This window comes from Anolis carolinensis, chromosome 2 (assembly GCF_035594765.1).
Source record: "Anolis carolinensis isolate JA03-04 chromosome 2, rAnoCar3.1.pri, whole genome shotgun sequence".
Taxonomy (NCBI): Eukaryota; Metazoa; Chordata; class Lepidosauria; order Squamata; family Dactyloidae; genus Anolis; species Anolis carolinensis.
The window spans coordinates 64,128,040-64,389,292 of record NC_085842.1 but is presented as its reverse complement, the minus strand read 5'-3'; the positions used below and the strand labels follow the sequence as shown (position 1 = coordinate 64,389,292).

The 261,253-nt window shown below is 40.7% G+C and overlaps 3 protein-coding genes across 4 annotated transcripts in view; 1 reads left to right on the top strand and 2 right to left on the bottom strand.

Moving 5' to 3' along the window:
• The window catches only part of mgll (monoglyceride lipase), a 129,031-nt gene extending 19,784 nt beyond the window's left edge, over positions 1 to 109,247 (top strand). The window contains exons 3-8 of the mRNA XM_003217768.4: positions 16,798 to 16,904; positions 81,123 to 81,259; positions 84,306 to 84,416; positions 92,841 to 92,930; positions 99,847 to 100,062; positions 102,186 to 109,247. Coding sequence (XP_003217816.2) covers positions 16,798 to 16,904; positions 81,123 to 81,259; positions 84,306 to 84,416; positions 92,841 to 92,930; positions 99,847 to 100,062; positions 102,186 to 102,311 — 787 coding nt within the window. The 3' untranslated portion in view covers positions 102,312 to 109,247. The remainder of the gene's footprint in view (positions 1 to 16,797; positions 16,905 to 81,122; positions 81,260 to 84,305; positions 84,417 to 92,840; positions 92,931 to 99,846; positions 100,063 to 102,185) is intronic.
• Positions 109,248 to 138,069: 28,822 nt separating this feature from the next.
• Positions 138,070 to 177,722, bottom strand: abtb1 (ankyrin repeat and BTB domain containing 1). Of its 2 annotated transcripts, none has more exons than XM_003217728.4 (12): positions 177,496 to 177,722; positions 173,288 to 173,350; positions 170,659 to 170,714; positions 167,227 to 167,371; positions 166,008 to 166,167; positions 162,880 to 162,925; positions 158,285 to 158,401; positions 156,959 to 157,074; positions 152,875 to 152,973; positions 150,974 to 151,141; positions 145,296 to 145,496; positions 138,070 to 142,006 (listed from the first exon to the last, which is right to left on the bottom strand). In XM_003217728.4, exons 1-12 carry the CDS (start codon positions 177,549 to 177,551, stop codon positions 141,800 to 141,802), a joined length of 1,434 nt encoding a protein of 477 aa, XP_003217776.1. In that variant the 5' UTR covers positions 177,552 to 177,722; the 3' UTR covers positions 138,070 to 141,799. The 2 variants fall into 2 exon arrangements, with proteins under 2 accessions (XP_003217776.1, XP_008103502.1); XM_008105295.2 differs by lacking the exon at positions 177,496 to 177,722 and adding an exon at positions 169,920 to 170,085.
• A 13,807-nt stretch (positions 177,723 to 191,529) lies between these two features.
• podxl2 (podocalyxin like 2) lies at positions 191,530 to 260,772 on the bottom strand. The gene is made up of 8 exons (XM_008105296.3): positions 260,096 to 260,772; positions 224,028 to 224,312; positions 209,461 to 210,398; positions 207,098 to 207,172; positions 196,419 to 196,575; positions 195,601 to 195,662; positions 194,459 to 194,638; positions 191,530 to 194,313 (listed from the first exon to the last, which is right to left on the bottom strand). Exons 1-8 carry the CDS (start codon positions 260,139 to 260,141, stop codon positions 194,104 to 194,106), a joined length of 1,953 nt encoding a protein of 650 aa, XP_008103503.2. The 5' UTR covers positions 260,142 to 260,772; the 3' UTR covers positions 191,530 to 194,103.
• Between the last annotated feature and the right edge of the window lie 481 nt (positions 260,773 to 261,253).

The window sequence follows — 261,253 nt, the reverse complement described above, 5'->3', positions numbered from 1 at the left end:
CTCTACTTTTCATCTGGAAATAAATGCATGATGATGCCGATCATATGGTGGAAAAAATATATATTTAAAAAATAGGCCATAGTCCAAGAGAACCAATGTGTATTTTGGATTTCTTCTCAAGTAAATCCACTTATAGAATGATTTTGCACTTTGCTGATATGTTTACATTATGATGACGAGATAAGGAGAAGGTTCCACAGAAAAATAAATTACTTTGTTTAAAGATAAGAATGATCGGTAACCAATTTTAAGGAAAGTGCCTGAACGAGGAAAATCAAAGTGGTTATATATCTTACATTTTTCCTGGGTTTTGAGGCTGTAAAATGGAGAGCAGATGTAATTTGCTGATATATTAGTTGTTTTAGTCAGTTTATGAACTGTAAAGCAAAATCTTAATAAAATTTTCCTATTGTTATTCAGTACCACTTCCTCAAGGTTTTAATCATGTTTGTCAAACTGTATAGAGGAATGTGTTGTTGAAGGCTTTCATGGCCAGAATCACTGGGTTGTTGTGAGTCTTCTGGGCTGTATGACCATGTTCCGAAGAATTCTCTCCTGACATTTCGTCCATATCTATGGCAGGCATCCTCAGACGTTGAGGGGTCTATTGGAAACTAAGTAAGTGAGGTTTATATATCTGTGGAATATCCAGGGTGGGAGAAAGAACTCTTGTCTGCTTGAGGTACGTGTGAATGTTGCAATTTACCACCTTGATTAGCATTTTAATGGCCCACAGTTTCAAGGCCTGGCTGGTAGCTGCCTGGGGAAATCCTTTGGTAGGAGGTGTTAGCTGGCCCTAATTGATTCTTCTCTGGAATTCCCCTGCTTTTTGAGTTTTGCTCTTTATTTACTGTTCTGATTTTAGAGTTTTTATAAATATTGCTAGGCAGATTTTGTTAATTTTCCTGGTTTCCTCCTTTCTGTTGAAATTGTCCACATGCTTGTGGATTTCAACCCACTGTATAGAGGAATGTAGTGTCTTCATCTTGCTAGGCTGAAGCAAATACTGAGGTTTTTACTAGAAATGCATGTTGGTAATGAGTATTATCATGGTAGATCAGATGTAAGATTACAGCAGGTAATTCCTATATTTGTGATTTTGTTATGAAAACGTTGCCCTCAAATGTGAAGAAAAAATGAATGATAGAAAGTTAGTTTAGTTCAATGTAGATTACGTTTGCCTCAGTATTTTCTCAGAAGTAAATCTTACTGAATTAGAGTATAATATTAACTAAAGAAAATGGGCTAGTACTAGGCCAGCTGAAGCTATATTGAATCCATACACACCACAGCCAAGGGGTGCTGGAAATATTTAATACTTCTCTGAGCACAACTCAGCTTTGAATATGACCCTGGGCTTAAGGAACTTTAGATCTGGCATAACTCAGCTCTCCTCTTGCTTCATCTTTTCTCTGATGTTGTTTTGGACTCTTTTGTTGGTTTGTCTCAGCTGGCAGAGCAGGTGGATCAGCAAATCTTTCTGCTATCGATTTCACCCAGCCCAAAAGGTTGATGCTGGCATAAGGTTATTTCAGCCAATACATGAGTCTTCTACCTACTCCTCATCCTCTATAGTTAAACATCCTGAACTGGTATCCTGCTAATGACATGCATCAGTGTAATGGCATACTGTGCCTTTTCTTGTCCTTTTGTTGTCATTGTTGATAGAGATAGGCAGGACCTATCTGTCCAACCTGTCCAAACAATGTACGTCCTTGCCCCTCTGCATTCTCTGAGCCATTTAATAGCTGGGGGATCTAACAATTAGGCAGCATTTCACTATGATCCTGCAGCTAGACACATGAAGAAGAAAAAATATCTGCCCCTCGCTTTGAACATCCAGGAGGAGGATTCTATCTTTATGCCTTCAGATGCAGGACACAGATAGATGTTGCCTGACCCCAACCCTTTCTTGGCGGCTAAATGGTTTTGGGGGGCATCCAGGCACCATGGAAATAGTTTGCAAACACGGGGACAGGGAAAGAAAAGTCTGTGCCATAGTTGCCCCTGGCAGACTTACATTCTGGCAGTGGGGTGAAGGAGCTCAGTGTTTGAGTTAGGATTGCAGTGTAAAATCCCAACTTTTTATTCCCAACTTTTAGAAAACAACCTTTAGAAGTTTTAACTGTGTATTTAATATTGCTGCTTAAATTCCACTGTTCATTCAACCAGAATTCTGGTTTTCAGTTGTATTTTTTCCAACTTTGAAACTGATGACTTTTCTTTAAAATAAAGGGTGAAAGAATTGACTTTTCAGAATCTATCTTAATCTATGCACAAAAAAGACAGTGATTGTAGAATATCAGAATAAAAGCTAATAGATGAGAGGCTGTTTACCAGATGGATTGTGCAGTTTCACCTGATTAATCAATCAGTTACCCAACTGTAAACAGTCACTACTATAGAGACTCAGTACATCTGAGGTCACAAAACAGAGCTCAAGCGGCTTGTCCTTGCTGCTGTTGCTAGATGTGTAAAATGTTCTCACCTGTTTGGTTGTGTTCATAAAACAGAATAACTAAAAGTAGTACTAACTACCCTGTTTCCCCTAAAATAAGACATCCCCAGAAAATAAGACCTAGTAGAGGTTTTGATGAATTGCTAGATATAAGGCCTCCCCTGAAAGTAAGACCTAGCAAAGTTTTTGTTTGGAAGCATGCCTGCCGAACAGAACACCAGAGCATGCAGGATCGGTAAATGTATGTACCATAGATAGTTGTACATGGAAATAGTGGTAGTAACAAGAAATTCTTGATAGGATTTCACAGTTTGTCTGGTTATGCTGGTTTGTGATGACAACTACTGTACAGTATATAATAAATTTTCATTTTTTGTTCAACAATAAATGTGAATTCTTCTTCATGGAAAAATAAGACATCCCCTGAAAATAAGACCTAGAGGATCTTTGGGAGCAAAAATTAATATAAGACACTGTCTTATTTGCAGGGAAACACGGTACTAAAAGTAGTTCTGTTTTATGAACACTACCAAACAGGCCAGAGCATTTTACACATCTAGCAACAGCAGCAAGGACAAGCTGCTTGAGCTCTGTTTTATGAGAGGGGAGAACCAACTCTAGTCCTACTCCCTAATCCATAGCAAGATTACCTACTTAATATATGCACATATAACCATTCTCAAGTCAGTCCACATAATCTAGATCACAATATTTCATATGCAAAGACAGGAGCACCACAAAAAGATTTGTGCAGAGCCCATGTCTCAAATAGTAGTTATCTAAATGTCCCCAGCAAGCCCACATACATGTATTTGAGCCATGTATCCTGTCAGCTTGAATAGAACAACTTCTATGACACAACAGTGCCCTGTTGTCTTATCAGGGCTAGAAAAAGGAGACAAAATTGTATTATGAATACTGATATAGAAGACTTCGTACAGAAAGATTTTGAAAAAGAAGGTTACATATGGGATATAATGCATGTTTTGGAAGAGAAAGACTGAGATTCAAACTCTTTACCTGAAAACCTAGACATTCATTGCCATTCACTAAATAGTCTTTGACAGTGGTCTAGGTCAGGGTCTTGGGAAGGTTATTTTTTGGGACTCTGGTGTTATGGTCAATGTCCCCCCCCCCCCCACAAGACCTTCTGTGTACATACTGTCTGATGCAATTATACAGCTATCCTTCCATGATTGCGGGTTAAAATCTGCAGATTTGATTATTTGCAGATTGCTGTATTCATTGCCCCTTCCCATATGCGCCCCCCCCAAACTATGTGTTTTTGACAAAATCAGCATTTGCAATCTTTATTCATATTCATGCTTTTTCAGTTTTGAAGGGATCTTGCACTTGTAACTCCCATGAAAGTTGAGACTTGACTATAATTAATTGTAATGGCTACAATATGTGTAGAGGTACACATATAGTATCCCATCCCTTATCTTTGAGTTTGCTTTTTGCAGTTTCAGTTACCCATGGTCAACTGTAGTCTGGCTGTAGTCCTCCCTTATCTGCAGGTTTGTTTTCCGTGGTTTCAGTTATCGGCAGTCAACCAAACTCCAAAAATATTGCAAGGTAAAATGTTTGGTTCTATCCACAATTTCACGCTTCCATATGTGATATTGGAATGTAGTCCCATGGATGAGGAGAGGCTACTATATATACTTGCTGATTTCAGTGTGATATACATATGCACTAAATTATCCACTAAATTTTTGTCTGAGATGTTTGTGAACCTGCATGCACATCCCATGCACTTGTTTTCCAATGAAATGATCATGATATGTATGTAAATAACTGCAGACTTCTAATCATGGTTAGTCATAGTTATTATAGTTGCCATTACACATTCAGTGTAAAGAAACTGTAGAACAGTGGTTCTCAACCTGGGGTCCCCAGATGTTTTTGGCCTTCAACTCCCAGAAATCCTAACAGCTGGTAAACTGGCCAAGATTTCTGGGAGTTGTAGGCCAACCCCAGGTTGGGAACCACTGCTGTAGATGCACAGACAGGGGTAAAATTAGTAATTCTCAGGACATTCAGACTTTTGCATAGGGATTTTGAAGAGAGTTATAATTCCTCCTTTTTCTGAAAGAGAACACCTATAGTGCAGAGCTCTCCTGTAAATGAACAACAGATTGAGTCTTAAGCTAGAATTGTTATTTTGGCATTACTGTAGGTGTGCATGTGTGTTTTGGTTCAGCAATCACCAGCTATGCTACAAATTGGGCTTGATTTCCTTTTCTGTTTTTAGTTTCATTGCAGAAATGAATCCTAGAGTTCAATGTTTTGATCACATATGAGAGAGCTGTTTCTTTCTTTCTTAAGACTGTCATTTTGTGGCTCTGTCCTTGTAGTTAATTCCAAACTGTTAACACAGATATAAGAATCATAGCCTTTTTTATGTAGCTACATAAAAGTGTTCTTGTCAGGCACTAGTTTAACCCTCATTCAGGCAGACAGAATCTTTTAGTTTTAAAACATTCTGTTTTAAAAACCTGCAGGAATAAAAAGGATTGTGCCTGCCAATAGAAGAACAACAATTTTGGCATCCCTGAGAGCAGAGTTTCAGAGTCTAGGGGCAATCACCAAGAATAACCTTTCTCTTGCCCACCCCCAACTTTACTTGTGATGATTGATCGTGAAGGACCACGCCTGACGATCTCAAAACCTAGGCAAGCCCATACATGGGGTTATGTTTTGCCATATACGTAGCTTGGATGTGAGGCATATATGGCTTTATAGATCATAATTGTGTCCAAAAACAATCTGACAGCCAATGGACCTATTTGCTTTCCACAGACAAAAAAATGGGTAAAAATTATCCCAACAAATATATTGCATTTATGACGGGTACATTTTTCTTCAATCAGTAAAGGTTGACATGCAGTCAAAACAAAACTCCACCTTATGAATTTGTATATTAGATCCTGGTTGTTTAGGCATTGTCATATAAATTTGGTTTCTGTCCATAAATACCTCTGTGAACATAAGTTATTCATATATTCTATAATACATTGGCATTCTTGTGATGATCAGGAAATATTCCAGTCTAAGGCATTCTATGTAACTTGTTAAAATTTGACAGGATAAAGGATAAAATGATAATTTTGATAGGATATTCATACCCCCTTGGCTCCTTTCACCCCCTATCATACAGTATATCCATCTGTACCACATATTTTCTGCCATTAAAAAGAAATGTATAATGAAAATGTGAAAAAACTCCAAGCAGAAAATGTAAAACATACATAGATGACATAAGAAATCTGACCATAAATATATTTATTTATAAGTCATCTTCTCTGAATTTGAAAAAATATTTCATAAGAGGGGATTATATTCATAATACAACTAAGGTGGCAGCTGCAAAAATTATGCATATGTGGTAGCCTAATGCATTTCTCATATTTTGGGATTTCAGCTCAGATTGATTTAACAATACTCTGGATACAGTAGAGTCTCACTTATCCAAACTAAACGGGCCGGCAGAAGCTTGGATAAGCGAATATCTTGGATAATAAGGAGGCATTAAGGGAAAGCCTATTAAACATCAAATTAGGTTATGATTTTACGAATTAAGCACCAAAACATCATGTTATACAACAAATTTGACAGAAAAAGTAGTTCAATACACAGTAATGTTATGTTGTAATTCTTGTATTTATGAATTTAGCACCAAAATATCATGATATATTGAAAACATTGACTTCAAAAATGGCTTGGATAATCCAGAGGCTTGGATAAGTGAGGCTTGGATTAGTGAGACTCTACTGTATCAGGCATAAACAAAAATAAATGCAAAGCCACATACCAACAAAAAACCATGACATAATTACCAACACATTTCACCAACTGTTGACTCAGCAGGGCTACTGCGTCCTATTTCAATTTATAATTTGAAAAATTCTCCTGTCTTTTTGTATGTAAGTATATATGCAGTTATATGAACTAGAGAGGGCTGGTTGAATGAATCATGATTAAGACCAGAGATTCACACTTTCCCTCAGCTATAAGAAAAAAAATATTATGAAAGAAATATTCACTTCACTTTATTTCTTAATTAGTCGCTCTCCACCAGGGTGCTCCAAGCGACTTACAATTTAAAATATCATTTTATTCATTGTCTCATCTGACTACTGATTTGACACTTCCTTTATTTATATGCTGTTAGAGCTGTGTTGAAAAGCATAGCTGAATATTTAGTGCTAAAGTTGAGGCTTTTGTATATGCTGAGAGGACTGCTCTTATGCACAATTATTATGCTTAATCTCTACCTACCATTAAAATACATAACCCCCATCCCTCTGCAGAAATAAATCAATACTTGAAATTTCAAGCATATCATATAGGATTTCAAGACTCTGCCTTGGCTCTTTACAATGTAATAACATTCAGTTCTCTGATCCCAAACATTGCTGATTTTTTTTTATACTAAAACAATGTATTGTGCCAAATATTTTTCATATTTGTGAAGTTAATCATCCTGGTGGAATATAGGTATGAAAGACTCCAAAGGTGAAAAAGAAATAGTGATACCAAAATCGAAAAACTGATGTTGTACAGCACATATTCAAGAGGTATTTTGGAATTCTGCACTCTTTTACTGAACAGTCAAACATCTTAATTCAATAGTGATGAAACCACACGAGCATTGTCCTGCCCAACTTTGACCTTGTCAACTCGTGTCATATCTGAACTCAAAATGGTCTTGAAAGTTACACAGTTTGCCCCTCCCTGACTCCACCTTGCTATGAAAGAGCATTTCTGGCATGCCTACATTCGGAAGAATGTTGCACTTGCAGAGATCAGGTGGTTTTGTATTTCAGTGTCAATGCTGACTTTTGTGGAGAGGTGGCTGCCAAGGTAGCACAAATGGTTAACATTTTCTAATGTGACACCATTAAGCTGTATTCCTAGCACTGCAGAGGGATTAGCTGGTACCTGCTGGAAGAACACTTTGGTTTTCTTGATGTTCAATGAGAGGCCGAGCTTCTCTTATGCTTCCGCAAAGATGTTTAGAGTGGCTTATGGGTCTTCTTCTGAATGCACACAGATAATATTATCATTGGCATATTGGAGTTCTATAACAGATGTTGTTGTGAGCTTGGTTTTGTTTTTCAATCTGCTGAGGTTAAATAGCTTGCCATCTGTCCGAAAGATGATTTTCACTCCAGTGGGAAGCTTCCCATCAACAAGATGAAGTATCATAGTGATGAATATGGAAAATAAGGTTGGGACAATAACAGATCCCTATTTGACACCCGATTCCACCTTAAATGGGTCACTTTGGGAGCCATTGCTGTCCAAGACTGTTGCCATCATGTCATCATGGAGGAGCCGCAAGATGTTCACAAATTTGTCAGGGCACCTGATTTTTTGAAGGATGTTTCAGAGAGCACTGCGATTCTGAATGAAGCAGAGAGTGTTTCATCCTTAGGGACACTTAGGTGCTTGTTTATCAAGCAATTGTCCTCCCAAACATGTTATATGCCTGCAAAACATGGACAGTCTACAGACTCAACTCCTGGAACAACTCCACCAGTGCTGCCTCCGAAAAATCCTGCAAATCTCTTGGGAAGACAGGCAGACAAATGTCAGTGTGCTGGAAGAAGCAAAGACCACCAGCATTGAAGCGATTCTCCTTCGTCATCAACTCTGCTGGACTGGCCACGTTTTCCGAATGCCCGATCACCATCTCCCAAAGCAGTTACTCTATTCCCAACTCAAGAACAGAAAACGGAATGTAGCTGGACAGGAAAAGTGATTTAAAGATGGGTGTAAAGCTAACTTTAAAAACTGTGGCATAGACACTGAGAACTGGGAAGCCCTGCTCTTGAACACTCTAACTGGATGTCAGCTGTGACCAGCAGTGCAGTGGAATTCGAAGAGGCACTAATGGAGGGCGAAAGGGAAAAACATGCCAAGAAGAAGTCGCGTTAAGCTAACCCTGACTGGGACCACCTTCCATCTGGAATCCAATGTCCTCACTGTGGAAGAACATTAGGGTCAAGAATAGGACTCCACAGTCAGCTACGTACCCACAGACAAGACACTACACTTGGAGGACCATCATACTCGGATACCTAGGGATCGCCTAAGTGAGTGAAACTGCATGCCCACATGTTCTGTGTATCATATTATTTTAGGTCACATGACTGCAATGACTGATTTTTTTCTCTCTCTCAGGCATACACAAGCCTATCAAACAATAGCCTTCCACATTTTCCTGTCCACTTTACTACCCACCTCTACTCATTGGATGGCTTCTAGTTTCCTTCCCCTCCTGCCCAAGTGAGTGAATTAGCATGGGAATTTTAAATGTTGTAGACTGTGTTGAGGCTTTAATTCTCCCATTAAACACAGACACATGTAAACACAAACACACACACACACACACACACACACACACACAGAGGACAGAGGGCAGGTGGTGTGGAGGTCAACAATGTACGGGCAGTAGGAAGAGGCTTCTGTCTCTCAGTCTTGTCCTCTGTCAGCCCCAGAGACTCATACAGCACCCAATTAGCGTCCTTCCCCTCTCCTGTCCAATCCCCCTTCCTTGCACTACTCATTACAATGAGTTAGTGAATGATGGGGGGAATCATGACCCCCCCTCCCAATCCCATTCCCCTTGCTTGCCCATGACTGACTAAAATATGAACTGTATTATCCCTTTCCAATCCCTTTTCTCACCATCCACCACACCAGTTAGTGAGTGAGCAAGTGAATGAATGAATAACAGGAAGAGGGGTGTGATGTGACTGTCTGATCCTCCTATCCCTCCCATCCCCACCCCCAGTGAGTGAATGACTTGAACAGGCCCACACTTGTAGCCATGTCTACCACTGTGTCATGTGGCGACTACTGGGCAAACAGCTGAGCTTAATAAATGGTTCTTCGTGGACAGTTTACTGACATCATAAAGATAAATGTGTGAATTGGGTCTAGTTCAGCTTTTGCTGTGAAGCTGTACATAAATGGCTAAACTTGTGATGTGTATTGGCTTGAAATCACATTCCAATTTCTTTCAGTTGATTTCCTCCACCTAATCTCCACATTTCTGGGGAGATTAAATTTTTAAGTATCCAAAAAGCACATGTCAGCTATTCTGTTTTAGAACTGATCCAGTTAGAGCAGTGAAACCTTTCAAATAAAAAAGATTCTGCACATTCCTCCCACATTCTAACATATTCATAATAATAAGGGGTCTGACCTAGAAAAATGCAAACTCATTCACTTACATTTCCATTCTGGATGTAAACTATCATGCATAATTTGAATGTTGAGAAAAGAATTGATACAGAGATATGATATTCAGAGTTTGATGTATATGAATCAAGTGTATCAAGACCTTTAAAGATGCTTCACAGAGGGTCCCAGCTGTGGAAATGAGAGGGTAGCAAAAGAGCTCTTTTAGTGGTGATGCCTTTGGAATGAACCTTTATCTGTCCTTCTATCAGGCTCTCCCCCAGGGGCGGTTCAACCATTAGGTGAAGTATGCGGTTTCTGAAGGTGCCATCTTCTAGGGGGTGCCTAGGGGGTGCCTAGGGGGTGCCGTTGAGGCACCTCCGCCCAGGCATGGCCTTCCTGCCTCTGCGGCCGCAGCCTGGCCTGGCCTCCGCAGTGGCCGGGCCACCATGGCAGTTAAAAGTGGTGCTGAGGTGCCTTCACTTTAAAGCAGAGGCGCAGAGTCACTTCCTTCACCTGCTTCCCAAGCTTCGGTGGTGACCCAGGTGTTTTGGACTCCAGTTCCCACCAATCCCGAGCATCAGCCAAAGCAATGAGGCTGTTGGGAGTTGAAGTCACCTCCCTGGGGGTGTGGCCTGAGGAGGAGGCCACTCAAATTTGGGCGTGGCGGCCGCAGCTTGCTCCCAGCACTGGCGAGGAATGGAGGGCGGCAGCATGGAAAGCGGGGGCCAGGGCAATGGGGGCACCTATGGAGCAGCCAAAGTGGGCAGCCCCTTCGACCTGTGGCTCTTCCTACAGCAGCCCCAAGTCCTTGCCCAACTCCTCATGCCGTAAGCCGGGACTTGGGGCGGGCGAGGGGTTTGGGAGGGGGTTGAAGGAGCTCTCCGAGTGCTCCCGGGGAGGGCTGAGGTACGGCCTCCTGATTGGTTGCTTCAGATACCTGGGCTTGAGGGAGGGAGTCACTGGCCTGAAGACTTTCTGAAACTCCCAGGATTTTATAGTGTTGAGTCATGACAGTTAAAAGTGCTGCCAAGTTGCATTTGTTTACTTTACAGCAGGCATCGGCAAACTTCTGCCCTCCGGTTGTTTTGGACTTCAACTCCCACAATTCCTAACAGTGAGGGGCAACCATGAAAACTATTTGCTCAACTATCTATGGCAGGCATGGGGCAAACTTCAGCCCTCCGGGTGTTTTGGACTGCAACTCCCACAATTCCTAACAGCCATTAGGCTGTTAGGGATTGTGAGAGTTGGAGTCCAAAACACCCGGAGGGCCGAAGTTTGCCTCATGGCTGATCTAAGGCAAACAATTGGCATAATACAGCATACTGGGTTCAAGTTAACTAGCAAAGAAAGATGGTCATATGGGGAGTCAAGGCTCTTCTGGACTCTTAAATACGCTTCGTGTATTCCAAGTAGACTGAAATATACTTGTGGATTATCTGCCTTGATATTCTGAGTTATATGACTGTATGGAAGGACCCTCTTCCACACAGCCATATAACCCAGAATATCAAGGCAGAATAACCCACAATGTCTGCTTTGAACTGGGTTATCTGAGTCCACACTGCCATATAATCCAGTTCAAAGCAGATAATGTGGATTATCTGCCTTGATATTCTGGGTTATATGGGTGTGTGGAAGGACTCTCAGGGCTCTTTCATCTGACCTGATTCTGATGTTACCTTTGGTTGTTATTACTGATTATTTCGCTTGTTTATATTTTTGATGACTTCAGGGATATATTTCTTTTTTTTCATGAAGCCTTGCTAATTAAGAGCTAGGGTTTAAATAGTGGATTGGAGTAAGTCATGACTACAGGAATCACTGTAAGATGTGTAAGGCATACAGAAGACCAAATATTTCATTGGTTCTGTTTTAAACTTCAGCAAATCTGGGTATGGAGTTTGGAAATGTTACTCTTTGACTATAACTGCTCAGGAATTCTGGCAGATATAGTCAAATTCTCAGAGTTGTGGTAACAGAAGTAATTTTTCCAAACTCTTCTAACTGTTCTTTCACAAAAAGGGTACAAGGATAGAAGAGCTGCAGAATAAAATTGATTCGGAAGCAGCCTCTCTGCAAACAAAGGCTTGGGTTTGTTTAGGGTTTTTTGGTTTCATTCAGTTAGTTTCGAAAAATATATATGACTGGCTTGTAAAAGTAAATGTAGGACAGAGATATTGGGTAAAATACCCTGTATATTCATGTATAAGTCTAGAAATTTTAGTCAAAAAATCAACCCTAAAAACCTAGGTGGACTTATCTTCAGGTCAGTGTGGGGACAGTACCTTAACTCTTTTTTTTAAAGGAACCATCCCCTTCTCTTAGTAGAGTGATGAAAGGCTAGAGCATAGTCCATCCTGAGATAACCCTCTCTCCTCTGCGACAAAGGTTTTGACCTTTTTAAATGCCTGAATGGGAAAATGGCAGTGGGAGTGGTTGGCCCCCTTAGGCAACTTTGGTACTTTCCCTTCTTTGCAGAATGACCCTTGACCTATCCACAGGTCATATCAATATCCATAATTTTGTCCCCAAATCTGCCCCTAACTTATATGTGAAGTAGATTTATACAGGAGTATATACGGTGGTACTTCCCACTGTGCATATTTAAACTGTGGAATTTGCTAACAAAAGATGCAGTGCTAGTCACTGACTTGAATTGCTTTAAAGGAGGTTTAGACAAATTCATGAAGGATGAGAAAGCGTCACCTGTTGAATTTTCCAGATAAATTGCTAAAGAAACAAGAACAGGGCAGGCTATTTTTTTCTCTAGTACTTTGAGTCCTTAGATACTCAACCCACATCATACCAACACCACCATGATAAGGAACTTTATGGGAAGATCAATTCAAATGTGGACAATCCTCAGGCTTGGAAGGAGGTCACCCGTAGAAAAAGACACAGGACCAGGCAGCCTCCACAGACTACTTCTGCTCAACTTGACTTACACAACAGATTCCAAATTCTTGCACCACTAACATCTGATCAGGAAAAACATCTTGTAGAGGACCACAGTTACTTAGATACCACTCACTGGGCCACCCTGATGGAGATGATGCATCACTACTTCACACTTACACAGTCATGCAGATGCTCCATCCCCAATCATAGACCAGGCACAACAGGAACACCCTTGGGATAGTGATGGGCTCTTGGATGCATCTCAATGGATTGTCATTGATGAATGCACTGGGGATGTCGAGGAGGAGGATAACACTTTAAACCTACATGATTCACTTCCACAGGAACACTTTTCAGGGAACCCACACACTATCTTGCACAAAAGGGACCCTGTCAATCCTCAGAGGAAACAGGTCTTGGTAGAAGGTGACACCCTCCTTAGAGGAATGGAAGCCATCATTTCCAGACCGGATAGGATGACTTGAGAAATATGCTGCCTCCCAGGGGCAAAAGTACACCATATCACTCAGAGGCTCACCAGGCTCCTAAAGCCCCCATCACCCTCCCCCCCTCATGTTGATTCACATAGGAACCAATGATACATCCAGGCATAATTTTCAAAAGATCACAAATGATTGTCAAGCTCTCAGAACAAAGCTAAAACTTTGTAATGTACATGTGATCTTTTCATCCCTCCTTCCCGTTGTAGGACACGGCTCTACAAGGGCCAGAAAAATAGTACAGGTCAATAACTGGCTCAGAAAATGGTGTGAGGAGGAGAGTTTTGGCTTCCTTGACCATGGCCTGCTTTTCCAGGAGGATGGCCTACTGGCAAAGGATGGGGTGCATCGCACACAAGTAGGAAAACATCTTTTTGTGCACAGACGCACAAACCTCATCAGGCATACTTTAAACTAGATCCACTGGGAGAGGGGAACAACAGTATTTTACCCACGACCACGGGGAACCGCCACAAACACAACAAGGACCAAGTACCGAGAGCACAATAACCCCAAATAAACAGTTTGGGGGAAGGTCTCAGGGGCTTACATGTCTTTACACTAATGCACAGAGCATGGGAAATAAGCAAGATGAACTCCAACTTTTAGCACAACACCACACTTACAATGTCATAGGCATCACTGAAACCTGGTGGGATTACTTCCATCACTGGAATGTAGCCATCGAGGGCTATAACCTCTTTGACAGAAACAGAACAAAGGGGAGAGGAGGGGGAGTAGGTTTGTATGTCAAAAACAGTTATCCGGGAAACCAGCCTGAAAGCATCTGGATAAGAATCAAGGGAACCGGGACTCAAAAAGATCTCATTGTGGGTGTCTACTACAGACCTCCGAGCCAGGATGAAGAACTCAATGAAGCCTTCTGTCAGCAGTTGACCAAATAGGCACAAAGAAGAGATATAGTAGTTATGGGCGATTTCAACTATCCTGATATCTGTTGGAAAGCACACTCAGCCAAGAATACAAAGTCCAACAAACTCCTCACTTGCCTTGCAGATAGTTTTATGGTCCAGAAGGTAGAAGAGGCAGTGAGGGGATCGGCTACTCTCAATCTCATCCTAACCAATGTGGAGGACCTGATCAATGCAGTTGAAATGGTTGGATTTTTAGGGGCAAGTGACCATGTTCCTGCAGTTTGCCACACAAAGGAAGGCTGAAACTAAGACAAGTCAAACCCACATTCTGGACTTTAAGAGAGCTCACTTTCAAAAAGTGAAAGAAAAAGACTCAAAAGAGACATGCAGAAGAATCGGAAAAGGAGAGAAATCACCAAAGAGGAATTCAAATGAATAGCCAACTCCTGTAGGGAAAAGGTTCGCAAGGCTAAAGTGCAAAATGAGCTCAGGCTTGCCAGGGACATTAAAAACAACAAAAAGGCTTTTTTGCTTACTTTGGTAGAAAAAGGAAGAACAAGGAGGCGGTAGGGCCTCTGCGAGGAGAAGACAGGGTGATGGTGACAGGGAATAGGGAAAAGGTAGAACTACTTAATGCCTTCTTTGCCTCAGTCTTCTCACAGAAAGAAAGCCGTCCTCAACTTCAGCAATATGGAGTGGACAAAAGATTAGGGAAAATCCAACACCAAACAGGGAAACAAGTCGTTCAGCAATACCTGGCCACTCTAAACGAATTTAAGTCCCCAGGGCTAGGTCAACTACATCCAAGAATATGGAAGGCACTAAAGTTATTTCAGACCACTGGCAATAATCTTTGAGAGTTCATGGAGAATGGGAGAAGTCTCAGCACATCGGAGGAGGGCCAATGTGGTCCCTATCTTCAAGAAGGGAAAAAGGACGACCCAAACAATTACCATCCGGTCAGCCTCACATCAATACCAGGCAAGATTCTGAAAAAGATTGTTAAGGAAGTGGTCTGCAAACACTTAGAAACGAATTCGGTCGTCGCTAATAGTCAACACGGAATTACCAAAAACAAGTCATGCCAGACTAATCTGATCTCTTTTTTCGATAGAGTTACAAGCTGGGTCGATACAGGGAATGCCATGGATATAGTGTACCTGGATTTCAGTAAGGCCTTCGACAAGGTCCCCCATGGCCTTCTTGCAAACAAACTAGTCAAATGTGGGCTAGACAAAACTACAGTTAGGTGGATCTGTAATTGGCTAAGCAAACGAACCCAAAGGGTGCTCACCAATGCATCCTCTTCATCCTGGAAAGATGTGATAAGTGGAGGTTCCATCCTGGGCCCGGTTCTGTTTAACATCTTTATTAATGACTTAGATGAAGGGCTAGAAGGCATTATCATCAAGTTTGCAGACAACACCAAACTGGGAGGGATAGCTAACACTCCAGAAGACAGGACCAGAATTCAAAATGATCTTAACAGACTAGAGAGATGGGCTGAAACTAACAAAATGAAGTTCAACAGGGACAAATGCAAGATACTCCACTTAGGCAGAAAAAATGGAATGCAAAGATACAGAATGGGGGATGCCTGGCTCGACAGCAGTATGTGTGAAAAAGACCTTGGAGTCCTCGTGAACAAGTTAAACATGAGCCTACAATGTGATGTGGCACCTAAAAAACCCAATGGGATTTTGGCCTGCATCAATAGGATATATTGTCTAGATCCAGGGAAGTCATGCTATCCCTCTATTCCGCCTTTGTCAGACCACACCTGGAATACTGTGTCCAATTCTGGGCACCACAATTGAAGGGAGATGTTGATAACCTGGAAGGTGTCTAGGGGAGGGTGACTAAAATGATCAAGGGTCTGGAGAACAAGCCCTATGAGGAACAGCTTAATGATCTGGGAATGTTTATCCTGCAGAAGAGAAGGCTGAGAGGAGGCATGATAGCCATGTATAATTATGTGAGGGGAAGTCATAGGGAGGAGGGAGCAATAATAATACTAATAATAATATTAATAAGATAATACCATCACCTAATGGCAGTTTTAGATATTTACATGAACCTGTTGTGCAATGTTTCCAGGGGGCTCTGCAGAAGATGCTACAGCTGTACTTCATAACAAGGAAAATCACCCTATTTAGCAAGCCTTGCAAATGCTGATTTGTTATCAGTAAATGTTTGATTTTTATACCTATTTTATATATTTATAAACTTGAGTAGTGTAAAAATTTCTCAGGTAGAAAGGGGTCACAAGTGGAAAAAGTTTAAGAAACTCTGCTCTAGATGTAAGTGCAATAGACAACCTCATTATATTGCTATCTCTTGCTCCCCCTCCCGTTTTGTTCTGTTTTGCAGACAACCGCTCACCCTCCCTTCTTCCCTCATTGCATAGGGGCATTGGGGGCAAGGCAGATTGGCGCCCTGTCCCTGACAGTGGGCCAAAACTATGGGCAGCTCTGTCAGAGCTACCCAAAAGACAACTTAACTCCCATTATTGGTGAAGAAGCATCTTGCAGTGCTTCCACTCTATTTTGGCCATCAATGGGTCAGGGCCACAGCCTACATCATGCGATGGCACTTGGTAGGCTCCACACCCAGAGAGGAACAAGGGTCCAATTTCCCCTTGTGTGATGAAGTGGTTTAAAAGCTATAGCTCCCCAACAGGATTCCCGCTGAGATTTGCAGATTTTGAGCACAATGAATAAGTGGATTGATACAGGAGAAGCCAAAGGGTCTTGAAGATTTGAAACTATGTGTTGTTGAAAACAATATTGATAATTAAAAAGCACTAACTTGTTTGCCTATATATTTCTTGCTTATTAACACTGTACTTTTTATCTTCATGATTTAGGGGCCTGGTGTTTGTTGCTCATGGTGCTGGAGAACACTGCTGTCGTTATGATGATTTGGCCCAGATGTTGACAGGGAACAACTTTTTCGTATTTTCTCATGATCATGGTGAGTGCCCTTAAAAGAGCAGATGGTTGAGAAAACAAAAAAGATGGGGTGGAAGGATCTGTAACATTTTTAAAAAGAGAAAGCATTTTGTTATAGACTACATTAAGAAAAGTGATTTGTCTTTCCACATCTTCTTTACCTCGTTGCTTTGTTCAATGTATAGTGTGTGTGTGCGCCTTCAAGTCACCTGTCAAATTATAGTGTATGAATTTCATAGGGAAGTTTCTTAGCAAGGAGGTGGTTTTGTCAGTTTCTTCCCCCAAATATCAAGAATGGGTCAATTTTCTTAAAGGGTTGTTGTGTGTCTTTCGGGCTGTGTGGCCATGTTCCAGAAGCATTCTCTCCTGACGTTTCGCCCACATCTATGGCAGGCATCCTCAGAGGTTGTGAGGTATGGAGAAAACAGGATTTCCAGACATGAATCAACCTAGGGCAGTTAACGACTCTAAACAAAGGATGCCCCAGAGGCAGGAAGAAGACAGCAGATAAGCTTTTCAATGCTAATTAAAGTGATTAACTACACACATTCACACTGACCTCTCTCACCCTAGACTTTCCACAGATATATATTTACCTCTTTGCTTAGTTTTCTCCATACCTCACAACCTCTGAGGATGCCTGCCATAGATGTGGGCGAAACGTCAGGAGAGAATGCTTCTGGAACATGGCCACACAGCCCGAAAGACACACAACAACCCTGTGATCCTGGCCATGAAAGCCTTCGACAACACAATTTTCTTAAAGTTTTCATGCTTCATTTTATTGCTAATGTTGCACCATGGTTCTAATTGTTCCTGGGATTCTGATAATATTTAGGGAAGAAATTTGTTGCATCTTTTTATTAGAGTATAGGCAGTCTCTGAGTTACAAACATCCAACTTATAAATGACTCATAGTTAAGAATGACAACAGGAAGTGAGAGAAATCTACCCCTAGGAAGGGAAATTCACTTTTGAAAGAGTTATCATGGGGAAAGGAGAACTGAAGCTTTCTCATCAATCCCACAACAAGCCAAATTTTTCAAAATCCAGTTATTGCAGGGACAGAAAGTGAGATTAAATCTTCTGAACAGGGGAATAGACAGCAAAACAAACATCACTTCCCTATGCTATCCAAAGCTTTAAAATATTTTTGGCTGGAGTTACACTTTAAAAACGTACCTGTTCAGCAAATTCAACTTCAAAACAAATATACACCACCCATCTTGTTCGTACCTTGATGACTGCCTATATATGAGGATCCTTGTTAAGCCCAGCACCTTGTTTATTTCTTACAGCGATCAGTTAGATGAATTATTGCTGCATATTAATTGGTCTAGGATGCTAGGGCGCTTCTATACAGCCACATAATACAGCTCAAACTGGCACTGCTGGCCATGGTTTCCCAAGCTTCCCTGTGCCCCATTTCCCACCCCAAAATGTAGAGAAAGCCTGAAGCTGTCTCCAATCCAAAACTGTTGCATTCTGAATGACACAATCCAAAAAGAGGGCAGCCTTCAGCAACAGTATGGAGGCTTTCTCTGTATTTGGGGGGAAGGAAATGGGGTTCAGAGAGTCTTGGGAAGCACTGCCATGCCACCATGGCCCCCAACATGTCCTCCCTCCTCCCCTTATCACATGGTGGGGACGGGAAAGGATGCATTGGTTCCCTTTTCTACCCCCATCAGATGGCAAAAAGGGCGGCAACATGTGTTGCCCTACCGCCCTTTCTACCATCACACTTTCCTCCTCTGTGGTGGAGGACAAAGCTCCTTTTGGCACTTCGTCTCCATTTCGGGAGGAAAGTGGATAGGGTTCACCATGCATTGTGTGGTGGCACATGGTAGGCTCCGCACAAGCCACAAAATAAAGCTGCTAAACAGGACATTTTGCCCTTTGTGAAGGGCTCCCTAGTCTTTGGCTCTGAATTTTCTGTTCAGTCTGTTAAATGAGATATCTCCTGTATAAATCTTGAAAACAAAATCTCAGTGAAACAGATGCTGAGGTATCTTGCCTAATTTAAGTTTAGTCATGTATTTCAGCTCATTCCCAAGTACTTGTTGAAAGATAAAAAAGAACATACTAATGAGATATCTAAAATCTATTCACAACTCATAGGTCTTAGTAAGTCTTTAGTGGGGTTAAATAAAACAGCATATATAGATAGACTTCTATTTTTTACAAACAAGTGCACTCTGACAGGAGTGCCTTTGCAGAGATAAAGCTTATGTTCCCATTCTGTACCTATTCATAGAGGTGTATGATCTAGCCACAGTGATACATGCCTTGGTTACGTTGAAATTGGATTATTGTAAAATAAACTGTTGGGTCTGCCTTTTCAAGAGTGTTCAGAAACTTCAATTTGCCCAAAGAGTTTCAGCCAAACCTTTGTCTGTGACGACTTGCTGGTAGCATCATCATGCAATCATAATAATAGGCTAACACTAGTGGCTGAGGATGTGTTCCAAGGGTACAGTCTTGGCAGTGGCTTCGTAAGTGACTATAGAGACCTATTCTGGATCTGCGTGGTCTTTTACAGTGAGGACATCGATTTCCAGATGGAAGGTGGTCTTGACAAGGGTTTGCTTGATGTGCCTCCCTCTTGGCATGTTTCTCCCTGGGAGCATACAATACCTGCATTACAGAAGTTCACTCAGATCTGAGGCAAAACATCCAGCAAAACCCCCGCCATTTTGGGATCATTACTAGCTTGTCCCCTCCCCGGGCTACTGGATCCCGAAGAGGCAGGATGGCTGTGAAGATTGATCCTCGGAATCACATATGGGGATCCCAAGAGTCATTCCATACAGACCCCATACCTGGAACTGTGTGGACCTTCCTGGAAGTTCTGCATCTTCCCAGCTATTTTTTAATCCAGAATAAACCTGGATTCCTAAGGACCTCATCAGATTGCTGTGGGGCAGCGGGCCAATTTGCCAGGCTTTGTGGTAAATCAGCGAGGCAATCCCAGCACCCCGTACCCTGCCTCACCCACAGCGACGCTTTCCCATCACACATGAGAAAGCATAGCCAATGGCTTCCCCCTGCACTGGCCCCGTTGCTCCCTACAGAATGCATAAAACCTGTGTTCTGAGGGAAGTGTCCTACCATGCTGTCAGGATGATACCTCCATGGAGCCCCAGTGGAAGTTGCCATATGTCATGTGATGGCATCTGGCAGGCTCAGAAAAGGAAGTATCCTGGTAGCATGCTGGGATGCTAATTTTCCTCTGTGTGATGAGGTTGCAGGTTTACTTCAGGCTAAATTGGACTAGCTTGATGTATTTTTTGATGCCTCAGGCTAATCCATTTTGCAGCCCGCATTTTAGGACTATGTAGAAGAGGCCTAAATTGAGTCTTAGTATTATAACTGTGCAGTGTCAAAAGGGCGCTGAAGCTTATAAAGCTCCTGCCAGGTTGTTCTTGGGACTAGCTGAAGTTTTGCAACCAACAAAAAGGCTATACATGTGCTGAAACTTTCTTCTGCTATTGGGGCTTTATGTTGGAACCATAACTTATGTAAGCTTCCTACCGCGTTTACTAGGTGGGTTGCATGGACAGACCGTAGCAATAGTTTCCGGGAATGAGAATAGGTTCCTGCTACATGGTTGGCTGTTTGGTTCCTGTGAAAGTTGCCATATGTAACCACACAGGTTTTTGATCAATTTTTAAAAGAACACATTTGCACCCAGACCATTTGTTTGAAGGCTGACTACCCCCAAATTTCCATACAGTGGGCTTGGTGATATAAATACTACTTACCAGAATGTATATGCAGTAAAACAAAATTGCTGAGAACTTGAAATTCTTTTTAAACGAATGACACATCTGGAAACTGAGGAGAGTGGTGAAAGATGCTTGTATTTGCACTACGTGATGAAATGTGTATTCTCTCTTTATCTCTTGAATATCTTTTATGCTAGAGAATAATGAATAGTCTTTTAGTCAAGGATGATCATTGTGCTTTTTAAAGAAAAATCCTTGAGTTCATGGTTTCCAAAACAGTCTGTTAACAGTTTGCACCTGGTAAAGCTGTGCCATTCACCAGTTTCAGTGAGTCAGGATACATTATCAAGGCATTATGTTCTTCTAGATGTTTTTGGATGTGTCACCAGATTTTACTGTATAGCAAAAAAACTTTATCCATGGAAAAATCATGCAGAAGAAAATGGACTGAGAATGCTTCATTTTGCTGTCTATGTGTTTCACAATGAAGCTCTTTTAGTTTTAAGGAGGAAAAGAGGTGGTCTTTTAAATTTCTAATTGTTTTCTCCAGTTAAGCAATGAAGATAGAATCATAGTTAGAAGAGACCACATGGGCCATCTAGACCAGTTGTTCTTAACCTGGTGTTCCCAGATGTTTTTGGCCTATAACTCCCAGAAAGACCAGCCAGGTTATCAGCTGTTAGGATTTCTGGGAGTTGAAGGCCAAAAACATCTGGGAACCCCAGGTTGAGAACCACTGATCTAGACCAACCTCCAATCAAAGTGCCCCTGGCAGATCCAGCCTCTGTTTAAAATCCCCCAAGAAGGAGCTTCCACCACACTCCAAGGCAATGAGTTACATTGTTTAACAGCTCTTACAGATGTTTATTATGTCTAAATAATGTAGTTTCCTAATTTCTAGGTTTCTCCTGTGGTTCACTGAAGTTGACAAAGTTAGTGTTGCTTGAATGACTTCGTTCCATACTTCCTCATTTTCACATATTTGGGGTTATTTTAAATAGAGCCTTAATTCTGAATGTCTTTACACTTGTCATTGTGTAAATACATTTCTCCTACAACTGTACCATTCTTGCAGTTCCTAGATCACTGATCAATTTACTCAACATTTTCCCACAATTTAGGGGACAGTTCTGTTTTCTGGACTCCTCCCCCATCCAAGTGAGAGTCTGCACATCAAAATGCTCTTTTTGCATTTCTCTTAGATCCCTAATAACTAAATATGTCATGATACAATCTGGATCCAGGGATCTTCTTTGGATATGTAATTGGAATGAGGCCACACTGAGTTCTGCAATTTAATGGAAATAATTTCGGCGATCTTAAGGTGAACCTATCATGAGGGCATGAGACAAATTTGTTCAGTTGGAGTTTGTCTTTGCCTTAGTATAAGGCTGAGAGAATGTGACTTGTCCAGAGTCATCCAGTGGGTTTCATTGCCGAGTTAGGATTTGAACCCTGAGTAGTATTGAGTAGTTCAATATTCAAACAGCTTACAAACTGGTTTATGTTAACTTGAAGCTATGAGTGAAAAGGTTTTTATTTAAGACTTTGTTTGAAGTTAACCCCAATCTCCAAGGAGTGTGAGCTGTTTATACAGGGATACATTATTTTTAAAAGTCCAAAATGGCCTTTGGATTGTTATAACTAATACAAGTGCAGCACCATCTGCTTAAATGAATGATGGGTGTATTTATATATCTGTTCACTCTATCTAGGCAGATAATTTAGCTTTAGCAGATACATGCATGTGTTCGCAAGCATTTCCCCTTCCAAAGATACATAGATATCTCAATAATCTTTTCTTCCTTTATAAAGCTGATGACAATATTCATATAATAATGACTAGGTTAAGAGACAAAAGCTTGTTGAGGCCCAACAGAGAACTCAAGCCCAAACTACATGTTATTGTGCAAATATAACCAACCTGGTGGCTCACATTGGTTGAGTACTGTATCCATTATCTACATAACATGATTTTGTGGAAATGGGATCTAAGTCTAAACACATAATGCATTTCTGTTTGATATATATCTTATGAGGGCGATTTTGTACAATATATTTGTAATAACCTTTTGCATGAAACAAAGTTTGTGTAATTGAACCATTAGAAAACAAAAGGGTCATAATTCCAGCCACCCATGTAGACAAATTTGGATTTTGAAATATTTTGAAAATATGTACCTGTACTGGTAAACATGTACCTGTACTGAGGTCGAATTTAGAATAGGATTGCCGTTAAAGAGGGCCCATGCCTGGCGAGCATTTACGCTAAAACCTAAAGAACCCAAATGAAGAACACACCTACCAAGGGTGAAAGCAGCCATAGAGGTTTATTCGCAATCTGGCCAGAAAGGATTCAATTATGGCTAGCACCAAAAATACAAGCATAAAAACATACATTGTACAGACATGAGTTTATATACATTTTACATCTATTCAAGTTATATGTGAAAAAAGCTTCTGAAGGAGGTTGGCTGCTGTTGGTCCATTGTGTGTGTGTGTGTGGGGGGGGGGGGGTGTCACGGAGACCTCATGGAAAGGGAAGAGAATTAATTATATCTCATTTTGTTTAGGTGTCCCTTGTGAACTATAAATCTCAGGGGTGGGGGTGCATTGTTTGACAACAATTTTGAGGCATTCACCTCAAATGGTAAGTGATGGGAGGTAACAGTGGTAGACTTCTGGTTGCTTTTTCTAACGTAATAGCTATTCCCCTATGCTGGAACACAGAGTTATTTATTCCATATTGTTACAATTTGACAGGGAGAGTCCCAATGTATCTTCTGTCAACTCACTTTTAGTTGCTTTTAAAACATTTCACTTTCTCTCTCTGCCTTCATATTTCCTAATTTTCTTACAAAGTGAGTTCAAATTCACAATTAGTTTACATTCAATTAATTTTGCAATGGGGAGAAATGGGTGGAATTCTGATCTTTTTACCTCCAGGGAAAAGAAAACTGCTTCATCCCATCCTAGCTTGTCTGTTCTTCCTTATAATAAGCTTGCCATCTTGACCACACTCTAATGTTGCTTGCCCACATATGTCCCAGTTTTCATCTGTGAAATATTGGAAGTTATATTATTCCACATAACCTATTATACACCTTCTGAACTAGCTCCTCGCCCCAGGAGTGGAAGAAAATTTTAGTGGTGAAATAAGATTCAGCTGCCAGTAGAGTTATTACAGACAATAGTTAGCAATATGGACCTGATAATTGTTTCCACGTATTGTAAACTGCTTCACTGCTTTTAAGTTTCCAAATTAAAAACTATGGCCTGTTGCTTAGCACTTACTTCTTTGAACTCAATGTTGGAAAGGGGCCAGCCTTTCTTTCAGTCCAATGTTTGAATGACAGATCATCAAGAATAAAGCATAGCAACTCTGAAATGGCAGGTGAACTAGATATTGTTTGACCTCTTCACAGGATGGTGTTCTGTGTGGGTGTATTCATGGAGTGATGCAAAGCTTACTATCCAGCAGGTAGAAATGACCATATTATTATTGTTAGCAGGTTCTTTTAGAAATCAATCCTACATAGCTTCTCTTTTGTTTATTCGGTCCAATAGGCTGAGCAATAGTCAGGTGGTACCAACTGTGTTTCCCAGTATTACTATTCATTTACAGCACAAAATATGTTATTTTCCTTTAACAGTTTAAAGGAAAAGAAAAAGTGGGTTCTTTCCCAGGGTCTAGGAGTCTTCAGACATATATTTCCTTTCATCAGAAATGTGCCTTTCTAATATTGGCATTTAACATTCTTTTTTAAAAAGTATGCATTGTTAACAAAGCCTTTTGTGTTTCTTTTCATTCTCTTAAAAGCAGAAGCAGTGGGTATTGGGCATTTTAAAAATATTTGGGATTTTTCATCAAAGCAAAAGCTTTCATCTGAAGATCTTTTTAAGGCCCATTGTTGAAACAGAAAAGCCATGTAATAGTGTGCATGGGTAGCATTTGTAAAAGGCTATTCTATAAGAGAAGGTCAAAAGGACAAAATTTGTTGAGGCTATAGGAAGCATGTATGTTTGTGTGTGTGTGTGTGTGTGTGTGTGTGTGTGTGTGAGGGGATCACTAGATGAGCCATTCCTAGCGTTTCTGGTATTGTTGAGTTAGCTTTACTATAGAAAAATAGAATAAAATAGAGAGTTGGTGTGAATCAGAAGTCTATTGAATAAAATAGTAAATAATGCATTGCATACAAATGTTGAGTGCAGTGTGTGTTTGTACAATAAGGCATTTATTTAGGTATAAGCAAGATAAGGAAAGCCCTACTGGATATACTGCCTCTGATTCTAATATATTGCAACTGTTAATAATTAATTACTTGCAGCAGTGACCAATATCTTTATCTTTCATTAATTTGTCTAATTCACACTTAAAGAGTTTTCAGTGACAAATCATCACCACATCAGGATGAACTGCATTCAAGTTTAACATGTGCTGTGTGACATAATAGTTCCTTCTTTCAGTTTCACTGGATGGCTGTAGGTTTTAGTGTTATGTAACAAGGAGAAAGTTTATTTGAATAAGAAGAGGATTTCTCTCTTTTCTCTCTCTCATATTTTATGTAATTTTATATATAAATCATGTGTTGTCAAAGACTTTCCATCCGTGTTTTTGTGTCCCTAGTTTCTGAGGTTTTTTTCCTCCTAAACTCATTCACCTCAAACATTGCAACCTCTCCTCTAGTTGAATTGCTCTATCATTCTATTTGTTTTTTGTATCTTATCCAAGTCTGCAGTATATTTTCAACATTAATTACCTTTTAATTCTAAATTATTATTTAAAAATTGTGTTGCTTCTCTATGCTCTGCCTGTCAAAGGACAGACGCCAGCCAGTTAGATAAATATAGTTTATTCAAAAATAACTCAAAAAAGCTCAGCACAAAGTCCAGAGAGCTCACAATACTTTAACTTCAGTGTGAATTAACAGTTCAGAGCAAGAAACCCCAAAAATGCAAACCGGAATATAATCCGGATTATCCGGAGATATAATCTGGATTAAAACCAAAGTGCTTGGAAACAGCTCAAAATTGCAAGGCAAAATCAAAACAGCAAAACAAACAAGGGCAAGAATTCCCAAGGCTCAAAACATCCCCAAAACCCAAAAGTACAGCAAAAAGCCCAAAACTAAAAGAAAGCCCAAACCGGGCTAAAGTTCTTCACCAAAAGCGGCGCAGGCAAACAATGTTGGAAAACGCTGAGGCAATGGCGATGAGCCGCTGCGGAGTCGAAAGCCAAGCCAGATGTCAGGGGAGTGAAATGTTGTAGCGAAGTCAAACTGGTCTGGAGTCAGGATTGGAGAACAGTGTCTGAGTCGAAGGTGAAGCCAGTGGTCAGCAACAGAAGTCAGCCACAAACACGGGAATGATGCCAAGCCGAGTTTAAGAGCGAAGATATATGCCAAGTCGAGTTCCGGTCCAAGGTCCAAAGGGTGAAGTCATCACAGTGAGGTCCACGTTGCGGGATAACACAAAGAACCAAGACAATGGAGGCGAGCAGCAGCTAATGCAAAATAGTAATAACAATGCAGTCCACACAGAAAACCCACACAGTTCCAGCCCTCCGTCGTAGAATAACCCGGATCAAACTTACATCGGGTGCAAAGTCCCAAGCCAGTCTTCGGAGTCAAATACAGGAAACCCAATGGCGCCCATCAACACCTTACCACACGCAAGGAACAATGGCCAAAAAGCCCCCAATTTATTTAGTTTTCCTTGGGCATCCAAACAACCAACGCCTTAGGATCAGGTGTCCCAAACTCCTCAGCATCCATGAGCCCAGTTTCCTCCCCAAGATCCTCCGGAGCCTGTGCCCAGTTAATGCCAACCCCTTCCGCCACCACCGGGTCCTCAACAGTCATTTACACCTCAGGATTCCCTTCCAACTCCCCAAATGAATCCTCATCTGAAGATTCCTCATCTATCTCCCTGACTCTCTTCCTATGTAAATCTTCCAGCGAGCCCTCCTCGCGATGATTCTTCCTTCCCCTCCTGATCCTACCATTATCACTCACAGCCTCAGAAGACTCATTCACAACACTGCCTCTGTTACATTAAGTTTCCTGGGAAACTGAGAAATTCCCTTTGCTGGGGGCAGAATGGACAGGAAGAATTGGATAACTGTATACTTGAATGATGAAAGTATTCTAACCTGAAAAACAGCTAGTATTTAGGCTATGACATAATGGTCAACAGTTAATGCTCCATAATTTTTTGTGGGCAGTCCATTTTTGCTGCTTTTTCCAGCCTGACAATAAGACAGAAAAGCAAGAATTGCTTCAGGGGTCTTGTTAGGGTTACTGCTTTGAGTTTGCTGAACAAGATGCGTAGGATATACTCAGCTGGTGATGCTGCTTTCCAGTGCTGGCAGTATGACTCCATCTACACTTAGGACCTCATCACGTTGAGGTCCTTGATGTGGGGAACAATAGGAGGACCCTTAGGGCAGCGAGGCAAATTGTGGGGCAACAAGACAAATCTTTCACTCGGCACCTCGCATCGTCCACACCATCTGCTTGCCCATCACACACTGGAAAGCATACCTCTCTGGTGCGCTCCCGTGTTGTCTCCATGATTCCCAATCTGAACACGGGTAGCTCCACCAGAGGTAGATGTGCATCATGTGATGAGATCCGGCAGGCCCCATGCCAGCTACGTTGGTGAAGTGTGGTAGAACAGAGAATTTCAGTAATGTGATGAGGTCCTAAATCTCAGGAGTGTGAACTATCAACTTTTTCCAGAAAGCCTAATTATATCTTCCATTTCATTTTCATGGAGCTTACACAAGGATCCTGTATACACATGTTCTGAAAATAAAAGATATATATCAAGTAGTTCTAGTCTCTGTAGTGGGGCTATTCTTACATGTCACTAACAGAGATAGTGGGGCTTGTTTAAAGCATTCAGATAATTTCTGAGTGTGGAGGCACTGATAGGGATCAGGACAGGAAAGTTACTTCCTTCAAATTGTGGGAAAAATTAAATTCTGTACATAACATTGTCCCTAAGATTTGTAATAAAATCTTCTGACATAATCTGTTGTCAAAATATTTTTCCATCATTCTTCCTCCATAGGCCTTTCCCTAATTCATGCTTTGCTGTGGAACCCTCACAATTATTTTAATTCACTGTTTCTTCACATACTTGAAGCCTTGTGCCTCTCCCATTTCATAGACTTTGCTCATTATAGTCAATGCTGGTTTCAGTTACTGCTGCTGCTTTTACTGTATCCTGTGCACTTAGGCTAACCTAGATTCCACAGAATCCATTGATAAAACCAAATCTTTGGTGCTTTGGATTTGATCTTGCAAAATGTCCTCTCCAAAGGGACACAATATAATTAATTCAAATTACCTATGCTCTGGCTTTTCTGTATTTTATTATCTGTGGGTCTGTATGGAGCTGCTAACACCTATTTTGGGCCCGGAATCATAGTAGAATAGATTAATGAAGTAATAATGTACTCCTTCATCCTTATATCTATTAGGAATTCAGAACACAGAGCTACACAACTAAGCAGAGGTAATTGGTATACTTTATCAGCAAAGAAAGCTTTTAGGTAGGTAATTTACAAGCATTTTTGTTGTTTTATGGAAGCCTTGGGGAAGATATGTTGTCTGGGAAATTCCCTATCACGTATTTTTGGGTGGCAGCAGAAATTAGAAATATTTTATTTCTTTAGAGACAGAGGATAGAACAGGAAGAAAGAAATAATTTCTACTACCAATCTCTTATGTCAGTAAGAAAAAAATAACCCCCACCCCATCCATCTTCTTTTCTTAATTTGTGAAATAGGATAAGTCAATTCCCTGCTTCAGCAGAATGATGGTTAATTTTGCATTCTGCATTTTTCATCTTACAACCTAAATATTCCAAAACACATCTTTATGTTGCATTGCACAGTATAATGTAATTCCTGCCAAGAAGAGTGTGAGAGACAGAAGGTCCCTCTACAATAACCAGGAACAAAATCCCATGAAAGACTACCAGATGAATAAGTGATTAACTGGGTTGTCATTTTTCAAACATTTTCACAAATGCAAGCACTTGTCATGATGGCTCAGCAAAACTCTAAAATCTAAAGGAGATTGAATATAAATTCTCTCCCATTCTGAAGTAGACACATTTGTTGAATCATTGATATGCAGGTTCCTTGTGCTACTTACCATGAGGTATAATATCACCAAACCAAGAACTGATTGACAGTTCTTCCACAAGATTTTGGCGGGGGGGACGACGACGACGACACTGTGCTGCACATGTTTCAGTTTTACTTTGGGGCAGGTCTCTGGCAGTGATGCTGGAAATTTAAGGACCCTTCCACACAGCCATATAAGAATATCAAGGCAGATAATCCACAATATCTGCTTTGAACTGCTGAGTCCACTCTGTCATATAATCCAGTTCAATGTGGATTTTATACAGTTGTTTGGAAGGGTCCTATGACTTCACTTCCTTGGCCATTGCCTTATTTTGGATCTCCTTGAGTTTCTATCTTGTCTGCGGGGCTGATTAACATGCAAGATACAGTTTTTTTATTTGTATGTTACACACTGTAACAGTCTGTTACAATATGGGGTAGCAATGGAAGTCTTAAAGTAGTCTAAAGTGTGATGATGCTGTACATGACCCCAGGTATATAAAACAGATATACAAATCAAACATTTATGGATAATAAGTCAGCATTTGCAAGGTTTGTTAAACAGGCTGATTTTCTTTTTTTGGGGATACAGCTGAAGCATCTTTTGCAGAGTCCATTGTAAACACTTCTTGTGTTGCTAACAGATTTGTGTAAATGGGTGGCATTCAGAAACATTTTATTGTTGCCAAATTTTTCATGAGCCCAACATTGAGCTAAGCTAGGGGACCCAGTGCTCTAGTATACTAGCTGGCTTACATTTCCACACAAACTGACATTTTTCTGTTTCTGAATGGAATACTGAAATGGTTGGGTGAATTTCAGCTCAGTTCTATTTAACATCTTTGTTAAGCACTTGTGAAAGTGTTTTTAATCCAATTCAGGGTGGCTGCATCTCCATAGTGGGTAGTACCAAAGGTAAAAAGCAGGTATTTTAGCCTTTTAGAAGGAGAAAAACCTTATACAAAAGCTGGAAAACCACCAAAGAGTCATGGAGGAAGATATAGAGAAGAGGGCACTGTCATCTGGGGGACTGGATTGGTAAACCTAGAAAGGAAGATTTGCCATTGATACTGAGATTACCCATCCATATCTATAAGAGGTCCCACAGTCATAGCACTGTAATGCTGTTGGTCGTTGTTAACTCTATTACTCCTTCATACTGAATACCAAGGACCTAAACCAGTGCTTCTCATCAGTAATGGACTTGATGAGGGCTAATAAGTTGAAATTAAATCCAGACAAAACAGAGGTGCTCCTGGTCAGTCGGGGGGGGGGGGGGTAAATCAGGGTGTGGGGTTGCAGCCTGTGTTGGATGGGGTCACACTCCCCCTGAAGACACAGGTTCGCAGCCTGAGGATGATCTTGGACTTTTCACTGATCCTAGAACACCAGGTATCGGCAGTGGCCATGAGTGCCTTTGCACAATTAAAACTTGTGCACCAGTTACGTTCATACCTTGAGACGCCTGATCTGGCCATGGTAGTCCATGCCTTAATCACATCCTGTTTGGACTACTGCAGTTTGGACTACATGGGGCTGCCTTTGAAGATTGTTCGGAAGCTGCAAATGGCCAAAGATCAGCAGCCAGGTTACTACCTGAAGTGCTGTACAGAGAAAACCACTCCCATGTTGCAGCAGCTCCACTGGGTGGTCATCTGTTTCCGGGCTAAATATAAAGTACTGGTCATCTATATTGTCAGGACCCAGGCTGCAGAGCACCAATAACCATACACAGAGGCCAGAATCTATCTAATATCTTTATTGAAGGAATATATAAAGTTAATAAAAACAAGTGTAGAAAATAGTCCAGAAGTAGACCTTTCAGGAAAGGGCAAAATTAGTCCAAAGAAGCAATGTCCAATATGAAATATTAAGGTCCAAAGTTGTAATCCAATAACCGAAACACTCACTTTGCCAAGCAAAGTGAGGGGAGATGACAAGGTCCTTTAGTCCATGAAACTAGAGCGAGGCTAGGAAGCAACTTGGTTCTTGGAAAAACAAGGCTTGGTTCAAGGCAACAAGAAAACGAAGAACAAGAACAAGATCCGTGGTAATTACTTGGCAAGGTCCGGGAAACAAGGCAAGGCTGAGTCCTGGAAAGCAAGGCAAGATCCATGGGGCAAACAAGGCTGAAAACGAAGGCTTGGAATCAGGAACAAAGGCTTGGAAGCGGGAGTAGCTGTCCACACACGCTACTCCGGTAGCTGACGAATTGACTCCGCAAGATCCCTTTGTGGGTAAAACACCTAAATAGGGTCCCGTTTTCCCGCCAAAGAGCAGTTCTCTGGAGAACCAGAAACGAAAGCTATTCTCTGAGTCCAGATGCATGACTCCTTAAAGTTTCCCATGGGAAGCAGGCTTAATCAGCTGAATGCTTAGCAGCTATCCTAGCACTCCTGCGAGACGCCTGTTCGACTCCCCTCTGTTGTTTACAAAAATCATGGCGAGAAAACGGGGGAGATTTTGGCTCAGGGCTTGTTTGACAGACTTCTGGAATACAAACCTCCTGCAGGTGCAAAGGCTCCATTTCTGGCTGAGATAGTTCCTTTTCTGGCTGAAGTGGTGGAAAACCCAAGTTTTCCTCTTCATCTGTCACAACAGCACTAGGAACAGGACTACATGGCCCATGAACCATCACACTATCCCCCTCCTCAAGCCCCCTCTCAAACTGGGACTCTCTCCCCGAGGCGCGAGGCCGCGGCTTGGCGGGATAGGTCTGATGGAAGCGGCGGGTTAATTCGGGGGCATGGACTGTGGAAGCGTCTTCCCAAGAACGTTCCTCGGGGCCAAAACCCACCCAGTCAATGAGATATTGAAGGCGGCGGCGGTGAAAACGAGAATCCAAAATGTCCTGAACCTCAAACTCCTCCTCCCCATCCACCAAAACAGGAGTGGGAGCCGGCCGGTCTGCATCAGGGCGCACACCATCCGCCGGAAGGAGCAGGGAGCGATGAAACACTGGATGAATGCGCATAGAGCGCGGGAGTTGGAGTTTGAAAGTCACGGGGTTAAGTTGCGCCACCACTGGATAGGGGCCAATGAAACGGGCATCTAATTTCCGGCAAGGGCGATGGGAGGGCAAAAAGCGAGTGGACAGAAGAACCCGGTCTCCTACCTTGATTTTGGGCCCTGGCTGGCGATGTTTGTCAGCGTGGCGTTTATAGTCCTCTTTGGCTTGGTCCAGTTGCTGGAGCAAAAGTTGTTGCACCGCTGTGAGTTCCTGCAGCCAGTCCTCTGCTGCGGGAACTTCTGAGGTTTCAATGACAGGAGGAAAGAAACGTGGATGGAAGCCGTAGTTTGCAAAGAACGGGGTTTCTTTAGTAGAAGCCTGGACCCCATTGTTGTAGGCAAACTCTGACAGCGATAACAGGGAAGCCCAATTGTCCTGCTGGTAGTTCACATAACAGCGAAGGTATTGTTCCAAAGTGGCATTGGTGCGCTCAGTTTGCCCATCTGTTTGGGGATGATGAGCCGAAGATAAACGAGAGTCTATGCCCAATAGTTTTTGTAGTGCTTGCCAGAAACAAGAGGTGAATTGGGACCCACGGTCTGTGACCAAACTCTTGGGCAATCCATGCAATCTGAAAACATGTTGGAGGAATAGATCTGCAGTCTCTTTGGCCGTGGGAAGGCCATCACAGGGAATGAAATGGGCTAACTTGGTGAAAAGGTCCACCACCACTAGGATCGTGGTGAATCCAGAGGAAGGTGGTAGATCAGTGATGAAATCCGCAGAGATTATTTCCCAAGGGTGGGATGGGGTAGGGAGGGGGTGCAGAAGCCCTGAGGGCTTTTCCCTTCTTGTCTTGGAGCGCTGGCATACTGGGCAGGTGTTGACATATTTTTCCACATCTTTGCGGATCTTGGGCCACCAGAAATCTCTTAGGATCAAATGCATGGTTTTGAATAGTCCGAAATGCCCTGCTGGCTTGCAGTCATGACACAGACGAAGTGCTTTTTCCCTGCCCGGTCCTGGGGGGATGTAAACATGATTTCTATAGCAAAGTAGCCCATCCTTAAGCGAAAAGGGAAAATGTAGTCCTTGGCGAAGTTGGTCCTGTGCCCAGGCATCTGCTTGCTGACTAGCCCTGATTTCCTGAGCACAAAGGGGCCCTGGAGTAGAGGGAGTTGATTCAATGGGAGTGGATTTGGTGTTTCCCACTGTGAGCGTGGCAAAGTTCTCGGGCTGTAGCAGCTGGGACTCAAAGGTCTCCTTGCGCCCTGCAGCGTATTCCTGTTTCCGTGACAGAGCATCTGCTTGCTTGGTCTGGGCTGGGGTTACATAATGAATTTGGAAGTTAAAACGTTCAAAGAATAAAGCCCAGCGTTGTTGCCTCTGATTTAGCTTGCGGGCAGTTCTTAGATGCTCTAGATTCCGATGATCAGTATGGACTTCAATGGGAAATTTGGCCCCTTCTAACCAATGTCTCCAAGTTTCAAAGGCTGCCTTTATGGCCAAAAGTTCCTTTTCCCAAATGGTGTAATTCCTCTCTGGTGCGGTCAATTGACGGGAATAAAAGGCACAAGGATGGAGATGATCTCCCACTGGTTGTAGGAGTACAGCCCCAATTGCCACATCGGAGGCGTCCGCCTGCACAACAAAAGGGGTTTCAGGATCTGGATGCTGAAGGATTGGCTGGGACGTGAATAATTTCTTTAGTTGCTGGAACCCTTTCTCTGCTTGATCTGTCCAGCGGAAAGGCTGTTTCCCACGGATGCAGCTGGTGATTGGGTCAGACCAGCGGGCAAAGTCTGGAATGAACTTGCGGTAGTAGTTCGCGAACCCCAAGAATCGTTGCACCTCTTTCTTGTTGGTTGGCGCCCGCCATTCCAATACTGCTGAAACCTTTGCCGGGTCCATGGAGAGCCCTAGTGGCGAGACGCGGTACCCCAGGAAATCTACCTCTTGTAGATCAAAAGCGCATTTTTCCAGCTTGGCATAAAGTCCATGATCCCGCAATCGTTGTAACACCATTCTGACGTGGTTCTCATGTTCTGATTGTGATCTAGAAAACACCAAAAAATCGTCCAGGTAGATGATCAAGAACCGATCTAGATAATCCTGAAAGATGTCATTGACAAAATGTTGGAACGTTGCGGGAGCTCCACATAAACCATAATTCATAACTCGGGACTCGAATAATCCGAATTTAGTCTGGAAGGCGGTCTTCCACTTGTCCCCTTCTCTGATGCGAACTAGATTATAAGCCCCCCGAAGATCCAGCTTGGTGTAGACCTTGGCTCCTCGAAGTCGGTCTAGTAGGTCCGAGATTAAGGGCAGGGGATAGCTGTTCCGCTTAGTGATATTGTTCAATGCTCTATAGTCCACCACCAAGCGTAAGTCCCCTGACTTCTTTTTCACAAACATCACTGGGGAAGCGGCTGGGGATTGAGAGGGTCTGATGAATCCCTTGCGAAGGTTTGACTCTATGAACTCCCTGAGAGCTTCTTGCTCCGGTTCAGTCAGGGAGTAGAGATGTCCTCGCGGGATCGGGGCCCCCTCCACCAAGTCAATGGCACAGTCATAAGGTCTATGTGGGGGTAATCTCTCGGCTTCTGTTTCATTGAATACATCCCAATATTCTGAGTACTTCTTGGGCAAGGTGATAATGGGTTCAGTGTCTGTGGCATGGCAGACCTTGGCTACAAGGCAATGGTTTTGGCAATATTTTGAAGCAAACTGCAGTTCTCTGTTGGACCAGGAGATGCTTGGGTCGTGGAGTGTCAGCCATGGAATTCCCAAAATCACAGGGAAATGGGGAACCTCGGTAACAAAGAAGGAAATCTCTTCCATATGTTCCCTTATCCACATTCTGGTGGGTTCCGACCACTGGCTTACTGGACCCGTCTTGAGGGGGCGGCCATCGATGGCTTGCACCACACGGGCGTTCTTGAAATCGTGATATTGTAATCCCAGAGAGTCAGCATACTCTCTATCAATGAAGTTGTTTGTGGCTCCTGAGTCTATCATGGCATGGACCATGACGGGCCCTTTTTTTGCTGACCACAAGGTGACCACTAGAAGAAATAGGACCCCGGTTGGCGGCTCTTGAGTGGGTTTTTTGACCGGGTTGGCGAGCCTCTCTACGCCCGGTCGCTGGCTTCCCCCGCCGGCTGTGCGCCCGCCGCCTCAGACGTCTTCGTCTCCGTGGAGGACGCCGCCACCAGTCGTGCGGCGGGCTTCCCCTTGGCTGGACACTCTCTGGCGAAGTGGCCCCCGTTTCCGCAGTACCAACAGAGATTTAGGCGTTGGCGGCGGGCCTTCTCGGCGGCATCTAATCTGGGACGCACATTGCCCAACTGCATCGGCACCTCCTCGCTCCCTCTGGGGTATGGGGCTGGTGGCGGGGGTCTCCATACTGGACGCGGCTGGACGCCGGTGGGAGCGGGAGGTTTCGCCCCAGCTCTACCGCTCTGGCCTCGGACCCATTGTTTTCTGTTGGCAAGCATGACTTCAGCTTGTAAACATTGATCAATGAGTGCTTCAAGAGAGTGGGGGGGATCCACCTTGGAAATTTCCTCCAACATCTCGATGTTGAGACCCTCCCGAAATTGACCTCTGAGGGCTATGTCGTTCCATCCGGTGCTGTGGGCCAGCACTCGGAACTCGGCTATGTACTGGGACAATGGTCTGTCCCCCTGAGAGAGGCGCCGGAGTTTATGGCCGGCTGCCTCCAAATTGTCTTCGATCCCCCAAGTCGCCTTAATGTGATCCAAGAAGTGTTGCGCTGATCTTAGATGTGGGGAAACTTGGTCGAACAGTGCCGTCGCCCAGTTGGCCGCTGGCCCGTCTAAAAGGCTGTAGATCCACGCCACTTTGATGTCTTTTTGGGGAAACTCGGCATTGCGGGCCTCTAGATAAGCCTGGCATTGGCGACGGAAAACATGAACCTTAGAAGCTTCTCCAGAAAACTTGGTTGGCAACGCCAGGGCCGGGAGACGGATTCCGCGTTCCTTCAAACCCTTTATTTCTCCCTCTTGCGCATTGAGCTTATCACGGATGCGGTGCACTTCCTCCTTGTCGATGGTGTAGCTGAGTGGCTGGCCTCCCGGTCCGGCTCCGGTAGACATTCTGGCCTAGGTTAATTGGTGCTTAGGGTGGCGGAGTCAAACTGTCAGGACCCAGGCTGCAGAGCACCAATAACCATACACAGAGGCCAGAATCTATCTAATATCTTTATTGAAGGAATATATAAAGTTAATAAAAACAAGTGTAGAAAATAGTCCAGAAGTAGACCTTTCAGGAAAGGGCAAAATTAGTCCAAAGAAGCAATGTCCAATATGAAATATTAAGGTCCAAAGTTGTAATCCAATAACCGAAACACTCACTTTGCCAAGCAAAGTGAGGGGAGATGACAAGGTCCTTTAGTCCATGAAACTAGAGCGAGGCTAGGAAGCAACTTGGTTCTTGGAAAAACAAGGCTTGGTTCAAGGCAACAAGAAAACGAGGAACAAGAACAAGATCCGTGGTAATTACTTGGCAAGGTCCGGGAAACAAGGCAAGGCTGAGTCCTGGAAAGCAAGGCAAGATCCGTGGGGCAAACAAGGCTGAAAACGAAGGCTTGGAATCAGGAACAAAGGCTTGGAAGCGGGAGTAGCTGTCCACACACGCTACTCCGGTAGCTGACGAATTGACTCCGCAAGATCCCTTTGTGGGTAAAACACCTAAATAGGGTCCCGTTTTCCCGCCAAAGAGCAGTTCTCTGGAGAACCAGAAACGAAAGCTATTCTCTGAGTCCAGATGCATGACTCCTTAAAGTTTCCCATGGGAAGCAGGCTTAATCAGCTGAATGCTTAGCAGCTATCCTAGCACTCCTGCGAGACGCCTGTTCGACTCCCCTCTGTTGTTTACAAAAATCATGGCGAGAAAACGGGGGAGATTTTGGCTCAGGGCTTGTTTGACAGACTTCTGGAATACAAACCTCCTGCAGGTGCAAAGGCTCCATTTCTGGCTGAGATAGTTCCTTTTCTGGCTGAAGTGGTGGAAAACCCAAGTTTTCCTCTTCATCTGTCACAACAGCACTAGGAACAGGACTACATGGCCCATGAACCATCACATATATATATAAAAAATGTAATGTGTGTTATTCCCATGGAGTAAACAACAAAACCACTGAACCAAATCACACCAAATTTGGCCACAAAAGACATAGTCATCCCATCTATGTCTTTCAATTTAAAAACCCCTAGAAAAATAAAGAAAAATTACAGAGGACGAGGAAGAGCCGTCCTCCCCCTGACTGCCAGTCAGGAGGGTAGGTCCCGCCCCCTTTAGGCCTCACTCACTTCATGTCCTAGCCACCCCATCAGCCACAATGGCTGAGGGTTTACTTAGGCCTCTTCCACACTGCCTATAAAAGATACAGATTATACAGATTATCTGATTTGAACTGGATTATATGGCAGTGTAGACTCAAGGCCCTTCCACACAGCTATATAACCCAGAATGCCAAGGCACATAATCCACAGTATCTGCTTTGAACTGGATTATCTTGAGTCCACACTGCCATATAATCCAGTTCAATGTGGATTTTATATAGTTTTGTAGAAGGGGCCTCATATAATCCAGTCCAAAGCAAATGATACAAGATTATAAATATAATATATAAAAATTACTGTGGTATAATAAAACAGAACAATATAATCTCTAAAATCAGGACAGTAAATAAAGAACAACACTTTGAAAACAGGAGAATTCCAGACAGGAAACAATCAGGGCCTGCTAACACCTCCCAACAAATTCTTCCCCCAGGGAGGAATCAGCCTGGCTTTGAAACTACAAGGCCATTCAATGCTAATTGCCCTCTTTCTCTGCACACCTTCCACCTCAGAGTCATTACTATTGTTGTTATTACAGTAGAGTCTCACTTATCCAACACTTGCTTATCCAACATTCTGGATTATCCAATGCATTTTTGTAGTCAATTTTTTCAATACATCGTGATATTTTGGTGCTAAACTCGTAAATACAGTAATTACTACTTATTATTACTGTGTATTGAACTACTTTTTCTGTCAAATTTGTTGTATGACATGATGTTTTGGTGCTTAATTTGTAAAATCATAACCTAATTTGATGTTCAATAGGCTTCTTCTTAATCTCTCCTTATTATCCAACACATTCGCTTATCCAACGTTCTGCCGGCCCATTTATGTTGGATAAGTGAGACTCTACTGTATTACAATTGTTAGGTTGCTGTGAACCGTGAAAATGAATAAAACCAGGCACCCAGCATTACAAAACTCTACAACAAGGACAGTAAATAAAAAACAACACTCAGAAAATAGGGAGCTACCAAACAGGAAACAATCAGGACCATCTAATACATCCCAACAAAGGATTCCCCCAGGGAGGAAACAACCAGGCTTTGAAGCTGCAAGGCCATTCAGTGCCAATCAAGGCGACTAATTACAACATTCATACTTGCTTCCACAAACAAAAACCTACTTAGGACTATTCCACAGCAACGCGTGGCAGGGCACAGCTAGTTACCTATGAATCCTTAAATGGTTCGGGCCCAGACTATTTGAAAAACAGCCTCTCCATATACAAACCAGCCCGAGCACTGTGGTTGACGGGGGAGGCCCTCCTCTTGGTCCCACCCCCATCTCAAGCATAGTTGGTGGGGACGAGAGAGGGGGGCTTCTCTGTGGTTGCCCCCCTTCTCTGGAACTCCATCCCTTAAAAAATTAAAATGGCCCCACCCTCCTCTTTTTAAAAAAGCTTTTTAAAAACTCATTTATGCACCTTAACATATGGAGAGGAGGAAGACTTGCACCTTTATGTGAATATATATCCTCACCTAGATATTGGACACCTACTTCAGCCTGTGCAAATTGTGTGTGATGGGTTATATTATGTTTATTTAAGTTCAATTATGTATTATTTGTATTTAGTTTTATAAGTTTATTTTGAGATTGTTTTATCCACTGTTTTGATTTGATTTATCTTTGTTTTCGGCATTGAATGTTTGCCATTTTGTTACTTTTGTTGGAAACCGCCCTGAGTCCCCTCAGGGAGATAGGGCGGGGTGCAAATAAAATGTTGTTGTTGTTGTTGTTGTTGTTGTTGTTGTTATTATTATTTGTTATGTAATAGGCATTACACATAGCTTGCCATGGGCATTAAGACAAAGCAATGGGCTGTCAAGTTCCCCCTGTAGTAGAAACAGGGAACATGGCTATAGCTTTGTAATCAGTAATTGGAGTGTGGAGAGATTGCTTTGGCACAGTTTTATATATGATGATACAACAATGAATGCTTGTTAACTGTACATAGTTACAGTACTGCAGTGGCACTGCAATGTTGCTTTTGAGAGAGGCAATATTAGTATACAAATATACCTGTAGAAGGCATTGCTGAGAAAACAACTTGCTCTGTCCTAGTAACAATTTTGTTGATGCTCCCTGGCAGTTTGCTCACTCTCTGTCTGAGTAATCTCATCTGTTAATGGGTTTAATCTATTTGTGTAAGCCTATTCATCATCTCAGTGTATGATTCCCCCACCCTTTTTAGGTGCATGCTGTTGATTATACTAAGGGAAAAGATAGCTAAATTAGCCTGGCTTCTGTCAAACCAAGTGCAGATTGCATTTCTGAGCCTGTCATTTAGCAAGTGTCACACTAATGTTGCCACTACTAATAAATTACAACTTCCTCATAGGATAGTTTTTAATGTACTTTTCAAAAGGCACTGTAGACTAATTCAACCTGAGAAGCCAGCCATAGCAGAGCACCTGATGAACCAACCTGGACACAACATATTATCTGAGAACACAGAAATGCTTGACCACTCTAACAACTACCATGTCAGGCTGCACAGAGAAGGCACTAAAATCCACAAGCATGTGGACAATTTCAACAAAAAGGAGGAAACCATGAAAATGAACAAACTCTGGCTACTAGTATTTTAAAAAAAAAAACAACTCTAAAATCAGGACAGTAAATAAAGAGCAACACTTAAAAAACAGAGGAATTCCAGAAAAGAATCAATCCGGACCAGCTAGCACCTCCCAATAAAGGATTCCCCAGGCAGCAACCAGCCAGGCTTTGAAGCTACAAGGCCATTATATTCTAATCAAAGTGACTATTTGCAATATTACACTTGCCTCAAGTAGACAAGAATCTATATATATAAAAGAGTGATGGAATCAGGGCACCGGACAAAACAACAAAACTACAGGCCCCCCAACCTCGAAATTTGACAACACAACCCATCATCCACGCCTCTAGGTTGATACAACAAAAAGAAAAGAAAAATAAAGTCCTAATTAGAGGGAGAGCAATAATTATTTTTATCCAGTTGCTGCCAGTTTAGAGGGCTAATCTCTGCCCACTTGGTCTCCTAGCAACCAACTCAGCCAAGGGACAGCCAGGGTTCAGTTAGGGGACAGGCAGATTTAGGCCTCAGACCTCTTCCACAGATTATCTAATTTGCACTGGATTATATGGCAGTGTAGACTCAAGCTTTCACACAGCTATATAACCCATTTATAATCTTATATTATCTGCTTTGCACTGGATTATCTTGACTCCACACTACCATATAATCCACTTCAGTGTGCATTTTATACAGCTGTGAAGAAGGGGCATATAATCCAGTTCTAAGCAGATAATATAAGATTATCAATATACAGTAGAGTCTCACTTATCCAGCATAAACAGGCCGGCAGGATAAGTGAATATGTTGGATAATAAGAAGGGATTCAGGAAAAGCCGATTAAACATCAAATTAGGTAATGATTATACAAATTAAGCACCAAAACATCATATTATACAACAAATTTGACAGAAAAAGTAGTTCCATGCGCAGTAATGCTATGTAGTAATTACAGTAGAGTCTCACTTATCCAACACTCGCTTATCCAACGTTCTGGATTATCCAACACATTTTTGTAGTCAATGTTTTCAATATATCCTGATATTTTGGTGCTAAATTCATAAATACAGTAATTACAGTAAAATACAGTAAAAACCCAGCAACCACGGCTCTTACAGCAGTGGCATTCCAGAAGTTTTTCACTGATAAAATCACCGTGCTTTGGCAGGAATTGCCCCCTACAGTTGTTATCTTGAGTGAGCTTGCGACTTTGTGGCTGCTTCGTGGGCCTATCTTTGACCGATTTACTCCGCTTGACAAGGAAGATGTCACTAGAATCCTGGCTGTTGCAAAACCAACCACCTGTTTCCTTCATCCGTGCCCCTCCTGGCTGGTGAAGAGCCTTGCCGCCCTATATGAGAGCCATGCGTGAGTTAGGGCCTTTTACCCTAGCAGTCAAGACCTGGCTCTTTACTAGAGCTTTTGATCTATGTTAATTTTATCAATAATTGTATGCATGTTTTTGTCCTTTACAATTTTATCTTGTAAATCGCCTAGAGCATCTTGGATGGAGGGTGATTAATAAGTAATTAAATGATGATGATGATGATGATTATTATTATTATTATTTTATTATGACACAGCAAACAAGAAAGATATGCTGGATTTCGTATCACAAAATCACATGTCGAACACTTCCCAAGCGTTTAGGACTGTGTGATGTATTTTCAGATGATGCGCGCAGATCCCAGTAGGGTGGCCTTTTGCAGTTGGCAGATTGTAATTTTGTCAATGTCTGTTGTTTCAAAATGCCAGCTGAGATCTTTTGGCACAGCACCCAGTGTGCCCATCACCACTGGGACCACCTGCACTGGTGCCAGAGTCTTTGAAGTTCAATTTTGAGGTCCTGATAGCAGCTGAGTTTTTCCTGTTGTTTTTCGTCAATGTGACTGTCACTTGGGATGGCAACATCAGTGATCCAAACTTTTTTCTTTTCCACAACTGTGATGTCTGGTGTGTTGTGTTCCAGAACTTTGTCAGTCTGGATTCGGAAGTCCCACAGTATCTTTGCGTGCTCATTTTCCAATACTTTTGCAAGTTTGTGATCCCACCAGTTTTTTACTGCTGGGAGGTGTTACTTGAGGCATAAGTTCCAATGAATCATTTGGGTCACATAGTTGTGCCTCTGTTTGCTATTATTATTGTTATTATTATTATTATTATTGCTAGGAAAAGGCAAGATTCAACATTTTCATGAAGATTATTTTGTTGGCTGTTTTTCAAGAACCCCAGGCTGCATCTAATGAACTTCAGAAAGCCCCCCCTTTGGGTGTTTCCTTTGGGTAATATCAAGCAGATGTCACTCAGTATCACTCTGTGATCCCACAGTGGTGTGCTCCATCCTGACCTTCAGTATTTTTCCATTTTTAGTACAAGGAAATTGAACATTGGAGTTCAAAGCTTTTTATTTTCAAAGAGTTTGACATCAGTAAAGCACTGAAGTCAGTTTTGAAGGCAAAATCACCTGCAGTTTCCCTCACTCAGAAAAAGACTTCCTACATATACAAGTGAGCTTCTTTCCTTACTGTGTGTAATGTACCCTCAAGGTTCAATGGAGCAACATTTTCAAGTCAAGAAGCAGCTGGACCACACAGAACTAAAAGTAAAAAGACAATGAAGCATCACATACAGACTCTACTGCTGACAGTGGAATGAATTCTCCAAAGACGTTTGGGTTTGGAGTATTGACTTACTCAGCATGTATTCGCTCCCATCCATTATTTTTGGCATCAAGCTGAGAATTCAGTTCTATGTTGCCTGCCGTAACCAGTGGATCAGGAGTTCTTCTAATCCGCATACCTTGCTTGGGAAATGTGTGGATTTCTAATGTATGCGTATGCTGAAATGAAATAAACTGCATTCTGACATTTATCCATTCCCTGCAGCATTTTGCTAGATAAAAGTAGGGCTCCTCCAGAGTCCTGGAGTACAGTGAGCCCTTGGTATCCACTGGAGTTTTGTTTCAGGGCCCTCTGTAGATACCAAAATCTGTGAATGCTTAAGTCCCATTATATCTAATGGTGTAGTAAAATGGTGTCCTTCTATAAAATTGTAAAATCAAGGTTTTCTTTTTGGATTTAAAAAATATTTTCAAGTTTTGGATGATTGAATGTTCAAGTGCAAAATCTATAGATACAGCGAGCTAAATATATTTAGGATGGAATGAAAACTCATTGATCCTCTGGATTGGAGCGCCTATAAAATCCAGTCAGAATGGACAATGTTCCAGTATTTGAAAAATACTGTTTTCCATCACTGGCTAATAGATTGATGCAAGGAACATTTGAATGTTTTGAGCTTGTGGCCTTCTGGAATATTAGTCCTGTTGTATAGTTCTGGTTTGGAACTATTTTGCGGGACAGGGGAGTAGAAGATGTCTGACTTTGTCAAAGTTAATACATATTGATGTGTTCACTCCCAATGTGGTTTATTTCATGTAGTGCATAAAGGTTTAGTTCCTGGGAGCTGAGACTAAGGAAGATTTATATCTAGTCCTTGGACAACAATTACTGATCAATAGTGACAATACTGAGTTAATGAACCAGTGACACAGTCTTGGAAAAATGAATTATTGGTCTGTCGTTCTCATCATGTTCCAGTATGGCTACATGCTGACTGGAAGTTTCTGAGAATTGTTGCCAAAATGTAACATTTTAAAGCTATGGTATAGAAGGCAGCTTCCTATGTTCCTATAATGCTAGTATGCATCTTTTCTCTGCTTTTTTGAACTCACAGAGATGAAACAGTATGCATGTCAATGTTCAAGAGAGCTGTTTCAGGATGCTTAATCAAGTTTTCAGACCTTCTGTTTGTATTTGTTGCTTCAGTGCATGCAATTCAGGTATGTGTTAAACCTTATTGTCACTGGTTACTGGGTACTTCTTTTTCTTCTTATCAGTGCATTTTACACAATTCTCTGAAGACAAAAAAGAAAACTGACAAGATTGTCTGATTACGGAGGTCATCTTTTCTTGGTTTTTGATTCACATAAGTCTTTGATTAAATTAAAGCTGATAGGAAGAAAATAACCTCATCTGAGAGTGCTGGAGAAGAGTTCTACAGATACTATTGACTGATAAAAAGATCAATAAATGGGTCCTAAGGCAAATCAGGTGTGAAACTAAGATTGCTAAATTGAAACCAAAAAAGGTAGAAGGCAGATAGATTCAATTCAGGAAGCTCCCACCTTGAGTCTGCAAAACTTGAGCATTCTGTTGATGATGAGGTGACTTGGAGATCTCTCAGTCATAGGCAGACCTGGTTCTTCGTTGATGCCGCTGAAGCCCCTGCTTCGGGCGCAGCACCTTCCTGGGTGCACCCGAAGTGGTGGTGGCGGCGGCGGCGGGCGGTGGCGACTGCTGGGTTGCTCGCCGCGGAACCAGGAAGTATTTTGTATTCTCATGATATTTTGTGAGATCTCACGAAATATCGCAAGATTTCTGCGAGATCTCGTGATATGTCTGCGAGATCTCGCAGAAATCTTGTGAGATCTCACAGAAATCTCACGAGATCTCACGAGAATACAAGATACTTCCTGGTTCTGCGGCGAGCAACCCAATGGTTGCCGCCACTGCCTGCTGCCGCCGCCGGTAAGTTTGGGATGGGGGAGTGCAATTTCGGGCGGGGGGCATGCGGCCTGGAAAAACCTAGGGCCGCTCCTGGTCATAGGGTTGCCATAAATCACAGTCAACTTGACAGCAGCAGAAATCGAGCAATTTAAAACAGCGGCGGATCCAGACCGTGGATAGCGAAACCTGAGGCGCGGATACTGAGTCCCGTTAAGTGGGTGATCGGTACTGGCAGCGGGCCACCTGTGCTTCCATGTGGCTGGTGAGTTAAACCCAATGTTCCCAATCAAGAAAACTTACCAAGTTGAAGAAGAAAAAGCCACTGAGGTAGTTTATTCAGTTCAGCTGAAGGAGATGACAGCTCATTGTAATCCACAGAAGAAAGCCAAGATGCTTGATACCAGTAAAACAGGCATTTTTATACAGAGTGGCCCTTTGAATTTCCCACGCCCACCCTGCCGGAGCCAGCTTCGCCCTGATTGGTGAAGCCACCCTGACGTCACAAACAGCTGAGAGGAATTCCCTCCAGGCGGCAGAATGGTGGCCCTGCTGGCCAATCAAACACTTCCAATGCAGATTTCCACTCTCCAGTGACTAGCAAAGGGCTGGTTGGTGGTATTAGACAAAGAAGGCATAGTTTTATGAAAGGATTACAGTGTCCCAACACTGGGACAAACAAAGAGGGGCCCTTAGGTCCCATGCGGGTTATTGTCTTGGTGATGGGTTTAGTGAGCCTGATGAAACGGGTCTGGCAATTCTGCACCAGTGTCCATTGTCTGCCAAGCAGTATATTGTTCAGGGTGATGGGAGAGCTGTCCTTTACGCCTGCTCCAATCTACTTAGAAAACCCTACTCAAAAACTCCCTCTGTCTGATCTTGCTCCGTCCCTTTTTCAGATAGCGGGCCGAATGCTGGACACATAGCAGGTGTTAGCATGGAATGCAAATTTGGGAGGGGGATTCCGGTCATCAGTAGTGAAGGGACAAACAGCAGTGGTCCTAGGTCAAGTGCCAGAGTGAGGTTGAGTCGATTGGAAACTCGTTCTCTCTCCAACTTGCGTTCCATCCCCAGGCATACGGTCGAGAAGGTGCTACCAACGCCCTTCCTGTCCCTGCTACTATTCAATGCTAGGTCTATCAGAGTATGAACATCTCTATCCACAGTAATTGATGTTCGCTGTCCTGGAGGCCCGGATTGAGATTCCATCTCCTCCCCATCTTGCCAAACCAATCTTTGCTCGGTCTAGGAGACTCATGGAACCTGCTAGGATCTTGAATGCCCTTAAGGGCCTGGGAACTGTATGTGTCACTCTCAATGAGCTAGTCAACAACTGGAATGTCAGTTTGTTGGCTGCCTTGGATGAGATTTCCCCCAGACGCCTCCTTTGCCCTCACCGGAATCGCTCCCCCTGGTACACTAATGAGCTACGGACGATGAAGCAAGCACGAAAGCGGCTGGAACGTCGGTAGCGACGGAAATCCGACGAAGTGTCACTGTCCGCTTTCAAGGCTTCTTGCAGGTCCTACCAATCAGCCGTCAAGGACGCTAAAATAATCTTACATTTCTTCCTTAATAGCCTCTGCTAGATCGCGCCCAGCACAAGTATTCAAAATTGTTCGTGCTTTGACCAGTCCGGCTCCCTTAGTCCAAAACCCAGCAACCACGGCTCTTACAGCAGTGGCATTCCAGAAGTTTTTCACTGATAAAATCACTGTGCTTCGGCAGGAACTGCCCCCTACAGTTGTTATCTTGAGTGAGCTTGAGACTTTGTGGCCGCTTATTGGGCCTATCTTTGACCGTTTTACTCTGCTTGACAAGGAAGATGTCGCTAGAATCCTGGCTGTTGCAAAACCAGCCACCTGTTCCCTTCATCCGTGCCCCTCCTGGCTGGTGAAGAGCTGCCTGGAAGGTCTACTTGATCCGTTGAGTAATATAATCAATGGCTCTCTTGAACAAGGGGTCTTCCCGGACAACCTAAAAGAAGCAAGGGTTCGTCCCTTGCTAAAGAAGCCCAGCTTGGATCCCATGACCCTTGCCAACTATCATCCTGTCTCTAACCTCCCATTCTTGGGTAAGATGATAGAGCGGGCTGTACTGGGACAATTGCAACAATTTTTGGATGATACAGCCGGCATGGACCCTTTCCAGTCAGGCTTCCGCCCTGGCCATGAGACGGAGACAGTCCTGGTTGCCATTACAGATGAACTCCATCGCCAGTCTGATAGTGGAGGATCAGCGCTACTGGTACTTCTCGACCTTACCGCAGCGTTGGACACTGTTGACTACGATCTAATGATTCACAGTCTCGCCATGTCCGGAGTTCACGGTCAGGCCCTCAATTGGTTCAACTCATTCCTCCGAAACCGGAGCTAATGCATGGAGTATATGGATCAAGTCTCTGAAAGTTCCTCCCTCCTATGTGGCATACCCCAAGGTGCAATTCTCTCCCCTCTTCTCTTCAGCATCTACGTCAGACCTCTTGCTAGTTTGGCTTGGAGTTTCGGCCTAGATTGCTATCAATACGCAGATGACACCCAACTCCTTCTGCGCTTGGACCTGGAAAAATGACAATACCAGACAATTTCACCTTATGTCCGGAGGCTCTGTCGAACTGGCTACGTGCTAGTAGACTGAAGGTGAACCCGGCGAAGACTGAGATTCTTTGGCATGGCCGCTTGACTGGTCTGACCCATTTGCTACCCACCTTCAATGGTGCTGCCCTATCTCGGCCTACCGGTAAGAGCTTGGGTGTCGTTTTGAAATCGCAGCTGACAATGGAAGCTCAGGTCGCTGCTGCTAGCAAACAGGCCTTTCTCCATCTACGACAAGCGAGGCAACTGGCACCCTATCTATCTGATGAGGCTCTGGCAACAGTCATCCATGCCACAGTCACATCTAGGCTGGACTATTGTAACGCCCTGTATGTTGGCCTTCCGATGTCCATGACCCAAAAGTTCCCTATTGTCCAGAATGCAGCAGCCAGGCTACTCACAAGAACACCCATGAAATGCCATATAACACCAGTGCTGCAGCATTTGCATTGGCTTCCAACTGATTACCGTAGTCTATATAAGATGCTAGTTCTGACCTTTACAATTCTTTACGGCCAGGGCCCATTGTACCTCAGGGATTGTCTCTCCTTCTCCCATCATCAGAGGTCGCAACGACCATCCCCAACGCGACTTATTTTATATACCGGGTCCTAGAGAAGTGCACTTGGAAAGGACCAGATGCAGAGCTTTTTCTATTTCTGCCCCTGCCTTATGGAATGCCTTGCCGTCCTATATGAGAGCCATGCGTGAGTTAGGGCCTTTTACCCTAGCAGTCAAGACCTGGCTCTTTACTAGAGCTTTTGATCTATGTTAATTTTATCAATAATTGTATGTATGTTTTTATCCTTTACAATTTTATCTTGTAAATCGCCTAGAGCATCTTGGATGGAGGGTGATTAATAAGTAATTAAATGATGATTATGATTATGATATCCAATCCTGGAAAAAGGGGAAATGTCATTGTGGAAAATGGGACAAGTCATCAGAACATCAAGGAAGAAAATGTCAGGTGATAAATGTCATGTCATATGTCCATGTGGCTGCACAAAGAACAAGTGGGCCAAGTCCAAGTCCTGTTGTCTCTTCCACAGCCAGCTTTATGGGCCAAAGATGGTAGGTGATTGAGTCCTTTGTCATTAGGTGATGACCAGGAAAAATGCTAAAAGGAATTCCCAGGTCAAGCGGTGCTGGGGAATGGTCACCAGAGTCCTAGATGGCTTCATACTCCAAAGTTTTATATCAAACATAGAATAATACATTATATACATGAGATGTTGTGAATGAGTCTTCTGAGGCTGTGAGTGATAATGGAGGGATCAGGAGAGGAAGGAAGAACCCTCACGAGGAGGGCTCGCTGGAAGATTTATACAGGAAGAGAATCAGGGAGATTGATGAGGAGTCTTCTGAGGAAGATTCATGTGGGGACTTGGGAGGGGATCTTGAACTGGAAATGGATGCTGAGGAACCAGTGGTGATGGAGGAAGTTGGCATAGATTGGGCACGGGCTCCGGAGGATCTTGGGGAGGAATCTGGGTCCATGGATGCTGTAAATGTTGAAGAGGCTTGGGTATCTTCAGAAGCACATCCCACATGGTCTGCCTGGAGGAATGAGGGTAGTTCCACAGGTGTGGATAGAGTTGGGTGTGGACAGGATGATCTTGATTCTGATGAGGAGTTTGGGACGCCTGATCCAAGGGCGTTTGCTGTTTGGAGCTCAGATTCTGATGAGGAGTTTGGGACACCTGATCCAAGGGTGTTAGAGGTTTGGACGCCCAAGGAAAACTAAATAAATTGAGGATGTTGGGTCACTATGCTTTGCGTGTGGCAAGGTGTTGCTGGGCGCCATTGAGTTTCCTGTACGTGATTCTGAAGACTGGCTTGGGACTTTGCAACAGATGTAAGTTTGATCTGGGTTATTTTGCAACGGAGGGCTGGAATTGTGTGGGTTTCCCTGGACTGCACTGTTATTACTATTTTGCAATAGCTGCTGTTCGCCTCCGTTGTCTTGGCTCTTTGTGCCATTCCATGACGTGGACCTTCTTGTGACGACTTCACCCCTTGGACCTTGGACTGGAACTCAACTCGGCTTATCTCTTCGCTTCCAAACTCGGCTTGCCGTCGTTCCTGTCTTTGTGGCTGTCTACTGTTGCTGACTACTGGCTTTGTTTCCGACCCTGACGCATTCTCCTTATCCCGACTTCGGACCGGCTTGACTTCGTTACAGCGTTCTGCTCCTTTCACTCCTGGCTCGGTGTTTGTCTCTGCAGCAGTTTGCCACTAACTCTTCAGCATCTTCCAGTTTCGCTTGTTTTTGCCGCTCACAGCAAAATGCTTTTTAGCCCAGTTTGGGTTCTTGTTTCAGTTTGGATTCGCTGTTGTACTTCTGGGTTTTGGGGAAAGTTTTTGGAGCTTCATAACTGTTTGTCTTTGTTTGTTTTGCCATTTTAAGCCCGTTTTGAGCTTTTGGGCTAAGTTCTAGTACTCTATGTTAAATCCGGATTATATCTCTGGTTAATCAGGATTATATGCCAATTAATGCTTTTGGTGTTTTTCCTGCTTTGACTCCCTAATAACACTGGAGATTAAGTGTTTCAAGTATCTGTTAATTTACTGAACTATTTTTGGACTATTACTTTAATAAACTATATTTTGGCTCTCAGCTGGCGTCTGACCTTTGACATGAGAGGAGCCCATAGATACCGAGGGGGTCCCAACGATCTGGAGGCCTGGGTATCCGCGGGACTAGGGCACATAACCAGTCTTAAGGGAACAGCAGGCTCTCTTCTGCTGCAGCTATTCCCCACCACAGCTCCTAATATGGCCTGGGGGTTGTCCAAGCTCGACATCACAGTTAACAACAACATAGGAGTTTTCATGGAAATAAGTGTACAAACATGCCCAAACAAGAAAGAAAGAAAGTGTTGTCTAAGAATTACTTGTGGGGTTTTTTTTCCTGCCCCTACCTTTATCCTAATCTTTGGAGTTGAAAAAACGGGATAAAAAAATAAGGAAGGAACAGGGTTATATAGCCTCCTCACTCTCCTTGCAGGTTTCAATGTGACATATACTGGATATATTCATGTATACATTCAGAACTTTTAGTCAGATCAACCTCAAAATACTGAGTCATCTTATCCACTGGTCAGTGTAAGTATTGTAACTTAACTCCTATCAAAAAAGGAGCAATCCCTTCTCTGAGTGATGAAAGATAAAAGCTTAATCCACCCCAAAAGCCTAAAAGAAGCACTGCCCACCCTCCTCTGCTATGGCACTGGTGTTTTTGAATACCTGGGCACAAAAATAGTGGTGGCAGCAACAGCTCCTTGATGCCCCAACAACAATGCATGAGTATATATGGTAATTAAGCTTTGGGGAAATAGTTTTCCTTTTTCAACCCTTGATTCTGGGCCAGATAATTGACTTTTATAGGATCTATAGGATAAAAAAAATTAGAATCTTTTGGGGGAGTGAACCACAAATTGAGAAGAAGAAATGATCTTCTTGTCTGTTGGGAAATTTACTACTATTTCTCTCATTACACTTTCCAGTAGTATTTCTTTCACAGAACAGCCAAGAAAGGGTCTGCTGTGAAGTCAGCCTGTTTTCACAACAGCAGGAAGGGAAAGGAATGACAGATTGTTAGGTCTGGCTGGCCTCCTAGAGTTTTTTTTTATAATTATTCTGCTTTCAAGCATGTGTGCATCAAGAAAAAAAGTCACAGGATTGTTCTATGAGGTAAAGTATCTCATTGCCAGCTGTTATTTGGCCATAGTCCTCATTCCGTTGGCTCCTCCATGAGAGTACCCTGAAGGTATAGTACCAGAAAAAAAAGGAAATGCCACTTTTAAATGTGTGGTTTGGGATGGGAAAGCAGTGCTTTGAAAAGCACAAAGCTTTCTTGCCTCTCTGTTCTGTGAGCACAGTTCCCAGCTGCCCCTGCCAAAATCAGAGTCTATGCAAACAAGGATGCTTTAAAGAGAGAACAGTGAATTCAACTGTTACTCCATTTTATACCTGTAGTTACTGTTAGGAAAAATATTGCCAGTATTTAAAATCAGGATTCAGAAAGTCAACTCCCATGTGGCCCAGAAAACTCTTGCTTGAAACAGAAAAAACTACAATTAACAGGGGTACCTATCTATCTATCTAGAATAAAGATGATGGTGAAATTTATTTCATTTGCATTTTAATTCTAACAACACAAGCAAAAGATTTTGAAAACCAACTGACTAATACCTTGAAAGATCTCTCCAGCTACTACAAAGATAACCACCTGAAGCCTAACCCTGCCAAGACACAAGCGTGTGCTTTCCACCTACGTAACCGCAAAGCCAGCAGGAAACTGAAAGTTATTTATTTATTTATTTATTTCCAATATTTCTACCCCGCGCTTCTCCCCGAGGGGACTCAGAGTGGCTTACACATCTGGCAGGATCACTACCAGTATATCATAATACAATAAAATAATAAAACAACTAAAATAATTAAATAACATAGTAAAGTACAATATATAAAAGATTTAACACCGTGCAATGCCGAATATATATGCCAGTCATCCATCAGACCTTGTGCAAGAGCCTTAATCCATTCCATGTCAACGCTGAGTTCATTCATTAAACGCTTGCGCAGATGGCCAGATCTTCAACTTCTTTCTAAACCCCAGAAGGGATGGAGCCTGCTGGATGTCACTGGGGAGGGAGTTCCACAGCCGAGGAGCCACCACCGAGAAGACCCTGTCTCTTGTCCCCACCAGCCGCGCTTGTGAGGCAGATGGGATCGAGAGCAGGTCCTCCCCGGATGATCTTAAGGTTCTCGTGGGCTGATAGGAGGAGATGCGTTCGGACAGGTAAGTTGGACCAGAACCGTTTAGGGCTTTGTAGGTCAAAACCAGCACTTTAAATTGGGTTCAGTAGCATATCGGCAGCCAGTGGAGCTGGCTTAACGGGGGGTGGTATGCTCCCTGTAAGCCGCCCCGGTTATTAGTCTGGCTGCCGCCCGTTGTGCTAATTGGAGCTTCCGGGCCAAAAATGCCTGAAGTTACGCAGCCACCACACGTTCCAGGACCTTGCCCAAGAAGGGGAGATTGGAAATAGGCTGATAGCTGTCCAATTGAGTGGGATCTAGTGATGGCTTCTTCAACAGCAGTTTGATCACAGCCAATTTAAGGCTCGCTGGAACAATGCCTTCCCGAAGGGAGGCATTCACCACCACCTTCATCCACTCGGCCAATCCCCCTCTGGCTTTTCTCACCAGCCAGGATGGGCAGGGGTCTAGGATGCATGTGGTAGCCCTCGCCCCTCCAAGCACCTTGTCCACATCCTCGAGCTCAACCAATTGAAATGAATCCATCAAAATGGGACAAGTAGGTGCTCATGTTACATCCTCGGAAGCTGCCGTAAATATGGTGTCAAAGCTAGAGCAGATCAGAGCGACTTTGTCCGCAAAGAACTGAGCAAATGCTTCACAGCGGGCTGCCGAGTTGTCAGGGATCCCATCTTGAGAGATGGGATTCAACAAACCTCTAACAACTCGGAACAGCTCCGCCAGACGGTTCTTTGCGGACGCAATATTAGCTACAAAGAAAACATTCTTAGCAGCATCTATTGCCACGGCGTATGCCTTTAAATAAAGGCATAGCCATGCTCGGTCTGATTTGTTCTGCTTTGAACGCCACACATGCTCTAGACTCCTCTTCTTTCGCTTCATTGCTGCCAACTCCTCAGTGAACCAAGGATCTGGTTTAGCTCAGGTACTCGAGAGGGGACGTTCCGAAGCAATCGTGTTTATTGCCCTGGTCGCCTCCCCATTCCAAAGAGAGATCAGGGCGTTGAGAGGATCACCAACCGAGGTGGCGGGAAACTTCCCAAGAGCTGTCAGGAATCCCTCTGGATCCATAAGCCTCCTGGGGCGGACCCCCACCCCTGCGGATGTTAGGAGGCGCAGCAAGTCTAAACCTGATTAGGTGGTGGTCGGTCCATGGTAAAGGAGTGATGGCAAGCTCCTCCACACCGCCACCTTCCTCCCATCCCTGGCAGAAAACCAAGTCAAGTGTGTGCCCTGCTCTGTGGATGGGACCAGATACCAATTGGGACAGCCCCATGGTTGCCAGTCAGAGTGGTCTCAGCATGGACATTGAAGTCCCCCAGCACAGTAAGCCATTGGGACTCCAATGCCAGGCCTGAGACCACCCCCGCTAGCTCAGGCAGGGAGACTGTAGTGCAGCGGAGTGGTCGGTACACTAACAGAATCCCCAGTCTGTCCCGGTCACCCACCCTCAGATGGACACATTCAAACAAGGTTGACTGTGGGATGGGGCACCTGGTCAGGGGGATGGAATCCTTTTAGACCACTGCGACTCCGCCTCCCCTCCCTCCAGATCTTGGTTGGTGCTGCACGGAATACCCGGGAGGACAAAGTTGGGTGAGATTGACCCCACCCGCCTCATCCAGCCAGGTCTCCGTTATGCATGCCAGGTCTGCCCGTTCATCCAGGATAAGATCCTGGATAATTGCAGTTTTTCCATTTGCAGACCTGGCGTTCAACAGCACCACCTTTAGTCCAGAGGGACCGCCAGCCCGGATATCCAAATTTACCATATCAGGAGACCATTTTAAATCTACAAGAAATCTCTCCCTAGGCCGAATTAATTTTGGTCTCCCTTTCCTGCATCTCCTCCTCCTCTGAATTACTTCAATGGGGGCTCCTCAACTAGCAGACATCCCCCCTCCCTCTACATGGCCCCTCTCCATATTCTCTAACATCTAACGACACTGGCTGTGTATGTAGACAAGAACCCTGGTTTAACTGTATCCTGCTTCCACCTCCTTTAGAGGCCACTCCTTTCTCCCTTCCGCTTTAGGAGTTACTAAAGTAAAGTGCACTAGAAAGTTTTGTAACTCCCACCTTCCTTAGCTTGTTTCTAAAGTGCACAGTGCAAAAGCAGGGGGATCCCAGATTCAAACCCGGGGAACGGAGTGAGCGCCCACTGTTAGCTCCAGCTTCTGCCAACCTAGGAGTTCGAAAACATGCAAATGTGAGTAGATCAATAGGTACCGCTCCAGCGGGAAGGTAGCGCCGTTCAATGCAGTCATGCTGGCCACATGACCTTGGAGGTGTCTATGGACAACGCCGGCTCTTCGGCTTAGAAATGGAGATGAGCACCAACCCCCAGAGTCAGACACAACTGGATTTAATGTCAGGGAAAACCTTTACCTTTACCTATTGTGAAAGCCATCCACTGCATGACTATCAGCCTCCTCCCAGTAGACTCAAATTAAGGAAAAGCTTCATGAGAACCACCACTCCTCCTAACGTTTCCCCAGCAACAGCAAGGGTGTCCCTCTGGGCAGCTAAACCAGGCAATTCCAACTGGATGGCCCCCCATGAGGGTCTGCCTCCAGGGGCAAACCAAGAATGGGCAACTTGGAAGTCCCAGAACAGACTCAGAAGTGGAGTGGGCAGATCAAAAGACAACCTAACAAGATGGCACTACCTGGAGGAATCTTCCGCCTTGTGTGATTTTGGAGCAGAACAAACAACTCCACATATGTATGCATGCCCACAATGTCCTGCCTCATGTATGGAAGAATTGTTGTTTAAAGCTACGGACAATGCAGTCGCTGTTACCTGCTTTTGGTCTAAAACTATTTAGCTGCGTGTGATTCCTTTATTTTATCACTTTTAAACTTATTTATTATGCAATGCTTTTGACACGAAATAAATAAATTAAAAAGTACCAATGAAATGAAATGCAAACACAGCAAATATGAGTGTTGGTTGAGATTGATTTTCAGTATCTCTCATCAATGCTAGAAAATGCAGATTCTGGGCGGGGGGAGTAGGATTCTTATTGAGGGTGGTTCCTTCATTGTGCCTCCTTCCCCAATATCTTGAGCATGGAGAAAATAGCTCAGCAAAGAACAGGTTTGCACACTTAGCAGTTGAACAACAAGGAACAGGTTTGCACACTTTCTTGCACTTGTATGAAGTCTTTATTTGCCCAGTAATGAAAGATGCCTGTGAGCCAGTGTTCCTCTGCACCTGATCAATCTATTGAAAGGAAAACTCGGGCTTGTTTTATTATCTTGTACTCTGACATGAGATGCCTCAAATAACTTTATACTCATGTTTTTCTTGCAATAGTCTAACCTTCACACCATAGAGTTGTTCCCAAAGCAAAAACAAAAAATCATGTGCAGTTGAGTCCTCCAGAGCAACCCCATTGTGATGCCACCACAGCGAAATGCTCATTAATTTATCAGACTACATTTCTATTGCTTTGTTTTTCAACAGTTCCTTTTTTTTTAATAAAGAAAAGGCTGGTTTTAGTTAAGATGCTTTTCCCTGCAGTTTTGTTCTACAGCAGCAGGGATGCATAACTGACATCATTCTGAAGGCCACTTTTCCTATGTTTTCTTAACCCAAGGGAGCAATGACTGGAAAAGCATTGCAGCATACTAACTCATTTTTAAAGTCTTAAAGTGTTATTTTAACCCTTTCCGCACATTTCTTTGTTCCTTTTCCTTTTGTACACTAGGAGTAGCCTCTCCATGCACAGTTTCTGTTAATTTAGTTCCGTCCCATAGCATGGTGTCTTTTTTCTTCTTCACCTAATTTGCAGTATGATGGCAGTCTTGTGTCTGATCCAGACTGCAAGGGGTTGGGACTCTTAAGATGGAACACTCAACTTTTGTACAATTTTAAAAACCTGTATGTCTGTTTCCCTTATTAAAAATAAAATAAACCCATCCCTTCATATGCATGAGTTCTGCATCCAAGGTTCAATCAACCACTACTCAATAATATTTGGGGACAAAATCCAAAAACCAAACCTTGATTTTGCCATGACAAATGCTAAGCTGATGTATGAGCATTTTTCCCATAGCCTCCCACCACTCATTTCAGTTGATTACTGTTTTATAGAAGAGATGCTGTGCTGGCACGGCAGTGCCAGGAGATTTAAGCCTTTTCTTGCACTATAAGTTTGTAAAGTAGCTTCTCTCAGATTGCAATTATAGGGCTAACAATTTGGCAATCATCGACACGAATCTTTAGACCCGCCCCTTTCCCCAGGGTTTGGAGGAAAAGGGGGGATTTTGCCCAGTCTCACTGTTGGAAGCCTAATAGCAAGACATGTGGGATTCTCTTTCCCACCTGCAAAAAGCTTCACTTCTTACAGCTTTGCTGGGGGAGAAAAAGGACAGTTCTACAGCTTTGCTGGAGAAACACAGCCAGCCCTTGCTGGGACATCAGCACAGTTTCCACAGCCTTTGTGGAGTAAATCAAAAGGACACCTTCCAGTTTGACAGAATCTGCAGCAACCTTGCCTGGTAAGGGACCACTCAGGCTATCCATAACGCAGCTTGGAGCCGGGAGTAGGGGCCTCACACCAGCAATGTAGAGAAAGATTGCCCAGGGAGGGGTCAGAAGATTTCCCAAAGGTAAAAGGAATCAGTTTACCAACAGTTGCCTGCCCTTGATAGCAGCTTGAGAAAGCTACCAATTGTCCAAGTTTTTAAAGCATTTGTTTGAAGATTTAAGCCCAAATAAAGAACTTTGTTGAACTTATTTTGAACCTCAATAGAACTTTGTGTTGGGAAATCTAAGGGACCCTTCAGCTGAAGCACCCCGGTGTCCCGTTGGGCATACAGAAGGCACGTCCTGTAAACAGTCATTCTTACAGGCCCAGCGTACGACAGCACAGATGCCATTTTACTAGGCCTTGTTTATATTGGAATTTGAGCATTCATGGATTTTGCTATGAAGTAAGGGTGAGGTGTACTGTAACTAAACTACAATAGATACCATGGGCCCACTTAATAGCAACAACAAAATGACAACCACACATGCTGAAAAAAAATATTCATTTCAGTTTACTTTTTAAAGGGTTGTTGTATGGCTGTATGGCCATGTTCCAGAAGTATTCTCTCCTGACGTTTCGCCCACATCTATGGCAGGCATCCTCAGAGGTTGTGAGGTATATTGGAAAACCTAAGCAAGGAAAGTCATGGTGCCTCTCTATTCTGCTTTGGTCATATCTCACCTGGAATACTATGTCCAGTTCTGGGCACCACAATTCAAGATAGATATTGATAAGCTGGAAGGTGTCCAGAGGAGGTCAACTAAAATGATCAAAGGTCTGAAGACCATGCCCTATGAGGAGTGGCTTAAAGAGCTGGGTATGTTTAGCCTGCAGAAGAAAAGGTTGAGAGGAGATATGATAGCCATGTATTAATATTTGAAAAGATGTCATAAAGAAGAGAGCAGATTTGTTTTCGGAGCAATGGGTTCAAATATAGGAAATGAGATTTCACCTGAACATTAGAAACACTCACTTCCTCACAGTGTGCTGTGAGATTTTTTTTTGTAGGCTTTTAAACAGAGGCTGGATGGACATCTGTTGGAAGTACTTTGAATGTTCTTTTCCTGCATGGCAGGGAGTTGGATTAGATGGCTCATGTGGTTTATGTGGTCCAACTCTATGATTCTATGTTCTTACTGGTAAATCTATACATTATGCATTTCCAGATAGGGATATAATAAACCGTTGTCTGGATCACTGGGAGTTTGCTTCCTTTTTGTGTAGACAACATTGAAACAGGAGGAGCACTGGTCTTGAATCAGTGTAAAGCAATCTGCTATTTTTCTTTGTTAACAAGTAGATCATCCTTGTCTTTAGATAAATGATAGTGACATGTATCTGATGAGAATCCGTAGGTTAGAATTCTGGTATTTTGCATCTTGGGAATAGCGTACATGTTTATCCATGTTTAATAATTTAAAACATAGATAGAAGGAATGTGTTGTATCAGAACTGTGACCTACTTCTGTTCAGAAAATCCAATTGTTTTGGACTACATTAGAGGCAGAAATATATGTATCTTTTTCCTGGCTGTTTATGAAGACAGCATATTTCCATGGTAACAGCATTTCACCAATGTGAATAACTAATTTCGCTATGTTTGCTTGTCAACAATATCAGATTTGAAAGGTTCGTTTTCCATTTTTAAAAAAGTCAATTGCTGATAAGTGTGAGCTCTGTATCTTCTGGAACAACGCCGACAATTTCACATACCTACATCCAAAAAAAGTATGTTCTCTCTAAGCATTTTCTTAAGTCCTACAACATTATTCTAATATTTGTTACAATCAGTGGCTTCACGTTTCCACAGTAAATCCAGGAAACTATCCCCTTCTGATAGGAGGGTCATCCTGTATTTACCCTTTCAGCATGAAGAAGGCAGTTAGTCTGGGATCTAATAGCCTTAGGAAAACATAAAGATGGTGAGAAATTGGTTTGCTTTGCATTTTAATACAGCCTGGCTTATCATAACATTTTTAGAGTTAGTGTATGAAATGAAATAAAGTTTTATGTTTTTGACTTTTTGTGCATTTTCCAGTTTTAAAAGTTTCTTAATATTTTTTAAGCAGATCTCAATTTCTTTAAACAATTGTATACTTTAACAAACTAGATGTGTTCCTGGGAGCTATTTCTTTAATAGAAAATTAAAGAAATTAAAGAGGCAAAAATATATTCAACATGCTTGAGCAATTTTTAATTCAGAGTTAACAATATGCACATGTGAATGAAACAACCAGATCACGTAAGCCTTACATAAGTAAAACACAATATTTGGAATTTTCAAGAACTACTTGAAAACTTTTATCTAAATTCATCCAAGGATGATATTTCTCTTTCAACTATTCACTTTTCTTATGCTTTCCATTCTGATGTAAAATTTACAGATGTTTTTGTTTTTTAATATTGTCAAAAGTCAGACGCCAATTAGAGAGCAAAATAGAGTTTATTAAAGCAACAGTCCAAAAAATAGCTCAACAAACTAAAAAGACTTAAAACACTTAACTTTCAGTGTTATTAAGTAGAACAAGCGGGTAAAACTCCAAAAAACAAGAACTGGCAAATAATCTGGATTAGCCAGAGATATAATCTGGGTTAAACTTAAAGTTCTAGAACTTGACCCAAAAGTTCACAATGGGCCGAAAAACGGAGGCATGAACTAAAACAAGTAGTATTGAAGTCCACAAACCTTTCCCAAAACTCAAAAGTACAAATAGGAGTTCAAAACAAACAAACGCCCAAACTGAGCTAGGGAACTCCCAGTTGAGAGCAGCAAAGCCAGCGAAACAGCGAGACGCTGGCGAGTTCGCAGCAACCGCTGCTGGAACATACACCAAACCAAGAGTTAAAGGAGCAGAGCGGGAAAGCGTCACCAAGCCGGTCCGAAGTCGGGATAAACCAGCAGCACCAAGCTGCTGCAGAAGCAAACGCCAAGCTGGAGTTAAAGGAACAGAGCGGGAGAATGTAGTCAAGCCGGTCCGAAGTCAGGATAAGCAGACAGCGTCGGTATCAGGAGTGAAGGTAGTAGTTAGCAACAGCAGACAGCCACAAAATAGAGAATGACGCCAAGCCACGGATTGAGAGTGAAGAGCAAAGTTGAGTCAAGTTCCAGTCCAAGGTCCGAGAGGTTGAAGTTATCCAAGAAGGTCACAACACAAAATGGCACAGAGAGCCAAAGCAACGAGGGCAAACAGCAGATCCGTTGCAAAGTCCCAGTCCAGTCTTCAGTAAGACACATAGGAAACTCAATGGCGCCCAGCAACACCTTGCCACACGCAAGGTATAATGGCCAAACAACCCCAATATATCCAGGTCTCCCTGGGCTTCCAAACTAGCCACGCCCAAAGAGCAGGTGTCTCAACTTCTTAATCTGAATCAGAACTCCACACAGCCAATGCCCTTGGGTCAGGTGTTCCGAATTCCTCATCAGAGTCCCAATCATCCTGCCTGTGCCCAACTCTATCCAGTATCCACACCTGTGGACCCCCTCTCACTCCTCCAAGCAGACCAAGTGGGATCTGCTTCTGAAGACACCCAAGCTTCCCCAGCATCAGCAGTATCCATGGGCCCCGATTCGTCCCCAAGCATCTCCGGTGCCCGTGCCCAGTCCGTGCCCAATTCCTCTGTTAACACCTGTTCCTCAGGATCCCCACATGAATCCTCCTCAGAAGACTCCCCATCAGTCTCCCTGACCCTTTTCCTAAACAAATCCTCCAACGAGCCCTCCTCGTGAGGGTTTTTCCTTCCTCTCCTGATCCCACCACTATCATTCACAGTCTCCGAAGGCGCATTCACAACAAATATCTTGGGGAGATCTGGTGATGTAGTATTATCTGCTCCCTGCTTTTCTCCCTATTCTGCTATTCATGAACATTTAGTGAGGTATTATTCTGTTTTCCCTTTCCTTTTGCGGGCAGGTACACACACCTACAGTAAGATTAAATAGATTAGAATCTCATTCTTTCCCAGATCAAGCCTTTTTTTCACTGTTTATTACAGAAACAGCTGCTGCAACTTAACAATGAAAATGTTTCTCTAGTCCTCCTTCACTGTCCACTCAGTGCAGCTGATGCTGCAAAAAAACCTTGTAGCTATTATATTGAAGACAAGAGGGGATAGTAGGGGTTGGGTGGGTATAAAAAGAATTTGGAAAGGGAACTTTTTCTCAAAGGCTTCTTTAACTAAAGTATGCATGTATTAGGAAACATTCAAAAAATGCTTATACTGGGAGTTAGGACTTGCAGAAGTGTGTATATTAGAGACAAATGAGCATGTAAATGGACATGGACTTTTTAAGAATGTCCACAAAATGATAAAGAAAAAAGCATGAAACAAATGTATATTTTAAAAAGGGGACCATTATGATCCTAGCTCCTATATAAGCATGTATGGTTGTACTTCATAAGCATGTATGGTTGTACTTAAACTTGATCCCACAGTTGTGTAAATGAGTGCACAACTGGTGCTTAGGCTATAAGCTCATCCCATTATTCATTAGCCTCCTACTCCCTAAGTGAAAACCTGTCCCTGGGACCATACCTAGGCAACATCTAAGAAAGTGCAACCATTTCTATAACAATTTTAATTCAAATATATGTGTGTATGCGCATGCGCATGTTTGTATTTATAGTCCACTTTTCAGGAAGAAAGGCTTTCGGAGTTGCTTACAAATAATTAATTTGACAGTTTCCTGTCCCCAGGTTTACAATCTAAGGAAGACACAAAATTCAAGAAAAGAGGATAGTGCGGGAGAGGATTAAGACCAGCTGTCCCTGTGTCCCCCAGGAGCCACAGCACTGGCAGTGGAATATGGAAGGAGGGGGCGTCTCTCATTTGCCACTCTGGTAAAGGCTCAGCGGAAATAGGTGCCCCATCTACACTGACCATTCAACGCAGTCTGAAGCTAGGTTCAAACTGCGGTGGCCAGACAACAAACTCCCACAAAAGCACCCAAAAGAAATCCCTTAGAATTTATCTGTGCTCTATGGTTTGTAATAATCAAATATAAGTAGATCAGTAGGTACCGCTATGGCAGGAAGGTAATGGCGCTCCATGCAGTCATGCCAGCCACCTGAACTAGGAGGGGTCTACAGACAATGTAGGCTCTTCAGCTTAGAAATGGAGATGAGTACCACGCCCCAGAGTCAGACTTGACTAGATTTAATATCAAAGGGAAACCTTTACCTTTACCTTTAAGGTTTGTAATCACCATCCAGGCCTCAGACTGGTTCCAAGATTTCCTTTGTAATCATCTGCACAGCGAAATCACCTTCTCCAATACCAGTTTTAAACTGCATTAAATGATCAGTATAAAAGGGGCCATTATGTTCAAATGGGTTTCTTGCCAAAAGAAATTGAAACATGGATTTTTCTATCCATAGCAGGGACATTCTTCCTAATTCGTTTTTGCTAATTATCAAGAACAAGTGCAGTACAGTAATTATAAAGTGATGTACAATCCACCCCAGATTATTATATTGTTGGAGTTTAGTCAAATCAATACTGTTATTAAGGGTGTAATGGTTGGCAAGTGCAAAAACAAAGATGTGTTGAGCCTCTTAAAATGTTTACAAGAAACTCGCAAACTATTGACTGTGTTTCCATTGTTTCAGCATCTTTCATGGTACAAAGTACTTCAGCAATATTGATTTTAGTTATATGGAGTTTTAAAACATTCAAACAATTTATCCTCATTATGGCAATAATATTTTCAGGAATACTGTAAAGATTATTATCCTGGTTTCCCAGAAGCTTCCAGGATGAGCTCATAGCTGCAATGTGCTTTCTTGAACTTTACAGTGCCTGGTTTTCACAGTTTTAGCTGCTGCACTATTCGCTCAACATGTTTTCTCACACATACAAAATTACATTTGTTTCCAAGTATTAACCCATTTCATTATGAGGTGAAAGGGTAAGCATGAACTATACAACTTCTGCCAATGCAGGATTTTTGCAATGTTTGGAACCTCTCTTTCTAAATTCGAATGAAGTGTTACTTTTCAACTGGTGATATTTCAGCAATCTAATATACCTAATAAAGTAACATCAGATTGAAAGCATTGTCATGAGGCATTTGTGGCCAACGCCATTGCATTTCCCATAATTTTTGACCCTTTTATTGTTTGGATTCAGAACCTTTTAAATACAGTGGACCAAAAACCATAAGTTGAAATGAATGGGCTGGTTCACTTGTGTAGCAGCTTTGTAACCTGTGCTTTTATGCGGGTATTTGTTTGAACTCTTGAATTTTAGCATTCCATTCCATATTTACAGGATTGGCAGATTATGATAGAGATTTAATACTGCTAGTTCATGCCATATCTTCACACAATCTGGTAATCACACAGATCATTGAAAAACATTACCAGTGGATTTTGGCTTCCTATGTTAAATTTAGAAATTACAAATATATACCCTTGTGTTGAATTATATGAACTCAAGGAAATGTTTACTTTTAAGGTAAAAATGTAGAATAGGTTGTGCCAACAACTACTAGAAGAAAGAAGATCAAATGCTTGTTTCCACTACTGGAGTGGAATGTTTTTATTATGCTTGAAACATTATTTATTTTCACACATTGTAAGACATGGATATAGCCCAGGCATTAGGGCTTAGATTAAACTGTCAGTTTTTCATCTTTAACTCACACATAAAAATACCCACATGACATTCTGGCAAAAAACCCAGAAATGTACATAAAAAACAGTCCTGTTACAGTTGGGCAACAAAAGTTTCAGTTGGATAGTTATATTTATAGAGGTACCCATAGTTCTGTGATAAATAAACTTATATGACTGATATGATTACACTTTGACCAATCATTCTGCTATTTTAACAGAAAGACAAAACATTTAAATAAGTATGCTGCTTTAAGATACCAAACCCTCGTTTTCTAGAGGTAATTATGGTTTCTTTGGTGAGTCTGCCATCCCACCTTCTCCTCCTTGTGCACAACAAAATATAATTCAGCCAGTGGATGTGTAATACCCATGGAAAAAATGGCCTTTAATTTCAGGAGATGTGTATAGGACTGTGCTGAAAATATTTTTAAAGTATTGTGATTTCAGCTGATTTTTATTTAGGGCTTCATCATCTTTGTTTTTAGAATTGTGTACACACTTATTCACTAAACTGTCACATAAAATTAAACCATGGAGTTAGGATTTGGCCTGTATTTTGCTCCATGAGAAATCTGCATTTCAAAAAAACCATCTTATTTAGCCTATATTTACTCTTCAAAATAAGGCAATCTGGCTATTTTAAAAGTCACTTTTCTAATCTGGTGAAATACAGATATCTGTATCTGAGAAAACTGCTGCACAAATAAACAAGAGCTAAGGAATAAGAAGATGAGTAGCTTCAAATAATTATCTTGCCTTTGGCTATGAAGTACAAATTGCAGTTTGGGTGAACAAAAATTTGGCATTCCATGTCTAATTTAAGACAGATTTTGGCAAAACCCAGAAGATCCTGTTGAAGCCTCAGGAAATCTGAACAGATGAAATATCAATTGATAATTGATTCAGAAGAAAATCTGGCTGTATTTATTCAACATATTTCATAACTGGAAGGCTTTTCCAGAGACAAGCTTGTGTTGCATAGTCATGTCAGAGCAAGTATTTTCTGAAGAATTTGGGCACTATTTGCAGAAAAAAGAGTGTGAAATATTAAAGCCAGGATATGAATGAATCAAAGGTAAGTCTATGCTTAGTCCCTTTTAAAGTGTACTCTCTGATACATCATCCAAAATTTTGAAAGAAACAAGACAGAGGATTATGTGTTTGCTATGGCACTTAGTGGTTTAAAAACTGTGCTTGAATTGTGCAATGTAAACAGAATGCAAAATAATCCACCAGTGTGCTGTGAAGCTGCAATTTTCAACAGTTCTGCTCAGCAAAGTTAATGGAAGTTGTAGTCCAGCAACATCTGAAGAGCTTTCCCTGTTGTAAAGTAAGGGACAAGATTCTCAAGCTTTAATCAGATTTTCACTTTGAAGACTGGCTTCTATTTACCTCTGCCTATTGACCTTCAGTAAAGTTTGGTTAAACAGTGCTAAGTTCTATTGATGTCCTGAGATGCAGTGCTTCATTCGTGATCCTTTTTCCTTCTGGACGACATCCTGCTCTCTGCATGCTTGGTTGGCTATGCCATATTACCGGCCCCTTTTGATTACAGATGCGAAGTATCTGATCTCTCACTCAGGAGTCCACATAACACTCACCTAAATCAGCATCCTAGGATGTTTCCAGACTGTTTTGGGGAAGGAACCCTATGCTGGACATCACACAACGTTGTGTGACTTCCGGTACAGACCCCACCCCCAACCATCGTTGGATGCATCCCCCATAAAAAGGGATACTTCCCATGATGTGCTAGCACCAATGGAGCCAGCACGGATCCTCTGCAGAATGACAATGCATTCCACGTGCGATGGGGAAGGAGGGAGCTGTGCACGGGGTGATGGATTTGCCCCACTGCCCCACTCTTTTCACCATGAAGTCAGCCAAAGTGGGATACTTCACCTGGCCTTTGTGATGAGGCCCAGGAAGTGTTCATCTGTTGATGTTGTTTGTTGCAGGGCAATAAATAGGCCTCTAGTGGGAGACTAGTTCATTCATGAAGACACATGGTTTATATATGTATGTTTCTACTGAAAATAGCTTATGTGAAAGGGGATGAGTATACCATCCCAATTAAGTCAGTCTGCATTTTATAACTAGAATTTAAGACTAATAATAAAAAAAACAAATTAAGTGTCTATCAGCAATATAAAACTGCACATGCTTGCATTATGCATTCTAGTAACCTTGAAGTGCAAATTCAGTGTTCCACAAATCCAACAAAACTAACTCACAAGCAGCAGAAACACCTGTGTGCAGCTCCACATACGTCCACCTGGACATGGCTACATCATGAGTACAATGTTAGATCTATTTCAGTAAAACTGAAAGCCTTTACAAGTATTTGAAATGACATGTGACTCTACATTTGCAAAAAGCCCTGTTCAGATGTTCAGGAATCCAATAATGCTAGAAAAGGAGTAAGATAACACCATACATAGAATCATAAAATAGTAGAGTTGGAAGAGACTGCATGGGCCATCCAGTCCAACCCCCTGCCAAGAAGCAGGAAATCGCATTCAAAGCACCCCCGACAGATGGCCATCCAGCCTCTGTTTAAAAGCTTCCAAAGAAGGAGCCTCCACCACAGTCCGGGGGAGAGAGTTCCACTGCCGAACAGCCCAGTGGAACTCTCTCCGCCGGACTGTGGTGGAGGCTCCTTCTTTGGAAGCTTTTAAACAGAGGCTGGATGGCCATCTGTCAGGGGTGCTTTGAATGCGATTTCCTGCTTCTTGGCAGGGGGTTGGACTGGATGGCCCATGTGGTCTCTTCCAACTCTACTATTCTATGATTCTATGATTCTATTTATGGTGTTATCTTACTCCTTTTCTAGCATTATTGGATTCCTGAACATCTGAACAGGGCTTTTTGCAAATGTAGAGTCACATGTCATTTCAAATACTTGTAAAGGCTTTCAGTTTTACTGCACATTGGAAGGTTGACAGTGTAATGTTGGTCTGAGAAAGTTTAGTCCTGTGGAGAGACTGGAAGAGAGTTGATAACAGTGTGTGCTTTCTTAAACGTTCAAAGGTTCAATTATCTTTAGTTAAGTTTGGAGGGTGCTTTTGTCTGAAGCCTTGGAAGGTAACTCCTAGTCAATGTTGATAAAATTGCTCTAGATAAACCAAAAGCTTTATATTTGTTGTGGGGCTCTCTTCTAATGTGATATGTAATATCTTCTCATCACAAAAGTGGATTTAGAAATAGCCCTTATGGTTGTATGTGTATCTTGAATGGTTTGGGAGGTGCAAAAGAGACAAAGTCTCAGAGCATTGAAAAAGATGCATTTTAGTCTAGAAATACTTATGCAAACATTATTGTATATACTTGTGTATAATCTCATGTAATCAATTTCATGTATAAGTTGAAGACAGATTTCAGGCCGAGGTTATGGATATTGATGTTACCCATGGATAGGTCGCAGGTAAACATTTCTGGGTGGCCTCTGTCCTGCTTCTGACAGTCTTTGTTCTTTGTACAGTTCCATCAATTGTCAAAAATTTGTAGATTTTTTTCTCAAAAATGTAATATATGAGCTGTCGACTCTTAGGTAAATATTTTGGTCAATAGATTTTTTTTATTGAAAGGTGCATAATTTTGTTCCTTTTTCACAAATAGTCATGTCCAAAAAGTGATTTCATTTAGAGTGATAGTATCAAACTGAGAATTAGTATTTATAGAGTTGACCCACTTCCAAAAAATTATTTCACAACTTTCTGACTTCCAGTCCAGATAAGGAACACATAATTGAAAAACTCTACCAGGTCCCTGTATTCTTTTTATAAGGGCTGGTGGTGGAAATCAAAAGAAAGGAAAGTTTTGCACTCTTCCTTTCTTTTGATCAAATATTGCCTACAGAAAGTATTAGTTTGTCCAGTTCTGTGCTAATGTTGTCTGTGGTAATATTTTACAAAGAATCTGTCATTTAAATATTTTCTGTGTAAAATTTGTATAGTGAATTTGGACTTCAACACTTAGCAGAAGCAGCATTGGCGGCAGTTTTTCCTCACTTTTTCTAACTAGTGGAAATGATGGTCTCCACTGACTTTGAAGATTATTTTATTCTACCCAGGATGGTAATGGGGATAGAACTTGCTGAGAACTTAACAGAGTAAAGGTTTTTGCTCCACAACAATAAGGCAAAAATAATTTTATCTTAGATTTTTTTTTCTAGTTCTTTTTTGTTTTTCCTTTTCCTACCAAGACAACAAAACAATAATGTATGTGTTGTGCAGGCAGTAGTCTAAAAATATCTCTGCTCTCCACACTGTGTACCTAGTGGGAGGAGATCCTTCTCAATATGTTGAACTATGTGAGACTGGCAAAGAAAAGCAATATTGTGAAGTCTAACAAAAATAAACTTTGTGCAGAAAACCCAAAAATTGTTTGTTCCACAAAAGAGACATCTGTAGTACGAAAAATCAAACTGATAACCCCATTTACCCAAAATTGATAATGAAATCAGACTATGGTGATTTGCAAGAAAAGCCTGCTCTATGCTGACTTCTTCATTCAGCATAGTAATGGTAAATTGGCTAACCCACTGTGTAGTCATGATACAGTTTGGCACAGTGACCCAAAATGTGGTTTAGAAGCAACAGGCTGAAAACATAATCTGGTGTATGTTGCTGTAGTCTGCCCATTGGAACTCTGTATTGGAAGGCAGTTTCTTGTTGCTATCTCAGCCAACAGGGTGCTCATGAGAACATGTTCTTGTGTTTCCAACAAGGGAGGATGGCTAGGGTGGATCCAGGTTGTTTCTCTTGGTGCTGACAATTCAGTTCTGTTGTGTGTTGTGGCAAACCTTGGAAGAATTGCCTTTGGTTTCATCGTCTCAGGCACTCCCATGTAAATCCCACTCAGCCTCACAAGTGGCCCAGACCTTGCAAAAATGCCTGGCAAGCCAATGGAATGAAGGGAAGACAAAAGGTGACAAAACGTATTCTAAAGAGGTAGCCTTATTAATATGTTATGAGAAAAACAACAAAGAATCTTACATGTGCATAAAAACTACAGTGATGGGTATACTAAATTGAGCTATCCAGTTGTAGCAATTTATCTGTGATCTGATTTGTCAAAAATACCAAATAAACTGTTACCTGATTTTTCCAAGCACATGAAAATGAAAGTCAACAACTAAAACCCCACTTGCCTCTAAAAATGAAATAAATCTCTTCTGTAATAAGGTTTTCCCAAACAAGCAGCAATGTCCTTAAAGAGGTGGGATTGTTCCTAGTTTCTCTAAATTAATGATTTCCAATGGTGTGGCCATTTTTCCTACAACATAAACAACCAGGAATCTTTTAGCTCATCATAGGGCCCTTCTATACTTCCCTAAAACCCAGGAGGAGGTGGGTTATTTTAACTCACATCCTCCCAGGTTTCTGTCCCCACCCCCAACCCAAACTGGATTCCGGGTTTTCCCTCAAGGGGTGATTAGATGCCATCCTGGGTCAACCTGGCATCCGGCCCCCCTCTAGCCCCCCATTTCTCCAGGAAAATGTACCAGAGGGGCCTGCCCCCAATAGTATCTGGAGGACCATAGAATTATATCTGGAGGACCATAGGACTCCCACTTTGAAATAGAAAACCAAAGTTGCCCATTTGAGGTTTTTGCAATGATTTACCTAGATTTTTCCTGGCACATTAATGGGATTGTGTTGTTCTACTCTAGTTTAGATTGCATAGTTATTTTTTGGCATTCCTCAATTGGAACTGAAGATAAGGATCTATACATAAAATGTAGCATTAGAGATTTGCCTCCAAGCTTCCTGTATGTGTTCCATTTTTTATTATCGTGACAGTGCCTCTTTCTAAGCCTTTTTAATTATGATGCTATTATTTCATCAATGGCTGCAGATGGCATCATGTTCTGCACAGCTGGATCTGTATACTCAGTGATGCCCTTGGCTTCTTTCTTCAGCTTGGGTACAGTGGTGAAACTATTCAGTGAACAATCTAATTCAGCGTTATGCCCTTGCAGAATTCTGCTTTCTCTTTTCTATAATGACAGATAAGGTATTTGTTGCTCACTATTCACTTTCTATTCAGTACTGACATGATACCACTGAAAGGATAGAACTGAATCCTGGTATCTTTGCATGCTAATTTGGATGCTTGCTAAAGTAGAAAGCGTAGAAATCATGGTGGGGGAGAGAAAACATACAACTTTATTTCCAACTCTTCCTCTTCTGTTCACTATTTTTAATAATTGCCAGATTTATACACATGATGTCCAAATGTTTATTTTCTGTCTCTGTAAGAGATGTATTAACTTTGCATGTCCACAAAGATCACACCCTTGACGTTTCCAGATGTCGATCCTGTGTTCCACCCTTGGCATTTCATTCTGTTTGGATCTGATGGTTGAATTAACATCATTTCTCCTTCTATGAATAATTACATGTCATGTATTATGTTAAGATAATTTCTTATGCAACCATCTTCCTTTTTAAACATTTCCCCTTATTTCTGTGTTTTATGCTGTTGCGAATTTTATCAACATCATGTAAACTGTAAACAAAGTAGCTGAGTTTCCATATCCCAATCCCCTGTGAACTTCAGCTACCCTAAGTATCACTGTGCCCAGATTCCATATAGGTCACTGTCAGTGTAAGCCTAAGGAAATTGCATTATTGTTTACTCAAACTGCTCATTATCTAAATATTTTGCATGGCATTCAGGCCATCCAGGAAAGAGAGGTCATACTGTGTATATGCATTTTAGTTCTTTATTTAAACTTGAAGTAAACATCTGTGTAACCAGGGAAATGCTTCAAAATGAGAGCATTTGTGTCAATGTTAATAAATGAAGAGTCTGGTGGTCGGTAGCAAAGACCCCTTTTTCATCTCTGAACATTGCTATCGTGTCTCTTCCCACCCTTCACTTCTGCAGGCTAAACATGTCCAGCTCTTTAAGTCGCTCCACATCATAATCTTTAAGCAGTTTTTAAAGAGTGGACGTATCCCCAAATCTGTGTTGTGTTCTGGTTGCACTTGAATGACATGACTTAGGTGCTTATCAGGCTAGTCATTTGTTTTGGATCATTACATTTAAAAAACCCACTTTTTTAAATTCCAAAAGTAGCATAATGACAATGCACTCTTTTACATCACCAATGCATGCATTGGTGCTTCAGCAATCCTAGTTCCCATGTTCACTTTCTTGCACTTGAAACATTACAATACTATTTATACCACTGTTATCTGTGCCTCCTCTTCCCTGATTGCTATGCTTCAAAAATGCCCAAGGATCCATAATTGTGCAGTTATGCAATTATGTAATGACACTATTATGAAACCACCACAAATCACTACCAAGATTATTTATTTATTTTATTTAAAGTATTACTGTGTTTCCTCCCATCTCCCAAGGCAATGAACAAATATAAAAAAACAATTAAAACAATACCATTTTTTTTTAAAAAAACACACACACATCAAAATCCTACTTTCAAATTCCCAAGAAAAGTGTAAAAATAATTCAGGAATTCAGTTTTGAAACAGTTAAAATGACAATTTCAAAAATATGGAATATCATTTTTTTTCTATGCCCCCCAGAAACCTAAAAGAGATGGGGGCATTACAGCCTAACTTTTCCTACAGCCTAACTGAGTCCCCTTGGGGAGAAGGGCGGGGTAGAAATATCAGAAATAAACTTACTTGGGTAGGGAGTTTCACTATCCAAGTGCTGCTATGGAGAAAGCCCTGTTATTTGTGCCCACCAAGCAAACTTCATGAGGTGTTGAGGCATACAACTGGACCTCCTCTGAGGATCTCAAATTTCTGGCAGGTTTATATAGGAGCATGCCCTGCCCCCAAGTCATTTGGATGTAGGCCGACACCAGCACTTTACATTGAGTTCAAAAGCAAATTCAAAACCCGTGCACTTGGAAAGGTGAACACAATCAACTACACTTTCAAAGCATTGCTCTTCCCCCCCCCCCCATAACTAACACTTGTGAGAAAGGGGGTTGTTAATGAATTGTTTTAAATAAGAAAAGAATAGAAATAATTCCCAAATGGCCCAACAGTGATGCAGTAACTTTCCTTCCTTTCACTTGTCTTTACCACCATCCTGCAAGCTGAGTCACCAATCGTCTAGCTTAATCAGTAGAAACCTATACCTCAAGAAAAACCTTTTATCAAAGACTACTTAGTGAATCAAGTTGGGCAAACTCTGAAGGCCCATTTACCTGTAAAATTCATCTCTTGGTTTCTCATCACTTGGTGATTGATAGCTAAAGGTATGGACATTTTTGAAGTGTCACAAAGTGCTAACAACAGTTGTATCTATCTATGGTGTTTTACAATACAGTATGACGAACATATCTGCAAAGGGTACATTGTCAGACTTTGTGTGGATATGTGAGTTCACAGATAATAGAGAACCTTATTAAAACAAAGGATTTCTGCCCCCAAAATACCATAGAGTCATGCTGGAGAATAAAAAATGCCTAGAGAGGACATATTTTGTTGGATATGGATAATGAAGCCATGGATGGAGTGGGGGCGAGGGTGTCCTGCTGTGATTATTTATTTTTTTCCAGTAGTTTATACGCTGCCTTTCCAAATGAAAATAATGTCAAACATCCACATAGATAGATAGATAGATAGATAGATAGATAGATAGATAGATAGATAGATAGATAGATAGATAGATCAATTAATAATATTAACATATAAAAACCACTAGGTTTCTCTCTGGAGTGCAGTTAGTAGTAGATGGGTCTGTACAGGGAGAATAAAATCTTGCTGGAGCTGACATTAAATCTTTGTCTGTTTTCCTCCTTCCCTCTTTTTGTAGAACAGGCAATATTTGAGGTATGTCCAACTGGTAGATCCTGGGGCTCTTCTTGTCTATGTCATCCTCCTGCCCTAGCATTATTCCCATAGAGAAGTAGATGGTAAATAACACTGTCAGGTGGTGAGAGGCCTCACTGACTGACACTGCTACTTACCATCTACTCCTCTATGGAATCTAGTCACAGGCGCAAGTCATGGCTGGATGCTGGTATCATCAAAAGAACCAAGCCTGATGTTTTCCCCATTCTGGCTTTACCCCCAAATCTATTCTGCCATAATTGTAACTGCTGTTTACATAGGCAGTAGTCCTATTAAGGCATGGAGCTTACAGATGTGATGGGTTTTTTGGTGGATACAATTAATATTTGTTTGTACGTGTTTTCATATGACTACTTACCACAAGGAGAGACAATTGCAATAGCTTCACATTGATTTGTAATGCTAGAAACGGTCCTCTGGAAACACACTTGCTTAACACTAACACACAAGGAGGGAGCGCATATCAGCTCTGTCCCACCAATATCCTGTGTCCATGTAATTTCCACACTTCTACAAGGCTCTGTACTGAGTATAAAGAAGGCATTAAGAACAAATTGGTGAGAAGGGAGAATGACAGCGTAGTGTCCTCCTTTTCACTCTTACTCCTTATACTGCAGTGTAAGCTTTAGAACACTTGGGCAGGGTTCATGTTTCAGTGTCTGCACTTTGGCCAGTTTTGTAGTGGAAATATTGTATTTTTTGATATATGGATTATTGCCTGCTACCCTTTGACTATGCTATTAGATGAGCTGATATTAAAATGAAACTATAATACAAGGCCAGCAGCAGAATGATAAACAATATAGGGACTAGCTGAACCTCTCAGGGGAGGGGGAGATTCCTGAAATGGGAACAACCTTGTTGTTGGCTACAACAGGGATGGGTAACTTCCAGAGCTCTTATAACTGGACAGTAATGGGCCAAGCATACCACCACCATCTCATTGTTGTTAACTTAAAATGTTTGACTTAAATTTAAAATTTGAACTTGACAATGTAAATATTTCTTTACAAAATAACTTCTATCATATTCTATGTGTATTTTACTTGTTGAGCTCAGTGATGCTTATTCCTGTTGTGTTGCCACGCATGGTTTGAAACAGGGTATTTTTTATTTTGCTTGAGATTTTTCAGTGTTCTTTCAATGATCTTGCTTCTGTTGGACATATTGAATGAACAAAAACTTGGAGTCCAGTCTAGGACCCTGTTAATCATACAAACTAAGATTCTTTTTATTTAATTCCCCCACCTCACTCTACCATTATCTTAGGAACGGTAATTATGTAAGCTGGTAAGATTTCACTATAGGTTGAATCTGCAACACACTCCAAAGTCAAAGCATTTAACGATCTCTGCCACTTCCACCTTTGAGGAAAGGAGGCTAGCTATACATCCAGACACTGACTTTTTTTCAAAGAGATCTCGCTCCACCACTGCTAGAAATATGAAAGTGGTGAAGACTTTTGGTCATGTGGGTTGACTTACACACGCCCTCTGTAAAAATCAGATGTCAAGAGAGGGAAAAGTCCAAAAGCATCTGGTTGCCATGAAGTCAGGGAATATTGGAAAGATCCGGCTGTTCCTCCAACCTATATCATGCCTTTCTTCCACCTGGGTGATGTTAGTGGTCAGGTGCCTTGGAAATGGGGCACAAAAGACAAGAAAACATGCATTTCATATACCTATTCACTATGCATATGCAAATATTGGTATTCAAAAACTGGGGAGGGGGGGACTTAAATCCAAACAATCTCTGGTCCCAAACATTTTGGATAAGGGAGACCCAACCTGTATTAGAAATTGCTTAACTATGCACGGAGAAGTAACATATTACTATAGTTCTCCAGAAAAGCATTATGATTAAATCCATTCAACTTTCTAGCCAGGAGTTGCTTAAAATGTGAATATTGCAGCTCAATTCATTTTGTAAATAGAACTTTAAAAGTTAGAATGTGCTAAAATATGCACATATTTGGGGGAAGGTTAGAAAATTCAAGTGTACATCTACATAAAATGCCTAATTCCAGAGCACATTTGTGAACAGCACAGCTGGATTAAAAGTCAGCAGTGCGTATAGTTTTTGAATAGAAACAATCTACATCACTGGAGAAATGTAAATCCTAAACAAGGAGGGAGAATTGCTTCATTTAAAAGGAATAAGAAACAAAGTTAAAGTGAATGAGTCTGTTAGGAAATTGAATAATGCTGTCAAGTGTGGCAGTAGAAGGATCATCATCTGTTATATATAATTATACAAAGAGGGAGAGAAAAAACTAGCAATTATCTCTTCTTGAGAATAATCTCAGAGGAACAGAGAACTGAGTTTTGGATCCCAGAAATTCTAGGCGAAGTGGATGAATGTCTATAGCTACTGCATACCAAACGGAAGACTATTGTTATAAGTGTCCTTTCTGACCTGAGAAATGCTGGAATTAGATTGAAATCAACACTTGCAAAGCAGTAGTTTCGTCCTTGACATGAGGCTGCAAAATGCATCAAAATGATGACCTCATGATCACAGCTTAATATTTCCGAGGGACTGTTTCAAGCATTGAATTTTGCTTTATTTACTTTGGTTTTAATCAGATTGTAATCATACAACAATCAACTGAAATGGGGGTTGCACCGGGTAAAAGCTATAAACTCCAAACTTGTACTCTTAGAAGACCCATAAACCTGCCACCTTCAATTTGATGTCCTTAAAATATGTCATACTACAAGTTCAGTCACTTCCATGAACAGCATAGTCTATCCAGAGAGCACCATATTGGAGAAGACAGGCTAAAAATAGCAGCAAAATTGACAAGTAAGTTGGCCCCAAAGTGGTGATTAAAATGAGCGGTCAGATAATGAGCTAGAAAATCTTAACAAAAAGGGGATCTTACCCATTCAGACTCAAAGCCACTACGTGTTGAGTAAAGGTAAAGGTAAAGGTTTCCCCTGGTGTTAAATCCAGTCATGTCTGACTCTGGGGGTTGGTGCTCATCTCCATTTCTAAGCCGAAGAGCCGGCGTTGTCCGTAGACACCTCCAAGGTCATGTGGCTGGCATGACTGCATGGAGCGCCGTTACCTTCATGCCGGAGTGGTACCTATTGATCTACTCACATTGGCATGTTTTCAAACTGCTAGGTTGGCAGGAGCTGGAGCTAACAGCGGCCGCTCACGCTACTCCTGAGGTTTGAACTGGGACCTTTCAGTCTGCAAGTTCAGCAGTTCAGTGCTTTAACACACATCGCCATCAGGGCTCCTTGAGTATTCCTATGCAAAATGCTTGCGATCAAAAATATTTGGATTTCACATTATTTTGGATGTTAGAATACCTGTTTGCACATATGTACATAAAGAATTACCTTGGATATGGGACCCAAATCTAAACACGACATTAATTTGTGTTTCATATTTACCTTATATACATAGAACGAAAGGTAATTTTATACAATATTTTATCAATAATTTTGTACACAAAACAAAGTTAGTGTATATTGAATCATTAGAAATAAAAGATGGCACTATCTCAGCCACCATTGTGGACAGTTTTGGATTTTAAAGTACTTTGGATATCAATTCCAAATTAGGAATGCTTAACCAGCAAGTTAAGTACTTCTCTGCAGGAAGTCTAGAAATTTCTTTGAACCTATTTACCATATACATGTTCAGAAGGGTTATGATGAGATCTTGATTTATTCTGTGGTTGCTGGCTTCTGAAACATCTTGTTTGATCAGTTCTGATGACCCAAAATCAACACAGTGTAATTACCCACCTGCTGCATATCTGTGAGTTCCTCTTCTGCTCCATTTTTTAACTCCAAAGTATTGGGAGTGGGGGTAGTATTGCTTCTTACATTAGAAGTCAGATATAGTGTCTGATAAAGTATTATAGTTTTAGGAGTGAGAAAGTAAGTAGTTTTTTAAACTTGTTAAAGTGCTATACTCCCTCCTCAGCCCACCGAGCACCATTACCTGCAATTCCAATGATATGTGTAATGGCCTAAAGAACATAATTTAATATTTGTAATTGACTTCATTCATTTTAAAATCTGTTTTTGAGTTATAATTAGGCTGTAGATGCTTTAATTGAAGAAGTTGAATTACACAAGTGAGTCTGATAAAAAAAAAATCTGTCATACAGGCAAGAGAAATGAGTTACCAAATGTTCCCCTGACTTGTGGTGAGAGGAATATCTGAATACCCTGCATTCATCCCCTCCTTCCAGCTTGGCTATTCAGCATTTTCCCCTTTGGGAATCAGAGCTGCAGTGATTACAGAGCTGTAATTTTGGCTCCATAATGTGGCACTGGGCCACCTCTTCAAATCAGTTTATCATCAGTGCCTATTGCTGTTCTCTGGTTCTATTCCTCAAGGGATAATTATGAATTTCAATGCTTGGTGAAGTAGATAGACATTTCTGGCAATCAATAAGGAAGGAGGGGCTAATGATTATTATTTTCTATATTTAATTGTACTTGGCCATATTCCTGTAATCTGAAATCAGTCCTTATTCAGACTGAGAACATAAAAACACCCCCTGTTGGTTAAAACCAAGCCCCTCTAGTATAGAACCCACTTCGACATAGTGATCAGTCAAATTAACTCAAGGCAGCCTACATACCCCTCTACACTACATGTCACACTGTGAGGTAGCTTAAGCCCAAGGTCGCTGAGAAAGTTTGGTGACCACCTGAAGATATGGACCTGATTCCAGTAGCGACTGGAGGTACCCATGGTATTGGTGCTGTGAAGGCTGTTTTGCTTTTGGCTGACTTTAAAGAAGCTATCCCAAGTGCTGAACCTATTAGGGTTCAGCACTTCTGGATGACTCCTTTAAAACCTGCATAAAAATCCAGAGTAAATTTACCACCACCCTGACAAGGTAGTCACCAGTTGTCACAACCTGATTTTCAGAAATGACTGCAAAATAATTTCCAGGAAATTAGGCATAGGGCTGCATGACGTCAGACTGTGGGTCACATGTGACTTTAGATCTGTAGATTGTTCATCTTCTTCTTTAACTAGTGCACTCAATTACTTGGGTTCAGCTGTCAGTCATTAGTATTTAGTTGCATGTTGATTGTAACATGAAAATTACATTTAGCAGTCATGACTAACCGATGTTGATATGTATATCTCTTATGAATTAGTCTAATTCTCTTTTACTGCCATTGAGCAGTCAAATTATTGGTTATGTTACTAGAAAGGCTTGCCCAAGAGTATTCAGAAATAATCAGGGGAAGGTGGCTACTGATCTAAGTTAGATCCCAATTTCTATTTCTGATAAGAAAACAATTCATTCATGGGCATGTAATTAATATTACATGTAGGGTAACAATAAGCTTTTCCTACCTCTTGTGGCAATGAATTCTATGAATCAGTTACACAGTGTATTAGTAAGCATTTTCTTCTGTTTGTCCTGAATCTCCTGGTAGCTCATTTTATTGCGTTTTTACTTTTCTACACAATCTGTAATTATATAAACAATTTTTATCCTTGGTTTTTTTCTCAAGCCTTTCTTTATAGACAAAAGGACTGAAATTCCCCAGTCATTTTGTTTGTTCTGTTTTTGTGCCTTTTCCAGCTGTGTTGAGGTGACCAAAAACAGAACTTGGAACTTCTGTACTCCAAGATCCCTGTTGTTCAAAAAAGAAGAATGCCCTCAAGCTATGAACAGAACCATTAACATTATATCAGAGAGAACCATATAACAGATTTACTTTGTTTCATGTAAAATTATTTAAAATATTGTGTATAAAATTATCCTCAGGCTATATGTATATGAAACACATGAATTTTATGTTTAAACTTAGATCTCATCTCCAAGTTATCAAAATATATACATGTAAATATTCCAAAATCTGAAATAAGCCAAAATGATGAATACAGGGAATGCTGTTGATGTCGTATATCTTGATTTCAGTAAGACCTTTGACAGATCCCTCATGATCTTCCTGCAATCAAACTAGTAAAATGTGAGCTAAACAATACTCCTGTTGGTGAATTTGTAATTGATTGAGCAGCCAAACCCAAAGTGCTCACCAATGGTTCCTCTTCATCCTGGAAAGAAGTTACTAGTGGAGTGCCACGTGGTTCTGTCCTAGGCCCATTACTGTTCAACATCTTTATTAATGACATGAATGAAGATTTAGAGTGCATGCTTATCAAATTTTCAGATGACACCAAATTAGGAGGGATTAGAGATTAGAGAGCTGGGCCGAAACTAACAAAATGAATTTCAACAAGGAAAAATGAAAGCAGAAAAAAACTAAATTCACAGATACAAGCTGGGTGACAACTGGCTCGACAACAGTACATGTGAAAAAGATCTTGACGTCTTCATGGACAAGTTGAATATAAACAAACAACGTAATGCAGCAACCAAAAGGCCAATGGGATTTGAGGCTGCAACAAAAGGAGTGTAGTGTCTAGATCAGGAATGGGGAAATGCAGGCCTGCGGGCTGGATACGGCCCTTTAGCCTCTACTTTCAGGCTCCTGTCTACCTTGGCCCTCCTCTGAGCATGCTGATTCAGCGACCCACCATGTCCCCAGGCTGTGAGGAGGCCTGAGGCAGAGACACAGCACTGGCGAGCATTCTCCTGAGAGCTCTCCTCAGTGCTGTGTTTCTCCTCCTCTGAGCCTTGGGAAGGTGGGCTGCCTTCATCACACTCAGAGGAGAAGCGGGGGGGGGGGAGCCATGGTGCTGGCAGGGGCTCCCTCCAACACAGGGAAGGCAGGCCTTCCCTGGACTCGGAGGAAAACTGGGGGAGGCAGACAGGGGTGTGAGAGAAGAGAAAGGCTTCTCGCCAACTCCGTGTTTCTTCTTCTCCTCTAAGGCTTGAGAAAGTACAGGTTTGTCCTTCCCAGACTTAGAGGAGAAGCAGGAGAACACCATGTGCCTCCTCCTCCTTCTCTTACCCCACCCCATCCCCTCCTGCTCCCCAACCCCGCCATCTCCCACCCCCAGCCCTTCCAGCCCAGCCCCTTCACGACCCAGCCCCTCCCATGTCTGGGCCAAGCCCCGTCACTTCCAGCCCCAGTCCCATCCCCTTCTGGCCCCAGCCCCACCCCTTCTGGGCCCACCCACACTCCCTCCTGGCCCAACCCTTGCAGCCGGGCCCATGCCTGGTCTAGACCCATGCCTGGTCTAGATCAAGGAAATTAATTGTGCCCCTCTATTCTCCTGTGTTCAGACCTCACCTAGGATACTGTGTTCAGTTCTGTGCACCACAATTCAAGAGGGATATTGACAAGCTGCAATATGTCTAAAGGAGAGCAACATAGGATCTTGTCACTCGGGCGGCGGGGCTGTTCTTAATAGCAAGGCATGGAGGCAGTAGTTTTGCCTCACCTCAATTCACCTTGCTTTGTCTGCTCGCCAATGATCACATGGAGGGAAGTGAGGTGCACATGCAATAAGGTGAAATGAGCAAGGAGAAATGACAACCTCCATGCCTCGCCATTAAGAAAGCCGTCAACTAAGTGACGAGGTCCTAAATGATCAAAGGACTGGAAACCATAGCGACTTAAAGAGCTGGATATGTTTAGCCTGCAGAAGAGAAGATTGAGAGGGGACATGATAGCCATGTTCAAATATTTGAAAGAATATCATAAGAAAGAGGCAGCAGGCTTATTTTCTACTGTCTTGGAGACTAGGACTCAGAGCAATGGATTCAAATTACAGGAGATTCCAGCTGAACATTAGGAAGAACTTCCTGAATGTGAGAGCTGTATAGAAGTTAAACTCTCTGCCTTGAAATGTGGTGGAGGCTCCTTCTTTGGAGGCTTTTAAACAGAGGCTTGATGACCATCTGTTGGGGTGTTTTGATTGTACTTTTCATTGTTTTGATTGTACTTTTCATTGTATTTAAATATGTTTTTACGTATGCTTATTTTAATCTTAATGTAACTTTTTATGTTTTATGTTGTAAGCACTATGTAGTGCCATTTGTAAACTGCCTTGAGTTCCCCCAGGGGTTGAGAAAGGCGGGATATAAATATGGTAAATAAATAAATAGATAAATAAATTTTCCTGCATGGCAGGAGATTGGAATGAATGGCCCATGTAATCTCTTCCAACTCTATGATTCTATATGCATTTTAGATAAGAAATGATTAACCTATATTCTGCTTTTCTCCCAGACTGGAATTCAAGGCAGTTTACAGAAGAACAACATTTGATAGATACATTTAAATTAAAACTAATATAGAGGGGCTAAAATGGCACACAAGTGATTCATGATTTTTTTTACTTCTTGTTACTTGTATGCAATAGTTAATATCCTAATTTTCCATTTTATTCAAGTGAGATTGTGACAATGAAATTATAGTAAAAGCCATTAGTGTTTCTTTCTAGCTTCAACTGCTTGTGTACTTCGTGTAGTATGATCTCCACACTTTTGGTCATTTCCTTAGTACTCACAGCTATTTCCTTCACCTCATTCTCCCATTTTGGATCAAAACAGGTACTTGCTTTGAATGAAAAATGTCCCTTTCACTCTTCCCTATGCAATCGACATCTCTTTTCAATCCGGATATTTTAAATACTTGCAGTACAGCATTTGTGCATAATTCATAGAACATTGTTGGCATTTTTGTGCATGTGCACCTATGTTAAAGTATTTGTGCAGCATAATAATTTACAGATGTTCTGTCAATCTGACATTCAGCCAGTCCTTTCTTCTCGGGACTTTTGAAAAGATACATCTCAATCCAATAAGGGAGATGCATTCATTGGAACTGGTTTGTAGATATGACTATCACCCTGGTTTTGTTGAGAACCAAAACTCTAATATTCCTTTGTAAAGTTATTCAATGCTTCTAAATGTTAACTCAGCCAGAGTGTTCTACAAGACTATTTGCATGCAGCCGCCATCTTTGAATCCCCTTGTGTTTACATACACACTGTAACATGATCATTATTTATTTGAAAAGCATTATATAATATTCTAAATTAGTTTAGTGAAACCAGATTCATAGACTGATAATGCATGGTACTTGAATTAGGATACTGGTCAAACATCTCTTTTTCAAAATGCTTGTGACCAGAAGTAGATTGGATTTCAGATTTGTCTGGATTTTAGAATACCTGAATTTGTATATACTAATGAGATAGTTTGGAGATGGGATCCAAGTCTAAACATTAAATTCATTTTTGTTTCATTTATACTTTATACAAGTAAACCGAAGGTCATTTTGTACACAATATTCTTAATAATTTTGTGCATGAAACGAAGTTTTCATATATTGAACATTCAGAAAGTACAAAGTACACATAGAATGTTTGCCATTATGTTTTATATTGTTGTAAGTTGCCTTGAGTCTTCTTGGGGAGATAGGGAGGCTATAAATAAAGATTATTATTATGTCACTATTTTAACTATCTTTGTGGACAAATTTGGATTTTGGAGTACAGTATTTCTGATAAGGGATACTCAACCTGTATATCAAATACATCAACATGTCCCTCTTATGGATTTTGAATGCAATCTTGCCTAGAGCATCTTTACATTAAAACAATTATTATTATTTTTGTAGTAGGTCACTTTTCATTTCTCCTTCACAGTTGGCCATGGGAAGAGTGAAGGAGACCGTATGATTGTGTCAGACTTCCATGTATTTGTCAGAGACTGCTTGCAGCACATTGATCTAATGAAGAAAGATCACCCAGGTCTTCCCATGTTTCTTCTAGGGCATTCCATGGTAAGCACACTGCACTATCCCTACTTAATTATATTTCTTGGCCTCTAAGGCAGTAGAAAAGGCAAGGGGTTTTGTCACTGAGGTCTTCTCTTTCTCTGTTCCAAATCTCTTTTCCTATTTTACTTTGTTTTGTTTTTCATTCACAGATATACAAATAAAACTTCAATGCAGGAGTTATGTATGAACAGAAACACACACCACATACACATATGTGCACACCCCAGCACATATTATCCCTTGCTCATCAAATAGCTATCAAACTGAAATTTAAGAGATAGGTAATACACAGGATTTGGAGTGTTGTGATGTTCTATAAGGCCAATCATCGTTGGACCACAACTTTAATCATCTAGCCATTGTTTGTGCTGGCTGTGTCTGATGAAAATTGCAGTCCAACAGAGTACAAGTGTTGACAACTGAGGAATTTGTTCTCTGTCATTATTACAAACACACCAGGATATCTGGAGAGACCCAATTTATAGCACACTGTATTATCAAGAACTAATGTAAGCCATTTACTTTGGTTGATATCCCACTCTTTGCCGAGCAATGGCTTTCTCATTCTAGTTCTTCTTTAGCATTCCAAAAAACTCTTCAACATTGGGCAAATATAATGATGACTTTAATTCAGTATAAATTAGCTTGTTGATTTAAAAACAATAAATGTTAATCAATAAGCTGTGAGGTGCATCTAAATGTCTATTAGATCCTAGAGCAGGGATGGACAAAGTGTAGCCTGTGAGTTGCAAGTGGTCACTGTACCTAATGTGTTCCTGAAAACCCTCCACCTGCCCGACAACTTGCCCCAAATCTGTTTGAAATATTTGGTGCAATGACAAAAATAGAAGTATTTGGGCTGGTTGTGGGAGAAGTCTAGCCCATGAGATATTTGCAAGGTGTTTTTGTGTAGTTGCCTACCCCAGTACTAGTAGTATCAGTTTTCCATTTTGGAAAGGTTGAGATCAGAGGAATCATGTGCCAGAAGAGGGCAATTGGGCAGAACTTGTGGCTGATAATACTGTGGCAATTGGAGCCAGAGCTGACTCTGCTTCTTCCTTCACAATCAAACACAGAAATTACCGATAGGAATGTACATCCACAGCTAGAGAATCTCATCTGCCTTTTCAAAAATAAAGAAAACACCTCAGGTGTCAGACCCCTGTAACAGGGGAAATAAGCTTGAAATGTTATTAACACTTAGTGAAATCTCAAACTCTGAAATGATTTCTGAACATGGCTTGAAGTGATCTGAGAAAAGGAGCTTCAGTGCCCAGCATAGCTTCTCATAAACACATTTCTGTTTCAGAAAAGAAAAATAAATTATGCCAGAGAAATAATAAGCAGTACATGCACAAATGTGTTCCTATCCCCCAGGTCTTTGCCTTACCTTAGAACAGAGAAGAGATTTGATTCCCCAAAAACCCCATCACCTGGCTGTGGTGATGTACAACTGTTATTATGTCTTAAATCTCTATTATTTCTTCTTTTTCCTAGAAATATTTCATGCTGTTGGCCATTACCATGTTTCATGGCATAACACTTGAAAGATACATGACCAAGGATTTATTAGTAAAGGAAATATATATTCACTGGAATTCAGCCAGAGTCAGTGTTGGGTACAATTTTGTAACTGAGGAATTTGAAACATTGCCTTCTCCAGTTTAAATATCTTCTGATTGTTTGAGTTTGACTAAGGTCCTTCTACACTGCCATATAATCCAAATTATCAAATCAGATAATCTGGATTTTATATGGCAGTGTAGAAGAGGCCTAAATTCAAGTCCAGTTCAAAGTATCACTTCCCCAATTATGCAAGAGACATTGTAAATCCCACACTGCTTATGCTCAAAACTGGAGAGACCTATTGTATTTTCAGTGGTTAAAGAGGGCATTCCAGCATATGTTTCACATGTTCCACTAGGGTAGTTAGACCAATGTTTATACTTAGTTCTCAAAATCATAACCACTCTCCTCATGCTAAGTGAATATCTGATGGGGAACAGGATAACACTTGCTAGCTACATCCACATGAAAGTTTCATCTGAATATTTGACAGTTCAAGATTGACTAGTGGATTCGCAACACTACTTAAGAGTTCCCTGATTCTAGAACTAGTGTTTTCTGCTTGCGTTTAAAGAAATACCGTGTTGAATGTGGCCAAAAGTTGATGGCTTTATGAAGATTTTAATTGGGTGGCACTGTCCCATTACTCTTATTTTCTCTTTGACTTTTCTTTTACCTTAGCTGCCTTGGCCAGCCTGTTTCAATGTCTTTCTCTGGATTTCCCACTGCTTCATTGCTTAACTCACTGGATCTCTGTTAACGGAAAAGCATTTCATTCTACTTTGAACATGTCTTTTCTTCCTCTATAATTTGTATACTCGTGGAAGTAATCCATTTTTTTTTTGCATAATCCTTCTTTTTGCACATTTTGACAAGCACAGCCCTGACTTTTCCAATATTATTGTTTTAGACCTTGGAAAAGAGGAAATAAAATAGTTTACTCCTCTTTGCTTTCTTTTCTTTTTCCTAAACTTAATAGAAATGTTATTGTGTTTGATATATAGATGTTTGGACTTGGATCTCAAAATGACTTTAATGCTGTGCATGAGGATATGCTGACTTATTTGTGCCACTGTGCTTCATTTTCTAATGATTATTGCAGTTATTTGAAACAATCTACAAATACTGTGCTGAAACATGCAGGTGAATTGCACATATGAGGCACAGTTCTACCCATGATATTGCATAAAAGCTATTGCCAACTTCACAGTCCCTATGGTATTTTTTAATTGTTGCAAATTGAACTTAATGCTATGTGAAAATGAAGTCTGGCCTAAATTTGCCTTTCTTTCTCTGTGCAGAAAGAAATTCAAGAGAATAACATTTCCCTAAGTTTAGCATGCCACTAATACACATTGGCACCATACTAGAGCAGAGACCTTGTTATGGTATCTCCTTATAAAGTGCTCAGAATCCGTCTTTGCTCCAATGACATAAATCCTCATGATAATCACTCAGTTTGTTGCTTTCTTTTTCGTTGCAGGGAGGAGCCATTGCCATCCTTACCGCATGTGAAAGACCAAATGAGTTTTCAGGCATGGTATTGATTTCTCCTTTAGTAGTTGCAAGTCCGGACGTAGCAACACCAATCAAGGTAAAAAAAAAATTAAAAAAATAAATAAATTTAATTTCAGGCACATTCGTTAAACATGAACTGCGCTTCCCACAGTCTCCAGCCAGTAACTCTTTCTTTCACTAGTTCTGCCTATACGCATGGATTTATGCTAAAATACATAGGTTTACGGTTTTTGTTAATTTAAAGCTGAATTCAGAGGAAGTTTTGTAGGGAGTACAAAGTATAGAAGCACAAATACATCTTATATATGTATTGCAAAATCCCAGCAACTACTTTTTTCTAACTAAAAAGCAGCTTTAAAAGAAAAACTGTGGTTTGAAGCGGAGAAAAAATGTGAAGACATAACCTCTTACTTATCCTGATGTGTTACTTGTCAAACTCTTCCTCCTCAAGGTGCTTTTCTTTCATAAGGTTTCAGTTACACTGTTGTGGTTGGAATGTCACTGTGGGTGGAAAGATACTTCCTATTCTTCATTCTATCTTATAATATAATGCTCCCATTAGACTGAATTGTTTTGTGTCAATCTAGTTTGAAATAGATGGTCTTATATATGCAGATACTTAAGGAGATATGCACATTGATTGGGCTTGAGATATAAAAAGTGTCAGCCAGTTTTGTTTTAGCTGTAAACATCAGGGATTGTTCTCTGTTACACCCTCATATTCTCAAATAATTTCTCAGTCTTAATATGCATTCTGCTGCAGTGGATATTACAGTATGAGTATACAGTGTTCCCCCGCTACTTCGCAGTTCGCTTATCACGGACTCGCTGTTTCGCGGAAAATTTAGTTATTTGTTTGTTTGTTTACCCACCCCATTGCTGCTTTTAATAGCTAAGTGACCTTTATCCCCCTTGTAAGCCCCGGGGAAAGTGAAGCCTTTCCTACCGGCACCAGCGGGTCCCTTGCTTCGTGCCTGCCATGTTGCCCTGGCTGCCACTGTTCATGCAGCCAGGGAAGAAGAGTGAGGGCGGGCAGCAGCAGAGGAGGCTGGAAGAGGCAGCCAGGCTCCTTTTCTGCTGGCGCTTCAGCCGGCCACGCTGGGAAACGTGGAGTCCTGCCCCGGTTGGGTGCCCTATGGCAGCCATGGTGTTGGCAGGGGGCTTCTTCTTCCCAGAAGTCCCCTGTGTGGTGGGAATTTTTCCCACTGCATGGCCAGCTGGCTAATTGGTGGCAGGACTTCTGAGTCTTTCTTCCGAGTCCTCCATGTTTCTCGGCATGGCCGGCTGGAGCGCTGGCAGAAAAAGGAGCCTAGCTGCCTCTTCCAGCCTCCTCTGCTGCCGCCCGCCCTCACTCTTCTTCCCTGGCTGCAGGAGCAGAGGCAGGCAGGGCAACATGGCAGGCAGGAAGCAAGGGATCCAACCGGCGCTGGTAGAAAAGGCTTCACTCTTCCCGGGGCTTGCAAAGGGGAGAAAGACCACTTAACTATTAAAATAATGTTTAAATTTTAAAATAAAAATAGTGCCTCTACTTCGCGGATTTTCATTTATTGTGGGCGGTCCTGGAATGTAACCCCCGCGATAAGTGAGGGAACACTGTATACCATTATATGTGATGGCATTTGAATGTATACGATGATGAGTCAGATATACCATTCATAACTGGAAGAAGGTACCTTGCAAGAACCACTACTTGTTATATGTTAAATCAGTTTCTTGAAGCACTTTCCCCCCAAAAGCCCATATTTTAAGAAGCTTTGTAAGCAAACTCTGGTGACTAATGATTCATTACCATCCCTCAGAAAATCAGTGGGATAATATTACAATCTCCTGCCTTCAGATGTTGAACTGTATTTCCCATCTGCACTATCCAGCACCACTGAGGATGAGGTTCTGTGAGAGTTCCTCTCTGATAACTTTATGGAGGGGAATACATTCCTCAGCCCTGTCTCAAACCAAACACAGGAAACAAAGTAGATGTTGGGCACAAACAAAAGCCAGGAAAGCATGCAGGAAAGACATGCCTTCATGCTAATAAAGTCATCAACTGTGTCAGGTGACTCGAAATTAGAGGATCAGATTTATGTCTCAGCAGACACAGTAATCTCCATTAGTATTACCATGATCTGAGCAAAATTAAATGTAGCCAATGATATAGTGGAGAAAGAGCAGTCACAGACAAGGGGCATTACTAGTTTTTAGTAACGAGCTGGTCATTGACCGTAATAAAAGTTTCTACTCTACTCTACTCTAGTTTTTAGTTTTGCAGCAGGGGCAGTGACATATCCCAGAGTGCTATAAACCAATCTTCTATGTGACTTATAAACCTTACTGAAATAGAAAATCATGAAGTAAATAGGGCAAGGGAGAGAGAGAGAGAGAGAGAGAGAGAGAGAGAGAGAGAAAGGGGGGAGGGAGGGAGAGAGGGAGGGAGGGGGGGGGGAGAGAGAATGCTACTTAGAGGAAATGTCCTGTATCAGTCCCCATGGAAACATTTCCTCAGACTTGTCAGCATTCACACTTTTCTTTTATCAAATAGCCTGTGTGATTCTACCAGGGTATTGCTTTAGGGGCAGCCCTGATAAGATTCACAGAAATCTAAAAGGAAACTCTTCATGTTATTCAGCGCCCTCTCCAACCATATTTCTAAAAAAGCTAGAATTTTAAATCCATATAGGTGCTTTACCCAGGCATTAAGTCATCACAACAACAGCCTATATACATACATGCTGCCTGTCCCATGCCCCTTTTTAATTTAAAGAATTGCTTGCTGAGGCAAGATCTGGATTCTGTCTAGTTTGAAGCAAAAAGTATTATCTCTTTCAGTCCTACCTATTCACAAAATAGCTATTAAAATAGTGAGAATAATTAAAAAAGAAAAGATGGAATTGTGAAAGACACGCTCTTACTATTTTTGAGGACTATATGCCTAGATTGGTTAATTATGGACAATAATAATAATAATAATAATAATAATAATAATACTTTATTTATACCCCGCCACCATCTCCCCAATGGGGACTCGGGGCGGCTTACATGGGGCCACGCCCAAAACAATACAATGTAAACAGCATATAAAAGAACAGCACAACACAATACAATAAACAATACAGTAAATAATATCCATTACAAAATAAAACAAGGAGACAATAAAAACAAGGGCAGACCACATGAACATTAAGTTAAAACTCGGGGTGAGAAAGACATAAAAATAAAAACCACAGCGAACAGGGTCATAAGGGAGTGGGGTATTCTGGAGGATAGATATTAGGGGGAGCAACAGAAAAGAAATATTAAATGGTTACTCTCCAAAAGCGCAGCGAAAGAGCCATGTTTTCAAGTCTTTCTTGAAGGCTGCTAGTGTGGGGGCTTGCCTAATCTCCGCGGGCAGAGAATTCCACAATCGGGGGGCCACAGCAGAAAAGGCCCTCTCCCTTGTTCCCACAAGGCGGGTCTGGGATATCGGGAGTGGGGACAGGAGAGCTTCCCCTGATGAGTGAAGGGATCGTGTAGGCTTGTGGTAGGAGATACGGTCACGAAGGTAGGTGGGTCCCAAACCGTTTAGGGCTTTATATGTGATGGTATACACCTTGAATTGGGACCGGAAAATAAAAGGCAGCCAGTGGAGCTCCTTGAACAGGGGAGTAGCTCTCTCCCTGTAACTCGCCCCCGTAATTAACCTGGCAGCCAAGCGCTGGACCAATTGTAGTTTCCGGGCCGTCTTCAAGGGAAGCCCCACGTAGAGCGCATTACAGTAGGTAACTAAGGCATGCACCACCGTGGTCAAGTCAGACTTCACGAGGTATGGTCGCAGTTGGCGCACAAGCTTGAGTTGTGCGAAGGCCCTCCCGGCCACCGCCAACACCTGCGCCTCAAGTGTCAGCGCTGAGTCCAGGAGGACCCCCAAACTGTGGACCTGTGATTTCAGGGGGAGTGCGACCCCGTCCAGCACAGGTTGCCACCCAATACTCCGATCCGATGCGCGACTGACCAGGAGGGCCTCTGTCTTGTCAGGATTGATCCTCAGCTTGTTCCTCCTCATCCAGTCCGCCACAGCGGCCAGGCACTGGTTCAGCATCCGAGGGGCTTCCTTGGAGTCAGATGGGAACGAGTAGTGGATTTGCGTGTCATCTGCGTAGAGATGGCAACACCCTCCAAAACCCCGGATGACCTCTCCCAGCGGTTTCATGTAGATGTTAAATAGCATGGGGGATAGAATAGACCCTTGCGGGACCCCACAGGTCAATGGCCAGGGGTCCGAGCAGGTGTCCCCCAGCTTCACCATCTGGGAACGACCCTCCAGGAAGGACTGGAGCCACAGCAGAACCGTGCCATTGAGCCCCATCCCAGAGAGCCTCCCCAGAAGGATACCATGGTCGATGGTATCGAAAGCCGCTGAGATGTCCAAGAGAACCAGCAGGGTCACACTCCCCCTGTCCAGTTCCCTGCGGAGGTCATCCACCAAGGCGACCAAAGCCGTCTCAGTACTATGCCCAGGCCTGAAGCCAGACTGCGAGCAGTCCAGAAAATCAGTGTCATCGAGGAACTCCTGGAGCTGCGTGGCAACCACCTGCTCAAGAACCTTGCCCAAAAATGGGAGGTTGGAAATTGGTCTGTAGTTGTTACATACAGATGGGTCTAAAGAGGTCTTTTTTAGTAATGGTTTTACTACTGCCTGCTTAAAGCGGGATGGAACTGACCCCTGACCCAAGGAGGCATTTATAATAGCCACAAACCAATCCAACAACCCATCTTTGGCCAGCTTAACCAGCCAAGAAGGACAAGGATCCAGAGCGCAAGTGGTCGCCCTCACAGACCCAAGAATCCCCTCCACGTCATCAGGAAGAACAAGCCGGAAAGAATCCCACAAGATCGGACAGACAGGTACCTCGGTTACCTCCACTGGAACTACAGTTAAGCTGGAGTCCAACTCACGGCGTATCTGAGCAACTTTGCCTGCAAAATGGTGCGCGAAATCGCTGCACCGAGTTGCCAAGTCATCAGGAAGCCCCTGGGTCTCAGGAGGCCGCAGGAGCTCCCCAACAACTCGGAACAACTCCGATGGCCTGTTGGCTGCAGACGCTATGCGGGCAGTCGTGAAAGCTTTCCTGGCTGCTCGCAGAGCCACGGAGTAAGCCTTAATAGCGGCTTTAGCCCGTGCTTGGTCAGACACATCCTGAGATTTCCTCCAGATGCACTCTAGTCCCCTCCTCGCATGCTTCATCACAGCCAGCTCCTCAGTGAACCAAGGAGTCGACGTGACTCTACGCAGCGAGAGGGGACGTTCGGGAGCGATCGTGTCAAGTGCCCTTGTCAGCTCACTATTATAGCGATCAGCCAGGACATCGACAGGATCGCCAGTCTCCAGAACAGGAAGATCCCCAAGAGACCTCAGAAGTCCATCCGGATCCATCAGCCTCCTGGGGCGGACCATCTTAGTGGGTCCACCACCCCTGCGGAGGTTAGAAGACACGGCGAAACTTAAACAGATCAGATGATGGTCAGACCATGACAATGGAAGGATATTTTGCTCTTCCACTCTGACTGTCCCACCGTCCACAATAAAGACAAGGTCCAGCGTGTGTCCTGCCTGATGTGTGGGCCCAGATATAACTTGAGTCAGCCCCATGGTCGTCATGGCAACCATGAAATCCTGAGCTGCACCTGTCAATGTGGTCTCGGCATGGATGTTAAAGTCTCTCAAAACTATGAGTTGTTGGGAGACCAGGGCCGAATTGGAGACCACTTCTGCTAGCTCAGACAGAGAGACAACCCTCAGTCTTCAGTTCTCAAGTATGCATGTACACCTGTATTGATGGCTTTTCCCTGAAACCTTTTGCTCTTATTTTAACAACAAAGTATTGAATGAAAGTAAATCTCATCACAGTCTAATTCTCAGTTACATTAGCATTGCTAATATGGGTTAACTGCCTCTTTAAAATATCCTAAGATCCCAAGACAAAAAGTGCCTTTATTAGGGTTACAAATTAATGAGCAAACGTTTGAATCCATAATCAGGCCTATTGTCATGAAAGCCATAAAAACTGCATTGTTCAAAAGGTTATTTATTTTTGGTTTAAAGAATTGAGGCTAAACCACATTCTTTGGATTCCTTTATAGAAAGCAAAATTGATGTAGTTCTCTTGGTATTTTTAAATATCTAAACCAGGGATCCTCAAACTTTTTAAGTGGAGGGCCGGTTTAAGGTCCCTAAGACTGTTAAGGGGCTGAATTATCATTTGGGAAAAAAAATACAAACAAATTCCTATGCACACTGCACATGTCTTATGTGTAGTGCAAAAAAAAAAAAACCCAACCCAACAGCAATTAATTTTTTGTTTACTATATTTATACCCCACCCTCTCTCACCCCGAAGGGAACTCAGAGCGGCTTACAAGTTGTTTATACATACAATATATTATATTATTACTATAACGCAATATTAGCATTATATATTACTATATTGTACTATACCACTATACCATAATATTATTAGTAATATTATATTTAATATTTAATATATAATTAATATTATTATATTGTATTACATTATAATATTATCAATGTTATATGTATTCACAATATATTCTATTGTTACCATAGCACAATATTGGTAAATGAAAGAACAATACAATATTAAAAAATAAAAACAATTTTAACCAACATACAGTGTTCTCTCACTTATCGCGGGGGTTATGTCCCAGGACCACCCGCAATAACTGAAAATCCGCAAAGTAAGGACGCTATATTTAGACGCTATATAGGGATGCTCTGCCGCTACCTTGTGAGGCGAAAACAAAGCTGCTTCAGCCTCCTTTTCTTTCCCTTCAGCTTCTCTTTCCTTCCTTCCTTAGGCTTCTCCTTAGGAAGGAAGTAGAAAGAGGGATTTATAATATTATTTTATGATTTATAATATTATTTTAGTGTTTATTAAAAAACGCGAAACAGCAAGTCCATGAAAAGCAAACCGCGAAGTAGCAAGGGAACACTGTAAACCTATCAGGATTTCAATGGGAAGTGTGGGCCTGCTTCTGGCCAATGAGATAGTCAAGTTAAGTAGGATTGTTGTTGTTGTGTGCCTTCAAGTCATTTCAGACTATGGGCGAGCCTAAGTCTAAAACTGAGGGCGAGGGCCAGGTAAATGACCTTGGAGGGCTGCACCCGTCCCCTGGGCCTTAGTTTGGGGACCCCTGATCTAAACAATGTTCCTAGCCCCCCTTCCCACCAGCAATTCCTGGCACCAACTGCAACATTTTACCTTAAAGTTGGTTCCCCTTTATTCTAAAACATATTAGAACAATATTTTCCCCTTCTCTCCTCCTTTCTTGGTTTTTCTATTTATTATCTTTTGTTATATTGCTGTGGTGTATCTGTAAAATAGCACTTTTGTACTATAATTATTTTTTAAAATATCAAACTCCTACATCACATTCATAATGGCCTAAGACAGAAAAGTTTCAACTGTACAGGTTACATTTAATGTAGTTTAAGGGGGAATACGGGTATTATAAAAAGCACCTGTACTTTTGATGGTATCTCTTGGAGCTTTGATATCAATGAAGGCTTCTATACATAGTAGCAAAGCCTGTAAATGTCTCTGTAGACTGTAGTTGCTCCGATATTAGGCATATCAGGAGAACCTCCAATACATTCTTTTATCTTTTCTTTAATGCAGCATAATTTCTCAACCCATAACAGCTTTGATGCAAGAGGGTTACAGAACATTATGGGACTGATTTCATCTAATGGATTCGTACACTATCAATATTATACAGTTCATTTTGCATTTTTGTAGACAGTATCCCTGGATACAGTAGGTCTTCATACAGCTAAATGACAAAGACTCAGCTACTTACTTACATTCTAGCAGTGGGAGAAAAAAGGCATTCTCTCTTTTTCTTCCAGCATCTTCATAATCTAGTATTTCTGGATTTTGCTTGATTATTTGTTTGCATTTTACTCTTGGCTGGTGTAGGGTAGATTTATGGCAAAAGATTCCCACATTCTTTATGGGAAATGTGCTTGTTAGAAAAGTGGTGCAGCCTAGGCAGGTATTGTAAATTTCACAAAAAAAAAAACTATTTGCATGGCAGCTACCTGGAATAAGAAGTAAAGATTAGTGAGAAGGAGCAACAACAAACTAACCTCAGATGCATTGATGAATAAAATAATGTCTCTGTATCACCACCTTCAGCAAGCATCTCTTACATGTCATTTTAGGGTCAGGAAGAAATGTAGAAGTCTTGAAACTATACTTAGGGAAGGGAAATACATTGCACATTATTTGTCCTTGTAAATGGACCCAGAAAGCTTTCTGATCTGTTCTACATTATTTAGAGTCAAGCTTTTTGTTTGCACTTTAGATTGGGTCCTTGGCCAGAGTGTAGTGATAATGCAGTGGAATAACAATGTGTCCCTCAAACAGTTTCTGCCACTTGCAAAGCTGATTCCTGTTGTTCTGTTCAGTGCTATCCAAGTTAATAACCCTATCCATCTGTTTTAGGTTTTTGCAGCTAAAGTGCTTAACTTTGTTCTGCCAAACTTGTCCTTGGGAACTCTCGATCCAAATATGGTAACACGGAATAGAAAAGAGGTAAGCATTTTAGTAGTCTTGCCAACCACTGTGATGTCTGAATATGTTTTGTCAGCGCAGTGCATTTGCTGTTGATCCAGCAGCTTGATTTGAACCACAAATCCGAAGTTTCACCTTGATACAAACCAGTGATATTTGTGGGATTGGAGTGTATATACAAAGAAAGATGTTAGTATTGCACCTTGCCTAAAATGACTGCCTCTGCATGTTTTGTTCCTCAGGACTGTAAAATTTGGAAACAGAAGTTACAAAAAACGTATTTCTGATCTGTCAGGGAAATTCCTGTTGAAATTCCATACATTTGGATCTGAGTCACATCTGAACCTAGCAGCATCTTTCACATGTTTCCATTGTATACAATAGAATAATTATTATTTTGAATGGAAAAGCAGTGTTGATATGTATTCCCATGGTCTCTCCCAAAGGAATACATGGTTCAGTCAGGGCCCATATGTCTCACATCACTGGTAGGAACCTTTGCTTGAGTACTGTGTTGTGGAGATAGGTCATCAGTGACTTGAGCCATGCACCTTTACATGTAGTTCACATAGATATGCTTGTATCAGGCACATGCACACCCTCTAGCACAAGCCAAACACAACCAACATCCTCTTTCTCTCCTTTCCTCTTCTTCCTCACCTTTTGAGAGCTGCTGTGGAGCAATTGCAGTTCCTCTCTGTGTGCTGAGGAAGAGGCTGTTGTTTCAGCACATGCTCAAAAGACACTAAGCCCCTAATGAAAGGAGCACTTGATCTCTTCATGTGATTGCTCTGTGGGGCTGTGGAGGGGCAGGAGCAAGAGGGCTGGTGCAGAAATTGGGAGATAGTCCTAGGACCTGGTAGGCTGCACCCAGATGGCAATCTAGAGGTTCCCTAGCACCATGCTATGTCTGTAAGAATCCAGGTTCAGTCATTGGCTCTGCCAGAGAAAAAGCCTCAGATAGTAGGTTTAGGAAAGATCTTTGCATGAACACTTCTTAGCCTCAGAGAGCAATAAATGTTTTTAGAACATTGCCCTGAAGAACAGCTAGTAATCTGTATCATTGGAACAGCTGAAATCAATTATCTGACTCAGTTTAGAATAGTTGCTTTATGACACCTTTGCCAGAATTCTGTATTTGCTACTGTTTTAGCTTCATAACTTAAACAGGAATGTGAGATGTCATCAGAACACAAATGTCGTATTAAAATAATAGTTGCAAGTGCTTTAAAAATTTTAACAGCACAATACAAATAATTGTATTTTATCTTGTCTATTTTGTATGATGTATATATTTTATCCTATTTTGGTGTGTTTACCTGGGCTTGGCCCCATGTTAGCCACCCTGAGTCCCTGCGGGGAGATGGAGGCGGGATATAAAAATACAGTTGTTGTTGTTATTATTATTATTATTATTATTATTATTATTATTATTATTCATCTTAATGTGATAGCTAATTAGTTCTGACATTGTCAGAAATGTCCACTATCAGTCCTTGTATTTTGCAAATATGGTTATGGAGGTATCAGTCACTCTATGGAAGAATGCATCTTCAGTGACACTCCTCTATGTGCTTCATGCTAATTGCTTCATGCAATTAGCATGAAGGCATTTTCAGTGGTGTCGCCTTAGTTGTGAAATGCCTCATGAGATAGTTCCTCTGGCCTCAAATTGTGCTCCTTTTTGCATCAAATAAATACATTCTTTTTCCCCCAGGTGTTTTCATTCTAAGATCTCCTTATGCGGTGTTCTTGTTTTGTTCTGATGCATTAATCTTTTTGGTGCTGATGGCTTCATCTGTTTTAATTTGTAACATGGTGTTATGCTATTTGCCTATTTCGCTTATTTTAATCTTTATGGTTTAAATTTGTATTGTTAACTTCTTAGAGAACATTATTTATTAAGTAGTTTACAAAGATTCTTAATACATAAATAAAAGGATCCCCATGTTGCTTTTAGCTATCTGCAAGAACAGAAGCTGCACACTTGCTTTAGTAAAACCAGAGAAGTCCACCAGGGCCTTAAACATCACTACAGCAATGAGCAAAAGGGGAGGGGGCTGTTCTTTGAAGGACAGCACTATCATGGGCACAAGCAAAGTGGAAGATTAAATGAAGACAGCATAACCTAGCAAAGAATCACAAAATAGGATTGTAGTCTGTTAGTAAAATGAATTGAATTGACTGGAAATGGCGCTATGGGGTTTTTTACATATAAGAAAATATAACCAATGTGATAAATTCATTTGCAGCAGCCCACATTTCTCTCAATGTGTTGTAAAGAAAATATGTTCATTAGATAGGTAATGAGAGCTGACCAGGGTTCAAGGCTCTGCTCAGCTAGGGAAGCCTTCTGTGTAACAGGGTTGTTGTATGTTTTCCGGGCTGTATGGCCATGTTCTAGAAGTAATCTCTCCTGACGTTTCACCTACATCTATGGCAGGCATCTTCAGAGGTGGTGAGGATCTGTGTAACCTTGAATAAGTTATTCTCTTTTGGCCTTAGAGGAAGGCAAATTCTCTGTACAAATCTTACTAATGGCATAGGATCACCATAAGTCGGGAACAGCTTGAAGGCACAAAACCACAGTAACAAAGTCCTTTTGACCTTTTTGAATTAGTTCCTATAATGTTAGAATCCCTGTGAAAGAGAAACCATTCTTCAACATATGAAAAAAAAACCCAGGAAAATAAAGATAACGGACTTATCTTTATCCTGATCACTAGTAGTCATTCTCACAAGCACTGTCTAGCACATAGACTCCTCCATTTTCAGCATTGCTGTTCTAGCAGGCAGGAATGTCTTTGTTCAGTGTACCTCTAGTTTAGTTCCTTGAATTCTTCCAGAACTGCTTCGGAACTTAAAGAAGTTAAATCTTACTGTCCTTTGTCTCGATCCCCACACAACCAAAAAGGTGGAGTGGCCTCTGCCAGAATGAGATCCCTCAGTTGAACAACAGAAACAACATTGAAGACAAAATGTACACCTGTGGCTCCAGTATTGTCACTTTTCTTATTTTTAACATATTTTACCTGATAAAGAAGGTAAAATATGTTACCTTCTTCATCATGTGTTTTGTGCATCATGTGCTTTGTGTAATATGGTTGGTCAGTAAAGATATCACTCTTGTGTTGTGTTTTGTTTTGCTGCCTATAATAATTTTATTATAATAATAATTTATTTCTTATATGCCACCTCCATCTCACCGAGGGGACTCGGGGTGGCTCACAAGGGGACAAAGCTCTAAAAACAACAGTTGACATATGCATAAAATACTACAAGTTACAACATTAAAATACATAGCAAAAGCCAAACAATTTTAAAAACTTTAATAAACCACATATCAAAGCAGTTATCAACACAGCTATCCCTGAATATGTTTTATAGGAAATCAGGCTGAGCCATCTTTACTGTGTAGTTTTATAACCTGTCCCTAGCAATTCAAAAGCATTGTCACATGTGTTGACATCAGATTTTCCTAAAAAGTGACCCAAGAAAGGTCTGTAGCCTGACAAAATAACTCTCAATCTCCTTAGTATCACCTGCAGTCATAATTTGAGGAATATAAATTTAGATCGTGCTGGAGTGGGCTATTACATGTTGAATGTATTCCTCTGGCAGTCTCCATAAAAAACATTGGGATGTCCTCCAAAAATTTCATGTCTTGTTTGTGTTCATTGCAGCTTGGTTTTGTAAGGCATACACTGAAATGTAAATGGTGAATTTGAGCTATTTTCTTTCATTTTTCCCTTGTTTATTAAATCTGATGCATGATTCCAAATGTGTTATGAATGCATTTTTAAAAATGGCCATTGATGAATATTCTCATCTTCATCTGCTGTGTTTTTCATGGCATTGTTCTTGCTACAGCTGCATTGATGTAGGACTCTGCTTCTTCATTATTTACGCCTAGCCTGCCTTGGCCTCTGGCCAGCTCTAGCAGAACTGCACACCCACTAATAGTCCCACATTGTGATTTGCCACCTCTTTTTCATCAAAATATACTCATATGATTCAGTTGACCAGACCTGTATGAGCACTGCAATGCAGATATACACCCAGAAGAAAGTAATTCTCCCCATATTGATCTTTTCCCAAAGGGAGCAAATTCTACAAAAGGCTTATTACAGCAAAATGAAGGGTGTAACAACTAGTTTAAGAAAGGATCCTTGTAATTGCCCTCCCCCAATCTCTCTCCAACATATGTGTATGTCTGTGTGCATGTGTATACACACACACACACACACACACACAGAGAGAGAGAGAGAGAGAGAGAGAGAGATAATTATGTAGTTTGTCATTAAAGATTCATAAGAGTTTTTAGATTTATCCATTTATTAATATATTTATAGCCCACTGTACTTTGTAAGAATTCTGTAAATTGAAAATTAACGCAATTTAAAACAGGTATAATTTAAGCAATTTTAAAGTACAATTCAAGCAAATCAGAACAATTTTATATCACATAGTGAACAAAATCACTACACACACACTCTCCAAAGACTCTGGTAAAAAGCAGCCAGTATTTTAACTGCACACTGGAATGAAGTAACACTGGCAGCAGTTGACTCTAAGGCAATTGCATTTCACAACTGGGGCACCACAGCAGGCTTTGACATCAAAGCTACTCAAGAATTTCCAATGGTTATTGTATTATGTACCATTTGTTTATTCTCCTGCTTTAACCACCTTTCCACTATAAATGCCCCCTTGTTTAATCTTATGTTGGCTTTAATTCAGTGAGAAAACAGTGCGGGATTATCACGAAATAGAAATGGTTAGATGGTGCCAGGGATCATTTGTCAGAGGTCATAGAGAAAATAACTCATTTAAAGTCAGAGGATTCAGACAGAGCAGAGGAGTCAGTTTGCCAAGAATTGTTTGCTGCTGCCCTGCAGACTAGGATGCGGAACAATGGCTTCAAACTACAGGAAAGGAGATTTTACCTGAACATCAGGAAGAACTTCCTCACTGTGAGAGCTGTTCGGCAGTGGAACTCTCTCTCCCAGACAGTGGCGGAGGCTCCTTCTTTGGAGGCTTTTAAGCAGAGGCTGGATGGCCATCTGTCGGGGGTGCTCTGAATGAAATTTTCCTGCTTCTTGCAGGGGGTTGGACTGGATGGCCCGCGAGGTCTCTTCCAACTCTATGATTCTATGATTCTACTGCCATTGAACTGTGTCTCTTCCCAGCATTCTGTCCTCAGGGTAGATTAAAGATGAATTTTGCTCAGAGGTAATTTGAAATCAACCATTTTGAAAATGTTTTTTAAAGTAATATGAGAAATTATCAAGACAAGTCTGCAATATGTTAATTGGAAGCAGAAAGGGAGTGGTTAAGAATGAATGCAAAAAGAAATATTTTTATCATAAATGTGTCTCCTTAAAAATGTAGAGATTTAGAATCATAGAATAGTAGAGTTGGAAGAGACCACATGGGCCATCCAGTCCAACCCCCTGCTAAGAAGCAGGAAATCGCATTCAAAGCACCCCCGACAGATGGCCATCCAGCCTCTGCTTAAAAGCCTCCAAAGAAGGAGCCTCCACCACGGCCCCGGGGAGAGAGTTCCACTGTCGAACAGCTCTCACAGTGAGGAAGTTCTTCCTGATGTTCAGGTGGAATCTCCTTTCCTGTAGTTTGAAGCCATTGTTCCATGTCCTAGTCTGCAGGGCAGCAGAAAACAAGCTTGCTCCCTCCTCCCTATGACTTCCCTTCACGTATTTGTATATGGCTATCATGTCTCCTCTCAGCCTTCTCTTCTGCAGGCTAAACATGCCCAGCTCTTTAAGCCGCTCCTCATAGGGCTTGTTCTCCAGACCCTTAATCATTTTAGTCGCCCTCCTCTGGACGCTTTCCAGCTTGTCAACATCTCCCTTCAACTGTGGTGCCCAAAATTGGACACAGTATTCCAGGTGTGGTCTGACCAAGGCAGAATAGAGGGGGAGCATAACTTCCCTGGATCTAGACGCTATTCCCCTATTTGATTTTCTTCAAAATCCGCGACACAAAACATTTTGCTGACAATTTCAGAGGTCTCCACATTTATTGTGAAGCAAAAACTGAAGGCAGAGCCAATGTCAATGCCTATTCTTGCTCTGTTCTTGCATTGAGACTTTTGTAGTGCTAGACAGGCACATCATGTGCTCAGTTCATTTTGGTTCCAGTAATGGTTTGTTGATTTGTTCCTTCTGATTTTTTTTTATCAGCATAAAACAGGGTGGGTGAGTACAAACAAATGAAATAAAACTATTAGGCCATCTCTTGACATTTATGGCTCTTTCTGGGGGTCGTGAAGAGGGTATTTTACTCTGTGAAAGAGAAGGTCTGTCAATCCCACCAATCACTCTGTGATTCTTTTCCCCAAGAGCTCTCATCTGATCCCTTTTACTAGGAGAAACAGGCTTAAAGCTATGTAGCCTGCACATGGTACTGTGTCACACCACCAAACAATGTGGCAGTTTTGAATCTGCAGCCAGTTGCTAAGTAGCCAAAATAACCTAGTGCTGTTTTTTGTGGATTTCCCCCCATAATTTGAGAAGAAGAAAAAATCTAATGGGCATGGATAAAAATGTCAAGATACAGGCAGCCGCTATCAAAGAGAGTTGACAAAAAGGGGCATGCATTTGCCTTGATTGTTCCAGTAGCCAGAGTTTAGCTCTCTCTCTTTATTGATTCCCTGAGTCCATGTTTGCAAGGAACTTTAAGACTTTTTCACACTGCACAAGCATAGCACTTTGATATTGCTTTAACTGTCATGCCTAGAACGCATTATGTAAATTAAAAGTGTTACCTAATCTAAAGCCACTACTTTTGAAACTGGTTAACCCTGTGGTAGTCGAATCATGTGGGAAAATAATATGTCCCTAGAAAAAATGACATTTATCAGGAGCTGATTATTTACAATGGAACCAGGTACTAAAATGATGTTTTATTCAACCAGGTTGATGCTTACATCTCAGATCCCCTGGTCTACCATGGTGGCATGAAAGTCTGCTTTGTCATCCAGCTGATGAATGCTATCGCCAAAATTCAGCGCTCACTCTCCAAACTAACTCTTCCCATCCTGGTGCTCCATGGCTCACCTGACAAACTCTGTGATATCAAGGGCTCTTTTTTGCTCATGGATACTGTATCAAGTCAAGATAAAACACTCAAGGTCATCTTGAATTTATGTTTGTTTGTTTGAACAAATAATTGGGAGTGTTGTTTTTTGAGTTGTGGATATTTCAGATATGTGAGTGATCTTCATCACTTAAATTTGGGGTTTAGTAGAGGGGCCCATGAGAAGATTTCTCTCTCTCAAAATAATTGATTTGGAAGTCAGCTTCCATGAACACTTAAAGAAGGTCCTCTCCATGGTCTGAAGTGGTGAGGGATGGGGAATGTGTCCCATACCATTGAGGCAGCATTTGAAGACATCTTTTTATAAACGGGGGGGGGGGGGGGTGTCTTGGTAATCCTAGGCACCGTAAATAACCTGTGGGATAAATGTTTTATAGTCCTGCCCTAAATGCAAGTGTGTTTAGGCCAAAAATATGATGAGGGAACTAAAAACACATGAAAATGTTCCAAATGGCCAGTAACAGCCCCTAGTGACCTGGTGGGCCCAGCCTCCCATTTTTGAGGTAGATGTGTTGGGGTGGGGGTGGGGAGCAATGAAGGTTTGTTTACAGCACATGAGGCATACTTTAACAATAAATTTATATTTGAGAAAAACAAGAATAGTTGCCCCATAGATGTGATTCCAAGCTAGTTCATAAAGGAAAGGGCAGAATGCAATTAAAACTAAAAATAAACAAATATAATAATAACAGCCATTACCGTCACAAGATTTGAATTTTGTTTTGAAAATGTAGCCATCTAGTGAGCTGTGGCCAGTGAAAATTTTGTTTCCAGATGCCCAGGCAGCAGAATGTCAATGAAGTGTATTTTTTTCATCTTTAGGTTGCAATGGTTCATGTATGATATTATCGCTTTGATTTTGTTAAACAACAAAAGATTGGGAGGAGTTAAAAGCCATATGTGGACAAAGCAATTGGCTTTTATGGCATGGGATGATAAAAAAATTACTGATTGTAAGAGAAAGGAAAACCCAGAAATAGATTTAGACCAAATTTTTAAATGGAAAATAGAGAAAGAAAAGGGAATTACTGGATTCATATATAGTAAACAGAAAGACAACAAAGTTTGAAAGGTACACTGATCGAGGCATGGAATAATCAGAAGGATATTGATTATTGGTTCAACTCAGTATCTCTTTGATTGACAAAATGAGCCCAAGAACCATAGGAGCTTTCAGTCTTGTGTATGAACAACTTGATAGCATGTATGGTTCAGATACTTCTGCTTGCAGCAAGAGCAGCTAAGCCAGCCACCAGCTGTACGTTTCTCACTTCACCCAAACACAAGCATGTTCCCTCTCTGATTAGTTTCTCTCCCGACAAATCAGAGAAACAAATCAAAAATAAACCATGCACTCTTTTTCTCAATGTTGGCAGTGTTCTGCCTCTAGTTTGTCTCCTAGAAAACCAGAGGAAGAGCTCTGGAGGATTGTTTTAACTGTTTCCCGTTACAGTTGGGAGTCCAACAGCACACCACTCATGATCAGTAAGTCAGGGTTGGCTCCCTGGCTTACCTGGTTTTTTTAGACATGGCTATTATTTAGCAGAAGGTGTAATGATGGGCAGACACTAATTTAAATGACATCCAATATGCAGATGAATGACAAGTAAGCATGTCAGGCTTTCCCAACCCTGATGATCACACAGAAGTGCCATTGTTAGAAATAGTATACCTCTGAATGCCAGTTGTGGGGGAGGGGGGGAGGTCTACATGTTCTGCTTGTGAGCTGGAGATCTGCTTTTGTAGGTAGTGTTAATCCCATTATTCTTATTTAACAATAAAATTGTTTCGTTCTTTGAAGGAGCTCTTCCATCTCCACATACACCCCATTTGTTGCCCTTTGTGCTTTGCAGTTGCCTCCGTGTGTGTAGATCTGTTTGTAGCCCTTGCCCCTAGAAGTATCACCCACTATGTTGCCCTAACTAGGCAGGTCCCTCTTCCCTTATACATATTAGGTTTTGTTGTTGTTGTTGTTGTTACGTTTATTTATACCCTGCTTATCTCTCCTGAAGGAGACTCAAAGCGGCGTACAATTAAAAGAATGACAACATAATGTAAAACATACAAATATGCAAACATTAAAATAGAATAAAACATAACAGTATTAAAATTCACAGTTTTGAAGCCTCTAACTGGACTTTTTCATTCTGCTTGCAGGTGTATGAGGAAGCTTATCATGCCCTCCACAAAGAGCTTCCTGAGGTGACGACTTCTGTTTTTACAGAAATACAAACATGGATTTTGCAGAAACTCTCAGCAGCTGAAGAAGCCCATGGCTCTTAAAAAAGCCACTTTGCTACCTTTTTAAATGGTGGCTGGGATATTCTGGAAAGGGGAAACCTTTTGGTTTTTTTCTACAATCTGGGTGGGAGGGTGAATAATTTCTTAAAGGGACTCCTGAAATAGATTATTTTAAAACAGAAATTCCTGTGGCATTTCGGGGTGAGAGAAACTGTGCAGTCAAAAGAGTTATTCTGCCAGAGGGGAGAGAGAGGAAGGGCACCAGTACCGAATTCTCAGTAGAAGTGCTGCTTTAAGGGGATTATTTGAATCTCTCTCAAAAATCCAGGGCACCACTCTACCCCATTCTTTGTTTTCCAAGGAGTTCCTGAGGTGCTGAGGTAATTTTTTTAAATACTGCAATAATCTTTGGAATTGCGTTCAATTTCTACTCCTGCTGGAGTAGAATCCCTCCCTTCTCTACTTTCAAGATTGCATAAATACACAAAAGAAATGGATTGTCACATGGAAGTGGTGTTAGGAAGGAAGTTGAGGTGGTAACTGGGGTAACATGTGTGAATTTAAAACGTGCAAAAAAAAAGGATTGTGTTAGAGTCTGGGCTGGCCAAAGGGTCTCAGAATATCCTGCCTAAGGGGTTAAGAACCAGGAAGGAACCCAACAAGTCATGTAGCAAACAGCCTCAATGGTCTTCAGAGCTGTTTCATGGTCAGCCCTAGAACTTTCACCACTGAGCAGCCATGGCGGAAGTAGAATAGTGAGTTCCAGAAACCAAAACTTTCTTCTGTGCAAGAATTGTAAATATTTATTAGGGGCTGCTCTCCTTGTTACTTGTGTTACTGGTAACTTAAGATGTCAAAAGTTATATTTAAAGAGAAATATTATTAAATATAATATATACTGTTTCTATAGGTTGCTCAGAGATATCTAGAGGAAGAGAGCAGTATATCAAATGGGTCCAGGGACAGCCATTTGTACATCTGTAGGGTACTTCCAAACAACAAAAATGTAACTCTGCCATGTTGGTGAGCTGAATTGTCGCTTGATAACAAAGGTATACTCCCTGTTTTTCCGTAATTTTCACACTGTTATTCCTGTTTTTAAATAGGAAGGACAGGACAGAAGTCACTCACCTGTTATGGGCTTGTATTTTCTCCTTCTCTGTTCCTTTATTCTTGTACTTGTTTGGAAGAAAACAGAGGGATGACAAGAAGCCAAACTTATAGCAAATGTGTGTTTGGGAGGTGTTCAGCAGCCACAGATAGAGAAAAGGATCCCAATGTACATTTTATACATAGGATGTGCAGAGAACAGTAAGTGGTAATGAGAAATTGTGGCAGAGAGATTCATCTGTTGGACACTTGCATTTGTGAAAAGGATTGGGGTCTGTATGGACTAGGGATAGCTGAGAATTTAATTTCAGTTTTTCATCACAGAATTCTATATTGGAGAAAGTAAAACAATCAATAACCTCATCCCTAGAGTGAGTGCTCATTTTACTTTAGACCAAAATTTAACAATACTTGGGACATGTTGTTGAAGCAAAACATAAGATTTGTCCATTCCTCCTAGGGAAGGACTTCGATTTTATGTTCCTGTGATAAACTGTTCTTGGAGATAGGGTTGGGGTAGGGTTGTACCCTGTGTTCATCTCAATAAGATTTGGGTAGGAGCTTTAAGAATGATTTTGTTACTTGACTAAGTCAGAACAGCAATACCAGGGAAAATGTAAAAAAAAAAGGTGGCTCATAACTAGTCAAAACACCTACCCAATGTGACCATCATACTTGTATATTCTTGTCATTCTTGTCATTCTCATTTCATAAGGGAAAATATTTAAGATTAGTATTATTGCAGGTATTTTCCCCTGGAAAAAAGTCCCAGTTTTACTGTTGAACTAATCTCCTGTATAAATGATTGGAAGAGAAACCTGTTTGTGCTTAAACTGAGATTACTAGCTTTATTTTGGGGAGTCTCATCAGTTTGAGTCCTTCTTTTCCCATGCATTTCTTGCAGGAGACTTACCACTGTGACTAAGGACTGTTTCAAAACGTGTGACTTCTCTCTTGAGAACAGCCTCAGTTCTGTTTCGTGGGACACCACTATCTCAGTAATGAAAGATATTCTGCAATCTCTATTATTGTGCTTTTCCTAACCTGCATGTACTTTCAGGGTGAAAGTCTGAAGCTATGAAGTGCTCTTTATTAGTCAGGCAACCAATATGTATGAAGTATAAAGAGACATATGCAATGTTAGACTCTAGAACAGATGTTTGCACAGAACTTGAAAAATTGAGTTGACAAACTTACAGGGCCACTTCCCTGTGCATAGCTATCTGTGCATCTGGGGGCTTGAGGGGGGATTCTTATCGCACATACCAAATCTTACCTGCTCATCTGCATATAAATCTTACTCAACCTAGGGACTCATGTGATCAGCTATGTGGTGTAATCTCTATCTCTGGAGATTTTTAAAGATAGGCTACATGACACAATCTATAAAGAATGTTTTGATTGTGTATTTCTCCATTGCAGTATGGGGATGGACCTCGCAGCCTCTTCTCTCTCTATGCTTCTAGTTATAAGCATGGGCTGTGCAGGGCATTTTTTGCCAATGTATTCTAGTGAATTTATTCTATTGCCACAGCTTAGCAGATTGCAGACACACTTTGAGTAGTACGAAACTCAGAGATACCAGTGCATGGACGGTTTGCTAGTAAGTACCCATCCCCCTTCTCACTTGACCTTCCTGAAACATTGCAAGAACTTTAGATCCTATTGGGCCAAAAGTCTTAGCAGAGTGTTCTAAAATATTCTCCCTCTGCTAATCTTCCAGTTTTGTACTGGAGAAGAATTAACACAATATCCCCACAGTTGAGGTTTTAACTGGGCCAACAGCCTGCCATACAAAAGTACCCTGATCACAACAGGTTTAGTTCCTGCCTCCACAGCCAGTTCTTTCTGGGAACTTTGAAAAGAGAACCTTGTGTAATAGCAAACGGCCTCCCAATTAGCTCTGATTTGTTCTCTATTAAGGCTGTGAGTGGCAGGAGCTTAGCAGATTACAAGACCTTTGAAAAAGAAGCACTATAGTAGTAATGAGTTGCCTGGTTTGCCCGGGCTCTTGCAAATTATCCAGACAAAATTTATTTTTTACATTTAGTTATGGCCAGTTTGGGATGCCTTAAACTGCTTTAGACAAGATTAGCCCCTGATTGTAGTGTGGAGAGGTGATTTCACTTCAGAAAAGACTGGACCCCAAAAAACCTTTTCAGACAGTTACACTAGTGCACTTACTGTTAAAGTCGGTGAGTTGTTAAAATGGAGACTGTGGGATCGTCTACTGCTGCAAAATAATGAAGCTGCAGTTTGAAGTGTACTACATCAGAGCTGCCCTAGATTCACCCTGCTAACACCACACCTATTTCTTTCATCCTCTTCTGAAATTGTATTAATAGCCACACATTTCCCCTGTCCAAATTCAAATCAACACCGTTTTTTTTCTTCTTGGGGCTGCCATCCACCCTCCAGCCCAGACAAGCCATGAGATCAACTTGATCATGCAACTTGTATCACTGTTGACCACTTGGCTGGGCATCTGCAACTTCACCAGAAGGGTTCTGAGAAAAAAGAAACATTTTATTTGTTTTCTTTGCAATGCTGATCTATCCTCTCATCACTGATCTCATGGATGGGCTCAGCTGTGGAATAGGTGGCTGCCCAGTCCTCTTTGTTAATAAAATAAGAAAGGAGATCGGCAGTACTCATGTTAAACCCCAGCAAGTAGTACTCAACCTTTTTTCAAAATGATGGTGCTTGCCAGATGGCTCTGTTCTGTCCTGTCACACTTCCCATTCCACCCCAATCCAGTTAAGATACATGCAGCAAAAAAAAACATTTTCCCCACCCAAAGAACAAGAAGTGAGTTTTTAAACATTGCATTAAAGAAGTGCTTTCATTGTTAAAATGCTCATGCATCATATGCTCCTATTGCACTGAAAGAGATTTTTTTTACTAGTCTAGATCAGGCTGAGCTACAGAAGAATGATGGCTACACTGATAGATATGGATAGAAAGAAATATTTCAACTTCATAATCCCAGGTATTTCAAGTACTGTAGAAATATGGAATGTATTGCAGTCCAAAAACCCTAACAGACAATACTTTCCCATCCCTGATAATTGTTGCTCTAATTTAACAATAGGATTCCTTTCCTACTTTGTGACCCGAGGAAGTAGGAATATTACTGGGGAGGGAGACAGTAGCTAAAACGATGAGCTTTCTACCTTTCGATTTTAAAGAAAAAAACATTAGTTATGTTTCATTTATAGCAACAGATGGCACAACAGTGGAAGCAAATGTGTTTAAAAATCAATCAAGGGTGGAGATTGTATTAAAGATGTGTGTGTGAGCTTTATTCCTCACCTATTCAAGTCGATTGGGAGTTTAGCCACAGCAAAAGAAATCTAGGTCAGTGCTGCCTGCTGCAGAGTACAAGTGTCTTTTGGGGAGGGATGCTGCTCAGCTGTTCTCTGTGATATACACGGTGAGAGGAAATTGTAGGTTTAGTGCCTTTGAATACATTTGGCCAGAGAATGTCTGCTGTAATTCCTGAGCTCAGAAGCAATATGAAAGAAAAATAAGAAACTGCATTATGTACTTCTTCACAAAGTCACATAGGCAAGAGAGAAAAACAGAAGCATCATCACTGGGAAGGTAAAAGAGCACCATTTAGCCCTTTCAAGACATCAGATGAAGCCTAACCAAGAGATAAAGAAGTCCTGTTTTATGTGTCATGGCTGAGGAATGTAGATTCCCCCCCCCCCCACACACACACACACACACACAATACTGTTTGAGAACAACTTATTATCAGCCCAAGCTGTCATAGCTAATGGTGAGGGATGATGGAATTTGTGGACTGATCATATTTGGAGGCCATGTTCCCCATCCCTGCTGTATGAAAGAAGCCTGATTTTTTGTGCTGAAGCTCCTCACCAGTCCAGACTCCCTTACCTAAGAGGTACTGTCTGCCAACAGCTTCCTGGTGACCAAAAACTGGCCGCCTAAAACTGAGGCTGCATCTACACTGCCCTATTTTCCAGGATCTGGTCCCAGATTATCTGGTTTGAACTGGATTATATAAATCTACATTGCCAGATAATCTGGGATATGCAGATAATTTGAGATCAGATTTTGGGATATAGAGCAGTTTATTTCAGCCTGAGTAGCAATTTAGTGTTCTTTTAAATTGGTGGTGAATATCATGCTGCCTTGCATGCATTATTGGACTTCAGTTCCCAACATCCTTTACCATTAGCTGTGCTGACCAAGGCTGTTGGCAGTATTGATTGAACAGTATCTAGAGGGCCATGTGATCCTCACTCCTGTTTTTTTAAATAAAAAATCCTACTCTGTGGAGGTTGAAAAGGAGGTTAAAAAGGCTTGCAATCTCGCTGGGATTAAATGAACAGAAGCTTGTAAATTGAATTATGCTAAAGATCTGAGGCAAACTTCTAAAGCTCTTTCACTGCCACTTAAATTAATCCAGTCTAAGAACCTAGTCAGTACTTGGATGGCAGATAGCCAACAAATATAACGTATTATATATTTCAGAGGAATGCAGTGGTAAAGCTACTTCTGAGTATTCCTTGCCTGAGAAAACCCTATGAAATTCATTCTTGGCAGTATTTTAGAGAAGGCTGCTAGATAGTCATTCTGTGATTGATGAAAGCTGACACCAGAGTTTAAAGAGATAAAGTTTAAGCATGGAGTTATTTTGTTGTACTACTAGCCAGACTGGCATCTACACCACCCTACCCCCCTATTCTGGGGATTGTGGCTCTTTTTGGGGTGGAGAGAAGAATTGGAAAACAAGGGTTGAGCTAAATGAGGGGCAGAGATCATACAGCTAATGGGATGCTCTTGGGTTACAACTGCTACTCCCAGCAGCCATGGGCAACAGAAGTGATGGTAAGGTCTCATGGGAGTCACAGTCCAAAGACATCTGAGGGGCATCATAATTCTCATCCCTGGTTTATAGCTCTGAAGTGTGTTGTTACCAGATATGAGCACTGTGTTGATGAAGTTAAAAGAAGAGAGAAATGATGGTGCTTGGGGCAGGGAGGGACTATTGAACTACCAAGAGCCTATATTGCCAATGAACCTAACAGCAATGGAAGGAGGAGGAAACTGTTGTCAAAGGTTGTCATGGCCATAAATTCACAACAATCCATAGGGGGAAGTTCCGACCTCCATCCTGTACAATGTATGTCCCAGGAAAGTGAAGCCCAGCCTGCAGATGACTTGGCAGTCAGCCTCTTTTTATAATCCCAGATGGGAAGAAATGGCAGGAGTCTTCTCACAAGGCAGCTCAACTGCATTTAGCTTGGAAGACCTTGAGTGGTGCAGGCCATCTGAGCCTTACCTTAAAACTGCCTGTACGGGAAGCATGTTAATTGAAAGAAACATCTGCAAATTGAACAAAAACCTTTGCACATTTCTGGGAAACAAAAATTGAGACTGAAATGTATTGGCTTCCAGACAGCTATGCCAACAGCAACAGGGGGTTTCCCCTCAAGAGCATTAGTTCCTTCATGACAGAGCAATAGTTGTGTTTGTAATATTGTGTATATATAATATATCACCATCACATGTACCAGATGTGGCACAAGAGCACCCCCCTCCTCATATGTCTTGACACAATGTTTTATAATGAGCCTGCTCTTTTTTTATATCAGTCACCTTGCCACTTCAGTGGCATAATCTTGCCAAGATAACTTATTTTTCCAAGTAACTTCTGAGCCACTGTATCTTGTTTCATTTGTGCTCCTGCTCACCCAGTAACATACACTCACATGTATACACTTGAAAACACTTGTACTTACAGCAAGGAGAATGTGTACAACATAGATACTTTTGAGTAAAAAATAAAAATAAAATATATATGGACATTAATAATAAAGATATGTTTTATGACTATGGCATGACTGAAAGTGTTTTGTTTTTATCCAGTTATATTGGGATCTGTGAGGGAAACAACTTGTTTGTAAACCATTTTTCAGACCAGGATAGGGAAAGCTGCCTATGAGCCATATGTGGCAGCAAAACTGCTTTTTGGAGCCTTTGATTTTTCTGGGATGTTACATATGTCCCTATGGAGCCCCAGTGGCAAAGTGCATGCCGGCCACATGACCTTGGATGTGTCTACGAACAATGCCGGCTCTTCGGCTTATAAATTGAGATGAGCACCAACCCCCAGAGTCAGACATGACTGGACTTAACGTCAGGGGGAACCTTTACCTTTACCTCTTAGATATGTCCCTAGCCAGCCATTTTTTTCTGGCTGCTTTTCAACCACCAAATCACAAAATGGTCAAAACTGCTACAAAATGGAGTGGATTCATTTCCCCATCCTCTTCCTCTGACAAAATAGTGAAAAATGAAACTGGAAGTGACATCACATCACTTTTAGGTTGGATGCAGAAGGGAGGTAAAAGTAGTCTGTGTCCCTGATTTTGACTATAATGTAGACATTTGGGAAACCACCAATATATCGAGGGGAAAACCTCACTGAAAGTATTTCCTTTAACCACAGAACATGGCCTTTGGGAACACAAAAGAAAACCTTGGATTTTATACACAAAGGCACATTTTCTTGTTTATGGCACTGGACCATAGCCAACAGAACGTTTCTATTTCCCCCCCCCCCCCCTAGTTAAACAGTGCATTTTATAATGCATGCAGGAATACTGCATAGCTAAAATCTTCAGATCATTAATCTTGAGAACAGGTTTTCACCAACTGGAAAGAAAAGACATAGACACTAAATTTTGCATGCTGGCAAGGTTAAGCTATACTCCTTTTACTTCTTTGTTGCCCTCCTGCAATGCTCTTTGCCACCTAGAAGATGATTTCAGAAGGTTGATTTCCAAATCCTCCAGAGCCATTTGTGAAGGTCAGGCGGAGGGATTGCAGTGGAAGAAGGAATACCCCTCCCTCTTCCTCTGGATTTTTCTGCTCTATGTGTAGACATATACTATTGGCTTCTGCCCAATAGTAAAGGTAAAGGTTTCCCTTGACGTTAAGTCCAGTCATGTCTGACTCTGGGGGTTGGTGCTCATCTCCATTTCTAAGCCGAAGAGCCGGCGTTGTCCATAGACACTTCCAAGGTCATGTGGCCAGCATGACTGCATGGAGCGCTGTTACCTTCCCGCCGGAGCAGTACCTATTGATCTACTCACATTCGCATGTTTTCGAACTGCTAGGTTGGCAGAAGCTGGAGCTAACAGCGGGTGCTCACTCCGCTCCCGGGATTTGAACCTGGGACCTTTTGGTCTGCAAGTTCAGCAGCTCAGAGCTTTAACACACTTCGCCACCGGGGCTCCTTAGTAATATGATTCTGTAACTTGCTTTTTAAAGTGCTTTAATAACTTTAAAAGATGTATATGCCCTGGATGTCTCATTAAGTATATTTGCTGAGCTCTCTCATTCCACAACATAACATCACTCCCAGTTCTGTTTCTACAGCATCTCTGGCATTATTTTATTCCTTTAGACTTGTGTGGCTTCATTTACAGTCTTATGATGCATCTACAGTGTAGAATTAATGCAGTTTGACACCACTTTAACTATCATGGCTCAATGCTATGGAATCATTTTACAAGCTCTAGCTTTCTCTGTCAAAGAGTGCTGGTGCATCCCATTTCTTTTTGACAGAATTATTGAGCCGCAAGACTGTAAACTGTGTATGTTCAGAGAGAGGTCTCAAAGCATCTCAGTTCTGCTCTGAGACAGAGAAGATCTTTTGAGCAGATTAATTGTGATGGTCTCAAAGATGGGTCACAGCAGAACGCATTCAACATTAGTAGAGCGAGTCCACAAAAGCCGAAGGCAAACTGAGAGCAAGCAGAGCTGGTAGTTTTCAATATGTCTCAATCATCTCATTAAGACCAAGCTGTGCTTTTTCAACACTAGTCCAAGAAAGAGTGACAGGGAACATTTTTATCACTCCATGAGTAAGTGTAGGAAGATGCATCCCTCTACATCAACAATAACAGAAGCATGCTACAGATTTCGCAACAGCCAGTGCTGGCCCAGCAGTTGGGATATTTGCCTTGCCTTGAAGCCGGGAAGAGGAGTAGATAACAGGCTATGAAAGGGATTTGGAAATGGATGAAAGGAGTGTATAACAGGCTGTGAAAGAATTTTTGGAGGTGGGTATAGGATGAGATTTGGAGACATCAAGGGAGATAAAATAAAATGTGCTAAGGGTAGGAATGAAGGAATCCCTGTGCTTGGTATCCAAATGCCTGGCTCTGTGAAAAGCAGATCTAGCTGTTTAAAAGAACAAGGTGTAAATATTTGAATGCTATAAGACTTACTTTTGAGTGGACATATAAAAGATTAGGAGAGACTGTGGGAAACCAGGATTAAAATCCCTACTCAACCATGGAAACTCACTACCGCAGGTGACTTCGGGCAAGTCCAATTCTCTCAGCCTCAGAGAAAAGCAAAGGCACCCCCCTAAAAGTCACACCAGAAGCAACTTGCAGTTTCTCAAGTCGCTCCTGACATGGAAAAAAAAAACACCTTAAAAATCCCTTATGAATAGGGTCTCCATAAATGACTTGAAGGCACACAACAACCACAACTACTACAATCTTGCTCTTAGGAGTACTACTGAACATCAGAAAAATGAACTGAAATGCACCCCAGCAAACAGACATGGCAACCTGTACATTACAAACAGATACTACTACTACTACTACTACTACTAGACTCTTGCAGAAGGCGGTTTAGACTTGCAGAAGGCGGTTTAGACTTGTAACTTTATTACTCTATTTGTGGGGAGAGTTTTTCCAGATACAAAGTAGAAGTGTCAGCTGTCTTCATGAATGAGCCTGAGTCAACATTGATTTGACCAGCAGAAAATCTACAATGTTCATACTGAAAACATCTCACTTCTGAAGAATATAATATATTAAAATGAGTCAGTTTCTGACACTGGGTCACCTTTTGAACAGGGGTGGTGAATTCATACTTTTAAAATGAAAAATGTGGATACCAAGCATAACTAATTAGCAGCTTTGCCAACATCTATATTTGGATCAGTTGCCTAAGAGCATCTGGACTCCAAAGATCCTGAGGAATTTGTTTGAGTTACCAGAGTTGTACAGTATCAGAACTGTTTAAAACCAGTCATTCTTGGTCAGATTTTAAGTGGATATATTGTGACTCCATAAGATTATGGAGTTGGCATGCCCCAATCCACCATAGCATTAGCCCTCCTATCTTTTCAAATGTCTTTTCTTAATTCAAGAATGTAAACACTAACATTCCCAGGTTCTACTACAAATTGTACTCTCTTTATAACTTGTTAGTGATATGGGATAGAAATTCTGTAAAGGCAGCAGTAAGCTTTATCTAACTGCTTTCAGTTTTTGTTCTTGCCTTCTTGAGCAGCTGGGTATTGGTATTTGCACAAAAAAAATCTTCCCTCCTTCTGATCTTGATAGCTAAGCAGGGTCAGACCTGGTTAGTACATGAATGGGAAATCACAAATGAATACCAGGTGCTGTAGGCTATATTTCAGAGGAGCAAACTGAAAAAACACTTCTGAGTATTCCTTGCCTAAGAAAGCCCTATGGAAGTCATGTATCCACAGGCAACTTGAAGGTGAACATACATTATCATCATGAAGTGGAATTTCCCAATTCTAAGCTCATCAGGGCAGGGTTTTTAAAAAGCAATAATGACTTTATTCTTGGAAAGCATTTGCAATTTAGAATTTATCACTGGGCCATAAACTATGAAGTCACCTCTGCACAAGAATCGGCCAAACACACTGTTCAGAAACAATAGAAGTTGAACTTGTTTTCATCTTTACAACAATGGTATACTTCCTGTTCTTTAAACTGACACTATATCCATGTGAACACAAATAAGACAAGTGCAAACTTTTTAAAAAGACTTTCACATGGTAAGAATCGATTTAGTCTATGCATCGTTCCATTGCATGCAGTTAAAGCAACTTCACACACATTTTTCATGCTCCATTCTTCGTTTTTAGTTTTGCTTTGAAGTTTATTTTGTGTTATTCAACAACTGCAATTAATGATGTGGGGCTTAACTATTGGTAAACCCTTTCCATTTGTTGGGCAATCTGGATGGCTTTTGCCTCTTTTCCTTACTAGATTTCGCTATCCGTCAGAGCACCAAAGGAGGGCTATTGCAGTCTGATTCACTGGCACTTCAGCTGCCTCATTAGGATTTGTGAAATGTTCATTCTTCAATGTAATCTATCTGTGCTAATTATTAAACTGAAATACAGATACAAATATGAGAAATGTACATATTTGACACTTACAGAACGAATCCAAAGGCCAACACACGCATCAGTTACATGAATCAGACAGAGAAAGTAAGGAGAGAGGAGGAGGGGAAGGTAAAAATCACTCTTGAGGGTGTCTTTTACAGCACAAAACCGCTCACAGCTCCACAAATACATCTTCTGCTCATAATTCATGAGTGGTCATTAAAGCTGATTCTGAAATGCAAAGACAAATTCAAAACTTTCAAACCACAGCTACATTCTTGCATAATAACAAATTGCAGAACAGACAAGACCCAGTATTCAGCATAAAATTAGATGATTGCCATGCCCCTTTTTAAAATTGTGTGCTGCATTGTGTATATAAAATGTGCAATGAAATATTGTTCAAGCCATCTTTCCACTGCAAACAAAGTCCACCACTAACCAATTCTATAATTACTAGATGGCTGTCAGCATGCGTTTTCAGTATTCTGGATTTATCAAGCTTGCTGGCTGCTTTTTCTTCTGGCCTGAAGACAGTACTACTTTTCCAGAAACGTAAGATGTGATTGGAGCATGACATCAAATGTCTACATCAGCCTTAATCAAATGCCAACCACAGGATGTTAAAGTAGTAAGTTTCATTAGACTCCATACTTATTGTTTTATCATTCCGTGATTGAGTTTTTATATACAACAGACTCTCAGTTACCTGGCACCCATGAGATCTGGTAGATGCTGCATAGATATATAATCTGGTTGTTTGAGAGTTACTATACCCCCATACTATACCATAAACTCGGTATTGATTTGATATTAATATAGAAATATATTAATTAAAAGCAAATTAAAACAAATAATAAATGTAACTTAAACTTACATTTCACCAAGTATTATTTTGTTCTAATTTTTATTTAAAGTATTATTTCTTTGATGTTAACGCCCGTGGTGGTGCAATAGGTTAAACCCTTGTGCTGCTGACCTGCTGACCTGAAGGTTAGCAGTTTGAATCCGCAGGACAGTGTGAGCTCCCACTGTTAGCCCTAGCTCCTGCCAACTTAGTAATTCGAAAACATCCAAATGTGAGTAGATGAATAGGTACCGCTTCGGCAGGAAAGGCATAAGAGGTTCCAAGCAATCAAGCCGGTCACACGACCAGGAGGTGACAAAGCAGGCTCTTCAGCCTGGAAATGGAGAAGAATACTTCCCCCAGAGTGAGAGATTAGCACCGCCTCCAATGCTGAAAATGAAAGAAAAAGCCTTTGCCTTTGTCTGTGTATGTCTTATGGTATCGTAACAAGGCATTTGCCTGTATCTTTTTATACTATAATCCGCTCTGAGTTCCTATGGGGAGAAAGGCATAATATAAATAAAGTGTTGTTGTTGTTGTTGTTGTTGTTGTTATTTCCTGGATGCTTGAGACTTCTGTTTGCTTGAGTTCCAGTTAAGTAAGAGTCTCCAGGAGTTCAGCTTTGAGATTAGTTTAGCATACTCTGGTTCTTGTCTAGTATTTTTTACACAACAAATAATACTTTGATAATTTCAAGGTTCCTAAAGTCAAATCAAACCCAGGCCATTCTACCCTTCTTTCTCTCCCTCGGATTTCTGATTGTATTTCAACAGAAACCCCCAAAGTGTAATCATTCTTCTTCATACCACTGGTAAGAGACAGGTTGAGGGCAAAGCATCAAATGGTCTCCTGTGTTGCTCAAATAGCATAGTGTTGATGTCATCAGCAGAAAATACAGATAAGACAAGTTTCATAGTGCAAACTTTACAGATACTTGAATCTTGGGGCAGTTTTCACAGATTTATATATAACATTTGTACTACATAAAATTCCTGATTTTCTTCCTGTTCTTTCTGATTTTATTTTGGAGATGCATATATGCTTTAATAACATACATATGAATGTGAAAGACATTATATTTTTGATCATAAAGCAGAACATTGCTTGATCAGAGCAGAACAAAGATCCATATAGTCCTAGAAGACAGTCTGGGAAACCAGCATGCAGAAAATACTGATAATTGCTGGCTCACACACACATATGCCTTCTTCCACTTCTTTGTCCTCAACATCTGGTATTCAGAGGTCCAAACAAAACTTTCATGGGAGTATTAACTGTTATGGTTAATAAGCATTGATTTTGTTGTTAATTGCCGTCAAGTTGGGTTTGACATATGCTGAATCTTCGAATGAGCGATCACCAAGACACTCTGGGCACATCCAGACTGAGTTAAAGAGACCAGAACGTTCCAGATCTCATTTCTGTTCTTCTTAGTATTATTTTGGAGACCCATAAACATTTTGTTAATCCCAGCATGATTTCTGACAGTACAACCAGAGACTTTTTATTCCTTCTCTCCAGGCCTGTTTATTTTAACCCCGTATAAAATTGGAAAGAATGGGAACAAAATCTGGGACTTTTTAATCAGTTTGGAAGGGGCCTTTCATCGACAGTGCTGCTCAGGTCCATTGTTTAGTCTTCTATTAATTTGCCAACTAATTAAAAAAGCTGCCTAAAGGTATAGCCGCCATGACAGTTTGTGCTGGTGAGTTCTGTGTAGTCTAGTTGCACATGGTGGAAGTAACTAATTACTCTCGAGCTGCCCCAGCCCAGCACTTGCTGTGGCTCAATTTAATAAAAGCAACTAAGTATTTTGAGATATATTTCTCTTTGGATTTTTCTCCTTTCACGGTCTAACTACTTTTATTAAAAGCTCAAACATAAAAAGATTCACTGATGCCTTTTTTCCATACAGAAGATGCTTCACCCTCACCTCAGTCATTTCAATGGGGCTTTTTTTCTGCAGTTTCTCTGTAATTGGTTTTAGATTATGGTCAAAACAGTACACTGAAGATTTGTAATAGCCCAATGAAACATGTTGTTTTATTTTTAAATACGGCAAAGAATTTTGTTCCGCATGGCCCACTTTGTGCTGATACTGGTGCCATGACAAAGGAAAGGAGACATCCTCCTCCTGTGGAAGGGACAGGGAAAGGATGCCACGAAGCAGGCCTTGGGGCCAAGAAGGGCTAGCCCTCCAGCAATCCCAGGGGCCTTAAACTCAATATTTGCACCACAAGGCTGAGCCAGTGTGATGGACTAAAACTCTAGAGAACAGGACTGGACTTTCCACTCAGCCATGGAAACCCACTGGGAGACCTTGGATGAGTTACACACTCTCAGATACCTCCGTGAGAGGTTTGCCTTATGGTCTCCATAAGCTAGAAAGGATCTGAAGGCAAGGTGTTAGATGGGAGACAAGCACTGAGGAGGCAGTCAGTTGTGATATGAGAAAATAATTGTTGCTGTTATTGGGTTCATCTTATAGGTTCGCCTTATGATCACCATAAGTTAGAAAGAATCTAAAGGCACACAACAGAAACAACATGAACAAGGTTGAGAACAGATGACTGATACAAACTGACAAGGAGTCAAATGGGAGGTGAGCATCAGCTGTGATTTGAGAAACTACGGGGCTGATTGTTGCTGTTACTGGACATCAAGCTGACTTATGGCAACCCTAAAAATGAAAAACCTTCAAGAGCCACAATCATCAACTGCTCTCCTTGGGTCTTTTAAACTCAGGTCCGTGGTCTCCTTGACTGAGTGCAACAGCCTCACTTTAGTCATCTTGGCTTCTAGTGAGAATTCAGGTCTGCTTTGCCCTAAAACCTATTTAAGAAACCACAAAGCTAAATGCGGTTGAAAGGAGGGGGAAGCCCATCAGCCCAGTACCTTTCCCAACAAATCCAGATGTTTACAACTATAATGCTCATCAGTGCAGCCACACGTCAAGAATCATTATGGAATCTGAACCTCTAAAGAATTGGAAATTGGAGGATGACACTCCTCTGTTTGCTTTGATGAAGAAGGGACAGATTCAATATTTCATCCAGGATGATCAAGAGCTTTAGCCCAGAATGCACAGAAAGACCATTGCATTTATGTCCATGCCCTAGAGATGTTTAGACTCTTCCTGAAGCCAAGGAGGTTCAGTTGTTCAAAGAGAAGAAGGCTGGGCCTAAAGCTTCAGATCTATTTATTTATTTATTTATTTATTTACAGAATTTATATTTTGCCCTTCTCACCCCGAAGGGGACTCAGAGCAGATCACATTATACACACATAGGGAAAACATTCAATGCCCATAAACACATCCAACAGAGACCAAGACAGACAGACACAGAGGCAATTTAACCTTCTCCTGAGGGGATGTTCGATTCTGGCCACAGGGGGGAGCAGCTGCTTCATCATCCACTCTGACAGCACTTCCTCATTCCAGGTCGTAAATTAGTTAAACTTGCCTCCCCATTTTTTTTATAAGTGGTACCTTATTTCCTACTTGATAGATGCAACTATCTTTCGGGTTGCCAGGTCAGCAATGAGCAGGGGCTATTTTTTATTTTTAATTGACGGGTGCTCACCCCGCCACGGGCTGGCCTCGAACTCATGACCTCATGGTCAGAGTGATTTATTGCAGCTGCTCAACAGCCTGCGCCACAACCTGGCCTCTATCTGGGCAGGAGGATTTTTAGTACTTCTTTTCATTTAACTTGATAAAACTGTTTACCTCTCCCACCAGCTGGAGAGCAAAGATGATGAAAAGGAAAGTTCTAGGTCTGTGACAAATAGTTACTCTTCCAATACAACAACAGCCTTACAATGGCTTTCTTTTGGATTTCTAATTCAATTTCTTTTGGGAAGGATGTAAAGCAGTGGTTCTCAATCTGTGGGTCCCCAGATGTTTTGACCTTCAACTCCCCAAAATCCTCACAGCTGGTAAACTAGCTGGGAGTTATAGGCCAAAACACCTGGAGACCCACAGTTGAGAACCACTGATGTAAGGGGACCTGCCTTCAGTAGTAAGGTTGCCTTTTTCAGTATTCTTTGCTTATATTCTACTTAGTAGCAGAAACAGCTAAATAACATGTGGAATTAGTGAATTTGTACAACTGCCCTGCTTTCTTTATTATTGGATCCCTTCCTGTATTACACATATCTTTTCCTACATCTATTCTGCTCACTTTTATCTTATTCTTTTTCTCATACTATTTTAATCTTGTCTGTATCTCCTGCCCAGTCCTGCTGCTAGTTGTTTGGTAAGTCACTTTTCCCTTGTTGTAGTTGTAGTTGCCATTGATCTTTATTTATAAGGATATTTTCGGAAATAGAGTTCTAGTATTTGGACATTTGGAAGAGGTGGCGGCAATATAGCTATATCTATATGGAGTGAGATATTACAACATCTGGATCACATTTATGCATAAACAAACTCAGGAGATGGTCAAGGTTTTCAAGTCATACATACCTACATAAATTGCCTTTGTTTTAACAGGGGAAGGATAAAAACTTAATATGGGGGTACACTCAGTCAAAGTAGCCACTGCCTTCAGCAAGGAAGGAGACAGCCAGCTGGGCCACAGACAGGGGTGAAAAACAATTAACAGGAATATATTGAAGGAGACAACATGGTTTCTTTCAGTCCCAGCACTAGGACAAATGCATCTTTCAAATTCATTGCTACCAAGATTAAAATGTCTAGCTACCCAAGCAAAGAGAGACTCGTATTCACAGCTCAGAGCATGGCAAGCCAAAAATGTAATTGCACGGTGCCCTATTACAGCACTGACATCTCACAGCCTTGGGAGATTTTTCCTTCTCCCTTTTCGGTTCCAATTAGATTTTAAATTTAGAAAAATATATATAAAAGCAACACAAGGAGCAAAATTAAGTTTTTGCACTATTTGTTTCCCTGCTGACAGGTATGTTATCCCTGGCAGCACCCGAGCAGCTGAGGTCTGCCTCAAATTATACCTAACCTTAAATTCCTCTCCTTCTACACAAGAGAGTTTCAAGTTTCATCTGTGACAAAAGCAATCACTACACAGGATCCCAGTGCATTCATTATCTATTTACTCGTTTGCCTTCTAATTATTTCTAAACCAGTGGTTTTGAGAAGAAATGCTGAGTAGAAACATCCGCAGGAAGAATGCCTGACCTCCAGAGTGAGATCTCAGACCACATGGAGTGTCTTCACAAGGTCATGGAGAAGATCCAATGCATTTTGAATACATCTCCATAAATATATACCCTGTTTCCCCGAAAATAAGACAGGGTCTTATATCAATTTTTGCTCCCAAAGATGCACTAGGTCTTATTTTCAGGGGATGTCTTATTTTTCCATGAAGAAGAGCTCACATTTATTGTTGAACAACAAAATGAACATTTATTATATACTGTAAAGTAGTTGTCATCACAAACCAGCATACCCAGACAAACTATCAATCCTATCAAGAATTTCTTGTTATTACCATTATTTACATGTACAACAATCTATGGTACCTCTTGCAATTTAGGTTTCACAAGGTTTCCACGCTGATTTCTCTCTATTCTAGTTTCAATGTAGTCATGAATGATGAATAATATAATATACTATAATAATAATATGATAATATAATAATAATATAATTATATACAATATATTGATAGATAATGTAATATAGGATATAATAATAACAGAAAATGATAATAATATGGTATTAATAGGATAATATAATAATGGGATATAATAACAGAATAGCATAATAATATAATAATAATAGGATAATATAATAGAATAATAGAATGGAATAGAATGATATAAAATATATTAATAGGATAATATAAAATGGAATATAATAATAATAACAGAATATGCTAATAATAATAAAATAATAATATGATAATATAATAGAATAATAGTATAGAATATAATGATATAAAATATATTAATAGGGTAATATAAAATGGAATTTAATAATAACAGAATAATAATATAATAATATGAAAATATAATAGAATAATAGAATAATAATAGAATAATAATATAATGATATAATAATAATAATAATAATAGAAAAATATAATATAATGATTTAAAATATATTAATAGGATAATATAATAATGGGATATAATAATAGTAACAGAATATGATGATAATAATATGGCAATAGAATAATAGTATAAAATAATCAGTTTCATGGCATAGGATAGGAAGATGAGAGGAGAATCCCAATGCGTCCTGTACCTTTAAGGGCAGAAGCAGCAGGACGAAAGCCCTCTTCCTTCCCTCCCTCCCACCCTCCCTTGCCCGGGCTCCAGGAGCCAATCAGAAGCCTCTGGGAAGCAAGGCAGCATGGCCAGGAGGGAGACGGAGGAAGGAAGAAACGGCAGTGCAGTAGCAGCCACGGAAGGTTTTTCAAGCCTCGGCTGGGGGACAGGCAAGGCAGGGAGGGAGGGAGGGAGGGAGGCACAGAAAGCAAGCACTTTCCCTCCCTCCCTCCCTCCGGTGTGTGTATGAGTGCTGGTTCTGCCCGGCAGCCATGCTTCCCAATGGAACTCTGCTGCAGCCTTAGTTGCTAGGTCTTACTTTCAGGGGAGGCCTTATATTTGGCAATCCCCCCAAACCCCTGCTAGGTCTTATTCTTTGGGGAGGTCTTATTTTCGGGAAAACACGGTAAGAGACTGCCATAGAAAGCTGACATGGAAGTAGAAAGAAAAAGAGCTGATCATGGGCAAAAGTAGTACTTACTTGGGCAATTGTTGTTGCTGTGTGCCTTCAAGACATTTCTGACCTACGGTGACCCAAAGGTGAACCCATCAGTGGGTTTTCTTGGCAAGATTTGTTCAAAAAGACTTCTGCCATTATCTTCTTTTGAAGTCAAGAGAGGTTTTGTGTGTGTGTGTGTGTGTTAGGAGCGACTTGAGAAACTGCAGGTCACTTCTGATGTGCAAGAATTGGCCGTCAGCAAGGATGTTGGCCAGGGGACGCCCGGATGTTTTGATGTTTTTACCATCCTTGTGGGGAGCTTTTTTCATGTCCCTGCATGGAGCTGGAGCTGATAGAGGGAGCTCATCTGTGCTCTCTCTGGGTTGGATTCAGCCCCAACCTTCAAGTCATCAGTCCTGCCAGCACAAGGGTTTAACCCACTGCATCACCGGGGGCTCCAGCCAAGTGAGTGTGACTTGCCCATGGTCAGTGGGTTTTCATGTACAAGCAGGGATTCAAACCCTCAAACTCTAATCATAGTCATATCATTGTACCACACTGGCTCCCACTTGGGCAATTGTATCACACTATAAGAAACAAAAATATGTTTACTTTGCAGGAATATTCCAATACAAAACATGAAAGGAAAGTAGCAAACTTTTTATTGGATTGTAATAAGCAGAGTATGACTATCACCATCTTATTACAGAAGTATTAAAGAAACAAAATAAACCAATACAAGTAAAAGAGATTACATACTCTTCTGCTATAGCTCAGTTCCTACTCCTTTCTTGTTCTATCATGAAAGGAAAGTTGAAAATCCATACAAGGCAAACAGAGGGTTAATGACACCAGCCAAACATTTTTGTGCTCTGACCTGCCACCCCAGCACCAGCTGAGAAAACTCTGAAGCCTCCTCCTGTTTTTGAAACTTTCTCAGTCCTGATTCTTGTTTCTGTAGCTGATAGCTGATAGTTGGAAATGCTTTAAGCCATAAGGGCCTTTCATACTGGAGTGATTCTGATAGCAATATGGTTCCATATTAACAACTTGGCAGAATGGGATTGGGCCGGATGGCTTTGTGGTCTCTCCCAACTCCTTCTTCCTACTCTATAATGAAGGCAGGCCATCTGGAATAACCAAAAGATCTCAGCATGACTTGGTAGCAGATTGGCATGGGTTTCTGACTTTCTCTTTGTAGCCAAAGGCTTATTGCTTCTTACAACTTTTCTGGGACCCCTAGGAGGCAGGCATGTAGCGGGGGGGGGGGGGGGCTTGTGGGGCTTCAGCCCCCCCCCCCCCAAATTCTTAGGGTGGTCCGTGAGAAGGCCTTATATTTATTATTTAAACTGTTATGCTTATTCATATTATGATCTGATCACCATGATCAGTATATCCCATATGCATGGGGGCATTGGGATAACGATACAAAAGTTTTGCTAGGGTAGATCCTCTCCCTCTCAGACTTAGCCCCCCCCCCCTCCCCCAAACCAAAATCCCAGCCCCGCCCGAAACAAAATCCCGGCTACAGGCCTGCTAGGAGGGTACAGTTAAATAGCTAAGGATTGCTTAAGTATTTTCTACCATTCCCAGTCCAGCTTGACACCAGAGATAAAGCCGAGAGATTCGGAACTGGAGCAGCAGGCATCCTTTCACAGCTTCCGATTAGGTATTTATTATATCACAGAATCAACAGGATGAGGCCACTACCCTATCAACTAAGATGAGAGCATGTGATCCAAGGAAAGGTGCCAGATCCTAACACAGGCAGCCTCTCCTCTAAACATGCTTAGTAAATGCCACTCTTTGGGGGAAAAGAGACAGAGGCTCTGTGGCTTTGAGGCAAATTCTTGATGACAGGAGAAACGTACAGGTGCAGCTTTCCCTCAGCACTCTTTCACCGCAGGGGTGGGAGAAGGACCACCGGCTGCAGTTCTGTCCATTATGCAGCTTTAAAGGCCCAGGGCTCCTGCTAATTAATAAGATGGCAACCCCGCTGGAGGCCTACCTTTTCCCCTCCTTGCCTGGCACAGGTGGCTCCTTTGTCCCGCCCTTACCACACACTCTTGAGCTGTGATCATAATAAACCCACGCCAAGGGCAGAACCAGGAATGCAGTGAGCACCCTTTTGAATGGATGCCAAAAAGGCACTCCACCCTGTTGCTTTTGACATCGTTTTCAGGAATGGAGATTTCCCCCAAAGTGCTGACAGGTGCAGATGGAGAAGCGTGAAACAATGGGACATCACGTGCTGCCACTCCTTTATATTATGCAGAGCGGAGATAGTGGAGCTCTCCTTTCTCTAAACAAGGAGGGAAGGCCCAACCTGTTTAATTGTTTTTTACATAAGGTGTAGGTTACATTTACTAGAACAAAGATATAACCCAGTCCGGAGAGAAAGCAACAAACCTTCAAACATATCCCTTTGATTTGTTGATTTGAATGTAAATCAGTACTGGAAAAAACAGTAAAGTGGCACTGTAGACAAGTTTGGGGCCTTTGAGGAAGGTGTTTCACACTTAGTGCGACTTGGCCAATGGGGTTCGCAGGGCTCTAGCCAAGGGGGGAGGGTTAGGGGTTCAACACCCCCCCCCCCCAAAATTTCAGATTAAAAAAAGAACCTGGTTTACTCATGAATTTTAACTGCTTAACCAAATCCCCATGAGTGTCCACTGAAGTTAATCTGTCTTGAGTGTCCACTGAACTTTATCGATGGAGCCTGATTTCTAAATTATTTTGCGTTATGGAACTACTCTTCATGATTTGCTTTAAAAAAGTTTCACATACACACACCCCTTCCCGATTTTTTTTCTGACTCTGGTCCTGGGTTCAAGAGTGCACTCAGGAGCCCCGAAGCATTAAACAGGCAGAGAATCAAGTTCATGCTGAGCCCTCCTTGCTCCCCGATGACGCTGAGGAGCCAAAACAGCAGCACATCCTGCCTGCTTCCGGAAGGCAAACAGGAATGAAAGTGGGTGGGTGTGGTGGCCTTCCTAGCTTTGTTCTTCCAGCGCTTGTTCATGTGTTCTCTCTCAACTCCTTCTGAGAAAGCTGGTTGTGTGTTTCACAGGCCTGCAAAGGCGTTGCTGACGGGATGTACTGCCTGCTGACATTTTCCCAGAATTGTAGCAAAACAGCCATTCCCATCTGGCAGCTGTTTTGTGAGGCTTCCCTGGGAGTTTTCCCCGTTCTGGACTCTGCGGGGACATCTGCCTGACTCACAAATAACAAACGGCGCCGTGAGTCTTTGAAGCAGCGGAGGTCAAAGGCCGAAGGGAGCATCGCTGATCCTTTTAGGGGAACCTCATCACACTAGAGCTTAAAGAGCAGACAAATAATATTATCCACTTGTTCCAAGAAAAATGTGGCTATCAAGAAGCCATCCTTTGCTGCATGGCTAGTGCTGCCAGATTGAAAAGTAGAGACAGCTCCTGTATCTTTAATGGTTGTGTAGAAGAGATCATTTCAACAGGGTTTGCTTGTCATGCAACCAAGTAACAAGTTACATCTGATGAAATTCCCCTTTCCATGCAACTACTAAAGGTAGAGGAGCTGTCCCCAGTTTTCATAACATTATTAGGCTAATGAACATGCCACAAAATAAGGAACAAACTTTTGAGTTTTTTCATGGCATTTTATAGACTAGATTTTTAAACAAAGCAGGGATCTATCCACCCTGTGCATTTATAATATTATGATTCAACTCGAACTGCCCTGGCTACATCCTGGGATTCATAGTTTGGTTGGCAAGGTGTAAATGTTGACTAGTTTGGGATTCTAAATACTCCTCTCTAAACTTCATACAGGATGAGACAAGGGCACTTTAAATGGGACCATTACATAATAATAATCTAGACCAGTGGTTCTCAACCTGTGGGTCCCCAGATGTTTTGGCCTTCAATTCCCAGAAATCCTAACAGCTGGTAAACTGGCTGGGATTTCTGGGAGTTGTAGGCCAAAACACCTGGGGACCCATAGGTTGAGAACCACTGGTCTAGGCCCTAGTGTGAATGAGTTTCAGGTTTGAGAGGAGCAAGAAAAAAAAACTGGCTGGCAGTAGAACAACAGAAGATGCTTTGCAATAGTCTTTGGGCAAAATGTTGACAAAGTGCCCTGTCTATTCTGCTTTGGTCAGACCTCACCTGGAAAACTGTGTCCACTTCGGGACATCACAATTTAGAGAGATATTGACAGTGGAAGGTGTCCAGGGGAGGGTGATTAAGATGATCAAAGGTCTGGAGACCATGCCCTATGAGGAGCAGCTTAAAGAGCTGGGTATGTTTAGCCTGTAGAAGAGAAGGTTGAAAGAAGGCATGATTGCCATATATAACTATTTATACAGCTATGGGTTCAAATGACAGGAAAGGAGATTCCACCTGAACATTAGGAAGAACTTCCTGACTGTAAGAGCTGTTCAGCAGTGGCCTTCTCTGCCTTGGGGTGTGATCAAGACACCTTCCTTGAAGGCCTTTAAACAGAGGCTGGATGGCTGTCTTTCAAGAATGCTTTGATTGTGCTTTTCCTGCATAACAGGGGGTTGGACTAGATAGTCCATGTGGCTTCTTCTGACACTGTGATTCTATGATTCTATGAAAGCCATCAGCAAGTTTCAAAGTGGTATATACAACAGGGATGTACAAAGATCAATGTGTGGATTGTACAAAGCCATTTCATGGCCTCAGACATCTAGAGAACCCCAGAAAATCTTACAAAGGTCAGACAACATTAGTCTGTAAAAATGGGATATCTTTGATACTAGTCTGGACCCAGGTTTTTCATTGAGAAATAAGCTTAAGCCTAAAATCCCAAGCCTAACAAAAGGAATCCCAAGTCTAAAATACCCTACCCCAAAACAAACAAACAAGAAATCAAAACTATATTTGATTTATTTTTGCTTTTAATAATCCCTATGGCCAGCAGCAGATTTCAGGTGCCTCTCCTTTTGACCCCATGGGAGTGCCTCTGCAAAATATGACCTTTCAACATCATCCACAGGAAAAAGGGCCAATCTTTCAGTTCCCATTTCAGCTCGGGAAGAGCTTGCACCATCTCTGACCTGGAAAATCTAAAGATACTAACAGATCAGTGCAATTATTTGGATTTTGAAAGTCATTTCTTCCAGTAACTATCACAAAACCATATTCATCTCACTTACCTCCAGGGAATTCAGAATGAAATTCAAGGTCCAGTCTCTTGTCACAATACACTTTATTCTCTCAACAAGACTGTAAAAGAAGTTAAATGGAGTGATCATGGCTGACCCAAGGTCACCCCGAGAACTCTGCGAAGAAAAAGATTCCAGTCTTATTTCCTGCAGCCCAAGCCCAGTTCTCCGACCACAGCACAACACTTTTCTTTAATTACTTAAAAAGGAAATAAGAAGGAATTACAGTACACTATGAAACAAAATTTGAAAAAAAATCTGTTCCTGATTTGAAAGAGTTATTTCCTGTTTAAATGTGTGGTACTTACTTTGAAAGTACAGTAGAGTCTCGCTTATCCAACATCATGTTATACAACAAATTTGACAGAAAAAGTAGTTCAATACACAGTAATGCTATATAGTAATTATTGTATTTACGAATTTAGCACCAAAATATCATGATGTATTGAAAACATTGACTACAAAAATGTGTTGGATAATCCAGAATGTTGGATAAGTGAGACTCTACTGTAGTTGTTATACTCCAGAAACTTCGTTTTTGTGGCTGCCACAAACTATGTGGAATTGGTTGAGACTCTGTGAGATATTCATTGAAAAACTATAGGAAAATGTTCTGCAGGATGTCCTGCAAAAACAGAGTTTTTGCAGTTTAATCAAGGTTTTTTTAATGTTTTTGTGATAGAACCAATTAGGAAATTACATTTATAACCCAGGAACAAAAAATAATGTTACATAGTGTTTTGCAAACTTAAAAGTGTTTAGAAAAAGGTTATGTCATATTTATTACTTTGCAAGTGTCATTGCTAACATTTTACTAATGTATTATGGGTTGGACATCCCTTGTCCAGGATTCTGAAATCCAAAATACAGTACTCCAAAATTCAAAACTGTCCACAGGGGTGGCTGATGCAGTGACAGTTTTGTTTTCCGAAATAGTGTATATAATTACAGTAGAGTCTCACTTATCCAACATAAATGGGCCGGCAGAACATTGGATAAGTGAAAATGTTGGATAACAAGGAGGGATTAAGGAAAAGCCTATTAAACATCAAATTACGTTATGATTTTACAAATTAAGCACCAAAACATCATATTTTACAACAAACTGACAGAAAAAGCAGTTCAATACTCAGTAACATTATGTAGTCATTACTGTATTTACTATTTAGTGCCAAAACATCGCAATGTATTGAAAACATTGACTACAAAAACATTGACTACTAACAAATTGACTACAAATAAAGATAGAATTGCATAAAATGAACTTAGAGTAACAACATTGTCAAAAATTAAACCCTTAAAACGTTCAGTCCTTGCTGCCTAGAGAAAGAGTTGTGGATCCGGGTGGGAGGCAGACTGCGTTGGATAATCCAGAACATTGGATAAGGGAATGTTAGATAAGTGAGACTCTACTGTGCCTTCAGGCGATGTGTATGAGATGTATATGAACCATAAATGGATTTCATATCTCATTCCACAATGTACACATACAAAAAAATTGTATTCCAAAATCCAACAAAGCTGAAATCCAAAATACTTCTGGTCCCAAGCATTTCAGATAAGGGAAATTCAACCCATACTTGCACCAATGGCTAATACAATTTTCATTATTATTGATTTTTACAAAAAATCACACAATTTAAAAAAATGGTCCAAAATGATCAAATATCACCCAAAAGCAACATTTTAGAAGCAGAGTAGAACTGTTACTTATTATACTGAAAATATAGCACTGTTACCTGATGCAACATTTTTTCACAAAGGAAACATTATACAGTCTGGTTATTCTCCAGAGCAATGGGGCTTCCAGCCGAAGCATTTCTTCTCTTCCACTCTCCTACATTTTAATTCCCACCCGCACAAGCCTTTGACAGTGACACAAGGCACAGTGTGCATACATACACCTGGACCACAGTATCAATAAGTAATCAGCTCGCTTTGAAGCTCCAAAACCACACATGTAAATGTCGGTTCTTGCCCCTTTTCCCACTTGGGGAATTCTGTACTTAGATCATCAGCTTTAAAAGTTCCTCTTTGTAGCTGCCCAACAAAATTCATTATTAAACCTTTTTAAAAGCAGTAAGACCATGTCTACAACACAGAGCAAAGCTGGGGTGTTCAAGTGAAAGAAAAGGGCCAGAAGCACGTTTCTAAAAGAAGAAAAAAGTCCCTGTGGCAAAACCGACCAACCAAAACAAACGCAAAAACACAATGAGAGAAGAAGCCGGGCATCTTCAGCACATTTAGAACAGCTCTGCCTTATTAAATAAAAGGGAATGTCCCTTGGTATTTGCAAGACAGCTTTCTAATAATGCTGGACAAGAGTACAGAATGAGTGGATCACTTGCATCATTCAGAGAGATTTCAGATTTTCATAAAATTGTAGAGTTGGAAGAAACCACAAGGGCCATTCAGTTCAATCTGCTGCTATGCAAAAATAAAGGTAAAGGTAAAGGTTTTCGCCTGACATTAAGTCTAGCTGTTCCTGACTCTTGGGGTTGGTGCATCATCTCTATTTCTAAGCCGAAGAGCCAGCGTTGTCCATAGACACCTCCAAGTTCATCTGACCGCCTTTACTGCATGGACCTTCCTGCTGGAATGGTACCTATTGATCTACTCACATTTGCATGTTTTTGAACTGGGGATAACATTGGGAGTTCACGCCACTCCCCAGATTTGAACTGCTGACCTTTTGGTTAGCAAGTTCAGCAACTCAACAGTTTAACCCGCTGTGACACCGGAGGCAAAAAGACACTATCAAAGCACCCCTGACAGATAGTCATCCACCCTCTGCTTTAAAAAACCCACAGAAGAAACTCCATCCCACTCCCATGAAGTATATTTCACTGCCAAACAGCTCTTACTGTCAGGTAGATCTTCCTAATGTTTAGGTGGAAGCACCTTGTCTGCAGTTTGCATTCATTGCTCCATGTCCTAGTCTCCAGACCAGTAGAAAACAAGCCTCCTCAATGTGACATTCTTTCAAATATTTAAATCATGTCTCCTCTCAGCTTTCCTTTCTCCAGGCTAAATATAACCAGCTCCCTCAGCCATTCTTCGTAGGGCTTGGTTTCGAAACCTTTGGTCATTTTGGTCTCCCTTTTCTGGACACGTTCCAGCTTGTTAATATCCTTCTTGAATTGTGGTGCCCATTTTATAGCATGAGGCAGACAAACTGGCATTGGGGTTGGACTGAAACCTTTGGTGATGGCCCTGATTGCATGACATTGTGCCACCTGCTTTCTCCTGTCCCTAGTTATTGATGGTTAAGGCCTGTCAATAACTCCCAAACACCCAATCAGCCCCTTCCACTTTTAAATGCTGGAATTGCACAATTGTACAAATAAGTAAAAATTAAGGTACAGAAGTAATATAGGAAGGCTGGGTTATATGGGTGTGCAAAAATATAATTGTGGACCACAGATTTGTGCAATTGATCTATTGAAGAAAGGTGCGATATTGGTAACTCAGTATGTATCCACTTTCAAAGATAATGTGCTATTAAAGAAAAGTATGATATTGAAGGTATTCAACCTAGTATGCTATCAGTGATACTGTGACTATGAAGGAATAGCAGGTTCATGCAATAAAGTCCTTATACATTCTTTTTGCCTGTTCCTTGTACAGAGGCAGCATGTCCACCTTAGCAGAGTAGACGTTTTCATTTTGGCCTGTTTAGTATTCAGAAGGCTCAGGTTTGGGCAGTTAATGACTTTTAGCTTTCCAGTTAGTGATACAGGGACAATTTATGAAATATATTTGGGTTGTTTAATGAAGCATGGAGCCACTGCGAGTCCATAGCAGACTTTACACAGTTTTTGTGCTGGGAGGAAGTTACTTGACAAGCACAATATTTCGACATAAAAATGAGTGTGCAATTGGGGAGGTGATTATTAGGTCAAGTGATAGCTATGCTTCAGGCGGAATAATATGAACACCATTAATGGCAAGGAAAGCGTTATTTATAGTTATAATGATGGTTGTGGATTCTCCTATTTTAGAGATCTTAAAACAGAGATTACATGACTCATTTATACTTCGACATTGGTGTCCTTATGGCAGGGGTTGGATTGGATGGCCCTTGTGTTCCCTTCCAACCTATGAGTCTATGAGGTGCAGATATTTAAATTTCATACGCTCAAACTGAAGAGGGCTGTATGGCAAAATGTGAAGGGATACAAAGCCAAGTACAGCTGGCCAAATTCCAATCCATATAGTAGCCCCAAAGCAATAGCTTAAGTAATTATATATAGCAATTAACAATGATGGAATTTTTCACACATTCCTAATTCAACCATCAGAAGGCCAATACTTGGCTGGAAGAAGTTGTAGGATCAGAACTACCTCTAATTAAAGAACTGGTCTTATTTCATGGGCTGAAGAAGTAGTAAATTACTCAGTTGGGCTCTTGGGTATTTGGAGCAATTCCAACCACTTAGAAGGACCAACCAAGCAACCAACCAAATAATCTTGTAGTCTGAAATTTGATAAGAGACTGAACAAAAGTTTAATAATGGAGCAACAGCAAAGCAAAGGCAATATAGCATGGGATCAAGAAGAATTGGCTCATGTTGGCATACTGGGCATACTGTGGCCCTCCAGATGTTATTACAATAGGCTTTCCAATTTTGCAGGGTTATAAGTTAAACTTTTTTCTTCGTTAAAGTGGAAAAATTGTGAATAAAATAATTCTATTTTTTTCCATCTGAGAGAATAATTCTCTAGGAATCTCAAGCGTGACTTTACGGTCAACTCTTTTGGACAGATAATTCTCTCTGGGAATCTCTCGGTCTCCCAAGGTGACGGCCAGCAGATGTTGACTATAACATGACTCTGGAGGACCTAGAGCAGTGGTTCTCAACCTGGAGCCCTCAGATGTTTTTGGCCTTCAACTGCCAGAAATCCTAACAGCGTAGGATTTTGGGAGTTGTAGGTCAAAACACCTGGGGACCCACAGTTTGAGAACCACTAACCTAGAGATTCTTAGAGAGAACAAATTAATCAAATCCATGAATAATTAAATCTGGAAATATTAAACCTGCAAATGTGGAAAGCAGACTGCACGCTCAACTTCCCATCACCCTGAGCCCGTATAGCCAATAGTCAAGAAGGATAAGATTTCTAGTCTAATATTTTAAAAGCTAGAGTTTTCCCCATGCTTTCTATAATATAAATTGTCAAACTAGGCATTAAGGGATTATATGTGTATATTATATATATATGTATATTATTAACCTGTTTCTTCAGATATTGTCCTCCTGTTTGGACAATCAGACTCTCAAATTAAGCCAGTGTTTACCTTTTAATAGCCAAGCAGAAAACAAAAAACAGCATGGAAGATATACAGATGATCAAAGGCACATGCTATGATAAACAGATGCCTGTGTCACTTAGGAGATCATCTCTGCAATGCAAAAATAAAAACAAATCCTGAAAGTTCATACTTTGTTTTGATTACTATTTCTGGGTTAGGAAAAGGTGATGATGCAGCCATCAAACACACATTTTTTTAATCTTCAAAGTAGGTGAGCTTCTTATTGCAATAATGATGTCTCTGCAAAGTGAGGCCTGCAGCTCAAGGGTAAGCTCAAAGAAAAGAACATTGGATATCAAGAGGCACAGAAGACAACACACCCAAAGTGCAGACTTTGCAAGTGGAGAAACTATTACTCCCAAGGCTATAGCAATGGGACAGAGGGAATGTTAGAAAACTGCCACATTCAGTGCCAATCCTATATGCTGGGGGCTGAAAGTGGCTTAGTTCCTCCAGATGGTTTGGTCATCTCCCATCATCCTTTAACATTGGCTGTGCTGTTTAAGAGCTTTTTAGAACTTAACTCTAAAACATTTGGAGTTTCAAAAGTTTCCCAGTTCTGCTACATTTTTTATCAGGGAGTAAGTCTTACAAATGTAGTGGTTTATACTTCTGGGTAAAGCCACATAGAACTTACTGAAGTGAGGAACTGACTCCAAGCAGGGTTTTAATCCAAGCTTTACAAGATCTATCCAAATTGATTTTGGAGATAAGAGTTAACATCTTTAAAGTTCAGGCTAGAGCTGGGATCAGATTCAATGCCCAACTGGTTTTAAAGCATGCAGCTGCTATTGAGATTAATATCTTGTTTGCTGGGATGCCAGCTTTTTGTCATGGGGAAATCCCTTAACGATGCCATCTCAATACAGAACCAGAAGAACGGTACAATGTGCTCTTCTTAACACACACAGACCACTCCTACCATGTTTTCCCTGCTGGTGAATTAGTGTTCCAGCTTTAATTTTTTATTTTAGCAGTTCAGGATCCCTGCCACAATGTGCTTTTGGTTTTGTTTTTTGCAGAAAGAATTGATTTTCTCCATCTTCTGCTTCCAATCGTGTAGCCTATTTGATTTTTAATATAGGCCATGAGGTGATGCCCAGCAGTCACCTCTTAGGTTACCTTCAGGTTTTATTTGCAATGAATCAATTGTTGGCCATATAGAATTCAACCAGTTTCTCTCAGGCTTCAGTATTTGATCCTAGGCCAAATTTTCCTACTATCTTTGATTTGGTTCATTTCCTTCCTACTTTTGATTCTAATCACCTATGAGGAAAATAAGTTCATTTTTGGTGTGTGATCAGTTTTTATCTGGATTCCAACACAGTATCTTTTAATTTCTTCATTCTCTGTCTCTTGCATTTGAAGCATAAACTTGCATTATGATTATATTGATGGGTTTTCCCTGACGTCTTATTGACATGGTCCAGTCAGAATTTACATTATATTGTTTGACTGCTTTTGCTACATCTCTCCTCAGTCTTAATGCCACCCCATATCTTCATATATTTTCCCTTCATATGTGATTATCTCACTCAAAATGTTCAATTTGTGGGCACTCTAGCTCACTCGCCCCAAAAATTGCATTGTTCTTATGTTCCATTTCTTGTTTTACATTGTCTAGCCTCTCCAGATTCATACACCTCACTTTCTCTGGTTCCTACGACAGGTGTTGCGCAGCTTCAGGCTTTCCTTTCACTTCTCATCTTCTGGTACTATCTTTTTTCATTTTGGATTGCATCATAGGTTTTTCAAGGCAGATGGAGACCCAGAATTGACATGGGATGAGGAGGAGAGTGGACATGACCTCTTAGTATTTTTCCTCTTCCTCTGTTATGTAGAACACTTCAAAAAGGGGGGAGAAGTTGTACTCAGAAGTTGTACTCAGAAGTTGTACTGGGGCGTTGAAAATCCAGTGACTCTGAAACAAAGAATAGGGCAAAAGTAACAAACAAGCATTTTTCTGGATGTAGATTTGCACTGATGTTATAAAAGTTAAGTGAAAATAGTCACTTATTTTAGTTGGAGCACCTGGCTTATGCTGTCTTCCAAAGGTGTTATATCTTAATTTAAACCAGGGTGGCAATGTTGCCTTTATTTGCCTGTGATCTGCAGATGGCATTCCGGGAGGTGGCAGAGTGTGTGTGTGTGTGATTCTTCTTCAGCACACAACTTTGTAGGGTGAGTTGGTATCAAATTATACTTAAATTTCGAATAAAACATGCAAACATAAGGTACAATCATTACTTTACTTACCTTATGTTTTTTCATCCCATCTTGTTCAGCATTAACTCTAATTAGGAGTTGCACTGAGCCAATGCAGGGAGTTGGACATCATAGGCCCCGAATTCTGACTTGGCAAGCTCATTTCAGCTTTCCTTTTGCTTCCACCTATAATTCTGCTAACATTGGGTGTGTACAGCAATGCAGAGCCAAAGTGGCTTATTGGAAACCAAGATGACTTACCTCATCAGATCTCAGGCTAGAGATATATAGTTAGAATGAAAGGACATATCACAGATATACATACTTCTATTTTTTCTTTGCCTTACTCAGCTAAACTTTATATGACAAAGTATAATACTATTAGTAGCTGTAACGGATCTTGCTTACCTTAAAGGCTTGGTATGCAACTATTTTGCAGGCTTTGCTTGCAAAAGCTTAGCAGAGCAAGGGGGAGGAGCAATCAGCCAGCCATTACAGTGAGTACAGTCTGATTGGCTGATGCAAATGGGTAGAGTTGCTTAGCAACTGGAGATGGGCAGAGCCAAAGTGACAGTTGGAGCTATGCAGCCAGAATAGTTCAGTTCAGTTTTGGGAATTCAGTCAGTTAGAGAGTTGGTTTTTGAAGTGGGAAGATAAAGATAGGTTTTGGGGACTATGCTTTTAAAAGGAAACCTCTTTGAGGAATATAGTTAAAAGCCTTCAGGAAAGTAAGGGCTAAGAACTATATTGTGACTCTATAGTCTAGAGTGTTGGTGTTAAATCCCAGGAGAAGTGGATTTAAAAGTTTAAAATTGTCCTGTTTGTGTTTCCTGTATGAAGGAACATATTTCCACAGAATTCAAGTTATAAAACCATCCTTTATAAGAGAAGAGCCTAACTTGTTATTGAAACCACTATGCATCTTTACTGTTCAATATTAATGAATCGCTACATTTCTTTACTGTTCAAAAATAAATAAGCAATAACTTCTTGTTTTTCCTCACATAAAGTGTCTTGTGTAACTCTCTCAATATTCTAACATAGAAGGGGCTCCTGACATTAATGATCCTAACATTAGTGACAGCATTAGTAGAGGTAGCGAGTTCGAATCCTTCCATAATTTCAGTGGCAGCTGAAATCAAAGCCTCTGCAATTGTGGTAATTCTGAAAAATCCTCTGAATTCTAGATTTTTGAAAGAAATCCTCTATAGTAGCAAAATATTGTTTCTCCTTAGTTCTGCTCTTATTCTATCCAAATAGGCAGCAACAAGTGACTGCTCCAAACAGGAACGAGCATCTCTTGTCTCCATCTAAAGAGACATCCTGGTAGAAATAGGAATCTAAACATTTTGGCCTGGGACTTTCTCCGAGAGTGCTTGTTGGACAAGGAAATATCCCACTCTGAAGACCGTATCTGTAATGGAAAAGGGCTGCCTGCCAATTATCCTGTTAAGAGAACACTTGGACCTTATTAAGTATGCTAGCGAACACTACTGGTTTGTTTATTTCTCCTCCAAACATTCTTCTGTATCTAGAGAGGAAACTTTGGCTCATCAGTTGTTTTGGATTTTAAAATCCCACAATCCCTAGCCATCTTATCCAACGGTAAAGAATTACAGGAAATGTAGTCTAAAGCATCTGGATGATCAAAATTCCCCAGCCCCATTTTTATGTATTTCTTGAAATACTTGAGTGATCCCACCTTGCCTGTTCTTGTTCCTGAAGTCAGAGTTTATAACTATATTTCTGGGGTTCTTTCCCTCTTCTAAAATCCTCCACTCATGCCACAGGCAATGAAGGAAAGCATATCTGGCTGGTTTGTTAGGCACCGATTTCCTTTTTCAAACTATTTCTTTTTAATCCTCCTGTGGCCATTTATTTTCACATTTTCCCTTCATGCAACCCATGAAGTTAGATATGAAAGTCCTTCAACAGTAATGGAAAAAAATACAGCATTGCAGACAATGTTGTGAATCTTGAAGCTGCTGCTTTTTTTTTTACAGCAAGCTCCTCTAGTTTCATCAATTATTCATGCTGGTTTAATGCTATTCCTATGAAGCCCTGGAGTGAAAGCCATGGGAATGGAAGGCCTCCACCTATTTACTAACTAACTGGAGCACAGATGGAAGCCGTTGTGCTTTCCCCCTTCTTCACATATCTGTTTTTACAATCTTGGCCAGCCTGAGGAGATCCAAGTGAAACAGCTCAGTCTTTCTCTATTTTATAATACTTTAATAGAAAGACAAGGACAAGAAGAAAAGTTTTTGTTTACAGGGACATATGCACTGAAAATGTGCAGTGAGAACAAGTGTGGTCTTCTTCATTTTCTTTTGAGAAGGTTAACCATAGATTTATCTCATCAGATCCTAGGATAGATACGAATAGAGTTAGAATCAAAAGCCATACAATGTAAATTTTCAAGAGCTGTGGAAACAATAGTTTTATATCATTTATAGTCTGGGTGAGGTTTTTATTCATTATACCATTTCTTAGATTCTAAGACACTATCGATTGTAAGATGCACACTAATTTCAGTACCAACACTGAAAAAAAGCTTTATTTATATACATAAAAAGTTCCTGCGATTCTAAGATGTACCCCATTTTAGAGCTAATTATATGGGGAAAGTGTGTACTAGAACTGAAGAAACACAGCATTTTTATTCCAACTTTCAGTCCAAAGAGGACCTGTTAGGACCTGCAGTTCACTTCAATTTAAAATAGGATAGAAAACACTGTGGGAGAAGTCACCTCTCTCCATCTTGTGTAACCATGGCCAATTTGCAGTCACAGACTGGCCAAATTCATAATTAGGCTTGTGCACGTATTTGGAGTGTCAAGTCCCTTCAGCCAATCCGGCTTGTTCGGCTTGGTCAGATGGCTGTAACGGTAAGGGCCCAGCCATCACTTTCCCATCTGTTACGGAACCATGTGACAGCCGATCATGGCTCCTCCTCCCCTATTCGGCATCATGTGGCACGCGAACAGGCTGCCATGTGCTGCTCACATGGGGTTTCCCTGTTACCCCTGCCTGTTGGGCCAATTTGAAAGGAAGAATGCCCGTTGCTCAAACCCAGACTTCCTTGAAAGGAAGAAAAGGGTCCCAGGAATGGTGCTTCCTTAACCCCGTTGCTGAAACCCAGGCTCCCTTGAAAGGAAGAAAGGATCCCAGGAATGGAAAGGGGAGCCTTGTAAGTTCCCCATCACCACTAATTTGCCAGATCTTCCCAGATCTTTCGGCTACCTAGCCGAAAACAGATATTTCCATTATTTGATTTTCAGGAAGCTCCAGAAAAAAAGATCTGGGTGCCCAAAAAAAATTGGATGCCAAAACTGGATTGCCCTCCAGTCGAATTGCACAAGCCTACTCATAATGATGCTGTGAATTAACATTTGACAAAACCCTTATGTTTTGGGATGCAGCCAAAAGTAATAGGATAGGTACCAAAACATACAACTGGTAAAGAAAAAAAAATACCTCTAGTACAGCATTCGTTTTCCAGTAATAACATTTGATCACCTTATTAGGGCCACATTTTCTTTGTGATAAAGTCTTATAAATAAAAGACAGTGTGAATGTGCATATATGCATGTATAAGAAAGATAACTAGTCAGGAAGACAGAAAATGATAGGAAAGGGTAGGCAAAAATTATGCTTTCTAGAGCAAGGCTTCTTGAATTATTTCCACCTGTGACCTCTTTCCACTCTAGCTATATAAAAAGGGTTTAAAAACCAAACATTTGCTGATAATAAACCAGCATTTGCAGGGCCTGCTAGACAGGCTGATTTCCATTTTTGTGAAGTACAGCTGAAGCATGTTTTCCAGAGTCCACTGTAAACATCACATGTTGTGGCTAACAGATTTGTGTAAATGGATGGCATCCAGAAATCTTTTACTGTTGTCTAATTTTTCATAACCCCAACATTGAAGGGGACCCCACTTGGGGTCGTTTAAGAAGCCCAGGTCCAAGGGACCTTTCATGGGTGCTCTCAACATTGCCCTCCTCTGTCACCAATTTCCTTACATGCAAAGTGAATATCTGAAGACAAGGTGTTACTGTCCACATAGATGCTTCTCCATGTCGGCAAGATCCCTGAATTCTTCAGGTTTCTTTCTCACATAGAGAACCTCCCTATGACGTGTGTTCATTAAAGCACGGTTAAGTCACACTTGAACAGAGCAAAAGCCTTTCCTACAAGAGTAAACCTGAAACTTGACCCCCAGCACTTGTTAATAGAATAATAAATGAGGCATCGCAAAGGCAGATCTAATGAAATAGACTCTTTATTGTCTCACACATGCTTATATATTAAGCTATTAAATATATTATTATATTGCCATTCTGAAAAGCTTTGCACATTCTCTTTAACAAACATCAGAAGATGAATCCAATGTAAACAAGAGGGACTATAAATAATCAGAAGAAAAATCTTTTAAATTGGTTTACAATGCTGTTGCACCAAAAGGCAAGAACATGTTCAATAAATATAAGGAACCCATAATCTCCCTTTTCTTTGCACTTAAAGTATGTAATTTTTGAACAAAGGTTGCACAGCTTGTGGTATTTGCCCACCTCATCTCCTGCAAGCCCCGATTTGCAAAAGGCAATAAAGTAAATCATATCTCAGACAGTTGGGATGCTGGGACAATTCACTGAGGATCTTGAACTCGGAGGCAGAACTACTGAATACAATCATGCCGATAAGTCATTCTGAATTTATGCAGTACTCTGAGCAAAGCTGTTACTGGAAAAGGCCAGCCCAACTTTTGATTCCCTTGACCTTTCACTGGATCCCAATGTTGTATTTATCCTCAATTTCTTCTATTTGTTTCACTTTGACTGTGCTGATCCCTCTGTGTCCTTGTGTTTATTTTTTGCTCTAGCAATTCAGTGGCAGAGTTATTCATATAAAAACCAAGTATTTATATCATTGGCTTGAATTCAACAGATATCATGAAAAATGTTTCAGATGGCTAAGACGAAGACTGAGGAACAGAACCAAATCTCAAAAAGAATGGAAAAAACTGCAGGGCCCTTCCTATTAATTCATGGAAAACCCATTCCTAATAGAATAAATTTTTATTGCTTTTGACCAGAGGCGAGGAGCCTGTGTTCTCCGGATGCTGATGGCTGTAACTCCGATCAACTTTTGCCAATATAACGATGATGCATTCCACGATAGAGGACAGCCTCTAGGCTTCCTTCATTATAGCATCAAACTTTGTTTGATAGTGGATTTGCTAAGTCATTACTTTACAGTTCTTGCATTTGAGCTTTCTCAAAATGATTTTGGATTTGCGCTGTTCCTTTTTTTAAAAAAGCTTTTGCCTTCCTTTGCATAATGCCATCCTCAAGATTCTCCATCGTTCAAGAAAATGCATCTCACTTTGTCACTCCTAAATAGGTTCTATGTTGCATATATTTTATGTGTTTAGGCCTGAAGGAGACTCGTATAGAGAATCAACACTGATAAAGGGTCCTTTGATATATTCCAGAACAGAGGTGAAACAAGACATAATGCCTCAGCATCTCTGGGAGACCCCAAACGAAGCAATGCCATGTAGGCAATATTCATTCTTTTGGAGATATCTAGATCAAATCACTTTGTTCTACTACTATGCCTCTCTGGTGTTATGAATACCTAATATAGGAAACCTGAAACATATACCGTACATACCTCCCTCCTTCCATTTTGTTTCACCTTTTTCACAAAGCATTTAACAAAGATGTATTCCTAGCCTGGCAGATACTTTCTGATGAGCACAAGCCCAATTTCTGCGTTTACCCAATGCTACCTAAATTCAAGCCACAAAGAGACAAGCAGTGGAATGGGAAAGAACAGAACAAAGGGCTCTTATCACTGTCATGGCATGGAAAATGGCAAAACCAACCCTTAGCTGAGGATGTGAAACTTATTATTGGAAAGCATTATTATGGAAAGCTGAAGTTAATGAGGATCAGTATCACATACGCCAGGTCAATGTCTCTATTGAAGTTAATGTAACACTTAATAGCAGTATTACTTGAGAAGCAATCATATTCTATTCATTTATTTCCCTGTCAAATTAATAAATTTAAATGCATAATTCTACAGAGGCAATGCAGTACAGATCTCCTGCATGATCTTGGCTAGTGTTAAAAGTTTCCATGTTGTACCACACGTTTTTCTTGTGTTTCTCAATTTTTCCATCACACTCTCTCTCCCTTTCTTATCCCACCAAGGCAGGAAATGCCAAAATACTTTCTAGGATGACTCAAGAAAGTTTCCTGCATTAAAACATCACTAATCCCTGGCAGCCTTAAGGGATCTCTCTTAGCAAATCTGGTAATTAATGGAGAAAAACAAGTCAACTAGAATGGGCATTGTGCAGCCCAACCGGCTGTTAGATACAGCCCTCCATGTTATTTCAATGTGAGCAGTGGGGAGGCAAGGCACAGCATACTTGAGGTGTTCGCGAGCTTTTGGAAGGCATTATTTTAGCTCTGGCAACTACCACCCTAGTCCACACATTAACAATTCCCCAACCTTCAACCAGTTATGTAGTATATTTTATGTCCATCATGTTAATGCAGGTTACCAGAGGCCAATCTGAAGAATTGATAACTCATGACTATTGAGGGTATTCTATGCCATTCTCCTGCTACTTTGCAGGTATATTTTCATTAACCCATAGATGCCATTCACAGAGAAGAGGGAGCAATACCTCCCACTGCAGTTCTCTGGCTACTCTTGGCAGCAATCAGCTTGATACAGTGGCTTACAATTGCTGGAACTACAGATTAGCTTTTTCATGTGCATACTTGCATATTAGTGCATGCCCATTAGCACCATGCGGTCAAATATCTATACTCTAATGGGCACAGATCAAAATTGTGTGATCTGGTTAATGAACTCCAAATTTTACAGTATACAGATCATGCCATCTTGGTATATGGATATATTCAAATGTGGTGCAAAATGGTTTGACAGCTAGTGGTAAAAATGGAGTAGGCAGTATGACAACTCTTCCCAACTCCCTTGGATAACAGGATCTTCAAAAGGACGAGTTTTGGCTTCTGTTCCAAAGGAAAAGACCCCATGTCACATACACACATACTCCATATTGGCATCTAAGGGTTATGGGTACTACAACAACTAAGCCTTCAGATACAAGGAAACCCATTAAATGTCACTTCAGTACCTGGAATGGAATAGATAGAAATAACTGAAGTCCTTGCTAAACTTCCATGTTTAAATAGCAACAACCAAAGAGTAAGTGACCAAGCATTTTGCATCGCAGATAAAGGTTAACCCATGCAACCTGGCAAAGCACTGTACTTTAATAAGTAAAGCCAAAAGTGTGGAATAAAAAGATAATAATGTCAGTGAATGTGAGCTTCTGAAGAATAAGGCATCTGAATTGCTGAGCTTCTGCTCTGCCCCAGTTGTGCACGTCTAGAAGATACGTTTCCAGGATAAAGAAACATAGCAATCATTTATTTCGGAAAGGCGAGCAGCAGAAAAATCTACTCACCACATCCTTGAAGCTCTGTAAAAGCGTCTGTCACCATACTTACCCTTTATAATATGGACCATGGAAAGCAATCTTGATTTATTCATAACCAGCCACTGCCTTGAATGTATATTGTGTTAGTCTCCTCGCTGAAAGCTCTCGTGCCATTGCATTACATATTGCACCAATTTTCAATTAGCATCACCAGACTACGTATAATACCACATGTATCAAATCATACATTAATTAAATAGGGCTTGCAAATAACGCTAACAGTATCATGTATTAACAGCAAAGATTTTAAACCTGAGCTGTGTTTGATGATTCTTAGGAGAAATAAAGGCTATCATAGATATTTTAAAACTCAGAAAGTGATTTCTTGCATTAAAATAAGAAGGGACAACAAAATTCAAAGGGCAAGGAGAGAGAGAGAATGACAATAGCACTGTTAACTGAACTCTGGGCTGATCTGCCATGAAGTCACACAGGAGATTGTCCCAGGTTAACATTCAAGTCCAATGCTGGCTAGCAGATTATCTAGAGCCTCTAGTTTTTGGTTAGCCTCTTCAATGGCACTGTACGTTTGCACATTACTGGTTATGTGGAAGCGGATGTCATCTACAAGAGGAATGGAGTCTGTCTCCTGTCTTTCCTCCACTGCCTCCGCATTCTCCTTTACTGCCGCTGCAAACTCCTCAAGCTCCACTAGCTGGAAAGGTAAGAGAAATAGGGGGAAAGAAACCATATAAACTTGAGAAAACACCTAACAAAATGTTATGATTTATATTCTCTTCCTTTCTGCAAAGGAAGAATCCTGATCCAGAATGCACAATTCTTCATCATATGTCTAAAGACTCTTGCTTCCCACAAAAATGTGCATAATCAAAGTACAGTGATACTTTGAGTTACGAGTTTGATTTGTTCTGTGACTGAGCTCTTATCTCTTATCTCAAAGTGAATGCACTGAAATGCTATTAATCAATTCCAGCCCCCAAACCCCCACCCCACATTTTTGTTACATGTTGCTAAATAAGAAAGAACAAATAACAAATAATGTATCATTACACATTCACATGGAACAATAAAAAAGATCAACTTTAAAATGGTAGAGCATAAAGTTGTGGCAAGGAAGTACAAAGTGAAGAGGCAGGAGCATCATTTTCTTCATACTTGACTCATTCCAGCCTCCCGCCCTCCTTTGATCTCTCTCTTTTTCATGAAGCCAAACATACCAGGAATAAAAACTACACAAAATCGATTAACCCATAGTTCCTCAAAGCGGAAAAGAGCAAAGCGGACAGCAATCTCCTAAAGCAGACAAGAGAACGAGGCACGGAGGCTACTCCCTTGAATCCCTAAAGCCCTGTACTCTTACACTAGTACTCCCAATAGCACTAGCTCTTAACTCAAGACCCTGCTCATATGTCAAAGTGAAGTCTGGGCCAAGCAACAGCTTATAACTCAAAACACTCTTAAGTTGGAATGTTCTTAAGTTGAGGTTCCATTGTATATTCAAATTGCAGAAGGAAAGGCACGTCCTTCCAAAAGAAGGGATGTTGGCCACTGATCAGAACAGGTTGCGGGCATGACATCTGCTTCGTCACAAACCTCTCTTTCATTGTGGATAATAATCCAACTCAGACATTTTTAAATGCTCTGTATCATTTTCCTCCACTCACTTTAAAAAAAGCATTTGCTCCATATCCTTGAGATAAACACCAGATATTTATCACAGCTTTTTGTCTTGATGTTTTAGGTGAGCCACAAGACCAAATCAAACATATTTCTCTCTCATGTTTCTGAGATCCAGTATTAATTTAATGAAGTAAAGTCACTGCTAGTTACCTCTTATACCAAGTCAATTTGGGGTGCATCTACAATGAAGAATTAATGAAGTATGACACACTTTAGCTAGCTGCCATGGCACAATGTTATGGAATCATGGGGTTTGTAGTTTTACAAGATTTTTAACCTTCTTTTCCGAAGAGTGCTGGTGCTTCACTAAACTACAAATCCTAGGATTCCACAGCAGTAAGCCATCACAGATAAGGTAGTGTTAAACTGCATTCATTCTTCAGTGTAGATGTAGCCTTGGATGTAGCAAAAGAAAAACGCCCAGGCTACTTAATAGTACTGAAGTTCAAGAGGCCTCATTTTTATTTAGAGCAGAGAGACCACCCCAAGAGCCAGTTCTGGGCCCGTGGCAAGCCAAGGAAAGAAATGCCTGATTCTTTTGAGCTGGAAGAGAAGAGAGGAGCCTTTTGTGTCAGAGAAACTGTTATAAAATTATTTTCTTCTGTGAGTTTTCTCAAGGAGAAAAGATTTTCACACTTCTTCTGAAGTCTGTTAAGTAATGAAGACTGCAGTTCATGTAGGAGTGCATATTATAGCTATTTTTTTTTAATCAGCTCATTGATTTGGCTCCAAAACACTTAGTAGAAGCAACATTGTTCCTGTCACATGGTTCTGTCCATACTACAACTGGTCAAGTGTGAAAGGAAACAGAAAAGCAGGGAGTCTGCTTTGCTCCAGGGAAAAATGCTACAAATGGCACTACTGACCATTTAAAGCATAATTTGGAAGCAATTTCTGCTCCAGGTTTTGGGGATGGTTATTTTATTACGAATTCTAGAATTATGCATAAACAGCATGCCTGGAAGGAGTAATTCATATTCCCACAAAAAACAAGATAGATGGTCCTTAAAACAAAGAGTAAATATAAGATATAGTTTGTAGTGATCATTAGGCCTGTATTTCTTCATGGATGCTTAGTGTTCATTCCTTTACCAGAGGACAAAGCACGGATTCCAGTCAGCTGACATTGTTTTGGTTTACATCTGCATCTGAAAATATCAACATCTTCTTAAGTAAATCATTGTGAGTCCCTGTCCTGGGAGAGGGGGGGGGGACTAGACATAAATCTGAAAAACTAGTGTAGTCACAACCAAGTGAACCCTAAAACTCTGGAGGTGGCAGACATGTCTTGGCTAAGCCCACTGTAGCACCAATTACAGGTATTTAGTATTTGTGTTGTATATTTCAAATATTCATATACTCCACACATCCTTCTAGTCTAGTCATTATACATCCGAATGGGATTCTTTCTTAGATTACATATTTGGGGGTGGGATTGACTGAAGTGTTTAGTCCAACAAAAGAGCTGTGTCTCCAAAATCATCTAGTGGTTTTATGAGATTTAGAGAAAGGGACGTCCTTAAACTAAACTCTTAGCCACTAGGTACACCAACTATACTGATGCAGTATGGTTGCCACCATACCTTTTCATGAAATTTGCTGAAGCAGCGTGCATGCTGGTCATGGCATTGATATATTAAACTGAGGAATCTCCTCATTTTGCAGGAGATCTTCTTGGCATAAAAACTGCATGGCTCCTAACTGACAAAACCAAATAATTTTATAGAGTGATCACTAAAGATATGAATTAGGCACATAAGAAACTCCAAATCAAATTGTTGTCTGTGGATCACCAAACAAAGACTACTCTGGCAGGCACAAGCTCTCTGGGAGTCAATTTAGAAGTCTTTGATGTTACCTTCTTAATTGAGCATTTTGGCTAGAGATCAACTGGGCCTTCATTTCACAAAATATACATGTTACCACTAAGTGGTATACAGAATTATAGTGGCTTTTAGAAGCAACTATAGCAACCAAGATATTGAGGGAAGCCCATTGCATAGAAAGGTTTGTGACCCACAGATCCCATTGTTGACTCCGAAGCTAACTTTATGTGATAATTTTACAGGCAAAGACTCAAAGCTTGTGGGAGAGCTTCTCGCTCAACATTTTCTCTCTTCATCTCACCCTATAGAGAGTGTGGAAGCCTCCAGACACTGTTGGAGTGTATTCCCCATCAGATTTAACCAACAAGCTAGTAGTACTGGTTCATAAGGTGTTTCAGTCCCTTATCATAGAAAAATGTTAGCAGTTTTCTAGATGAAGTATGTGATCCATAGCTAGGCAAAGCTTCCTCCTGTTACCTTTTCAATGATCTTTGCCATATACTCTGTGCACTGATCCTCCAGTCGGGTTAGCTGGAAAAGCTTGGCAATCTTCCAGATGCTGACAACACTGTCCTCGTCAAGAACTTGTGCCAAAGTTCTCCCGCAAAGACGTTTGAGTCCAGGCAAAAGATACATGTCTGCAACACAGAGCACCTCGTAGGCGTTCTCAGGAGACAGCTGTTGGAGGAAGGCACCTCAGTGAAAAGGGAAGACACTGATCACACCCAACATTTTGCCTAGAAGCAAAAGTACAACTCACTATAATATTTCCACTGCTTCATCTGTTACTTATATTATACTTGTGAGCTTAATATAGATAAATAACCAGGAGTGTTATAACTTGTTCAAAGCCTTCAATGCAGAGAGAAAAACTAAACTAAGCAGACCCACATCGGCCAGTCCAAATTTGTACCAGCAAAGAATACATACAGTATGAGCCTGTATCTGTGGGGGATACATTTCTCTTCATCACAGGAATATCAGCAAATCCTATTATTTTCAATGGGGTGAACGACAGAAGTACAAAGAACAGAGTATTATTTGTACAGGAAGCACCAAATGGTTAAGTGAGATCATGGATAAATGAAACTTTATATCAATTCTGTGGATACAGAGGTCATACTTTATCTAAAGCAGATTCTCAAACTGTGCTCCTCCAGATGTTTTAGACTTCAGCTCTCACAATTCCTAACAGCTGGTAGCCTGGCTGGGATTTCTGGCAGCTGAAGTTCAAAACCCCTGGAGGAGCAGTTTGAGAAACACTAATCGGAGTGTCAGACTTGCAAAGATCTTCAGTGGCATCCACCAGCCATTTTCTACATTTTCAGTGCTGGAAAATATCACTAAGAAGGTGGTCTCAGCTGATCTTAAGAATTACGACTGGACCAAGGGCGGTAACCTAGTACACATGTTCAAACCAAAGATCACTTGATGAAGGTGCAAGATTCAGTTCTACAGAAGCTATATTTGTTTGTATTTGATGGTTTGTTATTAACACGTTAAAGGGAAGAAAAGAAAGCCCCATTGTTTAATACCCCAGAAATAATAGCAATAATAATAATTAAAGTCCAGGTTCTCATGAAACAGCTCAGTGTAGTTTATATAACTTGATAATAGGTTGCTAAATAACTCTCTGTCATAGGATTACTACCCACACCAGAGTCCAAAGCCATGTCAAATAGCAATTATGTTGCATAATCTGAAAAAGATATGAACATGAGATAGCAGAAAGTACATGTGAATTAAATCTGTCGCAAGAACATTAATTCACAATTACCCTCAAGGGAGTGGCTTTTCTCCTCTGAGTTTATATAACTTATCACTGAATCAACTAAAGCACTATTCTTCACAGCATAACACACATATTTTTTCTACAATATAGAAAAAACATGTAATATATGGAACCTAAATTAGGATTTTTAAAAATTATAATATGCTACTGGTGGTTTGTGCTGAAGTTTTTATCAAACCCCCAAAGTCATCTGGAGCACCCAGAGAGAGCTCCTGGGGCACCACCAAACCTCTGCATCTCCTCGCCTTCCTCCATCATCAGCTGAAAGGGGATTAAAAAGTGTGCAGAGATGAGGAAGGCAAAAGAACAACTTTCAACTTAATGTACTTTTCAAACTGAGGTGAGCAGCCAAGCAAAAAATTAAGCAACCAGCAGGAAAACCATCCTGTAAAAATGGTTTTCAAAGACAGATGGGAAAATGACATGAGTGGGAATGATCAACAAGTGTGTGCGTGTGGAGGGGGGTAATGAAGTGTGCATTTTCTCTGTGTCTTCTTGCTCTCCCCACTCACTTCATGTCTGTGTCCCCTCCACTTCACACTCTGTGAGTCCATTTCTGCTCCTTCTTTCCCTCTATGCATCTGTCTGTACTTCTATCTTCCCCCTTTCTCTGGTTCCTCTACAAATATGTGTTTTTACCAGGTCTATACTTGCTATATGTGAGGTTTATTTATGGCACAACTTCCCTTATGTGAATGGGAATACTCCAGGGCAGCGCTTTGGGGATGATATCCAACTGTCCACCTAAGGATTGCTTTGGCGAGTGGAAAAGCAAATCAAGGGGAATAATTCAGGGTTTGTCTCAAAATGCCAATGAGGGGAAATATATAAGAACCAGATGCCAAGTCCTGAGTCCTTAATCTCCCCACATTTATTGAACATCCTCTTTAAATAGCCCCATCAATAAGGGTGGTTTTCTCAGCAGTGTAAGGGAAAGACACATGATCTTATTGCTTCCTACCTCTTTAGAGTAAACTCTATCACTGAAAATAAGATGCCAGGCCACAGAATTTGATCTTATTTAAGCAGATGGGGTTTATACAGGTGACCAACACAAATACTTATATGTGTCTTATGGTGGGATGTGCCTTTCACACATTTCCTGAAGGAGCTTCCAGGGTGATGAATGTAACAGGAATCTATAATCTACCATAAAGGATCCCTTTTGAATGAATTAGATGGATGACACAAGCCAACCAAGTATTTTGACATGTATCGTTCACAGATGTTAACATGCTCCAAAGCTAACTAAATTGTGCTTTTATTTTATAGAGTCAATGCTCCTAATTAGTTCTTTGCTCCATTTGGCTTCAACATTTCCTAACCTCCATCATTTTAAATTACCCACTTAAGGACAAGGAACTTCCAGCACATAACACCCAAACTACTTTTCCTCTTAGGTTTGTCCGATCAAATTCTTGAGGCTCACTTTAAATGGGACCCTGCAGCTTCTAGCAAATATTGTTGCTGCTGTTTGGAAATAAAAACAACCACACTCTTGCACAATTCCCACAAAAGTTTATTCTGAGTCTACATAACTGAAAGGCTCAACTAAAACTATACATTTGTTATGGAGAATAACACAATTGGACCAGCAACTGTGCTGTTAATTCATTGCTATACACAAAAGGCAGTCATTTAATGACATACTATTGCTGATCAAAAAAGATCAATGTAATGGACATGGGTAATTTGAATTCCTCAATATCTGTTCTCTCACAGTGATAACTCATGGGAAAATCTAGTTATATCTAAGGATGGTGTAGACAAGCCTTTTTCAACAACATATATTTTCATTTTTGAATTTGATATTGTTTTTCAAAGAACATTTTAAAGTCCAACAGCACTGAAAACAAAACACAGAAGGGGAACAGACACTATGAAAAAGCACCACAAACCTCACTGTAGCTGGCACACCAAAGATGGTAGTAAAGATGCCCACTAGAAGTTAGGGAGAAGTGTTCAGTCTGTGAAGGCCTGTGGCATTATCCAAGAAGAAAGAGGCTTTAGTCCTGCTACAAAAAAGCTGCCCTGGTCTTTAAAAAAAGGAATGGTCAATAACAAGAGTCCTTTCAAACCTCCCTTATGAACTAAAGGAAAACAAAGACAGATGGCCTTACTGGCAGCTTCATTCTTGCCCTGCAGGAAGGCAGATCAAAGGAAAAGGGAGACAGAAAAGCCTCAGAGAGAATTAATTCCGCAAAGTGTGCTCTCCTAACTCTCCAACCAGTCCAGACCAGCAACACTAGTCCCCACCAAATGAAATCCATTCCAGATCAATAAACATGGGAGTGAGACCAGGATAGCAGCTAAGCTTGCTATTGGAAAAGGATCACCTTCAGCCTCTTTTGAGGGTAAATATTATTTCCCTAAAAATGATGGATAAAAAAGAGAAGGTAGCTCTTAGTAAGAATCAGCCAATATCTAAAACCTCCTGGAGAGGGACAGGGGCGGCTATTCTTCAGCTCTGAATATGCTCCTACTTTCCAGTATGCAGTGTTTTGGAGCTCTCTACAATGGACAGCATGGACACAGTTTCTTTGGAGACAAAAATTCTACCTCCCACTTCTCCTGTCACTCCAGCAGCCAAGGGGAGTTGGAAGTTGTTTTGATGCATATTTGCTTTTCAGGACATTAGCAAGAGGTTTCACAGAGGCTTCATCTGAAAGTCCTCATTACTGTGAAGGGCCTTTGCTGATGGGTTTCTTGCTCTGCAAGTTCAGCACTGTTCGTGCGCTGAGATGGACTGCTGGTGCTCATGATTACAACCAGCTCCATGACATCCTCAAGTGACAAAGTTCAGTTATCATGTAAAAAAGACGGCATAAGACATGTTTTCATAAGCATTTGAACAGCAAGGATGCCACCAGGCATTTTCACATCTACTTTTTTATGGCGTTCTTATTATTTCAAAACTAAAGTAACTTCTCAGGTACTGAGTAAAAGATGCAGTAGTCATACTATAAGGAGCAGTCCCAATTAGGAATATTAGGGGGGAATGTATATCCATGACTTTGGTCTCAATGTTGCAGTAGAATGTAACACAAAGCAAAATATATGTACTGTATCTCTAGGTATGTTGCAATGTGCTGGTACTGCCCTCTAGTGGCAGCTGGGCCACGCTGTGTACTGTAATGCTTTTTCATTTCCATAAGTAGGTACTGTTCCATTGGCACCTAAAAATAAGCTGCACAAGAACTGACAATAGGAGAAATATGTTGACATAAAGGAAATATTTTTCAGGAGAAAGAGCCACCACTAACAATTATTAACAAGTGCCCTACTATGGAATATAATTCACTTCTAGCTCGGAGTAAAGCATAGGCCTGAGACTGATAAATGAGGTGTTCAGAATTCACAACAATAAGCAAGAAATTAGAGGCATAAGTAAATGAACCAATAAGAAGCTATGGGAGAATGCTAACTCATTTCAGACCCCATCTACACTATCATATAATGCATGTAGATGGGGTTTGAAATGAGTTAGCATTCTCCCATATTGGTTAACTTATGTCTCTAATTTCTTGCTTATTGTTGCGAATCCTGAGTACCTCATTTATCAGTCTCAGGCCTATGCTTTACTCCAGGCTAGAAGTGAAACTGCATTATATGGTCAATGTAGACTCATAGAATCTTGATAAAATAGTGAAGAGTAGAGACATCACACTGGCAAAGAAGGTCCGCATAGTTAAAGCAATGGTATTCCCCGTAGTAACCTATGGATGCGAGAGCTGGACCATAAGGAAGGCTGAGCGAAGGAAGATAGACGCTTTTGAACTGTGGTGTTGGAGGAAAATCCTGAGAGTGCCTTGGACTGCAAGAAGATCCAACCAGTCTATACTCCAGGAAATAATGCTCACCAGCTGCTCACTGGAGGGAAGGATATTAGAGGCAAAGATGAAGTATTTTGGACACATAATGAGAAGAGGGAAAGCTTGGAGAAGAGAATGATGCTGGGGAAAATGGAAGGAAAAAGAGAGGCCAACCAAGGGCAAGATGGATGGACGGTATCCTTGAAGTGACTGGCTTGACCTTGAAGGAGCTGGGGGTGGTGATGACCGAGTTAAACTGTATTATAGGGCTGTGTAAATGGAGTCTCAGTGACAAATAAATAAGCAAAGACAATTTCACAAGGCAATTCTCATGATCCTATGGTTGTGATACTGCCAAGGAGTTAGGCCACACTGATAAAATTTAATGTCTCCGTCTAGTGCTCCTTGCAGCTCTTTGCCAATGTAAACTGACACCAAAACTACACAGAGCCAATTCTGTCCCTTGCCATTTCTCTCTGGATTGCAATAAAGTCTTGCCGGGATGACCGTTCTATAAACAAATCACAGATGACCAAGAAGCCAAGCCTCACCTCTGTGTCATCACTGTAGATGTAATAGAGGACCCTGATAAAGATCTCCTCTGAAATGTCATGAAGGGTCACCACAGGAATGCTGGGCTGCGTCTGTAGCTCCTCGCTTTCAGAAAAATGATCCTCTAAGAGGGCTTTGAAATAGTCACTGCGGCCACAGAAAAACGCCTGCAAGCAAAATATAAAACAGGCCTGAGACACTGGCATCTTATTAGATAAAGGAAGCAACCAACCAACCAAGCAGCCCAGAAACACTTCTTTCAGCCAAGGAAAGAAGAATATTCAATATTCTAAATATATGCTCACGTTATTTCACATTACAGTAGAGTCTCACTTATCCCACATAAACGGGCCGGCAGAACGTTGGATAAGTGAAAATGTTGGATAATAAGGAGAGATTAAGGAAAAGCCTATTAAACGTCAAATTACGTTATGCTTTTACAAATTAAGCACACAAAACATGTTTTACAACAAATCGACAGAAAAAGCAGTTCAATGCACGGTAACATTATATAGTAATTACTGTATTTATTAATTTAGCACCAATGTATTGAAAACATTTACTAAAAAAATTGGCTACTAACAAATTAGGTAAAGGTAAAGGTTTCCCCTGACGTTAAGTCTAGTGATGTCTGATTCTGGAGGTTGGTGCTCATCTTCATCTCTAAGCCGAAGAGCCGGCATTATCCGTAGACACCTCATAGAATCATAGAATGGTAGAGTTGGAAGAGACCTCATGGGCCATCCAGTCCAACCCCCTGCCAAGAAGCAACCCCCTCCAAGGTCATGTGGCCAGCATGACTGCATGGAGCGCCGTTACCTTCCCACCGGAGTGGTACCTATTGATCTACTCACATTTGCATGTTTTCGAACTGCTAGGTTGGCAGGAGCTGGAGCTAACAGCGGGCGCTCAAGCCGCTCCCGGGATTTGAATCTGGGACCTTTCGGTCTGCAAGTTCAGCAGCTCAGCGCTTTAACGCACTTCGCCACCGGGGCTCTACTAACAAATTGACTACAAATAAAGATAGAATTGCATAAAATGAACTTACAGTAACAACATTGTCAGAAATTAAATTCTTAAAAAGTTCAATCCTTGCTGCCAAGAGAAACAACCGTGGATCTGGGTGGGAGGCAAACAGTTTTGGATAATCCAGAACATTGGATACGCAAATGTTGGATAAGTGAGACTCTACTGTATTTAGTTCCCCCCTTTATTCAGCTACACATCTATAGTGTTACTGGATTTAGGCAGTTACGTTGGCCAGTTCAATCACTGCTTCCAGAAACCAAGGACACGCAATGATTTTCTGATTTTCAGGCAGAAGCTTCATTGCAAGCAGCTGCAGATCTGTAATTGCTGTTTCTGCTGCCTCAGAGCACTGCAGTTATATGTCTGAGTGAAATAACTACACAGAATCATTTAATGCATTGAGAAAAAACTGTCAATCTAGTAAGCTTTATCATTTTGAAAATAATAAAACTGCAGTCTATTTTTAAGTAAGTTATTTGACTACTAATGTATTGCTTCCATGAATGTAGTCCTGCTGTGATTATCCCCTACTGCTATCCAGATAACAGAAGTCTACCAATAACCTTTTGTGAATTTGGTGCACTAACCCAAGAACCCTTATGAGAAGGAAGCCCCTGAAGCTCGGTGGAAATTACTTCCAAGTAAACATGCATATGATTATGCTGCAGATACTTCACTTACTAGGCAGGATTGCAATAAGAAATATTGGGAGCAATATAATTGTGTTTTCCAAGTTTAGTTTAAAAACCAGCAGCAGGATGCATGCATGTCTTTTTGGGACCACTTGTCTTAAATAAAAAAAGTTTTTCCCCTTTGTTCATGTTGGATGATTCAAGTAAAAACAACACTCCTGAAGTCGAAAAGCAAGTACCTTGTGGCACAAGAAATTGTAGTCAGCCACCCGGAAACACACATCAGGACAGCTGCTGAAGTTGTCTGTGCTGTCGAATGGCAACTCTCCAAAACCTACCTATACACATAGAGAATTTCTGTTATTTTTTCTTCATTTAAATCCATATGACAAGTGTTTTAATATTTGTTGTTACAATCAAACATGAAAATATGGGGGGGGGAGCAGCTGCATACAATGAGAATTTGAGACATAGCGATTCCTTTTTACTGGGGACAGACATCTGCAGCCTACTTTGTAATGCTTTATCAAAACTGAAAAGTGAGTCAAAGTTGGTTCAAGATCTTTCCTCTTCCAAATCTAGTGAGTATAGTTTCCTTCTGGGAGTGTCATGGGTAGGTGAAGTTATCATTGTACAGTTGCATTAATGGAAAATATGATAGCCTGAGTCTGTGCTGTGACGCCAGATAGAGAACACATTATCCTGACTGACAAGTAGCAAAACTGGCCTATGGTTGCCTAATGAAAATGGAAATGACATATGCTTTTAGAAATACATATCTTTATATCCATAGCCATTCACTAGAGAGAAGGGGAAAGGAAGCACTTAATATTGCCTTCCAGTCCATCTTATGTTTTTTCAAAGAACCTGCACAAAATACATACAGACTACCAGGGAGAAACACAGGGAGGCAACTGGCAAAAATGTCCTGCTACAAATGTGTGTCCTAAAAATATTTTTCTCTTTTTAATGATTGAAGGACTCTTAAATGTACTACATATTTATTTCATTTTGCAAGAGTACCATGCATGTGTAAATGATGTTTTTCATTAGCTCATAACAGAAAGGCAACAGCCATGTTTCAAGTTGTGAGTAGATATAACAATTCCAGATTTCAAATGTAAAACTAAGAGAGAAGTACTGTACGACATCCCAGATAGTCCGGATTATGACCCAGTTTATTGATGCTTTTCAATATCACAATTAACATATAGTTTGTTATTGACACATCATATTAAAATTATCAGTTTCATTTTGTAGGCAATATTATTAATTGGGGAGCTTCTATCAGTGATATTGCTACACTTGAATCTCAGTTTTGGGCTTTATCGTATTGGGGAGGGGAAGAAAGAAGTTTAATTTTAAAGATCTAATATGGAAGTAATTTGCAAAATTCCAGACTTAATCATTGTGGAGTATTCGTGTTTGCAAGTAATTTCTATTCCGCTTGAAAGCACACAATGTAACTCCCTGCTCTCTATCTCTTGTTTTCACAAAACACGTAATTCCTTGTGCACAATATGAAACTTAGGGCCAGGTTCAAGAAGGCACATTCCACGCATGCATCCAATTCTCTTTTGGGAGGAATAGTTTAACAAATGAAGTACATTTCTGATATGAGAGATGTCTTTTTCATATCTTTATGTGAAAAAAGAGCATGTACACATGTATTTATTTGTTTCATTTATATACTGCTTTTGTCCTGGACTAGGATCCACAGTGGCTCACAAAAGAACTGGCTAGTTCTGTCTCCCACCACACCACATTTCCCAAGCACTGCTTCTGGCTTTCCCTCAAAATGTTGTAGGACTCAATTAACAGCAAGGCACAATCAATTCCACAAGGTAAGGGTGGCTAGAGAAAAAGTGGGATACATTTTCACCCAACTTTCCCACAAAAATGGTTTCCAACATTAAATCCATGGCACATTTGGGAAACATAAAAATGGAAATGCAAGAGGGCAGCATCTTGATTTAAGGGTCACCAGCCTGCTCAAATGGTTAAAAATGAAAACAATGGGACACCAGAGACCTGGCCTTTTTATTGTTTAAATCAGAAGAATCCAGTGTCTTTTCTGAATACTCTTTAATGATAACAGTAATTCTTAAGCTATCTGAGGTGATAGACCTGCAATTCCTCCACCACTAGAGACCCTGCACCATATTTAAGGCCATTGGCTTCAGTGGTTTCTTTTTTCCCATGGGAACAAACTGGTAGGGATTCAGTGGTTTTATTCTTGGCCAGCAACATTAATCACAATTATGCTTCAGGATCTGAAACCAGTTGCAAACGATTTAAGACTTGGTAGGGAGAAATGTGGCTCTCCAAAGGAAAGACTTTGGAAAGTCTTTGAAAAGGGCCCGGGCTGTGGCACAGGCGGGAGAGCAAGCCAGAGCAATTAACTGCAATGAATCACTCTGACCAGGAGGTCATGAGTTCGAGCCCCGCTCGGATCCTATGTTTGTTTGTCTTTGTTCTATGTTAAAAGGCATTGAATGTTTGCCTATATGTGTAATGTGATCCGCCCTGAGTCCCCTTCGGGGTGAGAAGGGTGGAATATAAATGCTGTAAATAAATAAATAAATAAAGACTGGAGGAAGGAATGTGTGATCCCATCACTTGCTCTCATTTTGCTTGACAATAATCATTGCATGTGCTATCTGTATGTATGTCCACTCTCAAATTGCCTGTTGATTTATGGGGATCTCATGAATTTCACTGGGTTTTCTTAGGCAAGGAACACACAGAGGTGGCCTTGTCAGGTCCTGCCTCTCAAATACAGCTCCAGACACCTGGCAATAATTGACAGACACAGCACTCCTAAAACAGAACTGAAATACCACTATGCAATGCAATATGAATGAAAATGTGTTTATAGAACAACCAATGGAATGGTTAGGTTTACCATATGCTGAAACATATTCGACTTCAAATAGTTGATTTCTCAGGGGAAGCTAAAGGAATCTGCACAATGTTGGCAGAGGGAGTAGATAAGGTGGGGGGGGGGGTCAGTGTAAAAGAAAACAACAGTCTACTTGGCAAAGAGATATTTGGCGAGGACAGCTCAGGAGTAACCTGACACATTCCAAAGAAAAAATGCAATGCAATAAACTACTCCTCATTTATGCTGCTAAATCTTGCAATGAATTTGCCATAGGGAGCTTATTCTGGGCACAGCAAAACAGTATGCTTTATTGAACTGTTGAAATTTGCAGCCCTTAAGAGCTTTTTAAAATGAAGACCACATTTCATTTGTTTACTCTTGAGGATCCAAATAAGAAGGAGAAAATTCACAAGAAGTTAAAAGAATAAAATGATTTTACAAAGAATTCAAAACAAACACTAAAGGGATGATTACTAAAACACTGGTTAATATGTTTTAAATCCAGTCACAGGATGAATGCATCTGGGTTGGCTTCATATGTTAATTTCACAAAGCTAATGCAAAGATGTTTTGGTTTTCCGCTGCATATCTTCACTTTGAAAAAGGGACCCTGGCATCTCCAACTGAATACAGGTTTGCATTTCCCCTGCATTTCGAAGCACAGGAACCTGTCTTATACTGAGACAGATCACCAGTATATGGAGCTCAGTACTGCCAACTCTGTTTGCGATATTTTTCCATGGTTGCAAGCAGAGCTTTTTCTGAGTCTTTTCTGAAGATTTCTGCTATTCCATAGTGACCTACCATCCAAGTACTAACCAGGTCTGACCCAGTCCGATAAGACTGTTTTGAGGGCGATAAAGATTTCTGGGAGAACATACATCTCTCAATTACCATGTTTCCTTCTTAGTTAAGAAAATGTGTGACAAAAAGTTGAATATAATGTAATAAGCAAAGTGTCTTTTTACAGACATAAATGCTCTATATTATATGAAGGACTAACAGATAATTCTTAATTTGGAACTAACCAAGCTAAATATCCAATATTGTCTAAATATCTTAAAGGCACCAGATCCCATCTGATCTTGGAAGCTCAGCAGAAACATCCCCGGTTAGTATTTAGATGGGAGACTGCCAACAAGTATCAGTACTGTAGGCTATTGTTCAGAGGAAGAAACTGACAAACTGCGTTTGAATAATCCTTGCGTAAGAAAACACTTTGGAATTCATGGGATCAACATAAATTGACAAAGGGGGAAGGAAGTTGAAAAGAAAAATAAATGCTGGATTGGCATCCTTGCAACATGGAAATGGGAGTTCAAAAGTACCAAATGATAACTGTGAGGCCCAAGGAAAAGAATCAAGGGGAACAGAATACAGAAGTGGAAAAACTCAGTAAGAAGAAGGGGTGGGATGGAGGAAAATGAATGTTTTCCTACCCTGAGTTCAGCTGGAAGGGCACAGTCTGCTAGCAGAGCCAGGTCTTCCTGCAACCTTGAGTTACCTGTGGGCTCAATTGTTAGCACCTTCACACAAGTCCCTGGCTTGGAAGAGACTGAAAGAGCAAAACAAAACAGATCCAACATACAGAATGCAGAACACACTATGGACACCTTTTGGGAAGGGCTACGTATCTTTGGGCTGAATCTAATGTTGTGCTAGCAGTTAAAGCTGAATTTTCACCCCAGCTCATGTACAAGCAATAAACAAAAATAAGATTCTCACACAGGGCCTCTCACCACCCTTTTAAGAACAAATCAAAACAGAACAGATGGCTTAGGATTTGATGAGCCATGTTTAAATTCCAAGGAACCAAACTCTTGGTAGTTAAAGATTGTGTTGCAATATGAATGGGTCCAACAAAGCCACAGAAATGTCAGGAGAAAACAGGAAATAATTTGGTATAGCTCTACCTTGTGAACACTGCCTACATATTTACAAACAATCATGGGGTTGTTTTTATTGAAAACAAAGCTTTTTTGATTTCTAAAAAATGTAATTCATCTCAGTACAGATGTAATAATAAATATAATAATTATGATAAATATAATAATTAAATTGCAAGTATAATTAAGGAGGAGCAGTGTAGACAAAATGAATTACAAAAGAAATCCTAATGCACTGTGGATTACGTTCAGCATATGCTTTACGGATTACATTATGGATGTATATGTTAGTTTGCTGCAAAAGGAAGAGGAGCCAGAATAACTAGAATAATGAAACCATCTGTTGAAATTAACACTGAATCATTAAGAACTAAGCATTTCTGATGCAGCATTGGCTTCACTTATGCTTATTACATTGAGTTATCTCCTTCTCTCCCATCCTTATAACCTATCTTGTCAACTTCCTGCTACAGTGGGCTTCATTTCAAGAAGAACTCATTATCCTTGTGGTTAACACACGCAAACTAGGCTTAAAAGAAAAGGAGAAGGGACACTACCATTCTGGCGCCTTCAGAATAAAGTGCTTATTGCATTACAAGGTTTTGTAGCCAGCAGACACAAGAGGCCAGTTATGACTATTTAGGATACTTTCTTAGGCTACAAATCAAGAGGCCCATAAAGAAGTATCCCTGTGTTAGTTATCGAGTAAAAACTGTGGCAGAAACAAAGTTAGGCATGAATTGACATTTACCTTTGCTCTCCCCAAATCTTACCCACAGATGTCAGTGTTCTTGATATTTAACAGATTACCACAGCAGACCAAACCCTGATATTTGTTGCCCAGGTTATAAAGCGTAGGAGTGCGACTGGGAAACTTACCAAATTCATAGACCTTTTTACACTTGGTTTCCAAATCTTCAATGAGATCCTGGAGCCGACATTGCTTAGCCAGTCTTTTGCAGTCACTCACATATTCAACATCTATGTCTAATCGACCTAGCAAAGAAAAAATAAAATAAAAACCAAATGATTATTTCAATCAGTTCCTTTATTGTCTTCCCTGTTATTCAGCAAGGTGCAATCCATCCTTAAAAACCACAGCTGGAAAATGTAAGCTTGAGCACCACCTTGTGGCTTGAGGAAACACTGCATTTATGCTTTCTAAAACCAACCACTAAGAGTTTGGCTTTCATCACACCAGAGATGCTCTAGCAGGGCCGTAGCCAGAAAAATTTGGGGGGTTGAACCCCCCCCCTCCCCCCCCCCCCCCCGCTACAGGCCTGTCAATATTTGCTTGAGATAGTGCTTGTAGTTCTGGAGGGACTCTTAATTTTTTTGCGTCTCATAGACTTAGCATGGGGAGTTGGTTAACCAGTTAAAATTCATGAGTAAACCAGTTTTTTTTTAACCTGAAAAATTTCGGGGGGGGAGTTGAACCCCTAACACCCCCCCCCCCCCGGCTACAGCCCTGTATTCTAGTACAGTGGTTCTCAACCTGTGGGTCCCCAGATGTTTTGGTTTTCAACTCCCAGAAATCCTAACAGCTGGTAAACTTGCTGGGATTTCTGAGAGTTGTAGGTCAAAACATTTGAGGACCCACAGGTTGAGAACCACTGCTCTAGTGTGATGAAGTCCTTGGTTAGCCCTGGTCTAAATATCCTAAAGACATCAGATCCTGTCTCATCTTAGAAATGAAACTGGGTCAGTCATGGTTGTACGGTACTTGGATAGAACTGCCAAGTAACATCAGGTGCTTTAGGATATATTTCAAAGGAATTAACTAGTAGAACCACCTCTGAATATTCCTTATCGAAGTAAACCCCATGAAATTCATGGGGTTGCCATAAATTGACATGTGGATTGACGGAACACACATACACACAGAGTTGCCATATTTACTTGAATCTATTGCACATGTTTTTGGCCAAATAATGTTGCAATAATTAGGGTGCCTGCAGGCAAGGGTTGGATGAGAGCTAGCACACATGAATGTACTTAGGCCTCCTCTCTTCCCATCCCTTGGCAACAGCAGTCGCAATGGTGGTCTCACAACAGAATCCTATTGGTGACTAGCAGGACTTTTCAGCCTTCCAGCCAACTGACCTCCACCATAATGAGAGTACTCCACCCGAGCAGTAGCGATACACCAAGTGTCCAGATTGGGGCACTAAGCCAGTGGCAGCTGTGAATGGCAAAAACTGAGTAGGGGTACTGGGGTCTGATGGGCTCTTGATGGGGACATGGGTTGGGATGGGCCCCAAGGGTCAGCTCAGTAAACACAAAAGTGCCTTCTGGAGAGGACTCTCTTAGCCGGCTGGGGCATTTTTTGCCAATGTACATATTTGCCAGCAAATAGGGGTCTTTTTTGTTTCAAGGTTTTGAAAATTGAGGCCATTATTAGATTTGATGATGCATTAGATTTGAGTAAATACGCTACTTCAGCTACTGATCTTGAATCAACTCTTACGAAAATGTTCAAAGGTGAGGCCTGAGAGAATTCTGTTTTGTCATGTTGCTGTTTATATCTAAGCCAGGGGTCCCCAAACTAAGGCCCAGGGGCCACATGAGGCCTATTGAAGCCATTTATCTGGCCCTCGCAGCGGCGGCTCCCTCCTTCTCTTTGCTTGTTTATAATGGCATTTTAATTATTATTTAATTAACTATTAAGGGGTGCTTTGCTAGTGCTTTTGGTGCACAAAGGTAGAAGGGAGTTGAACTAAATGGCCCAAGCAGTCTCTTCCAACTCTTCTTCTTCTTCGTCTTCTTCTTATTATTATTATTATTATTATTATTGACAGAATGACACAGTATAACACAGCAAACGAGAGATATATGCCGGATTTCATATCACAAAATCACAAGTTGAACACTTCCCAAGCGTTTAGGGTTGTGTGATACATTATTATTATTATTATTATTATTATTAACAACATTGAGGCTGGGTGGCCATCTGTCAGGAGTGTTTTGCTTGTGCTTTTGGTGCACAAAGGTAGAAGGGGGTTGGACTCTTCCAACCCTCTATTATTTTTATTATGATTATGATTATTATTAACATTGAGGCTGTATTTGTTCCCATTTTGTTGTTTTTACTTCAAAATAAGATATGTGCAGTGTTCATGGGAATTTGTTCATAGTTTTTTTTAAAAAAAACTATAGTCCAGCCCTCCAACTGTCTGAGGGACCATGAACCCCCCGTTTAAAAAGTTTGGGGACCCCTGATCTAAGCAGTTACAATATAAAACTATAACCAAATATATCAATATTCTAAGTACAGTAGAGTCTCACTTATCCAACATAAACGGGCCGACAGAACGTTGGATAAGTGAATATGTTGGATAATAAGGAGGGATTAAGGAAAAGCCTATTACACATCAAATTAGGTTATGATTTTACAAATTAAGCACCAAAACATCAAATTTAACAACAAATTTGACAGAAAAAGTAGTTCAATACGCAGTAATGCTATGTAGTAATTACTGTATTTACGAATTTAGCACCAAAATATCATGATGTATTGAAAACATTGACTACAAAAATGCGTTGGATAATCCAGAATGTTGGATAAGTGAGACTCTACTGTACCATATATTTTGGTGTATAAGTCAAAGGTAGATTTCGGGGGCAAAATTATGTATGTCACTGTGACCCATGGACAACTTGGGAGCATGTAATCAATCTTTTTCTCTCCTTTTAAAAATGCATAGAGGGAACATAGGAAGAGCTAAAGAAGAGAGAATATGTTTATTTGATGGTTTGCAGGTGAGTTTACAACTGCATTCCCGATCTCAAAATGTATATGAGGAAAAAGAATGAGAATGCAGCCTGAAACAAAAAGGAGGATAGAAGAGCAAGCAAAGCAACCTGTCTCTATCAGGGACCCAGCATGAAGCCAATGACAAGAAGCAGTACTCCTACCCCATGACCCCTCATTTGCTAAAACCAGAGAAATAACGATAGCCAGCCATCCTTCCACACTTCCTTTTCAGCCTGAACAGCACTCAGCAGAAAGGTGAGGGAAACCAAAAACTGCAGTTGAGCAATTTATACAGTAAGCCCCCATTAAAAGTAGCAGCCACTGCTCCTCTCTATCTCAAGACACCTGGCCAGTACTGAATGCTACAGGCCTCTGTCCACTAAAGGATACGCTACATGTGTATGGTTAATTAGCAATGTCACAGTCTTAATACAACTATATTCCATACAGCACTTCCAAAAACATGGATATAGGGAAGAACATTTGCACAGAGTGGTAAAAAGTCACAAAGGCACCTGATGTTTTAGAAATGTTTTGAAAATGTTTCTGAAAATATTTTACATGTAATATAATGTAAAATATATGTGTACTGTATACAATGCTGTGGTATTGTAAATTAAAAACAAAAAAATATTAAATACTGAAACTCATTGTGACTTTTGGTCCACTCTGAATTTTCAGGCAATGGCATATTGTCATTCGAACGCTTCAACAAAAGAACTAATACAATAACAAAATGCTGTGGCGGGGGAAAATGCCTGGACTCCACAACGGATTGAAATAAATTCTTGATATATTTATGAAAATATTGATATCTTGTCTTCTATCATGAGAGTGATGTACAAATGAAATAAATTTAAGCAGATCAAAGTAATACACACACATAAAATATATTAAACAATTTAGCAAGTGGTAAATGGATTTAAAAGGTTACACCAATTTGAAACCACGAACATAGATGTGCCCCAGAGTTTTTAATGCTTTTTCTTGTGGAATTTTTTTCATGGTGTTAAAATAAAGCCAACATTGCCACCTTAACTGGGCCCTCTCCCATGCCTCAACATACCATACTGACCCAGGTTTTGTAACATAGAACAGGGCCCCCAGCTCCAAATCCAGAAAACCTCAAGCATTAAAGTTTCAGCTCAATTAAGAGTTAATTTACACATTTATTCTAATTTACATTGACCTTTTTGAAGGAATTACCCTTCAAAACTTGGGACAAGGATGTACTGAAAAATGACCAGTGGCTAAAACTGGGTAACGCCATATGGCTGCCTCAAGGCTATTACTCCATTTCACCTACCTACTATCTACATCCAGTAGAGTCCATCAGTTTAGCTTTTATCCAAGAAAGCAGCACATTTTGAGGGGGGATACGTGGAATACATACATTTACAGATTTTCAGAGAGATAGCTATGTTAGTCTGTTTCTGTATAAAAACAAAGGAAGTAAGATGGGGAAGTTGTCTAGTAGTACCTTTAAAGACTAAATGATTTAGCATGAGTTCTTGTTATTAAAAATCAGTTCAGGGCACCCAAGAAAGTGGGTTTTAATCCACATCATACTAACTGAATCACACTGCCTTCAAGATGCAACACGACTTACCCCTCCCCACTTTTTCCTTAATTTCTACACAAATGCATTTTTTCCAAAGGATGACCAGCCCAAGTGCAGCAACTATAGCTATAATACATCACAGCACATGACCAGATTTACCTGTATAGAGGTACTGCAGAAGGGAACCAAAGGCAGCTGGGTTGATCTATATAAGGAATGAAACTGGTTATTTACAGAGGTTGTACCACACCATTGCTTGAAACAAATACTAATATTAATGAGAAGGCAATCTAGGAGGTGGAAAATACATTTTAGAAGTAGGATCCTGTGGATGTCTAATGCTTTTGGTCTCCAATTCCAGTTAGCCTTTGCCAGTTTGAACAATAATGGTTTCGACAAGCCTTGATGAGCAAGCAGAGTATTAGTTTCCTATCTTCTCTAAAATGATCAAAAGAAGACTATACTGTAGAATTAATATAGTTTTAGTACATTTTAACTGCCATGACTCAAGGATCTGGAATCATCAGTTGTAGTTTTACAACTACAACTTTAGTTTTCTCTGCCAAACAGTCCTGGTGCCTTATCTAACTACAAATCCCAGGACAATATAGCACTGAGCCATGGCAGCTAAAATGATGTCAAACTGCATTAATTCAACAGAGTACATGTTTTAGAGATGACTGTGTAGTATCCATGCAGCATGAAAAGGTGGGAGAATTCAAGTAAGGGAATCACACTCTGAATGACCCATATGGGAATAAAATCAGCTTAGAAGTATGTCCACTAGTTTAGAACATATCCTCTGGAAAGGGAATTGTTTACTGCAGGGGGCAGATTATTATTTTAAATCTAGGGGGACATTTCAAATGCCACCTTCACCTGAAGTCACAAGTGGTACAGTCAACTGCATCCTGCTGCATCTATAGACTAGGCCCTATGCTTGACCCCTGCAGCTTTAAGCAAGCATGGTTTAAAAGAGTGTTCTCCTTTTGAAAAAAAATGTTTCCACTTTCAATATATTGCCTTTGTAAAATGTGAAGCAATATGCATTTTATTTAGAAAGAATGGTACTAGCATTAGAAACTATGAACACCATCAAAGTGAACTGATACTGCAGGTTATTTGTTTTCCATTATCTGTTTATGGGATTGCTATTTGAAGTGTTTTTCCAAAATTGTTGCAAACTTAACACTCCAACCTCATTCTAGGAACTTTGCACTACTTTAATCTCAAAACCAAACGTATAATTGCTATTATTTTTAATTGTTAAATGAACCACGTTGAACAATCCCAGTGTATCTCTGATAAAACGATAGTGGAGAATAATTAGAGATTGCCATAATGAGAAGTGGTCATACATAAGCAATGACCAATAGACTAATAGGAAAGGGATTTGTTCCCTTGGAATAATAAAACTCTTGCATTTTTTAGCATCTAAATTTTAAAGGCCACACTTCCTCTTTCCACAACCTAGTAAAAGGTAAAGGTAAAGGTTTCCCCTGACGTTAAGTCCAGTCGTGTCCAACTCTGGGGGTTGGTGCTCATCTCCATTTCTAAGCCGAAGAGCCAGCGTTGTCCGTAGACACCTCCAAGGTCATGTGGCCAGCATGACTGCATGGAACGCCGTTACCTTCCCGCCGGAGCGGTACCTATTGATCTACTCACATTTGCATGTTTTCGAACTGCTGGGTTGGCAGAAGCTGGAGCCAACAGCGGGAGCTCACTCTGCTCCCCGGGTTTGAACCTGGGACCTTTTGGTCTGCAAGTTCAGCAGCTCAGCGCTTTAATACACTGAGCCACCGGAGGCTTCTATTACTGTTCCTAACAACTATTTGGCTTTCCCTTCCAAATACATTTACATAAACAGATCAACGTTGTATTCATTAATTTTATTTATGAATTTGAGGTGTGTTATCAAAAGTAGAAGCTTGGTTATATAGTATCATCTAAAGGAAGTAGAATAACAGGATAAAAATGATTGGATAGTGAGTGTGAGGCTCAAAGAATTAACCTCTTGCAGTTTATGACTGAAATTTGTGTATATAGTCATGCAGGTAGGTGTTTTGATTGTGTGTTCTGATATAGGTTTGTAGTTTGTTGTAGGAGCTAGTACGTAGCTGTGTAATTTTAGCTTTATACATTATTAAATACTTTATATTTTCTTTTCTTTTGAATAAAAATTACATTACAAACATTGTATTAATTCATTTAACAGCTTCATGCTCCTGATTTGAGCTATCCCTAGGTTTTAAACGAGATAAAGCACAGAGCAGAATATGTCCATACAAAGAAAACAATTTCAGGGTATGGTAAATGAAGACCTCTAGCCCAAAAGCACATGATGAATTCACTGCCCCAATCTGAGACAGAAAGGCAGAAATTCCGATATGAGTTCTTAAAGAGGATGAAACACACTTTTTACTGTTTATTTTTGTGAAATGAAAGTTGCGAATTAAAAGTTATGAATATAACAAACAGAAAAGTACATTTTTCCACTATTTGTCCAGTCACATGAATGACAGGATGTGTAATCCATGAGAGATATTCTCCCGAATACCATGTGTTTATAAAATACAAAGTTATACAAGAGGTTGTTAAAAGGAAGATACGGTTTTGGAGACAAAAGTTAAATATACTGTGCATGTATATACATCTATGTGTGTATGTACACTAGAATGAACAACCTCCATGGAGATTGCTCTGGAACTCTATGTGGACAGTGTTTGATGTTTCTCTTACATAGATGGGTTATGTAATTCCATGAAAAAACATTTCTGCAAAACTATTAATAATGGCTTTAGCAATTTTAGAGAAGAGCTTAACCAACAAACCACAAAGGCGCACTGTTAAAAGATCTAAATGCTCTCAGTAAACACATGATCTGCTTTTGCTATTCAATTAGGACTTTAAAAAACACTAGTGGCTTTATGGAATGAAAGCTACCATAAGGAATCTGCTCCAGGACTAATTTCTCATTTGACTTTCATCTAAGAATGCAAATGTACAAGTAGCTCAACAGCTCAACATCAGATTCATTCCAAAGCTCAACAAATTTATGGACATTATATTGCAGCTATGTTTAGCATGTTGTGATTCTAACTTCATTTTGCACTGCAGCCAAAATATCACCAAATGGCTTATGAAGACAGACTTCCCTCGCATTGTAGCGTTTCTTTTCTTTATTGCACATCTTCTAAATGCTACAACGCATGATTAATGGCAGAAACCAAAGCACCAACTACTGGCAAATCCTCAGGAAAAAGAAAACATAATGTGGGTTTCCTCACCAGTGGATGCTTCAGTGCTATGACATTCTTCCCCTTCCACTTGGTCTCAAACATTTCTGCGAAATATGCACTTCGGGCACCAAGTATGCAGCGATGAGCACAGAAGGACTTCCCATGGACGATAAAGACAATGTCACTTTGATATCCCTGTTCTAGAAGCCTGCAAGGAAAGCAGAAAAAAACAAGAGTTAGAGAATTGCAGAAAAACAAAATGAACTATGGGGTTCAAACACTGGGAGGACGTTGTTTGCATTTGTTCTTTCAAAGAAAAAATACTGCAGTTCTAAACTACTGGCAACATTCTATGTGTGCATGTGTGTGAACATATGTGCATGCTCACACATATGTATTTCTGATTTGGCACATCAGTTTCATCTTATGCGTGGGAGATTCCAACATGGTATGTATAGAATGTTGCTGCCTAGCTCCTTTGAAACCTTTATTTAAAAGAGTTTTCTCTAAAAGAATACTTGGAGATGTATTAGTTTCAAAGCAAACTACCAGCTGCCAGGGCCATTTCCAGTAATGGCTGTGGATGCTACCTGGCCTCCAAACATGTCATTGGAAAATGAAAATGGTGGCTGAATGGACTCCATGGTGGTGTTTAAACAGAACACAGATCTTTTGCAACTTTTTAAAAGAATCAAAACCTATAAGCATGCACACATTACCATTTGAGCAGCTAATATCTTAACCCAGTGTTAGAAAGACTGAAACATTGGTATCTGCTGTGCTGCTTTGAGGGTATTTTGAGTTGGCATTTTACTATAAAAACAGCTCTCCCCTTAGTGCATATAAAGATGCATCACAGCTATGGAAAGTATTTGAAATAAAGATCTTAAAACATGGATAAAAGGAAATGCACATTCAGGTTTACATGTCTCAAACTCTGTCAGAGATACCACCAACTTGAATTGGTTTCAGAAACAAATAGACAAAATATTGTGGTATGCCACCATGATTCCAATGTTGGGAGAAAGACAGGCTATAAGATAAACAGTCAAAAACTAAGGCCATTCAATTCAGTTAATGAAAAGGCTACCAGGCAAGTTCAGTGTCACTTGAAGCTTCTGGGCTGTATCCCAGGGCAGGCCTATGTATAATATATTACAAAAATACAAACCAGCAAGATCAGTTCAGGCAAGACAATCCAATAGAAATAAAGACAAAGCATGCCAGTATTTAGCAACCTTTCTGATCACAGCAGGATACATCTCACCGTTGAAGGAAGACATCGTAGTAATCCCTTTTCATACACTTTGCTGTGATCTGCTTGTACTCTTTTAGCACCCGTCGGATAGTATCACTCAGGGCCCCATATAAGCAACGCTCTCCGTCAAAGGTGTTTACTTCACATTTTGCACCTATAAAGATTCCAAGAAGATACTTGGGTACAAAGCCAGATTATAAGTATCAAACAGAAATATAAAGATAGGAAACATCTTTTCTCTCTCTTTCTCACTGAACCCACTGAAGCTGAATGGTGGGCGATTTGGGGAAGGAAAAAAAAGCAGTGCAGCCAATCCTCCATGTTCTCTGAGGTCGGGGACACGAAATCCCTGTGAAAGTGGCAAAACCACAAATAGAAAGCCACTTTTTTAAACTAAGAGAACACCTCTCTAGGAATCTCTAGCCACTCAAGCAGGATGTATGGTCACGTTCTGCCAAAAGTTAACTATAGAATCACACTGAGGACCAAGAGATCCCTAGAGATATATTTTCTCTAGGAATCCCCAGGTCCTTAAACGTGATTCTACGGCCAAGATCCAATCAAAGTTGGTTGTAGAGGTGCACTGGTGGACCTAGAAATTTCTAGAGAGAACATTTGAATCAAAGTTCACAAAAGATAAATTCTCAAATTCAGATGGCTGACAACACAACACATACCTAAATTATGGAATTTGCTGCCACGGGATGGAAGTGATGTAAACTTAACAGCTTAAAACTGTTTTGGTTAAATTCACAGAAATGGAGCTATCAGTGGCTTGTCCTGAAGGGATTGTTTCCCCTCCGTCCCAGAGACTATGTTTCTTTATATCAGTTGTTGGGAAGTACAAAATTTAAAACTGCTCTTGTGCTCATGAGGCTTGCCAGAAGCATGAGCATGGTCACTGAGGGAAGCAAAGAGGCCTATAGTTTCATGCAGCATGGTTTGACTTATATTCATACAGTTACAAAACTGAAAGTAATACTGTAGGTATTTTACCTCAGAAAGAAAATCAAAACTGTACCACTTTCCAAAAAAACAACAACCCAATTTTGAAAAATTAGAGTTACAATGCAAGCATTGACATGTTCTTCAGGCTCAAGGCAGAGTTCATGAAATAAAGTCTTGCCCATAATAAAAAGTTTCCTTCGTTTCTGTTTTGATATAACTGGAAATTTATTCAGTTAAGAAAACATGCCTGGTTGATGAGACATGAGTATTTTACAGTATGTTACAATATCTGCTGTATTCAAAAAGAAAGGATTATAAACATATTGCATACTTGGTAAAATGGGGGGAAAGCACCTGAAAAAGGAAAATATTATACTCCTTGGGACATCAGATGAAGTATCAAAAGTACATCCCTTGCAATACATCAGAGAATACCACAGACTTAGCAAAAAGATGGAGAGTCATCTGAAGAAGGAATGTATTCTATTACACTGTCAACATTTTAATGGCTGCACTGACAAATGAACAATTTCTAATCGGAGACATCCTCAGACAACAGCAAAACACCAAGCTTATGTAATGGATAATATAGCCAAGTTCTAATCTAAAGTTCTAGATCACATTGTGGCCTTGAAATAATTATTCAGTTAAATATTTCTTAAAGGCAGAAGTCTGTTAATGGAACGAAGAATTATTTACATCACTTTTACCCCGCCTTTCTCTCCGAGGAGACTCAAAGCGGCTTACAGTAAATAGGCAAAAATTCAATGCCTAAAAACAATGTAAAAACAACAATTCATATAAAACTATCTACAAAACAACAGTTCATATAAAACAGGAGCAAACACGGTGTTCACTGCCAGGGTAAGATTTGAATTTTATTTTTTTTATCCCAGAAAGAACGACTTTGGATAAAAGCACTACAAAGCTCATCTGATATCAAATCATAAATTATGCCCTGTAGCTTATTACTCTGAATGCATAATATTCTTTGAATGTATTCAATAATACAACGAAACAAGTGGGGTTAGATCGGCCCCTTCCCTCTTGTCATTTCACAAACAAGTGAAAACTTGGCTTTGGGAACAAGCATTTGGCTCAGCATAATTACCTGTGCAATATAGTTGGAATGGGCTCTGGATTGATGAATATGATTATCAACTGTAGTAGTCTTATGTTTACGTATGTTGTTTACATGCTGTTTTAAATTGTTGCTTAATTGCTTTTAACTGTTGTTGCTGTTTGGGCATGAAATAATGCCACCCATGTAAGCCGCCCTGAGTCCCCTTCGGGGTGAGAAGGGCAGGTTATAAATGTTGTAAATAATAAACAAACAAACAAACAAACTGGGGTGGAGGAGAAGGATTCTACTAGGCTTTTCCCGCCAACACATACACCTTTGTCTATTCAGCCAAATTCCTCAGAGTGTATCAATATCATATAATTTAAAATAAATATCATTTGAGGAAATTTCTATTTCCAGACAGAAGCATAAAAATGCAGTAAAGAATGTAATAAGGCTTAACACCAAAAAAATTTCTACAGTTGCTCTTGAAATTAAAACTAGAAAAACCTTAACCTTTTTAAAGATAAAATGAAACTCAGAGGTAGCAAAATTTATTACATTGTTTGTAACAATATGAATATTCATTTAAGTCTTATATATATATGATTGCGGTGTGTATATATATATACACACCGCAATCATATTATAAATAACTTCTTCTCTTTGAGATATTTATACATGTACTTACTTTATTCAGTTAATTATACTGAATTGGATCACAGATCCTTCTTGTCCAATAGTGTAAACTGTGAATGGAAGCAGCTCTCAAACATTCCTTTCTCTATCTCAAAAGCCATGGTACTTTTCAGTGGTCTTTCATGTAAATTATAACCAGGTCTGACTCTGCTTAGCTTCTGAAATCAAATAAGACTGGATGCGTTCAGTGTGGTATGGCGGGATTCTTGCTAGCATCGTCTTAACAGAGATAATAGATTAGATGAGTATTTTTTAAAAACCCAATTGGTGTTGCATGAACATAGCTGGGGATTGCTGCCTGGAAATATTTTGTGTGGAACAAATTAGCAAGAAAATGTACAAATTCCTAAGCAATATCTGGTCTTCCTCTCTGCTCTTAGTACCTCCAATGAAACTTGAATTATATTCTTTAATATAATTAATTTATATTCTTTAACCAAACAAAGACTTAAAAGAAAGTTGGATAAAAATAGCAGTAATGAGTGCCAGCCAAGGTCTAATTCCAAAAGTTTACAACCCAATTCTCCATTAACATCAACTGTCGCAAAGAAAATAATATTTATTTTAAAAAAGCATGACAAGTTGCCTGACTATCAAAGCTAAATCATTCAATGCAATTATATGGTTTTCCAGTGCAGCAGCTTATAAATTGTATTTCACAGAGATATGTAACTGGATATTTTTCATAGACTGCCTCCAAACAAAAGAGGACACCCTTTGACTTCTCTTACCATTGGCCAGAAGGTACCGTACAAGTTCTTCATGTCCACAGAGACAAGCATAGTATCTGTTAAGAACAGCAAGGAGGACAGAAACACAAAATTACAAATTATTATTATTTCATGTCAAAAGCATTGCATAATAAATAAGTTTAAAAGTGATAAAATACAGGAATCACAAGCAGCTAAATAGTTTTAGACCAAAAGTGGGCAACAGCGACCTCATTGTCCGTAGCTTTAAGCAACTCCTCCTCTGTACATGAGGCAGGTCATTGTGAGCAAGCATACATATGCAGAGTTGTTTGTTCTGCTCCACAATCACACAAGGCGGAGGATTCCTCCAGGTAGTGCCATCTTGCCAAGTTGTATTTTGAAGCCCACCCCGCTTCTGAGTCTGTTCAGCGACTTCCAAGTTGCCTATTCTTGGTTTGCCCCTGGAGGAAGACCCTCATGGGGGGCCAATCCAGTTGGAATTGCCTGGTTTAGCTGCCCAGAGGGATACTCTTGTTGCTGCTGGAGGAACATTAAGAGGAGTGGTGGTTCTCATGAAGCTTTTCCTTGATTTGAGTATACTGGGGGGAGGATGATAGTCATGCAGTGGATGGCTTTCACAATGTTAGACCTTATTTCTCTCACAGTTAGCAGCAACTTCCCGTTGCACATCTGCGGGGGGGGGGGGGGGCAATGCCAGCTAACTTGTAGAGTTTATCAACAGGTGTAGGTTTAAGGCATCCTGTGGTTATTCTGCATGTTTCGTTCAGTGCTATGTCCACCTGCTTCGCATGGACAGACTTGTGCCAGACAGGAAAGACATACTCAGCAGTTGATTAAGACAAGGCCAGGGCTGATGTTCTTATTAATTGTGGGTCTGCACCCCATGCACTGCCAGTAAGTTTCCACAGGATGTTGTTATGTGCAGCTACTTTGTGCTTGGTTTTCATGTAGTGTCTCCTATATGTTAGTGTTCGATCTAAGGTGACACCAAGATATTTAGGATGGAAACAGTGTTCGAGCTCAACTGTTTCAAAATCTTTTGCTTGTGTTGTTAGGCTAAGGTCATCAGCATATATAAAGCTCTTTGTGAGTGATGGTTGTGGGTGATCGTTCGTGCAAATGTTAAACAAGGTCGGTGCAAGAACCCTGCTTTGGGGTAAACCATTATTTTGCCTCCTTCATCAACTTTTCCTGCCCTGGAACTCCACATAGAACCTGCAGTTTTCCAGGAGGGTCTGGACAGTTTTCGTAAAGTCAAAGTCCCGGTAATATGGTAGACTTTATGCAGCATTTTTCTATGTTGCACCGTGTCATAGGCTGCCGTAATCTACAAAACCTGTTCCCATAATGCAGCCTTTCTCATAGCCTTCCTTGATATGAAAACATTTGTGAATAATTAATACCTGCAACAGTCCTCCTACAATATCAGTTTGACAATGTAATGAACATCCTAGAATTGTGTGAAATATATAAAATTCTGATCTTGTGCCTTTAGCGATCTAAGGCAAATGGAACCATTTTTATTAAGGCCTTCCTCTCTATTGTTGTGCATTTTTGTGACAAGTGATTAGGCCCACTAGGGTCTATTCACAGCTCACTTTTCTAAGAGATTAGAAAACATTGTAAAGCATTCACTTCTGTAACGTCCATGCAGAAAAGAATATTTAATAGGTATTCCAGACAGACACCTGGCAAAAATCTTTCAAACTGTTATAATCAGGTCTGCTTCCAGGCAAGAATTTATTATAATGAATGTATCAGATCTGCAGTTTTTGGCAGGGTGGTGACTTAATAGGCAGGTGCCTATTAAATCACTACCATGCCAAAAACCACACATCTTTAAAAAGGCAGAAAAGTAACCTTGGCTGTTAGATCACTAGAAGGGCTGTAGCATAGTGGAATACACAAGAGAAAACGCACAAAATACCCGGTGCCATGCAGCTTTGCAGAAGAAGAAAAGAAGCTGTCAATCTGGAAACATAACAACTTCCTTACATCTCTTAAAGTGCATAAATAGTAATTTTATGTGTTTCTGAAATCCATTTTACATTTTTTAAAAAACTGTTTGTTTGTTTTTAACACATGAATTTTTATACATCTTGTCATGATTGTTTGTCTGGAAACAAAGTAGTAGCCTATACCAAGAGCACAGCAATCCTTATGTTACCATGTCTTCTTACAGCAGCCATTTAGAATTCATTTACTATGAATTACTATGTTGAGGGTAAACACCAGCGTAAGGCTATTGCTTTCAGAGTCTGACAGCACACTTCTGCAAACATCTAAATGATCACTTTCAGAGACAGAATGCTGGAGCAGGCTGTCCTTCCACCCAATTGGACAGAGCTCTGCTTAGCATGCTATTAAAATGATTGGGCTATTCCACCATTATCACCAAAAGATGAGAGCCCATTGCAGAGATGGTCAATGCATGGCCATTAAGGGGCGGGCGGGGAGGATAACCACCAATGGAGACCATAAGCCACATAGGAAGACTATGTAGGTGAGCAAAAGCAATTTACAAGAACCAATATATTCCTTGAAGGAAACCAGTCGTAAAATGGATAAATACTGTAAAACGTGAAATGTAGTATTTCCCAAAAAAAGTGTGTACAGGCTACCAAGCATAGCAAAACAAAACACTCACAAAGGGGTACTGTCCCATTTATCTCGGACGTTGATTTCAACATCCCTCTGTTCAAGAAGGTATCTGAAACAGAAGTAAAAGAGGAGCTTTAGGCCTTCCTCAAACCCACTTCAGGCATAACTTTTTAAAAAGTATTCCCATCAACACTTTTCCAATCTTTATGTGAAAGAAAAGTAAGATATCACCAAGACTTTTCTAAATGAATACCCCCACCTCGAGCTGTGAGAAGAGATTTTATTTTAGTTGTTGTTACCATTGATTCTTCATCCCTTCCCACCCCAATTGACTGGATTTTTAAGTCTATATTACCATTTTTCTTGAAGAGACTATGAATTTTCCCAGAAATTACTGACAGGATCCTTTCTACATCAAGGTTATTAAAACCTATGGAGGCCAAACCTTGCACATCTAGATTATTATGAGTATGCAAAAGGAAAATACAGCCTTTCTTTGAAAAGACAGAAATAAAGAGCAGAAGCATGGAAAAATGATTAAAGATGAATTACAACTGGGAATGATACTTCCTTGGATCATAAAACACAGACATGAATAAAATTATTAAAATTAAAACTGACACAAAACCCTAATTAAAATACATTCCAATATGAAATACATCGTCCAAAGACAAGGTCTAAAGCCGTTCCATAATCCACTGCACAATTTCCAGACAAAATTATTGCACTGTGCTATTTATCAAAGGCCTGCTCCCACAGTAACGTTTTTATTCTCTTTCTAAAGGCTAGGAGGGTGGGGACTGATCTGATATTGCTTGGGAGGGAGTTCCACAGCCAAGGGGCCACCATTGAGAAGGCCCTGTCTCTCAACCCCCACCAGTCGCGCTTGTGAAGGAGGTGGGATCGAGAGCAGGGCCTCCCCCGATGATCTTAAACTCTGAGGTGGTTCATAGAGGGAGATACGTTCGAACAGGTAGACTGGGCCAGAACTGTTTAGGGCTTTATAGGCTAAAGCCAGCACTTTGAATTGTGCTCGGTAGCAGACTGGTAGCCAGTGAAGCTGACGTAACAGGGGAGTTGCATGCCCCCTGTATGCCACTCTGGCGTAAAGTAGGTGTACACTCCGGCGTACAGTAGGTGTGAAGTTGAGCTGAGCATGTGCTGAGGTTTGGTTCCAGGACTCCTCTGGATACCAAAATCCATGGATACTCAAGTCTCATTATATACAACAATGCAGTAAAATGCTATCCCTTGTATAAAACAGCAAAATCAAGGTTTTTTGGATTAAAAAAATCTTAACTATGGTTGGTTGATCCATGGATGCAGAATCCACGGCTACAGAATGCTGGGTGTAATTTACTTTAGATTATTGTTTTATTAAGCAAAACATCTATAATTTGATAATGGTGTGATGAAATTCTTTAGGAATTGCTGAAATGGGAATTTTTGTTTGCTTTGTAACCCTGCATAGGTATGTGGTGGCAGTGCTGTATTCTTATGTTCTCTCATATGAGCCCTGCTGTGTGTACTCATGTAGAAAAGAACATACAAATAACAATAAAGTATAGGAATAATGCATTCTTCAAAAAGGACAAAATGTACTTATAAAATCTTAATACATCTTTCATATCATTCTGTTTCTTCACCATTTGGCTCTTTGGCAGTATCTAAAGCTGTCAGCTGTTTTAGGACATGAGCTGAGCTGATAGCCAAAAAGAGGAAAAAGATGTTTTCCTTTTAACTAACATTGCAAGAATTTAAGACCTCCTACTAGACATGAAGCAACAGGGTAAGAGCCATACTAGCCAATAGCAGTTGGAAAAGAAAAACTGACATGCAGCCAGACCAAAATAGTATGCTCACTTTTTAAAAATGGAAATATGATTGCCTATCATCCAAGACTTTTCTGTGGGGTATTTCAGCAATATGCTTTAGATTTTCCTTGGGTTCTAACACAGTTCTTGTAGCCTGGCTTTTTTGTTACTGCCCTCCTCAAGGCTTAAAGTTGGTAGACCAAAATACATAGTACAAAGATTAAAACATGATACCAATAGAATTTAAATTTAAAATCCACAGCTCAAAATTGACTGAGTAGGTCTTCCAGAAGAGATAGATCTGTACTTGTGTATTAAATTTTGACAGCAGTAGTAGGATGCTTGTCCACTATTCCTTGAGTTAATGACAAAAATCCTAAGCAATAATAATGTTACTTTAGCAAACAGAGAGTTACTTTACTAGATGTAGTATAAATGCTGGGAAAAATAAAAATGGTATGTCCAATAACACCTCTTTGAAGAAGATTGCTTCTAAGCTCTCTCAAACTTCGTTTTCCACTACCTCACAGACTGGCGTCTAGACCTCCACTTCAGATTTATTCAGTCCTTGTATCTGTGTACTTGTTTCCCTGCAATACATTATATGCCAGACTTTGTACTGTTGGCTTCTGCTCTGCAATTTCAGCTCTGGTTGACACTTGGAGGGGAGACCACCAATGAATCCCAGGTGCTGGAGGCTATGTTTCTGAGGAAGGAAGTAGCAAAACCACCTCTGGGTGTCCCTTGCCGAAGAAAACCTGGTGAAACTCATGTGGTCACTACAAGCAATTTGGAAGGGGGTCACACACTATTTCAGCAGTTATCCATCCAGTTTACACAGATTTCCCCAATTAAAAAATATCCTGCTGAATTATAACATTTTAAAACATTGCTCCATATACTTGTCTGTTCTCTTTAAAATTGTTGTGGCGTGCCTTCAAGTTTTTCCTGAGGCTGGGCCACTAAGTGTCTAGCTTTTCTTGGTCAGATTTGATCAGGGGGAGTTCGAACTTCCTTTTCAGCAGGCCTTCTCTCCATGACTTTGACTTTGCTGTCCTTTAAGATGCACAAGATCTGGTTGTTTCATAAGTTTAAAAGTGCAGTAAAATAATCATCAAAGGGCCCTTCCACACAGCCATATAACCCAGAGTATCAAAGCGGAATAACCAACCTGCCACACAGCTGAATAAAATCATACATTGTCTGCTTTGAACTGGGATATAAGACAACGTAGACTCAGATATTCCAGTTCAAAGCAGATATTGGGAGCTATCCTGCCTTGATAGTCTGAGAGCCCTTCCACACAGTCCTATATCCCAGAATATCAAGGCAGAAAATCTCACAATATCTGTTTTGAACTGGGTCCACACTACCATATTCCAGTTCAAAACAGATATTGTGGGTTATCCTGCTTATGATGAGGCTTATCTGTTTTTAAGTCTTATGTTGATGCTGTTCATTTATTGTTTTGATATGCTTGTTTGTTCATTATGGCATTGAATGTTGCCACTTTTGTTCTGGAAACTGCCTTGAGACCCCTTGGGGAGATAGGGCGGGTTACAAATAAAGTAGATGATGATGATGATGATTGATATTCTGGGTTATATGGCTGTGTGGAAGGGCCCTGGGTTATCTAAATCCACACTGCCACATATCCCAGATCAAAGCAGACAATCTGGGATTTTATTCAGCTGTGTGGAAGCTGGGATAAAATAATATAATCTGGGATAAAAAGAAAACCTGGGATCAGATCCTGGGGTATAGGGCCTGTCTGGAAGGGCCCTGAGTCCACACTGCCATATTGTCAACTGTCCTGTCTTGATATTCTGGGTTATATGACTGTGTGGAAGGGCCCTGGGTTATCTGAAGTCCCTTTCCGGGGTATAGGGCCTGCCTGGAATGGCCCTGTCCACACTGCCATATACTCCAGTTCAAAGCAGATAATGTGGGATTTTATTCAGCTGTGTGGAAGGGGCCAAAGACAACTGAGGGCCCTTCCACACAGCCATGTAACCCAGAATATCAAGGCAGGAAATCCCACAATATCTGCTTTGAATTGAGTTATCCCAGTCCACACTGCCAAAAACAACTGAGACTTTTAAAAAGACAGCGGCCCCTCCCACACAGCTGAATAAAATCCCACATTTTCTGCTTTGAACTGGGATATATGGCAGTGTAGCCTCAGATATCCCAGTTCAAAGGAGATAATATAGTGGGATTTTCTGCCTTGATATTCTGGGTTACATGGCTGTGTGGAAGGGCCCACGGAGAGCAGGCTTTCCAAGTGGTGAGGCCGGGGAAAGGCGCAAGAAGGCCTTGTGAAACCACAGCTCCCGGGACCCCATAGCCTTGAGCCTTGAGCAGAGAAGGCGGTGGCAAACTGCGTTAAGTCTGCAGTGTGGCAGAAGCGCCCTCTTTCTCCCGGCGGGGCCTGACTCACCGCACTCGGCAGACGTCGCCTTTCTTGCAGCTGAAGAAGAGGTCGCTGGTGTCCATGGCCCTGCATTGGCCCGGCCTGGGAGGAGGGAAGAGGGAGGCCTCTGGAGCCGGGAGAGCGCCCAGGAAAGGCCCAGGGAGAGACGCCGGATGTAAACACAGCGGCGGCAGAAGGGCAGGCCGGAGCGCCCACCCACCGCCTCTCTCCTCCTCCGCCTCCCCGCCCTGCCCTTCCCTTCCTGGGGAGGGAGCAAGCCCGGACCGCCCCCTTCCTTCCTTCCTTCTCCGCCACACTAGGATTAAGTGCCACTTCAGCTACCCTGTCTCAAGTCCAGGCATGTTTTGGACTTCAACTTCCACAATTCCTAATAGCCCAGAGTGAACACAAAGGCCCACCCAGAGGAAAAGTGTTCTCACCATACATCAAGGGAACAACTGACGGCACTGGGAAGCTGATGAAGAAACACAACCTACAAATTTATCTACAGACCCACCAAGACAATCCAACAAATAGGAACCCCCGGTGGCGTAATGGGTTAAAGCCTTGTAACCTGAAGGTTGGGTTGCTGACCTGAAAGCTGCCAGGTTCGAATCCCACCCGGGGAAAGCGCGGATGAGCTCCCTCTATCAGCTCCAGCTCCATGCGGGGATATGAGAGAAGCCTCCCACAAGGATGGTAAAAACATCAAAACATTCAGGCATTCCCTGGGCAACGTCCTTGCAGACGGCCAATTCTCTCACACCAGAAGCGACTCAGGTTGCTCCTGATACGAATCTCACCTCTGCCAGAGTCTACTGTATACCATGCAGCTGTGGATCAGCGTTGCCTTCCAGAAATCCTGCAAATCTCTTGGGAAGACAGGCAGACAAATGTCAAAGACCACTAGCATTGAAGCGATGTTCCTGCACCGCCAACTCCGCCGGACTGGCCACGTTGTCCGAATGCCTGATGTATAAACCCCACTTGCTTAGTTTCCAACAGACCTCACAACCTCTGAGGATGCCTGCCATAGATGTGGGTGAAACACCAGAAAAGAATGCTTCTGGAACATGGCCGTACAGCCTGGAAAACTCACATCAACCCAGCCAATAGGCTGATAGGAATTGTGGAGTTGAAGTCCAAAACACTCAGAGGGCCAAAGTTTGCCCATGCCTAGTGTAGATGCACCCCTAGGTGCACATGCATACAGGAAACAGCAAGCAACAAAATCAAATATAAACATTGCTAGAGAAAACTTGATGAAGGTTGTCATTTTCAAAACAGATAAGGAAGGTCCCCTACCCACAAGTTTCCACTAAACCATGCCCACCCAGATTGAGAACAAGCGGTTCAGGTTGAAGATAAACTTAACAGATGTTTGTTACAATTTGGCCAAGTACAAACAATACGCTTCAAAAGGTACAATTACAAATTCATTGAAAAACACCAGACATTTTATCTAGTTCTGAAAGCTGTTTCGACTTCCTGCTCCCTTCCCTGATTGGTTGAAAAGCAGGGTTGGTTTGGATCCATTCAAAGATTGGCCGGAGGCTCGCCTGAAGTCACAGGCAAAAGGAAAAGATCTCCACTGTGGGATGGAGAACAACTGATGACTGAAGAGTTTGAAGGTCCAATTTGTTGCAGAGATGCCCCCGGGAGGGCACGAAACGGGAAGGGATGACGTGGGTATGCAAATGATTCTTTGAGTAACTCAAGTGTACAGTTCCAAGTGAGACAAAGATGCAAGACTCAAAAGACAGTGATATCAAATACTTTCATGTCTGGAATAACTGGGTTGCTGTGAGTTTTCTGGGCTGTATAGCCATGTTTCAGAAGCATTCCCTCCTGACATTTCACCCACATCTATTGCAGGCATCCTCAGAGCTGTGAGGTCTAATCTCAAAACTCTAAGGATCCCTACCAGAGATGCGGGCAAAAGTCAGGAGATACTGCTTCTGGAATATGGCCACACAGCTCGGAAAACTCACAACAACACAAAGAGTGATAATTCCAAATAATCAGGGGCTTGGCTGCCTATGCAGGAAATTAATTAATTTGTTTTATTGAACCTTTCTTTCCAAGAGAATTGCAAGCTTTCAGCCTCAGTTAAATGGACAAACATCCTGAGCTCATCCTGGTAACAAAGGGGATGATCTGTTTTGCATACACACACACACACACACACACACACACACACACACACACACACAAAGATCTTGATATTATCTGACTTGGGAAAATATTTGGAGAGCTCCTGGGTGCAATCTCCATTCCAAAGGGAATATGCAAACTAAGGGCATGGGGAGATAGCTGCCTTCAAAACATATTGGATATACCTTACACATTTAAGAATTGACACAGTATACAACTAATACAAGTTAAACACGAAATATCAATTTGATACATTTATTAAAGGGTTAGATTTAATATAGTTAATATACCTCTGCTGCTAGGTCCTTATTATTTATTTATTTATTATTTACAGTATTTATATTCTGCCTTTCTCACCCCGAAAATGCTGGTCAGTGGAACCAAAGGCAAGCTTGGATCCATATCACACAAAACCTTGAAGCAATATGTATTCCACTTTAACTGCCATGGCAACGTCCTGTGTAATGCTGGGATCTGTTGTCTAGAGTAGGGCTTCTGTAGTCTAGAGTAGGAAATCAAACTGATGGGGTTGTTGGACCTGGCAGCATGCTCATTCTCTCATGCACTCATTCAGGATGCATCTATACCAGTGGTTCCCAACCCTTTTTTTGACCAGGGACCACTGTTCAACATTAGTACCAAAAGGGTTATGAATCAGTTTTTGGTCAACTTTAGACTCGGTTTGGTTATTTGGGTGCTGATTCAGAAAATGGCACTGGATAGACCACATCAGCTCTAGTTTCTAATACAGAACTTTTGCCATCCAGTAGTCGCCATCTGCTTGCCCACAGAAGACCATATTTAATAATCTAGAGCTGACGTAGTCTATCCAATGCAATTTTCTGAGTCAGCACTCCGAATAACTCCAGGAACAGATCTAAAAACGAAGATACCAAGGTGCCCCTTCTTCCAGGCACCACATGGAACGGCTCCGCTCTGGTGGAGGGGGGAGGAGGAGAAGCAACAGTCAGGAGGCTTGTCCCTCTTGCCTTGGCATTATAAGAGAGTTTCACAAGATAAGTCACTCTTTGCAACGATGTATTAACTGTGAGGCCATGGACCATATTTTAGTTCTTGGGGACCACTGGTCCATGGACCACAGGTTGGGAACCACTGATCTATACTATAAAATTAATGCAATTTGCAATTTGACTTCACTTTCACTGCCATGACTCAATGCTATGGAATCATTGACTTTGCAGATTTAGAAAGTCTTGAGCGTTCTCTGCTAAAGGGCAGTGGTGCCTCACCAAACTACAACTACCATGGTTCCATAACATTAGCCATATCAGTTCAGGAGGTGTCAAACTGTATTGATTATACAGTACATGTGCACTCAAAGGTGCTACAGTATTGTTTTATACATTTTTTATTTAAAAAACATATGGGGTGGTCATATTATGTAGATAATGCTTCCTTGTGATGTGGGCACATTCAGTGGTTAGTACAATCAGACTGGTTAGATTATATTATATGTTAATGCAATATTACAAATATATTGGCATTTGTGGCTGCACATATTCAATTACATTTTATTCCTGTGAAGTAGAATTTTAACATACAGTCAATGTGGTTGAATCCCGCATGCTTTTAGTGTTGCTAAAAGATTTATACTCAAAGATCGACATTCATCTATATTGTTCAGTGATCAGATGTTACACTTCTGGCTACAGGAACGTGCTTTTTATATACGATGTCAACAGCATGAACGTGTATTTTATATATCCTATGTATTCCCCCCTCCCTTTTTTCTTTCCTTCCCTCCTTTTTGTCTTCTTTTTCTTTATTTTTAGTTATTCTATTAACATACAATGATTTAGAAAACCTGTGGCTTTGGTTTATTTCATTGAATGTGTAACCCCAAGTTTAAAACACTAGCTAAATAAGTAAAATATCTGGTGCTTGTAGCAACCTGTGCTTCTTTGAAATGGAAGATGCCTAGTGGTATCATTCAAAAGGCACTCTGCCATTATTTGGTTTTCTTCTCTTTAATAATTTAACCAGAATGCAAGCAATTGGAACTTTCAGTCAACCAGGAAAAAATAAAATAAATAATACTTTAAATAAAAATTAAAATATATGTATAATACAGTAAAACTGGATTACATTAAGTTGTGTTTGTCTTGATCTGCTTTGATTTACTGTATTTCAATATTAATATCAGGTCAATACAGAGTTTATGGTATAGTATAGTATAGTATTAGTTATGCCTATTTTAAATTGTCACTCTCAAGCAACCAGAAACTACATTTGTCCAGTATATACCAGTCCCCATGGATGCCAGTTAACTGAAAGTCTACTGTTTTAAGAAAAAAAGATCAAGTGGAGCAAGTAACTGAGGAGGATAGAAAATTAAGCATTATGGTGTCTGGACCCCCTATAAATTGATGTGAATAAAGGAGGACCTTTATACAATTAAAAGCTTCACCAGGAAATAAATGAAACCTTTGGTCACATGTTTACACAGAAGTGCTAAGGAAAGATTCCAGATGGTGGTGGTAGTTGTAGGTTTTCGAAGTGTTTTAGATTTATAGCAATCCTAAAACAACCTCATCATCATCATCATCTTTATTTATATTATACATTGTCTCCCTGAGGGCACTTACAAGTACATATATGGCAAACATTCAATGCTGTTATACAATTGACAAAGACAGACAGTAAAATAGACAGAGGCAAGGTTTACCTCTTTTTTTTTCCAGTTGGCAAAATCTTCTGTAGCTGCTGGTTTTAACCCACAGTGCTAGCCGTGTCCCAATTAGATTTATCCAGAATGGGGTTGCTTTTGGCTCCAATTACATTGCCATATACAATCTAGATTATCTTCTTTGAACTGAATTAATTGGCAGTATAGACTCATATAACCCAGTTCAAAGCAGATAATCTGGATTTTATATGCAGTATAGATGTGGCCTTTGCTTTCCTCTGAGGCTGAGAAAGGCAAGGTCATCTGAGGGTTTCCATGAATGAGTGGGGATTTAAAAACTGATCTATTGAGAACGGTTTGTTAAGCCAAATGAGTTCTCTGGCTCCAAGGAAGCTCTCATTTTACTTTCTGTATGGTAAACCCAATAGTGTGTTAAAACATAAACAATCGTGTGGTTGTTATCTTTCTTATACTTGCAACTGTAAAGCATGTGATAGCCTCATGTAAACCACAAGAGTATTTTATTTTGGCTCAACCATACTTATCTGGTATCATTTTAAATACTAGTTGAAGACATCCAGCTGCATTTTCATATAACAAGTGTTTTAGTAATATGGGTGTAAGATAATAAACATTTTGACAATACATTTTATATTTCTCCTTATTTACTATTTTTCAAAATAGAGCTTTGTCAATCTGATCTAAAAAGATAAGGGAAAAGAAGTGTTACAGACACACACACACACACCCCACAGCCTTGTTCCTTGGAGCTGCAGCATTCAGAACTGATAGGCATCAAGTAATTTGTATGGGAAAGGACCTTCAGAATGTTTTCTGGAAGAAAATTGCTTTTTATAAGAAAAGGCGGTTTTGAACTTGCCAAGTTTTTCCCAGTCCCTTTCAAAGTATGAAATCTAACATTTCACATTATTGTTGTATTTTTCTCTTAAGCTATTGTTTGTTTTTCTTACAGGTTATTTTTTAAATATTCTTAAAATAGCAAATCAGAAGAGAGACAATTTTAAACTAAAGATATATTTTAAATTACCATCAAAGTATACCTGCACTACGTATTTGTGAACTGGGGTGAAAACACAACCTCACCCCTCCAACTCTGTGTATATGTGTGGTTGGGGGACATTTAAATCTCACATCTAATTATTGCCAACTCCACAAAACACATTGTGATGATACCTTTACTAGGCCAACCAAAAGGTGTAAAATACACAACTTTTCAACACTCAGAAAACTAAAAGTCATTTCAGGGAGAGAAATTTAACAGTGGGGATCACAGAGCTGCATCTTTTTTAACAAGTTAAAGGCTGAGTTGTTCCTGTTTGGTGGAGCTTCATTTCACCTTTCTCCAAGATTGGGATCCTAGGTGACTCATAGCATGATTAAAATAGGGACAGATTAAATACAATTATAAAACAAGTTTTAAAAGTTACCATGTCTAATAAAGCTTACCCAAGTGGATACTGCAGATTCTAGAACTGGTTTAAGGCCACCTTCTGTGGTTAATTTAATCATCCTGGCCTTGAACTTGTTTCAGAAATAGCAATCTAATCATCTGGACAGTGACTCTGATCTCTGCCAAACTGGTTCAGAACCAGCCTAAGTGATCGGTGTAGCTCAGTGGTTCCCAAGCTTTTTTTTGACCAGGGACCACTCTCTAACATTAGTACCAAAAGGGATATGAATCAGTTTTTGGTCAACTTTAGATTCGATTTGGTTATTTGGAGTATTGATTCAGAAAATTGCATTGAATAGACCACATCAGCTTTAGTTTCTCTCTTTAGGACTTCTCCAATGGCGGCACGTACCCCCGGCACATGCGCAGTTGCAATTTTCCCCGAATATCTCGCAGACCTTATTTTAGGTCTCGCAGCCCACCAGTGGGCCGTGGCCCATGGGTTGGGAACCACTGGTGTAGCTGAACCCCATAGTTGCATCATCTGAGGGGATACCAATCAGAAATGTCTTTTATAGCCACCCCTGAATTTGCTTAACAGGATCATGAATATTTCCCCCTTTCCTTGATCCATTGATTTTATGCTTTGAACAATGTTATTCCATCCCATTTACTGCTTTGTCTTCATAGTAGTCATATTCACTGTTTTAGTTGGTGGTAGCCTTCTCCACTGTATTCTGTGCCTTTAGTGTTTTCTGAAAACATTCATGAAAGTAAGCACAATTCATAATGACTCATCTACCAGTCTCGAGTCTCCCTATTTTTAAAAAAATAGTTCCAGGATCCCTGAATGTGAAATGTTTTCCTGCTTCCCAATAAGAGATTAAAACTGTTTCTTAGTTTCTATACAAGAAATGAACTTTGTTTTCTCCCTGCCCCAGAATTGGTATCTTCCATTTTCTAATCTTTCTGGGTTATTCATAACCTAGTTGAGACTAACTATTGGACTTACCCAATGCCATTTTAAAATGCAGAAATTGATCAAACAATTGAACATGTTTAACCAGCATAAAGTTAGTACCAATGGTTTGCCATTTGCAAGTAATTGTTATGTAGTAAGACAAACAGGATTTTCTCTGCAAGATTTGTTCGGAAGGGGCTTGCCTTTGCCTTCTTCTGAGGCTGAGAGCAAGTGACTTGCCCAAGGTAAGCCAGTGGGTTTCCATGGCTGAGCGGAGATTCAAATCCTGGTCTCCAGAGTCATAGTCCAGTGTTCAAGGCACTACACCATGCTAGCTCTGTTACCATAGGTGCTGTTGTTTATGACATAGGGATTATAGTTCCCAAGAACCCTATGCTACCATTATTTTGATACTGGGAGAAAGGTGGTATGTCAATTAAAAACCCCACTGAGCATTCCATCCTCATGACCATGGTTTGTCACGCTCAATGCTAAAAGGCTGAGCTTTCTAGCCAAAGAATTTTTGGATTCTTGCTTGAAAAATTTAAAAGTTTCTGTCTGTTTTAATGTTCTCCTTGGATTCCATGTAACAAATCCCAGGATATTTTTTTCCCCGTTCATATGACAGTAACTTGACCAGTTCAATTCTTTAGTTCCAAATAAGCTGAAAGTGTTCTGTTTGTTGAGTGTTTTAATAATTTTATTTTGGAGTGTCTACGCATAGTATTTCAGCTCTTTTTTTATAGTGGTGAAGCACCCTAACTGTGTTGATATAGTCATGAATCTGAACACGTCTTGCCTAGACACCTCTGTGATACGTTCACTATAATTTAGAAATGACTTGAAGGCAGATAAGAATATAAATTAACTGAACAATAAATGCCAGATCCTGACTTTTTGCTTAATTTCAGTTTAGTTTCCAATGGGTTTCCTAGCAGGTGTCAACATTCAAACTCACAAATGTAGTCTTGCTCAGATATGCAACATACATACAGAAATATTATCTGCACTATTAGAAATGGTATATTTATAGGAATTTATGTATAAATGAGAGAAGAGAATGGGTGCAAGAGTCTTTTATTGTGTTTTGACCAAAAACTTTATTTCTAAAAGTGCCACTGGTGAATAAGGGACATATGCTGGCAAGTTCAGTGACAGATTGAACCTATGTAAAATTTCCATTGAAAAAAGAATCCTGCCCTTATATATATTAAGGAAACGTTCCAGATAAAGCCAACATTGTCATACTGCAGGAGCTAACAGCGGGAGCTCACCCCACTTCCTGGTTTCGAACTGCCGAACTTTTGGTCAGCAAGTTCACCAGCTCAGCGGTTAAACTGCCGTGCCACCAGGGGCTCCAAGACTTATTTTTCAGGATAGAGAATACATAGACTACCACAAAGCAGCTGTGAAAGAACCATTGCAAGAGACTGGGAAAGAATGTATATTTGAATAGGGTTGTTGTATGTTTTCCGGGATGTATAGCCATGTTCCAGAAGTATTCTCTCCTGACGTTTCGCCCACATCTATGGCAGGCATCCTCAGAGGTTGTGTGCCCAGAAAACATACAACAACCCTGTGATCCCGGCCATGAATTTGAACAATTTGAACATATATTTGAACAATTTGATGTGTGTGATCTCATTATAAAGACGGGGGCTGAGATCCTAAACCAGTTTAAGAGGGGGGGAATTAAGACCCATTAGGTTTAATTTATTTTTCCCCTCTTAAATTAGTTTAGGATCTCAGCCCCAGTCTTTATAATGAGATCACACCCATCAAATTGTTCAAATATAAATTCTTTCCCAGTCTCTTGCAATGCCTCTTCCAGAACAACTTTGTGGTAGTTTATGTATCCTCTATCCAGAAATATCTCACCGCTCATCCTTTGGAAACTGCAATAGATTGGCAGTTTATACTGCAATATAAAAATGTAGGAGTTCGAATTGTAAGCTTAACAGCAGTGCTATCTTTACAAGCAAATAACAAAAGATCTCAGATAATAGATTCCTCTATCCCAAGTCTTCAGGGGAGAAAGGTTTTATTAGGGGAGGGAAAGGAGAAGGATGCTTTATTTTCTTTAGAGATTGAGAAATCAATATCCAAGGCAGACGCTGCTGAAAGACATCATTTTAGCAACCTATATACAGTGTATTTCTGGGTGTTCGGGGAATCAACATAGAGGTTGCTGCACTAGATGCTAAATTAGAGCACAAAGGGTTTGTTTTATTAAAATACTGTATTTACAACCAATCCCATTATCATAGGACTTTGATTTCCTATATTCACAGTTCCTATGATGTTCTATTGGGCCAGATTGCTTTAGCTAGTTTTAAACTGTCTGTTTTCAAACCAATAACACTTGTAAATATTTCTAGGTTGGTTTTATTATAATCTGTCCTGAGATCTTCAAATAAAAGGTAGGATATAAATACATATTTTAATAAATACAAAATAAAATCAGGATGGCAACCCATTAAGTTATGTTTATTTCTCTGTTTCTGTGAACTCCTTCTCCGGTAGGCTCTGTATTCCCAAACTATGGTCAAGATTGAATGTTGATCAGATATACTATTAAACACACCAAGTTTCCTAAACGGATACCGTTCTCTCCTTGGGGAAAAATCAAATGGAGCATGATATCTATTCTTACCAACAACAGTGAGTTTGGTAAGTTTAAAGGTGTGGTTTCAGAGGGCTGAATGACCCTCCATCCCAAAGCAAACAAACAAAAATTACATCGGGTGCATCTATACCATATTACTAATTACTAATACAGTTAATGCATCAGTTTTAACTGGCATGGCTCAATGCTATGGAATTATGGCTGTTGTAGATTTAGGTTTTTAGCAACCTCTCTCAAAGAGTGCTAAAATATCACCAAACTATAATAAAGAGTGCTCGCCAAACTACAAATTCTAAGATGCCATTGCATTTTGTTGTGGCAGTTAAAATGGTATCAAACCACTTTATGGGTTAGAGATGCACCCATACACACAAAAGTTGATCTTCACAAAGACTGTAGCCTTAGGAGAGCTTGAAGAGTTTTAGCCTCCAGAGTGCTAGTCAGGGAGTTTAAGCACCCATAATTTCTTAAAAGGTCTACTTTAAATTCTTGCTAATGTGATTTAAATAAACTCACAACATAAACTGTTACTTTACAGATAAAGGTCATATGCAAAGGAACAGAGAACTGCAGTGAATCCCTCTGAAAAATTGGGACAGTTGGAGGGTATATTATCATACAGATTTTAAAACCACAGTTATCTTAAATCATGCAATTTCCAAACATCTGTGAATGATCCAGGACTTATACCACACTTACCAATACAATCCCCTAGCCTTAAAATTTTGTTTTACCAAATATTTTCCTAAAATTATGCTGTGCTCTATGGAACACAACTGGCTGTTTCTGATTTTGTAAGATCCGTGGAATCCCCCAAATCTAAAAATGGATGGATGAGTCCAGATGATCACTTTTTATTTTTACAAAAACTCCAAATCAGCCTAAAGCAGGTTGAGATGGCATCTACTTTAGCATGGCCTGTTGTTCCTTTTATAAAAGGGCAGTTTCTCTTGGTTATAGTTTTCAACTCATTGAATGTCTGCAGCTCTACAGTTGAATTCAATACGCCAGGGGCTACTTTTTGCTCAAGTAGATTTTATATATGTACACTTACCTGATAATAACCCCTATGCAATATATTTCCCCCCTAAGACATACACTCTAATCCTTCTTCTGCCTTTTGTTACATTTCCTTTTCTCTGCAAGTCGCTTTAGCATCCTAAACACAATGTCAGTTACAGCTACTGAAATCAGAGGAAATAGTTTTTCCACCACGAGAGGTCAGTGTAGATCAATATACAATAAATGCATTTTCTGAAAGCACACACCGCCCAAGTGGCAACCTGAAACCATCACACCTCCTGGCAGAAGAACATTGCATCTCTGTAACCCTTTCCTTCATCTCAAGAGTCTGACCATGCAGACTTCAGCACCATTTCAATTCCCTCCTATTCCATTTGTTCTTATAACAAATACTCTGCGTTTCTCAAAATCTGCACACATTTTTAATAACCACTGCATTGGCCTAATAAAGATATTGCTTTAAATTGAGTTTTGAAATTAATGTCAGCATTATTGTTAAAGTGGAATATTAATTCTTAAAAGATCAGCACATATCTGATCATATGATATCACATGTTTATTTGTCTTATTCTGGTGAAAAGCTTGGAATCATAATATGGCATTTTTTCTTTCAAAGAATGTTGTCTACAACCTTCTACTTTTCTTTCTTCAGATCCCCAAAGGAAAAAATGCACAGAATATAGCATCTACTTCTTAGTATTAATAAATGAAGAAAGTGAGATTTTATGACTAAGCAACTTTTTGTATATGTGTGGCAAGCATGCCTCAATGGGCCCCTTTAAAAAAACACACACATACACCGGGTTTAAGCAAAAAAGAAATCGCAGCATTGAAGAATGACTATGAATGACAAACAATGGCTTTCCACAGAATAAATGATACTAAACTACTGGGTGGCAGCCTGGATCATTTTTGATGCTTGAGGGGCTCACCAGAGTGAAAAATGGAAAATTAATTCTCAGCTGAAAATGAATAGGATTGCTTCCCAATTATATGAGCATATCATCCATAAGCTCTACATTACTTTATAGAATCCCCTCTCCTGTGCCATTCCTATGCACTGAAAGCAGTTATTTGTGATGAACACATTATTTTATTTAAGGACGTGCCTTAGATCAGGCATTTCATGGTAGCTATATCTTCATGTAATATATTATTTATGTTTTGTTAATAGAAAGTTTGGACTCATACAATAGATTTTCATTAAAAAATTTAGATCCAGCACAAACCCAAATGTTGGCCATGTGAAGACCATCTTTAAACTTCTTGCAGTATTCATTTGCCAAACTTTCTATATGCTGCATCTTTGAATACAGATTGGGAGATATACTCCACACTACCTCAACTGTTTCCAACCAACTATCATGGTGAAGATACCCTATTCAATATGGAAATCTATTATGGGAGCAATTTGAAGTTTACATGGTAGCAATCTTGTAAACAGAAGTCCTAAGTTTCAACAGCCAGGTGGGAACAAGGTGCAAGAAGCTAATGTGATGTCTGCTTCTCCAAATGAATACATTTCAGTGGGGTGCAGTGAAAGTAACATCATTCCTAAACATTACAGAAAATGAATTCTTTCAGACTTGCAAGCTCATGTGAGTCAGTCTTCTATATAGGATCCAAACTCAAGTTAACTTACATAGAAAGGATGAACTCTTAGGACTTTCTCCCCCCACTGCCTACTCTTTCTAAACCAGTGGTTCTCAACTTTCTAAATGTTGCAACCCCCTTAATACAGTTCCTCATGGTGTGGTGACTCCCAACCACAAAATTATTTTCATTGCTACTTCAGAATTGTAATTTTGCTACTGTTATGAATCGTAATGTAAATATCTGATACTCAAGATATATTTTCATTCACTGGACCAAATTTGGCACAAATACCTGATATGCCCAAATTTGAATACTGGTGGGGTTGGGGGGGGGATTTGATTTTGTCATTTGGAAGTTGTAGTTGCTGGGATTTATAGTTCACCTACTATAAAAGAGCATTCTGAACTTCACCAACGATGGAATTGAATCGAACTTGGCACACAGAACTCCCATGACCAACAAAAAATACTGGAAGGGTTCGGTGAGAATTGACCTTGAGTTTTGGAGTTGCTGTTCACCTACATCCAGCCTTCTCTGCCAAAGAGCTTCCTAAGACCATCAGAAATATGTATTTTCTGATGGTCTTTGATGACTCCTCTGACACCCCCCCTTGCGACCCCCTTCAAGGTTGAGAAACGATGTTCCAAACACTTAGAATCCATTGAGGGCATGATTTATGATGGAGCCCTTCCCATGACGCAGGAAAACTTCTGGTCAGCTCCGTAATGCTTCATTAGGGAAACAGTCCAAAACAAGGAAGAGGGGAGAAGATGGTCAGATCTTCTGGGCTCAGGAACCAGGATATAAGTGAAGAAAACACCTCAAAACACAGATTGGAGCTGTCAAATTTGCCCAGGGTTGAATTGCTTCAGTGACATAGAGTAAGGGGCATTTCTGTGGGTAGTCCCTTACCAAGCATTGACATTTCTCTCCCAAAATCCTGCTTCATAAGCCTGGCATGATAATTTTTTCCAATTAATTTAATCATTCAAAATATCTTTGTTTTTTCTATCTGTACTGCTAGCTTCTCCGACTTCTGCAATGGAGAGTACTGAGAAGCCAGTATTCCCAGAGTGCTGACTCTTTAAATCAGTGCCTCTGTTTTATTATAGAGCAGCAGCATGGGAGAGGGGGAAAGCCAATATCTCCAGGGTTCCCCCCCCCCCCCAGGTTTTATTTTTTTTAAATGGAAGGAGATATGGAGCTGCACTCAAATGGTGTTATAAATCTGAAAAGGGATTATTTCAGGAGAAAGGGCAAGAAAGAACAACATGTGATAAGGAATGACAAACAGAATGTATGTGCTTTGTAACTCTACAGGACTAAATGACACAGTAATATGATCCTCCTCCCACACACATGGGAAAGAATCCCTAGACTAATCCTAAAGGCAGACTGGGCAAGTCTGTAAGCTATATGGTTAGAGTAGTAAGAAAAGAACAAGACATGCTTTGTATGTATTATGACAAAACTGTATGAGTCAAAACTGAAGGAGGTGTCAAAAGTACAAAATTCAGAAGATAGAATTGGAAGTTCTGGAGGCTGCAGATGTGGGTAGCTTAGAAAATGAGTAGAAAGATGCCCCCTCACCTCATATCAGGGAGATATCCTCTTCATTGCAATTACATGTTATTAGTCCAGAATACAAATGATAGTTTATTATTTCCATTGCTTCTATCTTGAGAACTTGATCACAATTTCATTACATTCGGTCCACAAAATTATATGGCATCTCCACACAAGTTCCTGTCAACTAGAAATAAGTGAGGGAAAGCCAGAGGCTATGCAAGGCAGAGCAGCATGAAAGAAGAGACGTGGTACAAAAGAAAAGCCTGGTGCATCATATCTTGGAAACGGATTGTATTTATCCAGGCCCACCTTAGCCTCCTTTACATTCACTACCAGCCTAGTGCATCATACATGCTATTCCTGTGGATCACTTGTCTACAGAATTGAAATGCAAGTCAATATAGTTTATATTGTAAAAGATTGCTGATTGTGACTCCATGTATGAGGCATATTCCACTTTCATGGTGAAGGTAGAACTGTGCCTTTTTTATCATCCATATTCTATCTCAAAAGTGAAAGTCAGTTGGCTTCATAGTAATACATAAGCAGACATTTTATATAATCAGTTGGTTAAAGAACAAAGACTAGTAAAACTTATTTGAAAAGATAAGACTGAATGACAGAAGGAGAATGGGGTTCTCTCATATACGTGTATGCATTCACATATGTGTATATTTATAGATAGATATGTGAATGCACAATGTAGATATATGAAAATTACTGCAAAGATACTGTGACAAACTGCTATCCAAAATTCCCAGTTGCTGACAAGACAAAATGAAAGAATCTATATTGGCAGGAAAAGGAAGGCTAGAATAAAGGAAATGAATGAGAAATTGTGGAGGATCTTAAAAACGATGTCAGTTAGAGGTTGCATAAAGCAGCACATATCTCACCAATGGAAAGGAAACTGCCGTTCTGAAATGTAAAGTGTGTTTGCTCCCTCTAACTGGAATTTAGTTAGGCCTTTTTTATTTTTATCTTATATATTCTCACATTTAAAAAATTCTGCACAATACTGTCTAGAGGTGATAATTGTGCAGCATTTAATTTTGTTTATATATTTACATACAAAATTGAACTACTCACAAGATTGCTTTATGTCTTATGGAGATCAGATGCAAGTGCTCAGACATGATATTCCAACATATTTCAATTACAAGTTCATTCTCAGTCCTTATTAATACATAAATTATGTGTGTGTAATAGAAAGATTATTTTAAGGGCCATATATATGGAAACTTGCTCTTCACTAGGTATGCAGTCATAAAGCAAGTGTTATTTGTTTCAAAGTGAAACAGAATGTGTGTCACAAGAAAACGCTGTGGGGAAATGAAGCAAAAGTACTATTTTAGATCAGCACTGACTATGGAAGGCCAAGTAATATTCTGTCTATGTAAGTGCTTCTCAAGAAGAGCCTCCAAAGAAGCCTGGGGCGTTCTCCCTTGCCCAAGGCATGCCAGACACACATTCATATGGGAATGCTTGGGTCTAATCCTGATCTCAAGGGCATGAATTCACCAACCTCATTTGTTTAAAGTGAACTGCTCTTATTATACAGGAAGGAGGGTAAATTAAAATCTACTACACAAGTACAGAACAGGGCTTGATATTTTCCATCTGCATAATTTAAGACAATTCAAACAACATGAGAGACAGTAATCACCCTAGGTGTTATAGTTAAGTACATTAAATGAAGTGACAGAGACCTCCCAGGCCGAAAATTTGGGTTATTTTCTTGCTGTTGACTATCCTGAGTTCTCCAATTGTCAACCCAGAAATCTTCTTGCACAACAGCAGGATTCATTATATAGTAGGAAAATTGTTTTCAGAATTCAGATCAACCAAGTTGGATTAGTTCAAGGCCACGTCAACTTCTGTCCTTTCCACAAAGAGTTTTGGAATCACAAAAGGAGCTTCTGTTGCAAAGATCATAGCACAGTAATGGGGTGGTAAATGCAATCTATTATGTTAGAATCTAGAGTTAGGGCATTACAGAACATTTGATCCCTGCGCAGAATACATTTGCTGCCAATACAACTTCTCAGAGAAGTTAAACAAAACCTTATCAATCTACAAAAAGATGCATTAGCCCAGCCACTTGCGTCTATGCACTACTTGGCAGCTTAAAAAGGAAGTCCAGTGACCACTCGTGCTGGACAATAGGAGTGGCAAATGACAAGAGTGTTGTGATGAACCACTAATCCAAGATAAAAAAATGTGCAGGTTCCTTCATTGCTTTTCCTACTGCGTATAAAGAGACAGTCTGTGATTCCAGCTGTTCTGTGTGAAAGTTGTTTGCTTCTTCCTTGATGAATCCTTCTGTAAACTCTGGGGCAATGCTAAGTCAAGGTACCATGTATTGTCCAAACTTGGCCATCCTCCGCTTCTACCAAAGAACTAGAGCAAGTGCATTTAAAAAGTGATTAAAGCATTGGCGCTACTGACAACACAAAAAACACGCCCCACCCCCCAAACTCCCCCTTCTGATCAGGGTGGCTGTCTGGCTCCAGGACTATGATGCTGTCTTGGGACCGTAAAGATGGGCAGATCCACTCAAAACCTGAAAAATAAGTTCCTGAGGAGCCACCCTCTCCATATGGCCCTATTGTCAAGTAAGAGTGCAGTCAGATACATGGGGCCTGCATTTAAAGGTGTGTATCTTCCTCAAACGCATCTCCTTCTTCACCTGGCCGCTTATCAATGAGAACATCCCAACTTTCGGGTCCATTCACAGCTCCCCCGCCATTCACACTTGGTTTCTTTTCTTGCATTTCTGATTGGCTGTCACTGGCTACATCCAAGGTGGGATTGTCATGGCAGCCATTCTCAACAAAGCGCAGCTCCTCACCATGGGACTGGAAAAGAAGTATAAGAGGGACAGAAAGCATTTTGTATTTAAAAATCTGATATACAAGAACGATAACCTGGTAAACATCCCACCAGCCATTATCAATGCCAGAAAGAATATATATTCAAGCCATATGCTACCAATGGGCTCACCATATTTTTCATCTTGGGTAGGCGCCTTTGCCAGCAGTTGTAAATCAATCCCATGATAATGATGATGACACAGATTGAGCCAATGATTACCAGCACCACAAAGAGTTTCCCATAATCACTGTGGGTCTGACTGGGACGCGACTGGCAACCAGACGTAGTGGTATAGTTCTGGATTCCAATCTAAAAATAAATAATTACAGAAACTCAATGCAATCTATATATTTGAAAAACAAACAAGAGGTTGCTACCTGAGAATCATACACTCACACACACAAATAATTCATATGCATGCATTTTTTAAAAGCAGGCTGAACATCTGCAGGAAAACAGCATGCAATATCTGAAATGTCACTGATCTATTCTTTAGGTAGGTAGATAGTATTATTTCGGCTGTATTGCCACAGAAGCCTAAATCCACCTGTAATAGACCTCCTCAGTTAATGAGAATTTAATTTTGTATTAAGTGTGTTTCTTTGATTAAAGAGGTCTATTGTAATTAGAACTAACAATCAGGCATAGGCCATTTATTTATTTATTTATTTGCCCCATTTATACCCCGCCTTTCTCACCCCAGAGGGGACTCAAAGCAGCTTACACATGCCACAATTCGATGCCCCAAAACATCCATCCTTCAGTATTTTCTTCAAAAACTGTTCTTTGGGGGACTGCATTTTTGTTAATGATACCCTGACAGCAAGGACACCCTGAAATGGGGAAATTTCAGTTGATGCAAACATCATCATTGCAAATATTGAAGCAAAGATGAGAGCTTAATGTGTGCTATGAATTTTAAAAAGGTCCCCCACAAGCAGTATCTGCAAAAGTCTGCAACTGATGTTGGTGTGTCCAGGAAAGAAAGTAATTTATTTGGTTTTCTGGGTTCTTCAGGAAGGGCATGAAGTATCTTAAGAGATTATAATAATACATTTTTAAAAGCTAACCAAGTGAGGAAAACAGTCACAACTAATGAAAATTGACATTTGATGATGCATCAGTTATCAGACAGGGAAGAAGGCATTTCTACTGTGAAATTGCTGTGCCATCAGTTTGCCTGTTCTGGGCTCAGAGCCCAGTCTTGGGTTAATAGTCAAGGTGGTGAATTTTAATTGCACTTCCCCCTACGTGATTGAACAAGATCTTACTTCAGCTAAACTCCTCCGCATGTCACCCAATGCCAGAAGGACATCATTCGTTGGAACAACCCCTAGGAAATTGAAAAGAAATAGAACAATTAGACCCGAATGCTTTTTAGAAATTTTATGTTCATACGTGGTGAAATACTTTGTCAGGATTAAAACCATATTCACTGTATAACATAGTGGTGCAACACACTCCTTTCATTATGGAACATCAGGTCTGCTTTAGAATCCAAAAAGCAGAAAATTACATCTGTGAAGGACACCAGAAGAGCAAGGAATTAGGAAATGTACAAGATTTTCTGCCCCAAACTAGTTCTCCTTCATGTCAAATATGAGCTATGTTCAAATGTAACTAGAACTCAAATTGCTGAGAACTGCATTTTACGCTTCACAAACCAAATGCTAATTGAAATGCAATGACCCTCCACTTACTTCTGAACATGTGCTGGCTTAGTAGTTCCCCTAACAAATTAAGAGTGGAAAACAAACTTTATACTTTGACTTCAGGCCTAGATAGGGAAATGACAAAACAAAAATTTGGCTTCAAACCCAATGGGAAATGTTTGCTTCCTCACCAGTTACTGATTGGTTTACCTGCTTTTCCTAGCAGAAAAGACCAAGCAGGAACAAACCAAATCATTGTTCCTGCTTGGTTTTTTCCACTAAGAAAAACTGGTAAACCAATCAGTAACTGGTGAGGAAGTAAACATTTCCCATTGGGTTTGAAGCCAAATTTTTGTTTTGTCATTTCCCTATCTAGGCCTGAAACCAAAGTATAAAGTTGAAAGAAGTACAAACTTTGCATTTCCACAAAAACTTACCGTGTTCTCCAGCCAAGGTCATGAGCAGGTGTTTGTCATTCTCATTGGGTTTGCTGAGGGAGATCAACCATTGGCCCTGCAGTCCATTTTCATACGTTGAGAAAGCGTCTTCTACCAGAGCCAACAACTGGAGGCCCCTCTCCACGCGGAACTCCTCCTGGAAAAAAAGACATTTATCACTCTCTAAAATAGAGGCCAATGGATACAATGAATATACAACTCTTAACTGAAATGCACATTTGTAGAAAAAGGTTAGTTGATGTAGGCTATGAGGAAGAGATGTCCAAAGAGGCAAATCTTCTGGAGGGCAAGAGTGAGCACCCATGGCACTTTGGAAATTAATATCTCAATTCCCATCTTGTCCCTGAAAATCTGCTGTTCAAAACCTTTTTTCTTACAGTCCATTAGTACTTCCTCTACAGGGAGTGTCTCCATCCCAGTTGCTGCCATTTTCAAACTTCAGGTTCATCTACTACAACAGATGATATCAATTTCACAGTCCTAATTTCACAAAGGCTCAAGTTATTCCTATTTAGAATAGACCTGCTGAACCCATGGAACTCATGTAAATCTTGATTGATCTCATTTTCATTCATTCAGTGGCACTAGTCCCTCTACACTGCCCTATAACTGTATTATATGAGTTCACATTGAACATGTAATGCTGATTTGACTGCATAGATGGGCCCGGAGACTAATAACTTTGCCTTTATTTACTGTATTTTCATATAATCTGCTAGTATAGTACAAGGCTTCTAAACAAAGTAGTACTTAGAATCACCCAAAAACAACGCTTTTACACTGCCCCCACCACCATCACCACCACCATGCCACCTGATGTATCCTGACACCTCAGTTTTTATGTTCTAGTATGGGATCAGGGAATCTCACCATGTGAAGATATCACCTGGCACCCTTTTAGTGTATTATATTAGGAAGCCATGGTGGCTCAATGGGTTAAACCCTTATTCTGGCTGAACTGCTGACCGGAGGGCTGGGTTGCTGACGTGAAGGCTGCCGGGTCAAATCCACGACATGGGGTGACTCCCATCTGTCAGCTCTAGCTTGCGGGGACATGAGAGAAGCCTCCCAGCTAACCCATTCGGGCATCTCCTGCACAACGTTTCTGTAGATGGCTAATTCTCTCACACCGGAAGCAAGTTGCTTCTGACACGATAAAAAAAAGTGTACTATAATGGCATAGGTCAGACTTGATGCTTTTGCCATTCAAACTTTTTTTGGATCACTATAAATGTCTGGATTTTGTTCTGACCACACAATGACCAAATCCCTTCCTCCCTGCAAAAGCAGTCTTGTAAGCAGTCCCTTACTCAACACAGTCATATACAGTAGAGTCTCACTTATCCAATGTTCTGGATTATCCAACACATTTTTGTAGTCAGTTTTCAATATATCGTGATATTTTGGTGCTAAATTCGTAAATACAGCAATTGCTACATAGCATTACTGAGTATTGAACTACTTTTTCTGTCAAATTTGTTGTATAACATGATGTTTTGGTGCTTAATTTGTAAAATCATAACCTAATTTGATGTTTACTAGGCTTTTCCTTAATCCCTCATTATCCAATATGTTTGCTTATCCAACATTCTGCCGGCCCGTTTATGTTGGATAAGTGAGACTCTACTGTACTTGTTTGTGTGTGTGTGTGGTGATCAGCAGGAAAGAGTCCAGGTATTTTCTTGCAGCTGGATGCACTACAAGGATGTCATCTACAGGGACCTCCCAAAGGCCACTGGAGATCCATAGCCTTGCCATGCAACATAATTGAATGTATTTCCACTGGTTTCTACCATCACCACAAAAAAATGATCATATTTTGGGAGTTGAGCTGCTCACAAGGTTAACTTTTGGTGATAGCATTGGGAGACTTAAAGTACATCTACATTGTAGAATGAATGCAAGTTGACGCTACTTTAACTCCCATTACTCAGTGCTGGGAAATCATGGGAGCTGTAGTTTTACAAGTCTATTCTGCTCAAGAGTGCCAGTGCTTCACCAAACTACAATTATCAGGATTCTGTAACATTGGACTTTGGCAATTCAAGGTATGCCAAGCAGTATTAATTCAACAGTACTGATGCTCCCTTGGCTACAGAAACGTATCTATGGTGCATGGATTATTTATTTATTTATTTATTTATTTATTTATTTATTTGCAGTATTTATATTCCACCCTTCTCACCCCGAAGGGGACTCAGGGCGGATCACATTGCACACATAAAGGCAAACATTCAATGCCATAACATAGAACAGAGACAGAGACAAGATGCAGGCACGGGCTGGCCTCGAACTCATGACCTCTTGGTCAGAGTGATTTGTTGCAGCTGGCTGCTAACCAGCCTGCACCACAGCCCGGCCTGGATCTCAGCCTTTGGTACTTTTTGCCCATCCAGAGAACAGTCAGGAGGGATAAAGTGTTAGAAAGTTCATCTTCACTGTAGAATTAATGCAATTCGATACCACTTTAACTGCCGTGGCCAATATTATGGTATCATGGTAGCTGTTGTTCAAATTGTTCTTGTGCAGAGTACAAATCCCATGTTTTCAGAATAGAGTGACACGGCAGTCAAAGTGGTATAAAACTGGCTTAATTCTACAGTGTAGGTCAGGTATGGGCTAATTTTGGCTCTCCAGGTGTTTTGGACTTCAACTTCCACAATTCCCTACAGCCTACCGGTTGTTAGGAATTGTAAGAGTTGAAGTCCAAAACACCCGGAGGGCCGAAGTTAGCCCATGCTTGGTGTAGATGCACCCAACGTGAATCTGCATTTAGCTAGAAGTTACCTGGGTCCTGCTTACATCCCCACTCAGGAAGGAAAAGGCACACATAATAACAAATGGCTTTTTCAAAGGGTCAAGAAGAGCCTCAGAGGTTCAAACTTGCAGGTGAAAGAGAGGCGGCCCCATTCAGTGACACCCTTTGGCTAGCTTCCCCCTACTTTTCCCTTTCTCTCCTTGTTCGGTTGCCGTGCCAACCTAAAGGCCACCCAGATGATTACTCTGTGTTCGCACTGCCGGTTGTTATGGCAACGCCAAGCACTCAAGGCAGGCAGCGGCCTAATGAGGAGAGGCGAGGAGGAGCCCGTCCTGAGTCACAAAGGCCTCTCCACACCTGTCTTCTCCAGGCAAAGGTTAAGGCAGTTGCAAGAAGAGCAACCCGGCAGAAAGCATGATGATTAACACTTAAGGCCACGTCAGGGCATGGTCCCTGGGCCGGTTAGGTCCACCATTCCACTGCAATGCATTAGGACTTCTTCTTAATTGCCATCGAGTGGGCTTCAAGATATGACAACCCAATGAACGAGAGACCTGCAAGACATCCAGTTATTAACAGCCCTATTACGAGTTTGCAAACTCAGGGTCGTGACTTCCTCGCTTCAATCGCTTTTCCTGCCGCCTTCCATTTTGCCTCATCCTAATGAATCATGCCGTTCTATATGACCAACCGCATGAAGCCAAACCCCTTCAAAATGTCTATAGCTTAGCACAAGCATGGGCAAACTTGGGCCCTCCAGGCGTTTTGGACTTCAACTCCCATAATTCCTAATAGTCTCAGGTGAAAGCAAACAAGGATGGAGGCATGCAAGAGATAGGTTGTAGCTGGGTTGTACTGGATATAAGGCGCTAGCTTGGAGAATGATCTTTGGGACAAAAGTATTTGTCTTACTTTGGTTGTGGATGTTGCTGGTCCCCCCCCCCCCCCCCCCCGCCCAAGGTTTGTGGATTTTCAGTATCCTGATCTGTCTCCTGAACTCTTGGAATCTCTGGACTGGCCATTGACTACCGTATAGACTCTTGATCCTTAAAGAGTTTATTCATTAAACTCTTGGTGTTTGACTATTGGACTGGGCCTTTTTTGACTATGGTGTCTTCTTGTACCTGCATCAGCGTTTGCTATCAGTTTAGTTTTGATTCTGTGGCTGAGTGCTATCTTGTTTTATATTGGGACTTTGAAAACAGCCAGACAGTAAGTGTTGCTTTAATTAAACAGTTTATAACACAAGTAAGGTGTTTGTTTTGGTTCACTTCTGCCTGCGTACCAGCAGAGCTCGGGCATCGTGACACTGAGGCTGTTAGGAATTGTGGGAGTTGAAGTCCAAAACACTTGGAGGGCCCAAGTTTGCCCATGCCATAATAATAATACCTTTGTATTTATTACCCACCTCTTTTTGCAGCTTGAGGTGAGGCACAACAAAATTAAAATATATAATCATCATAAAATATGTTCAGTAAAATGCAAATATTTAAAGCATATTTCTATAAAATACCTGGGACAAAGAGTAAAGCAATGAGAAACATGCCATCTCACAGAAAATAGTTTTTCCCCGCACAAGGGTTATGTAGGAAGAGGGGGGGAAATATACATATTGAGGAATATATAGAGTAATTTTATTGTCGTTGTGCATTGTACAGCTAAATAAATGCCTTTCCCAGCACATACCGCAATAACAAAACACCCATTCCTCTACACTCCAACCACCACCACATAGCCCCAATGCAACATTGATGCAGAACCATGGAGTTACAGCTCTAGGATAAAAGCTCTCTCTCAGTCTGTTTGTCTTCGTCTTTGTCACCCTATACTAGTGTCTGCCAGATGGTAATAATTCAAAAAAGAATATGCTGGGTGAGATGGATCCCCAAGAATGCTCTGAACTTTCTTAAGGGTGTGGGACCTATAAAGTTCTTCCAAAGAGAGGAAAGGGCAACCAATGATTCTCTGTGCAGTAAAGGTGAACCTTTTGGACTGCCTTCCTATCTGCCACCAAACCATGAGCAGATGAAGTAGGTTAGGACACACACTATAGCACAATGGTAGAAAGTCACCAATAGTTTTTCATTTAGTTGCTGGTTCCTTAGAAGTCTCAAATAGTATAATCTCTGCTGGGCCCTCTTAACCAATGCTGGTGTATGGTTGCATCAGGACATATCCTCCTTAACAATGACACCCAGGAATCTAAAACTGGACACCTGTTCCACTTGGTCCCCATTTATGACCAAGGGCTGGATTTCTGGTCTGTTCTTTTTTTAGTCCACTATAAACTCCTTGGTCTTATTGATGTTAAGAACCAGATTATTATTCCTATACCCCGAGAACAGCCAATCCATCTCATCCCGATAGGCAGACTCATCCCTTTCAGAGATAAGCCCCACCATGGTTGTATCATCCACGAATTTGGTAATAATATTGTTATGATGGATGGGGGTGCAATCATATGTGTACAAAGTATAAAACAGAGGACTCAAGCCCTGTGGCATCCCAGTATTGAGAGTGAGAGCTGAAGAAGCATGAATAGCTAATGTAACCCTCTGGGAACATCCAGAAAAGAAGCCCATAATCCAAGAACAGGCTGAATATGACAATCCAAGATCCATAAATTTAGGTAGTCTATGTGGGAGGACTGTGTTAAATGCAGAACTAAAGTCTGCAAAAAGCATCCTCAAGTGGTTTATACATTGTTACAGGTGGGTCTGAGCAGTGTGGAGCGTGATGGCTATGACATCCTCTGTCGATATGTTAGCTCTATATGGAAGGAGCCCCCAGATAGCGTAGTGGACTAAGTGACTTGAAGGTTGGGTTGCTGACCTGAAAGCTGCCAGGTCCGAATCCCACCTGGGGAGAGTGTGGATGAGCTCCCTCTATCAGCTCCAGCTCCATGCGGGGACATGAGAGAAGCCTCCCACAAGGATGGTAAAAACATCAAAACATCCGGGCGTCCCCTGGGCAACGTCCTTGCAGACGGCCAATTCTCTCACTCCAGAAGCAACTCCGGTTGCTCCTGACACGGAAAAAAAAAAAAGCTCTATATGGAAACTTATATTTTTCCAATGTATGTGGAAGGCAAGAAATGATATTCTTGCAGACCATTTTTAAGGCATTTCATGGTGATGGAAGTGAGTACCTCTGATCTCTAATCCTGCAAATTACCATATATATATTCTATCATTTTGTGTGTGTGTGTGTGTGTGTGTGTGTGTGTGTGTGTGTGTGTATATATATATATATATATATATATATATATATATATATATATATATCTTAATATGTATAATGTTCCTCTTATTTTGAGGATGTCCAGGCTTCTGAATTCCACAAAAGATGTATATTTTACTAGACACAAATGTTTGACTCTTATTCAAATGTATGTATACATGTGTGATTAAAATACCTAATCAGTCCTTCTTGCAGCCCCATGAAACTAAATCTTTTCATAGCTGAAATCTCACCGTTTAACATTGGAATAGGGCTGAGAGCTTTATGATACATATAGAAATTAAGTGACACTGTGCAGCTGGGAAATTAATGGAAATTGAGCAGTGATGCTAATTAGCATGAAATTACTATCACTAGCACCACAGAACAATTAAATAGCTATAGTCCATTCATAAAGAAACACTGAAAGAATATTTTAAATGCTATCTGATTTCTCTTACAAAATAGGATTGGCACTCTCTCATATAACTGAGTGCTGTAAGAAAGGATGCATCTACACTGTCAAATTAATGTGGTTTGACACCACTTTAACAGTATAGATGCACCCAAAGTGTTTCAGTGTGGAGCCATCAACCTCAGAATCTTAGTCACACAAACCTGTCTTCATATTATAAATTGTACATATATATTGAGAAGTAACCTCAATAGTCTTCTAGTGTGGTCCATTGTCAATTATCCAAATCCCTGGTGTGTCATTTAATTCTTTCTCTAACACCACATTTTCATAAGAGTCAAATTCAAACATTCTATCTCTAACATAATATTTATATATCCTTCTGGATTATTGAAGTCTGGACATAAAACAAGATTGGAACAATGATTACCAATACAGGGGATCAGTTATTGTAGCCAACACTATTATTGTTGGCATGACATTTTATCCAATAACTTGTTTTGTTTCTGTATCTTTTAAAAAATCCTCTTTCTGATTCCTGTGTTTAAAGGAAGTATATTAGTCATACGCTGTACTATTATACTGGTTTGTAATAGAAGTTGTAGCACAGACTAAGGGGACCCCATTTGCTACAGTTTAAGAAGCAATGACACAGACAAATAAACTTGATGTCGAAGCCTCTTCTAACAAGTAACAACACCACCAAAAATATCCTCATTACAGTTTTTTTCCTAGTTTTATTAATGTTGCAAATCTTGTGACCCTCTCAGGCATGCTTATGCTTCCTTCAGTCAGTGATGCTTTTCTACATAAAGATTAGGATGCAGAGTATCTAGCTCAGGCATGGGCAAACTTTTTTGCCTTGGGGCCACATTGTTGGCCCAACCAAGAGGGCCGGGCCAGGAGGGGGGCACCTGGGTATGCATTGAATGGGATGGGCACAGGAGGGAGAGGGCCTGTGAAAGGGCGGGGCCAGGAGGGGTGAGGCAGAGCCCAGGTCATTTTCACATTGTCCTCCTGGCATAAGGATGGGGCGAGCAGTCCCATCCTTATGCCAGGAGAAAAACGAGACATGCGACATCTGCCCCGATTCTCCCCCCTGATCTTCGGGCTGACCTCTTGGCATTATGCCAGGAGAAGGGCATGACAGGTGATGGCTGAGAGCTCTCTGGAGGTCTCTCAGCTGCTGCGTGACTTCCTCATGCCGTCCTCTCAACATAAGGACAGGACTACCCGCCCTATCCTTATGACAGGAGCAGAGCAAGACATGTGGTGGTTAAGTGTGCTCAGCGGGCTCTCATCTGCTGCATGCCTTCCTCCCCTGTCCTTTCTGCATAAGGATGTGGCGGGCCATCATATCCTTATGCTGAGAGGACAGAGAAAATGAGGAGGGCCTGAGGTAAGCACACAGGGGCCCGCATCGGGCCCCGAGCCTTAGTTAGCTGGTTACTACTATGAATGATGTGCCAGGGGATATATCACAACATCTACAGAAAAGTTAGTTTAGGCAAAACTAGAGTCAGTAGATGTCTAACATGGTGTAGTGCAGTGGTTCTCAGCCTGTGGGTCCCCAGGTGTTTTGGCCTACAACTCCCAGAAATCCCAGTCAGTTTACCAGCTGTTAGGTTTTCTTGGAGTTGAAGGCCAAAACATCTGGGGAGCCACCTGTTGAGAACCACTTGTGTAGTGGCTGAACACTGAGTTTGAATCCTTATTCAGTCATGGAAACCCACTAGGTGACCTTGGGCAAGTCACATTCTCTCAATCTCAGAGGACGGCAAAAATAATCCCTGTCTGAACAAATCCTGCCAAGAAAACCCTATGATAGTTTTGCTTATAGTCACTGTAATTTTGAAATGACCTGAAAGCAAACAACAGTGTTGATATATCCAAGTACTTCTCTGCAATGATGAGAAAAAGAACAAACCTTTAAGAACTGAAGATAAGCAGAATGCTGTATGCAAACAGTAGCACACAGCTATATTTTGTGTGGTACCAGATTACAGCATCCGTGCATACTTCTAGTGTTTAAACATAATGAAACACAGCTGGAAAAACAAAGCATGTCAAAAGAGGAAAGCAGGCTTTAGGCAAGAGAGCTGGAGATAAAGGATGGATGCTCTTTTTAAACCATGAACCATGTCCACTACAAAATTTTGAAGGATTTCCCCACTACTAATTTAAAAAGATGTTGTTGCAATTATTTTATCTAAATATCTAATGAACAGATTTCATCTAAAGTTGCTGTGAATCTTAAACAGAAAAGGGATTTTGGATTATCAATTAATTGCAGCTTTGCAGGATTGCTGGAAGAGTAATGGATTAGCAGAATGTCTCTAGTTAACAGTCACTAAATAGTAAATAAGATAAAGGGGCAGCAAAAAGAACACAATGAAGATTTAATGGCAGCAGGCTGGTGCTCTGAATTGGAAAATGTATCCTTGTATTTTCAGCAATGTTTAAGGATGAATTGAATACACAATCTGTTTCCAATGTGGCTAAGTTAGAACGCATTTTGTCTGATAGTTCTGTATTATTTTAAATAAATGGCTTGATGAAGCTTTGTGCGCTAATTACTGCAACCAGTGAAGTATACAAAGAGTAAATGGAATGAGATATTTCTCCTTCTAATGGCTGCAGATATTTGACATCTGTCAACACAAAGTGTATTAATGTGTTCCACAAATCTTCGTTCTTCTAAAGCACATCAGTCCCTCATAGTGGGGAAAAAAGGGTGAAAAATCTTCTACCGCAGATGGTAAACAGAGCTCACCTATCTTATCTCTTTCTACACCTAGAATTTGCAACTGGGCCTGCATTTCCCAAAAATTCTTCTCTTGCAGTTCAGATCATTCTCCTGCAGCTGCTAACTAGCAAGCCCAGAGGATCTATTGGTTTCTTTTAGTCAATAATGAAAGCTGTTTTGTTGCCAATGCTTTATTTATTTTGAATGTAGCTATTATGATTTTTCTTCAGTAAGATATATTGTAGTTATTTTTGCTGTCATGAACTCCTTTGAGTAAATTGTTTATAGAAAGGCAGTATAGTATGACCCATATATCCACAGTAGATATGTTCCTAGATGTACTGTCCAAATGTGAAACCGCAAATAATAGTGTAACTTATTGAAGTGAATTACTTCTAGCAGAAGCATACTATAGGGTTGACCTAGAAAATGCCTAGAGAGAAATGCCTTTCTGTAGCATTTCTAGGTTTTCCAGTGAGACTTTACAATCAACTTCCAGCAAAAACTTACATAGAATCATACTGGAGGACTACAAAATGCCTAGAAAAAGCATTTTAACTAAAATAGTTGGAACTGGTTCCATTGTGACAGATTCATTCAAGGCACAAAGTTGAGGTAGAAGGCTTCACCACAATATTTCCTCCACAAGGCTTTTTGAAGTGGGCTTCAGCTAAGTCCATGCAGGTCACAAAGCAAGGTATTTAATAAAGCACCAGGCAGGGCCAAAATACACATTCTTTCCTGCCTTTCCCTATTGATCAATGGAGGGAACCACAACAGATTAAAATACAACACATGGCAGCTGTTTAAAATAAACAAACCACTTAAAAGCACATCAGTTAAAAGAGCATCAAAAACCATGAAGTCTAAAGTTACTCCAGTCATGGCTATCAAATATCGTTTGTGGCAGCATCAGAGTATTATTTTACATTCCTCAGTATGGCATCACTGTGATTACCTAGAAAGTCAAGCCACAAGGTTGTTTCTCATACTGTATCACGTTTAAAGTCATGAACACAGCATCTCAAGTCTCAACTATGTGTCTATTTTGGAGAGTGTTGTCGAGAGTGTATTTTGGAGAGATTTTATTATTCAATTGTTTCACAGAAATCCGAAAAACACAAGGTGCACACATCAGTTTCTGAGACAAAGCATCTAATCCAGATAGACTTTCAAAATCCTGAATTATATATTCCTAGAGAGACGTATTTGCAAGTTCTTTGTGAATAGATCCCACTCTGCTCCAATAACATTTGGATATGAACAGGAGCAATCATAGCAGAGTTACCTGGAAAAAGGTCACATTGAGTTTAATGACACTTACTTTCAAATAAATATACACAATGTCCCTTTATAATCTTACAGTGATTTTAGTATAACTTCGTTGTTATCATGTTGTTTGGCTACTGGAAAGAGGTGGATTGCTTTGAATACTGCAACCAACCCCCCCCCCCCCTTGATTTATCTCTATGAGAAAGGAAAGCAGCATTTTATTTAAAAAGGAGGAGCAATCTACTCACACAGTCAATGTTGTCTGACATGTTCAGGATTATGTAGTTTTTGCCTGCCAGATTACTCCAGTCCTTACAGGTCACCTGCAAAAACAACATTATGGTTTAGCTTGAAGTGATATGGGACAGCTTTTCTGAACATAAAAGCCTTTTTATCATGAGTCAGATCACAGAATTTTAGCACCTTATTCTCAATATTGTACTCTCACTGATAGCATTTTTCTGAAATCTCCTTCTGAAACTATGAAGAGAATAAAACATGGAACTTTAACTACTATGGCTCCCTTTTACAGAATCCTAGAATTTGTAGCTTAATAGGGTACCTTAGTAATCTATATCTCAAGTACAGCATTGACTGTGAATTGTCACAGCATGTCCTCTGTGCAATGTTTTGAATGCACATAGTCAAGCATACTGCACTGTGTCAATTAGTCAAATACGTACACACGAAAGAAACATTGAATATGATGGAAAACTAATCTTTAAGTTGACCCCAAAATGCAAGGAGAGTGATCTCTGGGAATTGCAAAAGCTTGGTTCTCCTCCCAGTGCCTTACTGGGGCACAAAATACTGTCAAGCATGGCAATATATGATTATTTAGCTTTAATTATACCTAAAGTATTGAATGTATAATCTGTAGTGTGTTCTATAATGGTCTAACCGCTTTATTATGTTTAATTGTTATTTTTTAATCATGTCTACTTCTTTTATCCCAATCTGCCTTGTATGTTTTATACGTTGTTAGCCACTTTGAATCCCCGATGAGAGAGAAAAATGGGATATAAATTAATAAATAATAAAAATAATACTAATCCTAAACTCATAAGAGTTCCATATATATGAAAAACTGAAGAATAACATCAACATTTACAAAAATGCTCTAGGCTATTCCAATAATACACCCAAACCAAAGGACGGATTTTTATAAGGTGACACTAGTCCAACTTTCCATATGAACACAAGACAGCCTCGAACATGGTATTCCCATTCTGATAACCCTGAGGTACTCACTATGATCAACAATACATTCAACTATCTGCAGTAAAGCTAAAGCAATGGGGACCATACACCCCAAATTAAGTGCTTTGTTGAGAGGAAAAAAACAGTATCATACTCCAAGTTAATAACCAACAAATGTGGAAATTAGTATACAATTCCAAATGATTGGTGTGGGGTCTCTTCCAGTAGATATACTGTCACTTGTATTCCAGCTTTGTTTGGGCTCACAACACTACCTACTAATTGTCATTATATCCATAGCTGTTCAAGTATTTATAAATAAGAAACTGAATCTGGCCACCCAAAGCCAAGATTTAGAAGATCCCAAATCATGTACCAAATCATGGTTTAAGTATGTTTTACGATTGTTGGTTTTTACTACATTTTGTATTATATGTGGCTTTTAATTTTGCCATTGTGTAAGACCGCTCTGGGTCCCCCTGGGGGAGAAGGGTGATATATAAAATAAATAAATAAATAAATCTCTAGTGGATTATCTTCTGTAGTTGTTATTTCATGGTGTCTGAGAAAGTCCAGAACAGATAGATGGACATGAATATATGGGACATATTCTACAACCACAAACCTAGAGATATATAGAACACACATTTAACATTGCAGTACCTTAAGCACTAACCAATTTCTTGCAATGTGGGAGCCATGTTCAGCACAGCATGTTTTAAAAGATTTCATTGTTTACTTTGATACTAAGCTGCCCATAATTTAGCACATTTTTATTTGTGTTTTTCCACAAAATAAATATAGACTGCCATAAATAAGCATTTACTGTTTTGCACCTATGGATCTAAGTATTATATTTATGGTATGTCTGTTAAGAATAAGGACCTCTTATGTGGAGTTCCAGAAGCCGGGAGATGGCGAAACTGTGGGGTAATGATCTGCTTAATCCCCTTACCATCCTGGGTTGTGAGCTGCCATCCTACAACTGTCCCTGGCTTCCCCGCTGTCCCAGGCTTCCGTCCATGCTGTCCCCAGCTTCTTCTATGAGAAGTCGGGCAGTCACCCAACTCCTTAGGGCTCTATGCACTGCCAGCATGCTGCCAGCATGAAGCCCAATGGAGCCCTGCCGGAAGTAGCCCTGCATGGGCTCTGGTGGTCTCTATTCCATGCCAGCAGCATGCAGAGATGGGGAAAAACACCAATTTGATGAGATTGTAAGAAAATAATTTCTTATTTATAAAATTAAGGAGCAATTCACACTTGAACCAGCAGGTGCATCTTACACCAAAAGAAGCATAACATATTTATTTTCTTAATCTGATGCCTTTTCTTGCTTTTGAAAACCCAGACCAGGAGAGCTTATAATGATAAATGCACATGAGTCACAAATGCACAGGAATGGAATCGTTACCTGTGCCAGACTCCAAGGCACCCCCGTGGACAGCACAGCCATGCGGGCATCTCCAGTTCGTGGTGCAAAGCTTCGTTCTGATGTTGCAGTTGCTGTGACCGGCGATTCTGTCATATTCTGACTAGGAGTAGGGGTAGGTGCTGGCTCATCAGTCCAGTCCCAGAAATCCACTGAAGAGCTGGGGTTTGATGGGCTGCTAAAAGTCCTGGAAACAGTTTCAGAAACTTTGGTGCCATCTTCATGGGATCTTGTTATTAGAAGATCATCCTCTGTCTGCTTCTTTGTCTCCTCCACTTCTGTAGTCTCAACAGCTACTGTCCAGGCAGTTGAATCAGCATGTCCCATTCCTGCTCCTGCTGTGGGCTTCAGATTGTCTTCATTTGTGGTGGTTTCCACTTCTCTTACATCAGTGGGCATTGTAGCTGTTGTTATGGTCTTCATATGTTCTCCTCCTGTTGTAGCTATTGGATTTTCTGAAGTTACTTTGGAAGTGACTTCTGGGACAAGCTGGGTTCCTTTTGGAGTGGCTGGCAAAATGGAGGACAGAGGCAAGACACTGGGGCCCATGCTGCTCCCTGGGTCAAAGTCTGAGGGAGCATGTTCAGGAACAGAGTCTTCTTCTGGCTTGTCTGCAGCTATCTCAGTCACAGGAACTGTTGTGCTGGTTGTGGTGGGAAGAAGAACCAAGTGTGATGAATCCTGCTCAGGTGTTTCAGAAGAACTGGATTTGGGTATTTGGCTGCTCTGGGATACTTCTTTTGACTGGTTTATGGGAAGCAGCCCTTCCTCTTCCTCAAGAGCACTGGTGGAAGGCACTTCAGAGCCAGGCTCAATGGAATCGAATGACTGGTGGAAAGTGGGCACTTCCTGAGGGTCTTTGACTTGTGTCCCATTTCCTTTAGGCAAAGCCTTCTGGGAGGCAAGGGGGAAACTGTAATCTAGGAGAAAAAAAGAAAGCAGAAACAATGTTATGAATAATCCAGAAAACTAGGGAAACAGAGACTTGTCTCCGAGTTCTTCTTCTACATCTGTCTCTCGGATATGTTATGCAAATGTCTATTTAGCCAAAAAGTATTTTAATTAATCTACCACTTTATTCATCTCACATTTTCCCAAAGTCCCCAAAGACTACCAGTTTTAATTCCTGATTCATTTCAGAGACAGCTCTATTTTTCTTTGGCTTTCTTTAATTCCTCATGAAATACCATTTTTCCTTCACAAGCTGATTAAAAGGATATATCTCCATGTGGTATATATGCTCAAATTTCAATCATCCACATTAGGCATAACCTTCCCCTCTTCTTAACACTTTCTACTTCATCTTCCTACTTTGGACATAGGAAAAATATTGCTTTAATAAAGCATGATATACACCAATCACCATCATTTAACAATTGATTTATTACTGTCACTCATATCCAACTAGCTAAATAGAGCATATACATAATCAGTGATAGAAAAACTTTTTAATGCATCATTCCATGCAAGACCATTGCTCCCTGTTACCCTCTATGCTATTTTGGTGGTTTTATTTTCTAAGTTATTTTGCATATTATATTGTCCTAAAATCATAAGAAGCTTTTTAAAAGATAGGCTCCTGTCCCCACCCCTTCTTTGAATCTTGGGGTATTCTCAGTCTGGTATCCACCAGATGCCTTGGATGCTTACTACCATTAGCTCCAGATAGCATGGAGTGCTGGGAATTATAATCCAAAACATTAGGGACTAAGTTGTTGTAAGCCACTAATACTACATGTTCTAGTTGGATGTTTTAAAGCATGAGTTGGCTTTTAAGATAGGGCCTAGCTAGCATAAGTGATCTTAATAGATTATGGGATATACAGCACAAAAACATCCAGAAGGTCAAAATTGCTCCACCTTTACTTAAAGGCTTACTCCTCGTGGCCTGTAAAGCATTTCTGGGCCACTGGCATTGTATTGTATTGCATTCAATCAGCATATCCAATACCTTGTGAGCTAGCACTGTTGACCATTTATACATTAGAAGCAAGGAGTACCAGCTGGTACTGGTTTGCCAACCTACACAAACCACACCAACATATACCAATATTTTTCTCACCAGCACTATCCATATTACAACTTTATTAAACTAAAGTTATATACTTCAAATGGAGATGGCTGCAGTGCTGATTGATATGCTTCAAATTTAAAAGCTCTAAATAGTTATATAACTGTGAAACTCATTCCTTCAACAGGTTCACCGGACGAAGAGCAAAGCATTTGAGCTAACTTTTGGTGGTCAATAATTAAGCCGATAGGAGCAGCTATGGACCTGCTTGCCCAATCCAGTGAAATTAACATGGATGAGAGCGAGACTGCAAAACTACTGCTCAAGAGAGACAAGTGGCGGGCTCAGTTTTCCAGCAATAGTAGGTCAGCAGCACTATCATAAATCATTTGACCTTGGTTAGGTGCACATTTTGTTGGACTGGTGCCATGAGAGATAACACCAGAGAAAGAGAAATTTAGAATTTTTTGATATTAATGTGTCACTTCACTGAATGCAGGCTTCCCAAGAAAAAAGACACACAATTTGAGCTAATATCAAAATACAAATATCTGTGAACCGTGTTCATATGGAGATCGTTATAGATACCTCAAAAAGATATTTCTTATCTCTTGGGTCCTTTCCCATTACACAGTTACAGTACTATAATTCCACTTTAAGAGTCATGGCTGCATTCTATGGAATCCTGGGGTTTGTAATTTGGGGAGGCACTAGAGCTCTCCAGCAGAGAATTCCAAATGTCCTTCCCTAAATTGCAAATCCCAGAATTCCAAAGGATGTACACCCATGGCAATTAATGTGGAATCACAGCACAATGCCTTGCATTTAGATACTACTTGGTGTCTCAAGTGTCTGGTATTTTTTCCCCAGGACATAGGTTTCCCACTTCTTGCACTTAACAGCAGAGCACCTGCACTATTTTATTCATGAATTAGGATTAAGCAGATGCAGTGTGGCCTTCCAGATGCTGTTGGACCACACCTCCAGCAACCCTGCCCCTCTGCACAACCAATGGTAAGGAATGCTGGAGGTTGTACCTTAGCATCATCATTGTCAACTTTTAGTGATGACTGATTACTTTTATCTTCATTTTTGTGGTGTTCACACACCATAATTCTTTTTACCACAGCCACATCATGGATCTGTTCAGGACACATTCTTAACATTTAAGTTTATTCCTCTAAACAATCAGGCACATGTACAAGCCTGATGCCTTTTCCATGAGCATCTTGCCAGTCTTTGTTCAAATGATTTACTAAACTCTAGATCCAAATCCTAACCGAAACAATAATGGCGAGAGAACACTGATGAGATTTGTGCTGTAACTCTATCCTGTAAGGTGACACATGCTCATGAATTCTACATAAACTCTGGTTACCTACTCTTCTGTGGTCAGAGTGGTGCCTGGTTTCAGGTTTATTGGAATGGCAAATGGAATAAAGAAGTGCCATCTGACACCAATGGGAGAAAAGCCCTGTGCACGGGAATTAAAAGGTAACATCTTAAAATACAAATCCAAGGTAGTTTACAGTCAGCCCTCCACATTTGCTGTGGCTAGGGACAAAGGTAGAAAAGTGGAAAAATGTGAAAAAGCCTACTTTTATTACCTGAGGTGACATCTCTCCATAAATGTCTATATCTGTCAGAAGTTAACCATATAGTTGCACTAGAGCACTTACAGATTCCTACAGAAAACAGATTAATGTGGTGGGTTCACTGGGCTGACCATCCTTTGTTGTTCAGCTGCTTCATCATTCAGTTTTCCTATTACATTTTTACCTGCTCACTTGGCCTCTTTTATCTGCATTGCCACTGATAGCATCACATTTCTTCTTTGGGTGAATGGTATGTTAAAACAAATATGCAAAATACAGCTAATGTTCAATTAACAAGAAAGAAACTTCTTTTACCAAGTCTCTCCTCTCCAATCCAACTTTCTCTTTGTACTTTGTCTATTTAGAAGGGGTTTTTTTAGCAGCACTGGTATTAGGAAGCTTATGGGGAGGGGAGAATGGAAAAACAAACTTGTGATGTTGGGGTGCAGAAAGCATGTCTGTAGGGAACAATGCGATAAAGCTTGAAGGAGCAGAATTCTAATCAAGGTGATGCAGGTGTAGTCACCTTTGCCTTCTTACAACAGGCAAGGTGAACAGCAGCTGCCTTTGAATCCCTTACTGAGCATGCGTGGACAGTAAAACAGAAAAAAAGGAGACAGCAGTTAAGCCTCACCAGCTTCCCTAGAACATTTTTTAAAAGCACAACAGATCTATAGGTTTGATCACCAAAACAGGATTTTTTAAATGAAGGGTGAGAAAAGTAAGAAAAGCTCACTCCTAGATATATATTTTTTTCTTGGACCGTGTTCTGCCCAGCTCCGCTCTTGAGGAATATTTGCTTCAATCTAGCAAGACTCTTTCTCGTGTTTTGTCCCATCTATTCTATCAGCAAGAAATAGAGAGACTGCCTACACAGGAATGCCAATGTGACGGTTTTTCCCAGTTACCCACATTTATCTACCTATATTAGGCTTAAATAAAACTCAACCTGTAATTGTAAAAGGTAGGATCAGCATGTTACTTGTAATCACACAATCTGGCTATAATGGATCCATCTAATTAAATTGAGGGAAATCAAATTAACTAGCAATTGAATTACTGTTAAGTAGAAGTCATCTTATAATAAACTAGGCTTCTCCATCAAGAGGACACCCATTTCTATTATGCCTTCAAGAGACGTTGCCAGCCAAAATAATGTAAGAACCATTTTGTCTACAGTTAATGTTTTGATTGTGGGCCAATACATTTTGGCATTAACACTTTATGGAGAAAAGAGGATTTAAGGCAATATCATATATGACATACTCTTTACATATAAATAATCTCAACATAGAGGCACAATTTTACAGTGGCATCTGTATAGTGTAACACATGCCTTCATTTCTTTAGTAAAATACTAGATAGGAAATCACACGATATTGTTCATTCATATGCTTATAGAAAAATACTGAATTGATGCAAATAGCAGTTATGTGTCTTTGTCTTCAGCAATTTGCATGAGCAGGGAAAGCCATATTTAAAGTTGTCTTGGGAAGGGTCAAGAGGACAGTATTAAGGAAACCGAATGCAATTACCAAAAATGAAATTTAGCCATAATGTTACTACTCCTGCCCTAATCTTATAGTACAGGACTTCTGATAGCCAGTGAGTGGTTAGCACCTCTTTTTAGTGTTTCTCTGAAAGAAAACATTGACATAATAAAGCAGGTGTACCCAAAGGAACCATAACATTTGGTCACCAAAGAGCTTTCACCTAGAAAAAGCACTGCGGTTCATGCTGGCATTAAAAGGTCTCACAAACACATAACACCAAATCAACTGAAGAAATACCACTAGCAGCGCCAGGCAAGGAGCTGTTCATCTCTAAACCTCTTAGGTTTTGTCTTTAAAAGGTGCTTAATTTTATAAATGCTGGGCTGAAGATAAGCTTAAAAGAAGTAAATTTGTGGTCAGTCTGTGCACAGAAAACAGATGTTTTCAGTAGTAGCTAGAAGTAAAGGAATATTGTGGGCAACTGTGTCATAGTGCCCATTCTTCTAATTTTAGTGTGGACACACATGCATTCGTGTTTAATATACAAAATGAAGACAGCATAACCATATGCACATTTATATGCATGAGTGTATTTCTTAGGAAGTAAGAACAGAGCAAGTAGGCATATCCCTCTGTCACTTCCACTTTATTTGTACAGTTATCAAAAAGAATAGGCTTGATCTTCTATCATTGCTCCTTGAAAGACTCCTCTATTACAGTCTCAGTTCTTCTGTGTATACATATCCATATTATAGCCAAGTGTAAGCCAGAAACTGCTGACAGCTCTCATGTCAATGGGACAATGAATCCACTCTTAATTCAGGCGTTGAAGGAACTATCCAATGTACTAACTAGTCCAACAGGGTTCAGCATATTGGATAGCTCCTTTTAAGTCTGAATTAAAACATGAATGGATTTGCTGCCCTCTTGATATGATAGCTGCCAATTCCGACTGATGTATGCAAAAATTCATTCTTTAATCTAAGACAATTCTCACACTGGGCAAAAATGCTATTTTTATATATAATAAGACCTTGATTTTGCATTGCTCCTCCCAGATTCACCTACTTGTTAACTCAGCATTCAATAATGGATTCATTGGGTTAACTCTGGCTGATGGTGACAAGAGCATATGGGCCTTGCTTTAAGACAAGAGTATCAATGTGATGGAGGTGTTTCTACCAAGGGAAGAAAACTAAGGTTCGTCCATATCTAAGTCACTAAGAAAATATGAAAGCAATTAGAAGACAAGGACTAGACTGGACAGCAAGTTCACTCATTCGTTTATATCCTGTCTTTTCCTCAATATAACAAATATAGTTAAAAGGACTTCCAAACATCTTTTTCCTGCATGGTAGGGGGTTGGACTAGATGGCTCATGTGGTCTCTTCCAACTCAATTATCCTATGATTCTAACTGAAAGCATATTTTTAAAATGCAATTAAACAATCTGTAGAGTTAAAACCATGAAAAGACAAAAGGTAAAAATCAGCAAGCCAGCTACACCAATAAAAACCCACTGCCAGTCAGTTCTTCAAAGCCTGTCAGGCTGGATCTACACTGTCAAATAATGCAGTTTCAGAATGAGGTTTAACTGCATTGGACTGGATTATATGAGTCTACAATGTCACATAATCCAACTCAATGCAGTTAAACTGCATTCTGAAACTGCGTTATTAGGCAGCCTCAGAACAGGAAAATGTTCCCTTGCTGATGGAATGACGGCAAGGATGGAGTCATGTTGGTCTTCCCACTGGGGGACTTCTAGTGGAGATACCAAGAAGGCCTTCTCCCATATTCCCACCAAACATGCCTGGGAAGATGGTGGGACCAAGACAATGGCTTCTCTAAACATCCTAGAAATCAAACAGTCATATTCAGAGACAGGGATGTTTATGGAGCATAAACTGTGAAAGACTTTCTTATCTATGCTCCATATATAAGAAAGTCTTCAGATTGGGGAAGATGGATTATCAGGTTTTTCTATTCAGTAATGTAATTGTGTATGCCCTCATCCCATTTGGACTGAGATACAAAATGGATCACAATAATTTAAAAAAAACTTCTCTTCTTAGAGAAGACGTCATAGTTGGAATTTTTTACTTTTACTTTACTTCCTCCCTATACTAAAGAATATATATAAAAATACTCCCCCCCCCTCTATGTCTTTGATGATATAATAGATTCATGTGTAGAACTATTTAACTAACATGTCTCTGTAACTCACATACTATATTCTGTGATGTTTCCCATCTTTTTCTTTTTTAACCATTTTAATTGTTTCGTTGAGTTCTTTTTTCTCTCTCTTTTGAAAACAAAATTTAAAAAACTGATTTGCATAATAATAATAATTTAAAGATACAATTTTAAATCCAGAGCATCTAAATACTAAAATAGAATTAAACACACAAATTAATTAAAATCAATTAAAACATTTAAAATGGTTAAAATACTATACAGTGCCCTCCTGGCTCACCCTTTACAATTTAATTCTGTAAAAGCCTGCTTTATTAAGTCTTACAAATCCAAGTGCCTTAGATTTTATCTCTCAATCTGGAGTAATGTACATGTCCTGTTATCAAGCCAAACTGAAAACATAATACCTGTGATGTATAACATTTTCAATTTGTAGTACTATAATAGTTTAACCATCTTCTTTTTACTACTGTACGTCTCACAGAACTGGATGTTGTGGAGTGACAATTTCTTTCATATTCTCAGTTTACAGTCTGAGCCTTTTATCAGTGATGATTGCAAATCATGCTCTTTGAAACTGCAGAAAAGCATAAAGTTGGTACATAAACACCATTGTGGAGTGGTTCAAAACAAAAAAAAATGAGTAAATCAGGGAGCAAATTTAGTCATGTAGATGTGATCAAGGAAGTATACCAGTACCGAGTTAAGGACAACATCGTCTAGACCAGTGGTTCTCAACCTGTGGGTCCCCAGATGTTTTGGCCTTCAACTTCCAGAAATCCTAACATCTGGTAAACTGGTTGGGATTTCTGGGAGTTGTAGGCCAAAACACCTGGGGACCCACAGGCTGAGAACCACTCCTCTAGACCAAGCTCTGAAGAAACAGAAATGTTGCATCTGTATCATGTAATGATACTGAATAAATGGGCATATGGAAAAAAATCTAATCTTCGACAAAGAAAGGTGCACTAAAGATTGGGGAATATATGGCTCTGCAAATGTTTGATTCTAGTTTTCATCAGCCTTAGCGAGTATAGCCAATGGTGAGGGATAGCAGGAGGTTCAGATAAATATCAAATGTAGGATCCATGATGCATGGATTTATATAAGTGGACATGGTGAGAATATATATAATATCTTGTGTTTTTATGCTATTGTGTGCTTTCAAGTCATACCTGACTTATGGTGACCCTATCACACAATTTTCTTGGCAGGTTTTGTTCAGAGGAAGGCAAAGGCAAACCTCTCTCATCAAATTTGGCCTTTCCATATTTCTTCCTGTCTGTGTATGCATGTGCCTTCAAGTCATCTGTTGACTTATGATGACCCCATTAATTTCACAGAGTTTTCTTAGAAAAAGAATATGCAAGGGTACAAGGTTCCTTCCTTGACAGTTCCTTCTTCTGCAATTTATTTTATAGGTAAAGGTAAAGGTTTCCCCTGACGTTAAGTCTAGTCATGTCTGACTCTGGGGATTGGTGATTATCTCCATTTCTAAGACGAAGAGCCAGCGTTGTCCGTAGACACCTCCAAGGTCAAGTGGCCAGCATGACTGCATGGAGTGCCGTTACCTTCCCGCCGGAGCGGTACCTATTGATCTACTCACATTTGCATGTTTTCAAACTGCTAGGTTGGCAGAAGCTGGAGCTAACAGCGGGAGCTCACTCCGCTCCTGGGATTTGAACCTGGGACCTTTCAGTCTGCAAGTTCAAATCTATTTTATAGCACCTAGTATTTGTTGGAGACCTCCAATCCAAGTAATAATCAGGGCCAACTCTGATTAGTTTCCTGGATCAAGTGGAATCTGGTGTCTTTAGGGTATTTAGACTTAGCTTCTACATTGCTACTAATATGCATATATTTTAGGATACTGAAAGACTTGCAATTTTTTGCAAGATTGTCAGCAAATATGAGAAATAAGTAACCCCATCAAAAGCTTGACTGAGCAATTCTAAGCACATTAGAGTTAGATAATCCCCTCCCATTTGTGTAACATGCTTAAGCTTAGAGTATATAAAAGGCTGAGAACACATGCAGCATGCATACATACCAATGAGTCTGTATCATTAAAAGCATACAAGAATATTCTTAAATCAGATAGTGGAAGAGACTCATTTATCCCCAAACCCCATTCCATTTTCTAAGATGCATTAGGTTGGATGTAGATTTCGGGATGTGAAACTGGGCTAGTGGAAGTGGATATCTTTCCTCAAAGCTCTTTCAGTTGTCTGAAAACACTACACTAGGCCCGGGCTGTGGCGCAGGCTGGTGAGCAGCCAGCTGCAGCCAGCTGCAACAAATCACTCTGACCAAGAGGTCATGAGTTCAAGGCCAGCTCGGAGCCTGCGTTTGTCTCTGTCTTTGTTCTATCTTAAGGCACTGAATGTTTGCCTTATATGTGTAATGTGATCCGCCCTGAGTCCCCTTCGGGGTGAGAAGGGCGGAATATAAATACTGTAAATAAAAAAATAAATAAATACACAGACACAAACATAGTTGGGTGGAGGCACCATCTATGGGGAGATCCTGATCATGGAATGCTAATCCGGCAACTCAAATTATTCAGATCATAATACGTGGGCTATCCAGAAAGTAGATTACATTTTGGAATTAAAAATGAACAAAATATAGGAGAAAACATTTACCATATGCAGTTGAAAGCCACAAGCAAATACCACTTCTCAACATAGTTGCCATTCAAATCTAGGCACTTATATCGATGAAGGAGCTTTGCAACTCCTCCACTAAACTCTGCCGCTTGTGTCCTCAACCACTTGTTTCCAACAATGGGGACGTGGCTGGCAATGCAGCGTTTTGGCGACGCTGCACAGCTGCAGGAAAGGGTGACTGGCTGGTTGAGGATGCAAGCGGTAGAGTTTAGTGGGGAAGGAGTTGCAAAGCTCCTTCATCGCTATGATGTGCCTAGATTTGAATGGCGACTATGTTGAGAAGTGGTATTTGGGTGTGGCTTTCAACTGCATATGGTAAATGTTTTCTCCTATACTTTGTTCATTTTTAATTCTAAAATGTAATCTACTTTCTGGATAACCCTCGTATATTAGCAGAAGATCACAGAAGAGATACCATTATAACAGCTGATAGTTGTGCCAAGGATGGGAGAAAACAAAATATTTTTGGATAATTAATATGTTTGACAAAGGGACAAAAATTCAGTCATAAACTGTGTATGTAAAAGAGGTATGATATTGAAATTAATTGGTTCAGTTATATTGAGATAAATCTTCTCTGTATATGTCCCTTGCCCTTTAAAAGGTGAGCAACTTTTAGGGATCCAGAAATGTCACTGACCATCAGCAAGATCCTGGAGTGCTGCATTTCTGCTTACATTATATTCTTTCTCATTCCCTGCTGGGGATGAGATGCAATTTTGAAGATTTAGTGGTCCAAACGCAAAGGTATTTGATGCCTAGACTAGGGATTCAGTTAATGGAAATTAACTGGAAGTAGATTTCGAGTTTACTTTCGTGTTAAATAAAAGCTTCTCTTCAACGTAGAAGAATCCAGGGAACCCAAAAAGCATGACAAAAATTGCCGGCACACACATCAGGTGAGATAAAATTATATCAGGAAAAGGAGCTTACAGAAGTACAAGAGACAACACTGTTGGTGTCATAGTCTTTGTCCCAGCAGGTTACTCAGTAATTTCATTCATTCTGAAGCTTGCACATTGAAATACAAGTGGAAATTGTATTGCTTTCTAATTCACTGCTGGAATTGGATTGGGTAGGTGTCTACTCTAACCACACACACACCAAAAAAGGAAAGTAGAAAAGGTATCAAGGGAAAAAAGACAGAAGCCCAAGGTCATCTTTTCACATTGCATTTACCATTGCCTGCTTGAAAACCAGGTCACAACTGCAAAGGATAATCTCATAAGCTTTAAAGAAAACTTGAATGTTCTCCCTGTTCCCCCATTTCCCCATCACGCATTTCTGGGCATCATACTCCCAAATTCCTATATCATTTCTGTTGTGTAAGACCAAGACAAAAAAATCGAACTTCTTAAACGAGAGCATAAGCTAACTGCACATTCATGCACATGGCTAACTCCTCACACCTCCCATTTCGTAACAGGTAAACAAACTGAGCAGACATAGTTTAGCCTGATGTTTCAATCCATGATTTCAGTGGACTACATCCAAACAGCTTTAACATCAGAGATGGTTGGGAATTTACAAATCCTGGCAACAACATCGACAACACAAGCCCAATTGTGACTTCGACAAGCCTACTGGTGCAGACAGCCTGTTTGTTCCCATTGATTACTTCCTTTGTGCAATGGGAAATGCCAGGGATGGGGAATCCCAAATTCAGGGGCCTTTTAAAAACTATTCAACTCAACTGTGGACATGCCCTTTTCTTCTTGATATTATTTGGCAGTTCCCCAACTTCTGCATTGGTGTTCTCCATTTAAAGAAGTAGAAATTCTGTACAGGAAAAACAACAACCTCAATTATGGTTTCATATTTTTGCCTCTATCCACTACTGGAAAGACATTACCTGTCCCATACATCTCTGTACTTGAATTCAGTCTTTAGGTTGATGGTGGGTGGGTGGGTGGAGGGAACCGTACCCCCCTCTGTACCCCCAACACCATATATGTATATATGAAACTTCTGGAAATAAGGAGCATTTTCACCATGTTTTCATATCCTCTGAACTTTTGTTTGTTTGTTTATTGATTTAATTTATAAACCGCTCTTCTCCCCCAGGGGGACCCAGAGCAGTCTTACACAATGGCAGAATTAGATGCCACATATAATGCAAAATGTAGTAAAACCAGTCATAAAACACCATTAAAGCCAGTATCCAAATCCAATTAAAACAATAAAAACAGTGTGACCATTACAACAGGGGCAGTAGAATTGAGCCAAAAGTCAGAGCCAGTCCGTGTTCAACTTCATATTAATCCAAAGAATCCAACAGGTCATATCAACCCATATCCTAAGATGGGCCAAAAGCTTGGTCCCATATTCAGGTCTTCAGCTGCTTCCTAAAAGACATGAGTGATGGGGCTTCCCTAATCTCCCTTGGCAAGGAGTTCTACAGCCGAGGAGCCACCACTGAAAAGGCCCTGTCTCTCGTCCCCACCAACCGCACCTGTGACAGCGGTGGGACCAAGAGCAGGGCCTCACTCGAAGATCTTAATCTGTGGGATGGTTTGTAGGGAGAGATACATTCTGAGAGGTTAATTGGATCAGAGCCCTTTAAGGTTTTGTAGGCCAAAGTCAGCACTTTGAATTGTGCCCGGAAGCTAACAGGCAGCCAGCAGAGCTGCTTTAACAGAGGAGTTGTGCGCTCCCTGAATGGTGCTCCAGTTAGTAACCTGGCTGCAGAACCTTGGACTAATTCCAGCTTCCGAACAGTCATTAAAGGTAACCCCTCATAGGCATTGCAATAGTCCAAATGAGATGTAACAAGGGTGTGGACCACCATGGCCAAGTCAAGCATTCTAAGGTATAGGGACAGTTGGCGCACAAGTTTGAGTTGTGCAAAGGCCCCCCTGGTCACCACTGAGACCTGGGGTTGCAGACTCAGCGATGAGACCAGGAGGACTCCCAAACTGCCAACCTGCACCTTCAGAGGAAGTGCAACCCCACCCAGCACAGGCTGTAACCCTATACCCTGTTCAACCTTGCGACTGACCAGGAGGACCTCTGTCTTGTCTGGATTCAGCTTCAATTTGTTCACCCTCACCCAGTCTGACACAACAGCCAGGCACTGGTTCAAGATCTAGATGGCCTCCTTGGAAGCTTACACAGCACTTTTCAGCCAAAGCGTTTTTCAGGGTGACTCTTGAATCATGGCATAAATTGGTGACAAACATGGCAAAAAATGTCAGTATACTATGTAATTTAGAGGCATTCTGGCTTGAGCTCTATAATGACATTTGAGCTCTAGCAGGCCCTGGAACCACAAAAGTGACCCTGGGGTTTGCATGGGTCAACAAGCTGAAAGAAGTGCTCCCATCATTGCATTAAGCTACCGCTCCTGAATTAGTTTATCTACTTGCCTGAAGGAAGAGGCCTTGCTTGAGCAACCTGACTCTTTGCATCCACAGGCTGCTCATGCTCATGGTGATTTAATATTTATTTATTTACCTTATTTCTACCCCGCCTTTCTCTACCCCGGACAGGACTCAAGGCAGTTTACATATGGCAACTATTAGATGCCTTAAAATACATACAGACAGAGGCTAAAAATCAATTAAATTAAAATTAATACATATTAACATTTAAAACATTACATTCAATATTAATATGCCAACATTCATGGCTTATCATCACCCATACCATCATTAGCAGTCAGCCGTGGAGCCCATGGAAGCTATTGAGAAAGAAGGTTAAGAAAAAGAAGCAACTTTTCTCTATAACACAGAGATTCAGAAAAGTTGGAGTAAGATTTTTGTAAACATTTCTGTTAATTTCTGATGTAGCAGTAGCCTCCTTGGATTGCGTGCAGCAAGGAGCATAGTGATAAGGAGAGACAATTGAGAAAGTACTGTACTGTAATTAGGATATTATCTTGATTGCAATGCAGGCAATGGGCAACATTTATTTTGTGAAAACGTTCTACCCATTTGTTGTCTCAGAGGCCACACTGTTCTTCTATTCATAAGACACCAAAGACATGGGACATTTCATGTAAGATGTTTCTGTGAAAATTCTACCAACTGGGAAACTGAGAAATAGCACCAAGTAAGTACTATTTATATGGAAGAAGAAAGCACCAAGTACTATTTACATGGAAGAACACTGCTACTCTTACTGATATATTTGTTTACTACAATCTTCAGATTTGTGACAAATGTTAGTGTTTTAAAGATTTTAAATTTTCTGTGCAATCTTGATTCAAATTTACAGAACACTTGAATGTGGCTATTTTTAATCTAAATGTTTTGATTGAAATAGATGCTCAAGTGTATTGACCCCTCTCTTTACTTGCCCAAATACGTCATGCACAGATACATCTCCATCAAAGTGTGAAAAGCTATTTGCAACTTCGTTAGAACAGAAGAGCGATGGCTAGGTAGCACAAGAACCTTGCCTGCCTTGAAGCACCTTAATCCACTTCTTTCTCAATTGGTTCCTAAACTTATAAGCCACAGAAGACAGAAAGGTTAAAATGAATTCTACTTTTTTGTTACCAACATTTCATCAAGATGCCATTTGAGGTCTTTGAAATAAAAAAAAAATCCCCAAAACAAAACAAAAAACAACACAAATGGATTACCTGATGCCGGTCCCACATCCAAGCTGGAATCATTGATGTCCCCACCATCTTCCCAGAAAAACTGGGGCTGAAGAGTCTTGGAGTCTTCATTCTCTTCACTAGAAAAACCGGAGCCAGGTGCGGCTTGCAGAGCACTTGGGCCAAGCTCAGACACTTCCTGGTTGGTCTGTTCACTGGAGTCCAAAGACTCTAGATGGGATATTGCTCTGAAATCCACCAGGGAAGTTGAGCTCAGACCTTCCGTACCAGCGTCTTCCAGTACAGGAAGGCAGATGCACAAAGAGCCTACAAACAAGATTGGGAATCTCATCAGTTGTAAGGAATACGACAAATGACAGACCTGAAAACAAAAAAATTCAAATGAAGCACTTCTCTCTCCTCCCTTGACATTAGAGGCTATGCTTCCCTTACCCAGAAATCCGAAATCCTCCAAAATCTGACATTGTGGCTGACATCGTGACACCTTTATGTTGTCAGAACATATCAAACTTTGTTTCGTGGACAAAATTAATACAAATAGTATATAAAATTACCTTCAGGCTATGAGTATACAGTGCTCCCTTACTTATCGTGTGGGTTACATTCCAGGACCACCTGTGAAAAGTGACGCTATATTTGTGTTGTTTGCAAGTAGCGTCTCTCCTCACCTCTCGAGCACGCGCATGCACCCTCCCGCCATTGCCGCTGCCTTGTAAGGCGAAAACAAAGCTGCTTCAGCCTCCTTTTCTCTCCCTTCCTTAGGCTTCTCCTTAGGAAGGAAGTAGAAAGAGGGATTTATAAGGGATTTATAATATTATTTTATGATTTATACTACTATTTTTGTGTTTATTAAAAACTCGCAAAACAGCAAAGGCGCAAAAAGTGAACCGCGAAGTAGTGAGGGAACACTGAATAAAGTATGCATGAAACATAAATGATGTTTGTGTTTAGATATGGGTCCCATTTCCAAAATGTATTTTTACATATTCAAAATATATTGATTCCAAAATCTGGGGGGGAAATCAAAATCCAGAACACTTCTGGTTTCAAACATTTTGAATAAAGGATACTCAACTTGTACTACATCATGTGCAGTAATATCAAAAGAGCAATAAATGGATTATATATGTGAATAATGTTGTTCTCAAGTAAGAAAAACATAGTGTATCCAATGCTGATAAAATGACACACAGCTGCAACATAATCAGTCTGAAAGAAGTCATTAAAAGCCTGCATAATAAAAGAGGGTAACAGTGAATTTAATTCATTGAAAATCAGTTGTCTTGAAAAGATTTAAATGTGTCTTTAAAGATAAATTGAAATCCTGTACATGAACGTGTACAGCACTCTTCATATGTCTCAAAGACAAAAGTTGAACATTTCTAAGTCCCTCTGAAATGGAAAAGTAGCCCCTTCTATTTAATTATTTTGAAGATTATATACTGACATGCTCTTGGTCTTTAGACTACAAACATAGTTAGATTTTTTTTGTTCAGCTTTGGTTTACCATGTTACGAGAACATCTAATATCCAGTTTCCCTTTCCTAAACCTTCCTCAGGTATTGCACTATGACAGTAACTTCCCTTTCTTTATTATAATTTCAAAATACAGCTTCAAAGATAGATTTTACATTAATTTGGTATTGCAATTCGACCAATAAAAGCTTTTCCTCATTTTGAAATTGTGACTTTTGGTGGACTAAGGATGCAAGTGTTGTCTCCACTTACTGAGATCTAGAGTATACATGATACTAAGAATAATATGATATTGAGCAAGACAAAGAATTGGAAGCAGAGACAAAGCTTTTAAATAGACATGCTGACATTTCCTAGAGCTGCATATTTTGCTTCTTTTTGATATGCTTGTTTTTCTCTTCTGTGCTGCTGAATAAATGCTGCTGTTGTTTAAGAGTTTATTTGCACCAGCTTTATTAAGCTATCTCAAACTACATGGCTTTATTATTGCTCAATATATACTAATAGAATTTAGATTTTGCTATGCTTTGTCTTGGGTCCCACATGGTCAAAAGGCAAGTGGTCTACACTGAGATGCCTCCAAACCAATTAAACTACAACTGAAACAGCATCGGGTACAAAATGTACATCACTTTTCTTCTCCCACAAAAGATGTGTCTCCTGGAAGAGACAACACTGTTGAAAGAAATCTTGCATGAAGTGTTTTGTGCATTTTGGTTGGACAATAAACTTTTGGTGGGTTTTGTATTTTGTTTTATATGGCTCAATATAGATGTTGTTGTTACTGTTACAGAGAAAAGATAAAGTAGTAGGCTGGAAAACTCCATGAACTAAACAACCAGATATGTGAACTTACATTAACTTAACTTCCTTTTAATTTTTTTGAATTTACGCTTTTAATCATATTATTTATAGTTGGTTTCATCTGGTGCATATACACATAAAAAGGCATTACATAATCATCCTCTTGAATATTGATGTTAACTATTAGATAAACATATATAAAGCATACACTTACAATTCTTGTAAAATTCTATTTAATTGACTTCCCATGGTTACTTCAGGATAACTAAATACAGACTAGAAAACTATCCTTAATGATTTGCTTTGTTCTATATAACATTTCCTATTTATATTGTCAACTTTCCGCAATACAGAAAAAAATATAAAAAGGGGTTTATTTTAATTGTCATAGAATCATAGAATCATAGAATAATAGAGTTGGAAGAGACCTCATGGGCCATCCAGTCCAACCCACTGCCAAGAAGCAGGAAATTGCATTCAAAGCACCCCCGACAGATGCCATCCAGCCTTTGCTTAAAAGCCTCCAAAGAAGGAGCCTCCACCACAGTCCGGGCAGAGTTCCACTGCCGAACAGCTCTCACAGTGAGGAAGTTCTTCCTGATGTTCAGGTGGAATCTCCTTTCCTGTAGTTTAAAGCCATTGTTCCGTGTCCTAGTCTGCAGGGCAGCAGAAAACAAGCTTGCTCCCTCTTCCCTATGACTTCCCCTCACATATTTGTACATGGCTATCATGTCTCCTCTCAGCCTTCTGCATTCTAAACATACCCAGCTCTTTAAGCTGCTCCTCATAGGGCTTGTTCTCCAGACCCTTGATCATTTTAGTTGCCCTCCTCTGGACGCTTTCCAGCTTGTCAACATCTCCCTTCAACTGCGGTGCCCAGAATTGGACACAGTATTCCAGGTGTGGCCTGACCAAGGCAGAATAGAGGGGGAGCATGACTTCCCTAGATCTAGATACTATACACAGAAACTATTTAAGACCCAATCCTTTTGTATTTTTTCAAATACAATAAAAAGGTGTTGAATTGTTCTGGAAGTTCTGTATAGATTTATCTTTCAAAATACAAGAGACTCTCTTTATCCATCTTTGTCAATTGAATCAATTTTAGTAACCAATCATCTCCTGCAGGAATCTTTTCAAATTTCCAATTTTTGCATTAATAATGTGAGCAGCTGTTACTGTGTGTCAAGCCATGGCACCCCCCTGCCCAAAGGTGATAGAACAATAGAGATTGAAAGGAAGATACTGTATATGATTTTTAATTATTATTTAAACATTTTCTGTGGCTCCAAACTTGCGCAATGTTGAAGCCACTAGAGACTCAAGGATGGACCTAGCAGCAACCAAATCTAACCCTGAGGTATCAACTTAGTATTTTATGTGTAGCTTATATCATTTGTATTATGTGTCAATTCCTAAATGTATAAAATGCATCAAAGTGTATCTTGGTGGCAGCTACCTTCCCATGCCCTCAGTTTGCAGAGATCATGGCCAGGGTCCCTCCAGCCCTCGCACAGGGCGTCTCAGCAACAAATTGGACCTTCAAACTGTTCAATCACCAGCTGTCTTTCTTACAACCACAGACCCTAACCAGCCTCTCTTTTCAGCCAGTCAGGGGAAGGAGTGGGAAGTCTGATGAACTGTCAGAACTGCATAAAATGACATGTATTTTTCTGTGAATTTTTGTGTGTACCTTTGAAAGCATACTGCTTGTGTACTGCTTGTGTACTTGCATCCTTTTTGGCTAGATTGTAATAAACCTCTGTAGCTTTGACTTCAACCCAGAGCACTTCTTGTCTGTCCTGGCTGATCTGGTTTAGAGGAAGCTTACTGGACATGGACTTCCTTATCCATGGTCCTAGCTGAAATCTCTACAACTGCATTTTTGAAAAAAAAACCCTATGTTTTTTCCTTATACTTCTGGTTTAAGTGCTAAGGTTTTATTAGTACAGTTTGAAGTACTTCTTTAACTGCAACCCAGAAGGTTTTTGCTTTTTAAATAGATCTGTCATGTATGGTAAGATGTGCCTTTCTGCTTCTTGCAAAAACTAGGCAAAAAAAAAAATGTCTAGGCATATGGCTAACTAATAAAGTATCTGCAATATTTGCAGCAATTAGGATCAAATGTGGAAATAAATCAACTTGGCTTCTGTTTCAATTTTCTAGTGGCATTGTAGGAATCTACATTTGTAGCTGAAATTCCCAAGTTTTGTCAGCAAAAGTACTTCCTTGAGCATTTTGCAATAAAGGATCTAGTACTTTCTTGTGTAATGCCTTTTCCCTGGATGCACAATAGGTGGACTATGCCATGATGCTCTGCCATCTCCTTGATCCAAATGGGCCAAGGGTCATCCTCTGCTGCTATCCAGCTGCCCTTGTGCAGATGAGGGGAAAGGAGCAGTCTTTCCTTTACACATTGTCAGTGTTAAGAACACTGTGGACCTATAGACTTTATCAACACCAGGTTGGATCTTAGCCCGTATATGCTTACAATTAACAAATGGTGTAAAGTAGAATTGGTGAATATTCATTATAGGTGTTGGTACCTAGGATAGTCTTTTGACTAGAACATGATTGCACAAATATTAGAGAAAGAACTAACATGTATCTACAGCGGAATATGTTGCCATGGAGTGTGGCAGGTGTCTTTCTCTGAAGGTTTTAAAGCAGAGGTTGGATGGCCATCTACCAGGGGTGCTTTGATTGTGTGTTTCTGCAACACAGAATGGTCCTTGTGGTTCCTTCCAGCTCTATGATTCTCAATCAATTATTACAGAACTTCAGAGAGCTTTTATTATTCTTGCTTAACAGTTCATGGGTACAAGCACCCTTACAACTGATTCAGACTTATTTTTGGAAATTGTTATTGCCTCCATGTCAGTGTCTCCTACTGTAGATCAATGCAACAAAATGAGCTAAAAGTAGATCAGCTTAGAATACTCTAAACACTAAAGACAGCAGAAGGATGACAGAAATGAGAAACCCTGAAAAGAAAATACTGCAGTATAAAGCAGCCAACCAAGTTGTCTCTGGCCATCCCAAGGGATGGACCAATCTCTCCAAGTGTTATTTGCACACGGCTGAGTCAGGCAGTCACTAAGCCCAAAACATCCCAAAATACGTTCCATTACTGAGGATTCAGCATGCCTTTGCAGGTCAAATTATATCTCCTAGCTCAGTCTGCAAGGAAGTTTGCGAGCCGGAGAGAGGGAGAAATGGGCAGAGTTGGTATCTAGAATTTTTCTGCTCTCACATAGCAGCTGTCATCTTACTATTATAGCACTACAGCTGCTTCTAGAAACCCCCAAATGTGTGTGTGTGTGTGTGTGTGTTGTACTAAAACTAAAAATGTATGTGCAAACAAACAGGACATGCATAAACGGACCAACCCAAATTCATCTGCTTGAGCAATGTACAAACAAATGACCATGACTGGTAGGTTCCCTTGGTACTAGGGTAAATCCAGCCTTAATCCTAAATTGTCTATAACTTTCCAGTAAGAAAAATAGGCTTGAGAGACCAGTGGGTTCCATGCCAAAGTCCTTTACCGTTCAAGTCATAACTGCCCTTGAGTAAAACACCTGTACTGACCCCAAGGCAGGGCCAATCCTTAAGGCTCTTGGCATCTACATGGGTGCAAGAATCTGGTGCCAACTTAAAAGGGATAGTACTGGGACCCAATTGCCCCATTTTATAAGTGCCTTTGCTTGTGGCAGATGGTGAATCAATGACAGTGGATGGTAAATCTGCTCTTGGCCTTATTTCACACTATTTATGGTTCTGAGACCTATCCCCAAAATAAGTTCAATACTTTGGACAGCTTTTTCAAAGTTTTAAAATTGTCATTAAAACTGGCTGGGTGGGAGAGATAGGTCTTCAAATGTATTTTAAATTCCAACAGCTAATCTAGGTGTTGGGTCTCTTCTGGCAGGTTGTTCCATTGTCTGGAGGCGGCTGATGAAAAGGTCTTCTGGGTGACGATTGCCTGTTGGGTTCTGGCTGTTTGGAATAGCTACTCCCCAGAGGATCTAAGTGTTCAGGGCAGATTGTACAGGAGAAGGCGATCCTGTAGGTAACCTGGGCCCAAACCGTGTAGGGCTTTAAAGGTCAAAACCAACACTTCATACTTTGCCTGGAAACTAATTGGCAGCCAGAGGACTGACTTTAGGATAGGTGTAATATGTTCACTCCTAGATGTTCCTGTAACCAATCTGGCTGCCGTATTTTGAACCGGGAGTTTCCGAACTTGGTACAAAGGTAGCTCAATGCAAAGCACATTGTAGAATTCCAACCTTGGAGACAGCAGTGCATGCACTACCATCTTTAGGTCCTCAAAATCTAGGAAAGTGCACAGCTGGCATTTCAGCCAAAGCTGATTGTAAGCACTCCTGACCGTTGCATCTATCTGGGCTGACATTTGGAGATATGGATCCAGGAGCACTCTAAAGCTGCAAATGGTCTTTCAGGACCAGCTGACATACCTCCACCCCAGATTAGGACCCTTGACAACAGCACCTCTGTTTTGTCTGAATTCAGTTTCAATTTGTTTTCCCTCATCCAGTCCATTATCTCCTCCAGGCATCCATTCAGAGGAGACACGCTATCATTAGCCAAGGCTGGTTTTGAAGGCATGGAGAAATATATTTGAGTGTCATCAGCACACTGATAACACCCTGCCCCAAGCCTCCAGTTGATCTCCCAGTAGCTTCATGTAAATATTAAAGAGCATTGGGGATAGAATGGCACCTTGTGGAATGCCACATAACAGCGCCTTTTTTGAGGAGCAGCTATCCCCACCATCTGGAACCTGCCAGCTCTCAAATACTAAAAACACACATTTCTTGCATGTCTATCCAGAAATAAATTTCACTGAGCTCAGAGTGTTCTGTCTATTGATACAGGGAAAAAAAATTATCATTATGTTGTATAAAATTCTACAACTCTTATGTTGAAGATGTATATCAGTATTTCCCAAACGGGTGCCTTTATCTCACAAATTTTGGACTACTTCTCAGGGAATTCCTGACCATAGTAGCTCAAGCTCAAGGAAATCCATAACATCTGGATAGCAGCAGGTTGAAGAAAATTACTTCCTGAGTTTGCATTCCATCAGTCATTGTGTATACTGTTGGAAATAGAAACCTCCCAAGGCTTTCACTGTTTGTTTGTTTATTGATGTATATATTAGCTAACCTATATTGTATGTCTATGTTGATTTGCCAGTTTGACTGCACCTCTTTGGTGTGTGAGGGGTTATAGACATGTGATTATACTGAGCATGTTCAGACTCAGGACTCCATTTTTGTATTCAAGTATGTGCCCAGACCTCAGTGGAGGTGGATGCATGTTGCTGTTTGGACTTCAATGTTATAATAATAATAATAATAATAATAATAATAATAATAATAATAAAACTTTATTTATACCCCGCCACCATCTCCCCAGTGGGGACTCGGGGCGGCTTACATGGGGCCATGCCCAGAGCAAAACAATATAACAAGTATAAATACAACATAATATAGAGCAATAAACGATACAGTAAGTAATAATATACAATATACACTACAACGCAATCACAAAAACAGTAAAAACAGGGCCGGCCACATGAATACAAAAATTAAAACTCGGGTGAGAAAGATAAAGGGAATGGAGACCACAGGGAGCAGGGATATACGAGAGTGGAACCGGCTAGAGGAAAGATGTTGGAGAGGAACAAGAAGAAGAATAAAAACAGTTACTCTCCAAAAGCACAGCGGAATGTTATAAGTTTTGCATCAGATCTCAGTGGAGGTGGATGCAAGTATGTGTCCAGACCTCAGTGGAGGTGGATGCATGTTGCTATTTAGAGACTTTGATGGATGCATGTATGCTTATGGACTTCAGTGAGTGCAATTATACTTAAAGACTATGGACTATTGATTAAGAATGATACCCTGTGTACTCAACACAGAGAGAAGCTATATCCTATCCATAACTGAACTTTAATAAGAAATGTGCATGTATGGTGAATTAATACAAGATGTTTGTGAGTAAACAAGATATGTTATTTTTCTAAGAAGACTTTTTTTATCTCTGAGAACATATTTTAAACTAGGGGGTTTCAAAGGAGTGTGTATGTTTTGGCAATTACAACTCCAACTTCAACTTAAAAGAAACATCTTTAAAACTCTGCTAAGCAAATATATTTATAATAATAATAAATAATAAGAACTTTATTTGTAACCTGCCTCCATCTCCCCAAGGGGACATGGGGACCAAGCCCAAGAATCAACAGATAAAAACAGAACATAATAGAAGCATATATATATATTTGTAGTGGCATGTCTTTGTCCTCGGCAGTTCAAAGCCAAGATTTTTCCGTCTAGCAGCTGAGTTACCTGTGTACCATTACATAAATGCTTGTTAATATCACTTGTTCAAAGGGTTGACTTCTAACAAGGTTATGCTTTTCTTGACTAGTGGTTTTCAAAAAATGGTCTTCACATGTTCATGGAAATTCACATTTTCCAAACGAATATGACATCATTTTTTCCTTTTCAATAAGGTTATCATTGCCATTTATTTCCAAAAGGTTATTGCCCCAGTGAGTGGGTGCAGTACTTTCGAAAATATTCTGTAAGAGGCACCTTTTTTTCAAAAGCGAGTATTAAAAATGAGATTATAGTAAGGGATGTATTGCAGTCTTAACGTAATGGATTTTTATTTTTCATAAAAGATGATATACTGGTGTCAATTCAGATTTTTATGGAGTTTTTTAAAAAACTACTTCTCCTTTCTTCATCGTTTTCTGTAAAACGTCTACAACTTAAATTCCAGGAACTTGTGCTGCACCTGGCTTTCAGGAAAGTTAATCCCATTAGCGTAGGAGGCCCATTTCCCAGCAGTTTGTTTACCCTCGTTTAACACTCAGGTGCTTACACAGTTTAAATGCTTTAAGAGGCATGATCCTCTTTACCACAATAGTCTGCTGTCCTTACTCAAAGATAAGATTGCACTATCTGAAACACAAGAATAAGTAGTTGGTTTTTATTTATGCATACTTATAGACTACTCATATTCAAACATTTCTCATGTACAACAATATACTTGTGTGAGAGAGAGTGTACTGTATATATTCAGTATACAGTACAACAATATAAAAGTATTTGTGTACCTTCAAGTCATTGCTGACTCATGATGACCCTAAAATGAACCAATAATGGATGTTTCTTTATTGAGATTTGTTCAGAGAGAGGGTTTTCTTTGCCTAATTGAGATATAAAATGAATAAAATGTATATAAGGTTGAAATATACTGGGAAGGCTTGAAAAATACTTTTCAATTGACACCAGGCTCATTCTTTCCCATTTGAGCATGAATGTTATACTTTGTGGAGCCCCCGATGGCTCAGCAGATTAAACTGCTAAGCTGCTGTACTTGACCGAAAGGTCAGTGGTTTGAATTAGGGGAGCAGGGAGAGCTCCCGCTATTAGCCCCAGTTTCTGCCAATCTAGCAGTTCGAAAACATGCAAATGTGAATAGATCAATAGGTATCACCTGGCGGGAAGGTAATGGTGCTCCATGCAGCCATGCCGGCTACATGACCTTGGAGGTGTCCAAGGACAATGCTGGCTCTACAGCTTAGAAACTGAGATGAGCATCAAACCAAAGAGTCAGACATGACTAGACTTAATGTCAGGGGGAGACTTTTACCTTTACCTTTGTACTGTGTGCTTTCAAATAATTTCTGACATACAGGAACCCCAAGGCCACCCTAACACTGGGTTTTCTTGACAAGATTTCTTCAGAATAGACAATTGTCCTTGCCTTCCTCTGAGGCTGAAAGAATGTGACTTGTCCAAGAGCACCCATTGGGTTTCCATGGCTGAGTTTGAACCCTGTTCTCCAGAGTCATAATCCAACACCCAACCACTATGCCATGCTGGCTCTACCTATGAATTTACCTCTGGATATTTCAAGAGCTTTTGGTAGGAGAAACGTACTAAATTGCATGTTTTCTTTTTTGGGAAAACTTATTGTATTGATGGATTTAGGAGCAAAGGAAAATGCAATACATACACATAACCAGACTGTCTGACCACAAAATGGAATTTAGTGCCTTCTGGGTCCAATAAAATCAAGGGACTCAACCCCTATCCATCATGGTCCAGGACTTATTTCAAGGAGGTGGACCATGAAGAAGAGATGTAAGCGTGACATAAACTTCCTTCCATCTATTTAAAAGTCATATCACGGCACTGCTTGGAGGACGAAAGGAGAAGAATGAGAGAAGCTCTATCATAGCTTCAGTATTTGTGGGAATCACTCAGAGAACTCAGCTGAGAAAGTGGGTGCAGCTGAGGTCAGTTCCCCCATCACCCCCATAAAGACGCCACCAGGAAGTGAAAAAGAAATCCAAATTCTACCCATAAGAACAAGACGACTATAGAGGTAGAATTGTATCATACTTTCTTTTCTACACAGGGATGGCTGTCGAAGAAAGGGAGACTTGTTCTTCAAGCTAACAGCTGTGGGGAGGGGGGGACTGCAGCCAATTCCCAAAGGACAGCAGATGCAGGGTATCCCCCAAGCCATGAAACACTAAAAGAGCAACGAACAAAACTCCCAAGGAAACCCTAGTCCGGCTGCGGAGCCAAAAGGAAGCCTGTCTGGAGGAACCACCTGTCGGGCAGAGGGACTAAATGACTCAGGAGGCTTAAGGCTGGAGCCACGACAGGCATCAGACTAGACCAAGGGGTTTATGTGAGAGCTAGGTCAGGAATTTGACGGAAGGCAGAAAAAGAATCTGGCAGAATAAGAAGGGGAAAAAGCAGGAAAGACCTGCAATTTTTTAAAAAATAACCATGAAAGGGATGCCAACAGTGCAGGTAATATGCAAATCATTAAGGGAAGATTTAGGGGCAACTAGCCTAGGTAGCAGGAGCACAGCTAATCTAAAGAAACCATTTGTGCACAGTGAGCCCATGACTAGCCAACCCATAAGGTCTTGTCACAACTGAAAGGAAAGCTGAATATGCCAGTGCTCCGTGTTAACTTTTCCATGTGAAATAATTAGAATGTAGCATGGAGTCACAAAAAAGTAGAGTTATAGAGTGAGACAGCCAACAGAGAAGGATTAGTTGATTTACAGCCTGCCATATGGTAACCCCACTGGGAGGGAATGCATTCAGTGTAATGGAACTTGAGTGTCACAAAGCAGAATGCAGAACAGGAGTCTTCAACTGGGGGAAAAACATCCAAGGTAGAGCAAGCCCTGACAAGTCAATCTTCCTGAGATCAAAACACTTAGACACAACCAAGCATCACACTCATTCCCTGGCTTCAGAGGAGTACCCCCCCCCCCCTCAACTCAGCCAGCTTCTTGCCTTCAATCCCATAGCAACGCCACCCTCACCAGTTTCCTCCTCCATTTACCTGCAGTGGCATTTCCGCAGGGTGTCAAGCTGCACAACAAACAAGTCTCCTCTTGCAGCTTCAACAGCAGTAATGGAAAGCATAGAAATGCAACTTCCTCTTTGTTTGCATCTGGCCACTCTATGCTCTCAGGGTCAACATTCAAGCTTGTTAACTGCCCTCAAGTCACCTTTGACTTAAGCTGCCTCCACGAATGAAGACCGCCAAGTAACCCTTCAGCAACAGTCATGCTCAAATCTTGCAGACTCAGGGCCATTTCAAAAGATGGACTATATTGTGGAATGCTCAAAATAATTTTATAGGTAATTATAGGGGAAAGTTTAAAAAATATGGTTCCCCTGCCGACAGTATTACATTCTACACTAGGAATTTGCTTCGAAATATATATTTTTCCTTTTTTTTTTCTTCCTCGTCATTTTACTAAATTGCAGTACAAGGCCCACTTATTGAATACCAGGCACCTCTGGCTTTCTAAAGTATTCTTGAACAAAAACAGGAACAATTTTGCTTCATGGATGAACAACCTCTGTCTTGTATACCTCCAGGATCTATTGCTCTTTCTGCCTGACAAACTTAATGTCTTATATTGACTTACTGGAACCAGCTTTCATCCTGTAAGACTAGAGGAAGAATCATACAGCTTTCCAGACTGATGCCAGATTGCAGCTCCCCGAATTCTTCACCACTGTCTATGATTAAGGATGCTGGGATTCACAGTTCAGAGAACTGCATGATTCCCAGCCCTGCCTATGCTAAAGTTGGGTATATCTTACCTACATGCCAACCTACTTCCTTTTCTCTTTTTCCTCTCTCTTTAATTTTATTTCTATTCCTCTTTTCTCCCTGCATAGAAGTCAAGAAGGCTTATGTTGCTTTCTGTCACCCATAAAAGGTGTCACATAGCCAAGCACAAGGGAATAATAAAGGTAGGATTACAAGATAGATCCCAGCTTCTGAATCCAAGAAAAGTGTACTTGCACAAACATTCATGCAGAACCTCCAACTATAAAAAGATATGACTGCATGTACTGGATACTATGGAGGAAGCTGATGAAGAAAACTGATTTGGCCATATGCCAGTGAGCCACAGGCGCAAACTCTCTCCTAAAATGTAAAATGAAGATGGGAAGTTTCTTTATTAGTGGGATCACTTTTCCCTCCAGGCTCCAGCCTACAGTCATGAATCATCAGTAGCAAAAATTCCTTCTTAGCTGGATGTCTGGAAACCATCTGCCTTTCTACTTTTTCTAGCATTACAGGAATAAGATGCATATAAACCTTTTCCCCTTTGTGCCTATTGTGTGAGCATTGGGAGGGGGGGCAGAGTCTACAATACCAATGCCAACACACACACAACTGGCCAATGACTTTGAGTCACAGCTAGTTGCCCTGTCCCTCCACATACCATGTATGAGTTCAATGAATGTGACAGAGTGACAGAGATTTTGTCTCCCAACCCCCTTTTTGTCATTGAAGTTTTGGAAAGGAAGTTATTGATCTCCTAAAAGGTTGAACAAAAAGTACCTTAAAGGTGTGTTAAATCTTAGACATTGAAAGGCAGTGGCTGGTAACTTTCCCCTTGATTACTGTGTGTTTCCCTTTCTTCCACTGTGATGCACAGAAAAATGAATTTTGCATGGGGCTTCCTTTCCTCCTCCAATCATGTCTTCTTATTTCTGTGCCAATGTATGTTTATTAGAGGGAGGACTCAGGGCCCACAAGTTCCCACCATGTCAAATAAAGCAGAGAAAAGAAACAAGCCACATGTTTACATGCAGACAACTTTCATGCCTGCCTTCTTTTCTCTTTTTTCACTCAGGCTCCCTCGGTTTCCTTCCTCCCACCCATGATTTCCTGCTCTATAGTATACATCATGACTCCCCTTGGCAGTACCTTTTTCAAAACTAACCACCCCCAAAGTGTTGTAGTAGCCTAAATATACAAAGCTAAGTAGGGCCATTTGTAGTTAATACTTATAAGGGAGATCATAAATGAAAACCGAATGCTGTGTGCTGCATTTCAGAGGAAGGAATTGGCAAAACCACTGTTGAGTATTTTGTGCCTTAGAAAACCCTATAAAATTCTTGAGGTCAGGCAACGTGAAGGCACATAAACACACATACTGTTGTCTTTCCTGATAAGGGTATCATTCTAGGCTCAAATCACCATAGAAACTGTCCCTTTCCTGACTTCTCCAGCTCTGTATTGTTTGTGAGATGCAGCACATACAGCACTTCAAGCAGTGTCACACTATTGCAGTGTTACTCAAACTCTGCTCTTCCAGGTGTTTTGGACTTCAGCTTCCAGGAATCCCAGCCATCTTAGCAGCTCTTAGAAATTGTGGGAGCTGAAATCCAAAACACCTGGAGGAGCACAGTTTGAGAAACTCTGCACTATAGATTTGTATGATTTGTACTATACACATATTGGCAGCATTTGTTCTGATTCCTTTTCCAGGGCCCTTTCACACTACATTGTTTAGGGCACTATGACTCCACTAAAAGTCTGGGATTTACTATTTAGGGAGAACTGCAAATGCTAGAATTCCACAGGGCACAACCAAAGAAGTTAAAATGAAAGTATAATGGCATAACTGAAGTGAGAGAGAAAAAAACCCTGTTAACCCTCAAAATGGAATGCTTCACCACTTCAGCACATGCAGATAGTGATTCATCATGACTACCAGCAACTCAGATCCTAGATTCAGGTAAATGTGAAGCTCAGATGTTTAGCTCCATTGGCACCCTTTCCAATCTCTTTTGTTTCTGGCACCGTCAAAGAACTATTAAATGTTAGTAATGGTATAGTGATTTGACTACTGCACTATGACTCTGGAGACCAAGGTTCAAATCCCCACTGAGGCATGGAAAACCACTGAGTTACCTTGGGCAAACTATTCTCTGCCTCAGAGGAAGTCCAAGGCAAACCCTCTCTGAACGAGCCTTTCCATGAAAGCCCTGTGATACATTCATTTGAGGACTGCCACAAATTGGAAATTACTTGAAGGTACACAATGACAATAACAAAAACACTGGACATCCTTTTGCCAAAATCAACTTATTCTTCCACAGAAAGATTTTATGCTCCATGGGATGCATATTTCATGGTGCTTTATTTTAAATTAACAATCCCAAAATTTCTTTAGCTGAAATTAAATAGTTCCAACCTGAGTAGAGCCACTGAATTAACAGAATTTATGTAAGTATTAACTGGTCAGTGATTCAATGAGTTTACTACAATTAGAATTAACACTTGCATTTATGCCTTGGATCCTTTTTGAAAAGTTGGTGAAGGCTGAGTATCCTTTTTCCAGAATTCTGAAATCAAAAATACTCCAAAATCTAGAACTGTCCAAATGCATGGCTGAGATAGCAACACCTTCGCTTTCTGATGGTCGGGTATACACAAACTTTGTTTTATGTACATCATTATTAAAGTTTTGTGTTTAAAATTACACAGGCTATGTGTAGAAAGTGTGTATGAAACATACATTAACTCTCTGTTTGTTTATTATTATTATTATTATTGACACAACGACGTTGTATGACACAGCAAACAAGATAGATATGCTGGGTTTTGTTTCACAAAATCACAAGTCGAACACTTCCCAAGTGTCTAGGACTGTGTGATGTATTTTCGGATGATGCGTGCAGATCCCAGCAGGGTGGCTTTTTGCAGTTGGCAGATCGTAATTTTGTCAATGCCTATTGTTTCCAAATGCCGGCTGAGATCTTTCGGCACGGCACCCAGTGTGCCCATCACCACCGGGACCACCTGTACTGGTTTCTGCCAGAGTCTTTGCAGTTCAATCTTGAGGTCCTGATAGCGGCTGAGTTTTTCCTGTTGTTTTTCGTCAATGCGACTGTCACCTGGGATGGCGACATCAATGATCCAAACCTTTTTCTTTTCCACAACTGTGATGTCTGGTGTGTTGTGCTCCAGAACTTTGTCAGTCTGGATTCGGAAGTCCCACAGTATCTTTGCTTGCTCATTTTCCAATACTTTTGCAGGTTTGTGATCCCACCAGTTCTTTGCTGCTGGCAGGTGGTACTTGAGGCATAAGTTCCAATGAATCATTTGGGCCACATAGTTGTGCCTCTGTTTGTAGTCTGTCTGTGCAATTTTCTTACAGCAGCTGAGGATATGATCAATGGTTTCATCGGTTTCCTTGCACAGTCTGCATTTTGGGTCATCAGCTGATTTTTCGATCTTGGCCTTAATTGCATTTGTTCTGATGACTTGCTCCTGGGCTGCAAGGATCAGGCCTTCTGTCTCCTTCTTCAGGGTCCCATTCGTGAGCCAGAGCCAGGTCTTCTCCTTATCAGCTTTTCCTTCAATTTTGTCAAGGAACTTTCCATGCAATGTTTTGTTGTGCCAGTTGTCAGCTCTAGTTTGTAGTGTGGTTTTCTTGTACTGGTTTTTTGTCTGCTGTGCTTTGAGGAGTTTCTGATTTTTGACTTCAATCAAAGCAGGTTCTTCACTTTGCTTTACATATTCTGCCAGGGCATGTTCTTCTTCTTTGACTGCTTGTTTGACTTGTAAGAGTCCTCTGCCCCCTGATCTTCTAGGCAGATAGAGCCGGTCAACATCGCTGCGGGGGTGCAGGGAATGATGGATGGTCATGAGTTTTCTTGTTTTTCTGTCCAAATTGTCCAGTTCCATCTGTGTCCAGCTTATGATGCCAGCAGTATATCTTATGACAGGTATGGCCCAGGTGTTTATGGCCTTGATGGTGTTGCCTCCATTGAGCTTGCTTTTGAGAATTTTTCTGACCCTTTGTGTGTATTCTTTGCTGACCACAGTTTTCACATGTTCATGCTTGATGTTGTCCAGCTGTAATATGCCCAGATATTTATAGGCCTCTGGCTGGTGCCACCTTGACGTGGTGGGGGGGCTTACCTGCTCCAATGATGACTGAGGGCTGTGCTGGCGGTAGTGTAACTACCGGCAGGTCCAACCAAGCCAGAGAGGCCTCAGCTGAGGAGCAGAACTAAGAGCACCTAACCCATTAGCATTATGGAGAATCAAACCCAAACGAAGTCTATACTGGCTCGGTCGTCGCCCAGGATAAAAAGGACCGCGGTGGATGCTGCTGATTCTGGACATCCATCGACAAGTGGGCTACGGAATCATCAAAACCCAAATGAACAGTCACAGAAGCGGCAGAAATACACAATGCCAGAAAACCGCACAATTATTATTATTATTATTATTATTATTATTATTATTATTATTATTATTATATTTATACCCTGCTTTATTTCTCTTGGAGGAGACTCAAAGTGGCTATACATAAGAGCATCAGCATACAATTTAAAATATACAAATATGCAAATATTAAAACAGGACTAAATGTAAACAGCATTTAAAAAATCCCAGTTAAAAAGTTTAGACTTTGGTCCCGTCTCTGAGATGTCACTTATATGCAATCATACAAAAAATGATATCCAAAATTCAGAACGTTTTTGGTCTCAAACATTTTGGACAAAGGATGCTCAGCTTGTATTACTCTGTCCACTTTCCAGTCCCCAGGTATGGAAGCTACTATGGAGATAACTGATATATCTTTGTTAGAAGATCAGCAATTTCATGTTTTCTTTTTAAGACGCCATGGGTGAATACCATCAAGATCCGGAGTTTTATTACAGCCCCCAGTGGTGCAATGGGTTAAACCCTTGTGCTAGCAGGACTGCTGACTGAAAGGTTGTGGGTTCGAATCTGGGGAGCAGGCTGAACTCTCATGCAGGTCCATGAGAGAAGCCTCCCACAGGATGTTAAAACATCCGGGCGTCCCCTGGGCAACTTCCTCACATATGGCCAATTCTCTCACACCAGAAGTGACTTGCAGTTTCTCAAGTCGCTCCTGACACGGAAAAAAAAATACATTAATACATAGCCTCCTAAAATGGAGGCTATGGGGCTTTCAACTTAATTTCCAAACATTGTGAAAGCACTGAGTTTTGATCATTTGCAAGAAGAGCCTGTGCTCTTACTAGCAGCCTGCTGAGCAGAAAGGGGAGGGAGCAAGAAAGAAGACATTTCTCTAGCCCTCCCCATTGCTTCTTTTGAGAATTCTCCTGACAGATTACAGTTTCCACCTCCAATGTAAAACTTCATCTCCCCATCACGACTTGCCCTAGTACTTCAAATGATCTCCTTGAAAAAGTGAGTCTCTGGCAGAATTTATATGGTGTGCTCTGAATGCACAAAAGGCAGCTGCAAAAAATCCTATTCGGTTTCTCTCCAGCTTCAGCACTCCTTTAACTCAATGCCTTCCAATAATCTGACCATCTACTTCACCGTTTGCCTACTTTAGATGTAGTGGAGGATGCTATTTTTCTTATTGGTCTTTATAGTTTTGCAGTATGCTCCTGAAAAATGACCATACTGCATGGATTTCTTATACTTTCAGACAACGTTGGGGCTTCTTTTTATTCTTCCCATGTGGATTCGTTTTTCTAAAGGAAACCTTCCTGGCTCTTGCTTAATTCTGCTCATTCACCTTGCGGTCATCTCTTTAAATCTAGTATCTTTGCACCAGAAACAACTATATTCCCTTCTCTTACATCCATTGTAGCTATGTAGTCCTTTCAAACTAAACATTCAAGTTCTCTCGTTTTGTTCAAAGACTATGAGCATTGAACTACTGACACAGTGTTCTCAAAAGGACTTTGAAGTCCGCACCTTCTCCTACAGAACTTCTGCCAACTTCCATATCTTTAATGCATCACAAAATCAAGACTCTTCTTCCTTTCATCTCATCCACACATTGACATCTGAATAAAATCCCACATTATCTGCTTTGAACTGGAATATATGGCAGTGTGGATTCCGATAACCCAGTTCAAAGCAGATATCGTGGGATTTTCTGCCTTGATATCCTGGGTTATATGACTGTGTGGAAGGGCCCTGAGATCCTTCCTATTGTGTGTCAGGGGAATAGATAGCATTTTTCAAAAAAGAAAAAAGAAAAATTGGAAGTCCTGGTTCTCTCCATCATCTGATACAACCATGCACCCAGCAGAACCCCATACCAATTGAAGGATTCTTTGTATAACCAATTGAAGGATTCTTTTCCAATGGTAAAAGCTACCAGTCATATGCAAAGAAACATGCTGCGTATTGCAAAAACAATGAGGAAACATTCATGCTGAGCTTATACTTGTTAAAAATGTGAAACCTAACATTACTTTCACAGCATTTAATTAATATAACAAACACAGTAATTTTGCGTAATCATAAGATTTGTGACTAACGCACAATCTACTAAGTTTAGGACAAAATGAAATACTACTGCAGGCAAATGGGTACTGTGTGTATATTGTATACATGTCTTCAAGTTAGCTGTTGTCTCGTGGTGAAAATCTCATAGGAGTCTCTTGGACAAAGACGATTCAAAGGCGGTTTTGCCAGTTCCTACCTCTGAAAATACAGTCAAGAACACCTGACATTTCTTGGGGTCTCACATGCAAGTACTAATCAAGACCAAGAGATACATTAACCCCAGATTTCAAATAGGATTATATAAACTGGGAACAAGGAGAGAAACAGGGATGCAGTGGTTTGGAAGGAATGACATCCAGATTCACATGAATGAATGAATGAATGAATGAATGAATGAATGAATGAATGAACTGCAGCGATATGACACAAACACAATGGTATGGACTATATTGTAAGTGTCCCCATCTTAACCAGGTAAGTTTGTCTAAACAATATGAGCCTAGGAACCAGAATAATATCAGGCTGTGGCGCAGGCTGGAAAGCAAGCCAGCTGCAACAAATCAACAAATCACTCTGACCAAGAGATCATGAGTTCGAGGCCAGCCCGGTGCCTGCGTCTTGTCTCTGTCTCTGTTCTATGTCATGGCATTGAATGTTTGCCTTTATGTGTGCAATGTGATCTGCCCTTAGTCCCCTTCGGGGTGAGAAGGGCAGAATATAAATGCTGTAAATAAATAAATAAAAATAATAATATCACAGTAGGAAGTACAATTAAATGTCTTGAATACAGAAATAAATAAGTAATTTCCTTTAAGGGTAAAGACTTCGTCCTCTGGCAAATTCCTGCCACACAGAGATATGCTGTACAATAGAAAACATTTACAAAACAAGGGCAGGGGATCAAGTTTCAGTTTTTCCAGCCTGAAATCCTCAGGGACAGCAGCTTTAATGAAAATGAAAGGCAAATGAAGCAAAATTTGGTGGCAGCTGTCTCTTCTGCACATAAACATACAGAATAGCAGTGAAGATACTTACCTGTTGCTATGCCAAGTGTTGGAGGGGGGAGTAGTGTTCTTGGGTATCTTTCACCTCATGTCTTAAGATACTATAAAGCTCAACTAAAGTTAAAGGTAAAAGTTTTCCCCAGACATTAAATCTTGTTGTGTCCGACTCTGGGGCTTGGTGCTCATCTCCATTTCTAAACCAAAGAGCCGCCATTGTCCATTGACATCTCTAAGGTCACGTGGCTGGCATGACTGCATGGAGTGCTGTTACCTTCCCACTGGAGTGGTACCTATTGATCTACTCACATATGCATGTTTTCGAACTGCTAGGTTGGCAGAAGCTGGGGCTAACAGTGGGAGCTCACCCCGCTCCCTAAATTCAAACCACCGACCTTTTCAGTCAGCAAGTTCAGCAGCTCAGCAGTTTAACTCTGTGCTATTGGGGGCTAACTAGGCACCCTAATTTTGTGTCCTTTTTGTTGTTGTTGTTGTTACTGATGCTGCTGTTGTTGTTGTGTTCCTTCAAGTCATTTTCTGATTTAGAGTGAACTATTACTGGGTTTTCTGAGGCTGAAAGTGTGACTTGCCTATGGTGACCCAGTGGCTTTGCATGCGCAAGTGAGTAATCACACCCTGTTCTCCAGAGATGTAGTCCAGTGTTCAAACCAGTATGCAACACTGGCTCCTGGGAAACAAATAAGACCCCTGATGTGGTTAGATTGCAACTCTCATCAGCCCTGGATGACTCCTGTTAACACAATTAATTGTGATCAATGCTGAGAGTTACAGTCCATCGTCTGAAAGCCTGTCCAATTCCCATTTTTCATGTATTAAACGCAATAAACAAAGGGTGCATTTACACTATAGAATTAATACTGCTTGACACCACTTTAACTGCCATGGCCCAATGTTATGGGGCTATAATTTGGCCTTCTCTGTGAAATAGTCCTAGTGTGTGGGCAAACTACAAATCCCAGTATGCTGTAGCAATGAGCCTTGGCAGTTAAGTGGTGTCAAACTACATTAATTCTGTGGTGTGGATGCACCCCATTTTTTCTTTATGCTTCCTGTCAATCTGTGATGTGAAATTCCTCACCCAGAACAATTTTGCAGCTGGAAGTGGGGTGGCTAGAGAAGGTCTCCATGGTGACCTGCTTCTGTTTATATCCAGCTTTGATTTGAGAGGCTCCCCGACTGGTGTGCAAGCATTTGTCCAGGAGCAGATGTTATTTAAAACAGGGAGCTGGGTCAAAAACGGTCATTTATTGATAATCACATGAGACAGGAGAACAATGATCAGCTAAAGGCAGCATCTGCTATTGGTGTCCCCTTCCACACAGGCTGCTGATCGGAAAAAGCAGGCAGAGATATTAAGAAATCCCTGTTATATGTCGCCACTTTGGAAAAAAGACTGCAAGGCAGAATAAAACTAAGTAAAGTGTGGAGACAGTAAGCCATGCATCAAACAAGCACTTTAGGTGGATTTGATGCAGCAATAAGTTCAGCTCAAATTGAAGCTAGTGCTTCTTCGCAAGATACATAATTGGCTTATGGAATTCATTGCCACAAAATGCTTAGATTGCTTTTTGAAAGGATTAAGTAAGGTTATGGAGGTTGGATCTGCCAATCGTTATTAAATGGAATAGCAAAGTTTAGAACTTCAATGTTCAGAAACAGTAAACCCCTTTCTGAGATCTTTCCAGCTTTATCCAGCTGCTGTAAAACCAGGATCCTATCTTTGCAAAAGACAGACAATTAGTGATGACTTGAGCAAAACAATTTTTATTGGGAGACAGTTGCAAAACTGAGCATAAATTAGTGCTAAGAACAAATCCCTTTGCCAACCCACTATTGTCTTTCTCCTGCTATTATAGGCGCTCTTTTGCAATACAATGAGAACTGGGGTGAGATGAGATTCATTTTAATTCCATCCCTTTAGATAACACAGAAGGAATAATTAGATAGGGTGGAGGTGTAAAAGAGAATATTTGGCTCTGTGAAAACTGAGAAGCTGCTTGCGAACATCCGCTTTGATCACTGAAAAGACCAAACATGCTCTTTTCACAAGGCTGATAGAAGCTGGGTAACATCCCATAGAAAAACCATCTCATTACAAGGAGGATTTGAAGGATTTGTGGGCTTACCATCTCAGCCACCCTCTTCCTGTTATTGTTTCCCTGCCGCACATCACAGCTTGACTGGATGGGGAGGAAAACAGTGAGTCGACACAAACTTTGTGCCATCGTGATGTGTCACATTCCTTCTGCAAACAGACCTGGAGCAGGATGAAGCATTTGTCTTGATACAGAAATGGCGGGTATGAGACATCTCAGTACTTGCACAGCCCCTGCAATGTCTTTATTGAGCTGGCATCGTATCTGCATGCATTAGGAATATGCAGCACAGCACAGGTGGTACAAACGTGCTGGATGCTCCTCCAAGCTGTAGGTTTGAAAAATCGGGAAGACACAATCTCAGTGTCTAGGGACATGGCCAGGACTTCACACAAAGCTCTTTTGTCCTATCTCCCCAGGATTATTTCTCCAAAAGGACCCAATCTTGGTGCTTGCCTTCTAGGAAATGAATTATATACCCAGAAGCAATGGTGCCATGTCAGTGAGACAGTAAATCTACTCCTGGTTATAGTCTAAAATTTAAAGAGGCAGAAGAGCCGAACTTTATCATGCGCAAAAATGCCCAGCTCCTTGCAAAGCTCACACTATAACTTGGAAGTGTCACTAACATGGGAGCCATAAGCAACCACTGACTATGCCCCAGCACCCTGGATAGTTCCATTAAAAGTAAAGGTAAAGCTTTTCCCTTACATAAAGTCTAGTCGTGTCCGACTCTGGGGGTTGGTGCAGAGGGGTACTTATTGATCTACTCATATTTGCATGTTTTCAAACTGCTAGGTTGGTGGATGCTGGGGCTAACAGCAGGAGCTCCCCCTGCTCCCCAGATTCAAACTGCTGACCTTTCAGTCAACAAGTTCATCAGCTCAGCAGTTGAATCCGCTGCACCACTGGGGTCTCCATTAAAGTTCACACTATAACCTAAAATGGAGCCACTAACCTATCGGCCATGAGCGGCCACTGCCTGCAACCCTTTTCTGTCTCTCCTTCCCCCTTCTTTTTGGCTGCCAGTATTTTATTTATCAGTAGAACACTCTGAATGCAGGATTAGGAAGCCCAGCAGAGCAATCACTTCTAATTAGAACTGCAGAAAACATAGGCAAGAGGTCAGCATTCCTCTGGCACAGACCAAGCAGGGAAAGAGGCAGGCACCCCACGGAGATGCTAGCACACCCACATTCTCAGGAGTCCTGTATATTATCTGGGCTAGTGGCAAAAAAGGAGGAGGCAAATGTTAGTCTAATGAGCCATGATGTAGCTAAAGTTAGGCTGGGTGAATGGGGGTGAACAAAACTGCAAGCCAGCAGATCACTAGCATTATCTATTTTTTCAGACAGACTCACACACATAGATGCTTTTCTAAGAGTATAATTCAACCTCTGTCCACCTGTGTCAGAAACTGTTATCATGTGGTGCTCTGGTTTTTCCACCGCAAGGGATACAAATCACATTCTTCTGTCTGTTTTTAAGTAGGATTTCCATGCATGGGGACCTGGGTTAGGGTGAGGCTTGCAAGACACAGTAGAGATCCTGCTTCCATGCAGGGAAGTAGTGCCGCCAACATGGTCATAGAGACAACATAGAGAGGGCTATGTTGTCTTTTGAATGTGTCCTTTGCTTCTGGTGCCAAGGAACACCCTGAAAGTCAAGGGCAATGCAAAGCCCTCAGTTTCAAAAGGCAGGATGACAGTAGAAAAAATGTTGGATAGGAGTCCTCAAACAAAATAATTTGGGGGAAAAGACAATGCCAACATTGGCTTCTCTCAAGCTCCGAACAAGAGCCTTTTCAAAGTTGTGTTACCAATGGTTTTCTGCCAAGGCACTGTGGGAAGAGTTTGTGCTGAGAAAATATACTACATGCTTCTGGCAAGGCAAAACAAGGCAAGTTCTCCACCTAAGCTATTTCTTCCTTGCATGCAAGCTCATCCAGGACATGTTGATATTATTGCATATTCCTGCGTGGCAGGGGATCAGACTGGATGGCTTTTGTGGTCTCTTCCAATTCTGTAATTCTAATACAATGTGAATGGCATATACTGGTTTTTAAAGACAATTTGTTTATTGCATCATTGATAACTGGGAGAAAATTTGCCCAGTCATCAGTTATAGAATGTCATAAAACCATGAAAAACTATTTCAGTGTTGACATGATGCCTATTTATCCTCAACATCATACAGCACCATTCCTTAGTTCTGTGTGACGAAAAGATAGATTATACTGTGGGGTCTGGGGTATGGATATACTTACAGCTCCCCCTTGGAGTATCGATATAATTATTTAAAAATTTCATACCAATAATTAAGTGAAATGTCCTTAAAAAGCCTGATTTTATAGAGTTTGCAGCCATCCCAGTTTGATGGAGTTGAACAGAGCAACCAATACAGAATTAGTCAAGCAAAACCCATCTAGTGCCACTTAGAGCATTATCGTGCTTATGGCTCCAGGCTCTGGGACACCCTTTGCAGAGAGGTTAGGCTGGCATCCTTCTTGCTTTCTCGCTGCAGGAGCTGAAGACTGTTTTTGCTTCAGCAGGCCTTTGAAGACTGGTTGCTTAGGGGAATGGATCTTGCATAATGTGCTGCATTGTCTATTTGTTGTTTTGTTTTGAATAGTATATGTTTGAACAGGATTTAACTTTTTGATTGTTTAATTACATTTTTAGATTTTATAGCCTATGTTTGTTTTGGTGGCTGTAAGTCTCCTTGAGTCCCAAAATGGAGAAACAGTGCAATATAAATATAACAACAAGAAACAGCAAGAATGCTAATATTTACTTATTTATTTACATCACTTTTACCCCGCCTTTCTCTCCAAGGAGACTCAAAGCGGCTTACAGTAATATGTATCAGTCAATCTAGACCAGTATCTCGTTTTCTACAATGGCCAACTGGATACCTATCAAAATCCCACAAATAGGACATGAGTCATAAACCGCCTGACCCTTCCCACATTATTAATTCATAACACCTAGTTTTCAAGAAGTCACACTGTGTCCTTAAGATCCTAGGTAGCCATTACAATGGGCAGCCGCTGAATCACAGCAGTACACACACAAAGGTATTTGGAAGGGAGGAAAGGGAAGAAAAAATCCTTCTTTCCATCTGTGGGAAGGTTTTACCTCTAGTTTGCATTCAAGTGGGTGTAACTGAGGATGTAGACACAATCACACACCCAACAGGAACTCAGCTGAAGAGCTTTCAGTGCTACTTCTTGATCATAGTGATAGGTTTAAACACAATCTTGAACACATGTTGCTTTGTCTTCAGTTTTCAATATAGCCAGCCTAATGGCATCTACATTCTTAATTTTCAGCTGCTGAGAACTATACTTAAAAGGCTTTCAGAAGAATGTTTCAAGAATATAAGAGCCATCCCTGCTCCACACACTCAAGATCAGATAAGCCAGGGTGATATAGTGACTGGTTTGAGTGCTGTATTACAACTTTGGAAACCAGGGTTCAAATCCCCACAGAGCCATGAAACCCACTGGATGACCCTGGGCAAGTCATACTCCCTGACCCTCAGAGGAAGGCAATGGCAAACTTGAATAAATCTTCTCAAGCAGAAAACTTGCCTTAAATTTTCCATAAGTCAAAGATAATTTGAAGGCAAGCACCAAAAACCAGGATAAGACCAAAAAGAACCCACAAGCCAATCAAGCATACAGTGACCAACATGACATCTCCTGGAAGGCCCACCTGGGGGACATAACTATCCTGCTGATATTTCTGAACATACAGGTATTCAGAGACGTGCTGGCCTTGATACTGGAAGTAATACACAGTCATCATGACAGAAGAAAATAAAGCATAACTTGTATAGAGTGATCATTATACATGGAAATGTACAGGAGATGACATCATTGTTAAGGCAATGCATTTATAATCCTCTGTTGTTTTCCCTCCTCTTCTTCCATCTTACTTCTTATGACAGAAAATCTTTTAAGGATAGAAAGACAAAGAAACTGCACAGTGTTTTTTGACTAGCAGAGCTGCCTGAAAGCAACCTTGCAGTGGTCCTACCCAAAGTGGTAGCCCATAGACTGGTGTTGATCCATGAGCCACTGGCTACAGGTCACTGGTGAGTTTCCAAAACAGAGAGAACCAACTGTAGCCAATGGCCACAAGTAGGGTATTGGTTCCTGGCAAACTGGGAGGGGGGAAGGGAACAGGAATTCCAGTCCTCCACATCAGATAGTTTGGGAAGCACTGCTTTACAGCATTGCCTACACACAGAGATATTCCCAATTAATCACACACAAAACGGTAAGCTTAATCTACAGCAGTGGTTCTCAACCTGTGGGTCCCCAGGTGCTTTGGCCTACAACTCCCAGAAATCCCAGCCAGTTTACCAGCTGTTAGGATTTCTGGGAGTTGAAGGCCAAAACATCTGGGGACCCAGATGAACTGAACCATTGAACTACAGGGTATACTGTACTTGAGAAAATGCATTATGGCCACCTCCATTCATGACCTCAGCCAAAAAAAGGTCCATGTCTCCAGAAGATGCAGGAAACTTAGTTCATGTCTTTGAACTGCCACAAGATTCACTGGTTACTAATTAGCAAAGAATGTAGTTACCTCCAGACTGTGTCTGCCACCTCTCATCACCATAAAATTATTTAGGAGCCATTATATGAATGAGAACTCCAGGGATTTCCAAGGACTATAATCAATCCTGTGAATGGCAGATGGAGGATCTCATTATGGAAAGCTAAACATATCATAATGGAAGAAACTATTGCCTTTCCTGAAATGGAATTGGACAAACCAACCCCCTGAATATTTTAAACCAATGGTGTTATATCACTCAGCACAATGATATTAAATTCTGAAAGAGTAGCTAGGTTAATCTAGTGATTTAAAAAAGATGTCAACAATGTGAAAAATCATATTTTTTCATATAATCTTGTCTTGGATTTAAGTCCTGTAAGAGAGGCTCTTCTCTTTAGCCCCCTCCTTTCAAAGTTAAATATGGTGAGACTGTGGGATGGCCTTCTTGCTGGTTGCTCTTAGATCATTAAACTTTCTTCAAAGGGACATTAGGCTACTTTCCTCCCTATAGACCTTCTATCAGCTGTGTTTTCAAATGGCTGCACTAAACTATAGTATTTTAATTTTAATTAGTGTAGAATTTGAAAGTACTGTAGTTAAATTTAGTTTGTGATAATCAATTTAATTTACATTTTATATACATTTTATAGTATTCCTTTGAAAAACTATTTTGAAAGCCACCTCACATTCGGGGGGGGGGGGGGGGAGAGGGGACAGAACATAAAATAAATGCAGTTCTGAATCCATTTAATTGAGATTGAGACATACTTCTGAACAAATAAGAATAAGCTACCCATCAAGTGGAAATACAATAACATTACTTATTTCTAATTTCATAATTGGAAAACAATGTTAATTAGAAAGTTAACTAAATATTTTACCCATTTTATGTTTACAGGAGGAATCCCATCACCTAGGCACATTTGTTTCTGCTTCCCATGGTCAGGGGCAAGGAGTGACAGAAGCCCAGATTGAGCAGTCAGATCTAACTGAAGAGGATATGAAACATAAATGAGAGTATTGCCAACACACATCTTTCCTTCCACAATTAAACTAGAAAGCCCCTGGTTAGCTATATAAAGGTAAAGATAAAGGTTTTCCCCTGACAAGTCCAGTCGTGACCGACCCTGGGGGTTGGTGCGCATCTAGGCCGAAGAGCCGGCATTGTCCGTAGACACCTTCAAGGTCATGTGGCCGGCATGACTGCATGGAGCGCCATTACCTTCCTACCGGAGCGGTACCTATTGTTCTACTCACATTTGCATGTTTTCGAACTGCTAGGTTGGCAGGAGCTGGGGCTAACAGCGGGCGCTCATTCCGCTCCCAGGATCTGAACCTGGCACCTTTTGGTCCGCAAGTTCAGCAGCTCAGCACTTTAACACACTGTGCCGCCAGGGGTTAGCTATGTATAGAGAGCATAATAGCAAAATATGAAGAACAAAACTTATGAGAAAAGCTTGAAGGGGTTGGGCTAACCTGATGGAGATAAGATCTCACCTGGGATGCTGGGTCTGGTTCTGGGCACCACAATCCAAGAGGATATTAACAGTGTGTCCAAAGAAAAGTGACCAAAATGATAAAAGATCTGGAAGCCAAGCTCTATGCGAGGTGGCTAAAGGAACTGGCTATGTTTAGCTTGGAGAAGAGGAGGTTAAGAGGGGACACGATAGCATGTTTGAATATTTGAAAGGATGTCATATGGAGTAGGGAGCAAGCTTGTTTTCTGCTGCTCCAAAGACTAGGACCCAGGGCAATGTATTCAAACTACAAAAGAGATTCCACTTAAACATTAGGAAGAACTTCTTGATAGAAAGCGTTGTTCAGCTGTCTCAGAGCATGGTGGAGTCTCTTTTCTCTGGAGGCTTTTAAGCAGAGGCTGGATGTCTACCCGTCAGGGGTGCTTTGATTGTGTGTTGCTGTGTGGCAGGATGGGGTTGGACTAGATGACTCTGGTGGTCTTTTCTAGTTCTATAATTCTATTATTTTAGATGGCTGAGGGGTGGTATGACTGACCTCTTTAAATCTTTCAAAGCAGGATCAGGTCTACATGAGATTTTAGTTGAACATTAGAAGGAACTTCCTGACAGTAAGAACAGTTGCTTATAGAGCTGGTATGGTCTCCTTTTCTAGATGTCTTCAAAAGAGCCTGGACAGCTACCTGCTGGGGATGCTCTAGTGTGCATCAAACAGGAGATTGGGCTTGTTGGCCCATGAGGCCAATTCCAACTCCATGAATCTATGATTTTACTATTTCCTGTTTAATCCAGTCCTGGAAAACAGGACCCCTTTCTTCAAAATAATTCCAGGTTGTTTTTTTTAAACATCCTGATTTTTCTTAAGTAGATAATCACAGTTTTCAAACTCAGAAGAAAATGAGAAACAATGACTTTCTGGTTTGATTGCTCATGATGTAAAGGGGATGCATGAGTAAGCAAAGCATTGATTTATATAACTCATCTTGTTTATTTAAAATATAATAAGTATCCCGCCTGAAGGCTTCAAGCACACATAACCATAGGGCTTGTAATCCCAAGTCATATCCCAGCAAGAATCCACCTACTCACTTTAGCCTTGAAGCTCTCATGGGAACAGGTGACTGAAGAAAGGAAACAGAAGCCATTTCCTTCACTCTGACCAATCCTGCTATCCTGTTTCTTCTGTTTCTTTTCCATTCATCATATACCTTCTTGTGAAGTCTAAGGAAGCTTGGAAACAAAGTGTGTTCAGCATGTTTTGAAGTCAGAGTAAGATAAATGAGATGGGAAGACCTTTACAGTTGTGGACTACTGTATAAAGAGATCCACAAGTAACTAATTTAACATTTTTGTGGCATTAGAAAGTGTTTTTTTATATATATTTTCTGCATATTAAAAACACATTGGAGGTTTTAAATCTTGTTTTAGTTCAGTTAATTTTTTTAATTAGTTTCTGCTCTCCATTACACTTTGTTTGCTAATGATTCCCACTGTTGCATTTTAATGTATTATTGATGAATTTTATTTAATCCTTTGTTCTGATTTGCTTTTTAACTTTTTGTCAAAAGGTGACCTACGACAATATAAATTAGTAATCAAATCAAATAATAGACCATCAGAACAGGAGAAAGAGAATGTGTGAATGTGAGTGTAGGAGGAAGAGAGAAAGTGAATATGATGATTTATAAGCAGGAAGTACTTTTGAACTTTTGTAGGTCTCTACTTATATCTTCTTGTTTTAAAAAATCACAGGATTTCTACTTACTGTTTCCCAATGACTGGAAAATACTCTGAATTGCCTAATTAATTTACCCATCATTTTCAGCCTTTAAAGCCTTGGTGACTTTTATGGAAAGGAAGTATTTGTTTCATGTTTTACTAAACCCAGCCATCACCTGCTGTTATTTGCAGGAGGTCAAACAGAGATGACATACCTTTTATATTTGTGAAATATCAAAGGAACTTTGAAAGCTTCAGCACTTTTTTCTCATCCTTTATAGAAGAACCCCTTTTGATGAAAGATGCTACAACTTCTTTAAAGGCTTTGTCACAGTAGCCCAAGAACTGGAAGAGCTTAAGTTTTCCACAATGTCAAGTTAGAAACCTTCCTAAGCTCATAGTCAGAGGATGTATTTACAGCTACAAGGTCAAGAAGCTATGCACTCCAGCACAAAACTCACAAACTATTAATTATTTTTGTGGCCCTTTTAACATGGTTCTCCATTTCATTCTGTCCACAGTCCCACAATAAAAGGCCTTAAGAGCCCCATTTCACAAATGGAGAATTGAAACTACAGAGATGGTATGTGGATGGTATGGCCAAGAGGTGGAAGGCCAAACCAATACAGCTTTGGAGTTTGTGTTTCATGCCTAGAGTGACATATCAATGTATAGCTGGCTCACCATCTACTCTAAAACAAAATAGGCTATATTAAAGACAACATGCAGATCATAGTGGAAGTCAATTCACCCACTTCCCTGGATACTGCTGGATTGCGGGTCCCAGCAGCCCCAGCCAGCATAGTCAATGGAAAGGAATGCTGGAATCTGTAACCTCTGAAGGGTGGCACTCTACCATCTTTGATGCAGTTGGACTCAACAAAGCCAAACTACAAATTACTCTTTTCTTTAATGACAGTTTTAGAGAGGGCTCCTTGTTATGGGAATCACTATAAGGGTATGGAGCACTGGGAGGGAAGGCTTAACCCTTCATCCAACCCCCCCTTGAGTCTCCTAAACAATGTTCTCCACTTCATCCATGGTTTTTTGGGCTTAGTCCAAAAATAAAATAAAATCACATTTTGCAACAATCTATCACACAGAATAAATAGGTTACATGGAACGAGAGTGCTGGGGAAGAGGCAAAGGGGAAGAGGCAGAGTCTGTTCTCCCTAAGAATTCGGAACCACAAAGAGCTAAAGGTTAACTGTGTTCTCTGACAAAATGTATAGATATATCACTCATTTCTTAGGAAAGTGAGAGAGAAAAAGCAATGCAGACCTGGTTTTAACAACAACAACAACAACAACAACAACAACAACAACAACAACAACTTTATTTTTGTATCTCGCCTCCATCTCTCTGAAGGGACTCAGGGCGACTAACATGGGGCCAAGCCCAAACAATTACAATGAAACAAAATAAAATGCATACAAAACTAACATAGTAAAGCAATAAAATAGTAACAGTAGCATAATAAACTTAGTATGGTTTTGTTTTGTTTTTAAAAAAATCTGAAAACTCTTTGCTTGTATGTTTATCTTCTGTAAATTTCTTACTGCTGAGAGCAACCAAAAGAGATTTCAAAAACAAAAAAGCTGCACTTCAAGATATGGTTGTAAGTGGGAGTCTTGGTTTTCAAACCTTGGTGAAAGGAACTGCACAGAAAGACATAGCACCCTGTACTAATGCTATCTCACATACATAATATCCATCATCAGGAGTGAGCATTTTGATTAGGTAGCATATTAATTAATATCAGTTTACCTATAAGCACATCTAGAGTTTTTTATTTGGTCCAGAAAGTATGCACAAGGCACTTCTGAAAGTCTGGGACTAAAAACAGGCATTTCCCAAATATTAATGATGGTCTCAGTTCAGAAACCTGATTTCTCTCGGACACTGGACCCATTACACCATGCACTGCAGTACTACTAAAAGTGGAGGTATGTGGGCCACTATCAGTCCATGAACCACGGCTGTTGGTTCACAGTAAATTTCCAGGAAATAACACAACAATTTATAGAATCATAGAGTTGGAAGAGACCTCGTGAGCCATCCAGTCCAACTCCCTGCCAAGAAGCAGGAAAACTGAATTCAAAGCACCCCCGATAGATGGCCATCCAGCCTCTGCTTAAAAACCTCCAAAGAAGGAGCCTCCACCACACTCCAGGGCAGAGAGTTCCGCTGCTGAACAGTTCTCACAGTGAGGAAGTTCTTCCTCATGTTCAGGCGGAATTTCCTTTCCTGTAGTTTAAAGTCATTGTTCTGCATCCTAGTCTCCAGAGAAGCAGAAAACAAGCTTGCACCCTCCTTCCTATGACTTCTCCTCACATATTTATACATGGCTATCATATTTCCTCGCAGCCTTCTCTTCTGCGGGCTAAACATACCCAGTCCTCTAAGTCGCTCCTCATAGAGCTTGTTCTCCAGACCCTTGATCATTTTAGTTGCCCTCCTCTGGACACATTCCAGCTTGTCAACATCTCCCTTCAATTGTGGTGCCCAGAATTGGACACAGGATTCCAGGTGTGGTCTGACCAAGGCAGAATAGAGGGGTAGCAAGACTTCCCTGGATCTAGACACTGTACTCTTGTTTATGCAGGCCAAAATACCATTGGCTTTTTTTGCCGCCACATGTTACTGTTGGCTCATGTTTAACTTGTTGTCCATGAGGACTCCAAGATCTTTTTCACACGTACTGCTCTCGAGCCAGGCATCTCCTGTTCTGCCTAAGTGGACTATCTTGCATTTGTCTCTGTTCAATTTCATTTTGTAAGTTTCGGCCCATCTCTCTAATCTGTTAAGATTGTTCGGAATTCTGTTCCTGTCTTCTGGAGTATTGGTTATCCCAATTTGGTGTTGTCTGCAAACTTAATGATCATGACTTCTAACCCTTCATCTAAGTCATTAATAAAGATGTTGAACAGAACCGGGCCCAGGACAGAACCCTGCAGCACTCCACTTGTCACTTCTTTCCAGGATGAAGAAGACGCATTGGTGAACATCCTCTGGGTTCGTTCACTTATCATAGCCAATGGTCACAAATATGGTGCCAATCCCTAGAACAATGGGATGCCAATCTCCTGCATTACATAGTTTAAGAAGCACTGATCTATTAGGCCACGGTGACTTATACCTATGCCTTCCAGAAGTACACCTGGATGCAATTTATAAGCAGAAGGACAATTACTTTAATCCCATCACTGCCCAAATGACCAGTTGGCCTTCATTCTTTCAGGTCCATTGCTATCAAATGATTTTTTGAAATGACCTGTTCCATTTTCACAATGTTTACTGGGATTACTATCTGACATAGTATTTACAAAAAAAAAAAAAAAGAATCCCCTTCCACCATCCTTTTTTTGGAAGGGAGTCTCCATCTTTAAATATCCTCAATACGATTATATATAAAATTAGAAGCACAGCCTTCCTATCTATTCTAATTATAATTACTTCTGTACTTAATCGGCTTTAATTAATACACCAGCCCCTTTTCAAATTTACAAGATTAGACTCCTTAGAGCTAGCATCTAATCTGGTATCAGTCCTTTCCAACACCATATTTTCTGGTGATGGAAAGTTTATGACGTGCAGTCAAAGCAACCAGAGGGCGAAAACTGAGACAGAGGAGACGGAGAAGGTTATGAGTTCATTTAAATGAAGATTCTCGGAGCTGTACAGAGCGATTCTGGATATTGTCCCTGGAGGGAAATATAGCAGTATGCAGGAATCTGCAGAAAGCATGCCAACACCGAGGTTATTTTCAGAGTTCTCTAGGCTTTGTACATTCTGTGACAAAATGGTTAAAAATACAAATATTGAAATATATGATTCAGTATGAAACAACTGGTCTCACCAAAGAACATTTCTTATCCATGCCGATATCCAATTATATCAAATGTTAAGTCTTATCCTCATCCCTCAACCCAATATTTTAAATTAACTTAGTTATTTACTAATCTTTCTTGCAAAGAAGGGCTAGCTGACTCACCACAACTCTCAGTAATTGAAATCTTTGCTGCCGTTAGCAAATTCCACACAAGTCCATGATGTTCTTCAAAACTGTACCACACAAAAGCTCATGGTACAGAGGAATCCATGGACTCGTTTTCCTTTCTAATTCTGGAACAGATTTTGGCATATTGGGGAAATTGGGAGCAGAAAAAGTAAACTATTGTGATTATATCTGTACAGTGGGTCCTCCATATCCATTGATTTCACAACCATAGACTGGTTTTTTTATTTAAAAAAATCCAAAAAGCAAACCTCAATGTTGCTATTTTATATAAGGGATACCATTTCTGTGCACCACTGCATATAATGGAACTTAAGCATCCACGAATGTTGGTGTTCATGGAGATCCCGGAACCAAACCCCAGTGATTATCAAGGGCCCCTGTACATGTTTTATATATGCATGTTCAAGACATAAAATATCACATTTGTTTTTTCCAAAGGCATGTAGTGTTGATATATGCCACACTAGATGTCCAGTTCGCTATAGCTCACTGCAGGTTACAGTCATGTGGCAAATCATCAGTTTCCCTCAAAGGTGTTCAATTAAGCAGACATACAATTGTGACAATGCTGAAGCTGGGCTAACACTTGAGTTAGGATCTTCTGTAGACTGAAATTCCACTCCATCCAAAGAACGTCTAAACTACTCATCCACCCACCTGTTTCCTCCCCATAGAGACACAACCTTATCACACAAGGAAATGTGCTGGACAACTTTCAATCCAAGCCACTTGAAATGGCATGGCTTAAAGCCATGTATTGTCTTCCAAACTGTGGGCTCTGGATATTGTGGACCTCAGCTCCACAAATCCCTGATCATTGGTCAAGTAAGCCAATGGGAGTTAAGTGGACAACACTTGGAGGATTAAAGCTTAGCAATCACTGACATCTCATGACGCTGTTTGTTTACTAAAGAAAAGAAGTGTGGTGAGACAGCATTGGAAGAAAAACAATTTCCTTCACATGAAGATACCCTCCAGTTAAGGAACCACCAGAAAGGAGGTGTCAAGAAAGGGTGCAAGTTCACCTTTAGAAGAGCAAATGGAAACTTTCAGAGCCAATCTATGGTCAAATGTGCTTGAACAGAAGGCAAACTAGTTTCATTCAGCTGACTACCCAAACTCCTGTAAGAGGAGGAAAAGCTGAAGGAAGCCAAAGCCAATCCCTTAGAGGGGGAGAGAAGCCCTCTACTCCAAAGGAGAGTGCTGGAAACAAAGAGTGCATCTACACCACTGGTTCCCAAGCTTTCTTTTTGACCAGGAACCACTCTCCAACATAAGTACCAAAAGGATTCCAAATCAGTATTTGGTCAACTTTAGATTTGGTTTGGTTATTTGGGGTGCTGATTCAGAAAATTGCTTTGGATAGACCACGTCAACTCTAGTTTCTGATACAGAACAAATGACATCCAGTAGTCTCCATCTGCTTGCCCACAGAAAACCATATTTAATAATCTAGAGCTGATATGGTCTATCCAATCCAATTTTCTGAATCAGCACCCCAAATAACTCCAGGAACCAGTCTAAAAGCAAATACACCAAGAATTTTTTTTGGTTGGGCTGTGTTATTATGCATAGTAGTAGTGGTGAGACCGTGGACCATATTATAGTTCTTGCTGACCACTGGTGGTCCAGGCGCCACAGGTTGGCAACCACTGATCTACACTGTAAGATGAATGCAGCTTGACACCACTTTAACTGCCAGGACTCAGTGCTATGGAATCTTGGGAGCTGTAATTTTACAAGGTCTTGAGCCTTTTCTACCAAATAGTGCAGGTGCCTCACCAAACTGCAACAGCCAGGATTCCACCGCAGGGAGCCATGGCAGCCAAAGTGGTGTCAAACTGCATTCATTCTGCAGTGTGGATGCATCCAAAATGGCCAGGCAAACAGGAGCCCCCTTGCTTTGGCGGACCACTAAAGCTTGCCAAGATCTGCATCCTCATCCTTATTCTTCTCTGCTCTTCCCCACAGGCGAGAATAGGGACAACCTAGTCCCAGGCAATGGCTTTTCCCTCTCAGAAGACCCACCTGCTCCCCTCACAGCAGTCAATCACCCTGGATTGTGCAGGGAACCTTCCCACACGCCACAACCACCCCTGCACCTCCCACTCTCTCAAAGCCACACGACGCAATGGCAGCCTTGGTTCCCGCTTCTCCGAGGGGCTCTCCTTTGTCCAGCTTGCTTTCCCCCCTCTGTCAATCTCCTTTCCTCTCCAAAGGTGACTTTTTCCCCGGGTGGGCGTGGGCGCCTTTGGAAAGAGACTCACCCCAGGCCAGGAGGCAACCCAGCGCCCGGAGCAGCCAAGACTTCATGATGCCGCCTCTCTTCTCCTCTTCCACTTCTTCTTCCCCTTCTCCTCCTTCAAGCAGCTGCCTGAAGGTCTGGCTCCCTTCTGGTCACAGCCAAGACCTCGATCCCCGGCTGTAGCATCAGCAGCATCAGCAGCATCGCCTCCTTACACACACCCAGCAAGGAGTTGCAACTCTTCCTCCTCCTCCGCCGCTGCCGCCGCCGCAATTGCCGCTTGGCGGGTCCTTCCTCCTCCTCTTCTCCTTCCTCCTCCTCTTCCTCCCTCCGATCTCGCCTCAAGTGGGGGGCAAAGGCGAAAAAGAGGGGGATAGAGATGGGCGCAGGAGGCTCCCGTCCAAAGGCAGCCAATGCAGCAGAAAGGAGGAGGAGGAAGAGGACGAGAAGAGGATGCCGGGCTCCTTGGCCACTGCCAAGCGTGGGTTTCTTTCTCTCCCTCTTGAAGGGAAGGGGAAGAAAGCGCGTGGGACTCCCTCTCAAAGCCTAGGAGCCCCGGCTTTGTACGGGTGGCTCCTTCCCCCCAGGACCTCTCTCCAAGATGCTGGAGGAAAGAGAGCTAAGCCTTGCGCCCGGTTGGCGCAGTGGGCTGCATTCCGGCCACTGCCCGGGCAGAGCTTCCAGCGGGGTCCTAGAGGGAGACCCTCTCTCCCCAGACCCTGGAGAAGAAGGAGGGGTCCCTCTCGCCAAGGCTGCGCCCACTTGGCTGCCTACTTCATGGCTGGCACCTGCTGGGGGAAGGTCCCTTGGGCAGCTGCAGGAAAGGCAAAGAAGTAGCTGGCTGGATCGCCCACCACCAGCCAGGGCTTCATCAATTGCACCAAGGATCACAAGAGCTTGCCACGTAATCTGATTGCAGAGCCAAGGATCAGCCCTATAAACTAATAATAGTGCCCCCAATACCTGCTAGGGTTTGGTGCCAGGGATCACAACAGCTTGGCTCCATAACCTCATTTCAGAGCCAAGCAGCAGCCCTGTGCCTTGGAATATAGATGATGATGATGATGATGCCATGGGCCTTTGATATTCCAGGACCCCCCATGGGTCCCCAAATCCCTGGATGCCCCTAATAATAATAATAATAATAAATTTATAACTCACCTTATCTCCAGTAGGAGAC

Bases quoted from the DNA above. Each gene is read 5' to 3' on its own strand.
- podxl2 (XM_008105296.3), bottom strand. From the start codon at position 260,141: ATGAAGTCTTGGCTGCTCCGGGCGCTGGGTTGCCTCCTGGCCTGGG. The intron at 224,313-260,095 runs GTGAGTCTCTTT...TCTTGTTTGTAG, and splicing joins GGGTTGCCTCCTGGCCTGGG to GCTCTTTGTGCATCTGCCTT. The intron at 194,639-195,600 runs GTAAGATCTTGT...ATTTATTTTTAG, and splicing joins TGCGGAGGAGTTTAGCTGAA to ATTGGAATCCAGAACTATAC.
- abtb1 (XM_003217728.4), bottom strand. From the start codon at position 177,551: ATGGACACCAGCGACCTCTTCTTCAGCTGCAAGAAAGGCGACGTCTGC. The intron at 167,372-170,658 runs GTAAGAGAAGTC...GAATCTTTATAG, and splicing joins ACGGTACCTTCTGGCCAATG to GTGCAAAATGTGAAGTAAAC. The intron at 162,926-166,007 runs GTGAGGAAACCC...TTCCTTATATAG, and splicing joins TAGCACTGAAGCATCCACTG to ATCAACCCAGCTGCCTTTGG.